The sequence below is a fragment of the Tenebrio molitor genome, chromosome 8 (assembly GCF_963966145.1).
Source record: "Tenebrio molitor chromosome 8, icTenMoli1.1, whole genome shotgun sequence".
NCBI classification, from domain to species: Eukaryota; Metazoa; Arthropoda; class Insecta; order Coleoptera; family Tenebrionidae; genus Tenebrio; species Tenebrio molitor.
In genome coordinates, this window is record NC_091053.1 from 6,946,263 (window position 1) to 7,227,435 (window position 281,173).

The following is a 281,173-nucleotide window of genomic DNA, read 5'->3' on the forward strand; positions in this document are numbered from 1 at the left end:
CCGAAATTGCTAGGCGTAAAATAGTCGAGTTCGGCCCTGACAGGATAAGTACCTGCAGTTTGGCGATGGGGTATTGTAAATCTTACTTCTGGTTTGGTTTGTGATTAGGCACTTAGTGTAAATACGTCATAAATTCCTGTCAGTTGTGCGGCCACCTTCTTTAATTGCAAATAAATCGGCAATGTGATGCGTTTTAATTTTTTTTATTTTCAGATTTCTGTTTTCTGTATTGGTTTGAACCTATTTAGATAAAAAAAAAATTTTGAATTTTGATTAATTTCACTTTATCGCCTCTTGACGCGAAACCCAATTGATAATAAATAAAATAATGGGACAGGCTTATAGCTCCATTATGTGTGTCTCTCCCTAGCCAAGCGTAAAATTGTTTCGATAATTAGAAACCGCGTAATCGCAAAAATGGTAAGTGTTGGACCATCCTGTATAATACTTTCGTATAAATATAATTTAGTTTTAAAGTCATTTTCGTGCTTGTCATAAGTGATGGGACACCCGGTACATAGTTTAAATTTTTATTTCATACTATCCGGTAGATGTTCAATTGCATCATCAATTTGAGTCCGGTAAGTAAATTATAATAACAATATCAGAGCCGGAAAGTGTCACTAAGCAACACCTAACGGGCTGTTTTATTTTTATACATCAAATTTGATATTGAAAAGTGAAAAAGACAAAAAATATTTGACAGTTTAACCTTGAAGTCGTTCGGGCTTTACGTGAATTTAGTAGGCCCTTTTGTAGCCTACTCACAACAAATTAATTTGGTGTATACATAATTAAAATCGTCCGATAAATAAGGGAGCTATGGACTCGTCTTTTTTTTTTGGACACCTGTATAATTGGTGCTCGATTAAAAAAAGTGTTATATGTAGGTATTAGGTATTTTAATTACTCGCTATTATTAGAATTAGTGATTGGTTTACTTTGTTAAAAAGATAAAAAGGTTATGATACCGCACCGCGGCAATCCGGCCATCTCCTTTCAGGTATATTTTAAAAATGGGATTCATAAGTTGACCATCGCGGCACGCCGGGCCTGCCCCGAGGGTGTTCCCGTGAGCCCAGTGCAAGTATAGTGGCGACCGGGGAAAATGGGAATGACTTAAATTACTATGGGCTGTATTTAAATAAATCTGTAATGGTTATCATTATAAAGATTTACGACAGGGGCCGATTTCTTTGAATACCTGTGTTCTTAGAAGGAACGATTTAAGAAGGGTTTTGTTTGCAGGTGGTGACAGGCAAAAATTTGGCCCTATCGTAAATCTTTATAATGATAACCATTACAGTTTTATTTGAATACAGCCCAGAGTGATTTAAGTCATTCTCATTTTCCCCGGCCGCCACTATAACGCTGTATTTTCTCCACGACCATGTAATAATTCTCCACAGCCAGAAAGTAGAATAAAAAATAATTAAATCTGAACAATTTCTTTTTTTCTGGGTGGTCACTTACTAAATTTTCTGTGTTTCAGGGTCCAAACGAGGATTTAAAAGTTAGCACTGGCTCATCATTTGAAAGCATTCTGAAGGCAGATGCGTTTGTGGACAAAACGCTGTTTATAAAAGAAATTTTCGTTGGAAATGATAATCCAAAAGTAATGATAACAGCACCTCGAAAATTTGGAAAAAGTGTCAACATGGACATGTTCCGCTGCTTTCTAGAGTTAGAAGTGGATAAGAAGACAGGAAAGCAGATAAGTAAAGTTGATATGGAAAGTGACATTGTTTGTGATACACCAAATTACGAATTGTTTACTGTAAACCAAAATTCAGAAGAAATGCATTTACAGATCATGGACGATGATGAGTTTGTGAAAACTCATTTTGGAAAATATCCGATCATCAAGGTCAGTTTCCTGTGTTCTGAAGAAGTCACAAGCAAAACTGATGCTGTCAATCTTTGTAAACAGAGTATACATAAGGCATTTCAAGAACACCCCTACCTATATAAAAGTTCAGAGTCACAAATGGAATATTATGAGAGAGATGTGTGTGAGCAATGGTGTACAGAAAAGGGAAATCATTGAAATCGCACTTATGAGCAGTTTAAACCTACCAGAGTAAATTTAGGCTTGAGAGATTTGTCTGAATATTTGAACAAATTCCATAGGAGGAAAGTTTTCATCCTCATTGACGAATTTGATTCAATTGTTTCAAAAGCACTTGAAACTGTGACTGACAAAGATGAGCTAAAGAAAATTATTGAGGTTATTATGGGTGCTATTGGCAGAGCTGTGCAAGATAATGATGCCAATCTTGCTGGGGTGTTAATCACAGGAATATTGGACTTGCAAGGCACCGGCATTTCATCCTTGCTGGGTAACGTGGACCGAGACACATTTGGAGACGATAAGCCGCGCTCGAAGTATTATGGATTCAATTTGGAAGAAGTGCAAAAGCTTTTTAAAATCTTTTCTGTAAATGAAGGTTTAAGAAAGAAGGCAATTACCAAGTATAATAATTACTATACCGAAACTGGAAAAGATGGGATCTTTAATCCATATGATTTGCATTTTCTTAAGAAAAGCCTACATTATCTCTAGTAAAAATAGTATTTTGCTCTTTTGTATGATAGATTTGGTTGTCTAATAAAAAGGTTTTTAACTAATAAGCCAAGCCCTAAAACAAATAAAAATGTCTTCTCCTGAATCCCAACTATTCCAAAAATGGAATGCTTTTGAAAAAATACTGGAGATTTGTTCGTATTTTTGTACATGTTTCTGAATAAAATGCTTGAAAAGCCAAGCTTAGATCAATTTTCCATACGTTAAAAATGATACTCTGGATTCAGCAAATAATGATACATATTCTTATATACCTTGAATTAACTCATAATTATTAAAAAAAAATTAATACAGGGTGGTCCCGATATAACTTGCCAGAAGAAATCCAGTAATAGGTGACGATGAGTAGAACTCATACACAAAAAATGTTTCTAATAAAAGTCTTTTCGTTTTCGAGATAAAAATAATTGAACATTTGGTCAAAATTTGCTGTACGCTAATGAGTTAATCGGTTTTAAAAAGGTAGTTCTGGTTACTTGGCTGGAATTTCTTTAGCAAGGGTACCTGTAACATCTATGACATTTGTCAATTTTAATTTTAAAATTTGCGAATCCTTCAAAAAGTTATGAAATTCACAAAACAAGAATACGCCGATTTGCATTTACTACTCTATGGCGAAACACGTGGTAATTCAAAACCGGCAAGGCGACCATACGGCGAGCGTTTTCCTGAAGGAGTCCTTCCGTCCCGTTGTACTTTTGTGGAGCTACATCTGCATTTATGTGAGGTTGGTTCTGACTGATTCCAATACGATAGCATCCCCGATCCTCCATTTAACCCCTCTGGATTTTAATTTTTGGGGCCCCACGAAAGATTTAGTATACGAAGTTGAAATAAATAAAAAAGGCCAACTCCAGAAACGCATAACAGACGCCACAAACCAGATTCGTAAAAACCCAGAAATGCTGAATTCTGTTTATGAAAATTGGTACCGGCGTACTCAAATGTGAATGCCAACGGAAGGCACAGAACATTTATTATTATTATAAAATAATTTTTCTATAATGTTTCAAAATCAAAAATTCACCAACAGTGCATTCTACCTCGAAAATACATCCGACAACGTCGCCGACTTTTGTTTTTAGTGTCTTTTAGTGTCAGAAAAAAGTGGGGTTATGAGAGAAAACTCTTGGACAGTCGTTTTGGTCGTAGTCAAGGAGGTTAAAGGTTAAAAAACTTTAACCTCCTTGGTCGTAGTTCATCTATTTCTTTAACTTCTGCTGTTTCATGCAATGCAAGCGTCCCACCACCGAAGACTTTTCTGACAATCTTTACAATACAAGGGATCGATCAAGCTGTCCTAAGTCCTACTGCAACGTTTTAACATGTACTCCTTAGGTGTTAGACGGATTGTAGCCTCAGTAAAATTTTTACATGATTTACTACACAATTGCCTTGATTGCCCACCATTATTAGATTATATAAATTTTTATGTTCCAAGAATCAGTTCACGCTCGTTTGTCCCTTTTTATTGTGATAAAGTTCGTACAAATATATATATTAAAAGTCCTATTTATTTAATGTGTAAAAATGCCAATGATTACTGCGCTGACTGTGACTTATTTCTTATTTGTAACCAATTCATTTCACATGATATTTGGACATTTGTACTGTTTACTGCCTTACCTGTTTGATTAATTATTATTAATGGCCACTGTTACATTTGTGTTTTTTTTGTTATTATTTGTTTTTATTACATTATAAGTCGGTATTTATTTTTCCTGCCTAGGGTATCCAGACATTATCTTTTTCTGTTTACCTTATTTTCCTGTTTTTGGGTGTACAATCTGTTATATTATTATGATATTATTACTTTCTCTTCAAAGGATTCTTGTCGTAATGTGAATTAACTTTTCAATAAAGTTCTGCACACGTACCTTCATATCAAGAAAAACCAAAATGACATCTTCGGTTACCTCCTTGATGCCTTTTTTATTCTTCCAGCCTTTCGTACGAAATTCTTTTCCCTTATTCTTATTTCTTCTGGAACGTTTTGGCACATTTCAACGATGAAAATGGTTTTTTTCAAAATTTGTTGATATTATTACCATAGTGCCCACGGCAATCTTCGCATTTTGTGTATTGTGACGCGCCTCGAATAATTTATGACATTTTAGAATAATTTCTGAATTTATTAAAATTTGTGATAAGATGTTAGTGTTAGAAAAAATGTTGAAGACAACACGTGTTTTATAGTTTAAAAATCTCGGTCTATTAAACTACGACCTCGATTTTTAAATCGTCTATAAAACACTAGTTATCTTAATAACTATAATCTGTTTCAGAATCAAAAATCCACCAACACTGCATTTTATCTCGAAAATACAACCGACAACGTCGCCAACTTTTGCTTTTAGTGTGTTTGCAAGTGTCAGAAAAAAGTGGGGTTATGAAAGAAAACTGTTGACAGTCGTTTAGGTCGTAATTCATGGTGTTTTTTTAGTCTCATTTTATTATATCACTCAAAAGTTATGATATGGTAGCTACCACCTTTTTGTACATAATAATTATGTTGTGTTACGTAAAAAACGCAACAATTCAATGTCAAATTTTGGCGGGAGGTTGGGCCAACCCAAAAAAATGAAACTTATTCTAGGGATTTCTTTTTTCTGCCAACATAATTCCACAGGTGGTGGATTTTTGATTTTGAAACAGATTATATAGTTTTGTATTTTTTATGACAGCAGTATTTTAGGTCTTCAATAGCATATTACATTACTATGGCGGACAATAAATTTAGGCCGGCAAATTTCTGACATTTCAAAAAAGTCAATGTAAGCTACCATTTATTGTCATTATGACTGATGTGTCAGTTTCTCAAACTGAAGGTTTTCAAGCTGTTTGGCGTTTCCTTCGCCCTTTTCGTAACTTACAGATCATGACGCATTACCATAACTGATTTGTAGTAGCACTTCTCTCTGGTGCACGCTTCTTTTCCCAATTTTAATTTTGATTATCGCTGTCACGATGACAAGAGTGACAAAAATCGAAAATGGGGTTAGTTGAACATAATGCCAGCTTCACATTTTGATGTCAAGCTAATGACAGGCCGGCCTAAATTTATTGTCCGTCATAGTACTATGGCGGCCAAAAAATTTCGTCCGTCATTTTTCCGTCATTTCAAAAAAATCCGTGTAGTCCATTCCTTATTGTCATTATGATTGATGTTTTTACTTGTCACTTTTGAAAGTTAAGCAAAATGCCATCGGTTTCAAATTTTAATAAAATTAAAATAGTAACTCTTGCACAAAGAGGAATGTCCCAAGTTGAGATTTCGATGGACCTTCGTATACCTAAAAGTACAATTTCGTTCACTCTTCAGAAATGGAGGCAAAATGAAACTATTGAAAGACGCCAAGGCTCAGGGAGGCCTAGCACATCTACTGCAGAAGAAGATAATATGCTTCTCAATAGATTCCGCAATAGCCTTTTTATGACGGCTGTTGAAGCGGTAAATACAAGCAAATACAACGGAAAGGAGCGGTCGATTTTCGGCAAACATATGGGCATGGATTTCAGTAGATAGCCCCGGGATAATGTTGCATCTAGAAGATCAGCTCAACAGTGATGTGTTTATGTTAGGATTCTTGAAGACGTGATGATGCCCTCAGTTTCAAGAATTTTTCCGAATTTTAATTTCATATTTCAACAAGACAATTGTTCAGTGCATACAGCACATAGGGTAGCAGAATGGTTCAGGAATAATAGTATAAACGTTCTTGATTGGCCGAGTCGTAGTCCTGATTTGAACCCTAAAGAAAACATGTAGGGACTTTTGGTTCGTAATTTGCAACGACGACAAGTGATTCGGAATAGGGCAGAACTTTTGACTGCGATTACTAATGCATGGCAATCATTACCTAGGAATTATCACAGAGATTTATGCCTCTCCATGTCGCGTCATGTAAGGCGAGTTATTGATGCCAATGGAGCGATGACCAAGTATTGATTTTAAACTTCATTCATTTTATCTTTTGATTTAGCTAAGTACTTAAACAAAAATAAATGTTTCATTTCATTGTCTTTGCCTTAATGTTTTTCGTTTGATTTTTTTAAAACTACGGCATACTCGTATAATTTCCACGGTTCTCTGTTTGGTGCTTTAATCCAAAAATAGCCGCAAGTCTGCCTCTAGTGCCACTAGCGGTCGTGTGGTAATTGTGTAAGAGTGGAACTTGTCCTTTGTATTCACAAAATTTGAACTGATGGACTGAATGACAGATTGTCAAAATGACAATAACGATAAAAAAAGCGAGGTTATTGGTGCTTAAGGGTAGTTTACACTTTATGTCAGGGCCTTGAAAGTGACGGACGAAATTTTTTGGCCGCAATAGTACGAGGCATGAAAGTGATACTTTGCAGACGAGCAGGCGTGTTGAAGAATACTAGTACGAGGATGCGAAGCGTCCGAGTACTATTGCGATCAAAAAATTTTGGACACTAATGTCATCGTACTGTCATACATTCTAAAACGACCCTTATGTATTAATAACCTCAATTTTGATTGTGTCAATTTTGAAAATGTGAATGTCAGATTTACCGAGAAAATATTCAAAAAGTTGTAAAAATCAGACAAATGGAATAGAACGAGGTTTTAATTAATAAAAAAATATAAAACAAATACCCAAATGTACTCGCATATTAAAAAAATTATATTTTAAACCGGTGTCAAATTGACAACAATTTCATCTTTCATGTGACAGTTTCAATAAAGCATGATTTAGAGTAATTTTTTTAAAGTGACAGAAGTTTGATGTCCAAAATTTTATGATCGTAATAGTACTTCTTCAAGCCTCCGAGTCAAGCATAGACACTTTCATGTTGCGTAATGTATTATTGAGGTTTTTCTCTTAATGAAAACAATATTTCGTGTTCTTTATGAATCACTTTAATATCTTTTTTAAGGAAACCGATTACATTTATTGTGATTTTCTGACAAGCTCAAAAAACAAAACATTTATTGTAGAGACGCAGCTCTCAGCTATCTTTATATTTTCTAAAGCACATACTAGTATTTCATGACCAACTTCATTAAACTATAATTATTTTAACACTTCCCCTAGTTAATGATAGTTGAAAAACAAAACATGAAATTCACTGTCTATAGTCCTTTCTTTTTCACATAAGTCCCATTTTCACACATAAAATCGCCAGGCGTGTCTTTGGTAGCGGCTTTGTCATAATATCTGCTACTTGATGTTCCGTAGAGATTTGTTGAACGCCAAATTTTCCCTCTGTCACTTTTTCTCTGATAAAAAAATGTTTGATGGAAATGTGCTTAGTTCTGCGGTGAAACTCGGGATTCTGAGCCAGTCTCACTGCTGCAGAGTTGTCAACTTGGATAATGGGAACATCTTTGAGTTGAATGATCCCTCTAAAAAGTCTGCTTAGCCAAATTGCCTCTTTGGCTCCTTCGTTTGCTGCGATGATTTCTGCTTCAGTTGTTGAAGTTGCCACAACTGGTTGTCGTTGACTCATCCAGGAAATTGCTCCTCCAGCATACCTTACAATGACTCCAGAGGTTGAGCGACCTGTTGATGTGCATCCTCCAAAATCTGCATCGCTGTAGACGTCCAAAAAACCTTCATCCACGTTGCTCCGATAAACTATTCCCAGGTCCAAGGTCCCTGCTATGTACCTGAAGACTCTTTTGACTCTTATGACGTCCTCTCGAGTTGGATTTTCGAGTGTTCTCGAAATAAATCCCACGCTGTACGCCAGGTCTGGTCTCGTGCCAAGCATGAGATACATCAGAGCTCCAACTGCCTGCCTATAGGGAAATTTCTGTGCTTGATTATCTTTCTCTGATGTGGAAATTTCTGTGCCCTTGAGCATTGGAGTTGAAACCGGCTTGCATTCTGAAAAATTAAAACGTTCTAAGATTTTCTTTGCATATGTCTTCTGATGAATTTTAATGAACTTTTCTTCGTGTTCAATCTCAAGACCCAAAAAATAATCGGCCTTTTTCGAAACGATTTTGAATTCAGATTTCAACTCTTCAATGAAAATTTCCATTTCTCGTTGATCTGTTGCAGCTAGGAGACCATCGTCCACGTAGATCACAAGAATGAGTTTTCGACCGCCTCTCTCTCGGATGTATAGACATGGGTCAGCGTCACTGGCCTTGAATCCATGTCGTTGCAGAAAATCTCCAAAACGTTTGTTCCAGCACCTAGGCGCTTGCTTAAGACCGTAGAGACTCCTCTTAAGTTGGCAAACCTTGCTGGTTCCGTCCTCATATCCTTGTGGCTGCCTCATAAATACTGTTTCTTCAAGCTCTCCATACAGAAAAGCCGTTGATACATCAAATTGTATCAGATGCATCTTCTCACTTGCTGCGATGCTGAGAATTGAACGAATTGTGCCCATCTTTGCCACTGGACTGAAAGTTTCGCTGTAATCAATGCCGTGACGCTGACTGAATCCCTTGACGACCAGTCTTCCTTTGTATTTATCGATACTGCCGTCAGGATTTTTCTTGAGTCGGAAAATCCACTTGCACGGAATCGCCTTTGCACCTGGTGGAAGATCTGTCAAAATCCAAGTTTGATTTTCTTTCAAAGAGGTTATTTCTCGATCCATGGCCCTTTTCCACTCAGCTGAGTTCTCGCTTCTCAAGGCATCTTCAAAGGTAGCAGGATCCTCAGTCACTTGATTTACAAACTCCTCTACTATCATGGTGTAATCTTCAAGATGTTTGGGCTTCTTCAGGATCGATCGATCTCTTAAAACTCTTCCGGATGTCTGTTGAGAAGTTTCTTCTTCTTCATCGATGTCTCCCAGCTCGCTCCTAGTCTCGTATTCTTCATCACCTCTTGATGCTTTCCTCAACTTCTGACTGTCTTCAGAGTTGATCGCCGACTTCCCCTCAGTGTCTATCTTCTGCTCGTCGGGTCTGTCTCCTTCTTCAACTTGATCTTCGTTCTCGATGTCTTTCATAGGTAGCTTGATCTTACTTATACAATCATTAATTCTTTCTTGGAATTGAATGTCTCTTGACAGGATAACTTTGTTGTCGTTGGGAATATAAATTCGGTAACGCTCATCTCCATCATATCCAACGAGGAAACCTTTTACTGCTTTCTTGTCCATTTTCCTTCTTCTTTCGGCTGGAATGTGGACGTAGCAGGAAGATCCAATGATGCGCAGATGTTTGATCCTTGGTTTCTTTCCCATCCACAATTCATAAGGACTAACTCCATCTTTTGACGACTTTCCTGTCCTATTTAAGATGTAAATTGCTGAGGTCACTAGCTCTGCCCATATCGCATCTGGAAATTCAACTTCACTGTTCGAGTATTTGAAGGTCCTTGCCATCTCAACTATAGTGCGATTTTCGCGTTCACTGCCGCCATTCTGCTCGGGCGTGTATGGTGCTGTCAGTCTCTGCGAAATTCCGTTCTCTGATAAAATACGTTTGACCTCTTCACAGTCAAATTCTCCTCCGTTGTCACTAAGTAGCTCTTGAATGTTGTGTCCGAGTGTTTTCGCGTGTGCTAAAAACTGTTTTAACACTACTTTAACATCTGATTTTTGTTTCATCACAAAGCCATAGCGAAACTTCGTGTAACTATCTTTGAATACAACTAGAAATCGCTTTTTGCTGAATGATTCACAAAATGGTCCTACAACATCAGTTGAAAACAGTTCTCCTGGTTTCGTTGTCTTTACTCTGGTGCCAAAAGATAATCGATGTGCTTTGCCAAAAACACAGGGCTCACAAATATCTCTTACTAGCTTCACGTCGATACCCAACTCACTCTTAAGCATCTGTCTTACGTGTTGCTTGTCTTGATGACCCCATCTCTCATGATACAACTGTAGTGTCGAATTGCTTGCTTTTGCAATACTGACCCTCTCTTCTTTCCCTGGTATGACTGGTTCGATGGCTGCCTTGTACAGTGTTCCACCTTTAACGCGACTTCCGCACAGCACCGTTTTTCCATTAACTTCTAAATAGCATTCAGTCGCTGTTGAAAGGAATCTACTGTTTTCATTTCTGTCTTGAGCTGCTAGAACAGAAAATAAATTTTTCGAAATCTGTGGAACAAGCCAGACATCGTTCAAAGTCATCTTCAGAGAACTAGATCCAGTAAAGGACCAGATCTGAATAGTTCCTTTCCCGATGGCCTTAAGAGCTTCTTGACCAGCTGCCTTAATGACGCAGGGGCTCTGAAACTCTTGGAACTCAATGAACAGGTCCGGGCAATTTGTTACGTGCTTCGTAGCTCCATTATCAATCCACCATCCTGATGAATTCGTTTCTACTTGAAGAATATCTTCACTGATGACATATAAAGCTATGTTTGTATCCAGGGAGTTGCTCTGTGGGGCGTTCTTCTGCGGTCGTCCGTCAGCAATCCACTTGTAACACGTTTTCACCCAATGTCCCTTCTTCTTGCAATAATTGCAGATATCATTCTCTTTCGACTTTTTCGATTTCTTCTTTTCGCTTTTCACTAGAAAGGCAGCTCCGGTAGCGCCCCCTGTGGTCTTTCTAAAGTTTCTTTCATACATGCACAATTGGGTGATTAACTCTTCAAAAGTCTTTTCTTCATTTTTCGACAATAGCATCCAACTGGATCTAAAATTTTCGAAGTCACCCGGTAGAATTTGCAAAACTTTGCAAACTAAAATTAAATCTGGAAGTGCATTCTCATTTTTGGCTTTCAATCCGTTATTTAACTCAAACCACAAATTTTTCAATTTTGCAACGTGGGTCGAAACATCCTCTCCGTTAATCCAACTGAACGCAAAAAACTCTGTACATATTTTGAACAGCTGATCTTTGGATGACGCCTCAAAATTCAACTTTAACGCTTCCCACGCTTCATGCACTGTATCTTTATTCATTATCTTTTGATAAACTGTGTCAGTCACGGAACTAGAGATCATAGATTTTGCATAACTGTTTGCCTTACGAAAAAAATCGCTCTTCATCTTGTGCTCCTTGACAACATTGTCTTCAGCACCAACTTGCAATGGCTCAGGTTTCACTAACCTCCCATCAATGGCATCTAGAGCTCCTTCGTGATAATCCAACAAGTCACGTATTTTCCTCTTCCAAATCGGCCAATCTGTTTCACCAGCCAGGGGTTTTATGTGTTTCGCCAGCTCCATCTTCGAAATGCTGAGACTGCGAGACTCCCAAAAAACACTCTCAACGTGATTCACGAGAAAACTACAACGTGTTCTTTTCCACGCACTTTACTTTAGTCTTTGCTTTAGTGACTCGCGTACACTGGTCCCATAACCTATTGAGGTTTTTCTCTTAATGAAAACAATATTTCGTGTTCTTTATGAATCACTTTAATATCTTTTTTAAGGAAACCGATTACATTTATTGTGATTTTCTGACAAGCTCAAAAAACAAAACATTTATTGTAGAGACGCAGCTCTCAGCTATCTTTATATTTTCTAAAGCACATACTAGTATTTCATGACCAACTTCATTAAACTATAATTATTTTAACATGTATTACATTTTTTGAAATAGCTCTTTAAAAATTTAAAAACAAAATTCTATCGCGTCAAGTCGGACACAGTCACCTATAGTTGAATTTTTTTAATAAACAATTGTCAAAACGTTGTCTTGTTGGTACGAGCCAAACTGTGATTTTCATGATAATACGATTGGTCACATTGAGTGTCAACATTTTTTTATGTAACTGAGCCTGCGCCCCAACGAGCGAGAGTTTATTTCAAATTCGAAAAGGTTTCTCCTGATTTCTCATTAAATTTGTTTTGAAAATGAATTCACGGAAAAAAGGTACGGGAAGTGAAGTGAACATAACCTTAACCATGATTTGGTGTCAAATTGTTATACAGCTGGTCCATATGTCCAAATTTTAGGGTGGTACAGTATGGTTTTTTACTTCATTTTGACACTGACAATTGTTTATTAAAAAAATTTCACTATAGGTAACGATAACCATTATATTAAAATCACTATCTATGTATTGAAAAGTAAAAATGTTTGTAATGACCGTTTTGGAGCAGGTATAAACGTGAAGGGATCGATCCTGTGCCATACTTTTGGCACACCGATCAAAGAAAATACGGAACGTGTCCTCATGGTGGTTACGGTCTTGGTCTAGAAAGATTCGTGTGTTGGTTGCTGAACACATACCACATCCGTAATAATTATTGGCAATGCATTTATATAAGTTATTTTTGTATTAAGTGCGCAAAATGATTGTTTTTTGTTGGGGCATGAGAATGAGTTTTTGGTCGAGACCAATATTGACAAATATTTTTTCACTATCAAAAATGACATACCTACTTTGCGACTTAGGGTTATTGTTTTCCGGGTTGTGCCGCGGTCGTCTGGATTGCTGGGTAGCTGACGTTTCAATAGCCATGCTGCTATCTTCTTCGGAGCTTGTAAATCTCTTTGTAAATAAACTTGCGACTTGATAACGATGCATAAATGTCACGTTTTTTTGACAGTTGTAGAAAATAGTAGTTTATTTGACGAGTCGTGGGCCTTTAAAACGCTCGTTTCACTCCCGTTTTAAAATGGCCCACGCGTGCCAAAAAAGGCCCAATTTACACACGAACGAGTTGAATACTACGTTTTTTTATTCGACGAGCCCCTTAAAAGCTCCAAATCGCTTAAAACCTTTAAAATTAGCTTGACGTTTCGTTTTGACAAGTTGTGACATTTATCAAAATCCGTTCACATAAAGGAGAAAATTCTCAAATTCTGACAGTGTCGAACAAAAAACATGTTTTTTATCGCTTTCTTATGTCTACTATATTGAATAAACACAATTGACATGAAATATCTCTTGTCATTTTTTAAAAAATAAATTTGACAAAAACGTTATCCCTGAATTGACGGAACAACAAAATTTACTATTGTCATTGTCGATATTCGACGCAACACGCAACGTCCAGTATACCGAAAACCTGCCGCTGACGTATGACTCCTTTTGACAACTGACATAACCTCAAATTAACATATGTTTTTATGTTATATATTTAATTTATTGTTTTTGTGATTTAAGTTTATAGGTAGAAGCGTAATGAGTCAGTATTTTAAAGAGTCTTATTTCTGTTTATTGCCGAACGAAGTGTTGATACAAATCTTGAGTGATATCGATACTTTGAGTTTATTGAATTTTTGTGAAGTTTATAAGTGCGACTATTTCTTGCAAGATAGGAATGTTATTCAGTAAGTGTTTCTCATAAATTTAATTTCCAAAATTCCCATATCGCATCGTAAACAATAAAAATGTGTTGACATTTGTTATTACATATTTTTTTTTTATCTACATTTATAATCTTCGGAGCTTTGATCTACGATAACAATAATAATTGTAGTAATAAATGGTGGAGGTGGGATAGGAGTAATAATAATATTCGAAGCTCCTTAAATAAATTTGATAAACAAAAAATGTAGTAGGCTTCGAATTAAATTTGTCAAGTTTGACTTGACTTGACTGACAGGCCAGATGGCGACACTGTGCACTACGAATTTTGAAAGTTTTCCACCTAAAATAGTCAAATTCTAGAACCATTGACTTGTACAAGAAATATCCACTTGAAGACTTGAGTTTTTTGTCAAAAAAAATCGTTTTTGAACATGTAACCACATTGAATGTGAATTGTTTGTACTGGATCCCGGCTGCAAAGCTACGCAAGTTTGTATCAAGACTGATCAATTTGGAGACATTGTATGCGATTCAGACTAAACTCAGTCTCACTTCAAACGATGCGGAAGTCTACAGCAACTCCAAGGTGTCTTTTACAACTTCAAACTTCCAATTCCCAGCACGGTTGTTGTAGATCCGAAAACTGGGTGTCTCGATGGGCGGAAACGAGGAGTTGGGCACTCACAAGATTCTATCTGTCGAGAATTTGTACATCAGTGTTGTCAAAATGACAACTCTGAGTGGTCCCTTAAGTCTGGAGATGCTTTTCCCACGGCTGAGAAAGCTTTGGGTGCGTTGATTCCGCTAGCTCTTGCAAATTTACTCGTTTCGATCTCGCAGATCGACGTGGAGGAACCGTGCGGCAAAGAAATCTTCCTCCACTGCATCAACGGCCAAAACAAGACCAAAATATTCTGCCAAGTCAACGCCCCAATCCCACCGATCAGTTTCGACCATTACTGGTTCACCACGTACTACTCCAATCGAAGGATATGCCAGCCCTACGTGATGTGTTGTGGCAAGTCCCATCAATAATCTAGTCAAAATTGCGACTTTAACGTTTCAGAAAAATTTAAAGCGGGTCAGCGACGCGACAACAGCGAAATCGAAGCGAGCCTTGCGGAGGGTTGGAAGGTTTTGAACGAGTTGCACTACAGGACACCCTACGGGCCGAGGGACGCTCGCGTAAGTACAGCACCTGACTCAGCAACTTGTGACAAACAGCGTATTTGCGTAGCGTCTGCAATTAAAGGAGAACACGCTGGACGACATTTCTTTCGAAGAGTTCAATTTTAATCACTGCAGAGCGATGTGCAGTCACAGGTGTAGGGAGGCCGTTAAGCAGATACTCAAGTCGAAGAACGCCGCGAGGCTCGAAAAGGTTAGCTTGATGATGTGCTATCTGCAAAGTGAGTTCGAGACGTTTGTTTGATCGAATTAATCTTCGTTGGTGTTTAGACGAGAACGCGAGGGCGCCGGTCAACATACAAGACACCGGTTTCACGAGGAAAAGAATGGGGGTGGAGAATTCGGTCAATTTTCATCCCGCCGAAGACATTTTCAGGAATTTTTTGGGCTTGCGACATTTGGAAATAGATGTTTGTTTTGAGTGAGTGTGTTGATTAAACATGTGAAGAGCTGCGATAAGATCGACCACGCTACTAGGAAATCCCAACTGATTGAGGCAATTCTTATCTCTCTGCACCGCATAAATTCAGTTTCCTTTTATTTATATTTACATAAATAATACACCAGCAATGAGAATGATTTTAAGATCACAAAATGCGCTCAATTCGGTCTAAACATTCGTTCTCTTTAAAAATGAACAAGTTATTAAGTTCCTCCAAAAGAGCTCTGCCCACGTCTTTATTTTGTTGATGAGAGTTTTTACAAAAAACATCGTCTGCACAGAAGTTTTGAATCATTAAATTCATTTTCAAACTATTTTAAGTTCTTTTTTTATTAAAATTTTATACAGGGTGTTTTATAAGTTGAGGCGTTCCTTGTAACACGAGGTACTATAATATACTATACATAATTCTTAAGAATTTTAGCCTAAATCTTCTTAGTAAAATGTTTGTATTAACGGAGATAATTGATTGTATATTTTTATTGTTTTCTAAAATTTTGAGTCCGGTCCTGTCTATTTCTCCGCTGTACTAGATTAATAACTGACGTGGCCCAGGATGGTGTCTTTCTGGAAATCGCTCTGCATACTCTCTGGACACCGCAGCCGCATTCTGATAACGTGTGTTACCCGTGGGTCGTTTGGGTGGTCTAAAACCACCCCCGCTCGTTCTTTTGCCACATTTGGTCCCAACTTTCTAAAAATAGTCGACGCCGGCCGGAAACGGCACGGCACTTCTCTACCTGATCTAAGACGAGAGGGTTGTTTTTTTTCCGTGCTCCTCTCCTTCTGCACAAAGGGCCTGACGGTCCGGGTAAACCGGCTGGACTGCGAAACGGCTATCTTCTTCGACGGGGTGCATTTGCTACTCCAGCGTTAAAACGGCATCGGTCAACAAATCTCGACACCGGCCCCGAAGATGGACTCGACAGTTCGACCGCTCCAGGGGGCCGGTGGTAACACGTGATAACATTGCTCGCATTAGCAACAATCTGTGAGCTCATTATTTTCGTAATGATAAAGCCATTCCGACTAATTAGATGACAACTCTGACAGTATTTTTAAAAATTAACTTATTGTATCTTCATTGCCGTACACATTTTACTAAGGTAAAAACTCTTTAGAACAATGCATATTATTACATGTTAAAAGGAACGCCTCAACTTCGAAAACACCCTGTATAATTTGAAAAAGATAGGCAAATTAACCGTGTAGCCTTGGCGAAATGTGGCCAGTATAGCAATAAAAAAAAAACAAGGAAATGTCAAAAAACGCGTTATCGTTTGTTAAATATGGCTTAGCCAAGCTATTCCTCATTTTTCCTATCGTTCTTATTTTTCAAATAAATCGAAAATTAATGCATAATGACGTGTTTGTACACGCTCGCAGCTAACGTAATAGAACAAAATTCAAAACATTATATACAATGATTATAGAGGTATACCTACTCTTTGATAAAAAAAACCTCAATAACGTTCGAACTTAAAAATTTAATGAATAACGGTCGAATTCGACCGCTGGGCGACCTCTAGTATTTATTAATGGATAATTAAGAGATAAAGGCAATAATTGTGAGTGTTTTATGGACCATTTAAAAAAAATATAAGTATGAATATTATCGATGCTGTCTGACTCAACGGGAAAAGCCCTGACGCAACAATTAAAATTACATTTTTATCTTAACAAGCTAAAACACTTGTTGGGTCGGACTCTAATTGTTTTACAAGATTCTAAATTTGAATTATGAAATCTTTGATGCAGTTACGAAACATTCCCTTTTTTGGACATTTTAGGGTGCCCCATCACAGCGCGATTCAGGCATACCCCCTCATTGCCCTTTTCGAAAACTTGCAGACTCTAATCCTCGAAATCCCTATCACACTAGATGGAACTTTTTTGACAGAAGTACAATATAAGAATTGCTTAGAATACGTTCCTCGTCGACTAATCGATCAAACTTGTAGGTTTTAAAAAAGTGTAAACGCTTAGAGAGACTCAAGATACGCTCCAGTTCTCTTCACGAAAAACTGAACTTCTCCATGAGTGCCGCGATTGTTCATGATACCGCCTTGAGAGATTTCAGGTAGGTATTTATAGACATTTCAAATCCAATTTGACTGTTTTCCTTCAGTTTCGAGAACAGTCGAATCCAATTCGATAATCTGCTCAAACGGATGTGTACGATTGAGTCACCAAAACTGGAACGAATCGTACTTGCTTGTGATACTACTGACAAGTTCAGTGCTGAACCGTTAAAGAAATTTCTCGAACTGAACCCGCAATTGACTTTTTTGTACTTCTTGTTGAGGGAATGTACCAATGCTTCCGTTAGAATGGCGCAACAAACTCTAAATGACTTTAAGAAGAATCATCCATCGAGGGTGTTCCTAGTGAAGAAGGTTCCTATTAGCGGGCCAGGCTACCCCATCCCGGACGTTCATTTCTACGAAATGGTCAGGCGTGGTAGCAACGTCGCCAGTCTCCACGCTTTACAAGACTTTACTTCGTTTTAGTTTGTTTGTTTGGTTTATAAATAAATTGTTACCGTTTCGAATATTTTATTGGGGTCATTTTATATCATTATAAAGGAACTAACCTAGTTATGTATTAAAAAATTATTCAGAGCCCTGCAAAAATGTCAGTATTATGTTCTGCTTTCATGTTAGTAGTCGGCAGTTGACACGGGACTTACCGTTGGATCACAATCGGCACAATGCCAGGAGTAGCCCCTCTTCTTGGGGCTCTTTTTAAGGGGTGGATCCAGACAAGCGAAGTGATAGACCTTCTGACAGTCGTCGCACCTAGGACAAAATCACCCCAGAAATGTCAATCGTGTGCGCAGCAGCACCCTTTCGTATTCAAATGTCAACATGTAAGGTACTATATCAAGATATAGAACCTCACCAACATGCAAGCTACAGCGCCATCTGTCAATTACCTGACCGAATTATTGGCGAGCGTCTGGGTGCGGCAGACATCGCACGTGCTGTCGAGATTATCGGCAGTTTTATCGATCAACATAGGCGACGTCTCTTCCTCTATCACAGGCGGTAACAGTTTGACCGTGACCGGGGGCGGAGCGTTGTCGTTGTTCTCGTTGGGAACGTAGAAACACTGTGGGTTGGACTCGGACGCGACCTCCCCAGCCGGCAGCGGAATCGGTTTGATCTGTCCAAAATCTCAGTGAGCGAAACTACACTTTGACTCGACTGAATACCTTGATCGTGATCCTCGGGTGCGGTAGCGGCTCCTCCAGATCGAAGCTCTTCTTCTTCCTCTTTCTCTTGTGCTCTTTCGACGGAGTGCCCAACTCTGGCGAGTACCTGTTCTTGTGCTTCTCGCGCCTCCTCTTCTTCCCCGACTTGGAGACATGCCCTTTGCCCTCTATCGGTGTTTGGAAGCCATTCATTTCCGGATTCTCCACCGGAAGCGGGACGAGCAAACCCACTTCGTCGTATTTCTCGGGCTCGACCGGCTTGATTTTCAGCTTCGGGGTTGTCACCTCTGGGTCGGAGCGCGCCTCGCGGCTGTACCGGCTCTTGCTGCGCCGCGGAGTTTTCACCTCTTCCACCTCCGAGTCCGACGTCTTGTCGCACTCGGAGCACTGCCAGCCGTACAGCTTCGACTTCTTTGGCAGACGGGTCAACGGCGGGTTCAGGCAGTTCAGGTGGTAGTAGAGGTGGCAGGTGTCGCACTTGGCCAAGAGGTGTTGGTCACGTTTTTGCCGGCAGATGCCGCACTCGTTCAACATCAAGGACTCTTCACAACAAAATAAATTAACACCACATCTGCGCTATACGCTATTGCCGAAACGTCACAGATGTGGACTGGGGACTTGTTGTTAAGTTGGCACTACCAGGAAAACTAACTAAACGCGCTTGGGATTTATGACAAATTTCTCACCAACCAGTTCAATCATAAGTTTTAAGCGACCTTGAGTTTGACAGTCCACATCTAAGACGTTTTTACTCTACCTTGCTTGGCGTGACTACTAAGGACGCGATCCGTCCGCCCCGCTGGAATGATATTGTTCAAGGGGAAACCCACCCCCATTTTCAGAGCCGCTGCTGTCGGAACCATCATAGGCTGAGTAGTTCGCGTGATCGGTGGTCTACCCAAGTCCTCGATGTTGGGGAGGTTCTTCGTCGGACAAGCGCTCAAAATGGCCGAGTGATACTTGTGTATCATTTGTTTCAAGTCGATGTTCTTTTTCGCTTCTTCAGAGTTCGTTTTCAAGAGCTTTAAGCAAGCGAGATGTGTTTGCAACGGTGGTTAGTGCTTGACAACAATTACCTCGTCGTATTTCACCCTCAAGTCTTGCTGTTCCTCGAGGAGGTGTCTGTTGTTGTCCAGAAGCTTCTCCAGAGTATCTTTCATTCCTTTGAGGCGATCGTTCCGATCGAGGTAGTAGGCAATGAACTCGACCGTGAAAGCTGGAGGAATGTGCCATTTTTTCCTCACGTCTACCAGAGCAGCGGTTTGGGCTTCTTGCATCTCCAGGACCATCGTGTTGATCCCCATGAGTTCCGCCTTTCGCAGAAGCTTCCGACAAGCCGAGGCGCTCGTCGTCAACAGTCGCGGCATCTTCTGTGTCGGTACTACAAAACGAGAGCTCTAGAGGAGCAAACTTATCAAAAATAAATCTGTACCCCAAGGTGGAGGCTTCAGCGATTTGTGATTGACAAAGTGCATCTTCTGCTTCTCCAGCTTTCTCTGAATCCTGACTTGCTCCGGCGTATCCTTGTGTCCCTCTTTTTCAAACTCCAGTCGTCTGTAATGCGTGCGCAATTGCAACGCCAGGTAATTCTTCTTTCGCCTCTTGACGAGAGTCTTGTCAGAATGTAACTTGCAATGGGCGTAGAAGGGATCAGCTTGGTCCACTTCTTCCGAATGGGCCTCCGATAGAAACCCTTCCCTCTGCGCACTTGACAAAAAAGTGAATCACAGCGCAGAAACTTCACAAAAAATTACCATGTGACGTGGAAGTACGTTTTGCACATGCCGGCATCGCATCCTATGCAGACACCAGTCCTGGCGAACCTGTCGTCGTGACAGAGGCTGCAACTCTTCGCCCCCCACTTGCTGTACGGCATCTCGAAGAGGGTGACACTCGTCAGCTTGTCGACCTCACCGAACGCCACGCCGGGGACGTAGAGGGCGCACACGAGGTGTATCCATTTGCCGACGTCGGTCTCCTTGAATATGCCGCCGGAGTTGGGGCACAGTTCACAGATGGGATCCCTAACGCCGGCCTTGCAAGCTTCGCAGAACCAAGGGGCCGTGGGGGATAGGGAGTCGGTGCTGGCCAGGCTGGCGGAGTCGGAGACGCCGTAACACGCCTCATGGACGGTGACGCCGCAGCTGTCACACTCGACGATCTCGTTGATGCCGTCGCTTTGGTCCCCGAGGCAGCCGCAGCAGATGAGGATCTGGGCATCTTTTTCGTTGAACTGAAAACAGCAAATTCGGAAAAAGTACTGACTGGGATGATTTAATTTGTAGTTTCTTCATAAAAAAAAAAATAATGAAAAATTCGAGCCGCTTTGGCACTTACTGTGTTTAGCTGTAATTTGGCCTGTTGGATAACGTCTGCGACGGACAGGCCATCTCCGTTAGGAAGATTAAGATTTTTCAGCTCATCTAGATCGGATCCTTCAGATTCCTCATCCTCGCTGCTGTCATTACCTGCAAAAGCCTCGTAATTGTCCAGATCCAAGAGCCGCAAGCCTCATACCTTCATCTCTGCTCTGCGCCGAGTCATCCTCGTCGTCGCTGACTTCCGGGTGGTCCTCGATGCGAAAATCCGAGTCGTCGGAGCTCTCCTCTTCGAGATCGAAATCCAAAATAGAAGCCTGAGTCTCGACAGGCTTGACCCGTCTCTTGTTGGGGTCCCTCTCGACTGTTAAAAAATCCATCAATTAGTGTCGCGGAACGAATGCATTTTATCGATTAGCTTTAAAGCAAAAAAAACCTCAAAACGTTGCCAAATCGGCCCAAACGTCGCAACCTGAACTCTACCCCCTCGCCCACGCCTGGCCCCGCCCCGTTAAGGGGGCCCGGCGGCCGCGCGGACACCTACCTGAGCTCATTTCTCGCCGATTTGTGACATTATTAAAAATTTATTTAACATGGAGACACGGACATAACCTCACTTCCGCGCGTCATTCGACCGACACCGGCACACGAGCGTCGAGCTTTATCGATTTTCGAAATGTGACCGGGAAATTTTGTAAAAATACAACAACTTTAACCGGGTCGTGGTCGTACTTACTGGCTGTCTTCGTGACGAAGTCGATGTCTTCGGCGTTCTCCAAGTGATTTGCCATCTCGCGTGAAGACGGCCTCGTGTTCTGTTCAGGAGGTACCGAAAAGGCGCGGGCCACCTGCCAGTTTACTTCTTAAATTCGCCTGCGGTGCTGGCAGATTGTTTGCAATCGGAGCGAATTTACGCTTTCGTTACTTGGTTATGGAATTTCATTTTTTACGACACACCAAACGTTCCCACAAGGAAAATTTGACTCGATATTTTCTTGAAAAAATTATTCACGACCAAAAAATGCCCAAGAACGAATCTGGAAGCTGAACTGGAGATCTACAAACGAATTCACTCAAGCGTTAGTGCTTGAGTGGATGACTAATTCTGAAGGCTCTTTTATTCACTCTTAACTTAGAAAACACTGTAAGTGGTAATTGCTACTTGTAGAACAGACTCAATTTTATACTTTTAATCCTATATTGTTAACTTTTCAAGAAGAGTCGCAGTTCTGGGAGGACTCAAAGGTGTATGCATGCAACCCACAATACACGAGTGCTCCAGGTGGGCATTGACAGTGATGTATTGTGGGCCCTACAACCCACAGTCTACAATCTAATTATTCTAATTGCTAAAAAATTGTTTTATTTATTAATGTTGTTTTAATTTAATTCTGAAAATACAATTTTAATAGGTTAGGATTGTGAAACGATCAAGGCCTCTCAAATGTCAACTGATCTAACCCACCACAGCCTCCTTGGGTTTGTTGTTTCCACAGTGAAGTGCGCTATCTGGTGTAAAACGTCACAGTACAAATGTCACATTTCAAATTTGATGTAATCTTCAGGTGCTAAATCTTTAATTTTTTGCAGCTATGATTACTTTGAAAGTATCATTTTTACTTGCAATCGACTTGCAGGAAGAAGAGCCGAAAAAACCTGCTAAAAAACGCAAAGGTCGCAAAGGCCGGAAGCCCCGAAAATCTGTAAAATCCAGAAAGAGTAGGAAATCAAAAAAATCGAAAAGTTCGAAGAAATCTAAAAAGAAGAAGAAAACGAAAGTGATAGAAGAAGATGACATTTATTCGGTGATAGAGGTGCAAAATCCGATAAGTTATGTCCACATTGAGTATAGTTTGTTTCCTAAAAAATTTAAGTATAATGTTGACATTGTGTGTTGGGGTCCTGTGGCAAAAGTAATGAATGTAAACCACCCCCGCAAAGATATATCAGTTTGTTTGTCAGATTTATACCAAAAATGGGGTAAAATGTTTGAAGACGGTCATAACAGGTGACTCTGCGTGGGTACCGGTGTTTATAGAACATTACCTTAATCCACTTTCTACTGAGGAAATCCGACGAATGTTGAATCAAATCATTTCGCTTCGTATTCAAACAGGAAAAAATAGTTGTGGAGCTAAGTAAGTTAAATTCTCATGTCTCAGCTTTTGGTAATAAAAATTAGGTGTATTGCAGGGCCAAATCTGATAAAGCTTCTGTGTTCTACATGTACAAGGACGATGATAGAGATTTTGTGGAATTGTACAACCAAAAACCGAAGAGTGACAGTTACGAAATCGCGAAAAAAGAAATCGAAAGAATATTGATGAAGTTGTTGGTATTTCCAATCAACCACGAGATTGTCACGTGGATATATAACATAAGTATGAAAGATATGAATTTGAGGTAAAATTTGTAAGAAGAGTGTTTTAGATGAGGTACATGCGTTCAAAATTTCAAAAATAATAAGCAAAAGGTCGCGAGGTGAGGAGGTTTATTGTAAAGATTTTTATAATGAAGAAAATGAAGATTTTATGGAGGGTAAGAAAAGTAAGAAGGGTGGAAAGGGTGGGAAGAAGGGTAGCAGTAAGAAGAGTAGTAGTAAGAAAAGTAAAAGTAAGAAGAGTAGCAGCAAGAAAAGTAAGAGTAAGAAAAGTAGGCGAAGTAAAAAAGGGAGCAGGAAAACTGGCAAGAGTTCTCGTACTGGTGGAAAACAGAAGACAATCGACTTGAAAATTCCTGCTCACGTGCTACTCTCAGACCCTGCCCTAGCGACGTACCAGGTGAAGGACATCGGCGCTAAGTTGTCAGAAATCTACATCTTGCTGAGCAGCGAAGACATCTTGACCTTACGCCAGAAAAGAGAACTGTGTCCGTTGGTGGTGAAAATTCGTAAAATCAATGACTTACCTTGCGACGTCTTAGCCCAAAACGGGTTAGTACTCAACTCCAGATCGAGCGACTTGAACGCAACAAATTTTCAGATTTCAAAAAGTCTACTCTGTTTGCAACATTCCCCAAATTTCCACATTCCGAACCTCACTCAGACCCACCAGCGAGACCGTCAGATTCGACGAATCTCGCTTCATCATCACCAGCGACGTGCCAAAAATCAAGATTCTCGAATTACTGGAGACTCGTCGGGTGATCATAAAAGTAACTGAACTAGTTTTCGTTCCCTCGTTTTAATTTTTCAACGCAGGTAGTTGGGGTTAGAGAGATTGCGGCCAAAAAACATCTCGGTAAAGACGAGTCCAGTGGTAAGAAGAAGAAAGGGAAGAAGGGGAAGAAGAAAAAAAAGTCGTCGAAGAAGTCGTCGAAAAAGTCCTCAAAGAAGTCGTCGAAAAAGTCGTCAAAGAAGTCATCGAAAAAGTCGTCAGAAAAGAGTGTTGAGAATAAATCTGGAACTGAAACAGAAATTATCACTCTCGCCGTGGCCACGTTCGACTTAAGCTCCCTCGCCAAGACTTTCTTTCTGTTCAAGGAGAAGGGCCAGTGCCGCAATTTGCGTTCTGTTATCACCGAGAAACCGCCCCCGGTCCAAGCCTTCTTCATCGACAAGTACACAGTGAACGAGTTGAGTCTGACAGTTTTGGATGAGAATCACACAAACACGTCGCCGTTAACTGATCCGATTCTGCTCCTGAATGGGACCACCGTAAAATTCGAGGCCCACTTCTTGACCCCTGTGCATCCCCTGTTCTTCATTAGAGACGTAGAAAATGTGTATAAACGCCTCTTGCTCATATTGTTCAACGAGGACGTCGCTAAACACCTCGTCAGTTCGATTCTATTCTACAACGAAGCCTTCCTAGGAGCGGGACCGTTCCTCGTCCCTAATAACTTTATGATTCAGAGAGAGTCGTGCAACACTGACGAGTCGGTCCTGGCACAGCGAGAGAATATGCTGTCGGGGTTCATAATCGACGACGGCAACTGTTTTATCCTGTATGTGGAGGGTCATTCCAACGGGTACATCCTGTCGCTGGTGCACCAGATCAGCACTTTCAACTATTCGACAGGGAAGGTTTTTTACAATTCGGACTATCTGTTCGAAGAGAGACTGTACATGGCGTTCCACAAGTACGGCGGATTTTTCACCGTGACCTTGAAGCTCCCTCTGGTGGATATTTTCGCACAACGGAAAATGTACCTTGAGGGAAACGTTCCGTACTACTGTTTGAAGGTGAAACAAAAGCTCAGAGACTCGAGAAACTTATTTGTTGTTCCAGGCGATCCAGAAGCTGCACTTGATGTTCAATTCGACAACTTTCCAGTCGATTCTGAACCAGAACGTGTTGCCGACAGAAGTCGAGCTGGTCTCGTTTTCGACTGAATTCGGTTTTCAGGTTCGGTACAGCAGCAAAGAGTTGGAGAAGAGGGAGAGCGGCTGGGGAATTATGTCGTCTCACACCGACCTGTTCGGCCACAGAGTGTAACATTTTGGAGAGAGTGAAAGCAGCATGAGAGCACTGAACGCTTTATTGGGAAAAATTATATACAACACTACTTAAAAATTAACAATAAAAAATGCAACTGAGTGGTTACAGACTGACGATTTATTGGGATCTCAAAGTGAAAGAAAAATGACAGTTTGAGACTGAAGATTAGGTTCACATTGGCAGTGCATTTACTTTTCTTACACACACACAATTATACTCTATATGATTAAGCTTTTAAACATTTATTATAATTCTGTTTAACTAGTATTATGGTACGGTACGGTCAGTTCTTATACATTTATGTTATACATAGACAGAATGACTAACTTATCCGAAAGTAGTAATCGATTCAGTCCGAATTTTTCGATCTGGGCTATTTCTTTGGTTTCAGTATGATAACAGAGTTCATACATCGAGAGTTCAAGAAAGAAAAGAGTCGTGATTAAATTCCGTTTGAAAAAATTGTGCTGGATGATGTCGTCACGTGTGTAGAAAACGTTTCAGGAGGTATGAACTCTTGACATATCAATTAAGTATCGACAATGTGAAGCATTTCAGTGCCCAAAGACCTATAATTAAAGTTATAAACTACATAAAGCAATTAAAGAAAAATGTACCTAACCTAGATTTATTATCTAACATTTATAAACATTTACTGTCAAAAATATGAACATTTATACACATCCACACGTATGTACAATAACTTATCATATTTTTTTTAAATTAAATATAAAAGCAATTCATCCTAAACGTCATACATGTACTTAAAGGGTTACTGTTAAAGTGAAACACAAACAGTTGAATTTCTATTAGAGTATTGCAGAAGCAAGGTCGAAAGGGTAACTGGAAAGCTTTAACAATTTTTATCCGAATGAAGAATGTCCGTGATGGAATGTCGTAAGTTAAGGGCACTACTAAACGATCTCTTTACATATAAACGATTACTCTGATATAGATCATAGAGAAAACATTTTCAAATACTAATTCAGTCGTTAACAATGTCATTTAGAAAAATCATTTATCCGGCATCGCTGAACGCCATAAAATCATTTCAAAGAGAAGGCAATTTTTTTTTCAATAAATAGGTACAATTTTTTAACGTGTAATCTTTCAATCTTTCAACATCTATTATATAGTTATTTGATTTGATAGAACATCTGTTTAGAAACCAGCTGAAATGCTTCAGATTTGTGTAGTGTCGGGTACAAATATTTCTGGAAAAATAGCGTAATTTGGGTCTCCTACTTATATACAATAAAAAATTGAACTTATCGATCGACTTATTTACAAATCGTAAATAATAGCCTAATACATGATAAAATTAGTTTTTGGATCTTGGTGCAGTAATTTGATTATGAATTATTCAAAAACGTGTCATTTCGGTCATGATATATTTATTGAAATCTCGGCGAAGAGGTGCAGCGACTCGAACAAAACGCAACAGAAAAAAATGGATTCTGTGTTGAGGACAATGAAAAAAAACCCAAGTGTCTCGCCGCAACCCTCCGCCGACACCAGCTCTTACGCCGTATTAAGTTTTCACAACTCTAGGACTAAAATGAAAGGACACCATTAAAGCAACAGCCATTTGGCGACCAGGATCATTATTAAATGGGGCGCGAAATGTAGAGACGAGGCGCCGCTGACTCGGATGTCGCCGTCTTGCAAGAAGGGTGCATCGATGACGTGGATGACGCCGTTGGTGCATGCTACATTTGGTCTGAATACGGGGATTCTCTCGCCTTTCCAGTGGATTATGAAAGCTGCGAAAAATGCAACCGTGAAAAATGGGGCCCGTGGAGGTCGACGAATCAATCAATCTGTACATTTTTCGATTCGATATGGACAAATTTACCGGAAACGTCGACTAAAGTTAATTTTGGTGGAGGCGCCGGAATTTAAGACATCGGAGCGTCTGTATTGCTGGTTGCGTTCGAAGGGTACAACTCCGATAATAATTATTATAAACAGTCGAAAATTGGAGAATGCAACTGCATTCGTTAATATTATTGTTACGACGCTTTTAGCTAATAAGTTTTTTTAATGAAAAGTAGTTTCCTACATTTAGGGTTATGTAATGCTGTTTGGTGGCGGCGGCTAGTGAGTGGTAGAAGAGTTTACTCTCGACTAATTCATCGGATTGTTATGAAAGCTAATGCATGTTTTTCTGGAAATGAATTTACTGGTCGTTGGATGTTATGTTTTTGTGATTTCCAAACAATTAGTTGCATTACTAATTCATATAAAATCTGTTTTTCTACTTTGCGTTCGTACTGATGCTATTACGATACTGTTTTGCGTATCGTAATAGGAAAAGGCGTGATATAATAATAATACTAAAAACAGTGAAATTTAATTTTTTAATGTTGACGGATACTGTGGTGTCGCGGCAGACCGCACACGTGACCTTGGGTGGAATCCTTCAACGTTAACGGTTTTAAATTTTAATTTTTTTTTTCAATGAAAAAGTGGCAAAGTAGAAAAAATACTGTATGACATCTCGTTTATAAGGCATTTTATCGCACTTACTTCTTTAGGGCACTCCTCGCTACGCTCGTCCGTGCACTAAAACCGTGCGTGCGATAAAATGCTTCTTATAAGACTCGTATCATAATATACTATTATTGACTACTTATTTTTAGAATCAATTAACAGTTATGACAAGAGCATCGTTGAGCACTATTGTCTTCGAGGTAGATGGGATATGAGAGTAATGAACTGAAGGTTATAAATTTACTCACCGTACGACTCGTAAAACATTTTCAGTTATAAATTTTCCAAACTGGTATAAGTCTAGTTCAACGTTCAAGCTCCAGTCTTGCAAGAATGCGCTGTTTTATGCGATGAAACTTTGTTTTAAGGAAAATAAAATTATCTACGATATCAGAATAACCTGACTTACTCTTAATGGCGATCATATTTTTCACTTTGTAATGTTTAGGTACGTTATATTTCCTAAAATGAAATATATTCGGGATTCATTAATGATCTACTGCTGCATAATACTGCGTGAGCAACAATTACTGTTTGAGTTGGCAATAAAAATTACTTCTATACATATAATTGGCAAGACTGAATTATACCTAAAATTAAAAAATGTCGAAAACTTGATTTTTTAAATGGCAACTGCCATTTTTGACACTAAATATTAATGTAAAATTTAATTTTAAGGCCACTTTTATTAACATTGTGTATGCCTATTTCCAGTCGTTTTGTCGTAATTTCAATTTTTTGAATAAAATATTCTTTTTTTCTTATCAAGCAATTGTTTTATTTGAATTTTTATTCAAAAATCGCATTGCAATAAATACTATAGTAGATAACGACAACAACAACAACATTGTTCACTCTCAATGAAAACGGTTCACACATTGAGCTTTGTATTAAGGGCGTGAAGGAGGCTATTTTGGTCCGCGGCGGAATTATAAGCGCGAAGCCCGAAGGGCCGAGGGATTATAAGACGCCAAAGGACCAAAATCGCCGTTCACGCCCGAAATGCAAACATTATTTTTTGTAAAATCATAAATCATTTAAATCCACCTTAAAGCTTTGAAAAAATAAATGACATGATTTGTTCTCAAAAATCAAGTCATGTTGTTGGTTGCCAATGTGATGCAACAAATAAAATAGCTATTAAAATTAATTATTGTTCTTTTAGGCCTTAGGACGCAAAAGGCATATTATTTACGCCCGCAAATTACTGTATAAATGACTTCATTTTGATACGATTTTACAAAAAATATATAATTAATAATATATAATTTTTTGGGTAATTTGTTTATTTTTTATTATCTTGTTGTTATCTACTACAGGGTTATTAATTATTATAAATGTTTCTAACATCCAGGTGGCGTAGCGGCGCACCTAAAGCAAAGCGCACAGCCACCTACGATGTTATATACAAACATTTAAAATGGCCTACCATTATGTCAAAACAACGTGATCTGTTAATTTTGTCTTAATTTTTGAAAATAATATTATAAAGGGTGAAAAAATTCGTCAGTCAAAGGATATCATAAGATGGTTAGGGTGCGTTTTGTAAAAGTTGGTAGTAATTACACTTTTCCTTGATTGTCATTATTTCAAAAATGTTATTGCAAATTTATTAAAATTCGTGTTAAGAGTCTGTAGATTATTTTGCAATGGAACATTTGCCTTGAATTCATCGTGAACGACACATTTAAAAGGTGAGCATTTTATCGTAAGACAATTAGGTAGTTGTTGAATGAGGTTAGGTTTAAATCTTAATTATTTAATTTTTTTCAATAAAATTAAATCTCTATCACCGCGTAAAATCAGACATTTCTGTTAATTTTTGTTAAATGGGACTTGGACGCCACACTAAACGTGCTCCCTAGAAGAGACAGGTGGTGACATTTCATACAAGGGATATGAGATGTTAAATTATGAAAAATATCTTTTAATTTGGAGAAATTGCACAAGACGTACGTTGTGATTTTACAACATAAAATGCTTAAAACTGAAATCAGAATGGAACTGAGATTTTAATAGCGTCCGAATCCATCGATGCGAAGCTGTAAAAAAAAAAAAACAAGTGGGGATTCTACCATTCATTTTGTATCGAATATACGAATCCATCTGCTTCAATCTGATATTTTTTGTAACCTTGTGTGCCAATGCAACAAGTTAATCTTCCATCGATAACGGCAACTCTAGCAATTGGTGGCGCTTCGAGTATCATTCAGTTGAAATTTTCCAAAATCAGCTCTATACGTGCAGCCTGGATTTGACTCGAAATAACCAATTACATTTTTTTTTATTTCCATCGGAAATGAGTTTTTACCACCGAATTAGCTTGCTCGGTACTAAAGTGACCCTCAAAATGTGTCAGACAAAAAGTGCTTAAGTGCTTTTAAATAAATAAAATAACTAATTTTTGAAAACAGAATAAAACAAAAAATATAATGAAAAATTGTTCTAAATAGAAATGAAATAAATAATAAGACAACTTATAAAGTTTAACTTGGTAAATTAACTTTTTTGAAGGCGAAATATTCAAAGCAGGAGTTATTCTGTTCCTGTAGTTTGATAAATGAGTGCTTCGAAGTACAATGACATTTTTTTTAAATCACTTCGGTGTCATTACACCAAACGTATTTGTGTTATGGATGGCTATTTTGAAAAATAAAATTGTGGCAACTTCTTTGTTTGAAGATGAAAAGGTGAATAAGTCTAGTTTTCTTCGAATGTTATGAATTAGCGATGGTACCCGAACAAAAAATATGATACGTTACCATCACTCACTGTAAAATTGGAAACAGAAGACCAATCATTCACAGTGTGACAGATTTATTACCTCTAAAAGTATGATTCCTCATAGAAAAGAACTAACTTTAAGAGAAAATTTTGAGTGATTCGATATTATAAAGCAAACAAATAAAATCTTCAAAACACACGAGGAGATATTGACATTTAAGGTTTCTCATCAGAGTTCATCAGTGTTGGACAAACAGTTACACCAAAACTCCAACTAAAAAGTTTAACAGATTACTTCTTGAGCATCGGTCAGTAATAAAGTATGTACTTATTTTTGAAAGGTTGTCCTGTAAACATATTTATGTAGATCAATAAACTATTCTCCCTATTGTTAAAGAAAGTCAAAATGTATTCAAAAGAAAAGACATTTTCTCCAAGTGAAATGGAAAAAAGAGCTGTGGAATGGTGTTTTACATATCAAGGCCAATTTTTTTTGATCTCACTAACTTCAAAATGACATTTCGCAAACGCAACAGTTAACCGGGAACGTAGATTTCGCGCACTAGTGCTTCAAAATCATCCAAAAAGCATTCTGAAAATAATTGGACTTGGTAATAATAAAATCTGGTGTACAAAACGTCATTTCTCCAATTTGGATGTTGAAAATTTCGAAAGAATGAAAATAAAGCGCTATTAATTCGATGGACTAAGGTTCTCGATTCTAAAAGGTAACGACAACGGTTGCGCCAATATTTCCATCTCACTTAATTTGGAGTCTATGTAACTTAATCTGTTTGACACGATACAAACATCCCTAAAATTGTGTATACTTCTGTTTTTGTCACACTCACGGCATTTGTCGATAATGTCCTCTCTTTTAATTTGGAGTGTCTCAAAAAATGAACAATGAGTTGTCGCCATATATCTATTAACTACTAGTTAATAGATATATGGTTGTCGCTACCTTATTTGTCATCGAGAACCTTAGATTGACACTTGGCAAGCGCCATCTATTCACTAAATTGGGAACTATTGGGTAATAATTTAAAAATGCTAAAAAATATTGTACAAATTTCGATGCGAAAAGACGTATTCGTCACATTCGCGCAAATGAAGCACTCGCTCCTTCGCCGCTTGTGCCTCAAATAATGCGCTCATGTGCGAAAAATGTCTTCTGGCACTCGGTTCGTAAATAACTATTTTAGCACTAAAAATGCTTTATAACCGGTGCACTGAGTGCATAAAATTAAGGGAGTATTCTAGTCAAGACTAGGATATCGGATATGTTTATTTAACTATAAACCTCTTTATGTCGGTCTTTTCTGTACAACTTATTTTATTATTTTTTTCAAACAAATAAAATTGCGATTATGCTCGTAATAAGCGATTTCAGCAGTTCCTCTCATTTAAAAAAAAATCGAGTAAGTTTTTTAATCAGTTGATTAAGAGAATTTGCTTTAAAATCTACCGTTTTTATGAGGATATTTTTTCCTGAAATTGTTAAAAACTGCTGAATTTTGGTAAGGACTTAAAGGCATATTTTGGAGATTCTACTTCTTAAAGAAAAAACTATTAGAAAAAAAAATCAAATTTCTTGGCCAGCATATCCCCCTTAAAATGGTGTTATGATGAGTAAACAAAATTTGTTCGGACAATGAGATACCTTGCAACAATTTTTTTGTGTTGTTCTAGGACTTGTCAAAATCTCCTCGCAGTATCCACTTTGTTTTTTTTTGCGTGCAAATCAAGATATGTTACAGTAGACCCTTGTGCTCGTGTCAACAGTGTATACCTACCGACCTACCTAATCACAAGGTTGCAACTAGCGTGCCGCAGTGCACTTGTATCAGATTTGAGGCGACCTCATTTTCAGCTTCTCGAAAACAAAACACAAAAAAAAGCGAGTCACGCTACAAGCGATAAGCTACCGTTCACGTTTCCTACATTGAAAACTGAAATTGAGGGTTTATGGACGAGTACAGAAGCACGAAGACGTATTGTTGAGTTTTAGCTGCGTAAAACGGTTCAACGTTCAACTTACATTTATTAACCGATGGATCGTCTACGTGAAACGAGAAGAGAAATGTAGTAAGACCGCATCACTGGTGTGAGGAAACGCCTCGCGGATACTCACCGTGGTCGTTGGTCTCCTCGACGAAGAGGTGAAGCTCTCCGCGGACGGTGGGCAAGTGGATGTCGTTCCGTTTGCCGAAGTTGTTCTCCTCTCGTCCGGAACTCAGCTGCTTGATCCGTTCCATGGTGTAAGGCTCGTCGGATATGACCAGATGGCGCTCCAGAATGCTCGTCGCCTAAACTCGATTGTTAAACAAAATCGACGCGACCCTCCAGATACGTACGTGATAGTAGTACTCCGGCATGAAGAGCTTCTTGATGGCGGAGGGATGGTCCACGCTCGCCTCCTCCCAGGCCCTGTTCCGCGGTACAAAATACGTGAACTTCTTCGTGGTGTCGCTCAGTTGTTCGTTGAAGCCGCTCTGCTTGCCCAACTGGTAGGTGTAGCTGAAGAAAATCGGTTAGTGCGGGGACAAATGCCACCGGTGAGGACTCACTTTAGCGAATAATCCGTCTGCAATTTGTCGTACACTGTCGTGTAAGGGACTCCGAGGACTCGATCGATTACGTGAATGATGCCGTTTGTGGCGGCGAGGTCGGGTTGAATTACTGTGGCGTTAACGCCGCCTCCCTCGACGGTAACGGTCCTGTTGGTGCCCGATGTTACCACGTTGAAGTAGAGGTCGTTGCGGGGGTCAAGAGTGTGTACCTTGGAAAAAGTCGGGTCATTCGCTTCACAAATCTTTACTGTTTGTTGTGTCTTCACTACTGTGTCACAATAAGTTCAAAAGTGCGACGGACTGTGGAAAGTGAGGCAACCATTTCGTTTGCTCAGTTTTTTTTTTGAGATGAACGATTTCAATTAACAGTAAAATGTCTTTTCATAAAATTATATAAAAATGGTTCATGAAATACAATTTTAGTAGTGAGAAGGTTACGAACAATGTTGCTAATGCAGATCTGGGACCGGAGAAACTGCTTAAGACGGAAAATCAAGAAGAACAGTTTTTAAGCTATTTCTCATTTCTATTTTTATATAATTGATTGCATTTTTTGCATCCATAGACATGTTTAACTGGCTTATTCTTCAGACGGCTTCTCTCCGCTGGGAGAATCGTTAACAAGGTTAGGTGAAGTGTTTCACACGTAGAGGGTTTCACACCAGATCTTACTAAACAGACAGTGATATACCTACTCGTAGTTCATGAATCATGAGATATGTATATAGTTCTTGTACAAATTTGTATTACGCTGAATAAACTTAACGAATTGAGAAGCTGTAGTATGGTCCATTATGGAATTCTTTATATTGGATGCCCCAAAATTCGCGGAACACCTTAGCAGTACGTTGTTAAGTAGTCATTAAAATATCAGGTAAAAATGTTTAAAAGAAATCTATCTTTTTGTAGAAGATATGGACCTATAATCAAAAATCCACCAACAGTGCATTCTACCTCGAGAATACAACCGACAACGTCGACAACTTGGTGGCGTTTTTAAATTCATCAACTTTTTGCAGTGAATTTCAACATTGGTGGACTGTCAATCATAAGTTTTTTTTGTGTTGAACATTTATGTTGTGCAAAAATGTGATGAATAGGGAAACGGATTTGGTGGAAAACTGATGACTGTGCTGACTGGTGCTGATGTCATGACACCTGAAGTGTAAACATAACCTACACATTTTTTCATTTTCGGCGACTATTAAAAAAAAATATGTGCGACATTAGTCTTCTTGGGACCATAATATTGGTAAAACGGATTACATTGCCTTTGGAAGATTCATCAGATGATGATTTATTAACTTCCTGTGATGAAGAAATTATTTTAAACAGAAGAAAGACTCATGAAAAAAATAGAGGATACGTGAATAATGTTGTACTTTTCCAGTTTTTCCCTCGCTTTGCTTTGACATTGACAGTTTGACTTCGACAAACTATTTTGACATTTCCCCCACTATTCGTCCACCAAACAACCAACTCCCTTTGTAGATGGGAAAGGTGAATTTTGGTTGAGCCCAACATGAAATTTTTGGTGAATAAAGAAACGTGTTTTCTTAAGTTCAACATAAATCTAACAGTAATATAACAACGTTTTGGTAGAAAACTGATTCCACCGATTGATCCATCGATGAATTTAAAAACGCTCTCCTTTTGTTTTTAGTGTGTCTGCAAGTGTCAGAAAAAAGTAGGGTTATGAAAGAAAACTGTTGGACACTCGTTTTGGTCGTAGTTCATCGTGTTTTTATTCTCATTTTATTATTTCACTCAAAAAGCATGATATGGTAGCTAAAACCTTTTCTTCTACTCTACTCATCGTCACCTATTACTGGATTTCTTCTGGAAGGTTATATCGGGACCACCTGTATTTATGGATCGATTTTTGTGAAATTTGGAAGATAGGTATTCTAGTGAATGAAGTATAAATTACTGGTAATAAAATGGCCGATTAATTTAAATTTAAATTCGACAAACTTTTACGTCTATAAATGCAAATATGTTGCCAAACTTTAGGTTTCGTTTAGAAAGATGCATTGAGGCAAATGGTGGTACATTTGCAGGAATTGCAGGAATGTCTAAAATTTCACAATGATGTTCACTTGTTTCATGGATAGAGTCGAAACACTTTAAGGAGAACATGTTGAGTCATCCAAATCTGTCACTGATGTTTTGTCCAATGGCGAATCATTAGCGTTTATTGTTGTTCTACAATTTAGTATAAATCTTAAACGATTTAATTCACAAATAAAGGGGGTTAAAATGGCGTTTTTAAGACTTGAGGTACTTGAGTAACGCGAGATTAATTTCACAAAAATCGGTCCATATACAGGTGTCCCACAAAAAAAGACGAGTCCATAGTTCCCTTATTTATCGGACGATTTTAATTATCTATACACCAAATTAAATGGTTGTTAATACGCTATAAAACGGCTAAAAATTCACGTATAGCTCCAAGGGCTACAAGACTAAACTGTCAAAATATTTTCTTTCAATGGGATTACATACTTTTTTTTAGTAATTCTGATAGAGATTTTAATTTTGAAAACAATAATGAATCACAAGTATAACTTCACATAAAAAAATAACACTAACTTTTGAAACAAATGACGAGCACCAAGCTAAAAACTATCAAAATGCATTGCGTTACAATGTAATAACCAAATTAAGGTAGCTGGAAAAACAAATGACAAATAATAACATGTGAGGATTGCGCAGATATGTCGCCAATGTTTAGCGCAAAATGGAACATAGACGATAGTAGCGTTTTTTTACATTTTTTTTGTGAATTTTTGGTATTTAAGTGTATACTTGTGATACACTGTTGTTTTCAGAATAAAAATCTCTATCAGAATTACTAAAAAAAAATACGTAATCCCATTTGAAAAAAAAATATTTTGACAGTTTACCCTTGAAGCCCATGGGGCTATACTTGAATTTATTAGGCCATTTTGTAGCCCATTAACAACCATTTAATTTGGTGTACAGATAATTAAAATCTTCCGATAAATAACGGAGTTATGGACTCGTCTTCCTTTTTGGGGACACCTGTATAATGGAGATATAAGACCTAAAAGTCTTAGGTGGGACACCTGTATATCGAACGGTTTCCTCACCATAGAACCCAAACGTATTACTCTGAAATGATTATTATTTCTTCAAAAAGCAACGGAAGCTGCACGGCAGCACAAACAGTTTCATTTGCTGCTTTGCAAGAAAAATGACGAATCACAGGTCGAATGCGCTTTCGTGGCTTCCCTCATCATTGTACGTCTTAGTTGACTAGAGGGTGTGATAAGAGATACTTACGTATTCTGACAGATGTCGTTGAAAATATAAGAAGTACCTAGCTACATCGGGAGCAACATTACTACCTTCTCCGCAACTCGAGGTTTTTATCTTCTTTGTTTCTTTTTTTTTATATATTTTTTTTACTGCAGGTGTTTGGTGTAGGTACCACTTAACTAATGTTTTAATATGCAGAGTATTTCACGAGTGATGAACCCGACGAAATTGAAAATGCAACCCACAATACATTTCCAAAGTTAACGTGGCTATATTAAGTAAGTATCGTATTGTTTTCAAATGAAATTATGAATCTATGATGGGTTTGCTGTTAATAATTTTATTTGTCACAACTGACATTTACGAAAAAGGTAAAATACGACGGAACAATGAGAAAACACGACATGATCCTAGTTTATGGCGAATGTAATAAAAATTCTTCTGCCGTTGCGCGTTTATGCAGACAATAAACATTTTCCCAAAAACTCTTCGTTTTTCCACAATTTCATTTAACCATGCGAATGACGTTTATGTCAAAATTTACGAAACTGCAGAGCTAACTACGTTTTATGTTTTTTAAACCACAAAAACAAATATCCATGTAAATTTTTTCGGTGACATTTTGACACTTCCCGTTGTTGACGGATTCACACTGACAGCCGTATCAGTGACAAGTCAAATTTGACATTTCAAATTAAATTAAACATGCTGGTGAATCGTTCGAGAGAAGAGTTCATTTATGATTAGAGCAAAATGGGGAGCACTTCGAGAATTTCCTTTAGTTATTTTTAGATTATTATTCCGAATTCCGATTTTGATTTCATTTGCGGTTAATTTTTACTCTCATAACCTACCATTTTGTCGTTATTAATATTACGTCAGATATCTGTCAAATAAACCCAGAAAACATATCCTGTTGCAGTGTTGTAAACAGCCGAATAAAAAAATGTTCTTAATTGTATTGCCAACTTAAACAGTCCTTCTTGATCACCCGGTAGAAACCATTGTGTCGCCCTAAGAAAACCAGGAAATCTCTTTGGTTAATTCTAAAAGGAACTGTTTCTTTTCACAAAAGAAATAATTCACACCACTGGTTTCGTTTGATAAATAAAGTTTGACATTTATGGTTAGATACCTACTTGCTGAAGCTACAGTGTGGAATAAAATTATTTACATCTAGTTACCTTTGGAATTTTTGCACATGTAAATTTTCCTGTACCGCTCTACTTTTTTTTTGAAGTGCCGAACTATTAGTTCTGTCAATAAATGTCATCAATCGAATTGACAATTGTTACAATTTACTAAATTGAATTAACAAACGTTGGTGGCCACTTTCAACACTAGCTGTGACTTGCTTTTGTTAGCTCCTTTTTAATTTCAATCTCTACTTTGCATTCATATCATCCCTTCGCAATAAATCACATTTGGAATTTTGGAATATTTTGAGGTTAGTCTTTCTTTTTTTTTTGTCGAGCGGCATTTCGTATTTTTACAAGGGTAATGCAAAGGTGACTAGATGTAAATCATTTTATTCCACACTGGACAATCGCGGCCAAGTTCCACATTTTGTCTTCTTCTTTAATTACGTGTTGCACGCACTTTTCCCACCTCTCTGGTGTTACATTCTGGATACCTTTCTCTAGCAACAATCTAACGTCTTCCAACTTAAATGTTTTGTTGTTAGCAGCCACATAACCTTTTACTTGAGCCCAAATCATTTCTATTGGATTGAGTTCACAGTGGTAGGGAGGAGTTCTCGGAATTTTGATGTTATGCGCTGCTGCTAATTCCTCAACTGCATAAAGTGGCTGGACTGGCTTATGAAGAGATGCCAAATCTCTCTTCACATTTGAGTAAGTTATTTTCAAAAGGAATTTGTTTTATTTCCAAAAATTCTTTAATTTGTTCTTTTCGCCATGCTGAAGTTGGCCATTTTTCTAAAACTCGACTATGGTATGGAGCATTATCTAATACCACTGCTGAGTTCTTAGGAATCAAACTTAAGATTTTAGTGAACCAAGCTTCGAATTTTTCAGAATTCATCTCGTCGTGATAATCTCCACATTTAATTCCTTCAAAAACTAACAACCCCTTGTTAACAAAACCTTTCTCGTTTCCAATGTGTACCACTATTAGACGTTTTCCTCTTCCGCTAGGATTTTTTAACCCGGCTGACAAATCTTGGTTAAACAGCTCTCTTTTGCTTATTAGGTTCTGATCTACCCATATTTTAGATCTGACATGACCCGAGTTCACCCATGTTTCGTCTAAATAATATGTTTTTTTTTTGCTTTCGTAATTCTTTTATTTGACGTAAATATTTTCTTCTTCACATTACAATGTCCTCTTTATCTAATAAATAATAATATACTTTTCCTACCTCTCTTGATAAATCTGTTAATTGTAAAGATTACGCTTTCAATTAATCAAAATCTCATTTTGTTGTCTACTCACGCGAAGTTTAGAGATTTTAACATCTTATATAATTTGGAGCTACTCATTTTTGGAATTTCTTCATTTTGTTGTATGTTGGCATGAATCAAATTTAGTGTTGGGGGAAGATTATCGAAAAAGAACTGGTGTACAGTTCGTCGTATTAAATACTTTTGATGTTCCTTTAAAATTAAAAGATCTTCACGTTGAGGTACTTTCGGTGGTCTAAGGGTGCCAGTGTTTTTTTCCTCGGCCAAAACTCTTTTAACTGTTCGCACAGAACGACCTATTAGATAAGTATTTCTGTTAGTCTTCATTAATGAAGAGAATAAAAGATATGTTACCTGTGTATTCGCAACACTTGCTTAATAAAACAGTTTTGTTAAACTGAGGATGTCCTTTAAAGACATTAAGAATCATCAGTTTCTCATTAACGGTAAGTTTGCCTTTGATCTTTTCACTCATTTTTAAAAAGCAGAAATGACAACACATGTGACAGATACATCCCCTGCTAGCAGGATTAATTTATTGTTTTATTGTAAAATTACCGATTTTTAACTAATCCTATTGGCTTATTTCAAATTTCCCGCCACGGCTTGGGCCTTGCAGGAAAAAACAGACTATAGGACAATACGTTACTGTAGACACTTCCAAAACTCATTCATTTTGGAAGTGTCTACAGTAACGTATTGTCCTACTTTTTTTTGGCCGCGATAGTATTTATTTATTATTATTCATGGTTTTATTCAATACTTGTACACATTTCTTACATTTCCGCCATTTTTCCCCCCAATATTAATTCAAGTTTCCTTTTTTTGCACAATTCCTGGTATTTGGTCATTATGTAAATTACATTTTCTGTTGGTCGAATTTTTCATCTCGTTGTAGAAAGAAAAAAAAAGAGCAAACCTGGATCTCCGCCTCATTTCCTACGTTCGCCCGACATTTCCAACCCAATTAAAATTTAAAATATTCAAATTATTTAAATTCACTAAAACCACTAGAAAGGTGCTACATCGTCTAAACTAATGCCGGCTGCAACTACACATGACACCTATTTCAGCATAATTAACAATCCACAATAAAACAAATATGAACAAGATGGCGGTAGAGTGTGTATGAATATGTATTTGTTTGAGCGATGTAGGACTGGAATTTATTGAAATTGAAATCGATGAATTTTTTACGTTCGCTCGATTTAATTGAATTTGGCAAGTCCTAAGTGATACCAGAACATAAAATAAGAATATTAAATTTTTCCGATTAACTCGTCGACTGCATATTTGTCCGAACATCTCAATTAACCCAATTTGACTTTCAAAAGCTTCCTCCCAGCACAGACACATCAACGTTCATAACCGGACACTAATAATCTAATTCTTGGACGTCACGTGACCAAATCAAGTTGGTAGACGTGAACGCGCCCCAATAATCCCGGATCAGTGATGGATGAAACTGACCGCCGCTAAACATCACCCGCCCCCAAAGAAGCGTCCACAACTCACCCTCTTGTCTTTGCTGTTGACAATATTAATGATCCTATCCACGTAGAGCCTGTTGTCGCCGACCAAGTGCATCTTGAGTATGTCCTTGAACCGGTTCTTGTTGCTGATGATGCTGTTAAGGGTGAAATCGTCGCTCCAGGCGTTGTTGCAAGGAACGAACAGCGTAATGTCCTGCGACCTTTCGAGGGTGTTGTAGAACTCTTTGTAGTCGGCGTCGTTGATCGCCTTCACGAAGCTGCTGAGGATGCCGCCGTCTTTGTCCTGCCGGGGCGCCATGAAAAATACAGGATCAACAGGATGCTCGGAGGGTGTAGAGGTATCTTTTGCTCCGATTTTGTTTTGTTGTTGTTGTTGAATTTTTTGGGCAAAAGACTCTCTGTGACGACAAAAGCACAGCAAGTACATGCAGGACGACATCATTTAGAAGCTTTTGAAAATATACTTTGGCCACAAGAGCTCGATTGCACCAGTACTCATTAACGTTGTTTTGTTTATTGGTAAATATTTTACGATCCTTTGTATAGGACACAAAGAAAGGATAAATATTTGATCCTCTTTACTCGTTTCATTCAGTCACAATATAACTGGTACAGATTTCAATAATTTTGTTTGGGATTGCAGATAAGGCGCTTATATAAATATATACGACTTTTGTTCCGGAAATCCAACGATAATTAATCAAACTGTACTGGGGGTTCATTTATTTTATTTACATCGACTGTTAGGACGATAAAGTGCCGGAAAAAATTTACATGTTTGCGAATGGAAAACAATCAAATAGAGGAAACTAAATAGAGGCGTGATTAATTGCCTGTATAGAAAAATGAACAGTATTCACAAGAGATAAAATAGATAGTTGTTTCGGTGTTCAGTAACAGTATTAACGTGTCGTAAATGAATTTGGGTTTGCGTTATGGGACATGTAGCTCGAAACCATATTAAAATTGTTTAAATCTATAGAACAAGAGCAAAAGATGTAATACGTGTGGTACTGCATTGGCTTGAATTTTTAGTTCTTTGTGAAGATAACATTTACATTTTTCGAGATTACCTCAAGAAATAAAATCCTTTGAATTTTCTTAGTCTTTTGATTCTACGTCAGAGGCAATAAACGATCAACGACTCTCATGGCGAAATACACATTCGCATTCTTTACGTTATCAATTACTCCAAATTGGTTTTGTGAGGTATGAATTCGTATATTTTAATACAAACATTTCGTGTGGGAGAACTGGAACGGTTTGCTGCAAGTCGTATATTTATTTTCTTGCGAAAATTCCTTCAATAATTAGGTTATTTTAAAATTTAACTTGAAAGTATTTGTTTGCTGCGCTTCTACGTTAAAATTTTTAAAAATGAATCTTAGCCAATGTTTACGTGTAGATTCTTCAACTGTCTGTCAAAATCCTATGAAGCTATTCTTGGTATAGTTTGTCCAGCGAGAGATTGGTTGACACAAAAATTATTAAATTCTACGAAGATAGTAGACCTAGCGCGCGTAAAATTTGAAATATATCCTTCAAGGAGTAAAATTTTTTGCCCTGAAATTGTGCTCTGATGTATTCTAGTGCATTTTGTAGTTTTGGGTTACAAGCCTACAATTTAAAATCTCCCAATCTCTCGCTGGACGAAGTATACAATACACGACACTGTGTTTCATTTCCGATTTATCTATACCACATTTATTTTACTTCAAGTTTTAAAAAAATTGTTACTTCTACAGTCAAACTTCCATAACTCGAACCTTCGGTAATTCGAATGTTTCGATAACTCGAACAAATTTGTTGGCAATAGCGGAAAGACAGTATTTTATACGTAATTTTAACTCGATAATTCGAACTTCGATTGCTCGAATTTCTCGATAACTCGACAGCATAAGACGTACTTCTTACTCGATAAGTCGAACTTTTCCTGGAAATTTGTGTCTTATTTCGCAGAATTTTTTACAGTTTAGGTTCGCGCCACCAAGACAAAACAAAGGTATCAATGAACGAGCAGTGTGCATTTGATTTTACATCAGTAAAAGTCAAAAGTGTATATCAAGTAAAACTGTGCTAATACATACATACATACAGATTATTTGAATAATCTTGGTTTAGAGTGGTTAGTGTTTCAATTCGGCAAGATATGCCTCCTAAGCGAGTAATAAAAACATTGTCAATTCAGGACAAATTCAATTTAATTAAAGACGTGGACAGTGGTTTTAAGAAAAAGGACATTGCAATAAAGTACGGTGTACCAAAGAGTACGGTTTCAACGATTTTAAAGAATAAAGAAAAAGTTATTAAGGCAATCGAAGAGGGTACTGTTAGCCAAAATTGTAAAAGACTGAAAAAAGGAACATTTGAAAACGTGGATAGAGCCGTTGTTGACTGGTTCAAAGCTACAAGAAGTCAAAACATACTTGTATCGGGAGCATTAATTAAGGAAAAGGTTTTAGAACTTGCGGGTCGTTTAAGAGAAAATATTTCAATATAAATAGAATATAAATATATTTTTTTTACTTCAGTTCGATAACTCGAATTCTTGATATCTCGAACTATTTTTAGTGGCAGATGACAGTTCGAGTTATCGAAGTTTGACTGTATTATTTTCGTAGAACAAAATCTTTATATTATGTTCCTTGCATTGGATTCGTTATAATTAAATCTAAACAGTTTTGACGTCGCCTAAACCATAATTCACATACAGGGTGTAACAGAAAAAAGTGCATTTGTTTTAACTGGTAATAGTACTTATCAATTACAACAATAACAATAACAATTCTTGGAATGGAAAACTCTTTTAAACAGGAATCGTAAAAACTGAATGTTTTTATTCCCTTCGTAATGCACTTTTCATTCATGGTGTTTTACCAATCAGTTTGTTTTGCAGTAATGTTTTTTCCCGAAATTGCGCTTTATGAATAAAAAGGTTTCACTTTCGTTTGTTTTTTGTTACCTCCTTGTTTTGTTTCTTTATTAAATCTAGTTAGATTAAAATCGTTCCATAGGCGGGTAAGCAAATCTTCAGTAAATTCAGATTAATTTTTAAAACCCTTCAGAATTTGTTTTCGAAAAAAAATTATTTACAAAAGTTGTTGTAGTAGGTAAGTCCTATTACCAGTTAAAATAAATGCACTTTTTTCTGTTACACCCTGTATCTTTATTTTCATTGAAAAATTATCGTGGCGCTTCCACCATTTGCAGGCCATATAAATGAAATTTCTTCAGTTGAATCTCTGAAACACAGTTTTGTTGATTTGACCTAACTCAAACCGTAATGAAATGTCATTACTTAAAAAAAAAATGTGCAACTTTTTTTACAGTATTATTGTAGAGTAATACCCTTGTTTGCGCTCGATTCGTCATAGTTAAATCTATAAAACACGGTTTTCAGATTTGATCTAGGCCAAACGGGAAATGATATCGTTACTTTCGGTAAAAAAAAAAACAAAAACAATTTCCCGGCGCATCCATCATTTTTGCAAAACAAATTTGTCGTGTTTTAAATTAATACCGGAAATACAGCAATGCTGTTGTTTGAATTCGATACGTGGAAATTCAATTTAAAATATTTTTTAAGAGTTGATCTGGTTCTAGAACTAACTGAGATATCGTTGTTATTTTTAGTAAAACAAAATCTTGGCTAAAGATAAAAAAAAAAAAAAAAAGATTTAGCTTAGATAATACTGTACTCTATTGCATTGCATTCTACAATATCTATAATAGAATATATATAAAGTGTCCTGTGGAATTCAAATATACAGGGTGGTTTATAAGTGCAAAAAACCTTGACATTGTGTTCAGGAAGTAATTTTAAGAAAAGAATTTTACATGAATATGGGTCCTATTTTGTTTATTTACAGAACTACATCAGATTTAAATTTTATTTAAATAATTATGAAAGTATAACTTTATAATCTAGTAGCCATGGAAATAAACAACAATAAACATGCAGATATTGTTTATCTGTATGGGTGACGGCAATGGTCTTCAGGCGTATAAAAATTATCCCCGAAGATTTCCTGATAGATGTTTTATTGCTTGGCTCCCAAGATCTCCCGAATTAAACCCCTTGCATTTTTTTCTTTGGGGCCAGTTGAAGAATTTTGAACTGTTTTTTTTCTTTCATGGTCATTTATTTTTCTAGTTAGCTATTGTTTAAAGTTGTACTTTAATAATTATTTCAATAAAACTCAAATCTGATGTGGTTTTGTAAATAAGCAAAATAGGACCAATATTAATTTTTTTCTTAAAATGACTTCCCCAACACGATTTCAAAGTTTTTTACACCAATTATAAATCACCCTGTATTTCATTTTTGCCGCTCTGTAGCGTATTGCGGTAACAACTAAAAAAACAGAGGTTGTGAAAGTTCTTTAATGACACGTTTTTAATAAAGATTAAAGACTGTCGTAAGATAAAAGTATGTAATTAGAATACAGAAAAAATGAAAAAAAATCACAAGAAAAACAACTCACAACTGTCGCTAAGATTTAATAATTTGACAATTGACTGTTGACATCGGATTTGACAGCTTCAACATAGTTCGACACAATAAAATTATAAAGCCGCACAAATCCACAGGACTCATGATATACGTTCTTTTATTGACACTTTGTACTTTCGAATTTATCGACTTCGATTTGCTTCTTTCATTTTCTTCGTTGTGTTCATTTTTTATATTCATCTTTGCTTCTTAAAATATTCTACCTTTTTTGTTTGTTATATTACGTAACATTAAATTTTGTAATCCCGATTTGTCCTCTGTTAATTTTTTATTTTTTCTACTCTTTCCTGCCCCTTCCTTATTGTCTACTGTTCTCCTGTATTTTTCTCACAGAGAAATATTATTTTCTACACGTATTTAACAAATTATTCCTTCCACTTCCCCTCATCTTCCTTATTATAACAATTAACCATTTGCAGCATAAAATTTAGTACCTATATCTAATCGTATTCACTGATTTCCCACAAATAAAAAAAATATCATTGAATGAATAATTAAAGTGAAATAAGATAAATAAATAACTGAAGTGGTGCATTGTGACTGTGCAATATGTGAAGAAGATTGCAGAATTATTTGTGTTTTAAAGAAAAATTCAAAATTTATGAAGTCGTGTGAAAACACTGTGGATTACAAAAACAACCAAACGATATAAATTCTTAATTTCTCATTTATAGTATATTATTTGACGAGTTAATAATGTCTATCATAATCCACGAGGGTGAAAGTTAAAAAACGAGCCAGACTGGATTATAGGCATTATTTGCGAGTTAAATACGACGTTTTATCTACGACCTACGACTTTTTTTCATAAAACACTTAGCTTACAAAATTTTTAAGATCTGTGACTTATGATAAACCACAAGTAACTTATAATAAGTCACGGGTGTAATTTATGACTAGCATAATGTATCTATAGTTACGTAAATAATAAACGTATTATTTAATGGTCGTAGATAAAATAACTTTTTCCATTTTAGACGTTTCAAGTAAAACTTAATGAAATTTGTGAGTTCTTCTTCTCATTGGAAAACCAATATTTGATCTTTAGTTCGTTTTCTTGATCTCCTCAGTGACTTAGAACCTGACTTCTAACATTCGATATGATTTGAATATTGATAAAAATTTGAGTGACTTGAGTGCTCCGCTAGTGCAAAAATAATTTTTTTTTTTTGCAGTTGTGAATGACCTCTTCGTCGAGTACGTCGGTACTGTAGGAAAACAAGGATAAAAAGAAAAAGACACAAACAGGAGGTGTAGATAAAAAATTAAAAGCGTGCTTAACGATCACACAAGCCCATCGCGGACCTATAACGACTGTACAAATTGTAATGACTAAATCATCGATTTACCTTGAACTGCTGCAGTTTCCGAAAAGATGAGCAGAAAATAAGCGGATGAGTTAATGTTGCATGAGGACAGAAATCATGGCTAATTTTTTATCGACGAAAATGGCGTGTGCATTTTCATTTTGGCCGGTTCGGCATTAATGAAAACTCAAACACCATTTTCCGAGCTCGAACAACACAAAGCCTACGACTAGCGATAAAAAATTTGAAAAAAGATAAAGAAAAAACAAACAAACAATCTGCCAAATAATTCACGTTGCATTGTTAGCTGCACGTAATTAGTGGAATTGGCTTTCTGCTTCGCTTTATTCTGCGTCCATAAATTTAAATTAATTTATGTTTAAATGTAATGGGGATGCGTAATGTTGTGTGCTGTGTAAAATGTGGAAGTATTCATTGGCGGAACAATTAATTGTACGAGACTTCGCAGATTATTTACAACGGAGATAAAAGTGAAGCACAGAGTGATTATTTACAAAATCACAATTCACGCGAGAATTCGACAAACTGCATCCAAAAAGTACACTACCACTACAGTCAAAGCGATGCAAAACTCGAGACACTTCTGTACAAGAGTCGCCAAAATCTGCACTAGCCAAAAAAAATTCTCCCACGTACATTATCCACGTCTCCAGCTTCTTCCATCATGTTTTTATTGCCTATGTTGCAAATAAAATCCATCTGTTTCTGTTCCAGAAAACACAGATTAATTATTTGCGAGAATCATCGACACAAATACAATATGTGCCAATCTTTTACAGTATTGTATGTGTGTGTATCGTGTGTATCGAGTCATGAAAATTTGCATCGAAAAAAATAATTTGTGAAAGCTGAAAAACTGCGTGAATTACAAGACTCGTAATTTTTCTCAGATTTGTCCATTTCGAATGTGCGACTCACCTCCAGCAACTGCCTGACGTTGTTGTCCACCACCATCAGCGGCTTCTGGATCAGGTGTACCACTCCGTTTTTGACGGGGATGTTGGCCTTGACGATTTCCGAAAGGACCACTCCTTGCGAGTGTTTTCCGTCGCTGAGGAGGGTGTGACTCTTGACGTAATCTGAAAGTGGGGACGTAGCACACGTTGGACGAATCATTTTCACTCACTTATAATGGTATTGGGATTTCTGGTTTCTTGAGTGAAGGAAATCACCACTCGGACGTTGTTGTCTCCGTTGGCTAGAGTCTGGAAGGGTACGTCCTTCTTCGTGGGGGCTGTGAACAACACCTTCTTCGGGATGACGTGACCGTCGATGATTTTGGCGTCGATTAGGTCGGCACGTCCGTCCTGGAATTAACATTTGCCGGAGAAGTAAATATCTTGGAGGTATTTAGAGAAGAGAATGCTTGGAGGTGGGTAGAATAACAAGAGGTAGAGGATGTTTCAAACAGCGGTCAGGAACAGACAGAGAAACTTTTGTTTGTGTTTGCTCGATACTGTTAACAAGACGGTCTAGGGGTTTATAACGCTCGCACGTAAAAAATATATGACAAAGAGGTAAGTCAGATTTGTCCAGATTTAACATGATTCCACTTAAGTCATAATATAAATGAGAATTCTAACTTATTGGTTTAGATTGTACAATACCTTGAAGCCTTCATCGACCGGGATGAAAAATGTGTGACCTCCTTCCGTCTTGAAGATGTCTTGTTTGTTGTTTTGTTGCACTTTTTGGCGGAAATACCTGTGAATAATTAGATGCGTTCAGTTAGTTGATTTAGAACGGGGCATTTAACAAAAATTAACACAACATCGGAGGGGTTGAAAAAATGCAAATTTCCGCGTGTACGTCCCTTGATTCTATGAACATAAATCTCTGCCTCTGAGGTTTGCCACATTCATGAATTTTTCGAATCAATTTTTAGATTCGATTTAGCTCGAACAACAAAATAGTGAAAATTAAAAATTAAATAAACAAATCGCATTAAAAAAAAACTAGAAACAGAATTATGCGATTTTTTGTATGGTTATACAGAACTAAATGTACAGATTACAGTTTCTGGATTTGATTTAGTTCGAGCAATAGCAGAGACATCGTTGCTGCAATGAATTTTTTCCCGGCGCCTCCACCATTTTTGCAAAAAAAAAATCGTCTTTTTTAAAAAGTACTACTTAAAATAAAACCATGCAATCTTTTGCATGGTTCTACAGAACAAAATCTACAGATCATTAGTTTTAGATTTGATTTTGCTTGAACAACAGCAGAGATATTGCAGTGGAAACATTTTCCGGCGCCTCCATCATTTTTGCAAAACATTAAAACTATTTAAAAAAAGTAATACTAGAAATAGAATCATGCAATTTTTTTGCATGGTTCTGCAGAACTGAATCTGCAGATCACAGGTTTTAGATTTGATTTTGCTTGAACAACAGCAGAGAAATCGTCACTGCATTTCCCGGTGCCTCCACAATTTTTGCAAAACATTAAAATTCTATTTTAAAAAAGTAATACTTAGTAGAAATAGACCATGCGATTTTTTTGCATGGTTCTACACAACTGAATCTGCAGATCAAAGTTGTTGGATTTGATTTAGCTCGAACAACAGCAGAGACATCGTTGTTGCAGTGAAAATATTTCCGGCGCATCCACCATTTTTGCAAAACATTAAAATTGTATTTAAAAAAGTAATATTTACTAACTAGAAATAGACTCATGCGATTTTTTACATGATTCTACACAAATGAATCTATAGAACGCAGTTTTTGGATTTGATTTATTCGAACAACAGTAGAGACATCGTCATTGCAGTGAAAATCGCATTAATAAAATTATAATCAATCAAATTTTGTAATTTTTACTTTAGCAACCAATAAGACGATAATTTAGTGGAAATCACCATGGACATCACACAACACACTGATTTCAGGAAATCACTCTAGAGAGATTTTCGGAAATCATATCACGCGGCCATTCATTCATCAATACACACTTATAAATAATTTTATTTATGCGATTTTCTAGCTGAATCTATTTCGAGCCGTTTTGATTTCCAGAAATTATTATTTCTCCCTGTCTCGTTTTTTTAGCGTAATCGCCACTCACTGGCGTTCGTGGTGATTAATACGCAAAAAGAACTCGACAGGTCGAAATAATTTCCGGAAATCAAAACGGCTCTTAATAGATTATATATGAAAATGTTTCCGGCGCATCCACCATTTTTGCAAAGAATAAACTCGTAGAAAAATTTCCCGGCGCCTCCATCATTTTTGCAAAATGTTAAAACTGTTAAAAAACTAATACTAGAAATAGAATCTTGTGATTTTTTTTGCATGGTTCTACAGAACCTAATCTGCAGATCTCAGTTTTTGGATTTGATTTAACAACAACAACAGCAGAGACATCGTCGTTGCAGTGAAATTTTTTCCGACGCCTCCACCATTTTTGCAAAGAATAAATTGGTATTTTTTTAAAAGTATGTAATACTACAAATAAAATCATGCAATTTTTTGCATGGTCCTACAGAACTAAATCTACAGATCACAAGTTTTAGATTTGATTTTACTTGAACAACAGCAGAGATATTATCGTTGCAGTGAAATTTTTTCCGGTGCCTCACCATTTTGCAAGGAATAAAATTGTATTTAAAAAAAAGTAATACATACTAGAAATAAAATCATGCAATTTTTTGCATGATTCTACAGAACTAAATCTACAGATCACAGGTTTTAGATTTGATTTTGCTTGAACAACAGCAGAGAAAGCGTCACTGCAGTGGAAAGATTTCCCGGCGCCTCCACCATTTTTGCAAAACATTAAAATTGTATTTATTTCCACCTTCTAAGTAAATGACACTTTACATGTATTTGTGGTAATTAAGGGTGACCGATACCAGCGTTGACTAGAGTGTATTTCATTAATTGCAAAGAACTCAGTTAATACGCAATCATTCGTCAAGTATCATACATCAAATTAAAGGTTTTTTAATTCTCCAGACCGCAGCGTTATACTTTTTTTTATAAGAGAAAAAGATTGTCTGATGATACGATAAAAACCTAAAGTGCGCGGCTTTAATTCGATTTTTTATTACCTAAATTTCAATATTATGCTTCCAGATTTTGTAGAATGAATCTAAATAAGTTTACTGAGTCCGCTGCGTTGTGAAATTGTGGATGAAACATTTGTTTTTTTTTTTTTATATTGAGCTTAATGTAAAAGTTAAATTTTTCGTCTTCCAGGCGAACATTTCGTTAGAATATTTTGTAATTCTATACAATATATTTACCTTTACCTACTACATTAAATAATAATTAAAAAAAACAGAAGTTGTGGAAGTTATTCATTTATAAATTTGCGAATAAAAACGGTTTTAGTTCATCGCTTTTGCCACCAGAGGTAGTAGAGGCACATCTTTTCTCCGATTTCAAAACTACCTACCTGTTTAGGAACGGGACAAATCCGGGGGTTAGTTTGGGCCGCCGATCAGTTTTCAACCAGGAAATTTTATGACTACAGATAATACCCTGTCCCGGTATTATTCGAATTTTGGAATTAAATATTAGGTTTTTTTAAAAATATGTACGTATAAAAACAATGAATAAATTGTTGTCTAATTTAGTCCGCACATTATTACGTCAACGTCATTAACATTATATAATATATATACCGGGTGTATTATGAAAAATCTTTGGTGCTGTAACTTCCTTATTTTTCAGACGATTTTAATAATTGATGTGTCAAGCAAAATCGTTTTAAATGGGCTACAATTTGAATTGATCCAATATTTGTTCTTGAGTTCTGTTTTTGACAAATGATAGTCAACTTTTTTTTTCAAATTGCACTATTAACTTTTTTTGCTCAGTTTTATAGAGATTTTTATTTAGAATATGAAAATGTAAACAACATGTTCATGCATAGAAACAAAAAGAAGAAATTAAAAAATAACGTTTTTTTTTTAATCAAGCAGTCACATTAAACAGTAATAAAAGTGCATTCTAGACAATGTCTATTTGACTCCGTCGATAACAGAAATGATTTAGTAACAAGAATCGTAGCAGTATGTGAACAAATACCACCAGAATTTTTATTAAACGCCGCAATAGGCGTCAGTGGAAGCTGTCGAATGTACCTTAGAGAGAATGGAGGTAATTTCGAACATTTGCTATAGTGCATTCATTTTAAATGTTGGGTTTTGTAATAAAACTTGCCTGCTTTGACACTTGTCCGAAACTCAGTGAATCTAAAACTGTGTTCAATATATTCGGGTCCAAAATTAAAGAATGGTGGGATCGAGATCAACTTTTAGAAGACCAAGTGAAACCATTAACATTTGTTGCCAATACTGGTGAATCATCTAGTGAATTTGATTCAGATGACGATTAATTTTTTATTTGTTTACGTATTTTATTATTTATTTTTTACTTACTTAAAAAGATACATGTAATGGATACTTTACTAAGTACTCTTATTTCTTTATTAAGTAATCTTATTTGTCAAATACATTATTTAAAATCAACAATCTCTTTACATTTTTTTGGTCACTGATCACAAAATGTGTTTTAATTTTTTTTTTTACTTGTGGATGTTTCAACGTCTCTTTCTTTTGCTCGTCGATAAGATGGTGAAAGTACGACGTGGTACCAGTTTTATATGAACAGAGGGATTCCTACTTTACGGTACCGATACAATGAAAATTTGCCGCTTTCGTAATTTATGGTGTTTTGAGTTTACAACTTTACCCAACGTTTAAAATGAATGCCCTATATAGTAAAGTTATGGTTACTTGATTTTTGGAAATTCAATTTTTTTTTATTAAAAACAAATTTTTGATTTTTTATTTTAATGTTTGTGTTTCAGAAGATAAACATCTATCAGAATAAAAATAAAAAAATATACAGTGCAACTTAAAAAAACAAAGTTAGCTGCGGTCTGTCAAAAAATATAATGTCAAAAAAAAATTATCGCATGTCGAGCTATAGTGTTTCTAAAACGAATTTTGTTTGATGTATCATTTATTAAAATCGGATAAAAAATAAGGAAGTTATAGCACCAAATACACCATAATACACCCGGTATAACAAATTAAGTACAGAAATATTGATTTATAAATTAAGGTATGATCGTATGAAAAGTTTTGTGCGTTGTGGAGTATGCAGGTAGGTATATGTATAAATCACAAAAAGAAATCGCGAATTGGTAATTATCTACTTCTTCGCGAGACCAGTAGTTCCATTGCAAAATAGGTGGATTTTTGGTGGTCATTTGAATGTCACAATGACGTTCTTTTTCGCACTAATGCGTTTAACTGTCACTTTTTCGCATTAGTGCCAAAAAGAGTGAGAAGTATAAAATTACAAGAAAAGCTTTTTTCTTTTCTTTTACTAAAGCAATCAAAGTATTGAATTGATCTCATCAGTTCATCATGTAAAAGAAACTTTTAAAAAACGCAAGCCATTGCTCAAATCGTTGATAACTGGCTGCGACTTCGCAGGTAATAAACTGGATATACATATAGCAGCTATACCGCAGATCAAAATCACTCATTTGGCAAGAAAATCGCTACAAAATTGTAACAATAAATATCACTTTTGTAATAAACGAATTGGAGTAGATAGAGAGTGATAGAATGATAGGAGTAATAAATTAGTGAATTAAAAAAATTAAAACCTGTATTTCTTTTTTCTTGTTTTTTGCCTAATACTTTACGGAATTAGAAAAAATCTTGTATGTAATTCGTTGCAAAAACATGTCTTTTTCGCATACGACGTCTAATGTGTCTAATGCGAAAAAGACATTTATTTATGGGCGTGAATTTTGGGACTTCATATTATTGGACCATTTTAATCTATTATAATATTAATAATTTTATTATTCGACAATTTTCCAGAAGAAAATTATGTCTTACATTTTTAGACAAAATAAGAAATGTATTTATTGTTTGTCTGATAAACCAGATTAAACCATAAAACTCCGAGAACCTTTCGGTAAGGGCATGGAAACGGTCAGGGCCTCAGGGCTTATTATTTCAGGTAAAAATTCAGTTTGGTTTCCATACTTATCTATATACTCTACTGTGTATTAGTGGCTGCGTTATAAAGGTGGCAAAACTGAAACACTTCGCCAGTATCGGTCACCCTTAAGTAAATGGGTAATTACAGGCAGAGCCCTGTAATATTTAACAGGCACGTAGAAGAGACCTGTAAAGACTTTACAAGGCTCATCAAAAAATAAATAATCAAAACTAATTCTGTGGCGGTCGTGAAAAAGTAGGTAAGTCGAAAATGTTAATTTTTCAGGGCAACAATTCAAAATTCCACATCATTCCTAAAATCCTGTAATTAAATAGAAACTTCTTTCTACCTGTACTTGCTTTCAATATAAGTAAATTTTAAACTGTGAAAATCTGAATTATTTAACTCCATGATTTATTATTAAGGTGTAAACATCGTTAACTCATTTTTGAAATTATTTGACTTACCTACTTTTTCACGACCGCCACAGAATTAAATGATTTTTAAAAAAAGTTTATTACAAACACAAACAAATGTAACTATCAATTGTTGCAATTACATACGTTAATAATGCATTTTGATCTGTTTTCGAAAGTCATTTTCATATCGCGCTCTTGGGATCGAATCAGTAGAAAGCCGCACTTGCAGCGTTGGTGATTCCGTGGTTATTTTCTTGCATTTCAATAAAATCGCCTTCAAAGTCTTCATCGGGCATTAAAGCCATTCTTTCTTTACTTTCTTTTTGCAACAAATTTCACAAAACTTCTGACAGTATTTTTGTTGTTTATCTCAACACCATGACGACGTAGGTATAATTGCCCCACCGCCTTTCATTACAAAATTTGTATAAACATAAATAACAATTAAAAAACGAAATTTAAAGGCTGAAGGTGGAAATAAAAGTTTGTATGCACCTCGCTTAGCAATTAATCTTTACTGGGCTTACTGGCTTATGGAGACTCGTTCCTTACGTCACTCGTCCAACAAGTGCCAGCGCGCCCGTAAAGATTAATTTACTAAGCTCGTCACATAAATAACTATTAACAAAACTAATACTTAGTAGAAATAGTACCATGCGATTTTTTTGCATGGTTCTACACAAATCAATCTACCTACAGAACGCAGTTTTTGGATTTGATTTAGTTCGGACAACAGTAAAGACATCGTCATTGCAGTGAAAAACTTTTCTAGAATCTTTACTATTTTTGCAAAGAATAAAATTTTATTTTTCAAAAATCAATAGTGGAAATAGAATCATACAATTTTTTGCATGGTTTTATAGAACTAAATCTACAGATCACAGGTTTTACATTTAATTTTGCTTGAACAACAGCAGAGAAATCGTCATTGCAGTGAAAAGTTTTTCACTGATCTTTGACCTATCAGGTATGTGACAGTAAATTACTTTGTATGAGCTACATAGTACGTATGAATCAAAACATTTCTAGGTCAAGTAGGCTATGAAAACCAAAAGCATTAAAAACGTATGGCTTAGCTTGAATAATTCAGGCGTAAATGTGATTATCACTATATGTAATTGTTTTGCACGGACTGTCGTAAAATGACAATTTCGGGAAACGCGGATGGGGCGGTGCCGTTCTATTCCGCCAGAGGTACAGTTGGTTGCAAAAAAACGGGAACTGTCAGAATAAAATTGACACATTTTTACAATTTTTCCATTGTGTGAAACCTTACGAGAGATAGGTTAGAATTAACGTCAAAATTCAATGACATTTTTTAAAATTATTTGATAGGTATTGTCAAGTTGACAATTAACTGACAAATGGACAAAATCAAATTTACATTAGGAAAATGTTCGTTTCCCGATTTTTTTGCAACCAACTGTACTGTTCGTCCTCGTCGTATACATAACGGATTAAAGTTAGGTTATGCCCAGGGCAACAAATAAATCCGCGCAATATGTGTAAACAAGTAATGTAATAACAATAAATAAATAAACAACAATTAACAATCATGTATTTTAAATTACTCTAGCGTGTTGAAAATAATAGCCTTGAGCTTCGACGCACATTAAAACACGCTTCTTCATGTTCTTAAAAACACGCACCAATGTCAATGCTACGGGGTAATTCGCTCGCATTTTTTCCTATTCTGCTTTTCAAATCATCAATTGTGTGGACAGGTTCCTTGAAAATGGTGTTTTTAAATGGGGAAACAGGTTTTGTTGAAAATACCCATGAGTCAATTCATCATTGTGGAGTAGATTTATGAAAACATCAAAAAAATTCTTTCGGTACCTTTCAGCTGTTACTGAATCTTCAAGATTTTGCGAACAAAATTATTATGGCGATTAATGACGTTTGTGACAGTTCAATTATTATGTGACAAGCTGAGCCAACGTTTTTAATGCTTTTGTTTTATATAACCTACCAGAACAGAAATTAGGTATTAATAGTTAGTTAGTAGACCGCTAAGAAAAACTTTTCAGAACATTTTCACACATCATCGATCAGTAAAAATTATCGACACTTTTCTCAGCATATCACCAGCCTCTATACCCACCTCAGCCTGTGCGGATGTATGATGAGCGACTCGTAATACTCCAAGAAGTCATAGGCCGTCGGATTGTAGACCCTCTGCTGCACCGACCTCGACGACCTCGTGGGAACCAGAACTTCGTCGATTTTATGTAGGATCTAAAAAACGAAGAACCCTTGCAGAAAGATTGCGGACATTTGAGTTGGCAAAGTGTACCGGAATAACTCGTGGAGGGCTCACGAGACCCCCTTTAAATCTACTCCGGGGCGGAAAGTGTGCGTCGTAAAACCCCGGAAACCGACCCGCATGTGTATGTGTGTCTCGCGTAATCGTGAATTATAATCCCGTCGTTACTGCGTGCAAGTAACGGCCAAGTAACGACGCAGACGGTGAACAATTTTCCGATTTATGCACGAGTGCTGTGGCCGTTCTCCCTCCGAGTATGTTTCGGATTTGGATTCTCGTCGTAATTAAATTTCAACGAGAATAATTGGATTAACGATGGACGGGCGTATTAAAAATGGGGGAGGTGTTGCCGCCGCCGACAAGAGTGGGCAGATGTGGTCAAATGGAAATATAACAACAACTCTTGGAAGTTATTTATTTTCCACAGAACGCAATACACCAACAATCATTTTTTTTTCAACAAGTCTTAGTCTTCACCTTTCCATATGATTGTCTCGGTTCTTGTTTTAATTCTTGGGAGAATTGATTCGCTACAAACAATATCGTCGTCAAGAGACGTTACTTGTTTTGTAGTTGATTCGCTTGAAGTGACGCCATTCGCTTCGACAACCCTGTGAGGAACTTTTGCTTCAATCACACCTCTTGTTCTAAGACGTACAACACTGTGACAAATAATTTACTTCATTTTAGAGTAAAATGTAAACATGTTCCAACATGTTTCGGCTTTAAATTTCGCCGCTTCAAATATTTCAGTGCCGAATCCATGAAACTAAATAAATGTTATCGTTTTCAACTGTCATAAATTCTCATTTTTCTCCTTTGTAAACTGCCTCTTAACTGCCCTAAAGCAAAATGAGCAGATAACGAACCGTTGCCCTAGACAACACATTCAACCTTACATTTCTGACAGGTCTTGAAAAATTTGTCAAAACTGTCAAAAGCAAAGGCAAAACCATTTTTAAAAGATTTGGAAGCTTCAGGGACGTCGTTTCAAACAATAAAATTTTGTATGCAACTCGTTTCAGAGTAAATTGGGCTTTTCTAATTGGCCTCGAGGCCTTAAAACCCTCGCTACGCTCGTGTTTTAATCTTGTCCCTAGGGCAATTAGAAAAGCCCAATTTACACAGAAACTCCTTGCATAAATAACTATTATTATCATTAAAAAGATTCAGAAAATTGTAAAATTATGTTTATTTTTTAAACAGTATCCTAAATGGAAGATTTTCCACAAAAGAAATTTCTCATTGAATTCAAAAATCAAGTTTTAACAAAAAAAAAATCAATACTCAAGCGTTTCTAACAATTTTTTTCCATTATACATATTTTAATTGAGGCCGAAGATATAGCACGCGATAGCCACCTTAACTAACAAACTATCGATATAATTTTGGCCGTTAGTGTTTTCTATTAAAGAGAACCGCCATTGGCTTCAATATTGCTGATTTTAAAATAGCAGGGGGACTAAGATGGAGCGCTGTGGAACTCCGTAAGGTCGGACACGCTTTTACACTATAAGTGCAAGACTGTCAACAAGGAAATTGCGTTAAAATGAGAGGTTTGTTAATTTTTAAAAATTTAAAAAGAAATCCACACGGTGATTAAAAAGAAAACAAATCAGTGCAGGCGTTCAAAATATCGGTCATGTCGTAGCGGAATCCTATGCAAATAAGTGTTCAATACATGGGCGTAGTCTCAAACGCTACTTAATAATAAATAAACCATACCTCATGAATTTTAGAGTTTGGAATTATGCCGTAAGAGCAAAAAAAAATGCCATCAAGGATAGCTATGAAAAAGAAAGTGCCGTGTCTTTGATTAAGAAATTCGTCATGCATTTGTGGAATCCTGAAATGGGTTATTTAAATGAACAATTATAGGTATTATTGCATTTTTTTTCCTGCAACTTACTGTGTCATGGGCATCCTTGATGGCATTTTTTTGCTCTTACGATAATTATCGTGCATTTTATTATCGTTATCACATAATGGCGAAAATTTATAAAATAAACAATAGTAACATTTTACATTCGTCAGAATGGGTCATTTACCAGGTTTATTGCCAAACGCGCATCACTGGTAAGCAGATTTTTCGGTGAAATGTCAAATAAACGTCAATTTTAAAGCAACGGTGTGCTGTGCTAACCTAGAAAACAACTTTTCGATTTCGGCAAAGTTCACAGCAGACGTTTTTACTGTAACTGTGAGCAACAATTATCCCAGAATAAGTGGTAAAATGGGTTTTACAATTGAAGAGAAAGTATTTTTATTAGAAACGGGGTAAATAGGCAACCACTAAAACGACTGTGCATAGCAAGTGTAATTCTGCGTACGACAAACGTTTCGATAAAACAAAAGATGAGGTAGCATTCTTGATTTGTTTTCTTTTTGATCACTTTGTACAATGAAACATTTCTCTTAATTCTTTTTCGTTATATTTTAACTGACGCCTAAGACAACCACCCTATCTAACAAATTAGTTGTGTAATAAAATCATCTGGCCAAAGTAAGTAGTCTGCAATTTGCTTAATATACTTGTGAGAGTCATTGGCCTCAATAATGCTAATCTAAAACTAACGACGAGAATGTGCAGCTCTGTGGAACAGAAAGGTTTTGGAGAAGCATTAATGTACACCCTAAATATCGCGCGTTCAAATGAAATCCTGGCCTGAGTAGGCGTTGGAAAAATTAAACCGTTCAGAACAGTGTAAAGTTTGAATTTCCCGCCGTTTGACCCGAATGACATTTGTTTAAGTTTAATTGGGACATAATTGAACATGTTTGTTTTCACCAAAGGGTGCTGTTAGATATTTGCTTCGAGAATAGGAATCGTTAAGTTGTTCTATTTTTAATGTAAAACATTGCAAAGAACGAAAAAAAAAAGATCTTTTTGGCTTTAAATTTTAGGTTAGCTCCGATTAATTTACGCTTTAAAAACACACAACAATTGACGGTTTCCAACGCCCTCCCAGCCCAGGATTTCATTTGAACGCGCGATACAAGAATTTGACAGGAGGGAAGGAACAAAAATTTGTCTCTTTTTATTTTATTACGGGACAAAAAATTTTTGATTTCGTTATCACCATCTTACTCAAAAACAAGTGGATCAATTTGTACGTTCACAAATAATTTCATTAATGATCCTGAATGGTTAATTTCGGGTGACCAGTAAATCTTGTTATACTCTTGATAACACTAAAACCCACGTTAGGGCCCGAGTTTGCTGTTTATAACAGCGAGGGTCATTGTATGACCCTTTTATGGTGTTAAGGTCCTGTTTACTGCTAGATATATATTGTTTAGGATTCATCGTTCAGTCTTGTCTCACAGCTAAACATCTGCCTCTTGAGATACCCCAAACTATCAATGACGCTCAGGAACGTATATATTCCCGCGATTGAGTCCGTGTGCAGTATCGCTGAAGCGGCACACCGACTCATAATCACGTGTCCCGTCCCGCGACTAAAATTTCGAAACGCCCACCACTCGCCTGGTATCGGACTATATTTCTGGATTGTACTGGTTTAAATTTTGCAAGATTGAATTTCTGCAAAAGACACATCTTTTGTTCTGGTATCGAATTAATTTTGTATCGATCGGGAGTGATTTCCCTGCAGCACTTGTCGATGTTTAGTTTGCAAAAGAAAGACGAAACACGAAGCGAAAGAAGGGTCTGCGAGCTTAAACGTTCAAGGGTTGGTGTTAATATGGTCGGTGAGGAAAGCGGGATAGGGCACGGCTTCCGTCGAGTGGTCTGTCTGCGTGTCACACTCAATAGATCGGCACGAGTCGAGAGGATTACATTTCGGGATTCTAATAGGCTGCGCTCCTGGAAAACATTTATTGAACGGCGTTTCTTTATAGCTCCGGGGAATATCGAGTTCCGGAGATACGAAAATTGCAAGCGATAAATTCGTTTCGCGATGTCCACGAGCCGACTTTCGACTTTTCTATTATTATAATCTGCGTCGACGGTGTTTGAGATTTTTATTTGCCGATTCCGTTGAAATATTTAAAATGAGCAGATTCGGTAGAGATATTTTAGTCTCTTTGTCTTCATTTGAGATGCCGGAAACAGCATTTCATACTGTAAGCAGGGATTACGATACAAAAATAACGTTCACTCAACAAAAGATTTCCACCGAAAGGCTGATAAAAAAGTAATTTAAATTTAACGAACGGTAAATGCATTGCCGTGTGCCATTTCTGCGTGAACTTCACCGCTCCCGCTGGGACGTTAACTTTTTCCAAAGAACTGTGACGGCTTTTCATTTTTTAAACCAACAAAAATCGTACATTCTTAGTTTTACCAGAGATATCGTTGTTATGCTTGGCGGAAAATAGATTTGACTAATAGAGGTACCGTTAACTTAGTGGAAAAATCCCGGCGCCTCCACCATTCGTACAAAACAAATTTTCAGTTTTGAAGTAACGCTGAGAGTATGGTCATGAAGTTTCTAGCTTTCGATTCGTCGCAATTAAATCTCTCAATAATAGTTCTTAGGATTGGTCTATCTGAAACGATACAGAAAACTCGTCGTTTTGAGAGAAAAGCAAACCTGGCGCCTCCACCATTAGTGTCTTCTATTCTTATGAATAACGCTTGAGATAGAGTTATGTAGTTCTTTGAAATCTATTCATCACAATTAAATACAGATTGATACTGGGCAGCGTTGTGTTCTGGTTTTGTTCAGGGTACTCTGCCCGCTCATTGGTCGGCCAATGAGAAGGGTCCGTTCGTGCCACATTTGGTCCCAGCTTTCCCATAAATAGGTGACGTCAGCCGAAATTCGCCCACTTTCGTTCACGCTCTAAACGTGTTCGTTTCGTTCTCTCTTCTCCTCTCCATCTACAAAAAAGACTGCGGCTTCGTAAAAGCGAGCTGGACAAAAAGACGATGCTCTTCTTCGAGACCACGTGTATCGAGAGGCGGGACTCAACCGGTTTTGTCAAAATCTATACCGAGTGGAACAAAAGTATCAAATAATCGCTGTAACTTTTTAATTTGAAAAATTATGAAAAAATGTTTAATATAAAAATTGTTTGGTTTATTATCATGCATGACGTTCCACAAAAATTGTCAACATTCTTGATATTGCATTTTATTACTTAGTAAGTTAATTTAATCCCCTTTGTTTTTTTTTAAATTTTATTCTTTTTCCCCATAATGGCAAAACTGTATTTATGAATACAGAAAGATACGCTTGTTTGAAAATCACACAAAAAATGTATGGGTGCTATTTAAAAAACCAAAGTTGGTTGCCATAGCAGCGAAACAAAAGAAAATAGGAACAAACTAGAAAGACCAGATGATGCAGGATAATACACCAATCAACTTTTATATTATACATTTTTTCATAAATTGTCAAATTAAAAAGTTACAGCCAATATTTGATACTTTTGTTCCACCCTGTATATTAATACGTGAAGGAAAAACTTTGTACCCCTTTTTAAGCAAATTGCGCGTACGGAGGAGTGTGAGATTTGGCATAGTTAAAGTTTATATGGAGAAGGAGTGCAGAAGGATACAATTTATGTATGATATACAGGTGTCCCCCCAAAAAAAGACGAGTCCATAGTTTCCTTATTTATCAGGATTTTAATTATTTATACATCAAATTAAAGGGTTGTGAATAGGCTACAAAAGGTGCTAATAAATTCACATATAGCTCCAAGGGCTTCAAGGCTAAACAGTCAAAATATTTTTTTTTCAAATGCGACCACATAATTTTTTTTAACAATTCTGATAGAGATTTTTATTGTGAAAAGAACAATGTATCACAAGTATACACTTTAATACCAAAAATACAAAAAAATGTTAAAAAACGCTACTATCGTCAATGCTTAATCGCCCCTCAGTGAAATCCACTCCAAGAGGGAGTTGATTTAGATAATTTATAAAAAAAATCTTCGGAGTGAAATACAAAACACACATAAGTTAGTATTGAAAGTTAATTGCATCGTTTTACCGATCAGAAACTTAAATACAAAGGAAGCATTAGTCAATGGAACAAGAATGCGCATCAAATTTATGCATCGTAATGCTATTGATTGCGAAGTTTTAACTGGAACCGCACGCAATAAGAGAATTTTGATTGCACGTATAAATTTAACATATTCCTATTTTACTATTTAACTTTCATAGAACTCAATTTCTGACCTGTATGTTTCCGTTCTTCTGTGAGGTCTGTATGTCCGATTGGCTGACCAATAATCTGGCGTTGTTGACGAAGATGTCGTTGTGATAATTTCCAGTGGTGTGTGTAATCCAGAGGGGCGGATTACCGTCGAGTTCTGAGTAGAGAGAGCTGTACGACGTGCCCAGTTGAGTCGTTCTCTTCGGAATGGTTGCTGGAAGAGTAAAATGACACGTCAAATGATTGCGTCGACCAACGGGACCATGAAAGACGCCAAATGATAATCGCGGTGTACATTTTAACCGTGGTAATTTGCAAAATTAAGCGACAAAAACTCCGGTTTTTGGGGAATTCACACGAAATCGAACCCCACCCCTGGAAATAATTAATTGGGAAATTTCCAAACTGTGGTTTGGCGATTAATCTGTCGCTGCCGTAGAAACTTGACGAACTTGCATTACACGTGCAATTAATAAAACGGTTGCGTTTGACACGTGCGCAGGTAATAGTTGGCGAAACTTTGAATTTCATCAGTTATTAAATCAGAGACGCGGACAAAACATCCCCCGTGAGGGTTGCGGGGCTTATTGTTTCGCAGATCAAGTGGCCACCAGTTGAGGGCCTAACAATGAGTGCCTTACCGAAACGCCATGAATTTATGCAGACGAATAATTAAATCGGCATTGCTTCATTCATGAGCTTCGGCTTTGTTTGTTGTCGGAATTCTGGTGTGTTTGTTTTAAAATTTTGACGGAATTTTCGGCCATCGGAGGTCCAATTATGGCGCCAAACAGGATGTGAACCACTAAATTGGATGTTTTGGCCGTCAACTACGTCCGATTTTTTCGCTTTAATTTTGTAACAACGATTTTTAAATACACAGCAGAGAAAAAAACGGATATTTTTCCGCTCTTCAAATATGACAACACAAATTCCACGAACTGTTCTTTGTCAATAAAAATGCCGTAAGCGTACTTGTTTGAGCTGAATAAAATTTCAGTGTCCAAAATGATTTTATTACATCATAAATTTTATTTTTGTCTGTCTCAGTGTCCCAGTGGCTGCCATATTTTAGCCGATTCACGAACCGCAGCAGAAATAACAACACTACTTAATAAAATAGGTTCATATTTTTATAAAACAAAATTTTATCTACGACTGTGCGATGTAACCTATTATTATCAGACAGGTAATGATTTACTTTACCGCGTGCCGTGTTGGAATAAATGTTTTACGGAACCGTGCGGTAAAGTACATAATGAAAAAAAAAATGTAACTACCCAAAATAACGACTGATTCTGTTACGTCTGAAGGGATATCTTCTTTCTTCTTTTCTGCTTCTTCTCCACATCCATTTTGCGATTTTTCTTCTTCTATTTCCCGGCTCCTCATGGCCTCTTCTCTCTGTCTTTTTTATGTAGCATTCAAAATGTTCTTTTGTACCAATTTTTTTTTGCTTTCCCTATTAACATGATTTTGTTTTCATTAAAACCACTACCACTACCTCGTAATGTAATTCATACTGTATTTATCTTTTTCTTTGTATTTCTGTACATGTATTCCTTTTAAAATCCTATCAATGTCTTTTGTTCGATACCTCCCTAGAAAGTGAATCTGTATCCATAGTTATTAGTTACTAGTGGGTGAAGGTTTCTCTTTCGTTCACTTCACTTTCGCTCACTGTCTTTCACTCACTGGTTTTGATTCATCGGTAAATTTTTCCAATTCTGGCAACGTAATTGTGATTGTTTGGGCAAAATTTTGGTAACTCGCGGCACTTGTCTCTTCCAGGGCATCATCAGGAACATATAACTCTTCATCATCCATTTTCACAATTTCCAAAACGGGCACACAACCACTTTATTGACGTTACAAAATTTGTTTATTTTGTATTTTATTTTTTTCCATAGCAACAGATCCGTCCAAAAATGTGATTTATTTTTATTGAAAATTTTGAATACAAAGTTACAGCTTCACTTTCTAAGGAGGTACATATCGAACAAAACCAAATATGTACATAGAGGACTCGAGAGTAAGGCCGCTTTCGTTCACCTGAATTGCATCGTCCACGAAGCGGAGCGTGAACGAAAACTTTGCCTTCCTCACTTACTGTAAATAACTATTTTCCAACGTTGCTTATGAAAATGATACTTTCATCACCCAATTTAGTGAGGAAAATAGGCGTTTGCATCACTAGTGAGGAAAATGGAGAAAGTAAACTCACTAGTGAGGAAAATTTAAATTGGGTGATAAAAGTATCACTTTTCATAAGCGACGTTGGAAAAAGTAGTATACACAATTCGTGATCAAAGTACGATTTTTCAACTCGCAATACTATCCTCACTCGCTGGCGCTCGTGAGTATATCATGTATTGCTCGTTGAAAAATCAGGCACTTTCATCACTTATTGTGTAATATACTATTTTTTCCGTAGTGTTATTTTTCCATTTTTTACGTTTTACGTTTGCTAATCTATCACAACCTGCTTCGTACCATCTTTCCGCTTTTCTCTTGTTATTTTATTTACCTTATGCTCCGTCGCTGGCTGTTAGATTAGTATCGTACGAATCTTTGTGAAGTCGATTTAAATCAATTTTCTCTCATCTTTTTACCTTTGATCAACTTTTCTTTACTATCATTCTTCTAATCTTTTTTTTACCTTTTCATCTTTGCCTCTTATCGTTTCCAAAACAATTAATTTCCCGTTCGTTTGAATCAAGATCTCCCCTTCCCTCCATTTATTCTCCAATTCGCCGTACAAAATAAAAACTTCAAAAACGATACGTTTCTCTTTTAGTGCCAGTTGCCGGTTTTATTTTTATTTTATTATTTAAAACAGTACCCATGCAAGATGTAACACGACCAATTCCTTCCAACTCAGTCATCTTCATCTCGCTGCTTTCTTTTATCGTCCTTTCATTGCCTTTTTATGCGACGCTCCATTAATCTGAATGGATTCAGTTTTTGTTTTATCTTATATATTGTTTCACAAAAGAGTAGGGATCGCTTTGGAAGCATTAGGGTGGGCTATATTCCCTTTAATTCAATCAGTTAATGTCGTACCCTTAAACGATCGATGTGTCAGAGTCGGATGCCCAAGATTCCACTAATTGAAACTAATCAACACTGTTTACTTTCATTACTTTAGAAAAAAAAAATAATAGAAGTCGAGGCGGATTTATTTTCGCAAAGTGAAAGTGCGGAGCTAGACGATAAAGAGCCGTTAATGTAAACGGGGCAAAAGCCGATGATATTTCGCCAATTGGGGGATGATTAGGGAGGTTAATAACAGAATCGCTTAATGGAAAAGTTAAACAATTAAAATGCGGAACAATAGTCCTCTCCGCCAACACCGTCCAATATTCTCGGCGAAATACGCTGATTCAAAATCCTTCCTTCAATTTATTATTCCATTTCCCTGCATCACTTTATTCATATCTAAATTACTTTTACAGTATCTCGCTATTCAAGTTGAAATATTTTCCCAGAATTCCATTACACTAAATTCGTTATCCGGGGGATGGGTTTAAAATTTTACAGGATCTACCCCGTCTGGCGCACCTTTTGTATCCGTCTCATGTGAATTGCCAATTTAAAACGCATCCCTGCAACTCTCTACACTTATTCCCGGACGAATCGGATGATCTGGATGGCGAGAATTGGATCTCTTGGTCTGTATATTCGAGTCCATGCGGAGAGGAAAAACGTGCAACAATATTTCGATCGTTTACGCCGGATCAAGGGTGTCACGTGCAAAAGGAAAACACCCGCATTTCCCAGAACTATCTGTGTACAGTTTGTTGCAATAATCTCTTCACCGAAAAGTTGTTTTCCAGGTTAACAACAGCACATCGTTGACGTTTCTTTGACATTTCAGCAAAAAATCTGCTTACCAGTGGCGTTGCGTTTGGTAATAAAGCCTGGTAAATTTTCTCCATTATCACTTAGCTGAGACCAGAGGAAGAGACAGCCACCCAAACAAAGTACAATAGTCTGGTGTCTGACATAAGTATTCATACCGTGAGGCACTAGACTGGAGAAAGCTCTCTGGTTTAATGATAAGTTACTTTGACCACTTTCTCGCAGAAGTGAGAGTTTGCTTGTAAAGCTTGTTAAAAACAGATCATTTAGTTGGTTTGGGTTGTGCGACGACGCCAACCGTCGGAGGATTCTTAATGGAGCTCCATAAATTAGTATTGAAGACAATTCGGTGTTATTAAAGTTTAATTAAACCGACAGCGTAATTTTTAATGAATTTAAGTGGTTTAAAGATAAGCTGAAATTCGTACGTCGGCGATGTGTCGGGAAAGGGAGTGTATTTACTGTGAGCAGATGTGGTGGTCTGTTAGCCGTTTCATGAATATTTAGTCGCAGTTTGACTTCTCCGTCCGGAAGAGGAACACCGGAATAATGCCTCCTAAATCATTTTCAATTCAGTTATTCAATTTTATATTTTATCCAATTACTGGGAAATGAAACCGCCGAACTGACTTTATTAAATATGCGGCGCCGGCGAATAACTGCTCTGGGAGATTTACTCGCGGTTTTATATTATTTAAAGATAACATTTGTGTGTTTTTCTTTCATTAAAACGGGGCACTTTTGTATCGAAACCAGTTGACATGGAATCGTTAAGAGTAACAAATTTGCTTCGGAAGACGTAACAAGTCGAACGGAAAATTGTTTTCTGATACATCTGGCGCAACATGCAAAAAATCGTCGGTTTAATATTGACGTCTTGACTTTATAAACATCAAAGTGTTGTCGAAACTGGTGTCTGAAATTTTGAAAATCAAACAAACCGCGCAGAAGATTGGGGTTTTTGATATCAAAACTCAGAGAAGAGGTCAGCTAAGTCAGTTGACATTCAGAAGATAAATACAGGGTTATTATAAATGATTGTCCCATCGGAGTTGGCGTTGAAAAACACACAAATTTTTGATGTGCCCGAGCCTCGCAACATGAGACAGACTAGTAGACAGATTTCCGGCAGTAAAATTTACCGCCACCTATCGGCGATATTAGTCTGACTCGTGTTATGAGGCTTGCGGTACATTCAACTACGCCACCAACGCCAACTGCGATGGGACAATCATTTATAATAATCCTGTACATAATGTGAGAATAGCAATTTCCCAAGAGCTCAAGTAAACTTCTTTTACTGTGACAGTCGTTATTACATAAATCTAAAAGTCTATTGCAGTGATAAGATGCACCTGCACATATTTTATGTTATTTGCATGACAAGTTGCATATGAAAGCTTTTCGGATGCTCGCATCATATCTAGAACTATGAATGCATTTATTTAGGTGATGCCAGCAGTTCATTAAATTATTTAACAAAATGCAAGTACTTCTTGATTTGATTAAATATTTTTCAGTAGATGTCAGATTTGACATAATCTACTCGCAGGTACGATGATTCTAAATCATAAAAGACAGATAAGTAAAAGGAAGTTAATAATAGTCCAACCAAAATTGGATTTCCAATAGATTTGCATTCTTATATAATTATTGCCGCATGAGCTACCACATTGTTTTTGTAAATTGAGGATTCAGGAAGAGGTTATAATACGTGAAATATTTGAAATGAGAACGGATTTAGAAAATTAAGAAGTTTAACTTATCTTGTTAAATAAACTGGAAATATTTTTTCTCTTTGGTAGATAATAACTGTTACGATGAAATGAATCTACAATGTGATCCAAAAGAAAACAAATCAGAGCAGGCGTTGCAAATTATAGGTCACGTCGTAGCAAAATTCTATGCAAATAAGCGTTCAATTCATGGGCGTAGACAATTTGTAGTCTCTACCATATAATAAATCATACCTCATGAACTTTAGATGTTATAATTGTGGATTTTATTATTATCAAAATGGAGAAAACGTATAAAATAAACAAGAGCAACATTTTACATTCGTAACAGTGGGTAATTAAGCAGCTTTATTGCCAAACACGACGCCACCGGTAAGCGGAATTTTGGGTGAAATGTCAAAGAAACGTCAATTTTACAGTAACGGTGCGCTGTTATTAACCTAGAAAACAACTTTTCGATTTCGGCAACTTTACAGACGTTTACTGTAATTGTAAGCAACAATTATTCCAAAATCAGTGTTAAAATGTTACTTTTTTGTTCGACACTGTCAGAATTTGAGAATTTTCTCCTGTATGAACGGATTTTGATAAATGTCACCACTTGTAAAAACGAAACGTCAAGCTAATTTTAAAGATTTTGAGCAATTTTGAGCCTTTAAGGGGCTCGTCGAACAAAAAAACGTTGTATTCAACTCGTTCTTGTGTAAATTGGGCTTTTTTGGCACCCGTGGGCCTCAATTTACACAAGAACTCGTCAAATAAACTACTATTCCAAACGGGGTGAATAGGCAACCATTGAAACGACTGGGCATAGCAAGTAAAATTATCCGTACGAATCAAACCAAGACAAACGTTTCGATAAAAGAAAAATGCGGTAGCACTCTTGATTTATTCTCTTTTTGATCACCTTGTAGATGTCATGTGAGGCTGGTTGGTGCGTAATTTTTTGTAACACATGTACGTATTTTGAGTTTTTTATTAATGTTAGAAATAGCTATGCACTTAACTTTCACATCTAAATTTACGTCTATCCCGGCGCCTCCACCATTTTTTCAATGCTAAAAAACATTCGTCATAATTAATTAAATTTCGTTTTCGGATTGAATTCTTTTGGTATAAAAACATAAATCGTGTTGGTCAAAATACAGCGTTATTCTAAATGATTGTAGTCGAAGCAAGCCATGCCCATGTTATGAAATTTTTGCCGCTTCACTGTGAACTGTCAGTTTTTGTCACTGTCATTGTCATTTTTTAGGTGAAAAGTGAGATGATGAGAATTGTATTTATTTCTTTTTAAATTAACGATTGAATCTAACAATACTGAGTTGTTTAACTCCTCTCTGTGTGAACGGTGTATACATATTCACATTATTTTGAAAATTTTTATATGGAGCGGCAACCATAAATTTTACATTCAGTTCTTAACGCCAACTTGGACTACAATCATTTAGAATAACTCTGTATATCCTAGCCGGAGATTATGTAAATTTTGGTACTGGATTCGTCACGACTGAATCTATGAAAACTAGTTTCAACTTTTCCTGCTTAATCTACCTCAGGCAATACCTACATTAACTTCAACTTTTCTTCATTAAAACACGCAACTTACAGGCCTTAGTCCTGTGTTTATTTTCTTATCTCTTAATGCACTGTTTTTTTGCTACCTATTATACAGGGTTATTTATTATAAATGATTGTAGTTCAAGTAAACGTAAAAACTGAATGTGAAATTCATGGTTGCCGCTCCATATAAAAAACATTAAAATGATGTGAATAAGCGAGTGCATACCGTTTACACATAGGAGTTAAATTTGGTGCAAAACAACTACATATTTTTGGATTCAATCGTTAATTTAAAAAAAAAAAAAATTCTCAGCACCGCATTTTTCACCCAAAAAAATGACAGCGACAGCGACAAAAATTGACAGTTCACGTGAAAGCGGCAAAAATTTCATGGACATGGCCTGCTTCGACTATAATCATTTATAATAACTCTGTATTTTAGTTTGTCCTATTTGATAATTTATACTTCTCTACTTTTAATCCGTGTGTTTTTTATTACCTATTGTTTTTCTTCATTCTTCTTATCCAGGGTCTACTATGTCTAACATGTCTGTCTGATCCTGTGATCACGTCTCTTGAAAAATGGGGTTATGTCCAGGTACAAATCATTAAATGTCAAAACCTCAAAAGTATCTCATGCAATTCTCAATACAAATGAAGAATGAAGGAAATGAGTCATTTGGCAGTGAGAGAAACGCGAAAAAAACGTGGGAATTACTAAAGGCAATCTTAATTAATTGCATTGATTAATACAAATATTTTCAGATAAAAACTAATTAGACAGCAAGAAACATGAAGTTCAGAAAAATGTTTTATAGAGGATGAAAAGGCAGAAGGCATCAAACTACACTAGCCAAAATGTACAACAAAATAGCACAAATAGAGTTAAGTTTATTGGTGATGTTCATCTTTGTGAGTTGTTTTCCGTTGGCTTCAAAAAATGTCTCGAAACAAGTCAATATTAACAGTTTGAAGTATGTACTTTCTTTTTGAATTCTGAAATTTCGTATCAAAATTTAATTTTATAGATATGCGCGAGTCGTTATGTCAGCGAGTCAGCGAGACGTTTCTGCCAAAATGGCGCCTCTGAGAGTTACCAACTGCGGTTGGATTTAGTGTTATCTAAAATTCCCTATCAATAACCTAGCAACTGAAAAGTTACTAGGGACTGGTCACAATAAAAATGAATAGATATTAGTTAAGCAATTTAAAGTGTTCGTTGAATTTACCTGAAATTCAAATTAACAGCTACCTTCTAATTGGTTAACTTTAATTGTTAATTACGAAAAATTTACTATACCCTGACCTATTGCTTTCATTTATCACCAACGAAAGCGTAATCTAAATCTGATTCGCGACTTCTGGGATAGCCTGTATAAATCGCATTCTTCATTTTATTTTCATTATATTGTTTAATCATTCTTTCCACCTACAATTTTCTCATTTTTTTAACTTTATTTGAAATTTAAAAAAAAAATCATTTTTTGAGTTACAACGTCGCAGGAATTCCCATTTTTCTCTCTAAATTGTATATTTAAAATATACAATTTAATTAAATTAAAATAAACCAAAATTAAGTATTATGTAATCTGATCAATACTGGATAAAAGAACAGTTTTTTCTAACTTCGCTGGTTTACAAATAAAACAGCAACATTTGTTTTGATTCTCTTTTCATTTTTTCCTCGTGTGCTTTGTTAAAATTTATTAATAAAATTTTAAATAATAAATAATAAACTAGCCAAAACTGAATAGGGAATTCCACAATTTTCCTTAGAAAGCAAAATAATTGCCCCAATCCTCCCACGTATTCTTAAACACTAGATAAATTTAAAATGTTACAGGTACTTGGAACATTACATCTAATGTGTATCTTTATATATTTCTAACACATTTCATTATAAATTTTATGTCCGATCGGGCGATTTTTGCCTACTTATGGACTAGTTTTTAGGGCGTAATTCAGTATATTATAGCCCGGGGCTGTAAAAGTTTTTGCCGCCCTTGTTTATGCCGTTACTACAGTAATAACAATAACTGGCTTATTCCACCTTCCTGATGTTTGTGTCGTTATTTTAAAATTGAATCTACCTAAATTATTATAAAATTCAAAACTTCGACCGGACATAAAATTTTGTATGTACCACGGGCATAATTAGCGTTTGTGACCCTAGCGTGTTATGGCTCTCGACTGACGTCTCGAGCCCCAATGTCATGCCGCGGACCACAAACGCCTTCATTACGCCCTTAATACATAAATAACTATTAAACTGTATTTATAAAAAATTCCATATTCATTTTTGCTTAGTTTACATCACAATTTATTAACTTAAATGATTAAGAGGAAAGTGTGCCATTTCTCTGTCAACATCATCTGATAATTCTCTTGACGAAAATATTAGTTTTCTTGAATTTAAATATCCTCAAGACTCAAGATTTCGTTTAAGAACTACCCATTGGAAAATTAGTGACAAAGATTTAACTGACGCAGGTTTTTCGAACGCTAATATTGGTAATCTTGAACAGAAATTTGGAAATGTCAAATTGTATCATCATACAATTTCTGGAGAAAAATTAGTTTTTCGATGTGAAGAATGCAACAGGAATTTTAAAAACGAAAAGGGCCTTAAAACTCATAGGACGAGAATTCATGGACTAATGAGCCAATCGTTTTTGTGTAAATCATTTTCTTCCAAAAATAATAACACAAGAAGGAAAAATTAAGCAATTAATAACACTCTAGCTAAGTCCATGGATTATGAGAAGCAAATCGGATCTCAAAATAGTCATTCTAGTGGATCTCAAAGATTACCTTGTACTTTATGTCCTGGAAAATCTTTTAAGGATAATAATGATAATACATAAGTATCATATCGATAATAACCTATCAACTTCTTCTACTTTTTCTTCAACCGATTCAATCACAAAATTGCTTATTAATTTAAAACTTCAGTTACTAACTATTAGAAGATTACCAAAAGCTTGTAGACATTAACGGCAGATAAATTAAGCTCGATTATTAATAATTGCCTTTCAACCAAATCAATCTCTTCCTTTGAGAATCTTGCTTTTCTCCTATAGAACTTTCAATATAGCAGAGAAATCTCGTAAGTCATAATAAGCATATAAATGAAAATCTTTCTAATTTTGGAGTTCCTCAAATACGAACTGTTTCTAAGAAACGTACAAATTTATCATTAGCTAAGAAAGTGGAAGCAAAAGTAGCCGATTTTGATATCAAAGGAGCTGTTAAATTATTGTCCTCTGATGACTCGTTAGCTTCATTCAATGAAGATGTTGCTAAAGAATTAAAAAAAAAACATAGTTCACCACCTCACGAACTTTTTTTCTGAGACGCTTTCAAACCAGGAGAGTTTTCATTAATAGTCAATGAGCAAAACGTTCGAGAAGCTATCAATTCCTTTCCTGCCGGTTCTTCACCAGGTTTAGATGGCATGACAATACTTGAAATATATTATATCTTTGTCAGCGGGCGAAGCAGGTCAGCAGCCACTAAGAGCTTTAACGCGATTGTATTCTAAAGGAAGTACAATGCCATACCCCACTTCTTTACCCTTATCTTTAGCAATACTATAGGAATCCTTCAACTTTATTTTTCGGTGATCATTTAATTTCTTCTTCTGTTGGCGCCCAGCAAGGAGATCCTTGCGGTCCTATGATTTTTAGTCTTGTCATTCAACCAATTATTTTATCTTTGGATTCTCAACTGAATATTTAGTATTTAGATGATGGAACCTTAGCTGATTACCCAGAAGTAGTTTTGTCCGACTTTAGGAAAGTTATCAATTTATTCAGAAAAATTGGTCTTGAATTAAACTTTAACAAATGCCTGATTTTTTGCTGTTCTGGAGACATAGATTTAAAAGTCATGAAGGAATTTCAAAATTTAGCACCAGGTATTAAAATTTGTGACCGAAATTTATCTTGTTTAGGCTCTTCAATTTTTGATCAAGGTTTCAAAAACACTGTCGAAAAAATCATAACTACAGTTGAAAATCTTTTAAACAAAGCTGAACTTCTTAGCAGACGCGTGGCTTATATTTTAATCCAGAACTGTCTTTTCATACCAAAATTTAAGTTTTTATTGAGAACAACATTTTGGAAATTTTCTAATTGTGTTAATTCAATTAATTCTTCTTTAGTCTTCTTTAGAAAGAATACTTAATTTACGTTTAACTGATTTACAATGGTGTCAGTCCACTTTACCGAATAGATTTGGCTGGCTGGGAATTCGTCGCACTTCCGATATTTGCCTCCCTGCTTTCCTATCTTCAATTCATGGTGGTGAAAAGCTTGTTTCTCTATTACTAAATTCAAAGGAAAATGAGCTTATTATTCACCATTATGATGACGCTTTAGCAGTCTGGAATGTAGAAAATGAGAACGGAACACCAACAATCCCACAATTTCAGAAGAATTGGGATAATACGAGTAACTTCCCAATAACTTAATCTTTAATTTACCCAGACACTTGGTTCGTTTTGGCTTTGTAATGCAGAGAATCAGGATCTTGATTACATGCAATACCTTCTCCTAATATTTAAAGGTTTAGCCTTTGAAACCTTAGGCCCTTGGTGCAAAGAAGCCATCGATTTCATTAATGTCATCGGAAACCGACTTATTGCTGAATCAGGCGATTCAAAATCAAAGAAATTCCTTTTTGAGAGGATTTCCCTTGCCATTCAACGTGGAAACGCTGCAAGCATTTGGGGCACTTTTCCAGATTCCGCATTATTATCGGAAATTTTTGTATTATAAAACAAAAATGTTATGTACTTAAGAGGATTTATTAACTTAGTTATTTTATTAAAAAAGAAACTATGCACCTAGTGTCTCATTAGGATGAGTATATTCTTGTGCAGAAAATAAAACCTTATCGACGAACTTTTTAAATGCACTTTTCAGCTTATTAAATAGCACAAATAATGATTACTCTAAAACTATGAAAAAATTAAATTAAACCATTTCCCATATTTTAATATATTCTATTTAGATCCCGCTGGTCTTACTTTGTAGATTACCAAACTTTTTAGAAGAGATTGCATCTCCTATGTCAATCTGTCTTCCAGATAGTGAATATCTTATGTCCCGGAAATCTGAATGGCGACGTCTAAAAAAGGGTGACTCTGGGGTGTCATTTTTCTATAACTTTTCGAATCCTAGAGGTCAGACTCAGCTTATAAATCAACCTCCACGATTACATTCACTGCGGAATCATCACTCAATCCTTTTAAATATTTCAGACGATTTGCTCCAATGCTCTTTGATTCCAAATTAGACTTTTTAAAATTTCAAGAAACAGTATTATTGCGGTCGATGTTCTGCGAGCAGTTACGGTCAGCCTAACCCACGCCCTCGTTAACCCTTGACCCTTTCGCACAGACCTACCCCGTACTAATCGTGTGAATATCGAATTATACGCAATAAACTTGATCGTAACAAGCTAGCGTTAGTAGTGAGCAGCGCAATAATCTGCAAGCAATGCAGCTCCTTATTTAATTAAGGACTGCAAATAGAAATGGGGTTAACCGCCACCCACACTCGGACAGAGCGTTGGGGTGGAGTGCGTGAAATGTGCTCGGACATTTCTGTTATCGTCGATGATTATTGCAGGAAACGCCCCTAAGGTGCCGGGATAATGCCATAAGGGTAGCAAGCGTTCCTGGTGTATATGGGGTGGACTAGCTTTCATTACCTCTGACGTGTTGAGCTTTTTTCATCCATGGAACATCCGATCAACTTCCATTACCTCTGTGTACATTTCAGTTGATTACAATATTATTTGTTTTTTGAGTGGGACGTTCCATTTGTTGCCATCGTAACAATTTGTGTTTTATACGAAAATTGATCAGAGAGTGATTAATAGAAATATCAAATTATAAATCACAAAATAAATATAGTTTGGAAAGCTTTCAGAGCAACAGAAATTTGTCTTGTTAATTGGAGATGCACTTTCTTAAATTGAATTTAAAATCTCATTACGTTTACTTCCGCACAACAAAGATTTTTTTCAAGTTTGCAGTAATTAGAAATGTCAAGGTTTCGTGGTTTTGCAAACAAAACATTCTAAAGATTTAGGCAGACAACAGAGGTTTGCGGTGAACCCTTGTAGTTTCAGGACTTAAAGTTCACGAGTCTCTGCGCCATAAGAAAATACAAATGAATATCTACAGACTGAGTGGCTTCAAACAAAAAATTGTATGGACTTATGAAAAGTCAACATAATTAAAAAATGTTTGGGTTACGTTTTATGGCAATTTTATAAAATATTCTGGTGGAGGCGCCGAGATACAACAATAAATTTAATAATTTAAATTGACAAGTGGATTGTTTGCTAAGTTCATTTGCAAAGCTTCGAGCTTCACAGTATTGTCTTTGTCTTTTCTGATTCTATTTATGGTTGATTCTGACGAGTGGAAACTTATTTAAAACACACGACAATGTTGTGTGTCTGATGTAACGAGTGTTCAAATAAATCTGTGGTGAAGAAGGTCGTGGTTTTATACTTCTTTTCTAAAGTTGTTATTTACAAGAACCTCATACACCTTTTGAAGGTCTCTCATTTCCGTAATCCTTTCAACGGTATCTAAAATAAGTAACGATTGTCCTCTCGCTTAACGGAATATTTGACAGCTGATGATTTGTCATATGTTAAAGGAAACAAAAGCAACAACCAGGCCAATTTTTTTTAACATACGTTACTTAGATATAAGTTAAACACCGTTCACGTCGTTTTGGGATAATGGGGGAGCGATAATTAATTTTTCTAACGTTACAATGTTACAATCCATAACCGCGAAAATAAATAAATGAAATAGGATTATTGGAAATTTTTCTTCGAAAAAAATCCAGTATACTATAGAAAACAATCCAATCGCGAAAATCTCTGTACGTTTTTCTGGTATCGTAATTTGCTTTTCTAAGGTAAGAGATTGAGTGTTAATTTGTGCGCGAATTCCCGCAATTTTGGGGAGGGCACACTCTATTTCACTATCGAACATTTTGTTTGTTAAAAAAATGTGAGTAAATGTCAATTTAATACAATCTCAAACGTGCGCGCCTACTAAGTTTTAATATTTTGCCGAAATAAACGATAATATTACGGAGGTTGGTTTTTATTTATTTTTTATTATTATAATGTTACTTGTTTTATTAAATGATTGATTGTGAATAAAATAGTATCAAACCTCGGAGAAAGTCCATTCCTGTGTCTCGAGAACTAGTTCACCTCGAGGGCAAGCCTCTCAGTAAACTATTGTTCTCTCGACAGGAATGGAACACTTTCCGCCTTAGTATGAATATACTATTAAAAAAATGTAATTACATGATGTAATATGGCAGGCAATGTTTGAAATATCTAGTCTTAATAACAACGGCCACATGCCCAGAGCGGTCATTTTTACAATACATTTTTGTGCCCGCTATTGAGAGGTCTTACTGTATTCCTAAGTGTAAGTTAGTATTTTTTTCTCACAAAATGATATGGATCTGTTTTAAATGCACCATTATCAATTGTCAGAGATGACCCTAAAAGACCTTCTAATTTATTTTGACATTCAAAATATGTAGATGTTGATGATATTGTCCCATCAGGTTTAGTGACAAATGTACAAAAATGTCTCTTTTAATAAATTGTTTATAATTATGTCGTCAGAACCTGCGTCAGTTATTTACTTTCCCATTGATTGCTGCGACATTATTCCTCTTGAAAATATAAACAAGAGAATTATGAAATATTTATATTGAAATTTCACAATGGATGCAAAGGATATCACAATGGCCTGTTGTTTAAATTTGGATTTTCGTCTCTTTTAGTTACGAGAAAAATCGCTGTCTTGAAGTTCGTTTACAAATTGGTTCACTTCAAAATTGACATTAGTTCTTCAGTAAATATATTGTCCTTTGTTCTTCCTGGAACTTCTAATCCTTACTTTCCATGTAAACACCGTAATATTCCTCGATCCAATTTAGTCCATCGATATCCTCTACAAGGTCGTCAACAAGGAAACAAATCAAGAGTGTTACCTCATCTTTTGTTTTATCGAAACGTCTTTCTTAGCTTGATCGTACACATATATACTTGCTATACACAGTCGTTTTACTGGTTGCCTATCTCAATTTTTTAAATTATTAATTAATGTTTTATTTTCAATGGTAAAATCCATTTTACCACTTATTCTGCGATAATTGTTGCTTACGATTACAGAAACGTCGTTGCTTTAAAATTGACGTTTGTTTGACAGTTCACCGCTACATGTGCCTACCAGTGGCGTCGCGTTTGGCAATAAAGCTGGTAATTACCTATTCTTACGAATGTAAAATGCTGCTCTTGTTTGTTTTATAAATTTTCTCCATTATCAGACAATAATAATAAAATGCACAATTATAATTCCAACGTCTAAAATTCATGAGGTATGATTTATTATGTAGTAGCGTTCGAGACCACGAATTGTCTACGAACGCTTATTTGTATAGGATTCCGCTACGACATGACCGATAATTTGCAACGCCTGCTCTGATTTGTGTTTTTCTTATCAGAATCTAGAACCCTTGAATCTATCTGCACACAAAATATCTTAAGAAAATGACCAACAAATCGTAGAAAGTTGCAAGACTTAGCCGCCAGCCCTTTCAAACAGCAATAAAATCAGCAGAACCTCTCAAAATCCTGTTGATTACATCACGACAAACCCTTGTGGCGACTCTTGCACAAATCGGTGTCGCACAATTCGCCACCCTCACTCTCCATCCCGGGCAATTATTTTAAGTGGAGTGTCGAGGCGGCTCGCGCGCAAACCGCCCCTCGCATCGTCGCGAATTTTTTCCAACGAAAAATGAAAATCGGAAAATTCCCGATCCTTGTTGGTTTTCCGCTAATTTAAACGCCGTTCGAATAATGGCCGTTTTTACAAATGCAAATGCTATTTAACTCGAGTTAAGGCCGTAACGAGGTATTTTCGGTAGCGATAAGGACCAAGTCCGGATCCCGTGACATCTGGTTATGTAAATGGAGATTAAATTGTGTTTGCCCCCGTGAACCGAACGAGATACGTCTTCGGCAAGGTCCGTCGGGTGGTGACTTTATCAATATCAACGGTCGTTGCGGAGTCGACGTTTCTCGCTCTCTTCAAATAGAATTTTCAATTAATTCCCCACTAATCGGTGGAGCGTTGAGTGCGCCCGAAAGGCTCGTGAAAAATGTCCGCGGGACAATCCGGACTATATCCGGGGCGCATTTGCCTAATGGTTCAATTTTCAAATGGGGTTACGTTATCGATAATAAAAAAGACAGCGGAGCGCGTTTCGAGATCGTGCGGTCACCCCCAGAGAGTAATTTTTAATCTGGGGATCTGTTTCCAGTAGGCATAAAAACAACGGACTTACTCATGTGGTATAAAACTAGGGTGTTGGGGTCTTCTTCCGTGGTGCTGTGCGTCTGGAACGCCTTGTTTATGGGGGCGAATATTGTGGCCTGCTTGTACTGCAGCGTTATGTTTGCCAGTTCGCTTCTTTCCAGCAGAGCCAGAAACTGAAATCAAGATAAATAACAATTATTTCAGGATTTATCGTCTCGTGGAGGAACTATACATAAAGATCGACTCTAAATAACATGAAACATAAAACTGAAAAATAAAAATTCGACATGATCTAGAATCGTGAGAAACAGCTTGCAGTGCAGACTTGATACAAATCTTTGATAAATGGAAGTTTATCAAAAAATCTATTTCCACAATTTTTACAAGAATGAAAAATATTTGTTGATAAATTACGAGAAACTGAGTATAATTCTTGGGTTAGAATTTGGCACATTTATGCAAAAAGTACGTAAAGTAATACGAATGGCAATTCCATGAGTAAAAAAGAACACTTTACGCACCTGTTCCAAATAATGTTTTTCTACGACTGTTAAAAGATACATATGTTTAAGGCAACAGTGAACAAAAAAACAACCGTGAAAAAAAGCTTTTCACTTCTTTTCATTATTATCGTTATTTTGCAAAAAGAATATCTGTTACAATTGTTGTTAAATTTTAGTTTCATAAGAAAAATATCTGAACTTGCCCTTATCAGGGCAAATTTAATAAAACACAATAACTCTTTATAAAAAATTAATTTTATTTTGTCTATCAGAACACCTAGGTCTACTTAAATAACTTAAACAACAAAGACAAAAAAATATAAATTTGTGTTAAGAGAAATTGTCAACTGACAAAACGATTTTTCAAAAATAAAATTACAGCTTTTGAAAAAAAGCATGCATAGTTTTAAAGTCTTGAACAGTAAAAATCAGGGAAGAACAGGAATCACGTGCGATGGAATGACGAATGGAAGATATTTTTTTCGGAATTGCATTTGGAAGTATCAGGTGGATTTTTTTACTGTTTTCAAGATTCAATATAGACGAATTAACGATGTGAAATCTGACAAGAAAATTGGATGCCGGAGGCAGTGCGAGTGATCGACTTTGGACCCTCGAAGAATGCGATCAACGAGGAAAACATCGAGAAAGATCTTTCCCTTGAGAACGGGGTAGAGCAAGGATGTGTATTGAGTCCCACATTTTTGTGCCTATAGTAAAAATGTAAAGAGTAGAGTTGAGGGTAAGATCAAATTGGGACAAGAATATATTAGACAAAAGGAGAATTGAAAAGAATGAATGCGATAAACGCGAAATAAACAAATTTATTTGTGTTGAGAGTAAACGAAGATGAGACATGATTTGGAAGAGTGGGCAAAGATACAAAAGTGAGATAATAAGGAGTAGAACTAGTAAATAAAGAATAGACATTTCGCAAATTACAGACGGAGAATTACACATTATTCATCACTTGCGCTGTTGTATGACACATTTTTATCGATTATGTGAACTTTCATTTCTTGGCTAAACCAAGGATGGCGCCATGGTCCAGGGGTCAGAAAAGTGCGGACGAAAAAGAGATACTTTTTGTCCGCTTGGGAATACGTAAAATTATCTTTTTCATTAAGGGTGCCCAAAAAATATTTTTTGTACTCACAGCCTTGGAAGTGACGCTTCCAACATCCAACGCTCAATCAGCAACGAGTTGTTCCCGATCGACTCGAATGTAAAAATTGCAAAAACACTGGCCCTTTAAGGCATTCAAAAAGAAAATCGGTCTTGATAATAATAAAATTTTGTTCATAAAATACAACTTCCCTGGATTTTCTTCCATTAAAAATTAGGGAAATATTTATAATCGTTAAAAATTGTTCCTACAAATCCTACATAAAATACAATACACACAAAACTCGCATATTATTGCAAAAATTGAAATGTCAAGTGAAGCAATTGTTTATAATAACCAAAGGTCACTGCCTACTTGGTTTTATGTTCGTTTATGTTGAATGTATTAAAACAATTTTTTTTTAATTTAATGTTCGTACAAAAAATAGTGTACGAGCCACTTGCGTGAAGACATCTTCCGCTCATTCGCGCATTAATTAAAGGCACTCGCTCCTTCGTCGCTCGGGCTTTAAAAAAATGCGCTCATGCGGGAACATCGTCTTCCCGTACTTGGTTCGTAAATAACTATTATATGGTGGAAATATTCTGAAACATTCCAAAATGTGGTGTAAAACGTGTCTCTGTAGGGAAATTTCATTTTTAGAACATAAAAATGTATTGTTGAAAGTTGTGGGGGAGTGTGTATGAACGAAAAGCACTATGAATGCAATTAACAAATATTGACAGCTTGTTTTGGAATATTTGAGGTATCTTTCAGTCAATACTTTGTTCATTCGAGCGCGTAGATAATTTTGGCTTTATGTTTTGCAACCACACCATTTTGTGCCAATAGAATAGTAACATTTAGCGGTTTAAATCGGACATTTTTTGATCAAAAACAAGAATTACCGAGTCAGTTTGAGTGTTTAGTTTATTTTCCTTCCAGTGAACACCCCGATGTTCTACTTCAAAGACGACGCTAATACAACAACGTACTTGTAAGCAACATTTGACTGACATTCTATTAAAATAGGTGTTTTAGCTCTTTGAGACTTGTATTTTAGACGAAACCGTCAAACCAGTCGTTAATTGCAGTTTCCCACCACTGAAGATTAAAGTTCAGTTTTGTTACAGCTAACGTGTTGAAAACTGTTCCGATTTGAATAATTCTTTTTGAAGTGTATGGATATGCGGTCTCGCACAAAAAAGTATGTTGTTTGGAACAGATAGACGTTTCCAGCAAACTACTTCACATCTCTTTCGAGCCAATTGCAACTGTGCAAAAATCCGAAATAATAAAAGGGTAAATTTTACTTAGCTGGGAATTTTTCGCGAGTGAAGTGGGTCGAATATCCCAATTGACATTCATGGGCTCTCTTTGTATATCAGAAAATTGCGAAACGCGAGCTGTGCAAGATATAAATAAAATTTGCGGTTGCCAAATTGTCGAATTTCAAGAAGCATGAAGCCCTATGTGTACACGGTACTTTGGTCGGATTTACTTAGCCGGAGATGGAATAGCATGTCATATCCGAAAGGATTTGAAGGGAAAAAAATGACATCCGAAGCTTCGTTTTACGTCCTCGCATGAAAATAAATTGAAACGAAAATTTCAACTGGTTCAAACTTAATACAGCCAATAAAGTTAAGCCCGTTTTGGCAAGTACATAAAACATAACGTCACCGTAACGAAACCCTCTTGTAACTTACGAATATGGATGGTGCGAGGTGTCTTCACGTTTTTAATAAACTCGCAAAATATTGACTCAACTTTCCTAATTTACCGACTCGATAAATCTGATTCCTCAGTTGATGTTGGTTCGGGTTCAATTACTTAAAAATAAACCGCACCAGCACGAGCTGCCAGCTAAACTTGATTAATTAAGCAGCAATTTTACAATAGTTGCCAATTAGAGAAATTCCAAGTTTGAGGGCGAACTGTAAACTCAACTCCGGAGAAAGTACTTCCACTGATTACCTTGAGCGATTTGGGGAAGACAAGTTACCGTATCTCGGATTAACTATTACTTGAGGGCGGTAAGTGGCCACAAAAAGGGCGTATCGAGAACCTTTCTAAATCTAAATTACTCCTTATGTGTCTATAAATGTCTAGAAGATTCTCAAAGTCGCATGTGTGGGATTGCAAAATTTTTATCCTCTTTCAGCCCCCAAGAAAAAGACGTCAAAGCAAATACTGACATTTAATACAGTTTCAACAATCGTAGAACATTTTTTTCGGCCTGCGTCTAGAAAATACTGTCTTGAAAATGGCGTTTGCGTGCCTTGGCAAGAAAATCGAAACAGGAAATTTTAATGAATAGTTACATATTTACAGTACAAGCTGCGAAAGTTGACTTTTATGTGCGAGGTGTTTTAAATGGCCGAGGCGAAGCGTAAGCGTAGCCGAGGTAATTTAAAAACTGGCGACGGGTTAGGAATAACAGAGAAGACGACCACTTTTTCAAATATTTGAGGAATTGTTGACTTTCAGAAATGGTGGAGGCGCCAGGATATTTTCTCAATAAAAACTGAACTTCTCTATCCCCTTTATTTTACAGATTTAATCAGTGCAAAAAACTGTGTACACATTTAGTATATTACCTACTCTAAAAAAATAATAGAATTAAATGCTTGCAAAAGTGGTGGAGGCGCCAGGATATTCTTCAATAAAATACGTTGTGTTACGACACTTCTAAATCAGGTTTAAAACGTATGTTCCAAAATCTCTTCCAAAGCTGTCACTACAAAAGGATGTAATCCATCCGTAATTGTTGTAATTTAAACGTCAGGTGCGAATGTATCCGCATAGTTGAGGAAGTCGCTCCCATAGTGTGTTCGTAGTTTAGTGCAGTAGGGGAATGTGAAGGACCACTCGTGGCTACAATATGCACTACAATATTGACATCGCATCTGCAAACACATTCTCCAATATGAGGCTAAACGGCAGAGGGTTGCGACCACAACATTATTACGATTGTAGTAGCTATATTTCATACCTTGTCGCATCCGAATTTGCCAAGTAGTTAGAAGTAGTATTGGTTTAATATGGCATGTTTGCTGTTTCCGTACAGTTTAATTACATAATCAATGAACTTTCGAGAAGCCAGATATAACATACGGTCCCATTGTTGTGTGCTGAAGCTCCTGTTTAATTAAAGTCGAAGCTAAAACTTTACACATTTGTTCCATCTATCTAATCAAACTGATTGCCGAACAATTACCCAGATGGAAGATTATAAAAGGACGTTTGTCTTCGGCAAAAACGCCTCACTACAAAAAGAAGGTGGAAAAAGCGTGTTCCAGAAGCTCACGAAATATTGGCTCTTGTTGGTACAAATATCTTTCTATATTTGTAAGCCAAAGATCGTCTGGCTTAAGACGGATCCCTGCCCGACTCCGTTCTTCTTAGTTTGCAAATTCGACGAGCAGCAATGTCCGCTCCGTCCAATTTTCTAATGGAGCTTTGAGCTTCCGGACACTTGTCACATTTCACATCGTTAATTCGCGTCATCTGACAATGTCGTATTCTAATTTCGTAATTATAAATGTACCCGGCGCATTTAGTCATCGCACGAGTGGTCCGTGTCTTAAGCATGTACTTCCGCCGCCCACACGATCTGCGACCGCCACCGCCGCCGGTCCTTCGTCTTGTGACCCCGGTCGAGTCACGGCGGTCAACAGTGTTGTATAATTTACGTCGCACCAGGCCCCGAAACTCATAAAGATTCGACCAACTGTCGCGAATGCAATCGAGATGGTGCATGTGTTTGTCGAACGGCAAATGTAATTAATTGGTTTATTTATTTGCAAATTACGTCGGGCGTCTGCTCGGAATTATCCAGTTTGGATGATTCGCGATGTTTAGCGCTGCGAAACGAAAATTAGATTGAAGGAGATAAGGCCCGGATTATTACGAATTAGTGTTATTGGATAGACACTCCGGATGCCTCTGAAAAGATTTTTGTCTTGTAATTAAGACGAGATTTAACCGATTTCGGGAGATGGAAATTATATTTTCTCGGAATGAGATAATTCACAAAATGTGGTCTACCACATTATCTGACAGTTGGCAAACTAAAAAAAAAAAAATAATTTAAAAACGAGAAAGAATATGCTGCGAATCATTCACGAGGTTAAAATGCAATCATTTATTTAACTGGGATAGGTCAGGGAACACTAATTGTAATACAGCCTGTCTATAAAAGAATGTAGGATCGCAGATGGCTCTGGAATTTCAATTTGCCACCTCGTTTAAATTCATGAAATACTAATCGCAAACTGCCAAATATTCACAACGTCAAATTAACCTCATATCCGCTTTCGAAGTCCTACTTTGTTGTTTCTTGCGTTCCTGGTCTGTTTATTCTTAAAAAAAGCTTTTTCCAAAGCTAGACAATTTCCAGTGGTGTTACAAAGGTATTATCTTTATCTGTGTTTATAATTTTATAACCTCTCAAATATTTTAGAAGTAATTGCTAAAATGGTCTTCACATTTGAACAAACTAAGTTCATTATAATGTCTTATTACCGCAACGGTGTTAAAAGAGACAGAGAATGGACATAACAGTGTTCGAGTTTGCAAAAAAGAATTTTTAGCCAACTATCAGGACTAAAATGTTTTAGAAAAGTCGCTCGCAGCTCACATACGTCGAATTGTTAATCGTTTTGTTACTACAGGTAGTGCTGAAAAGGGGAAATCGTCAAGGTCAGGTGATTTAAGATGTAGTTGAAAACATACGAGATCGTTTAGAAGAACATCCAAGAACATCCCTTAAGGGTGACCGATACCAGCGTTGACTAGAGTGTATTTCATTAATTGCAAAGGTTTTTTTAATTCTCCAGACCGCAGCGTTATACTTTTTTTTATAAGAGAAAAAGATTGTCTGATGATATGATAAAAACCTAAAGTGCGCGGCTTTAATTCGATTTTTTATTGCCTAAATTTCAATATTATGCTTCCAGATTTTGTAGAATGAATCTAAATAAGTTTACTGAGTCCGCTGCGTTGTGAAATTGTGGATGAAACATTTGTTTTTTTTTATATTGAGCTTAATGTAAAAGTTAAATTTTTCGTCTTCCAGGCGAACATTTCGTTAGAATATTTTGTAATTCTATACAATATATTTACCTTTACCTACTACATTAAATAATAATTAAAAAAAAACAGAAGTTGTGGAAGTTATTCATTTATAAATTTGCGAATAAAAACGGTTTTAGTTCATCGCTTTTGCCACCAGAGGCAGTAGAGGCACATCTTTTCTCCGATTTCAAAACTACCTACCTGTTTAGGAACGGGACAAATCCGGGGGTTAGTTTGGGCCGCCGATCAGTTTTCAACCAGGAAATTTTATGAGTTTACAGATAATACCCTGTCCCGGTATTATTCGAATTTCTTCAGAAATTCTAATATAAACTATGACCGTACAGAGCGAATTAATTTTTGCTTTTTTTATGAAAACTAATTTTTGGAATTAAATATTAGGTTTTTTTGAAAATATGTACGTATAAAAATAATGAATAAATTGTTGTCTAATTTAGTCCGCACATTATTACGTCAACGTCATTAACATTATATACTCGTAATATATATACCGGGTGTATTATGAAAAATCTTTGGTGCTGTAACTTCCTTATTTTTCAGACGATTTTAATAATTGATGTGTCAAGCAAAATCGTTTTAAATGGGCTACAATTTGAATTGATCCAATATTTGTTCTTGAGTTCTGTTTTTGACAAATGATAGTCAACTTTTTTTTTCAAATTGCACTATTAACTTTTTTTACTCAGTTTTATAGAGATTTTTATTTAGAATTTAGAAATTAAGTACAGAAATATTGATTTATAAATTAAAGTATGATCGTATGAAAAGTTTTGTGCGTTGTGGAGTATGCAGGTAGGTATATAGATCACAAAAAGAAATCGCGAATTGGTAATTATCTACTCCTTCGTGAGACCAGTAGTTCCATTGCAAAATAGGTGTTTTTTTGGTGGTCATTTGAATGTCACAATGACGTTCTTTTTCGCACTAATGCGTTTAACTGTCACTTTTTCGCATTAGTGCCAAAAAGAGTGAGAAGTATAAAATTACAAGAAAAGCTTTCTTTTCTTTTACTAAAACAATCAAAGTACTGAATTGGTCTCATCAGTTCGTCATGTAAAAGAAACTTTTAAAAAACGCAAGCCATTGCTCAAATCGTTGATAACACAATTCATAAACTGGCCGCGACTTCGCAGGTAATAAACTGGATATACAGGGTCTATCAGAACTGGCGGACCAAAATAATACGGTGAATTCATCATCTTCTGGGAATAATAGGAAAATGTTCAAAAAAATCTATCTTAAATAGTGATTAGGAAAGAAGCAATTTAAAGTGACCAATCTTGTTGTAGATGTAAAGTTACCTATAAATTAGTTTTCCTGCTTTATTTGTAACTATGGATGCATTTCACTACTAACTATGATGCATATGCATTGTTGGGTATCTGCATTGTTTGTGCAATGACGGACGTTTTTAGGTTATAGCATTTTTCAGGTTGTAGTATTTCTGCTAGGATGTTCCATATTGGGGAAACAAACTGCGGACTCCTGAGCAGCAACTGTGGCACTCTCATCATGCTGTCCATATAAGACAAGGATATCAAAATATTCTGAAGAAGTAAACATTAAGCGTTTTTAATGACTTTTGTAATTGTCAGAAATAATTTATGTCTTTGCAACAATCAAATTTGTTTCGATAATTACTAATATAATTTTTTAAGGTAATTTTATATCTACACGTGATTGGTCAATTAAAAACGTTCTTATTTTAAAATCCAATGAGGATGGATTTTTTAAAATATTTTTCCAATTATTCCCCGAAGATGATGATTTCACGGTATTATTTTGGTCCGCCAGATCTGAGAGACCCTGTACCTATAGCAACTATACCGCAGATCAAAATCACTCATTTGGCAAGAAAATCGCTACAAAATTGTAACAATAAATAACACTTTTGTAATAAATGAATTGGAGTAGATAGAGAGTGATAGAATGATAGGAGTAATAAATTAGTGAATTAAAAAAATTTAAATCTGTATTTCTTTTTTCTTGTTTTTTGCCTAATACTTTACGGAATTAGAAAAAATCTTATATGTAATTCGTTGCAAAAACATGTCTTTTTCGCATACGACGTCTAATGTGTCTAATGCGAAAAAGACATTTATTTATGGGCGTGAATTTTGGGACTTCATATTATTGGACCATTTTAATCTATTATAATATTAATAATTTTATTATTCGACAATTTTCCAGAAGAAAATTATGTCTTACATTTTTAGACAAAATAAGAAATGTATTTATTGTTTGTCTGATAAACCGGATTAAAGCTCCCATAACCTTTCGGTAAGGGCGTGGACACGGTCAGGGCCTCAGGGCTTATTATTTCAGGTAAAAATTCAGCTTGGTTTCCATACTTATCTATATACTCTACTGTGTATTAGCGGCTGCGTTATAAAGGTGGCAAAACTGAAACACTTCGCCAGTATCGGTCACCCTTAATAGACTGTCTCTTCAAACCTCTCCCTCTTCGATTTTGTCGAGCTAGACAACCAGTAAAACCAACTTGTTCTGAGGGTTGCATATCGTAGATCGTTAATATTATAACATTCTTCGATTTCTGGTGAAAGAGTCAGCAAACTTTCAAGGCCTACTAGAATCCCACATTCATTTATAGACACTTTATAGATTCTAAAAGCTCTTCTGTTTGTTAGAAATTTGTTAATACGTCCGGTCACAGGAACATTAGATCTGTTGGGCAATAGCACCTCAATAGAAAGCAGAAATTTCCTCCCTCGTTTTACTCCCTAGAGAGTAACAGTATAAAAGATAAATCGCCTAGTTGAAATCTCTCGAAAAATTTTGGAAAAATGACATTGCCAGTGATTTGTAATAAGTTTATTATTATCAATCGTAAAACATTATTTAAATTGGTTCCAGATATTTTCCAGTTTGTTCTTGCGATGTAATATGATTCTGACGTGTTCATCTACCTTGAAAAATAAGCAAAAATAATATATTCCGTTATTTTTTTGGCATTTCTCTCTGTTATACATTTTTTGAATTAATCACATTCCATTCCTTCGTTGACTTTTTGTAATAAATGGTGCGCGTCTACCTTCTTAGCCTCCTTGAGGATATCTTGGCTCTTTTTTTTTTTTAATATTCACTCAGACTTTAATTCCGCTCTTTTCTGTTTCACCTTAAAATTTTTCTTTCTAATGTCTTCTTTTGTCTGATACATACTTTCAAATTTTGTTTTTACAAATGAACATATCGACACAGCAAGGGATCCAACTCGAGTCCCTGCGGAACTCCGAAAGTAAAGATTCGTCTTCAATATTCCTTGCAACTAAGTATGGGGTCTTCATTAAAATTTCCCATTGAAGAGTCGATTATGAACACACCACGGATTACAACTCTGATCAGCTGTTTAAATCTAACATCACTTTTTGCGTTGTTTTTAATCTGGAGACTGACGAGTGGTGCGTTCACAATCGACTCTCCAACGCCAACTTTGACGGGAAATTGAACATCCGATACATGATCTACAGCCTCTTTACGCTTTTTCCTTCAGAACTTAATACGATTATCACTATCAAATGTTCTTCCCATTTAGTGTCTCGTGTTATTTAATCCACTCCAAGAAATGAAATGAAACGCAATTAATCACAATTAAAGAAATCTGTCTGATTTGTCGGATTGGATTAATGCGTCGCCCTCGATTAACGATTCTCTTGTGTCAAAACATTAGTGTTGAACGGTCCCTCTTTAAAAATAAATAACACAATTGGCGGTTTCTAATTGACACCCCGACCGGAAACGCTTCAGAAATTCCATCGGCATTGGCGCAATCGACTTCGATGAAGTTTGAAAGGAGCCGCCGTGAATAATATTCTTCAAAGCCAATCGAGAGGAGTGGATCTAATAATCAGTTCAACGGAAAATGTTTGCAGAAAATCCACGTTGAATAAGTCACAGTCTGGAAGTTTTTCAATTGATTACGGTGGAAATTGCCTCCTCGAATACGGTGCAACCCTTAATAACGTTCGTAATTATTGTAACCCTAAAGTTTAAGGTTGCTCCAGTTGTCGCATCGCCTAATTACCTCTTCTGCTTACTAATTAAAATATTCCACGCATTTGACACAAAAACTTCACAGGTTCCGGACATTTCATTAATTTTGAGTTAGCCCAACTAGTTACCTAATCCCAGGCCGGAAAGTTTCGATACGAACTCGAAAGGCTTCCACTTTATAAATCTTCTTGACTTAAAAGGGACAAATTAGACCCGCGTCTCTATAAATATGCATAATAATTCCATATGAATATTCCCTCAAATACTATGTAAAACAGATTCATGGACATATTCGTTAACACATTAATGCTAGACCACCATCACATGCAAATTTATTAATTCTTCTTCATCTGCTTCAAGACTCTGGTGCAGAAGTCCACTGACCAAATTAGCCGAACTAGCCTTGTCACTTTGTTGGCACCAGAGCGGATATTTGTCCATTAACTCGCTGCTCTCCACCAGACGCCATAACCTATTTCAGGAAATTACATGCCATTGTTTAACCTTTCCAGTTCACATATATTAGACAAGATTGCGCTTAAACGTCGTTAGCTTATGCAATTAGGAACATCACATTATGGGACAAAAAGCGCGGAACATATCCAGTTGTTGATCGTGTTACCACTCGAGCTTTCTTCGAGTGCTGCACAAAAAACTTGTTACAATGCAAATCTGATTTTCTCGGGCTCGTAAGTCGCAAAGCTCACCCCTTTCCAAAACTGGCCTTATTACGAGGAAAATTACAAGGGAGTTGTGTCCCTCTCCCCGGAACAGACTGTGTATGTGCGAACGGTACCCGGAGTTCAACAGGGAAAAAATCCGACAGGCGGCATTATAAAATATGGCGAGCCCAATAGGAAGCACTGGCACAAAATTGAAACATAAATATAAGCTGTAGCCAGAAACTGAAAATGAATCTGTCAGGGTGGGCAAAAAATGTATATTTTGTTTTAAACGCGATATTCGTGAGAATTTAGACAAGGAACATGTCGGGCCGTAAATTTTAAACAGGAACACTCAGCCATAGTCGGGGGATTCAACTTAAAGTCTAAAAGCGTCATTTCACAAATTAAAATGGCAAAGTTTGTCGGGATTTTCCAAGGACGGTAAAGTGGATAAGTTGTGCACGCTGTAAAGAAAACTGCGTTCGTGTTTTTCTCCCTAGGAGTGCAGTCTTTGTATAGGAGACATGCATCTGTGAACAGGAAAAAAGTAGACATAAAACAGGGATTTCAGTTTTTCTCGCTTTTTATCGAACAGTTGCAGTATCCTGTAAAAGTGAATTATTAAAAGTTGTGCACGAGCAACTTTGAAAGTTCTGATTAGATAAAAAGACAAAGTACACGGTTTGAAAATACATATCTGAAAGATTAAAAGACGTAACTGTAAAAGTAATAGATTTTCTTGTAAAAACAATATAACAAAAAAGAATGAATTAAATTTAATTTGTTTTTTAGCAGAGTTTTGCAGATTAATTTCAATACTCCCAGAAAAATCTTCTGATTGTGTTTCATTTTAAAAATAAACAAAGAATTTAAAAACAACTGGAAGAATATTAAATACAGGGTATTTCACGAGTGATAATGAGCCCGACGGAATTGAAAATGCAACCCACAATACATTTGCAAAGCAAACCTGGACATGGATGCGAACAGTATCCAGGTTTGCTTTCCAAATGTATTGTGGGTTGCATTTTCAACTCTGGCGGACTCGTATCAGTCGTGAAATACCCTGTAGAAGATAAAATAAAGTGTTTACTCAAAAATGAAACAGTAAAAACGTTGCTTTGATTATTTTTCTTGTTTATGAATCATAATGGTCAACTCATGTTTCATCCATATTTTAAAAAAGAAGAATCTTGTTCACAACATCCACAAAGCACCTCAGATTTTGTCAGTGTTCATGCATTTGGAGTCCTACTTAGAAGATATTTTTTTTCTACCCAATTCATGATGCACGATAATTATGAAAGATACAAAAGAGCGTCTGTCAACTTTGACCTCCGTTCTTCCCGCAACATTACTCTTTATAGTGGTGTAGCAACGACATTGATCCTTCAATGTATTCAACATATTTACAAAAATTTGTTTGCCTCACAATTCTTTGACAAATATCTTGTTGCAATTTTTGTCTCTTTTAAAAATTCACAATGGTTATACTTTTTACTTTGAAAAATTATTTGTCAAAAATCAGAAACTGGGAAAATATGTGAGGAAGAAAAAGCTGGAAGTGAATGTTGAAAAGATGAAAATGATGGTGTTCAATAAGAGAAAGAGGAAGAGTGAAGAGAATGAGTGGAACTGGGAAGGAAAGAAAATGGAACAACTAAACGAGTTCAAATCTAGAAAATAAATACTTGAATGTTGTCTGACACCGACTCACAGCGTTATTAGATCCTTTCTATCAAAATCCTAAGAAGTTGTGTCGGATTTAAGTTTGAAGAGCAACGGTGAAAACGTGTAACTCCGTCTCATCACAGAAGTTATTAGCGTCTAAGGCACAGAACACAAGAAACAATATTTTTTAAGGACCCTCAACTCATCAAAGTGTTCGTCCTTTAGAACTCCTAATACTACGTTTATATGAACTGTATCAGTTTCCACTACTTTACATTTTGAAGTGTTCTTTTTCCATAAAAATCAATATCGAACTGGCAAAAATCCGCGACATTCTTTAAATATTCCGTTCAAATAGACTCAGATAAATGGGTCAATGATGCGGATCACCACGCGACCAAGAAAACACTATCGAACGCTCTGCTCATCCATTTTAACTTGAATCGACAAAAGGCCAAACAAGACCCTCACAACATAACTTTTACGTGTCGAAGTTTGTCTTTTATGTTTCCTAAAAAATACTTAAATTTGTTAGATTATTTGAGATGACAAATATATAAAAATTTGCCGATTAAACTATGAAAGAATTAGTTGAAGCTTATTTTGGGTGGTGTTATCCAGGGTTCAACTGTAGGTCTTATGTTATTCACTTCTGTGCAGATGTTAGTGGCTGTTGTATTTCGTTTGTTTCTATACATCGAAGCCAACTCAAATATGCTTTCAAACATAAATAAATTTGTTCGATGGTGCGATAAAAACAAATAAAAAGAATTATCGGTAAATGTAGTCGTATTACACCTTTTGATGTTAAATTGAACAAACAGCATTAACGAACGTGTTTTTATATTCGTGACCTAGATGTACTTCTAGATTCGTCTTTGTTGATTGTGTCGCATACCTACACAAAAAAATCTTAAATCTGAGCTTCTAAAAATAAGAAATATGATGATTAAATCCCAAAATAGATTCTTTGCATACATCGTTTTATACTTTTCCTTAGAAACAATCTGAAATTTAGATTTCAAAAACGCCTTTAACTCAGTCCAACGGGACTGTATTCAAAAAGAAGTGCAATGTCATACCCCACTTCTTTACCCTTATATTTATCAATGCTATAGAAATCATTCAACTTTATTTTTCGGTGATCATTTAATTTCTTCTTCTGTTGGAGCCCCGCAAGGAGATTATTGCGGTCCTATGATTTTTAGTCTTGCCATTCAACCAATTATTTTATCTTTGGATTCTCAACTGAATATTTGGTATTTAGATGATCGAACCTTAGCTGAATACCCAGAAATAGTTTTGTCCGACTTTCAGAAAGTTATCAATTTATCCAGAAAAATTGGTCTTGAATTAAACTTTAACAAATGCGAGATCTTTTGCTGTTCTGGAGACACAGATTTAAAGGTCATAAAGGAATTTCAAAATTTAACACCAGGTATTAAAATTTGTGACCGAGGAAGTTTACCTCTTTTAGGCTCTCCAATCTTTGACCAAGGTTTCAAAAACACTGTCTAAAAAACTATAATTACAGTTGAAAATCTTTTAAACAAAGCTGAACTTCTTAGCAGACACGTGACTTATGCTTTAATCAAGAACTGTTTTTTCAAACCAAAATTTATTTTTTTATTAAGAACAACTCCATTTTGGAAATTTTCTATTTATGTTAATTCAACTGATTCTTCTTTAAAGTCTTCTTTAGAAAGAATCCTGAATTTACGTTTAACTGATTTACAATGGTGGCAGTCCACTTTACCGATTAGATTTGGTGGACTGGGAATTCGCCGCATTTCCGATATTTGCCTCCCTGCTTTACTATCTTCAATTCATGGTGTTAGAAAGCTTGTTTCTCTATTATTAAATTCAAAGGATAATGAGCTTATCATTCACCGTTATGATGAAGCTTTAGCAGTCTTCAAAAGAACTGGGATAATATCAATATCAAACGAATAATTGTCAATGACTTAATCTTTAATTCACCTAGAGATTTGGCTCGTTTTAAGGCTTTGCAATGCAGAGAATCAGGATCTTGGAGATTGGGTTGTAATCTTTGTACACCTCATATTTGCAAATGCAATGCGAAAGTTGACGAAATTGGCATCCACGGTGTAAGTTGTTCAAAAAGCAGCGGTAGATTTTCCAGACACACTGAAATTAATTCTATTATCAACCGGTTTTTGACTTCTATTCATGTTAATTCAACTTTAGAACCAAACGGACTGTCTCGGGATGATGGAAAACGCCCAGATGGAATGACTTTGGTACCATGGATTAAAGGTTAATCTTTAGTTTGGGACGTTACTATTGTAGATACACTTGCAGACAGTTACGTTTTGAAAAATTTCTGAAGTTTCAGGTTTTGCCGCTGAAAAGGTTTGCAAACGCAAACATAGCAAATATACATAGTTCAATTATTTCTTCAAATTACATATTTAAAGGTTTAGCCTTTGAAACCTTAGGTCCTTGGTGCAAAGAAGCCATCGATTTCATTAACGTCATCGGAGACCGACTTATTGCGGAATCAGGCTATTCAAAATCAAAGAAATTCCTTTTTGAGAAGATTTCCCTTGCCATTCAACGTGGAAACGCTGCAAGCATTCGGGGCACTTTTCCAGATTCCGCATTATTATCGGAAATTTTTGTATTGTAAAACAAAAATGTTATTAGATTAATTCAGTTTGACTGGAAAAAGTTATTAATCACTAGGTTGTTGTGCCATTGTACTCCTTTTAAACTTGGAAACTTGGCGAATTTGATAGACAATGTGAGAGAAGATGGTAACGGGTAGGTCGCAGAAGAGACATTGATGAAGTGTTTTTTTCTACTCTTAATTGTTTGTATAATGTATAATAGATGATAATTTTCGAACGAAATTAGAGTCGGATTTCTGGAGCAGATCGAAGTAATCACAGTTGAGTGCTCCCAGCCCTTATAATTATTTCGACTGTGAATAGATCGCTCCGAATCCAACGGGAACTTCTCGAAGAGGTTTGAGTTGCACAAAAGTGGAGTAAAACACCCCTCAGGATAGCATCAGCAATCTGTATGTTGAGGCGAATTGCAGTTCGAACACACCGCAAAGACCGACAGTGATGATAGACACAATCGAAACTTTTTATTTGGAAAAAACAACAACGTTTCTTTTTGGAACACTGCGTTTTCCGTGTTGCTAGTTACAGCACTTCAGGTGGCACTGCATCGATCGAAACAAAGAATCAAAAAGTGATAAGCTCGTTCCAAACCGTGGATCCACCCTTAATGAGCAGAACCGTACACAAAGCGCACATCCTGAAATTAAATTTTAATTCCTTAACTCTCGAAATTAAAATTTATGAGGGTAGGTGTATGCAATTACTGAAAATTTAATTATCTAATTATACACATACCTATCGCACGATGCAACTAACAAACCGTTTATAAAACCAGTTATTCTTAATTGGCCCTAAACAGAATTACCCTAGCAAAAAACCACCCCCGGAATTATTCCGCCAGATATAATCCCCCGCAACTATTCCTCCTTAAAACTGAAGCACAAAAGGCGCCATCGAAATTTAAAGCGTTTGCAATATTTTAGCGGCAAAGTCACCGGGATTATGTTTAGAGAGCTTTCGGTGAGCTTCCGAAGTTTGAAAGTTCGCGGATGAACACTCCGGGGGTTCATTATTCAAACAAACAATTATTGCAGCGGCGAAGTGCGGTCAGTTACCTGATTTTTTCAGGTGCGTCCCCGATAAAAGCTCGCACTTGAATTTATGCGCCAACTTTGCAAAAACTCGTTAAAAATTGATCGGCGATAAGGGCGAAATTTTGTTCCGGAATTACGTTTCCCAATCAAGTCGCTAATTCGGAGATGTTTTATTTCGCTTTGTTCTTCACGAACGGCAATTACTCAACATTACGGTCCGAGCTTTTTAAGTCGCAGGGACGGCTATTTATCAAAAAAGCTCAAGAAACACCGTGATTCGCTTTATTAACGCGACCTGGTGCGGTAATTCTGGATTATAACAGGAAAAAAAAAGGAAAAAAACACCGGAGCATATCTATGTCAGTAGAACAAAAAAGCACTTCTTACGCAGCTTTTGAACTATCTGCGAAAGCGCTTTTCTTGCGGATAATTTGCAAGAGCACAACAATGATGATGAATACTTGGTGCACACGGATAGTACGTAGTCAAATGTGTTGCTACGAAACGTAGGGTTCAATCAAAGACACTACTTTAGTTCTCCACACGGTTGCTTCCTCTCCTCGAGCTTTTTTTACAAATCCGCGTTCCCCTCGCTCTTGAAAAACACGCATAAATCATTCATCCTTGAAATTAAGTCGTTTGGGGAGTCCATCTGCTTTCGTGTTCCAAAAAAAAAAAGATATCTCTGGCCCACCCTTATTGATGTTAATTTTCAAGCGCTCTCCAAAAAAAGCAATTCCATGTCTGCCTAATTATTGCGTCGGCGTTCGAACTGGTTGCTCCTCTTCGATCCTGCTTCGTCCTGGCGAAAACAAGATTTTCGAGTATCGGCTCTGGTGGTTTATTTAATCCTGGATGAAGGAAAAATGGAAGCAACACAACGAAGAATAAAGTGTCGGTGCGGTTGGTAGTGTGAAGTTTAACTAGTGGCAGCTGTTGAGTGATGAGCGAGTGAGTCAACAATTAACGAAGTGCTAGTTGCAGGATGTTAATTTAATTAAACCGTGGGCTTCTTTTAATCGTGAGATGCTAAACAGGCGAAGGCGCTAGTGTCAAGTGTTCATCCACGGTGCAGGATGGAGTGTCTCGAACGAAAAATTTCTTTTAGAGAACGAGTCGGATGAAAGCTCCGACATCTCCACGTCATAGAGTCAAGTCGGGGATGTCACAGATCAGGAGCATTAAAACGGCGACACTCGATTCTATTAAAATCGACATGTCGCAAACAACCGAATATTCGGAACTTTCCCCGTATAATCCTGGCAACACCCTCGAATATCTATCTCTCGGAAAAATTTGATGGATCGTTACGAGTTTTTCTTTCATCGTCTCGCACAAACGAAAACCGAAACGGATCGTCCTTTAACGATCCCCTAATGACCCGGTATATCTGGCGGAGATCCCAACACCGACACTAAAAACAAAACGGGTTCATTAGTGAAACGTGCACCGATGCTTATAATAGATAAACTTCATTATTAATTATGAAAGGCTAGTTAGGAGCTTATTAGCAGCTGTCTTCTGGCATGGTTCCTTTGCGCAATTTATTAAAGTTTATTATGTAAAAAAATTAAACAAATGAAACCCTGATAAACCGTGATTTATGCGTTTTTGGGCGTTATGACGCGATGAATCTCTTGGAGAGATTAAATTTTTTGCATTTACTTCGAGACAAAGTAGAAGTTTCTCGTTCAGTAAGACAGGAGCAAACGAAGTTTGATTGTTTTTCTTGGTATAGTCGTATAGAAAGTATAGTTTTCAATAATAATGGCCACTCGGATGATTCCACCACTAGTCTACGGCTCGTGTTGGAATTTTCATCCTCTTGAATAATAACCATCATTATACGCTCGTTGAAGAATGTACTATTATTTTATCAGGTGGGTTTTTACGATTTTGTTCTATACAGGGGGTCTCAAAATTCGCGAATTCCGAATTCAAAGCGTGGTAGGGAAGGATCCAATGGAGCTCGAAGAATACTTAGAAAAAGAAAAATTGCTCTTCCTGAAGAAGATATAAGCACTTTAATTTTGTTCAATACATAGCAACCTTCATATCCACAGTGACAAAATACTATTCTAGCAACATTGCCGTTCCCTTTTTAAGAAAAATTACAAAAATTTAAGATTTTTTACTCCAAAGTAAAGCAATTCTTAAAAAGTTGTTTTACGTTATTATTTTCCACAATCATCTACACCATAAATAACAATAAACACTGAACTTTCAAAGAGTGCACCTTCAGACCAATGTACACTCCTGGTCAAAAAAACCCGGACACTTAAAAAAAAATTGATTTTTTTAAATTTACCTTAAAATACAAGGGAGATACACATTTCTTCCAATTCTCTAATCAGTTTTACACATGTCGATTGTTATAAATAAAAGTTTTTGTTATCATTTATTATTATTGTTCATTTTCTTAAATCTTAAATTAATTAATAAATGAAAAAATTTTAGTGTCCGGGTTTTTCTGTCCAGGAGTGTATATTTGTGGGGAGAGTCCCGATTTTTTTTAGTTCCATATTTGGACTACTGAAGTGATCCCCTACAACGCTCTGAATTCGGAATTGGCGAATTTTGAGACACCCTGTATAAATCATATCAGGTTTTTATTAAAATGCGTTATATTCCTTTGGAGCACATTTTCCTAATTATTGTCCTAATTTATCTAGTTCACTACTCCGCTTTTTAGTGCATAGAGAACAATTCCAAAATGGGAGAATCCAGTTACCACCTTTACCTTGGAAATTTTCCAATTTCATTCTTGGCAGTGTCATAAACTCAGTCATGAATATGAAACATGTGAAATATCTATAGGGGCGTTTTAAGAAATATGATGATTTAGACAACCAAGAGTACCATCGGTAATGCAGGTTACTGCAATTAAGTTTAGTTCAGAGTGGCCTTCAAAATATAATAATTTAATAATGAGGCAACCAACAGTATGACCGATAATGGAGGTTTCTGCAATAAGCAAAGTAAAATTAAATTATGTACTGTGTGTTCCTTTTTCTTCGTTCAACAAATTTTTACACACATCTGCTACCACCCTTGAACTTATTTTGCAAAAGAAACTTAAGAAAATCGTTCGTTTATTTTCATTACTCGACAATTTTCACCAAATATTTCACGCTAGAAGAAACAGCAGTAAATTTAACTTCGATTAAGATTTTTTGCTTTGAACTCTTATATTGAAATGCGAAAAATTCCAATTGAACCGAAAATACTAATGTAAAGGCAAATAATTCATTCAAAGATTGCCTCGTAATTTACCTCTTGTTCATTTTAGAGCACTTCTGGACAATTCGTATTAAAATCGCGATAATTTTTCCGGAGTGTTTAGTTAGAATTTGATCATGAAAAAGAATCCATCAGGTTTTATTGAAATTTTACGAACGTTATCCATTTTTCAATCACTCTGTCTTTATATTTCACATCTATTCAGAATTTACTCACATGACTGATTGCTCTTCTATCCATTATCCACTTCCCCGAGTTTGTAACTCGCAAAAATCAGTATTAAAATTGTCTTTACCATGGATGTTTTTTTATTTTTGTCTTAAGCATTAAATATTTAAATATTAATGGCTACGTCAAATATCTAAGTATTTGTATTTAAAAATACAATCACTTAGGCAACCAGTAACACTGCCGGTAATACAGATTTCTGATTTAAAATCACCACATGGAACACTTAAAATAAAACTTTCTTCTTTCAATTCCCTCTTAAAGAATTTTCTCGATTTTCAAGCAAACAAAAAATACTAGCGCACAAGCTAATATACAGGGTGATTCATATAGTTTCATAAATATTTTAACCAGCGGCAGATTCAGGTCTCAAAAGGCTCTTGACAATAAAATTTTGAGTCATACCTCAAAAATTGGCAAAAATTACCATATCGGTTTTTTCACTATTAGTAAAAGCCATTCTTCGCTAAATTATTTCACTTTACGCCCAATGTAAAACAAATGTCATGAATGTCATTACAGAAGCAATTGTTGCTTTAGAGAAAATATTGGTATGTATTATAAAGATCGCTTTAGTTTCATTTTGACAATGCCTAACAGTTTGTTTCAACGTAAAATATTTTCATTTATCTGCAGTTCTTAAAAGGTGGTATTACACTCTTCAACATGCTTTATCTTCAACAATTTTAACCTTAGAGCTTAGACATTTTTGTAAGAGTGTCTAGGGGTTGGAGTCTACCACCGGTTAAAGTTTGTATGATACTATATGAATCACCCTGTATATATTCAAACAATATCATTTCACACTTTTCCTGGGCTATTTGAAATCGCAGTGTTTTGGTTGATTGTAATTTTATGATCCTGTGTTGTATAAAATTGCGAAAAAACAATCCACCAGGTCTTTATTAAAATTTTGTAAACGTTATAAATACGTTAATGGTCGAGGGAAGGAAAGTAGTCCGTTTCGCGTATGCTGTTATTAATTTATAAAAGGCATGGTGGAGGCCATTTAGGAGAAATTTCATAATTTAATTAAAGAAACTTCGGCGAGGCATCAAAAGAACAAATTAAAAATTTATGGCCCGGCTGCCTTTATTGCTTGCAAAATAACAAGTCCACCTGAAGAAATTTGAGGGGCGATGTAATTTATGGGGTAATTTTTAATTTGGAATTTTTCTGACGCGGCAATTACTTTGTTTAATAACAGAACAACAAGAACCGGGCAGATGGAGGAGAAAGAAGCAATTGCTGAGAGATTCGATATTTCCAAGTCACCAACAATTGTATACCAGACCATTAGTATTTGGTTCAAATGGATCCGATTCTTACGAGTCGCTTCTTTTCCTTTGATGTGTCAAATATAAAGTTACTGAAAATATGGGCGATTGAAGAGAGGGTCTAATGCCGGAGCGAAGCGAAAGTATTTTTAATGATTTACAATAATCGCAACAACAAAGCGAGGACAGGTATTTACACAACAACTCCGGCCCGGTTTAGCCCCACCCTGTCCTGTTCTATTTACGAATTTTGATTTTGTTTGTCCACACTTTTGCATATTTCGTGTTTTCCGAGCTTGATATCTGCTTTAAATCCGCAATTCGGTCTGTTTGCAAACAAAGTTTATTTTTCACGTTTTATCCAATGAATAAATTATATTATCGTCGCACTTATCACCGCGAACGATTAAAACACGACCTCTGTAATTCTGGATTTCTTGCAGTGCAGTTTGCAAGGTTTTACGTATTTACGACGCACACCTAGATTCTCCTTCTCGATGGGGTTTTTCCGTCATAAAAAACTTACAAAGATGATATTGTTAAATAATTCCATTTGCCATCTGAGTCGGGTGTGATTTTAAACGTATATCTGCGCATGAATACGTAATCGTGCAGGGAAACAGAGAGACTGCAGAATCAGCAAAATGGTAAATCCTTGTTAGTGCATACATTATAATAAATAGCACTAAAACCTGCAATTTTAAACAAAACAACTCCATTTCGCTCGGAAATGTGTTCACGAAAGACAACATTTTTGCAGCTTGCCATGTGGGGGCGTGCAACATTTTCTCGTAATTTCGTAAAAATTGAATAAACCAATACGGTTGTGGCATTGGAGTCATTTTTCAGTCGACTTGCAATTCATTAGTGTCGTCGCTTTGGTGAAATCGATGCGAAAAGCTGGTAAGCTCTGCTACAATTAATCTAATCTTCAAGTTCAATTTAATTTTGGTTTTCATTAATAATTTCGGGTGTGCGACAGCCTCGCCTCATTAATGTACCACAGGCGGGTAGGAGCCGTGAATATGTAATGTACGCCTGTTGTACCACAGATATTTGATTGGAACTACCTCTAGGTGAAATTTAGTAGCATTGGTTCCGAACGATAGTTCGACGAATAAAAAGGAATTGAATTAACGATCATCATGTATTGTACTGCAGAGTAAAAATGAACGAATTTCTAATTTGGTGCTCCGATGGAAAACACAAATGTTTCTTTTGATTAAATGCGTTCCGAGAGAATTATTGCAACGCAAATAGAGTCCACTTGAAACGTAATATCGAAGTTAAATAACGTGATTGAAAATTCGTTGGGGTGGAAAATGACATTAATGGAAAATTTCCATTTGTCCAACAAACGTGAAACATTCAGCCTTTGCTATTTCTTGGTATTATTCGTTGAAAGGAAAATAAACTGTACTTTTCTGGCTCCTCTTCCACCATTTATTAGAACCTTTTTTCTAGCATTGTTCTATTGATTCTAGCTTTTTTTAGATATAATTTGTTCTCCATTCCAGTATTTTTCTATTCTGAAACGTTTCTTTATCCTTCATTTTATTTCGTGATTTCTACTGTCGGGTTACACTTTCCATTTATGTTTCTTATCAAGAGTTTGATATTTACACCTGTATTACAATACATTCCTTTTTCTTTTACCTATTTTCTCCCTTTATAATCATTTCTGTGTACCTACTAAACTAGGCAAAAATGAATAGGGAATTTTTGCATTTTTGAATTTTTTATAAATGCAGTTTAAAATTTGTAATGAAATGTGTTAGAAATATAAATATATACACATTAAATGTAATGTTTCAAGTACCGGTAACATTTTAAATTTATCAAGTGTTTAAGAATACGTGGGAGGATTGGGGCAATTATTTTGCTTTCCATGAAAAATTGTGGAATTCCCTATTCATTTTGGCTTAATTCATTTTGGCATAATGTTCTTCTTCTGCTCCCAACTTTCTATTTTTGCCAACATCATCTTATTTTTATTTACCTTAAATGCCTCCTTTACGTTCACTTTCACCCCTATCTCCCTCTCTAACCATTCTTCCACACCCTTCTCTATATTTCCTCTTGTTTCCTCTATTCCGGTTATTATAACATTATTCTTCCTCTCCTCCTTTTCTCTTTGTTCCATCTTTTCCTCTATCATTCTCATCCTTTTCATCCAATTCGCCTCCTCCGCTTGCCATTTTTCTTCTCTTCCTCTCATCTCCTCTCTCACTGCAGCTAATGCCTTTCTTAGCACTGCACTGTGTTCTCCTCTCTTAGTCTCGCCGCATCCTCTCTTATCTCTCTATTCATGGTTTTCATATCATTATCCATTTCCTTGCTTTTATTTTCTTATTCGCTTTTACTTGGGGATCTTCCCGTTCTGGAACTCTTTCTGAATGGGTTCGTGCCTTCTGCAGACCCTCTTCTCTTTCTCGCTTGTTGCTTTCTTTCTTTACTTTCGGCATGCGCTCTTTCTTGCCCGCAGCCTTCTGCTTATCACCTCTCACTCATTAGTAATCTTTGCACTTTTTATTATACACGTCCGCTCATTATCGCTGCCAGAGCAGGAATCAATTTTCTCCATTTATCTTTATAACTTTTTTTCTTGTATTCCATATTCCATCTATTCTTTGCTACCTTGATTTTATAGCTCATAGACACCAATATCAAAATGCAACTCTCGGAGTATCTTTACTTGGCAGATTTTTTAAATTTGTTACTCTACAAAGTGTCAAGTTTTTAATTATAGCGTAATAAATCTATTAAGTCAATGTACCTAAAAATATGATGATGTAGGCAACCAGCAATACAGTCGGCAATGTAGGTTTCTTCAACTCTTCCACCTTATATTTTAAAGGTATGCCAGTTTTGGAAAATCTTTTAAACGCATATTTTTTTGTATTTCTCATTACTGTATTGACTCCAATCTGTTTCTTTGTTGCCATGTAAAAAAATCATAGTTTCTTTTCTCTATTATCACTTCTCTGTCTTATCAGCAAATCCTCCATACACCGCAAGCAACATTGCACCATTTGATTCGTAAATCCACTCTTTAGGAGGTACCGCAACGACTTTTGAAAACAATATTTTTCTAACACACAATATTTCTTTAAACCTTCCTTGTTAATAGAATCATGTTCTAGTTTCAATTTACTACGATTACCTTGTCTTTTATCCATTTTCTTTCCTTTCAAGTTTTGTTTCTTCATATCTTTGAACTTTTTTCTTAGTTTTTCTTTATCAACGTTTCTGATTCTCTTTCCATCCATCCTTCGCTTTCACTGAGAGCTTCCAGATCTTCTGACACGCAGAGAGGGTAACATGATTATCATTTCGTCATCGCCTTAAGTACCAAATCGTAACGTATGAAGGCAACCATCAATACAGTCGGTAATGTAGGTTTCTGCATTTATTTCAACTTAAAGATGTATCAGTTTGAAACCAGAAGGCGATATATTTAGAATGAAGCTCTTATTGCGTTTTCTTTCTTTTCCTAAAGAATCCTTAATAATCCTTAATAATTTTATTAAATACACTCTTCTCTTTTGTTGGAATTTTCAAAGACGCAGTCTGATAGTACTTGTTGGTGTCATTATTATCTTGTATATGTCGTAAACAGCACTGAATTGAGGCTTGCACCATTGAGCATCCAACAGTGATACTGTCGGTAATACAAATTTCTCCTACTTTATACTTTAAAGATGTGTCACTTTGGAAGCAGTAAAGCGATAAGTTTAAAAGAAAACTCTTTACCACGGCTCACTCTTTTCTGCAGCCAACTGGCACTCTCACCATTGTCTCCCGTACAGATCGCCACAGTTATGATTGGAGTTGGCATCCCTGTCTTACCCCGTTTCATTCCTAAACCACACTCTTTACCCAATCTCGCTCTACTTTTCCCGTACATTACGTCCGTACTTATGGCTCGGTACACAATATTTCACATCGCTTTCGTCGAAAACTTCATGTTCCTGGCCAAAAAATTAGCAAAAGTGATTTCCGAAAGAGATACTGTTCAAACCCACCTCATCCAGACAATGCTCCGTATAATTAGGAATCACGCACCGCCCTTATTTCATTATGATCCAATGTTAGTGTCCTCCGTTGAGCGAGAAATTGCTTTGTTTCACGTACATTAAGTTAACAAACGTATATGGCATCACCAACGAGAAAATGTCAAGCTTCTGAAACATGTTCCCGGAGGAGCGTCGGGAGAACAAAACAACCATCATCACACACCTGATTCCGTCTTTGTCCCCTTCCGCATCCCCGACCGCGAGTCCATATCGATTGAGCCGCGTAAAAATAGCGCACTAGTGGCATTAGCGTCCATTATTTGCCTGACAGATTCGCAGTGACAAGTCCACGTCTCACGCACAAAATATTTAGGGATTGTGAGAGCACGTGAATAAAAAATATTCCCTGTCTTGGCCAATAAAGCGACGTTTCCTCGTGGATTTATAATAATTTTATACGGCGACGGATCAGATTTCTTCCATGATATGTCTAGTCCTTTCGACCTCCATCACATTTATTGCTTTTGCTGGCTGGCCAAAGGCGGACCTATATCCTGGCTCCTATCTGAATGGGAAAAAGAGCAAGGATCGATCGGCTGCGGAACTACAAAAGATAAACAATATTCCGAGGGGAGCAAATCGGAAGTCGTTGATCTTCGGAGCTTGATAATTCGTGTCCGAGACTAATGGGTCTTTATTAAGACAAAATGAAATAGCTTGCAATTCTTACAAAAAACAACAAGACCACTGGACGAGTGTATTAAATTCCTTGACTAGTGCACTGCCAAGAATGTACATTTCTGTCTTGTTGGATTTTTATTTAATAGGGACAATCCGGCAATCAAGTTTTACGATTACGAAGACAGACTTCTTCAATTTTATTATCTTTTGAAATACAGCCACTGGAAAACTATCTACAACTGACAGGTCCAGACTTTGTTGTGTTGATTCTGCAGACAACGTGTTTATACGGAATGATGAAAAACACGTGGTAAAACCGAAACGTTGCGGAACGTTTACTTAATCTCTCTTAATCCTTAATGCAGATAATCTAACAAGGATTTAGCGTGGTTTCTACACACTCGACAATTACCTAGAGACGCAATACTTAAAAGCTGCGCCGGTATGTTTTCAAACCAAGCGAACGAACACAATGCCTGCCGCTTTAATTTGTAATTTGCTTGTTATAGAAATTTCGACGTGGATTAACGTTAATTGAGAGAAAATCCTACCAGATGAGAAACAAGAAAATTTACGTGTGCACGCCAAAGACCAACAAAAACACGTGTCAAATAACAGGAAAAGAGTCAATTCTTGCTTCTATTTCAAAATATTCGTGGCAATTACTAATGAGATGATTAAATACGGTGGTCAAGAACTAGTAAAAGAAATAACTATCTTACTTAAAAAAATATTGAGGACCGTAAATATACTGGAGCATAACGATAGAGGTGTTGGATTTTCTCATGGGCTATGAGTCATATCTGCGCAAACGACGAATATCGGTCTCAAGTAGGAACGTAGTCGACGTTTTCAGTTTTCATTTATCGATTTTTCACTGGTTTATCGCTCCGCCGTCGCGCAGATATTTCCAAGGTCACAGATCATGAGAGAATCCAACACCTCGATCCACACAACACAAAATTTATTAGTCGAACAAGTGCAATTTAAATATAACACTTGAGGAAAATCAAATAAAAGAAATCTGCGTACAGAAAGCACAAAGCTTTCTTAAAGGATAAAAACGTTGAGCTTTGTAGGTGCGCTGCACTTCCGGAAGCTAAATGAAATTGTAGACCAAATACTGTTTGGTGGTAAAGCACAATCAAGCATCATTGCATTTTTTTTGATGTTTACTGTATGTGCGAATGTGATTTTTAACTCTTTATAGGTTTGCAATTAAGGTGAAACTAATGAAATTGGAAGGGTAGCGGAAGAAAAAAAGAATCTTCGTCTCAAAGAAACAATTGTAAAGTAATAATGCAAGGGGAATGAGCCTCGAAGCACGTATTCCAGTTAACAACTTTATGAAAGTTTCCAGACAATATTTAACTTGTTGAAAAATAAAAAGAAAAACTTCCTCTTGTAAGGAGTAATCATCGTTTAATTTCGAATGAAAAGCGTTCACAAGATTTAGTTCTGTCATTCGCGACGAATACGAAATCCCCGAATAGGATCTCGAAACGTGGGAGTTTCAGTTGTCATTCGAGAAACGCTGTCAACGCTCTCTTCGGCTGGAAACGATCATCCGATGTCAAAACAAGACCCAGATGAAGGTTCGATTCGTTTATGGAAACTGATTGATGGACCAATGACCCAACAGGAATGACAGTCGATGTCACTCGAAACCTTCGTACATAATATCCCTAATTGATCGTCGAATAGGGCAAAATGATGAGGTTGTTGCACGAACACCGCAGACAGCAATAAGTGGTGTACATTTTAATTACATATTTCGGATTGCCATGGCAGCCACCGCGATTGACTAGTTTGTTCAATACTCATGTTAAAAGCACGAAGCTAGAATCTTCGTATTCAGGTTCGGCCTCAATTCTATTTAACTTTGATGTAAAATTCATGTTCACAAAAAAAAAACCTGTAAAGTATGGTATCGATATTAAAACTAAATTCGGAGCTCATTAACGTGCTCAAACAAGTACGCAACAACCGCAAAACTTCCCTAATTACGTTCTTCGATTCAATTTTAAAGTTAAAATAATATTAAGAGTTAGAAAACTTCACCCCTGGCCACATAATTAAATAATGCGGTCGAGTCTCGCAATTAAATCGTTAAATTGCTCGGCTTTTTGCCGTTTTCCTCTCGTGGGCCGCCATAATTGGCATATTCTAACAAATTAAACCGGAACAATAACAACAAACGAAAACTACCCCTCAAATCAAATCAGATTTATTTCTAATTTTTATGTAACACGTACCAACTATTGAAGAATCACGAGAGCACTTCTGGGCTTCGGTCACATTCAGTCCTCTTAACGTTCGACGGCGCCGTCACATACGTGACGAGCGAACGCTGGCGCCATCTCTGAACCGAACTTGGCTATTACCGCGATTTCCATTTCAATTACTCAGAAAATGTAATGCCACATTTCAAATTAATTACTTTCTGGAGAAAAAATTCCCCTGGAAGGTGACTTCGTCCGTATATTTTTCCATTTAAGTATATTACGTTCAAAGCGAGTTGTTTTCCTATGTTTAAATAATCAATCTTCGCGATCTTTGCCGATCAAAAATCAGATTTCGCATGCGTTTAATCAATCATCGGAAAAGTTTCTGGATCGACGATCAGCGAGGTTCGTTGACCACGTTACGATTTGAGACCCTTTGCGCGCGCAAATTCCGCAACTATAGCAATAAATCTATCTGTAAAGTTGCAGAGTTAAAAAATCTGCAAGAATTTACGCGAACCAAGTTTCCTATGTAAATTTACAAAAAGCTCGACTAGGCTATGCTTTGTGTGTCTTATAAAGCTTTAGACGGACGCGCTTTTGCCTTTATTAAACTACCAACCCATGTTGTCTGCCGTACTGCATTATTTTATTATTTGCGTTTAGAAGACTTCTTGATGAACATCTTTAATGGAGATATTGTGCCGAACAGATATTGACTTTGCCAATACGAAACCGGTGTGCAGGCAAATACTTACCTACAGTTGTCTACACAGAAAATGCTCAATTGTTCCAAAACACATACCTGAAACAAACAAAAAAATTGTATCAGTACATATTTGGCGCGATATTACAAAGAGATATCTTTTGTGACATTTCAGATATGTTGGCCAAGTTACGTAACCGCTACTGAATCAGTGAATACAAGTATGTAATGTTTCGGAGATGTTACATTTGTAATTTTGGCAATAAAAATCTGTGCTTCTGTATTTCCGTTTGTTATTTTTCATCTGTTCGGGCCTAATCGACGTCCGCATTATTCGGCGCGTTACATTAATCGTCATAAACCGTTCTAAATCGGGCTTTTATGATGGCGGTTCGGCTGAAACGAGATTTTGATGAGTACGACACAGGTACGCGTCAATTTATCAAATTTAATATTCATCATAGCCTCGCCACGTTTTATAATCTGCATATCTGTCCGTCCCAGGCGTTATTATCGGGATGTCAAAGGGTCACAGGTCCTGTACCGTGTAACGACAGGTCAGCCGTTAATCCTTCGACAATTTAATTAGGAAATTAAATTTGTCTTTAGTCTTCCAATTAATAAATTAAATTGAGCAACGCGAAGGTGTACGTGGAATAAGCAAGCAATCATGTTAAAAGGGCGGTTGCGACGACGGTTATTTATAGGAGAGGTGAGGTCCTTGTTAACTATAACTAATTCGGCAAACTTTACGCACAACGATTAGAGGATTCGGAAGAGGTGCCATTCATCAACTGTTGGGAACCTTCGCTTGCGCCCCCTTCGTTTTTTCTCGCGTTCGGGAAGGGGTTGAGTTCATCATAGTTTAGAACGTCATACTTTATTGAACAACGGGCTTGCTCCGAACTATAAATTAATGACGACAGCTGGCGTCCCACATTGAGGATTAGTTCTTGGGGAATTAGGTAAATCGATAGTTGCTTTGACATGAGACAAACTACCAAACTCTTGTCAAAAACAGCTCAAAATCAAGCAGCTCTAATTTTGTTAACAAATGCAGCGAGACGCCATTTAGCCACCACGGTCATAAAAATCATGATATATCACCGGGGGTTGATGACATTAGGAATCGTGCACAATAAACCCCCGACGCATTCCTACTAGAAAATTTTAATAACAACGCAATCCCACTTCTGACTCACCCCCGGCTTTCCCCTAATCCCGTAATTTGTGAAATCGAAGCCGGCCACGTGCCGGAAATCTGACTTGCTCCCCCCCGTCGACGCCCTCTCCCGTCTCGCGTACAAAAAACACGCGATCGATTCGTGGTGGTAAAAATAGAAGAGTCGCTTTCAGGTGTTGAAGAATTTCGTAACGAGAGTATTTCGTGTCGTCATATTGACAGCCCGCCCAGTTTCGCATTAATGAACGTTGACAAGGCGTCATAAAAACACACGCGTCAATCAAGGACTCTCCGGGTTTGACGCTGGGGGTTGGCGAGCAGCAAATCTGGACGGGAATGGTCTTCGGGAAGATTTCGTGGCGACTGTGGTGCGCATCGGGTGGTTCCGGGAGGGATGTAGAATTTTTTAAGGAAATTCGCTCGGAATGGAGTTGAATGTGGCGCGACCTACGTAAAAAAGTAAAATCCGACTACATTTTGACATTTAAATAGATTGCTCAAGGACTGGAGGGCTTTTAGGGAATATCGTGTAAAGGGTGTAGGAATTTTAAAAGCCATCCCAGAAACAAACTGGATCTCACCGATTATTTATTGCTGTGGGCCGTGAACATTAATGATTTACCAAAATTCTGCAGGGAAATAACATGCGAATTGGAGAGCGACTCGTTTAATGCAATCATTATTTACTTTATGAAAGTTTCATTTGTTAAAAAAATTACTTTTTAATATTGTTGGAGCCAAAGTATATGTCTTGGATTTTCTCATGGGCTATGAGTCATATCTGTGCAAACGACGAATATTGGTCTCAACTAGGCGCTACAAACAGACCGGAAAACATCGTCATTCGTTACGTTAGTTTCGTCTCTCTCTCGTCTATTTGCATGTAAAGTAGTCGACGTTGTCAGTTTTCATTTACCTACAGATTTTTCACTGGTTTATCGGTACGCCTTCGCGCAGATATTTCCAAGGTCACAGCCCACGAGAGAATCGAACACCTCTACTTATCAATCACCTTCTCTTATTCGCAATTTACTTAGCTTCCGAATATAAATTTTTCGGATCTGTCTTCCATTTTTTTGCATTTTCCTTTTCGAAGTTATTTTTACTTTTCCTTCATTTCTTTTCTCAAAGATATTTTGTCCAGAGATGTTTCAGTGGTTTTGTTCCAAATTTGAAGTCTGAATCCTCAAGATTCTCAAAACAGTCATCTATAGTACCACAGTAGAATTTTTGAGGTTTTAAAATAGAAGAAAGTAGAACGGAGCAAAATCAGAAAAATACACCAAATGTGGCAGAGAATCATAGTTCAATTGAGTGATTTGTGCAATCGAAAGGATACTTACTGAATTGTCCTAACGCACAATGAATTTATTTGAAGGTAAAATAACAAGACCTAATTTTTTTATCGGACAAATTTTTCAATTACATATACGAAAACTTTCTGCTTTGACAATTTTACGAGTTGAATTTGGGTATTTTTATTCTGATTAGGCCCGAGAGCTTTAGCTCGAGGGTTTAACCTTTGAATAAAAATGCTCAAATATCAACGAGTAAAATTGTCTAAAGCAAAAATGTTTAAGTGAAAATTGGGAAATTTATCACATATTATATCCCAAGTGTAAAATTTTTTATCGGAAATTTTTTTGCTAATGAATGAAAACATCCATAAATGAGGTCAGAAGACCAATTATTAGCAAATAAGAGAGACCAAGTCGAGGGCTTTTATTTGATAATAATTGGTCTGCTGACCGAATAATTTATGGATGTTTGAGTTCATTAGCAAAAAAATTGCCGATATTAAAATTTTGCACGAGGGGTATACGGCTGATTATTTCCTGAATAGAATGAAACCAAACGCATTATTTACAATCCTTTTTATTCAAATTTTTTTTTTTTTTTTTTAAATCAGGTACCGACATTTTTTATCAGATTATTGCACATGTGCATTTTAGAGAAATTTTATCGGGTTATTTTTTGTTTTCTCGTTTTGATTGGTCAATATTTGTCACGCAATTGGTTGCTAAACACATGAAGGAAATAATCAGATATAAAAAATTAGGTCGTGTTATTTTTGGCAAGATTAATTCCAGAATACAAACTTTCACGTTAATTATTTATTTATAATACCTACAGTTATTAAAAACACAATTTGACAATCTGACAGGAATAGGATGCAATTTTAATCACTTTTAACAGATGACAGAGTACTAGGACGTTTTTATCGCGACAAACATTTTTGATTGGATGAAAGCAAACGCTCTGATTGGCTGAACACGCACGTTTGATGTACGTGCGAATTAATCTGTATTAAATCTGATCTTTCTTCCTGAATTTTTTGTTTCAGTTGGTCAAAATGTTACTTTAGTACTCTTCAGTCTTTTGAACGATAGTCAACAACATCTTTTTCCCATTCCAAGATAATGAAGACTCAATCCTTACAGATAAAATTGTCTTTACCTTCTTCGTTGGTGGAAAATCAGCTTGCTACGTTTAATCTTCGTGTTAAAATTTTTGCACATTCAATACGCAATGCATAGATTTCAACAAGGATTTTCATTGTATTGATTACTTTGTTCTAGCATCCCTCAAGGTTCCAATCTGGGACCACTGTTCTTTCTAAATTTGTCAACGATATTATGGAACCTCTGATGCAAATAAACTCTCTACGATTTGATCACAGCTAGAGTATGGTTCCTAATAGAACACACTATAAAGATTTTGGCAATAAAAATTTAATTGCGCTGAGATATTTGTCCATATTTCGACATCGAAACTGATTCTGGTACTTCCTCATCACATATCCTTCCTGTCTGTGGTTGTTGTAGTTTTTAATCAAAGTAGCTAATTATTATGCGTCTCATGACCACAACTTTAAACCCCGTCTGACATATCTTCAGTGCGCCGCAAAATATTTAACTACAGTTTAATGTGACTTAGTCTTGTCGTTGCATACGATTACCTTAATTAGAACGAACGAGTTTAACTCCGCACGTCGTGTACTTTTTCCCACAAAATTGTTACGAGATGCAATTGCGGTATCAGAAATTTTATTTGAAAACTGGGACATCCCCTGTCTCCGGCCTAATTAAGCCGATACACACGATCGTTTGTTTCAATTACCTCTATTCTCCGGAACGGTCCTAAATAAGTAATGTTAATGTGTAAAGTTGATTATAAACGAGGGTGGGAAAGAGCGCCGCCAATCATCTGAGTGTTTTGACTGTGCCGGTAGGGGAGTACGGCGCCGTCACCGGCGTCTGCTCGAATTACCCGCATACATTACGCAAAACTCACCCCCGCCCGTCCTTATATCAACGCGCTATCTCTTCATCTACCCCCATGGAAAACCGGGGGACAATTTTCGCCGCCAGTTAAATTCACTATCGAGAGCTTTTTTGTGCGGAACTGAAAGGGTTGCAGAGCTGCGATCATTTGTTCGTTCTTTGTAATAATTGAACAGGACCAATAATTGGCACGATAACGGGAGTCACGTGGTGCGGAAGAAATGGAACAGTTTTACATTCAGAAAATTGATCAATGGGTAATTCTGGTGTCGTTTTGAATGCAACTGTCTGGTGGTTGCACTAATGACTTGTTGAGTACGTTAATCATGTGGAGAAATTTAAAAAGTTTCTGGCCGCTCCATTTACTAAAACATAACATTTTTTTGGGCAGTGAATTAGTTTCACCGTCACGCGTCACGTCACACGCTCCGAGGTGAAAGGCTCATTCGAGTTAGTTCGGGGGAGCAGAGTTTAGCCTAGCGTTGTTTCTGATTCCTCCAACTATCATCCATAATAATATAATTTATATATTACTTAAAATCAATTACGAACGTTATAGAAGTTTTCACACACACTCTTTTTATTTTTTGTCGGTTTGTTTAATTTGAATTATGCATTATGCGCCACCAGGTCTGTCTCAATTTCTCACAGCGTCAAGTGCATTTCACTAATTTGCATTCGAAATTCTAAAACTGAATCTGGATTATTCCAGGTAAAACTCTTGCTTGCTACAGAGCCACTTGAAATTTTAATAAGCTCAAGACTGAGTGCTTGTCTGATGTTATTTGCACAAATGAATGTAGTTCACTAGTTCATTTCAGGCTATTTTGAAAAGCTGGATTTTAAAGATACTCTCGGGATCAGAACCGAGTCGGTGGTTTTGAACACGTAAAACTCCACCAACTTTCAAAGAAACTAGAATGAGAGCTGAACTGGTTCGGTCACATCTAGAATCTGTTGAATTTAACATTCTACAACTTTTTACTAGCAAATTCGGTTGAGAAGCTAAATGACAAAAAGTCGAGACTTGTAAGTCATAAATAATTTCTAGATTAGTCTCGGAGCACATCAAGTCTTGTACAACCTGTTGGATTGCTTGCAACGTAACATTAATCAACAGCGTTAACTATGTTTAAATAAGACATAAACGGCATAGAGCATAGATTAGAAGCAACAGCAGAGCAACAAGTTATTTCTCCAAATTATCAATATTTTTGGTGATGAGGAAGAGTGAGATCAGGACTGTGTCGGTCACTGCAGTTCTTTAAAAATAATCTGTTATGATTTGAAGGATCAATATTGGGTTCTCGAACTCACCACCTTACTTAATGGTCTTGATTATGTATTATGAGTAGTACTTTTTACTTTAAATCGTCTTATTCAACGAGTACCACCAAACTGAAACTGTTCTTTTTTGCTCCTTGAAGACAACATTGTTTTTCATTGCGCTGCTGTGGTGGATATGTCGTGTAGATAGCACGAAAGAACTAGATAGGCAAAGATTTAAATAATATTCAACTGAAAAAAAATCCTAGTTGCATTTTCAATTAATAAATAATTAACAAATAATGCATTCTTTATATACGTGCTTGATGTTAAGTAATGCTATTCATTACTCACGGCCGTGAGTTACCGTACTACTCAAATCATTACATTATAAAGGTGCAAAAATACAGTGCAATATTTACGTCATGATTCTTCAGAATTCGCTATTATTGATTAAATAGAAGTAATAAATGTATTCTGACAGTAACGATGATGACATTGTAGATTGTACAAAAAGTATCGTTTTCTACTCGCGTGTAATGATTCTAATCTATGAGGTGGCGCTTGCGAACCGTACGCGAGTAGTAGCCACCATCACACGCTCATTGAATAATGTACAGTTATTATGAGCTTGGATTATTTCATAAACTTTTCGATTCATTGTAAATTAAATTCTATCCCTGGTTATTACAATTTCAGATAAAAATAGCAACAGGAACGTAACGATAACCCAAATGACGGTTGAACCAATTAAATTCAGATTGAACTCATCTGTTTATGCCGTTGGATCAATTACAAATTTGGTAATTAGTTAGCGTTGATTATTTAAAACATCCGATCACTCAACGTAACACAAAGTGAAAAATAAAACATTTTCATTTACTCTGGACTAATTTGTACCCACGAAATGAATTTCCCTTGTGTCGTTACAACTCATGTCTCCTCGACACAGATTGAATCTTCTGGCCGCAAGAAAAAAATCCAATTTTCCATTGACTCGGAAAGAATATATAAAATTCGATACCGGTGCACTACAATTGCCATAGAAAATGTCCGATTTCACCACGAATCAGCTCCCATTATGTTTCCGCAAGTGGGAAAAATAATGTGTTTTATTGATTGTACGGTGGTGGTGTGTTTTCGTTTGAAAAGTAAAATTAGATGTTCGATTATGGTTGCCATGGCCGCAATATTAACATCGCACTACAAACACCAGTACCCACCCTGGTTGCGCTGGTCACGACCCTCCTTAAATAAACTAATTAGCGATTAAATAAAACGCCAACTATATTCCATTAATTTCAATCGGGCCACAGCGAAAGTCGGAGCTTTTAAGCTTTTAAACCGTTGATAAGAAGGTCGTAAAGATGTCCGTGAGGATAAAGCGAACCCTATGTCTTCGAAAAACGAAGAACTACAAATGCCGGCTGGGCGATAAGGGCGTTCACAGGATTTGGCTTAAACAATTTAAATTTATAGAAAGTCGGATTAATTATTGCGAATAGATGGGTACAGGTGGGGTGGTTTGGTTTGTTGATTAGTTTACGACACAGCTTGAGGGGTGGGTTTGTCAGCTGTTGGTCAATATTACGTGAAAATAAACCGATATCGAAATTGTGATAACGTTGATGAGAAATTTATGTCGGGTTTATTATTATTTAGATTTAATTATTTGAATCTATTTTCACCACTTTATTTTTTAAACCGCGCCGGCAGTTTTTACCTTGTTAAAACATTCCCTGCTGGATTTGCACAGTATAACAAATGCGCAACATCGCAAATTTTATTAGTGTACGAATAAATAAAATTGCATTTTGCATGCCCGCTTGTTAAAAGTTACAACCTCTATTCGTAATTCTCGTCAAAAAATAATTGCAATAAAATGAAATTATTGCATTTATGGGGTAGTTTAATGGTCGAGCAATTTTAGATATAAAAAATTAGTTGATTTTGGTACAGGGTTGTTATAAATGTTTCGTAGCTGGCCACCCACAAAATATAGGTAACCATACTACCGTAAAGGATAATGTATGTGATTGACTGGTTGCCTAAAGGCAAGGCGCTTTAAGATAATATAATATGCAATGTAAAAAAATTGAACATTTTTTTCTTCACTGGCACTCACTTGACAACAGTTTGGTTGTGATTCGGAGGGGTGTTTTTTGTCCGGTGCAAAAAGCCCGCATCAGCCGCCCTTTACGCCCTTTGAGTGGCCGTTCCGATACCTGTAAGCACCCCTCACGCGTGTCCGATAAAGTGCAATCTCGTCAGATAATTACGGTCTGCGGAACCCCAATCAATGTCGGTATCTGCAGGACACGACCGGGGGAGATGGTTGTTCGGGAGCGGGCGCCAAGCGTTGCGGTGCCAGGCGGCTTGGCGCCAGCCTGGTGAGTTGGCGATGTGCCCGCCGCCTCCATATCGATCTCGACGACGCCGTCCCCAGCTCGCCCTCTGTCGAAGTTGACGACACGCGATCTTCTCCCCTTTCCGAATGTTCTCGAGACGGGGTCGCCGCCGAAAAATAAACGGACTTGGCGGCGTTAAGGGAAGATAAAGGAGAATTTACGCAATTATTATCTCCGCGCGTAATGGGTTTAGACCTGATATTTAAGACATATTTCTGGGAAAAATGTAAATGAAAATTGCTTCTGGATAAGAGAAATTGTCTTCGCAGACCTTCGCTCTCGTAAATCTCGAGTGGCGGGAAAATGAGTTGAAAAAATATACGGCCGCCCTTTAACGGTGAATAAAGAGGAATGATAAAATTAATTCTTCACCAGAGTCGGGTGCGCCATATCGCAAGCATCTCTATTTATGATGTGTTGTACGTTTTCGAAGAAAAAGAATCATTTGTCACTGTCACGGTGACAAATTTGGATTATATGGATGACAGGTGAAACTGACAACTAGAAGAAATATTCATACCTTTGCGACTTATACACAGTAATTTTTAAAATTGGCTCGAATGTGGCGATAATCAAAGTTGGATTATTATTGCAGTAGAAAAAAAAGAAACAAAAAAGAAGACTTAAAAATAGCTTAAGTGAAATTTAAGATAATAACATTAATTTACAAGTAAAAAAATTTAAAGGCGGTTTTCAACAAGTACGTCAGTCATGATTTCGTAAAACTTGTAACGACTGACAAGTTAGACCTTCTTAAAAATGACATTTGGATCAGAAGACTATCGTTACACACACGTGCCACCCTTCCTAGTGAGACACGTGCCAGACTAACCTCGTTGGAGAATATTTGAAACTGTCTTAATTATGATTTGATTTAAATTTGAAGGTGACTCGTATCAGACGAGGATTAAAATTTTATTAACTTTTTTTGGGCAATAGCATTTTTTTTTGTTATAATTAAAAACGAAAATTGTAATTTTTTATATTACTTCTAAAAAAGCGCCACATAAACGCGTTCCATTTTCAGCTTCACAAAGACAATGTTTTTCTACGGAAGGAGCAAGAAAATTTTCTTCCTACTTCCAACCTGTTGCTTTAACCGGTGTTGTTATAACCGGTTTAGGTCCGGTATGTTCATAAAGGGAACTTGTCAACTTGGTCTTGATCCTCTTTCTTTCTTGTTTCCATCTGACGAAAAGTCATCGCTGAGCGGGACTTTCTCTCCACGTCTAAATTCAATTCATCTAAAGTTTTGATTCAAACCCGATTCAGATTCCAGAGTCAATATTCCGAATCAAATCTAAAATTTCATAATTGCTTTTTGTGAACCTTTCAAAAGAAATTTCAAACTCTTAACACTTTTTTTGCACACTCTGTCGTCGGTCAATACCTACATCAATGAGTATATTGATTCATCAATATGTCGTATATGTACTACAGGCGCCCAAAGCGATCAACTGAGTATTATTGGATTTCTTTCTTCAACGTGGTAACATGTCGTCAAAACTCGAAAAACTACATATTTTTGAAAACAGTATTTAAAAACATATATTTGGCTGGAAGTAACAATTAAAGATATGTGAAAAATGATGCTACATTATGTCTGTACCAATTATTATGGGATAGTTTTTACTTTCTGGTATCGTCGTTTCACCCCTGATATTTTAGACTGATCGTCATAATTTTTGAAAAAAACACAAAAAACTGCAATTTTAACAATTTTTTCATCTGACTTCCTTCACAATGGTCGTGGGACAAAAATTTCTGACGGTCTGTAATTCTCCTTTCCAGTTCCATCATGTAGGCTCTTGATGGTCTGGATCTGGGTTAAATTCAAGACAGTAACATTTTTTCGAACTTTTGGTCTTGTCTTTTGGTGTTTTTCACAACTTTCTTCCAGGTCCTTTTTGTAAAACAAAGAAGTTTGAATAGTTCCGATTGTTTTCCGAAAAATCCCCAAAAAAAGTATTTATTTTTTCATTTTAAGGTTTTTTCTTAAGTTTTTTCTACTGCTTTATTTGTCCTCTGGACTTTCTTTTCTATTCCCCTTCCGTCTTTATTCAGTATTTCTCCCCGTTCCTTCCTCTCCCTTCCTCCCATTTCGCTATATCCATTCCACGTGTTCGATTGTCCCTCCTCATAGCACATTATGCACCTTTTTTCCTCTCCTTCCATCCAATACCTGTTTTCTCTCCGCGTTCCCACATCTAAATCTCGCCATCATTTTTCCTTCTTTTGCACCTCTCCCCAGGTACTCCGGAACTTCCTCTGTTAAACACCCCTCATACTTCCTGTTGTATCTGGATTCTTTGATTATTTCCCTTCTTTCTTGCTTGCCCGTGTCTTTGCCCCTTTCACTCAGCCTTAAATTCATCCATCTTCCTTTTGCTCTTAATCTTTCTCCGTGGTTTTTTCTTTTCTCTCCAGCATTCCGTTAGTATCCTGCACTCTTCCCTTCCATCCATTTTGTCTTCAAACTTTGCCGCTCTCCTTGCCGCTTTCACTTTCAGCCTATTCCTCTTACACTCTTCCCGCACTATGTTACATGGCGTTCATCTGTCCATTCCTAGCACCCCTCTCAAATATTTTTCTTGCATTTTCTCTACCTCTTCTTGTTCCTTCCATCCAGATCTTTGGCCCGTACATCAATATACTCTCTATCATGCTTTCAAACCATTCACCATTCTCCTCCTGAAATTACCTCCGCACTTTCTCTCTCCTATTCCCCAAACACATCCCACAACCTTATTTGCTTTCCTCACTATCTCTCTGATATGTGCCTTATCCGTAGCTCTTTCATTGAATGTGTAACCAAAGTATTTGAACTCTTTTACTTGTTATATTTTCCTTCCTTTCCAGGTCCACTCATTCTCTTCATTCTCCCTCTTTTTCTTATTGAACACCATTATTTTCGTCTTCTCATAATTTCTTTCATTTCTCTTTCACTCTCTGACACAATTACCATGTCGTCCGCAAACGCTAGGCTCCAAACAATGTATTATCCTCCCCCCTTTCTTCTTTAATTCATTCTTTGTTAAATGATCCAGGATGTATACATTGTTCACAGTACTCCTTCCCTTTCTAAATCCTGCTTGACTGTCCGGAATCACTTCCTTTCATCCTTTCGCTCAAAGTTTTTGTTTTTTCTTTTTAAAGGGTTTTTTTAGTTTCTTCTACTTGATTTCCTTTAAAATGGTTGCAAATTTTGTTCGTCTGGAATCTTCTCGCCAAGCTCTACAACGTGGACCGTTTTTGATCAGGAAAATATGGTACGTTTTGGAATTTTCAAAGTGACCTCAGCTCCCTTGCTAAGCCACTATGGTAATGAATGTGGCACCAGAAGATTCCTCTCTTCGAGTCGGTCCTATTAGTTGGCCTGATCAGTTGATTTTTTATTTTTCCTCATTAATTTCCTTTAAAACTGTCTTGATAATTGCGAATGCTTTCGTCATCTGAGCTGTTAGCCCTGATTGGCCAGTCGACCCATAGTCGCCATCTTATGGTGCTTTAAATTAATTTACAAAGACTCTGAACAACATCTTAGTCTAGGTCAAGCTTCCAACCAGCCATTTCTCTTGATACTAAGTTAGGAACTTTCCAACATTGATAAGAATTATTCGACGTCTTCAGTAACTCAAGTGCATTCATAGCATTCCTCCACAGACAAACTAATAGAAAACAACAGGTTCATCTGATCAAACACGGAAACCCTTTCGCCATTCGCTACCTTTTTCCCGTGCCAACTCCGAACTGACGCCATATAAAGTTGAGTAAACACCACACATTCACTCCCCCCCACACCCCTAATGAAATTTTAGTTATGCACGTCCGTTCGAATCAGCAAATGGTGAACTTTTCGTTGTCATTAAATTAATCCATGGCGGGACTTTAACTGCCGCATAACTAAGTCGAAGCGGTTTCGGCGGAGGAAGTCGGCCATGTTTTGGAAACCGTAACGACCACGTTGTATATTACGTTGCGAACGGAGCCCGTGAGAAAGCGGCAACCACCCCGACGGCGCTCCCTTATTGTTCCAGGTTTTTTAAAGTCGACGTACGAGGGAAAAGTAGCGCGGTTTTCGTTCATAATTCGGTTCGAGGGGGCGGAATTGGATGTTTTTATTCGATTTTAGAATAAACATCGCGAACAAAGCGTCACGGGACTATTTTTGCTAAAGTAAATTGAATTCGGTACGTGAGATTCCTGGATTATTCCAGGGATATAATTTAGTAGTTTTCTTTGTGTTCGGCTCTTTATTTCGCTTCGTTTAATTTATGTGAAAAGTCGCCGGCTTAGCGAATAAACTCCTGTTACGATCGACGCCAACACTACTTTATTTCCGGCAATTTATCAACGACTCTTTCAACGATCGATTTGTACTTCTCGATAAATTGATCGACAGGACGGTGCTGCGCCTCACACAAACACAAACTTCATGGATTCTTGTTGTGACATTTCTTGACAACCATTTCTCGTGTTCTGAAAGGTACTTCCATTAAGGACTAAACTAACTAACTAACTGCAGTTCAAATCTGCAAAACGACTTGACACACTCCACAATTATAAACATTTAATTACTTCTTGTTTGGTGTTTATTCTGTAAATGTTTTCGACGAAGGTTTTAAACGTGTGCAAATATTCTCTCATTAGCATATTGCATTTTTGTGCACTATGGAACTTGTTTGAACACGTTGCCCCCAATCTAGCTTCCGTCTAAAAGAAAATTATCGTTAATTTGGAAAACAATGCCACGATGCAGAATGATGTTTCCTCTAAAAAACGACAAAGGTTCGGTTAGCTTGGATTCGGAAGTTACAGCATTTTTTTGTACTCTCCAACGGATGTTCCTTTGTTTAATGTTCTACGAACAAGAGCTTTTGAATTTTCTATTGTGGACATCGAATTGTCTCGCCACTGCATTACTACATTATGTGAAAAATTAGAAAATTCAATGGAAGTGATACAGAACGAATTCAACACCAGTGGACAATTTATTGTAAATGTCGTTAATTCAATTTGCTCCAGTGGGACATGCTAAAACCCAACTCTAGTTTGCCCGTGGCAAGACTAAATGAAACAATGAGTGCTGCGAATGTTTTGTAAAGATTTTTAGAGATTTCAGATTTTCGTAGCGTTTTTACAAAACAGCGGATCTTCTGTTGCATAATTTCAATTTGAAGTTTTTTTTTTGAAGAGCATACTTAGAATTACATTCAATGACGATACTTTTTATTGAAAAGTTGCTTTCCTAAATTCGCACATTTATCATCTTAACTAAACCTGTCAAAAAATTATCTTTGTTCGATACCTCCCTAGAAAGTGAGTGTATCCATAGTTACCAGTGGGTGAAGATTTCTCTTTCGTTCACTCCACTTTCGCTCATCGTGCACACAACCACTTTATTAACGTTACAGAATTTTGTATATTTTGTATTTTATTTTTTTCCATACCAACAGATCGGTTCAAAAATGCGGTTTATTTTTATTTAATATTTTTCAATACAAAGTTACAGACTCACTCACAAATACAGCACTCGCGAATAAACCCGCTTTCGTTCACTAGCTCCGCTTCGTGGACGAACACGCAATTCGCGTGAACGAAAGCTTTGCCTTCCTCATTCTTACTGTAAATAACTATTCTCTTTTGTGAAATTGAAAAATTCACTAGGAAAGGAAGGATACTTTCATTGTGTCAAGAATCAATTACAGAACAATTTCAGGGTAAGAAATATTCTGCCAGAGCAAAACTCAATTTTTGCAAAAATGGTCTCCATTAAACAAATGAATAGAAAAAAGTAATTATCAAACGAAAAATACGTGTTTGGACTATCCATACGGATTTTCTTACTATCTACATGAATTGAGTGACGAAGAAAAATATTTGGCACCAACAGAACCGGTGGAGTCTTCTTTGAAGATTGAAGCAATGGATCATGCAACACGATAATGCTGTCACTCACACCACTCGCAAATTACTGATTTGAAGAAAACTGAGGTTTTAATTGAAAATCGATATATGATAATGGACATCAATATCGAATTGTGGATGGTTTAACTGCCTCCAACGAATTATCACTGTAATGTAAAGGGAATCTACTGTGTGTATTTGATGTAATCAATATGGTGTCACGTACCGGTGTACATGCAATTGTGTGATGTTTTTAAAAGATTTTAATACCAAAAATGATCTGAAATTACAAAAAAAATATACAGGTGTCCCAGAACTGCCTCCCCAGAGAAAAAAGGAAGTATTTGGGTAAATGTGATAATCTGAATTTTAAAGAAAAAAAGTCCTATCTCAAGCGATACTCGAGAAAAGACATTCTAAACTTGACCAATCAGAGTTGAGCACCGTCAAGGTTGAATGATCGCAACTTTGCGTTGCCGGGATTTCTAATTTCGAATTTCGTTGCGATATCAATACTTATTTTTGCTCTAGCAACCTGTCCGATTTTTTAGTAATACCTGAGAATGAGCCACAGGAAAATTTATTTTAGTCATCTTGAAGTCTCTTTTGCTGTTTTTTATAAGGAGTCAGTTCTGGAACAGTCTGCATATTCTTTTAGGATATTCACCATCCAGTTCATCACATTTAAGTGTTGTGTTCGAAGAAGTCTCCCATCTAGAAACAAAAACAAATTTTTGGAAAGTTTCAATGGCTTGATCGTGCTTTAAAAATCACACACCAAGCACTTTATCTTCTAATGTGGGTAACAAAAAGAAACTTCAAGATGTCAAGTAGGGACTTGAAGCCACTTGTTCTAGTAATTTACTCCTCGAGATCCAAATATCACAATCAAAATTACGACGGCACAAATTACACAAACTTTTAGGAGACCATTTGTGCTGGTCCAGGTTTTAAGAAAAACGAAGCAATTATCTCTTTCTATGCGCTCCTAGATTGCTTGCCTTGCGGTCTGTAGAAAACCACCAATGTACCAATTGTACATTCATATTCAACTCTGATCACCTGTTATGATATTGTAGTTTAGTTTAGAGATAACACCTTTGTTTTGGAGCTTCTTTTCACCATTCGATGGGTTGTTGCTTTGTCGCATCTGTCAGATCATGGAGTACCTAATGACAACACATTCTTATGACTCCGCAAAGTGTTATCAACAGTAATCATTCCAATGACCAAGATACTTCTTGCAGATGACTTTGTGATCATCTTCTGATGCTTCCTCCCCTAACAGAAGAAACTGGTCACCAAGTCATTAACTCTTTCAAATTTCAAGTTCTTGGTTTGAGTTTTAAACAGTTCTTGCAGATGGTACTTCATTATGGTTAATCAAGTCGAGTACCAAGCACCCAGTTGCCACCTTTACTGTAATCTAAATTGAAAGCCATCCAAGACGTGACTGTCTTATCACGTCGTATCCTTGACAAATTGTAAATTTCGAAATCAAAAATTCGAAAACTCCGTGATTGCTCCCCACGATTTGCCATTCTCCATTCGGTCGGCAATTTCGCGGAAACTGCATCACCATTTTATCCGGTGTCGAAGCCTCAAACTCGCATTCTAATCCGATATGCGGTTCCGTATACGAAAATTCGGCCGACCTTCAGATTAGATTTCCATAAAATGTAGAAAAAGAAGTAGACGGGTGTGCTCATTCATAATTCCGACATGTGCCATTCGGTCACGGAACAGGACAGAATATCATCTCGGTGCGGTTATCGCCTCAGTCTTACTCAACGGACCGGAAGTTCGCCCTTGACTCTTCTTATCGGAGAGAGCCGATACTGAGCTTTCCCTGTCCAGGGGAAAAACCGCTCCGCATCGCATGTTTATATTCATGTCGAGTTGCATTGTGAAAGACGTCGTTGCCGGAATAAATTGTTTTCGTTCGTAGGGGCGACTAGGGGGTAATGAAATATTTAATGGTACCGAACGGGGTCCTTATGTATTCATTATTAAACGAGACTCGTTCCCAATTAGTTCAATACAAGAGACGTATCCATAAAGATAACAATGTTTACTTTTTTATGTAGTTATCTGTCATTACGCTTAATGCCTCCTTTCTTTCAGACATTCAATTCTGTTCGGTTAAAACACCCCGATTAGATATTTATTGAAGTTAAAAAAATATATTGTAGGAATGTTGTCAACCCGGCGCATCCGCCATTTCCGACTTTGAACATTCTTTGCATAAGATCCCGTTTCATAAAACCAACAATCTACATAAACATAATATTTCTTGAAACCGGTACACTCATAACTTTGGAGATTTCATAAATATCCGATCGACCTCGCGAATACGTCTTCATTACACGAGAGACGGAAAAGCAAACAGTAAAATCCATTTATTTCTTATTTTCATTTCTATCCGAAATATCGGGGCCCGTGATCAAATTTGAACTTTGAGAAAGCATTAAATGAAATCTCATTGAAAGGATTTTTCGGGGAGGTATCTCAACCTTAGCGGATTAGCCCGGCGCCCACGTCGGAGCTTTCCCGGCTCTCTCTTTATGAATATCGGATGGGAAATTACGCGAATGGATTTGAAATTTTAATGGAAGGTCGTCGATTTTTATAGTCGACATTAACCGAACCGTAAAATAATTTACAAGCACCTTCGACGTCTTTGAAAATTTGAAAACGTTAAAGTTCGAGAGTGGTAAGTTTTAAAGTTTCATAAAACCCCAAGACCTAGTTGTTTTGCTTTGATATTCCTCGAGCAATTCTTTTATATAATGCAGTAGCGCCTGCCGTTGCAATTTTGATTCTTAAACGTATGCACATGTTAAAGCGACGTAAACAAAATAAACGTTGTCGACAGAAAAGCTTCGCTTTGTTTTGCACCTTTTATTTAGGTTTTTCGACGAAAAGGTTATTTGTCTTTCAACAACATCCACTAATTAGACAAAACAGTTTTGGTGCTGAAATGACGTTTTAATTAATTGGTTAGGGTAATTGGAAATTTTAATTATGAAACCCGGTGTCAACGATGCATACGGTATTGCAACAAGCAAGAAGTGCAAGTCCCGTGACTTTATTAAAGGAAAAGGAACAATTTATTGTAGGATATGTTGTTCAGCTTCGCCGTTACTATCACTATCGAAAGAGAAATTCAGAATATTTATTAAACAAAGAAAATACAACAGACTCCAATTTCGGACTAAGCGATTCAAAATTACGAATTCCATTGTTTATAAAAAATGTTGTTTGTTCATAAACTCAGTTTTCGGTCGACGATTTTTATTTAAAACTTGCTAAAACGTGAATTATTGAAGAGCATAATTATTTTCAGTAATAACAAAAACCAAACATTTTCACTAAAAAAATATATTTGTTCAAAAAACATGAATAAACTCTGAGTCTTTAGATGAAAGGATTTAACATCGTAACATTAAATCATTAAAAGATTAAAATATAATTAACGGTTTAATTAATATTGAAGAAAAGATACCTAAAGGTTGAAAGCAATTCAGATAAAATTCATTCCCTTCAAATTTTCCTTATTTTTGACAAAACGTTCTAGTATCAGAAATAAATGGATAGACTTCTGTGAGATGAATTTTTGTACAAAATAATTTGTTATGTACATACGCTGCAGACATTTTTCTATTTATTTATACAAAGTGTCTATAAAAGAATGTACTGGTATATCAAGAGTCCTGTGGAATTGTGCAGCTTTATAACTTTATTGTGTCGAACTATGTTGAGCCGTTGAAGCCGTCAAATCAGATGTCAACAGAAAAACTTGCTTCTCTGGCAAAAATGTACCCTTTGGTAAAAAGCACAACAGCAAGATTTTCATTGGTGCAGCGCTACCAATGTTTTACCTTCATTTGACCTCTCAATGTCTGTCTTAAATCTTCTATTATATGCATAATTCCCAGACATGTTCCAACAGTCAAGCGAACATCGTGGCCAAGCACGTACAGCGCCGTTTTGCATTCGAAAGGTGTCAGGTTCGAATCCCAGAGCCGCCACCTGACCTCGAGTGGATTTTTTTCAATTGGGCGTGGAAGATCTCTCACACTATTACATCTTGATATGAGCAATTGTCACAGATAGGCGAGTGCCGGGCTAGGTCTCTACCCTTCAGTACCTACCACCGTTCTTCCGTGCACACACCCTTACTATATCCATTCCGAATTCCTATCTTTACGGCTGAAAAGACGAGGACGTCTCAGCAACCGCCCCCTAGGGAAGGAATTAAAAACGGTCCTTTATCCTGTATCACTCAATAAGTGTAATTTCAGTGACATTGCTTTGATATTATCCTACACGAAAAGTGTAAATTGCTAATAGGTTTTTTAATGTGTACCTGGCCCTTTTTCAATCTACTGAAAATAATTTTCATTTAGGAGATTTTGATGCAATAGATCTTCCGAATTCTCTTTTCCAAAATCTGAACAATATTCAGCTCTCGTGGCTGACTGCATTTGTTGGAATATTTATTTGGAGAATTTCCACTTTTTTCCTTCCACTTCACACATCCCCAGGATTATCAGCCTTACGATAATTTCTTTTATTCACCGCGGCGGCTCGTAAAACATCTCGTATTTTCTCTTAATAACGAAACATAAAACCGGAACAAAAAGGAGCGAAAGTTCTAGAGATAGCGCGACATTTCATGTGGCGAAATATGTATTTACTGTGCACTCGAAATTATTGCCGGCTTATAAAGTGCCTCACTTAGGCTTTGCGATATTACCTCCTTTATCATAGGCGACGGTTTTTTCGGCGTTCCTTCTCCATCCCCCTCGAGACAAACGAAAAATTCCGCGAACGTAGTAAACCGAACCGAACGATCGTCCTTCGGTTCGGTTCCAGAAGGAACTTCGTCGTCGAGATGAGCCGAAGCCGGCGCAAAACAACTTTAATCCTAATTGGAAACTGCGATCTTATGAAGGCGCCAGCGACTAAGAACCTTTTATCCTTGGATGCATGTTTTCCGGCACGTTTGATGCTCAGGCAACGCCCCCATTTCACTAATAATTCATAAGCTACCCTCCGCGGAGATGTTTAGCGATTGCGAGTTCCTAGTTTTAATATCTGGAGCTGGTGAAAGACTCGAGCCGTCAAACGGGGCTTAAGTGAACTTCGAACGATATTCCTCGCTCCTTCTGTTGCTGATTTCACCCAACAACAAAAAATTACGCTCTCATCCTGCAGGATTAATAGGCGTTAAGCTGCAGATATTACAGATTTGTACTCACAACTCGTTAGCTAATGCTGCGAAAACCCACTCGAGTAATTATTTTTTCAACGAACAAAATCTCCCCCCCTTTCTGAATGAAAACATAGTAATAATTAGTTTTTGTCGCGATGAAAACTGTTCTCCCTTGCTAAATTTTCATGTCGACACAACACTGCTCATTAACGTTCCGAGAAAAACAAAACGAGACCTGCTACTAACGGCGATGACGTAGCAAGATTAGAACTTTTCTAACGAAACAATTACCCACTTAGGTGGGACAAAAACTTACACTTCTTCGAGTTTTTGTCTCCGGAACTTGAGTTAAACGATGCAACATTTATCCGAAAACAAAATTGCTCCCTGCTACCACTTCGGTGATTAATTCTTTGATTACGTTCAGAGCAAAACTTACACAACAAGGATATCTCTTCTTTCTGATCTGAACTTGACATTTCGCCGAGGTTGAATTACAGTATATACATCATTATTGGTTATTGGTACAGGTGTTGGATTATCTCATGGGCTGTGACCTTGGAAATACCTGCGCGCAGGCGGAGCGATAAACCAGTGAAAAATCTGTAAATGAAAACTGAAAACGTCGACTGCTTTACATGCTAATACACGAGAGAGACAGAGACGACACTAACGTGACGAATGACGATGTTTTCCGGTCGGTTTGTAGCACCTACTTGAGACCGATATTCGTCGTTTGCGCAGATATGACTCATAGCCCATGAGAAAATCCAAGACCTCTACAAGAACTACAAAGAGAGAGTCTTGATTTAGAATTTCCAACAAAAACCGAATCCTCGTATCATTGCATACATTGTTACAAAGTTACTTCAAAAAAGGACATGTTGTAACTTGCCATATGAGTGCGTGCACCATTTTGTAGACCTTCGAAATCCCATATACCTCACATTTAGTTATTTCCGTTATTGATCTTCATTGAAATTCCTATTTCCCACTGTTTTATTCATATTTTGCTAAGTAATGACGCACTGAATAAAAAATTCACAAAATAAATATCCAACTTGCCTGATTCGCGCTTAATTAACATTATTCCCACTATAGGAAAAATCGGCACGGAACGTTTATACTAATTCAAAAATTAGGTAAATACGAAGCGTATCAAAATGTTCATGCGAGTGGAATATTAAGGACAAACCACTTTTGTTCGCATTAAAATGGCACAAGGACAGACTGGATCAATATTATACAGGTAGGGCAAATTACCAAATAAGTTCTGCGAGCTTTAAAAGAGACACACACAAAGCAGACTAATGTAACTTAGTCGCTCTGAAGCTCTACAACTTTGATAAATATGTAGAGGGAGTCAAAACTCTGAAATATGACTTACTGTTCTCTTGACTTTTTAGGCTTTACATCGAAAGAATCTTCCCCTGCTATAAAATTTTATTTTTCGAATTAAATACCCCATAAATTTTTAGAGAGCCTCTTCCGGTTAATACATTGCTGTACGACCGCACTTTAAAGCTTCGTCCTGCAGACGATTTTACAAAAAAGAGCGTCAGGATCTGCACAAGTCCTCTTGAAACTCCTGCTAGTGTAGATGGACCGGTTGCAGAGGCCTTGTAATTTAATGTCCTGGTTGTGTTTGCCCGGAAACAGGCTGTTCGCCTCCGGTATCGTTCCGGTAGCTTCTTTAGCAGTCTGGCAAGTAAGACGCTGTCATTGGCAGGGATCCGGTTTCGTTTCATGAGACAACAAAGTTATCGCCTCGTTTATTTTTAATTCAAACAAAAAGGAGACAATAAAAAGTAAATTCGCGTCGGATTGATTTTGTTCGGTGATTTTTCGTCGAGTAATAATATGATGATGGGGCGTATCCGAGCGGAAATGCCATCCACAAAGCCAAAGATGAAACTGCGTGTGTGCCCTTTGTGAGATAAAAACAGAATCCGGAGGAAACTTCAATGGGTCTTTGTCGAATTGGCGTTTAGTTGGTTGCAGTGACTGTCAGTGCCATGCCAATCTTCAACTCGCCTGTTGAGCTCTAATTTAATTTCGGGTTCATGGGAGTACGGTTCGCCAGGAAGAAAACAAGCTTGACGTTTAGAAGAGGACATTTAATTTAACCCGAAATTAACTACACACTAGCTCACCCTTACAAGTAATTGCACTTACGCTAACACTCGCCGTGAAATTCTGTTGACTTTTTGACGATAGTTACGTTATCGTGGCGAAAAATCAACTTCTAATTAATTGCATTCGAATATTGGAGAATTTGTCCCAGTCGGAATCTTTTCTCACATAAAAATGAAAACAAAAACATATTCTAATACAATGTGATCAAAAGACAACAAATCAGAGCGGGCGTTGCAAATTATGGGTCATGTCGTAGCAGAATTCTATGCAAATAAGCGTGTCGGCAAACGCTACTTTATAATAAATCATATCTCATGACGTTGGAATTGTAGTAAGTGTGTATTTTATTATTATTATTTTATAACAGGGAAAATTAATAAAATAAACAAGAGCAACATTTTACATTCGCAAAAATGGGTAATTTACCAGCTTTATTGATAAAAGCGACGCCACTGGTAAGCAGGTGAAATGTCAAAGAAACGTCAACGATGTGTTGTTAATTTAGATAACAAAAAAAAAGGTTTACAGACGAGGACTGTAATTGTAAGCCTCAATTATCCCAGAAAAACTGATAAAATGTTTCGTTTTTTTTTTTCAACACTTGTAAGATAAATAACTATTATACATGATGTTTTTGACTAGATCTAAAGCGGGTTTCAGTTCACAATTCCATGCTTTTTAATGAGGATTTTGATGATATTGTTAGTGACTTTTACACTGATTGGAAAGCCTTAGAATGGTGTTTAAACCGATTCCAACCGTTTGTAAACGGTTCGCAAATGGTTGGAAATGGGTTTAAAAGAGTGTCACCAAAGTAAAAAAATAAACATTCAAATAGCCTTGAAACGCTAAATGAACCTCCATAAAGAAAAACTTGTGATTTTGGACTATAACTCGCTTTATATTCCAGCTGTTGTCATTTTGTCCTTGAATCATAATCCAAGTTTACATATTACTATTCATGCAAAAACGTCAGAGGTCCAGATCCAATTTGCTCTATTTGTGCAACTTTTCATATTTACAAGCAAAATGTAAATTACAATTTGCCTTTATAATGGACAGTTTCACTTGAACATTCTTCGAAAATGTGCTTGTTTTCATTTCAACGATGTAAATTTCCTTCATTATCTGTTTTGCCTTTATTTCTGCTATTTCCCGTCTTTGTGCATTTTTATAGCTTGTTTTATGCTAATATATTCTTGGAAATCTTTTACTTTGAGGATCTGATACTCACTTTCTCGGATCAAAAATCTCATCAGTGATGATATAATTAACATCCTCGTCTCGTGTTTCTTGCTTTATCTCGCAAATTTCCGAACGGTAACACCGCTAAAAACGAGTTTTGGAGTAACGTTTTTCATAACATGCAACTACCATATCCTTTTCGAGGATGTGAAGGTTGTTGAAATATGTGTAGCGTGCGGGTGGTCAACGTCATTTTTTAGGGCGTCATTACAGGCACTCTATGGTTTTCAAATCCTACCTTCGGCAACTCTCATTCAGTTTACGGAACAGAAAGAAAAAAATGGCTAAATCTTTTCATCATTAGTTCAAATTTATCAGAAAATTGTAGATTTTTTATTAATGAGATAAAAATAACAAAAACAGTAGATATTAATTTCTAAGAATTAATGACTAATGTGGTTTTTCAATTTGTTTTTTTTTTGACAAATTTGTTAGTTTTTAATTTATTGAACAAACAGACCTTTCAAATTTCATCAGGCAGCACATAACGGATTTACCTTTGATTATACAGGGTGTTATGGAAGTCCACGTAATAAATTTAATCACCAATAGAACTTTTTAAAATAAGGATTTGTATGTGTTGACCTTTTTTTAATCGAATATTTTTTTAAAATTATTCTAGCCCGTAATTCGACACTTCGCTCATGGGATAATCATCAATTGAAACGAAACAGAGAGTGAAGAGGTTTTTGTGCGGTAAAAACTTTACCAGTTTTTTGAAGAAGAAAGAACGGTCGCTGTTCTAATATTAACAGGTTTTACTGTTTTTCATTCCAGGATTTTAATCGAATAATTCCTTTTTCCTGCTTCGTTATCAATGGATGTGTAAACACATGAACATGAGCGAGTATAAATTTTAGAATTAAAATCATATTTAATTTTAACTCTGTTTTGAAAATTTTACAGAAAAATTAAAATAAAAAAAAATTTTTTTTAACGAGTCCTACTGGTGGTTAAATTTATTACGTGGACTTCCATAACATCCTGTATGTATTTGCAGTTGAAATCTTTGTTCAGATATGCGTAGAGCAATACTTATGGCTAAATCTTTCAAAATAGAAAGAAGTCTGCAAAAGAAATTTCCAAATGGCAAACTATATTTCCTATGGTCCAGAAATGGAAAACGGTTTGCAAAAAGATAACTCAATTTTAAATTTCTTTATAATTATTTTACTCCCCTATTTTTTGAATTTTCTGGATCTGGAGTTTCAATTAACGCAAATAACAGTGTTTTAAATTTTTATATTAATAAGTAGGTAGTAGATTGTTACAATAAATTTTCCTCACTAGTGAGTTTACTTTCTCCATTTTCCTCACTAAATGCAAACGCCTACTTTCCTCACTATATTGAGTGATGAAAGTATCATTTTGATAATTGATGTTGGAAAAAATATTTTTCTTTCGCAACTGCTAATTCACGTCGTTAAAGTCATATTGATGTGAAAAACAAGATCCCATGGCCACCTTTTTTCTTCAAAACGAAGTTCATCATTTTCTTCTAAGTATGCTAGAACTTCCCTTTTTAAATTACAGACCCTTTCAAAACTCCTACTTTGGAACTCTTCGCTGAAGACATAGTTTCGTCTTCTGATTTGTCTCCTATTCGGTGTTCTTTCTCGAATCTTCCTTATAAGCTACCAATATAATACCTATACCACCGAATCAAAGAGCTTTTTTTTTTCTTGACAAAGTACAGTGATTCTTGAAATAATTTTGTTCCAGATAGCGTTCCTTCATTTGTACATTGTTCAATTTTTCTTAATTTAACTTCTTCTTTTCAATTACGTTCTTCACTTGATGCACCATACTTTTTTCTTTTGTCAAAATCAACTGGTGCTTGTCCATAGGTTCATCGATGATCTCTAATTGTTCAATGACAGAACGAGCATAAATCATTCATCCATGAACAAATAGACTTATAACTGTTTATACGCGATACCATTTGATTTTCCACATCATCAGTCACTTAAAAACAACTTTTTGCACCATTTTAATTATTTCTGCATCTTTAGCAGCGTTTGTAGATGTCAGTAGGCATGGCTTCACAATTTTCTCTCTCAATTAAAATTTATTCTCCCCAGAAGAAGAATCGTTTTGTAAGAAAATTTGAACATTTCTATCTGCTCAACAGTACTGTTCCTTTTTTGCTATTTTGAAATAGCAACATCTAGGTATTGCTTTCTTTAGTATATAAATGCTTTATTTGCCCTCCGGGCTTTCGGATTCGTGATTACAAACATAAAAGTAACAATTCCAAAAATTAACCTTTTTTTTAATCCCCCACCCCTTTCTTTTTCTATCCTTTCCCTTCTCATCCATACCTCTTTCATCCATCTTATCTCCCTTCCGTCTTCATTCTGTATTTCTCCCCGTTCCTTTCTTTCCCTCTCTCTCATTTCACCACATCCATTCCACATGTCCGCTATTGTCTCTCCTTCCTCATAGCACATTCTGCACTTTCTTTCCTCTCTTTCTCATTCCTCCATCTAAATCTCGTCATAATTTTTCTTTCTTTTGTATTCTCCCTCCACAGGTACTCCGGAATTTCCTCTGTCACACACCTCTCATACTTCCTGTTGTATCTGGATTCTTTCATTCTTTCCCTTCTTTCTTGCTTGTCTGTGTCTTTGTCCCTTTCACTCAACTCTATATTCATCCATTTTCCTTTTGCTGTTAATTTTTCCACTTCTTCACTGGTATACCCTTTTCTCTGATAGTATATCTCTCTCCCTTTCTTCTCCGTGTATTTTTTCTTTTCTCTCCACCACTCCGTTAGTATCCGGCACTATTCCCTTCCATCCATTTTGTCTTCAAACTTTCCCGCTCTCTTTCCCGCTTTCACTCTCAGCCTATTCCTCTTAGTGAGGGAAGAGTGCGTCACTATGTAACCTGGCGTTTCTCTGTCCACTTCTAGCACCTCTTTCAAATATTTATTTTTCTTGCACTTTCTCTGGCTCTTCTTGTTCCTTCCATCCCCATATCTCTGTCCCGTACATCAATATACTCTCTATCATGCTCTCAAACATCGTCATTCTCCTTCTGAAATCACCTCCCCACTTTCTCTCTCCTATTCCCTAAACACATCCCACTACATTATTTGCTTTCCTGACTATGTCTGTGATATGTGCTCTTTCATTAAATGTGTAACCCAAGTATTTGAACTCGTCTAATTGTTCCATTATCCTTCCTTCACAGTTCCACTCACTCTCTTCACTCTTCCTCTTTTTCTTACTGAACACCATCATTTTCGTCTTTTCAACATTCACTTCCAGCTTTTTCTTCGTCACATACTCTCCCAGGTTCTTCATAATTTCTTTCATTTCCCTTTCTCTCTTTGCCATCATTACCAAGTCGTCCGCAAACGCCAGGCTCCCTACCAACTCCTCCTCCCCCACTTGCTTTCTTTTATTTTCTAGTAATCCCCATGTAGCCTCGGTCTAACATTTTACCGGAAACAACTCGACTCTCTCAGCTTAGGTTCATTTTAATGCTGTTTCAATGCAAAAACTCTTGTTGCATTTGTCAAGTTTTCAAAACCTTACATGACGAAATAGAGATCTACGTAATCCTTTTGTGAACAGAACGAGTACTTCTTGTTTCACTTGAGACGATGACAGACTCAAAATCCGGAGACAAGAAGATAAATAAATTTAAAAAAAGTTTGTCGATTTTCTATGAAAATAAATGTTTACTAAAAGATTACGCTTTACTTAGTATATCATATTTAATGCGCATTCTGATGAATTTCCGGGCGGTAGGTCCTGAAAATACGGCGCAACGCAAACCGTACTGGCCACATCCGGCATTCATCATGATTCCATGTTTAAACCCTCACCACACGAGCCTTAATTACTTCGCGGTCATCACAGCCCCCGAATTGAAATTCGAAAGTGCTCCTGAATCAGACCTCGATACATTTCCTATCGCTCGAACAAAAGGACAACAGCAATCTCGACGGGGGCGACATTGCGGGTCCTCGATTTTGCGAGCACTTTCCGAACTGAACAACACTTCAAAACGACTACGAATTTCGGCCTAGGTGGTCCCTGTGCGTCTCTAATTATTAATATGGAATACAGCTGCGACCAGTTAGATAAGTTTAATTCAGGAATTTATTTCCTGGGAGAACAGAAGTCGGCTCTGAAGTTTAATTTGTATCGAATTTGCTGGGAGTTCTTGTTTGTGTGTGTTCTAAATTCTCTAATTTTCTAGTGAGAATTTAGCCAAGTTTGTATTTTACACAGGCGCTAATAAATCTAGCGGTGCCTTCGAAAACTTGCCCGAATGTTTTCATCCAGGGGCAAAACAGTTTATTTACTCGACTGTGAACTCGTTTAAGGTCAAAAACGTCTACTGCAAGAAACGACGTGCCCCAAAAAAAAAAATTCCGAAATTCGTGTCTCTGCGAACTCTTTTTTGGCGCCAACAATCGCTTAATTAGTTTTCCGGAAAGTGCGCCGGGAAAACCGGCACGCGGCAGGACAACAGAAGTTCGGAAGCTTTTTGTACGAGCCGGTGACGATTTTCAGCATCACCGAACAAATCCAATTAATTGATTATTCGGTTTGGAAAACACAATCGCAAGAAGTATCAAAATTTCCGCGTGAAAAAGGGGTCGGACCGGGGTAAACACCAAGCTCGCATTTCTATGATTGCCTGGCACGATGCCGGAATTAAGTTAATTAACCGCCCCGACCTGCGTCCCAATGAAATTTCTTTGTCTTGGAATTAATTAATGGGTGGTCGGGAAGTTACCCAGAATCTTTATTCCGCGGGGGTATCAGAAAGGATGAAGACAGATTTCCTCTCTTTATGAAAGGAACTCCGTAATGAGGTAAGTTGCAAAAGGGATTTCGGGGAATTTTTACACAACTGGAGATTTTTACACAAAGTGCGTTTACAACAGCATTTATCTCGCGGTTTACCTCACCAGGAAAATCTCCAAGGACATATTACAAAATATTTGCGGTTGATTTACGTAATGATTTGATGTAAAGGCTCTCCTTGTGTTCAAGGGATGCAACCCGAACCAGGTTACCTACGATCAATTAACGCATATTAGTATTCAGTGGTTCTAACAATTAACATTGGTTTGAGGTTTAATTAGTCAACTGCGATTATTATTGATTGCTCATGGCATATATGATCACACATCCCAATCGCTTCCAATTTTAGAATGTTTAATTTTTTATCTTCAAGCGGTACAAGCGGAGTAGAATTACTTCTAGTCGTAGGAGTAGAAGTGTCTCAGATACGGCTCGACCGAGTCAAATGTAAGGTCATTAGAAGCATTTGCCTCTAAAAAAGCGAAATAACGAAATTATTACCCAATATTTAACCGGTGTGGTGCAAGACGAGTCGCCCGTTGTGGGCGTGTCTATGATAAAAATAGCGCAATAGCGCCCTTCAGTGTTAAAAAGTAAGCAGTTGCACGGCTCCAGAAGTGACACAGATCGCGGTGAACTCTATGCAGGATCTAATCCCAGCAAACTCCCGAAGAGTATGACTTCTATACAATGCTCCTGATGAAAAATATCTGGTTTTCACAACGTTACACAGAGTCACACAAACTTTCGACGAAATAAAAATGCAACTTGATACTGACTTCACGTTCCTCAATATTTTCATTGGCAATCTTAATGGATCAATGCAAAGGTGTAGTATATGTACCACAGGTGCCTTGAAAGGATTCCAATGCGTGAGCGAAGCCGCAGACGTTACATGTGAGGCAAAATTTTTTGATTCGACTGTAGAAAGACTTAAACGTGATGATTAAAAAAAACAAACTAAATCCCTTTACTGTTCCTTTTAACAATGTCTTGTTCGGAAACTAGTCACAAATTAACATCGCCGAGTCTCCTTCGCTCTGGCTGGCAAGTTGAGAAAATGCTTTTTATGTAAAGCCTTCCCGCGCTAAATTATAATCCCCTGGTCGACATCTAACCCGAAAATTGCAAATTAATGCGAGAAAACAAGAACAGTATTTCATGGAGCGTCGGAGACGCCAAATTTTTCCTTGCCGTCCTATAAAAATTTCATTTGAAAAATTCGTCTGCCCTAATAACCCCCGGAGTAGATATCGGGCGGGAATTTACATCCCGGAATTACTCCAATTTGTTCTCCGCTTGAATGAAATAAACATAGAGAAGAGGTCCAAGAAGCGGAACCGGTGAAATTTCTTAAAGTTTCTCACTCTAAATTTACTTTCGACGGAATTGTAAACGTGATCGCAATTAAATTAGACGAGTGTGGAGGTTGTGGCGGAGTCGAACGAGGAAGGGCTCTTCGCGGCCAACTCCCTCGAAGGTCTGGATCAGGTCAAGTGACATGATTTTCTTTCGATTTGTTCTGTCTTTTAATCGAGATTTTCACAACTTCAAGTTAAATCAACATCATTATAGGTAATAAATGGAATCGCAATTACTACTAATTCCCGGGCCATTTACGTTGCCGATTCGACGTGTTGAAATAAAATATTTGCTCTGGAAGAGCGAAATCTTTATTGCTCCCTTTTCTTCGGCGAATGTTTGTTTTCACCAACTTTCTGCGGAAACAAACATAATCGTATAAAGTAGTGGATGGCATTCGTCGAAACTTTCCACAATGGCTTGAATTTGTGTTGCGGCCGTTCATACATTTTAATGCAATATAATGTTAAATGTAAACAGATAAACGATGAACCGGTCCCAAACTCAAATAAACTCTTTCAAACGAAATATTTTCGGCGCGTTTATCTCGAATAAAATGCGAAATATTTACTTTTAAAGGAGAACGCATCGCAAAAATTGAATTTCGACTGTTGACTACGCGGCAAAGTTTCAGGTCTCGCCGAGGAATGCCAAAAATAATAAATAAATGGAAATGGAAGTTTGGATCGCAAACAGCAAAAAAATTTAATATACCTTAGGGAGAATTCGTGCAACAAGACATCGATAAAGACCTTCACCACGCCCATTCAATACGTGTCAAATCTGCAACATATTTTTTATTTTGTGTGTTGGATTTTCTAATTTCTGATTCGATTTTATTAGTGAGTTTCCAGTCTCGAGGAAATTGGTTAAATCTTGACTGGGTCTTCGGCAATGCGTCCCTGTCTATAATTTCCCCTTTTGTAACACCGACACGCAACGTTTCGACTCTAAGGGACATGCACCCATCCAGAATCAATACATTTTCAGGGATATCGGATTGAAAATACCGGTCTTGGATGGGGTTCAACGTTCAATGCTCATTCATCGGAAAAGAAGCTTTATGATGACTGTTATCACGTCCTTCGAGATAAACACGGTAATCCCGAATGGATTTCTTTCGACTGACCTAAATAATATCGTAATTTAGGTGAGCATTTCGGCGTGGAAATTCCCCTTTTGTGTCCTGTTTCTGAGCAAATCCGTCCTGCTTTTAATACGTCGGTTGATATTCTCCGGAGAGTATCTGCCGTGCCATTGATATGTCGCTACGAGACGTGAATGCCGATGGAAACTCCTTTAAAAAAGTTATAATGAAGCCGATGCTCTGAAGGACCGCGGTTATTACGTGCTCGCGGGAAGTTTGACAAGTCTCAACTATGAAGTTGTTTCAATTTTAACAAGTTTTCACGCAGTCCCCTGAAAAATAACGACCAACGGAAAATCGCAAATTAAAACCCGGAGACGAATTAGCAAAATCGTTACGGATTCGCCAAAGGGAACGGAATCTCCCAACACTCATAAAACCTGTATCCGTCGACTTTAAGGTTGTCGAGTTCCCTTCAGGAATTTGTTTCTTTTATGGAACCTTTGGAGGTTAAAGTTTATTTCGGCAAACTTTTATTTTGATAATGCGCTCAAGTTTTGTCAACTGAGAACCACCTCCTGAGACGGAACTTCTTCGGGATTACTCCACTAATTGGTCGTCATGCGAAAACGACCGCCATCTCGCGACTCGTTTAAAAGATAATTTAGCACTTACGAATTTGGACCAACGGATTCACTCGACGTACCTGAAACAGCAAGAAACAATGCGTTAGAAAATCGTTTGGGAGTTTAGCGGAACGGAAGGTTTTGTTCATTATGTGAGAATTGAGCTGACGAGATTTGTGATAAATTATCCATCGACGCCAGTTCCAAATCGTTTTGTAAAATATTAATAACGTTCAAATAATGCAATAATGCCGCTGAAAGACAATGAGACGTCCATTACCGCAAATTCAAAAAATACCAAACAAAGCAGTGTCTCCTAATTGGCAGCGAACATTTTATGATGCGCTATGCGTTCCGGTATTGGAAAACATCGTCCCCAGTGAAGAACATGACATTGTTGTAAGGCAAATAAAGATCTAAATTTAGTCTTTGATGTAGTAACACCCACTTACTAAGACATTTCGTTGGAATCCACAAATTGGAAACTGCATTGTAAATATTCTTTGCGAGTACAATGATAGAATCAGTTCTATGCAGTTATTCTCAGTTTTTTTCGATAATGAGACGCTCAGTAGTCCTTTCTTGGTCACAAAGCCTGCTTGTTCGTTACAATGTGCAAAAACAAGTTCCAACATGTGTCTGTACATAATAATGCTATTAGACTTAACTAGAACACATTTTTATTGCACGTTTTAAATTCTTTGCATTTGCGAAACGTTCAAAGAATTTAATGAGTATTTATTGTACTGTCTGAAGGAGGATAATAGGTATGTTGCTTAGTTTTTTCCCTCTTATCTTAAAAATCGTTTACCGAACCTTGTAGTGCAATAGTGCGGTAGAGTGCCACTTTATTACACTAGTGCGGGAAAATATGTCGTTATCACATTCAAAGGAATATTATAAAGCTTGACGTTATGCATTGATAGTAGATAATATTATATAATGTTATTAGGAGGAAAAATGAAGTTTTATGTGCTGAGGCTGGTAGTTTGACAGCAACAAACCAGCCAAAGCACCTAAAACCATTTTTGCTCCGAATAACATATAGATACTATTTTTTCTTCAAACGTTCATAACAAATTATGTATTTAAGAAATGTTAAGAAACCAGGAGTATTTTAAGGTAGAAGATTGGGCAGACTGATCAATTAATGTAGCTCGTTTTGGAAAGCGTTACTAGGACTAGGACTATGACTAGTACAAAAAACAAAATACGTTTTGCAATGTACAAGTGTCTTGATTAAGTCTTATTTATTCACTTCAGCTTTCAATATGCCAGATTCAGAAACGAATTTGTTAAAATTTGAGTTAGGAATTTCAAATGATTCAGCTAGTTTACTTTATCTGTCGCTCGTCAGCGGAGATAATAACTTTATCTGCCGCTCGTCAGTTCATCAGATGCCATGGCAATGAATTGACACTTTAGCATTATCAATCCAGCAGTATAATGTCATATTTTAGTGACGTTTGAAGAAAAAAATATTTATTCTTAAAAGTACACGGTTATTATTCTTTCAGAAAATATGTAAACATTTTTGGTTTAGTAGTTTTTGTACCGGGTGTCCCATCACTTGTGTCCCGTAGGAAAATGACTTTAAAACTAAATTATATTTATATGAAGGTATTATAGATGCATAAATACTGTTCACCGCCACAAAAATTGGGTATTACTTTTTTGTTAAAATTAATTACCTATAGTTTGTCTCAATTCTAAATTTCCACCACCTGTTGAATTATGTAGGCAAAATGAAAATATTTGTAAATTGGGGATTCTTATAACCAAAGTTGGCAATATAATTATTTTATAAACATGATTCGAAAACATTAAAATTAATTCATAAGTTTATTTTGCTTTTAGAATTTGATTTTCTACCTACTTACTTGCTGCATTAAAAAAAAGGTTTACGTTCTTTTCCTTTATTCTAAAATTTTGAGTTGTAAAAACGTAAATTGACAGATAACCTAACAAATACAATCTGACGCATTTTTCACCAAACAGTGTTGCCGGTTGTATTTCCAACGTAGAATGCAGTGTTGGTGGAAATTTAGAATTGAGACAGACTTTAGGTACAGCAAGCAAAAAACTATCACTTTAAAAATTAAATTTTGTTCGATGCAGTTCAAATTTAGTATACGTTATGAAATAGTTATAGAGAAATAAAATCCGTAATTAGAATTTAATTAAAATGTTTTGATGTAAAGATATTTGGTTAATTTAATTTGGGTCCTTCTACTTTATAAAAATTTATGGAAGACAAAGTTAAGTTTGTGAGTATTATTCTTGTCCGCAATTTATGGTACGAAGACCATTCAAGAGGGTTCCAGCGGTACCTGCCTGTGTTGTACGACGTCAAACACACTGCAACCCCTCATAAATCTTCGTCTGCAATAAATTTTCATAAAGTAGAACGGCCCAAATTAATTTAACCAAATATCTTTACATCAAAACATTTTAATTAAATTCTAATCACGGATTTTATTGCTCTACCATTTTTTCAAAACGTATACTAAATTTGAACTGCATTGAACAAAATTTAATTTTTAAAGTGATAGTTTTTTGCCTGCTGTACCTAGGTAATTAATTTTAACAAAAAAGTAATACCCAATTTTTGTGGCGGTGAACAGTATTTATGCATCTATAATACCTTCATATAAATATAATTTAGTTTTAAAGTCATTTTCCTACGGGACACAAGTGATGGGACACCCGGTACAGGGTCATTATAAATGATTGTCTCATCGCAGTAGGCGTTGGTGACGTAGTTGACTGTGCCGCAAGCTTCATAACATGAGTGAGACTAGTATCGCCGATAGGTGGCGCTACCGGCGGTAGTGGAAATCTGGCCACTAGTTTGTCTAACCTTGCGAATGTAGCGGCTCAGTCAAAATTTGTGTGGATATTCAACGCCAACTACGATGGGACAATCATTTGTAATGACCCCGTATAAAAATTACAAGTCGGATGTAAAAGCACGTTAGGTAAGTTTTTTTTTTGGTTCTTCATCCAAATACTAGAAATCCATTAACCTTTTCCTATTCAATTCCTCAATCTAAATTAATGCAATCAACAAACAGAAAAGGGACTTTGGAAGCACCGTATTGTCTCCTAACTGAACGGTTTATTAGTTTTACTAATAATGCCCTTACAATAAATATCCTTCCTCAATAAAATTTTCTGTTGCCGTAGCCGAACTAAAACACCATTGTCTTTATTGTTCTTATATTCTGGCTGTCGTTATAACAGGTTTTGTTATTATATACCCGTACTCCGTTACACAATACCCACAATAGTCTCTTTTTGACACAATTATCTCTCACAGAGTATCGGTTTTTCCCCATTTCGGATAGAGTAAAAGCTAAATGCATTACGGTGCACAATGCAGGTTCATTTAATTTTCCGAACACGTAGAGCTTGGTAAGTTTTGAAATAGCGTGTGCCGGCGTAATGATATGCTGAATACAACATCCGGTTCGGATGAAAACATCTACATAATTCATAATTGACAAACAGCATTTATTCACATCATTTTAAAAATTCAAAAGTGACAAAAAAAATGTGAACGCTAATTAAAAAATTTGGATGACAATAAAAGCGTAGTAGTTCTGAAAGAATGAACTTGGAAGATTAAAGTTTCGCAAAGCTTGGATGACACAGTATTTATTGTAGACTGGTGACATTGTATAGTAACTTCCTTCAGCCAAACAGCTACTTGCATTGAAGTATTGATTATTTAATCAATAACTTGAGGAGATAATATTTTAAACGGGGAATATGTCATAATTGCTAAATCTATTGCGACTATTACCTTGCATGTTATTATAATAGAACAATTTTCAAGTAACAAATATGCAAGAACAAGAATTTCCGAACAATTACACGAATCTTATCCTCTTCGCTTTTTTGCTTTATAAACAACTATAGTTAGCGCGGCGAACCAATGGACTAGTCACGAGGTGTTCACGTGACAGTTCGTAAGCGACGTCCTGAAAAGCCTGATTTACACAGCTTCGTCAAATAGCAAGTCTTTTGGTTAAGTAATATGTGACAATCGTTTTGTGCGATTTTACTTAATTAATTAAATTGTTCAGCACAAATTGAAAACATTTCAAATTTAACATTTTTACACCGATATTTTTAAAGTACTTAAATAGTTGTGGCAAGTTTCATTTAAATTGTTTTCATTTTATACATACATTTCATACCTGCAGAACGTCCACGAGACCACATAAACCATAAAATGTTTATTTAATTTTTCAGTATCTTATCATCTTGAAATGTGGGTACCACCACCGTGAAAATTTGAAATATTTTAAACCAACATGTGGACTGAAAAATGAACGCCATGAAAATATATTTAACTTCCCTCTTTAAGATAAAAAAAATTACATGAATAAATGGAATTTAAAAGAAATTGATGCAAAACAACGAGAACCGTAAACATCTGAAATATTTTAAACTCGTCAGATCTCTTGGCTATAATTAACCAATGTTCAAACTTATTCTGAAAACTTGGGGCAAAAAGCTCGACTCATTCTCTTATCTAAATACGTCTGAAAGTCTTTTCAAATATTCCTTTCGTGAAATTTGTACAGCTGCTACTACTCCACCAGAAAATGTCTATCCTCTTTTATGAAGACTGCCCCTCACAAAGAAAAACAAATAACGATCCGTCTGCTTCAAAAAAAGTTTTTCGCAACGAGACATACTCATGAAAAAGATGTTTTCTAAATTAGAGTCAAACAAAACGTGAATTACTTTCAGCGAACATTTTTACAAGAATCAAATAAGAACATACGAGTACAGCGCCCCAACCATGTTCGATCGACCCCGAATCGGGTAAGTACGCGCGACACAAAAATAAATTCAAGTAGATTCTTGGTTTTCACCGAGGATATAGACGGAAGGATTAAGAAAACAATTTCCACTCCACTTTGCATTTGTTTCAAAAATACAATTAAGCACAAAAGTCCCATTCAGCGGTTTCCTTGCCGAGGATTACCTGTTCTATTCACGGTCCAGTTGACACTAAACGTTGTTTTATTCGTTTCGGGCAAGCATCGGCGAGCACTTTGCTCGAAAAAAATCTAAACGCAACGTGCACATGACGTACGAGAACCGTATGTCACTGGAAATTTCTCCCTTTGGACGTCGTCGACATGGCAGAAGGTAACGAGGTTAAATTACGTGATTTGTATCGGTGCAGACGTTATGCGTTCAGTTTGTTAAACTGAATTAACTAAGCAAACGCGCCGGTCGTGTTTGTCAAGGATATCCACAGGCTGTCTAAATCCTGGTTTATCTTGAACATGTCGTCTTAAGGATGTGGGGTGTATCAATATTTGGCGATGCCCCGGGACACAGTCGCGGTGAGGCTGCCGAGGCGATTGCAAAATGAAAAACTAACCGCAGATTAGTTTCCTTTACGTCTAGTTAAGCACCCATCGAGCTAACAAGGTAGTTGGATGAATATTTCTCATTCTGATAAATAAATACTGAGAATTCAAAGCTTGTCGCAAATGTCTTACAAAACTAGGACGAAAACGTCTGCGGGAAAGAAGGTAGGTTCGTAGAAGACGTCCTTCAATAAAAATTATCTACAGTGCAGTCTCGCCGACAAAAACGACTCGCTTGGAACGATCGTTCTTTTCATTAAACAGCAATTTAATGTTTGCCGAAACGAAGATAGACAGGTTTATGGTGTATTGATCGAATCAATCAGGGTAATATTTTATTTAAGTTTTCCAGAACGAGGTGGGTGCGCATTCAGTTTGAAAGTATAAGATCTTTGGGAATTGCCTCAGGGATATCGTCTCTATCTACTTATCCTGGTAATCACCTTATCGATTTTATTCATCCATGCTTTGTGTTCAACTTAAAACGCTGTTCCAACTGATAATACGAAAAGAAAAAAACAATGTTGTTCTAGATTAAATTATAATAAAAACTTAATTGAATCGCATCGTAATTCAACAGTGTTTCACTTGATAATCTCTTCACTAAGTTATTATCTTATCCGTTCGCCATAAAAAGATATACCATCGGAAGCGACGTGCTTTTAGATTTATTGAAGCAATATTGCTGCGAAATTATTATGCTCTATACAATAAGTAGCAGAGCGGATAACAATTATTTTTGAAAAATATCTTTCAAACTGGTTTGAAGTTTGCTGGGCCTAAACAGCATTTTTAGAAATAAGAAAAGTGGTGGAAAGTTAACGACAAATCAAAAATGAAAGAGGTAGATAGAGTTATGGAGATATTACAGATGCAAACAATTCATTACGACAGAATGCTTTATTTTGGCCCAACGGCTACAGGTTTCCGATTCCTGATTACATTTTCTTTAAACATAAAACAGGAAATCCAAAAAAATAAACGGTTTTATTCCTATCCCCCATCCCCTTCCTTCTTTGTTCTTTCCCCCCTTCGCTTCCTCAAAGCTATTTCAAGATGGTCCGACTTCCATAAGTCTCTTCCTTTCTGCATTTTCCACCTGGTTTTTGGGATTTTCTTTTCCCATCCACCCTCTCCTCTTCCCAATTTCTTGCTCATCTTTCTCCTATTCTTCCCTGTTTTCTTTCATTACGTCTTTTTGTTGTCTTCACTTCTTTACTGCATATTGTCATTATTTTCCACCATTTACTACCTATGTGAACTTTTCTTTCCATGCATGCTTCTTCTTCTCCCTTTTCTTGTCGCTTTTCTTTAATCCCTAATTTCACCACTGTTATTATTCCCCCGGTAGCTCTTCCCTTTTTCTTTTATCTTTTTGCCTCTTGACCTTGCCATTTGTATTCTTTCGGTAGCGACTTTCCCCTTTGTGCTCTTTTCCGGTTTCCGTTTTCTTTGTCCATCTACTTTTTTATTCACTTTCTTTTTGTAACTTTTCTTGCCGGTTTGTCCTCTCTTCTTCTCTCCTTCTTCTAAAAATTTTTCTTCAGTTTCTCCTCTCTCTCATCCCATATAAACTAATCCCCATTTATCTGTATCTTCCTGTATCCTATTTTCACCCTTTTTCCTCTATCTTTCTCTTCTCTATCCACCTCTCTTAACTTCTTGTGTGTTTTTCTTTCTTCCTTTGTCAGACCGTCATTTATATACATCCTCTCACCTTTTCTTTCCTTCAACTTACTCTTATTTAGCGTAATGTTCTTCTTCTGGTCCCAACTTTCTATTTTTGCCAGCATCATCTTATCTTTATCTATTTTAAATGCTTCCTTTACGTTCACTTTCACCCCTATCTCCCTTTCTAACCATTCTTCCACCCCCTCTCTATATTTCCTCTTCTTCCCCCTATTCCTTCTTTTCTCTTTGTTCCATCTTTTCCTCCATCATTTTCATCCAATCTGCCTCCTCCGCCTGCAATTTTTCTTCTCTTCCTCTCATCTCCTCTCTCACTGTCGCTAATTCTTTTCTTAGTACTTTGTTCTCCTCTTTCATTCCCGCCATATCCCCTCTTATCTCTCTAATCATGGTATTCATCTCATTATCCATTTCCTTGCTTTTATTTCCTTTTTCGCTTCTACTTGGGGATCTTCCCATTCTGGAACTCTTTCTGAATGGGTTCGTGCCTTCTTCAGACGTCCTACCCTCTTCTGTTTCTCTCTTGCTGCTTTCTTTCCTTACTTTCGGCGATTTCGCCATGCCCTCTTTCTCGCCCATTGCCTTCTGCTCTCACTCGCTCGTCGCTGTTTACGTTAGTACTCAATCCACTTTTTTACTATACCCGTTTTTTTTTACATATTTTATCTTAGCTAAATCAGGGAAGTCAAGTCATTGACAACCTATCCATAAATCTGCTGCAACTTGCTAGTAAAGTGGTTGTGAGATTATAAAAGTCTACAAAATTGGAAATTTTGTAACAACCCTCTAAGCTTCATCAGCATTACCAGCTCTTCTGCAAAACGCAAAGCTAGTTTCTAAATGTTGCATGTAGTTAAGAAATAAAGACAACAGTTTAAGCACTATAGACCTGTTGACACAAATGTTTCTAGAGAAAAAGGAAGATGGATGAATGTAGAGCTGAGTGAAAGAGACAAAGATACAGACAAGCAAGAAAGAAGGGAAAGAATAAAAAAAAAATCCAGATATAACAGGAACTATGAGAGAGGAAATTCCGGAGTACCTGGGGAGAAGAGTGTACAAGAGAAAGAAAAATGATGGCCAGATTTACATGTGAGAAAGAGGAGAGAAAAAACAGGTATTGGATGGAAAGAGAGAAAAGAAGGTGCAGAATGTGTTATGAGGAGACAGAGACAATTGACCACATGTGAAATGGATGTAGTGAAATGAAAGAAAGAGAGAAATAGTGAATAAAGACGCAAGGGAGATAAAGATGATGGCTGAAAGAGATATGGAAGAGCAGAGAAAGGATAGAAAAGAAAGGTGTGGGGGATAGGAAAAAAAGGTTAATTTTTGGAATTGTTATTTTTATTTGTGTAATCCCGGAGGGCAAATAAAGAATTATTAAAACACAATGTTTCTAAAGTACACACCAAAAATGTTTAAGAAGAAGCAAAAACTCCTACCAGATAAGACAACATCCGCTTGAAAGGTACAGATTTATGAGCATGATCCTGATAACTGTCAAAGAAATGTAATAAAAACAATATCCAAAAGTATCTATTTTTTAGATATGAAGCTTTATGTGTGGTGTATTGTCATACACTTAACATTACAGCCGAGCATCGCGTAAGCTTATTCAAAGACCTAGTGAACATCTTTAGTACTTCGTCTAATTTTAAAAAAGGAACTGTTCTCCGATAAATCATTACCATTATTCTGTGATGAAATGTGAATCAATAATGTCATTATCAGTTTGGACCTTCAGTGAAAAAAATCCCCAAAAATCTTTTGTGTAATTCTGTTTCCGCCACACATTTGATCAATAACATTAATTTAAAACAAAACTGATTAATTTTATAGCCCTAGGAGTTTAGATCATTCCGATGCAACCAACTGGATGTACCAATAATTATTCCGATAGCTTTGTGTGGTTTCAGCAATAGAAAACAACTGAAAAATAATTTTTGGATACTGTTTTGGACTAGCTTGGAAATTGGAAATAGCTCAGATTAGTTGAATGTGTCGTTCCAGAGCGGTCGCTGCTGATAGGATATCACTCTTCGGTTTCGAAATTCATTTGAGACCTTCACCGGAGCACACTCAAATTGAAGCATTGCTGAAAATCGTCAGAGTGAATCGATTTAATCCCGGTTTGCGGTCTCATAATAATTTAATTAAAACCGCACCTGCTGAGCTTGACTGAAAACTCGTATATTGAGAGAAGTGAATGATAATCAGTGCACCAAACGTTCGAATGTGGTTAATCGTCTGGCGTCGAAGGAATACCTCCTCGGGATCTGTCACACCCCGACACAAATTTCCTCCCTGGAACCTCGGCGAAAAAACGGCCAAGATCCGCTGTCACCCGAAAGGGTTGCTCTCCAACTAAACAACTTTAAACGAAATTCCATTATCTTGTCCCTCTTAAGTCGCCCCGCATTCCTCCACCCAGCACCGAATAATTCCGGCGCCGTCATCGATGGCGAAAAACACAAAATCGATCACGTTCGTACTTAGCAGACCATCCATTATTAACGAAACAGAGCGACCGTCACTTCCAGAGTTTGCTTTAATTATCCTGAAGCGCGCTTCCTGACCGAAGTGACATTATCCTGCAGGACATCAGCGCGTTCAAACTGCGGCGTGATTAAAATACAGCGTGCCTCATGATTGATGGCACCCCAGAGACGTATTTAAATACGGGAGACGCCATTTTGTTGGTGGTGGACAACAATGTTTTTAAATATACTACTATCTGCGGGCGAAATCTTCAGCTGCTCGCTGGAGTAATTTAAGCGGTGTACGCGACGGCCTAAATCTTAATTTCCACTTGGTGAGGCTTGAATTTTAATTCTTCGCTGGAGACCATCACCGAATAATTTCATTCGAAAGTGATGGAACATTTAATTTGCGATCGCTGACGTGTCACCGCTGATTTAAAATTATACCGGAATCTGTCACCGTCTGACGTTCAATATCATTTTCCAAATTAATCTAGTTAATACTTTTGTTTTCGCTGTTGTGGCGTGTTTGATTAAAAATTGGATGAAAATGCAGATGCACATTTTTCTACCACACCGTTAATGAAAATGGTGATTTTACTTACTCACAAGCGGACGAAAAGTAAGTCTTTTTCGGACGCTTTTCAAGCCTCGGCTGCGCCTCGGCCAGAAACTTCGGACACGGCCGAAAAAGATGCACTTTTTGGCCTTGATGCACAAATAACTATTTTAATACATATTCGACTCCGTGCGCTCGTACTGCTACATCTAACGATTTCCTTCCGAAAGTTATAGCCTCGATTCCGTTAATTAATTTGTATTTCCACTAAGAATACGCTTTAATTTGTTTTATGGCCGACACTTGACTCTTAATTAATTTGGGAAAATCATAGATTGGAGTTTTCCGAATAAATCGAATCTTTTTCCAAATGAGGAAAAGCGAGCGTCAATTGAAAAGGTAAACGTTGGTTTAACCCAGTAGTTTTATTGTGTTCGACACATTTCCCCCGTGAAAATTTTATCGTTTTTAACCCCCTCTGGTAATTTCTTCGGTATACGACTCTACGACCCTAAAGAAAAACCCACCTTCGATAAGGGATATCAGCAGTAAAACGCCTGGAGACAATGAAACTTTCACAATTTATAAGGATCGAAGATGTTTAACATCGTTTCAACTCCCAAAGTTGAATTTTTATTTTTCGAACGATGGAATTTCCAACTGAAACGTCCCGGCGCAATTATTATTTCACCCTTTGTGAATGTGACACCTCGCTTTGTTAGTTGCGAGCGTTCAACAGTCCCTCCAGCTGTCATCTCGTTCTAATTTGATTAATTTTTTGATGTATTCGTTTCGGCTGAAAGATGATGGAGCACGAGGACACGCTTTTTAAAATCGTCCGCAATATTCAGACACAATTATTTTTGCCCATCCATCACGGCTGCCCCTCTCATTCGACGTGGCACGGCATTCAGGCCTGATCCATTTGTCATTACGGATGTGTCCGACCGTGTTGGACGTTTACGAAACGACGCAAACATTCGGTCGATTAATATCAATGAAAATTTGCCAAAACCATTCGGACAGAGATTTATCCCAACAAGTTCACACTTCACGTTTGGTCAGTCTCACAGTACGAATACACATAAAGCGCTTTAGAATGGTGTACCGCAAGGGACTACTATAGGACCGATGCTCTTACACCTAATAGTATACTGCTAATTTTATTTTATAGATTCATTTAAATCAAACACGTCCGTTGTTGCAGCTAGGGCTTCAATAACGCAATGCAAAACACATTATTTTTTAAATCTAAACAAGCTTGATTAAAAACGTGGCGCAATATTTTTTATCGAACAACACATACTCACACATGTTCAGCCATTACTTTTATAATTAGAATCCGACTTGAAAAGGTTTTCATTTTGTAGTACCTAACAGGTGTTTGTAAACAAAGCCCCCCGGCATCAAATTAAAAGGTGTCCTATAATTAATTTCTTTGTTGAATTAATTAAAGCCGTAAAAAAGAAAGGTCATGAAATTGAAAAACGTCAACCCCTTTATTTTCGCGTAATCAAAGTGGCTTTCAGAGCAATTCCAGCACGCGTCGGTGCTTGAAAAACCGTATCCATCATGATTGTGTGAAAAAAAAATCGTTAGGTGATTAATTGAAAATAGATCGGCCTTAATGAAAACTCCCACCCGACGATAAACTCCGCGATACTGTTTGCTCGCTAAATTTAGGTGCATTTAATGGAGATTAAGTCCAGGAGATTGGATGATGTATGGACGTGAGCTTGTAAAATAACAATGTTACAACGGACTCATCTCCACGGTGCTGTGGTGTTAAATCGGCAATGTCGTCGCGCACCAGGCCGGTGCTTTATGAATGGGACTGATAAATTGGTTCATTGAACAGTGAAAGGAAGCGGAGATCATTGTCCATGCGTTTAAACTATTGTTACGTTATTTAAAAGACCTGCGCTGGTCGAAACCTATTGCTGGGCCCACTTCTGGAACGACAAATACTGGATGACCACGTCCGATCGATTCCCGTACTATGTATTAGCTCGGCATACGGTTAATATTTATTGGAATGTCAACGTCCGTCCAAATTACCCTCGCCATGATTAGCTCATTTGTAGTTAAAGGAAATCAAATCGTTATTTATGCAACGTAATTTTTTACAAGTGGGAAGGTTACACGCACGAACGCAGCGAGGGTTGTAACTGTAAGAGTAAAAAAAATACTGCTGCCATTGTTGAAATTAGCATATTTAGAATTCTTTTACAATTATTACCATAAAATGAGTGAAAATAATACATATTAAATAGTTTTTCGTTTGAGTCTGAGTTTTCTGGCCGAGGCGCAGCCGAGGCTTCAACAGGCAAGGACAAAAGGCACTTTTTGGCAAAAGTGCACATTACATCATTGGAAAAATTACACATTTATTTAATATCTACCTTTTTCAAATATATAAATTTATTAATACATACATATTATTAACAATTTTTTTATACCTTGCCAACAAAACTAGAAATTTACTATTTGCAAGACAGTTACTTATTTACATAATTTATGGTGACAGGACAATTATCGGTTTTGTCGGTTTCGTTGCTAACTTACTAAACATATCAACAGATGGCGCCACGGTCACGCATCCGAAAAAGAGTTACTTTTCGTCCGCTTGTGAGTACTCACGTAAAATTGCCGTTTTCATTAAGGGTGCCTAAAAATTAAATTGTTTACTGTTCAACATTTACTTGTTTTTGCAAAGATAATACGTAGATATAGAAATAATTAAATCAAATCAGCTGCTTTTCGAAAATTATATGAACTACATCCGGCTCCTCAGTGCGAAGCAATTGCCATAATATATTATAAAAAATATATAATTTCGTTAGAACGGCGCGAATTCTCCTTCGCATGGTCGATACTCCTCCAACTCCTTTTTCCCCCGTTTTTGTTCTTGTTATTATTGGTTCGCTGTTTTTGTTCGGCAGCATCCAAGAAACCGGATTATTTCGCAAGAACGAAAATATTGTCCCCGTCGTGCAAATTATCTATTTTCTCGTGGCTGCAGTCTCGTCTAAAATAGCCCAAAGGAGCTGATTTATGAAATGTACAACTAAAAAAGTAACGATGAAGTTTTCGTTGCAACCAGAATAACCAAACACATTAATAAATCGCGGCACACCATGCGCGTTCAATCGGTGCTAAATCCGGCGTAAAATCGGACTTAATACAGAACTACCAACACGACTGGTCTAAAATCAGCCGTAATTCACTGTGACGGTTTCTATATCACTTTTATAGGTAGGTATAACTTCTGCACGACAGCACCGTCTTATACACACTTATACTTGTGTGCCTTCGTCGAGCACGCTCCATATTCCTCCAATTGTCAGTGTTCATAATTCGGAAGTGCTCTTATCGTACGTGTCCAGTTCACCGTAAATTATTGCGTTTACTTTATCCGGATATTTGGATAGGTTTTCGAGCTCGACATTAATACAAATTTTCTGTCCTGCCTCTTCAATTTCGTCCCACTTAACTCGGCCAGCTTCTCCCGATTGCTTCAGATTTGTTCAGTCAAGACAAAATTTTCACGATCACGTAATCTAATCGGTTTCATTCATTTCAAAGTAATCTACCCAGTTTTATTCCAAACGTGGTAAATCCCGCCGCCGCACTGGCTCGCGCACCGTCTTGCTTCATTTCTCCGATAAAATCATAAAATCAACATGTTTACTTGTCAGATTCGATGTGACTCTTCTTTTTGTAAATGTTTCACATGTGACCCACGTCCAGGATCCAGTCCTATCACGGCTGTCACAGTTAATAAACTCTTTAAAACCAGTCAACAGTAGTAGCTGTGGTAGAATAGATTATGTCATTTATTCTATTTGAGCATCGGACGTTTCATATTATTCATTTGATTGTTCAGGTGCGGACAAAATGAGGAAAGGAAAAACAACAGAGGAAAGATTCACTACTCCACTTACCCCAACGTCATTATTTATTCCCAAAATGGTGGCGCTTTTTAAATTATGATTTTAATTTTACAAAGCCTCACCACTATTATAACATATTTCTCACTTTCAAGTTGGGACTAAAATATGACATTTATTAATACCATCTGGGACCATTCGTGTGTTGGCAAATAATTGTTACCAAACCAGAAACACATTCCAGGATGGCAATATCTTGTCGCAACGACCCTCCCCGGCATTGTTTAAAACAACCACCACTTCGAATTGTTCAACTTCTGGAAGTGATATTTTCCTTCAACTTTCAGAAGACAATACTAATCGAAAATAAATTGTAGAACCTAGAAAGATTTGAAAAACGTGGATGCGGTGAAATTTATCGTTGATCTGCGTGAGACACACTTCCTGCGCGTCACGCAATGAACGAAACCTGTTAAGATTTGATTAATAACGAGGTAGATTTCAAAGAAAAAATAATAAATGGATCAATTGGAACAAAGGAACATTATTGAGTGTCTGTTTACACGGTACTTACGTCAGTGGTGAGAAAATAAGAGGGTTGGCTTTGATGGGAAAACCATTAGAGGCGGATCAATGTGCAGAAAAAAGAGGAAAACTTCTAAGCATAAAATTCCGTTGACACAATATCGAACATTCCTCCATTGTCGAAATTTTAAAAATGCAAAAATTAACAATGTGTATTGATAAATCGCGAACATTTTAATGAATTTCAGCAACAGCTAAGATTGTGAAATTCAATAAAAGGGGCTCTGATTAATTAAAACTTCAATGTATTTAATTACAATGCAGAAATAAATTGATAAGTTCCTGTGTTGAAAGCTCATCAACCGAACCAGTGAAAATAATGATCATTACAGCGCAACTGTTCTTTCAAAATCACAAACAATCATAAGTGTACAATTAAAATTTGGAAGTGACGCACAGCTTACTGTTTTTCGCTCGCTCGGCTTAACTCGGCTCCCCCGAGCTTACTCGAATGAGCCTTTCACCTCGGAGCGTGAGGCGTAACGCGTAACGCATGAAACTGCCCGGGGATAATAATGTATGCGGCGCGCCTAAAGAAGTTTTTCCAACATCGCTTATGAAAATGATACTTTCATTGCTCAATTTAGTGAGGAAAATAGGCGTTTGCATCACTAGTGAGTAAAATGGAGAAAGTAAACTCACTAGTGAGGAAAATTTATTTAACAATCTACTACATTAACAATCTGCTACCTATTTATTAATATAAAAAATTTAAAACACTGTTATTTGCACTCCAGATCCGGAAGATTAAAAAAATAGGGGAGTAAAATAATTATAAAGAAATTTAAAATTGAGACTCATTTTCACAAGGGACGTTGGAAAAAATAGTATACACAATTCGTGATCAAGGTGCGATTTTTCAACTCGCAATACTATCCTCACTCGCTGGCGCTCGTGAGTATATCATGTATTGCTCGTTGAAAAATCAGGCACTTTCATCACTTATAGTGTAATATACTATTTCAGTTCAATAAGACATAAGTTTAATTCCAGTGATACGACTGCACAATTTATTTACCTCAAGAGAGCAATTACAGTAGAATTATCTTAGGCATTGAGGGAAATGGTCATAACCCTCAACGTTAACTTAATACGAATGCATTATATGTTTGGGTCATAAACCACGACTGCAATATTGTGCATTAAAGCTGGATAGTTGAGCTTGATCCAAGTTTGAAATTTAGCGTTGTCTACACAGAGGAAGTTTAATCTCTGCGGCGGTCACCATAATTTCTTAAAACAACAAATCGTCTCTAACCCTCACGATCTTTATGTGAGGATAATGTCCCAAAGAAAAACTGTCGAGGACTCCATCGCAGCGCATCAATCGCAGAAAGTGGTGGATCTAACTGATGTAATTAATTCTTCAAATTCCGGTAATAGTCCCGAATAATCTTGGATCAAAAAGCCAAATTTGGAGTAGATTAGATTAGCAACTCCGGATTAATTTACATAGTTTACATTTCCGTGCTAAATGATATTCTAACAGATCTAAAGCATATGTACGTAATAATTTTCATCAGGTGAGTGATTCTGTACGGATTCTACGAGAGAAATTTATCATTCAATCTCTGGTAATTTTGGTAAAGCGTCCTTTATTATGCAACCCGTCGTAGACACGTTCCTGCAGGAAGCTCGCCGTATCTGATGGCTAATTCTGTGGTTTTGCAGGATGTGGAAAGGCGAAAACACCACATTTTTTTGTTCGTTTGCTCTTTTAATTTGCATAAAAATACTTAGAAAGCTGTAGTAAATTCAACCCGGGGAGATAATAAAGTCATTGACGTATCAACCGAGAAAAGTTTTTAAAAGGAGTTTTACAAGTCGTGACAGCGTCATCAGAAGTTAAAAGTTAAACTGACTAAAAAAGTAAACGAGACGAGACGTGTCAAATAGCTTAAAAATTTCAAACCTTAACGTTATTCAAGTTCACGTCGTCATCCAAACCGGCGGCATTTTTTCGCTTTCTATGGCAGAGTGGTCTGCTTAGATCTTGTCAGCATTCAGGACCGAATAGGTGGGTAAATGTGTCCTGGGGGAAGTGAGACCTCTGAAAAGTTCTTTGCGTGATGTATCTAGAGGTGCACTTTGTCGGAAGTGAAGCCTGAGATATTTTTTAAATTCCGCATCCCCTTCCCCAAATCTAGATGGACCAATTTTATTAAAAAAAATCAACTACCCCGAATAAATCTAAGTTAATAGGGGAACATCATTTGCATTTATTAAGATTTTTCAATAATCGTGTAGCCCCAGGCAACTCGTTTTTTGTCCTTAACGCTTTCTGATACAATGCAAGCAATGCTAAAATATTCAACTGTTCGCTGGAACAATAAATCTTATACCGGAGAACATTCCAATTACAGAGTCTTCAATCCACTTACACTTTTATAACTTCATTTAATAACCGACTTAAAGCATATTTCTGATTCGATTAAACTGAGCCAAAAACTCATCTCTGAATGAAAATTCATTTTCTTTATTTTTTTTATTTTCCTACTTGGTTTTTGCTTGTTTTATTTATAAGGAAATAGGATAATGATAAAAGTATTTTGGGCAAGTGAAATTAAAAAAAATATGAAGAAACAAAATTCATGAAAAATAAATAAGGAAAAAGTAAATACTCATTAATTGAATGTTTATAAGCCTTTATCGGTGATGCACAATTTTAAAAATTTAAAACTTTCTTTGGAGTCAAAACATTTTAGCTTTACTGGCAACACAAAAAATTTAACAGTGTAAATATGTAGCTATTCTGGATTTGGCAAGTCTTAAATTATTCAAACATGTACTTTCAATTCAGCTGTTATAACAGTTATAAATAATGAATTTATGCATTTAGCTTTATACAGGGTTGCGATTATGTATGGAACCGGCTCGGTCCTGCTAAAGTGGTTTAAGCTAGAATCCTGAAATTTTAAATAGACTAGGACTCATTGAAAGCTACTTTTCAAATACATATCTTAAAATATTTTTTATCCATAAGTTTTCAAAATACAAAGCCAACTTGATTTTTTTTAAATGGGAACATGGGTTAAATGGGGCATCCTTAAAAAGCTTATTTTTTTTAGAAGTAAATGATATAATAAGTTTGGTGATTTCTTCCATAGAATGTTGTCCTTCAGACTTATTTATTGTCATCGCAAATGCAGGTATAATTGGAAATTGACTTCTTTGAAAATTAAATGGTAAAATAGTACCTGAATATGTTAAATTTATACGTGGAATCAAAATTCTCTTATTGCGTTCGGTTCCAGTTAAAACTTCGCAATCAATAGCATTACGATGCATAAGCTTGATGCTCATTCTTGTCCCATTGACTAATGCTTCCTTTGTATTTAAGTTTCTGATCAGTAAAAAGATGCAATTAACTTTCAATACTAACTTACGTGGTAGCAAACCACTAATAGTCAAAGAATTTTGTATTTCACTCCGAAGTGAAATCCACTCCAAGAGGGAGTTGATTTCACCGCGGGGGGATTAAATCAATTACAAATCATCCACTCCGCATTCGCTCCAAATTCACATCGCATTTACTCCGCTATTTTTTACAGTGTATGAACGTAAATAATGAATGTTTAATTTAATTTAATTTATTTGTAACAAATATTATACACAGGTACATTTTATCTTTCTGCACTCCTTCTCCATATGAACTTTAACTATGCCAAATCTCACAGTCGTCCTCCGTGTGCGCAATGTGCTTAAAAAGGGATACAAAGTTTTTCCTTCACGTATTAATACAGGCTGTCTTGAAAAAAAAAACGGCTCAAGCTATAACTTTGTTATTGATAACTCAAATTAAAAAAAATATACAAGAAACGGAATGACTCTAAAGAGACTACAAACCTGAGTTCAAAGCCAACTCCAAGTGAAAATTTTAATAGTCACCCGTTACAAAACATACTTACAAAATCTATGCAAATCAAAACGGGTTGACAGATGATTAATTATTTTTAAAAAATCGGACTTTGTTTACAGCGTTGTTTATACTATAGTCATAGTCATAGTAACGCTTTCCAAAACGAGCTACATCAATTTATCAATCAACCCAATATTCTACCTTAAAGTAATTCCTGGTTTCTTAACATTTCTTAAATAATTTGTTATGCACGTTTGAAGAAAAAATAGTATATCTAAAGGCCCATACACAATGGCGTTAACGTTACGTCGATGTTAAAACGTTAATGTTAACGTTAGATCTAGAAATTCAAAATTACATGTATTTCATTGTAGACCGTTCACAATGACGTTATGATGAAAATTAATGTTGCATGATATTGTTAGCGTTAACGTTAGTTCTAGAAATGTTCTGGATTCTTTAACGTTACATTCTAACATTCGCCAAAGGAAATAATTTATAAAAAGTACTGAAATACATGTAATTAGATATAACGTTAACAATAACGTTTTAACATCGACGTAACGTTAACGCCATTGTGAAAGGGCTGTTATTAGAGAGGCTTTTTGGTGACCGAAACAAGATGATTAGACACTCTCTCGTTTTGCAGTGTAACTCAACCCGTAAGCTGTTAATTACAGAAAGATGTTTGTAATCTAACTCTCCTCAGCATTTGTGTAAACCTGTAAATCAAACTTCGAGCTTACAGGTCAGTAACACTTTGATAGTAAGTTTCATCAGAATTGAGCCAATGTTACTGCATAAGCCACTTAGAGTTAACTGGTCAATTGAAAACTTAGTTAAATATAAATTAAGCAATATAATATAATTAGAAAAATTGCAGTCTACATGTGAGTTTCATTACGAAATGTAATTTTGTTGGAATATTGACTTTTACTCTTAATTAATGGTCTACAGTTACTTTCAAAATAAATCACAATAAATCCGTTAAACGTTAAAAGTCCTCATTCTCGATAAACTGGGCTATACAAATGAGATACACATTTTTTTATAAATAGAAAATTACAAATTACAACATGCACGGAGAACATTTTTAAACTTAATGTTTTGTAATAAGAAAATGTTACTTTCAATTTAAACTTAAAATATCTAAATATACGTACATAAATACAGTGTAATTATAAATGGTTGTCCCATCGCAGTTGGCGCTGAAAACCCACACAAATTTTGGATGTGCCGCCAGCCTTGCAACGTTAGACAAACTTGTAGACAGATTTCCACTACCGCCAGTAGCGCCACCTATCGGCGATACTAGTCTCACACATGTTACCAACGCCAACTGCGATGGGACAATAATTTATAATGACCCTGTATAAAGTATAGTACATATGTAACCCTGTATAAAGTATAGTACATATGTATACAGGGTGATTCAGGTACCCCGTTCGTTAGAAATTTTCTGATTTCCCAAAATCTTATTAATATGAAAATTGGTAACCGACTATAATCGACTGCTCCAAGTTCAAATAAGATATTTTCAAAATGGCACTTCCGGAAATACGGGAAATCGACGCCATCTTTGTTTTTTTTTAATGGAAAGGCTCCATTTTGATTTTCAAATTTCGATTCTACGTTAAATTTTAAGTTTAGAACGTCCTTTTGTCAACACTTATCTGTCATCGTTTTTGACCTATGTCACCTTTTAAATCCTGAACTATTGGAAATAAACAATTGATTTTTTTTTATTGAATTTCTAAAGGTTTGGCCGATCTTCTGCGCTACTAGTGACATTTTTTTTGTGTTTCATACGCCTACTGCAATTTTTCAAATTTGATAATAAAAAATGTCGAAAATTTCATTTTTTTAAATGGCAACTACAATTTCTGACACTAGATATAAATGTAAAATTTAATTTTAAGGCCATTTTTATTAACATTGTGTATGCCTATTTATAGCCGTACCAAAAATGGTAAAAATGTTCCGGATAATAATAGGAAAATATCCTTGGCTAAAAGCAATAAATCAATTATTTCTTTTTTTGCTAGATGGTTCTCTATGATGACTGATGAGGAAACTGCCGAGTAGTGGACTACAAAGCTTGCAAAATGTTACAGATAATAATGAGAATGGTATGTCCTATTGTGTTATGAAAATTTTATCGAAGGTAAAATAACAAGAGCGAATTTTTTTATCGGATAAATTTTTCAATTTTACGAAAACTTTTTGCTTTGACAATTTTACGAGTTCAATTTGGGCATTTTTATTCTGGTTAGGCCCGAGAGCTTTACTTCGAGGGTTTAACCTTGAATAAAAATGCCCAAATATCAACGAGTAAAATTGTCTAAAGCAAAAATGTTTAGTGAAAATTGGGAAATTTATGAGATATAAAAAATAGCTCGTATTATTTTTGGCAAGATTAATTCCAGAATAAAAACTTTTACATTCACACAATTATTACAAATTGAGAATCTGACAGGAGTAGCATGAAATTTTAATCACTTTTGACAGACGACAGAGTAGTAGGACGTTTTTATCGCGATAAACATTATTGATTGGATGAAAACAACCGCTCTGATTGGCTGAACACGCACGGTTGATGTACGTGGGAATTAATCAAAGGAAAAACATAATAAAAATGGAATATTACAAAACTCTAAGAAAACGTAAACCGAATAATTTTTAACAAAATCCTTAATCCGAACTGCTGAAATAAACATTTTGATTTTCTTATCGTTTTAATTTCTCCAGTTAAAAATGTTTCTGCTGTCGTCAACACAACTTCTACTGTCAATAAAATTTTGCAATTTTTTAATACCATGCCCAAGTGACAAGAACAAGATAGAGGAATAAAATGCTAACCTAGGAGTCGATTTAATTGTGATCTTCTAACTCGTGGGAATAATTCTTTTTCGAAAATGTGCCGAACCCAAATTTTCTGGGGGCATATTTGTGTTTTGACAAGAGCATTTAAAACAACAACCCTTCGTTGTTGTGAGTGTCCAAAATAAAGAATCGTTTTGATTAAATTACATCCTGGTCCTATTCATCCCCAACAAACCGTCAATAATAGCACAAAAGCCACGAAAAGGGGGTTCATCAACCGAAATTCGAATGCAAAATGCCCATATCCTGATTGCAAACAAGTTCGCGTTTATATTCTCCGCACTTCATACATGTATAAAATATTGATATGATGATGTCTATTCGACCGCCCTCTCGACAAAGTACACAACCATTCCGTCCCTTCATAACTATGAAGTGCTCACTATATTATGCAAATATTCCGGTTGTAAAACGGCGAATTGCTGAAAAACCGCCCCCCTTGAATGCGATTCGCCCTTCGGCGGGTAAATAAAAACCGATTTTATAATTGAAGTCGAGCATCCTCTCCTCGATTCAGGTATTTGTTTAGTTCTGGAACACAATGAGTTCGCATCACGGAAGGAAGAATTCCGTGTTATGACAGCGAATTCTCTTCAGCCTGTGTATCATGTCACACTCGAGTTCGTTGATTTTTACGCTTCTATTAGCATGAGAGACGGATCTACAAATATTGCTCTGGAGGAACAATGCACGATTAATGCATTATTTATGGGTGTTTCGGTTGAGACAATGACGTGGGTTCAAGACTGACGCCACAAGAGATCAATCGATGATGAGGTCGTCGAGGCAAGGATTTTCAATTGCGAATGCAACTCCGGTAGTTGCAGACCTTACTTAGTTAAAACAATTAATGCAATTAGTCTGGTGTGGAAGCAAAATCGCTGACATGCAGTACCTCTTACTGCACCATTAAGTGCATCAGCTATAAACCTATGAGGGTCTTGCCAATATTGCCAATGGTTGTTTGGTATACAGTTTCTCAATGAAGTACGTCTTTCCTCAACCTCCTTTTTTCTCTTCTCACTGTCACTCTAACATACATTGTCATTTTCCTCTATTTGTTTCCCCAAAGCATCTTTCGTTCAAATTCTTCTTTTAATTTTTTTATTCTCATTTTCTGATCCCCGTCACTGTAGTACTTGAAGTTTATTCATAAAATTCTCCTTCGTGCTTTAACGGGATTAAATAAAAAACATAAATGTTATCGAGATTTTAATAAATCATCACATATGAATGCATAAATAATTTATGGGTATTACGACGGAAATTAAAAGCCTCCCGAACATGAACCAAATGTTCTGTACTGTATAATAATCACGTCTCTTATAAATTCACTTTGAGAATCCTCGCCTAGCTGATGATCTATTGAAAGTAGAACTTAAAGTTTTCTACATTCAATGAAGCTTACATACCTTGTTACGGAAGTGCTTTTATTAATGTTTACAGAAGAATAATTCCATCACCGATACAATAGATAAAGAATTGTCAAACTAATTAGCAATTTAAAAAAATGCTCAAAAAACCATCTATCTAAGATAAACGGTAGTCTCTGGAAAGAACTATTCACTTCAGTAATTTCAATAAAGACTGGGATTAAGCTTACAAAAACTGTGTTTATTACATAATACTTTAAATTAATGCTTTTGTCACGTTCTATACAGGGTGATTTTGAAAGTTGTGCAGATATTTTAATCACGAGCTACTGGCTTCATGTACAACTCGGAAAAAATATTTAAAAAATTCTATGTCAAAAAATAAAATGACATTTATTTTTTGAGGTACAATTTTTTTTAATTGCTTTTAGTTTTCTACGTTGTCCTACAACCTCGCAGGTAAAATTTCGGCACATTTTAAAAATACACCCTTGTATATCATGTTTTATAAAATGTACGCCAATGCGAAGTAACCTATAGGAAATATGCTTTAAAACAAGGAAACCCCATTGGTATACGTTTTATAAAATATGATATAGAGGATGTATTTTTAAAATGTGCCGAAATTTTACCTACGAGGTTGTTTGACAACGTAGAAGACTAAAAGCAATTTAAAAAAAATTGTAGCTCAAAAAATAAATGTCATTTTATTTTTTGACAGAATTTTTTAAACATTTTTTCCGAGTTCTACATGAAGCCAGTAGCTCGTGATTAAAATATCTGCACAACTTTCAAAATCACCCTGTATACTCCTTTCGAAGCGCAACTACCTTATCCCATTGCTGCCACTGCTCGAAGACGTGCTGGAAGCCATTCTTAGACAAGTCTCTTCAAAATCGCCTCTAAAGCCTTAACGGCATCAATTTCAGTCTCGAAACGTCATTCATTTATTTCTTTTTTCACTAGAGGGTACAGATAGAAATCACATGGGGCGATGTCAGGACTATAGGGGGGATGCAGCACAGTTTTGATGTCTTTAGAGTGCAAAAAAGTGGAGCCCCAGAACCATCTTGCAATTCGCAGCTTTCAGGGCCTTCGGTACACTCTTTATGCCATCGAAAACATGAAGAACGTGAGATACAAGAATCCCCGTATGCCGCTGTTAAAACATTTCAATAGCTTCCGTTGCTGTTTTTCCCAAACGAACACAAAACTTGATGGTCCAGCGTTGCTTTTTAAATTTAGACATTATAGAATTTAGGGGTGCAAAATAGGACGTTCATTTTATTTCAAAACCGAAGCCAAACTATAAAACCCACATAAATGACACTTTACATTGTGACAGAAGCCTTGTCTATAATTTATTGATAGTAATTAGATACAGTCGCGGACAAAAAAGTAGGACAAGTCTTATTAAGAAATTTAGCTAAAATTGAGTTGAGTAAACCGGGTTTACTATAATAAATAAATAAATATTTTAATGATAATCATAGAAAGAGTAAACAGACTTACATTAGCGAAAAAACATTGTCCTACTTTTTCCTGTCCGCGACTGTATCTAGTCCATGGCACGGGGCCATAATAAATTCAGTCTTTATTGAAATTCCCTCGTAGTTTTATTGGAGCAATTGTTCTACACAAATATATTCCATACATGCATAATACATATTGACCTAATAGAAATAACTCGCAAGAAACTTTTTGTAGTTTTATAGATCTTCACTTAAGGTTTAGGAAAGAAATGAAACGAACCACAACCAGCTTCGAAATATTCTTAAGCAAACTTATGTAGTAAATTTCTGGTTGATCTAAGTGGAAACCCTATAGTATTAACTGCCAAGCAAAATATCCATCAAATATTTTCTACTATCTTTGTTTTTTGTCTTTAAAATTACCTTTGCGAGAGGTACAATTTTTTAGAAATATATTATTCCTTTTGTTTCCTGGATCCAAACACTTCAGTTGCTTTGGAAATGACTTATTATTTTTGATTCTCTCCCTTCTTTCTTGCTTGCCTGTGTCTTTGTCCCTTCCACTCAGCTTTACATTCATCCATCTTCATTTTGCTGTCAATCTTTCCACTTCTTCCCTGGTATACCCGTTTCTTTGATAGTATTTCTCTCTCCGTGTTTTTTTCTCTCCAACATTCCGTTAGTATCCTGCACTCTTCCCTTCCATCCATCTTGTCTTCAATCTTTGCCGTTCTCTTTCCTGCTTTCACTCTCATCCTATTCCTCTTACACTCTTCCCTCACTATGTAACCTGCCGTTTCTCTGTCCACTCCTAGCACCCATTTCAAATATTTCTCTTGCACTTTCTCTACCTCTTCTTGTTCCTTCCATCCCCAAATCTTGGACTCGTACATCAATATACTCTCTATCATGTTCTCAAACATCATCATTCTCCTCCTGAAATCACCTCCCCACTTTCTCTCTCCTATTCCCCAAACACATCCCACTGCCCTATTTGCTTTCCTCACTGTCTCTCTGGCTCTTTCATTGAATGTGTAACCCAAGTATTTGAACTCGTTTACTTGTTATATTTTCCTTCTTTCCTAGTTCCACTCATTCACTCTTCCTCTTTCTTTCACTGAACACCACCATTTTCGTCTTCTCAACATTCACTTTCAGCTTTTTCTTTCGCACATACTTTCCCAGGCTCTTCATGATTTCTTTCATTTCTCTTTCACTCTTATTATTTCCTTTTGTTTCCTGGATGCAGACACTTCAGTTGCTACCATTCTCTGTGGAAACAACTTATTATTTTGAAATGTAATATTTATCAAATAATTCTTCCTTAGTGTCTGCAGTCCTCACAAGTGCCCTCTGTAGCACATTTTTTTTTTAGCTTTCTATTTAGTATTCTTGTGTTCATTGTGTTCAGAATCATCGTCATATTTTTTTTTTATCATTTTCTTTCCTTGATCCAGTAGTGAAAAAGCTCATTGGCTTGAAGGATCTAGCATACTTATTATATTTAGAGTTTTTGTTTGAAATCCTCACGATTATCCTTTTTGTTTCTAACGGGTGACTATTAAAATTTTCACTTGGAGTTGACTTTGAACGGGTTTTTATTTTTTCTGTTACTTTAGACACGCGCAAGAACGAACGACAAATGTCAGTCGGTACAATTGAAACATACCGGGTGATCAAGAAGGACTGTTTAAGTTGGTAGTACAATTAAGAAAAATTTTTAATTCGGTTATTTATAACACCGCAACTGGATATGTTTTGTTGGTTTATTTGACAAATATCTGATATAGGTATATCATTAATAACGACAAGCCACCAACAACCGGAAGTTACTCCTGTTATACGATTTAAAATACGATCCAGTGTTACCAACTTAAACAGTCCTTCTTGATCACCCCGTAGTTTTGAAATGTCAAACTCGTCAGTGTCTAAGGTGCAACGGAAAACAAAGAATGATACATAGCCAACCCTAAGTGAAAATTTTAATAGTCACCCGTTATTACTTCTCTACAAAAAATTACTGCTTGAAACGACATAGAATATTTCGAGGGATTTTATCACATAACTTTTTAAATCAATTAAATTTTCACTTACGTAATCTAATTATCCCAATTTCGTGCGAGAAATGCCCGATAATTGTGTAAATTCAAATTTTGTGGTCCACTACCCCACAATTAGCCTAAGCAGATTAATCAAAGCTGACTTCATTAAGCTCAAGTTGAAATGACGTCTTTTCAAACATTAAGTTTAAAGCTTTGAAAAGTATGACACGATTGTCACAATACCTAAACTTTTAGCTTGTTGTTACTTTTCTTTCATAAACATGTACTACAAAATAGTGATGTATAAAGTTATGACTTATGAGTTATGACACATAATCCGGGTCAACTTCAGGTATCGTGCCGGTTCGGTTCTTTCTGATATCCACGAGACATTTTATTTCGAAATGAAAAACGTGGGACTCAGGTGAAACGATAAAGCCACTAACAATAACAGGACTCGCGTTGATATTGCAGTAAAAGCTCTGCAGGGGTCACCGTAAATGCCAAAGTACCACACGGCGCTGACCTTTATCCCGGCACCCTTCGCGACCCCGAGGTAAATCGAGAACTATGCCGGGAATGGGAACGATAATCTCATTTTTGAGATCTCGATTGGATTTCGGCAACCCGAAGCACAATTTCCACCGATTATTAAGGACGTTAATGGCGAATCGTAAACGCGTTTCGCACAATCTAATAACAACAGTCCTAATGATGTAAAAACCTATCCTTCGAGACGCACAGATACATTTTTCTCCGATCGATCACGAGTCCAGGCTGGGCAAGGACCTTGTGCAAATCGACACCAAATCTGAAGACTTTGTTTCTAAGTGTGCATCAGCTTGGAATCGTTTGTTACCGAAGCAATATCGCTCCACACATGCTTTTCGATGTTTCTCAACTTGTACATGTCACCATTATTGGATCTGTCACAAAAACTCCTTTTTTCGGGTACCAATAAAACCGATCCATAAAATAACTTCGGTTGAATGTGGATTTATGGGACACATCCGAACAAACTCCTTTAAATTATTTTACGACGTGGAATTAATGCCGCAGTTGAAGACTACCAAAGGCGATTCATTCCTGTTCAAAACAGAAGAGAATTTTTTCAACGATCGACTGTTAACTTACCTCAATCTAGAGAATTTGTTAGTGATTCACGAAGCGTTGACTCACCCCTGCGCCCCAATAAAACAAAATGCGGTATCATTTGCATAAATAATTCGTTTTCGTGCAGTGATGCAAGCGTTTACTCATAAATGCGATACATTTCATTAGAAACCCTCCCCCGCGTCGATAACCTATCAAATTTATTGGATACAGTCGGGGCACACGAGCATTTTTAATATTTCCCAAATAGAAATCCCATTTATCCGGTGCGTTCGCGACGTTTCGTAAACTTATCATCCGACCCCATCTACTTCTTGTTCACGTGTCGGGGCGGTGTTAGCCAACGAAATACGAATTTTTTCGAACCGACTTAATAAACCTTATCGACCCGTGCGGATAACGTCCGGATAAATGTCAAAAACTGGACCCTCGAGGTATCCTCGGGCCTTTCTCCTTTATTGTTTCAACTTTCTCTTCGGACGTTAAAAAGGGTCATGTCCCTTCTAGAGGGGAATTGTATCGATTCGAGGAATGTTGGCGTCGTGTCGCCGCCAAGAATCAAGAAGTTTCGCAAAAACGAAATCGCTCGTCGGAGGATGGATAACAATATGGAAAAATATGCTGACGTTTCCACCTTTAGCAACTTGTTTACATGGATGATGAGATAAAGGTCAGCATTGACACCAAAATAGAACAGATAGCATCTGCATTTGCGTCTCTCCTGGATTTCTAAAGACCAAGGCTTCCGCAAGAAGTCTTAGGAATTATGTACATTTGAAAAGAAGCAAACACGGGCTGGCACTCTATATCTTTGCTTTTGATTTTTCTTTTGGTTAGCTTACTTCTAAATTATTTTCTTTTTGTTTTGTTATTCCTCGTATTTCCTGGCATAAACAGTATATTTGATAAAAAAAATATAAGGAAGGTTTTTGAAATTCTGTCGCTCCTCTCCAAGACAACACGTCCTAAAATACTACCGACCCGACGTGTGCATAATAATGATTCCACGGACGCACCGCTTGAGAAAACCACCCCCGACACACGTACACTTTTCATAAAATTTTCCCATTCATAACTCTTGCAGTATTAGAGGATTCCGAGTAGACGTATTACCTAAATCACGCAACACAAAAAACCTCCCGCTTTTTAATATCATAAGGGACCATCCCAAAAAAGAATTGGTCGGGAGAAATGCGGGCTCGATAAACCCGACCTGAAGAGCTACCACGATCGGATATTAACCCACATCTGGTGGTGGCGCAGACCTCAAATAAAAATTTTAATTGGATCCGAAATTAGATCTCGGCCCTGTTCATCAGTTCCTTTGTCAGTGCCATTTGCAAATGGGATTGCAGTGTTGTGATAGATTTCTAATTATGAAGAGACGCCAGGCCAGTGGCAAACCCATTAACTAAATGTATGCGACTCTAACTGGATTGTTTTTTCTACTAACGCACAAACAAACTCTTTATTGGCCATTAGTCATCGTATGGCACCGTCGAATGATTACATCGACATGCACCAATGACCCTGGCACGGAAAATGTCGTGCAACCCTTCTGCACGGACTTTTTCACCCGTTTCGATACAGATAACGGGTACGTTTCAGCGACGCACCGGTTCGAAGGGTGCGTAATCGCCAAACAGAGGGTGACACCCCCTTCGAGGCTACAAATATATTTCACATTCATTACACAATGTACCTACCACTTAGTCGTTATTATGTACCTACTGGTGACGCTGTCAACATCGACACATGCTCCCTTCCTGTCACCTTTCCAAAATATGTTATGTGGGATTTACATCACAAAAGACCAGTCGACTGCAAAGAACCGTGTAACGAGAGAACGACATTGTTAAAAATAAGCAGAAGACGTGTTAATGCAGTGTTGAATGCGTGTTATGGCCCCATTCAAAGGCAATCAACATTAGCAACCCCTGACGTCCTAATTTAGCATAATTGATTTTTTACACCTAATGCTGATGACAAATGCTCCACTTTTAGCACATTTGAGTCTTCATCATTTGCCCTTCAGTGATACAATTTACTCTTTCGAAATGTTCAACATCCAAACTGGAGAAATGACGTTTTGTAAACCAGATTTTATTATTATCAACTCAAATTATTTTCAGAATGCTCAAAAGGGCCAATTACTTTTGGATGACTTTGAAGCACTAGTGCGCGAAATCTAGCTTCCCGGTTAACTGTTGCGGTCGCGAAATGTGATTTTGAAGGTAGTAAGTTCAAAAATATATATTTTTTAATATTAAATGGTACATTAAATATTAGTTCGATAACTGTCAACTAATGATTTTTATTATCCAGTCATGGACTCATTACTCTACGAGTTCTGACAACTGCAAAATTGCATTTGCAAATTATCGCATGGACTATAAAATAGCTGTGATACACCGCATTTATTCATATCTAATAATTATTTTGAAATGTCACGGTTCGCTAGTCTGTATAGGTTTTTTTTGACAGTGAAAATTATGAAATTTAGTACAAAAAGCATCGTATTCTACTCGCGTGTAATAGCTATTACTCAGTTAGGCGAATATAATACGCGTCTGTAGCTACCGCCGCAAACTTCAATTCGTGAGTAATAGCCATCATAACACACTCGTTGAATAATATACAATTACTTTCACTGGTACGGTAATTGGACAATTTATTCATTAGTCATTTATTGTGACAATGAGTTGAATGTTGAAATATTGACGTAATTTCCGAAGATTATTTTTCAATTTCTAAAATATGTACCCATAAGAACCTTCATCGATCCTCGAAATCAAAATTTGTGTAAAGCTCCTGAATAAAAGAAACCCTCGTCGGCAGTGTCGATTTCCACAGCGCCACACAAAAACAAGACGGTTTCATCCAACCCAACCCCAATAAGCAAAAAACCGATCCCTCGGGACGCTCCCAAATAAATCTTTAACTCATCACGATCCCAGCTCCTGTCAATTTTGCCGAATTCTCCCGATCCGAATCACATTTTCGAATATTAATTTTCGTCGAGGTGCTTACACCACTGTTTTGATTTATGCCGCATTAAAGTTCAGCAATTTTTCCGGATTTTCAAGCCCGCGATCATGCATAAAAGATTAACGCGAACGTTTAAAGTAACTGTCTCTGGAAAACCGCTGAAAAACCGAATTATGAACGGAGCATTTGTTGAAATTTATGTCATATGCAACGTTGCAATTTATCTCAATTAATCCGGATATGTATGCAGATCAAATTCGAATTTTCCAAATGAAGCGGTAATTTGATTTTGATTTGTGCGCGTTTTAAAATCCTATTACCTGAATTTCATGCGGAAAACATCAGTTTTGTCAGGACTGCCGACTCACCTGGAACAAAAAAAAATATAATTTAAAAAACGATTTCCGAACAAAAATTCTGCGCTGGCGAACGTCCAATATGGACGCCGCGAGGTTACGCCGGTTCAAATGTAGTCATTAATTAATTAATGGCCCAATCGTCTGAAGCTCTGGGAATTCGTTGATATAAAGAGGAAGCCATAAAAATGGAACGGTTTGTCTTCGGCTTAATGCGCTTAATCCATCTATAATTACTGATGGCTGCTTAGGGAGCTCGACTCAAGAAGATTATATTAAATTATCAAGGGCGATCCTTCGGACGACTTTGACCCCCACGAGATCTTAATTCCTAAGTACACATTTCACCAGCTGCACTTAGTTTAAATGGGGAAAACTTTTGTACAATGTGAGGCGCCATTCAAAAAAATTAGCTGCAATTAACACAGTAGCAAGCATCATTCTTGCAAAATTATTGTTGCACTCGCGAGCCGACGCCTAATCGCTCAATTAAAACTAATTATCAAACTTAAAGCAGAACCAGCGATTGATAAAAAGAAAGGTACAAAATATCACAAATTATTGACTGAACGCAAGATACTGCAACATTAAAAAGGGACGAGGCATGGAAACCGGATTTATTCGTCAATACGGATATTTATATCAAGTCACGATAATGCCTTTTGAAAGCACTATTTAGTTTTCTATATGCTCCCTCTTTGCACGATATCCACGTCGGAGTTTGTTCGGATTACAGACAATACTGTAATTAAATGATGAAGCTATAAAGTACTGAAGTTATAGCTCATTCAAAAAGAAAAGTACACATCACGTGGTGTATACCCCACTGCTTATCACATAAATCATAGGACCGCCCATGTACTTCTCGATTTGTCCGTATGTACTCTTCGATGGAACGAGTTTTCCTTGACGGTCACCCATCCAAACACTCAACATGTCCGATGTTGCTTAGCCCACTGATCGAATGACTAAGATATAAATAATAACATTTTGCTACACAAATATCTCCAATAGATGATTTGTTGAAGCCATAATGATTGAAAATTACGGTAATTGTTCACTTTAACTACTTCTGGAATTTTCCCGTTTTTTCTGGCTAGACAGCCTCAGGGCGTCCTCCTAGATCGTTTCCCACCATTCAAATTGTGCAAATGCCTTTTTTTTCTCTCTTGTTGTGTTTCAAGGTCGCGTCAAGGTTGCGCCAATGCCTTAGTATAACTAAAGGGCAAGGAAAATTCATTTGCACAAGGTTTGAGTGGTGGAAAACGATGTAGGAGGACGCCCTGAGGCTGTCTAGCCAGAATAAACAGGAAAATTCCAGAACTAGCTAAAATGAACAATGACCAAAATTACTAAATAACAGCCCGCTCGCTCGGCCAAACTCGACTCCCTCGAACACACTCGAATGAGCCTGAATTCATTGCCCGGTGTGGTGTGCCCGATTTTAGCGTGTCGCGTGACGATTTTTGCGTGTCGCGTGACGATTTTAGCGTGTCGCATGAAACTAATTCACTGTCCGTGTGCCTAAAGAAGTTTTCTCTTTAAAAAAATTCAAGTTAAGGAATAAGCGTTGAATCAAATAATACTCTAAAGATGTTTGAATGTGACGAGACCTCACGATTGAATAATTTCAATTTCCTGCTGGATCACTGGACGGACTAATTACATTTGATACAATTGGTCAAGAACTCCTGTGAAATGTGTCAATAGCTCAAACCACCAACCGGAATTTAATAAGCACGACCCCATGAAATCAAATCGCCAATAAGAATTTTATATCAGACCGTAACAAAAGACGCCAGCGAGATCGTATCGATTAAGTCCCCTAACGGCATACTGGCTGCCAATTGATTTCCCATTTAGTTGTGTTTTTATCCACCGCCACGAGCTCAAAAATCCCGACTACACTCGACCATCCGAATGATTTCAAAGAGACCGTTCGCAGTTATAAACCGCCGCAAAGAGTATTTTATTTGACAATAAGGAACGTGCCCGGAGACTAAACGGGTCGAAAATCGTGTAATCGCGAAATTGCAAATCACGGACGAAATGGCCAACATATCTTGGATAAGTGGAGGAGGACGTGAATTAAGGGTGTGCACGGCGGAATTCGTTTATTATTAAGATAAGTGCAGGAGCTATGCGAAATAATTTCTGGCTCATAAAATCTTAACTCGATGTAGAGATCGTCGGTAGATCTTCCACCAAATAACTTAAAGGGTGAGAGCTACGACATAACGACTGAACGTTTTAGTTGCCGAAAAATGACAGAGAACCTGAATTTGTCGAGCTTTGTCCCTCGCTTTTCGCTAATCTGCAAGAACCGAAGAGAAGACCATCACGATCGCCACCGTAAAATTTATTTCTCCAATTTGGCAGTTTGTCTGATTAAGTGCTCCCCGAATTGTTCCATCTGCGGGTCTAGCAACAAATAAAACGTGTTAATTCGACTGAAAACCGCAAATTCGGAAGAAATTAAACCCCATTCGTACGTCTTCTCTGCTCCAAGTGTCCTTTCTGTCTCGGCGAATAATTTAAATTCCTGTTTGTAATAATCGCAACCCCTCGGGAGCAGACTTTCATTCCGCAAGTGCAACTCTTTGCCACCACTCATTAAAATATATATTTTTCGATCTGAAACTAAACTAAAAATCATTCTCTCCGGAGATTCTCATATCCGCAGCTTTTCACTGTACAGCGGGGTGAGTTATAAATGGCCATAGAAACTACACGAGCTTCAGAAATGGCAGACGGGAAATCTGCGAGAGCGGCCAATCGGAAACTAAAATAAGGTAAAACCGCACCTTCGGTAATCCATCAAGCTGATAAACCCCCATTTCAAGAACGCCACACATTAGACCATTTTGTTTGTATTCATTTCAAGTGAACTTCCCGGCGTGAAGCTTTCGCCATCACAGATTAGTATGGGCGGAGCTTCGATTTACACCGTAGTGACATAAGCTCGGTACCACGTGACGTCCTCTTCTCTCGCGTCTCGCACGTTTCATGTAGGCGATAAAAATTACGGAATCATCAACCCGACCTAGCATTTCTCTCGATTCGCCACAGACGTATGTCGTAACCCTCCTGTTAAATATCTGGGGAGTTTAATGGAGGCCACGGTGGTGTCGGCGTTTCAAACGCCTGAATTATAAATCCGAAGAGGCGGTTTGCATGAGAACATAATGGCACTTGCACGCCATTTTCCAATTTTATTATACAAGGGTCAGCATAAAAGTCGTTAATGATTTAAATGACGAGGCGGCGAGTAACGTTCGTCTTGAATAAGTTAGAACATAATTTTTCCAAGCTATTACGTCATAATGAGAGTTAATCGTCCTGTTCTTAACACAAGTGGAAAGCTAAACCCTGAAATAAACTGTGTTTAATTACTTCAATAAAATTAACTCCGGCACTCATCCGGCCCTTTAAAAGCAATTGTACTTCTTTCAGAGGACTTAATTAAATAATATGTAATAAAAGATGAAAGAAAATTTATTACGTACAACCTAATATCCAGCTCCTGGCTCGCAACAGTATCTCATTGCTTGGCTAAAACAAACTCGTTTATGCACGAAGCTGACACAATTTAAGACGTTTTTAATGAAAATATAGCCGCGCCTCGTAGCTCCGCATCGCTCGCATAATCTCCAATATATTAGCCTGAACCTATCAACGACAGTCCACTTATCTGTGACGTGTTAAACTTCGTCACCGCCAACTTGTGATTTCTCATGTGAGCCATTATAAACACGATTATAAGGCATATTAGCTTTGCAACGTCATAATTTTCGCATCTGCCATCTTGATGGCGGCCATTATCGTTAATAAAGCTCTGGTAAAGTTGTATTACCGGCGTCATGCTGGCCATATTAGAAAACTCGCTTCTCGACTTTTGCAAGCTCGCGTAGACAATATAATTGGTGGAGCAGACGCCAGATGGGGACGCTTTAAAAAATCAAACCGACCACAATCCATGTGACACGTGATAGTACGTGTTGTGCAAACAATGATAAAACCTTCCCGAATTCGAGATAAAAAGGAACCAATGTCCCATATAATAAAATAACAATGGGCGCGATGACAAAAAGTTTAGTCCGGACTAAATGCGCTTAAACTTAATCCGTGGATTATTTTACAAAATACTACCTCTGTTACCATTGTGAGGGTTAATGCTCGGCGACTGTTGATCAAAGTAGGTTCAACTTCCGGGCGTCATCGTAAATACAAAGCGTGGATTCGCATAATGTGTCTTATCGTGGGGTGTATCTCGTTTGGGGTTCTAGATCTAAGCTGTAATTCCTGTTTTTTGATTGATATCTCTGGAAAAAGGGAAAATATGGGACGGGCTAATAAGATATTTTAGTTGGGTCACGTCGCACAGCCACCACCGACATAATAAAAGAATAACACGAGCGGTGCAAAAACACAAACGAAATTGCTGTTTCTGGCGTTTATCTAAAACTTGCAAAAGGGACTGCCGATGCTAAGACCAAATAGTTTACTTTGTCCAGTTTTTCATTAGTCGATTTTTTTTCTAATTATGCCATTTCTTCCTATTTACTTTTTTCCCATATCACATTTTTTTAATTATTTTTCTACCCTGTGTGTATCTTCTTTCGATTAAGAAATTCCAAAAATTCTTTTGTCAAATTTGACAGATGTTAGACCGTTAGAAACGGAGTAATTAACCAAGTTAATAGACTCTGTTCGCGTTATCTGGAAGGAGCAGATTTATGGCGATTTCGTATCCGGCTCGAAGGACCAAAATGTTCGTGTTATCTCGAAGGACCAGATTTATCGCGATACAGTTTGTGGTTCGAAAATTTCACCCAATTGAAATTGCTGAAAAGCTACCACTGTGAGGGCTAGTACACAAAGCTCTACATTTCCAGAGAGACTAGTATCTCAACACATGTACAAAAAGAGCGGTGTAGTTCATCAATTTCTTGTAGGCCATGCTCTGGTCTAATGTTCGTAAAACATCACAGTTCAAATCAACTCTAACTTCGCTCAACTGTAAAGCTGCCACCTGATAGGAAGTTCATGAAAATATGCTACAGAAATTGTCTTGTTGGTCCAATAATTATTGTGTCGGCACTAATTCATTGCACACGAACCGCACTGCTGATTCTCATGATTGATGGGTTGCAGCCACGGTAGAGCTCCAAAAGGAAAAAGTTTGATATACAAGTTAAAAATCATGACATCTTGTCTAATGATACAATGATGAAGATGTATTACGCCACGACACGTCTCCCTTAGAACCGAGATCAATTTATATTTTACAAAATACGCAGAGTGGAATATCAGGGATGGTCCGGGCTCTAATGGCTCTTAATACATTTAACTTTGAATCTCTCAGATGAAAAAGAAACGGCGTAATGGAACATTTAAATACAAATATCGGGAGTCGAGAACTCTTCGTAGCAGTTTAAGGCGATTGCAGACGATTCAGTCGAGATTGGCTCCAAGGGAAAAAATCATTCCAACAACGAACTAATGGAGTGTTGCACTTCGCTCCCGAATAAACAAAATGAAAACAGAATAGGTGACATTTTACATTAGCACATCTGAATTTAAATCGAATCGGTTTAAATGAAATTATACGGCTCGGGGGTGAACAAACGTAATTGATCAATATTATCATTGGGAAGCCATTTCGTACGGTTCTTTGTTTTCGTATGGTTTCTCGGAGCAGTCGTTCACGAAAAGGGCAAACAATAAAATTCCGGAAAGCTGATTAAATTCATTATTAAATTATTCAATGTGTACGTGATGGGATGAGTATGAAGTTTATGAAGTAAAGTGAAGTTTGGATAAATTACGTCTATTAAGTGAAAGGAAATTACTTGTTTAAGTATGCATTAAATTGAGTCGAAACTATCTGCTTTGCACTTGAAATTAAAGTTTAAGTTGATGCGACGCTACAATGTGCATCCAATAAACCACTTACGGTGCAATAATTATTAATTAATTAATTTATGCGCCACACGAATGCAAACAATTACTGGAATGGGTTATCACTGTTTGAGCTGCCTACGGTAATTCGACAATTTGGCGAATAATCGCTAACTAATCTATTCCTAAATAAATATAAATTAGCTAATTTTAAATAATAGTAGATTATATCATTAAGAGTAGAAGGGAGTGTTTTTGTGCTAAGTCCAGAGATTGAAGACCGAGATGAAGTCGAGGTCGCAACTGGGCGAAGCACAAAAAGACTCGCTTCTACTCTAAATGATATACAGGTGTCCCAGAAATCGCGGATCAAACTTAGAGTGCGTTTTCCTTGGTGATAACTGAAAGCAATAGCGTTTAAAAAAAAGTACAGGGTATAATCGATTATTTGTAATGAATAATTAAAGTTGACCAATCAGAAGGACGCTGTTAATTTGAATTTCAGGTAAATTTAACCAACAGTTTGAATTGCCTAGCAACATAATTCTACGGGGTGATCAAGAAGGACTGTTTAAGTTGGTAACACTGGATCGTATTTTAAATCATATAACAGGAGTAACTTCCGGTTGTTGGTGGCTTGTCATTGTTAATAATATACCTATATCAGATATTTGTCAAATAAACCAACAAAACATATCCAGTTGCAGTGTTATAAATAACCGAATTAAAAAATTTTCTTAATTGTACTGCCAACTTAAACAGTCCTTTTTGATCACCCGGTAGTAAGAATGGTATGGAATTTCCAGTAAATGTTTGGGCAACTGTGAAGATTTTGACAACGTCAAGTTATAATTTAATTCGAAATTTGTCAAACTTTGTATTGAAATCGTGTATACAGCTGCAGAGTATGCCGAAATGCTCATACTTTATGGAGAGTGCGGGCGCAATGCACGTGAGGATGCAAGAGAATATGCAATACGTTTTCCACGACGTTTGCCATAACATATTTCTACGGTTGGTGGATCGTGCTGGAGACACTGGGTCCTTGGTGCCTACATGACAAGAAATTGGTGGTCCTCCGCGAGACGTTAGAACGCCAGAGACTGAAGATGCTGTTTTTCAGTCCCTTGATGACGACGGTAGAAGAAATGTATTTGAAGAACTACATATATTTGCCGCGAACGTATCAATATTTTAGAAGAACTGAATGATCAAATTCACGAAGCACTGGCTACTGTTATTCCTAATATGCTTAGATTGGCAAGGGAAAATTTAATAAAACGAGCTCGCCTATTCCTTCAGATGAAAGGTGGTCATTTTGGACACTTGTTATAAATTATTCTTTTTATATTGCATGTTTTTTATTTCATTTGTTGCATTCTACGAGTACATACATCGTTTAAGTTATAAAATTTGATAAAATGCTTTATTTTGCCCTACGGGCTTTCGGATTCCTGGTTACAAACATAAACATAAAAATAACAATTTATTGTTCTTCCTCACTCCTCTCGTTCTCTATTCTTTCTCTCCTCTTCCTTATTCTTTCATTCATCTCCCTGCCGTCTTCGCTCCATATTTCTCCCCATTCCCTTCTCTTTCTCTCTCTCATTTCGCCGCATGTGTTCGATCTTCTCACTGTCCTCGCGTCACCTCCTGCACCTTCTCTCTCTCTTCTCCTTCCTTCCCATTCCTGTTCTCTCTCTCCTCGTCCCCACCTCTGCAACCCGCTATCATTTTCCTCTCTCACGCACACTCTCTCCCCTCCCTATTGTACGTCGATTCTCTTATTCTCTCTCTTCTCTCTTACTAATCTGTGTCTTTGTCCCTCTACCTTTTTATTCACCTTCTCCTTGTACATTTTCTCGCCGGGTCGTCTTCTTATTCTCTCCTTCTTCTATAAATTTTTTTTCGGTTTCTCTTGTCTATCATCCCATCTAAACCAGTCCCCGTTTATCTGTATTTTCCTGTATCCTATTTTCACCCTTTTTCCTCTATCTCTCTCTTCTCTGGCCAACTCTCTTAACTTCTTTTGTGTTTCCCTTTCTTATTTTGTCAAATCGTCATCTATATACATCTTCTCACCTTTTTTTTCCTTTAACTTACTCTTACTTAGCATTATGTACTTCTTCTGCTCCCAACTTTCTATTTTTGCCAGCATCATCTTATCTTTATTTGTTTTAAATGCTTCCTTTACATTCACTTTCACCCCTATCTCCCTCTCTAACCATTCTTCCACCCCCCTCTCTATATTTCCACTTATTGCCCCTATTCCAGTTATTATAACATTATTCTTCCTCTCCTTCTTTTCTCTTTGTTCCATCTTTTCCTCTATCATTTTCATCCTTTTCATCCAACCTGCCTTCTCCAACTGCCCTTTTTCTTCTCTTCCTCTCATCTCCTCTCTCACTGTCGCTAATTCTTTCCTTAGCTCCTCATTCTCCTCTCTCACTGCCGCTAATTCCTTTCTTAGTGTTTTGATCTCCTCTCTCATCTCTCTTATCATGGTTTTTTTTCATTTCCTTGTCCATTTCTTTGCTTTGATTTTCTTCTTCGCCTCTATTTGGTGATCTTCTCGTTCTGGAACTATTTCTGAGTGGGTTCTTGCTTTCTTTCGACGTTCTACCCTCTTCTCTTTCTCTCTTGGTGCTTTCTTTCCTTACTTCTGACGATTTCAGCATATCCTCTCTTTGTTGCTCTCCCTCCTTCTCTCTCACTGCCGCTAATTCCTTTCTTCGTACTTTGCTCTCCTCTACTATTCCCGCCATATCCTCTTTTATCTCTCTAAGCACTGTTTCTATTTTCTTCTCTATTTCTCTGCTTCGATTTCTTTCTTCGCCTCTACTTGGGAATCTTTCGGCTCTGGAACTCTTTCTGAATGGGTTCAGGCCTTCTTCCGACATCCTTACCCTCTTCTCTTTCTGTCTTGCTGCTTTCTTTCCTTGCTTTCGGCGATTTCGGCATGCCTTCTCTTTCTTGCCCGCTGTCTTCTGCTTATTCTTTTTATTTTGCATGTTTTTTATTTCATTTATTGCATTCCACATCGTTTAAGTTATAAAATTTGATCCTAAATGTTTACTAATAATGAATAATAATAAATAGGTTAGTTCGATCCAGTTTTGGCTTCTTTCTTTCAGAACTGCCACTGTGCTTGATCTGTTGTAAAAAAATCTACGTGTAACTCCAGCTTTTTGCAATGTCAAGAATGTTCCTAAAAGTCTTTTCTTTCATTTTGACGATGACGCGTCCCGCTCGTGTAGCTGCGCTAATACGTTACAGATGCAGAGTGTATGCACAGGAGTCAGGACAAATTTCTTGGGATTCCGATTCACTTCACAGACCCTGCATATTTCACTTTTTACTAAGATTTTTAAGGTAGTAATAATACTCACTCCCGTCAATTTCCCATACCCCTCAAGGTTACAATTGCTCTGGAAATTTTCACACATAACAAACCATATTTCATTCATTGCCGGAAAAACAAACTTCTTGCGTTCCCTGATGAAGATTCTATACATTTGTTCGCCTGCCTTTGGCGAAATGATCCCATTTTTGGTTATTTCAAAAGTAGCTGTCACTTTTGACGTCTGTTCCGACAAGTCGACCAGATAAATATTGAAAATAATTTTATTATTCATACGAATTACACGTTGTTTGGCTATTGAGGGAAGGTACTCAATTTTCTCGTAAAGGGAAAATTAGATCGAGCTCTATTGGTCGATTTGATTAATTCATAACTAAAAAGCTGTTGCACCCTGAATATTTTTCTGAACAGTTTTTACCTTCAATACCATCAAGGAAAACGCACTCTAAGTTTGATCCGCCAGTTCTGGAACACCTGTATATTTTGTAGATTCCACTAACATTTTAATGAAGTTTGTTAATCTTCTTCTATCATTGTTTAATCACCGAGAACTCTGCCACTGTACTAAAAATATTACGAAGGTGTAATCTGATTAAGTAAAACAGAGTCATAAACTGCAAACTTTAAAAAACTGCTCCACATTTCATCGTCCCTGAATAACTTCAAAGTCGGTTTACGTTGGCTCTTTACGACCGGTATAAATTTAATGAACTGACCATTTTTGTGATTTTTATAATACTGTAACGTTATTGTTGCCGTCTGAAGGCAAAAATTCTCTCTGTTCATACGAAATCCGTCATAAAGAAAATGGTAACGTCAAAGCGTCCTCCTGACGGAGCTTTTGAAACAAAGAAAAAATTGCTTCGTTCAAGACGTCACTCGGACGTCAATTTCTGCTGGCCAGTAATTTTTTTTATTTGCAGAATATTATTCCGCAATAACAGGTGAAATGTGTTGAAAACGAGATAGCGAACTGTAGCGACCCGAGTAATAAATGTGAATCCGAATTGCCACAATTAAGGTCCTCAAAATCACCCCATTCGCAGGGTTTATTTACAACGCCCTTTATGTCAAGCTTCCACTTCTCATTTGCTCTGTTAAGTCATGTAACGGTAACATAAATAAGAGCTAGAGATACGTGTATGTAGCATTTCACCACAGTTAATTGGCATTTCGCCTATCTTAACTATCTTAGACGTAGCTTTTGTTATTCAAAGAAACAAGCTACACCACCATTGGTAGGTGTGTTCGTAACAGGAGATGCGGGTGGGTATCTTTTAGTTGGATCATCCCTGGAGGCTGTTATTCTTATTAATAGACTTGTTGTTCAACTAATAACCCTTGGTCGAATAATTACGTGCTGAACCAACAACAAAAAGATTTTCAATTTGCTCTGGTAGAGCTGCATAAAAATACACAACTCCGGGCTGTGGGTTAATCATATAACAAAACCGTCGGTTTCAAATTAATTAAGAAACAAGGGATAAAGGGCACGTCTAGGATTACAACGGCTAGATAAGACGTAAGGATGATAAAAGCGAGGAAGGACAAACAGGAAACTTTCATTTTAAAAACTTCAAGTGGATTCAAGTGGGTTTCATATTCACCTGCAAAAACATTGCAAAGAAAAACACACTTCCATTATACGGAAGAATCACAGCAGCTGGTCGTGTTAAGTAGGAATTTGTCCTAGAACAATGTTTTGACAGTTAAAACAAACTTAACATGTTGTATTCACTGGCAGATAAAGAAAAGGCGTACAGCAGTTCATTTTGTTATTTTAACACTTCAAGTTTTCAATAAATATAAAATTGCAGTTTTCAGAGTGACACACTTTGCAAGTACGACCGCTGTTACGATCATTCCATTGACTGCAGTTTAAAATTCTTCTAAAGAATAACGCTTAACTCCTCCTTTCAGGACAGATGCTGCAGATGCATATCTCTCCCTCTCTATTACCAAACAAGTCGTATGATTATCATCGATGATATTCTACGCTACGAGTGAAGCGAGATCGTAAGACGTGTTGAATGTGCTGCTCCGACTTCACGAGTCGTATCAGCGATTATTATTAATCATATCACGAGTTTATATTTGATGGAATAATATAATGGATCAATGTATAAATGGGAACGTTTAAATCTCTAAACAGACGGAATTGGTTGGTTATGCTTTTTGAGTTGATATATTTTTTGGGAGCGACTAATTCATTGCCTCCTTATATGTATCAGCAGCACCTGCCCAACAATTAATATTTAATAATTTTTCAGCTTACAAACGCATAATTCGAAAAAACTTTTTTACCTGTCAAATTTAGAAAAAGAACCACTTTCCTCTCTACTTTGACAAATAACAATTGTTCGATACCTCCCTATAAAGTGAGTCTGTGTCCATAGCTACCAGTGAGTGAAGGTTTCTCTTTCGTTCACTCCATTTTCGCTCACTGTCTTTCACTGACTGGTTTTCATTCACTCTTCTTTCTGATAACGTAATTTTGATTTTTTAGGCAACATTTGGTACCTCGCGGCACTTGCTTCTTCCAGGACACCATCAGGAACATATAACTCTTCATCCATCCATTTACACAATTTTCACAACGTGCACACAACCACTTTATTGACGTTACAGAACTTTGTTTATTTTGTATTTTATTTTTTCCGTAACAACCCATGTGATTTATATTTATTTAAAATTTTGACTACAAAGTTACGGATTCACTTTCAAAGGAGGTATCGTACAAAACCAAATACCGGGTGGGGCATCGTATACGCGCACGCGAGAAATCGCAACTTCTAATTAATTAAAATTGGCGAAATTTTATATACGTGACTAATTATTGATAAGGTATATTTGAGAATTTAAAAAAAAATTTTTGTTAATAAATAAGGCCGTAACAGTTTTATTAGTTTTCTGAAATTAACTGTTAATTTACCTATAAAATTTTTACACTAAATGAATCTGTATCTGCTAGCCCATCAAACCCTGGTGGCACAATTACAAATTCTGACTTGGTTAGCTAAATAATTCGCTTTTTTATTTAAACGTAAACCAGACGTGTGATTTAGGGCACAATGGTATAATTTCCCAACAAAGGTATAGCCGACCGTTTTAAACCTTTTTGCCATAAAATTGACAGTTTCCATTGTCACCTAAATTTACGACAGCACAAGTAGCAGGTCTTAAATAAAAATGATTTTGAAAGTTAAAATGTAAAACTGCGTTTAATTCAAAATCTAATTGGTATTTTTTCCGTAGATTTCATAAATAATTGTAGGAAGTGAATCTGGGTAGGTTAGTATAAAAATCAGAATTTGACTTTTTGGTTGAAATTTACATTTTAATTTTTTTTGGCTTTGTTTGTAAGTGAAAAATTATCAAAAAATTATGAAATGTACCTTACCAATAGCCAGGTGAGTCTGAAAAATTTCGACAATTTTATTTAATTAGAAGTCGCGATTTCTCGCGTGCGCGTATACGATGCCCCACCCGGTACAGCACTCGAGAGTAAGGCCGCTTTCGTTCACTTGAATTGCAGCAAGTCGCGTGAACGAAAGGTTTGCCTTCTACACTCTTACTATAAATATGTAATTATTGATCCACCACGAAAACAATTAAAGTTTAAATAAACAACAGCCACATTTTTTATACGTCAAAATTTTATGTTCTGTGTTTTACTACCGAAATTATTAATACGCTACAGTTCTATTTTTATTTTTGTTGTGTTTAATAGTTATGTAATATCAGCAAATAGTGTAAAAATTAATAAAGGAAACGCGTTTTACAATTTTATAAACAGGATGGCTCGCATGCAGTTCAAAGAGAAATGAAGGATTGATCGAAGTGTTACATCACTGGAAATTTTTTGACCTCGTTAAAAATCATTCACTTTCTGAAAATCTCACGTTTTAATGAAGTAAATATTTATTTAATTTGCCAAATTTAACCCAAATATTAAATGAATTGTCGCTTTTACCTCGATGCAGGGCTTTAAAAAACTTGATGAGTAACTCATTTTTTTTAAATTTAGTGTAGGTAATTTGTTCTCACTCCATCGACGTTAACCACAAACAATCACTAGTACACACTTGTTTACAAAGATTTTGTTGATTGGATGTACCTAATTTAAATTTAAATGAGATAATGGTGGCCTAGTGGAGCACTTGATGCGCTGTACATATAGAGCGAGCCAGCTGTTGCGCTATTTTTTCACAAGGTAAATTATTTGAAAAATACAGTCAGGAAAATTGTGTATTTTTCTTACTTTGTGTACAAAGTTGGAAAGAAATTTTAGGAGGAACAACGAGACCCAGATTCCAGGAATCTTTTCCCTTTATTGAATATTAGAGCTCATCGAAGTATTAAGAGAATCGGAGTGGAAAATCGCTGTGCACAAACAATTTGGCGAAATTTCATTTGTCAAATGAAGCGGAACGTATGTATGCATATGAATGCGGCTTTAATACCCCAAAAAACTGTCCCTCTCCGGTCAGATTTGTCAGTAAAATATTGAAGTTCAGGACACCAAGGACGTTATTTTAATGTACACAGACTAGTTTCCTGTGTTCCACGAGTGAATTGTTCAAATGGAATTTAATGGCTCAGTATAATTTCGGACTCAACAGAGCAAATAACTACGTCAAGTGAAATTACGGCCGTTTGACTGAAATTCTGATTGCAAGGTTGACAGATTTCCTCGGTCCATTTCAGTGTCACTCGGTGTCACTGCACTTATTAAAATTATTTGTAGGTCGAGCGTTTATGTTTGTTGGTCGATGGCGTTCCCCCTCGTAGATAATGGAGGTTGTGCATAATTGCATCTGACTCGATCCTGCTACTTTTTATTTTTTTGATGAGGGTACGAGATTATTGGATTCCGAAACCTTACGAGGAAAATTGGCTCGCTCGTCGTCTTTCTTATTACAAGAATGGAACTTGTATGATGTTTCTTTCATCAAAGCAAATGGCGCGGCAAGAGTGTAGGTACTCAGCCTGTTACTCCAACCTGCCAATAAAAATTTTAATTAGTTTTCATGTCTTCACATCTTCTTGTGTCATTCTCTACGTGTTCTAAAACATCTAGAAGAATTGTGTTTCGGAATTTCACGAAAAAAAATATTGAAAATTATTCACTAACAATACTTCTTGTTCCCCAATATGAGTGCTTGACAGGACTATTCTCAAGTGGTCCTGCTAGAAGTAGAAATGAAGCAACTTCTAGAACAGTGCGACTGCGAAATCAAATCTGCTGCTTCTTGATGTTTTTTCGTAGTACTTCTCCAGGAAAAAGCTTGCACATGATTTCTCCCAATGGTACAAATCTTGCTCCTATCACCAAGGTTAGAGGTCTTGGATTTTCTCATGGGCTATAAGTCATATCTACAGTTTTCATTTACAGATTTTTCACTGGTTTATCACTCCGTCTTTGCGCAGATATTTCCAAGGTTATAGCCCATGAGAGAATCCAACACCTCTAACAGTCCTGACATCAGTTCTCCCTCCTTAATTTTTCATTTGTTAATGATTGATTGTTGATCAATGACACTTTTTTAATCCATCTGACATTAATAACAGAACAAAAAAGAAATACACAACAATGTCAAGCAAATCGAAAACTTCTACCTATTAGCATACTCGTAAAATCATGGATCAGGTTTTCATAAATAACAAATATAATTGTTTATTGATTCATAACTGCCGCATTTCATTAACGGACCGGTTTTGTTTTCTACATTCCAAAGTCAGACAGACGTGTTTAAATTTTTTGCTTATTCATAAAATAATTGTTAATGAATTCGCGTGGGTTCCATTTCTCGTAATTAAAACTTTAATAATTGAACATCAGGTTTCCCAGTATTATTCCGTTTTTAATAAAGTTTCACTATGGAAACAAATTCTTACAAAGCAATAAACAGCGAAAGTCGAATTAATCAAATTATTAACGAAGGAAGTAACACCACATCAGACCGAGTGGAGCTTAGGTAATATCGTCAAGTAAAGTCAAATTTACGTCGTCTATGATATTTTTCCAAATGTAAATGAAACGGAAATAGTTATTAGGCCACGAAATCATTCTTTAATGTTCTGAGAGAAAAATTGTCGCCGAGGCCGCTTGCGGCCGAGGCTGCAATCTCGACGATGTTAAAGGATTTCGCGGCCAAGGTGTACACAATATGTTTTGTGCAACCAAAAATTTGTAATTATTATAAAATGAACAAGCAAAATTTACATCACTGTCAATAAATAAATATAAATTCGGCTCACATGTCGCTATAAAAAAAACATAAACCATACAATTCATTTTGTAAATAATCGTAAAAATGTGGGAAAAGAATTGTAGTGAAAGTAATGTTTCAATTTCGTGTGGGTGCTCCTCCAGAGTTAAAAAGTAGTCTTACATGGAAACTCTGATTTGTATCAAATATTAAATTGACGTTTACTTCGTCGTTAAAAACAACGGCCGCGAAATTGGATTTCGCGGCCTGTTTTAGGTTCGCGAAATGCTCGTTTCGCGTACGGTTGAACAAAAAAATTATTAAAAAACTTAAATAAGTACATATTAAAATTGAAGTTTATAGTTTACTATAAGTAAACCTAGATTCATTCTGTTGGGTCTTGGGCAGATAAAACGGAACAACCCTCGAGCAAACAATAATTTGTAACGATTTTGCGTCAAACGACGATTTATTAAACAAATTTTAAATTACCGGCAACTTTAATTAAACCTAATTTATCATCCTCATCGATTGGCGGAGCAACCTTAGCGCACGTTCGGTCAACAAATTCACCAAGCGTAACAAGAGAAAAAAATAAAATACACCAATGCAGTATTAAAAGGGATTAGTGTTAAACGATAGTCACACGTTGTTTGATTCAGACGTAAATCTGATTTATTATGATTTGCAGCCATAAACCTGTTGACTCATGATGATTATCATCATTTTCGCTGGAGCTCATGAAATACCATAACTCCGTCATAAAATATTAGTTTCGACTGCTTCAAAATTCACAAAAAGTCCTGGTCCCAACCCAAACCTAAATGGAAATATAAAACTCGCAATTTGAAAACCTTTGTTCGTCGCCTCTTGTATCACTGGATAGCTCGTCCTAGACAACCTCTCTGTGGTATTCCCGTAATTAGATGATGTGCTGCTAACGCCTTTGACCAGACGATGGTTTCTGCGTTACATCATGCATCACAATCAATTGAAACGACAGCCTTGAAGCTGTTCCCATGTAGACGAATTATTCAGAAAATTGAAATAAAAAATAAATAAACATTTTGCTCATTGACTCCGTAAATTAATTCTGAACGCGTTCTTCCCGTTGACTTATTATTTATTCCCAAAGACCGCGAATTTCTAGGGAATTATTTTTAGAAGGGAAGGAAAACGAACGATTAAAGAAAAATCGAAACTTCATTAAATTATAACCGGCGAGCCGTGACACACCCAAGAACGGTTCTGTTGACCCCGCATCGGTCGATTCAGTTAAGTAGATGATGGGTGAGTCAGCTTACAGGGCTGGTCACTGTGACACCTGCCAGTCGCACGTAAGTCGTAGCGTCACGAGTGAAACTGAAATTGTCGGCACTTCCGGCGCAACCGCTCGCGCAATTCGCATTTGTGACCTGTGCAACATTTTTTCCGGTGTCTGGACTCGAGGATTGCGTGTGCACACAACAAATTAGGCTAATTGGAAAATATTTGTGCACAATAATTGAAAATTTATCGATTTGGGTGTTGCGTACAACAACAAAAAGGTAGTCCCATCGCTTGATTAATGAAAGGTTTTAAAAAATAAATTGCAAATTTTGTTTTTCAGGTCTAAAAAAATCTTTGAAGCGTGGTATTACTAATTTCATTTAATTAAAAGCTTCTTTATTTTCCACGCCCTCCGCTCTAAAAGCAAACTGCAAATTATGTGGAAGGATATTTCGAATGGTCACGGAAAAAATGTCGATGTCCCAGAAATATGTAAAATTTTAATTAACGTTCGCTGGTAAATTGGAAAAGTTTGATTAACTTCGAATGATAAAAATCGACAAGCTCTTCCAGTTTTTGGTTGTTAATTACCAATTTTTTATTTTAAAACTGTGACAACTTTGCAAAGCAATTACGCACTTTACAATAGCGAGAGTATTATTCGCATGCTTTGTAGCATTCCTTTAATAAGTCTGTAGGTCTTCCATTGACCAAAAAATATTATTTGATTAGATACAAAGATAATGTTACCAGAACGAAAAAACGATAAAGAGATTTGACTGAAGAATCCAAAAATCTTACCCCGTTCATGAAATAGGTTTGCTATTCACTGGAAAAATCGTACGTAAGACATCAGGATCTCTGCAGTGCAGCGCAAATCAATTTTTTGTAAAAAATATTTCGAATTTTGTTGCTCCACCTCGTATACTTTCATTGGAAGACGTCGTCATTTAGCGCGTTCGAAACCAATTTGTTACACCTGTGCATAATGCAAATCGCACAATAAAATTTTTAGTGCTGGCGGTGTTCCCAGTACCAAAACACGTAATGCTTCCGTGGCTAAAAAGCGGATCTCCACTCGACAGACTCAATGACACAAAATGCCGCATCTTCCGGTATATTCCTAACAGTACGCTAATGACAGTACACAACAATTCCCGATCAGAGAACAACAGGAAAAATCGGAAACGAGTCATAACTACGTAAAAACCGAGGACAAGCTTTCCGTCCTTTCGAAAACAAACACGTTCAGAAACCCGAAAAGAAAAACCGAAATGCGATAAGAGACGAAACGAAGAATAAAAATTGGATTGTGGCGTATGCTGATGTGCACAAATATCGGGAGTCGAGGACGCTGATTTAACTGTTGCGAGGTAGAGGAGTGCACTCAGGGGGCGGCCGAATACGTGATGAAGAGGAGACGATGAAAAAATATAGAATTTAGATGAGTCTCGTCTCGTTGTTTGGAAAAGACGAGACGGAACGGTGCACGGCTTTTGTGATGTGGTGTAACGTTGTTGTACTTCCGCCGGAATTGCACCGACCCAATGGAAAGATGGTACATTGTTTGTGATAAAATCTGCGTTCGGTCACGGTAGATCTCTCTTCACGCGAAAAATAAAATAAGTCGATCCAGGCGAACAATACGCTCAATTGGAAACGGTTGTTTGTATCAGAGTTCTAAAATGGGATTCGATTAATATAATTGGTGATTATGTCTAATTCGGATTATTGCGTATGTTGGGCAAAATAAATTTATCGGGACTGGGGTTAAGGTTCAGCTGCGGAATGTCATGACTTGATCCACATGATTGACTGACAAAAACGAGATTGTTTCGGTCAAAAACTGCGATACTTGTCCTAAAAAATAATTGGCGTTTTAAATTCGTACAGTTAGATCGTTAATTCATTGTTTGCAAAGCACAAATACTAGTTTTATGCTCACAATTAAGTGCGATCCACAATTAAATAAAATCGGTCATATCAAAGAATAATTGGTACCTGTGAGTCATTTCCGTTATGAGTGACACAAAACCGGCTTCAGAATTCTTGATTAGGAGTGAAACAAACCAAGCCGGGAGCCCCCATGTCTGTTAACGAAAATCGGTACGATTTGACGTAAACATGAAATAGTTTCAAAAGTACTGCCACACATTAAAAAGAAATTACCTAACCGGTTGTGTTTTTTGCACTTGTCGCGCCGTTCCAAGCTGAATAAATCCGGATTTGACAATTAAAATTCGTAGCATGGACTAAACTTTATTTTCCTCTGGATTTCCAATAATCCGCACCGTGTATTAATCTGTAAATGTCACGGTTTAATTTCTATTGGCAACCCTGCGGCTTGAAGTAAAGCGCGCGGCGACTATTCAAAATGACAGGTCGCCAGGCGATTGTGAATTAATTAGCAACATCGATTCCAGAAGAGCGCTTCCAGAAAAGACAAGGCCAGCACCCAGCAATCGGAGTCGCATCAAGCACCGGTCAGGTGAGCCAGCAGCAACCTTGACCAAGAGCGCGACACGCATAAACAAACTTTACCTGAGACAGATCTGGATCGTTTCTGATTTTATCTCCGATGGTCTGAGCACCGATGCGACCCCCGAAGACGCCCACCAGGACTAGTCCCAGGACGAGAAACATTCCCGGCTTCGAAGCTCCCATTGCACTGAATGCACTGCACTGGTAGTCGTAAAAGTTCGTTGACACAGCCGACCGTCGATTACACTCTCACCCTACAAGAAGTTGTGTTAAACTGAACGCAAGTCCGGTCGCTATCCCCTCTTCGGTGTCAACTTTGGGACTGCGCGCCGCGTTCCACGCAAACGACGGTGCGAGGTGAAGTGCGTTGTCCGGAGAAGTCCAGGAAATGCAGGGTATTTTCCGGAATGTGGGGAGCGTAGGGGAGATGAGGTTCTGCCGATTGGGATCGAGTTGCGGTGAAGATGCAGGTATGCAAAAATTCGATGAATGGAAAACATATCGGAAAGTTGTCTTGGAATTTTGCCAACGCTGACGTCGGTCTGAGCTTTATTCGACGGAATCCGGACGAAATGTCAAAAACTGTAACACCGAACAAGAGGTGAACTCTCTTATTCCACCTAGGAATTTATTTATAGAAGACATTTCCTCGAAACAGTAATGTAATGGCATCATCTTCTTTAGTTTTTCATGGTTGCATTTCAAAAAGAAAATGTAACAACGTTTTCCATCAAAACTCCCAATTGAATCTTGCGAAGCAATTCCAAACCTGCGTATAAAAACGCCCAAGAGACAATAATTCGCTCTATATTTATTTACTGTATTTTACACTGGTCCCATAACACGAATGGTTAATTTCGAATTATTTTATTACCACTTGCATAAACAAGTATCCAATATCGAGTTCCTACTTCATTGAATGATACTTGTTATGTAGTTCATACATATATTTACATCCTCCGAATTGTTTAATGTAAATAATCGTAATGGTAATTCATTCACATCAAAGCTGTATTATTTGTCGCAAGTGTGGTTTGCTGTTTTAAGTTAATTAAAACCTCATTATCATAATGTTTGATCTAGAAATAAACTTCGTTGAGAATAAATCAAATTTTGTTTCATGAAAAACTTAACGACAAAAAACTCACCCACACCATTTTATATTTAGATGAAAACTGATATAAAACTTTTAAATATGTTGTTTCAGAGCTGTGTATTTTGAAAATAATTCGTTTTTTCCTTTTCTTTATTCCATTTAGATTTTAATGAGGTAAGTAAATTTAATTTCATGTTAAAAAAAATAATAATAAACTTGCGTAAAGTAGATTAAGTATCTACTGGAAAATTATAGCACGAGCATCATTAAAAACATTTAGGGGCTTGGTGACGTATGTCTGATTTGGATTAGCCCTAGGGGGGCCTAGTGCTGCGAGCCAGCAACGAATTTTTAAATTCAGTTTGCTGCTTAATAAAAATTAAAAAAAGTCTCTGGCCTTCTCCAGAGTATGAAAATATGAAGACTTCCACGTTGATTTTTGCCGGACAGTTTGATTTTTTATTAGTTGCTGCTTTTAATTACTGATTAGCAATTTAATCAATCGATACATTTATTTGATCAAAGGAAATTGACTAGGTTACATTTTTATCCATAAGTTACTACTGAAATTGTAACAAAAAACAAAAAACATTTTTTTCGCTTGAGATGTTGGATGTGACATGGCAATAATTTTTCTTATCCTGTTGCATTGTCTCTTGGCAAGATAAAACACCATCCAGATCAATTTCATTCCTCTACCATTTTTATTGGAAGCCTTAATCATGGTTGAACTTTTTTCAGTGGAATTTTCCCCAGAGATAAAAAAATTGCATAAAATACGATATTTTTACCGCTACAGTTTTACAATAACCCAAAATAAACAGTTTCATTTTTTTTTTATTCGTGCTTGATATATTTTATTTTATTTCAGGTCACAATATTCGCAGAGAAATATTTGCATTGCTCAAAATAAATAGAATTTTCCTGTTAAAAAACAATGATTCTGTTATTTTCGTAATAATGTTATTGAGCCACTATTTAGAACGGAAATCGTAGGAAGGTATCTTGTTTATCGACATCAAGGGTTTGTTGCAATAAACAAAGGTAATAACGGTTTGGCATATTGATAAGGGGAAAAGTTCGGTATCAAAGCTTTTAAGTTGATAATTGAAAGAACTTGAAAGTTTTAAAAACTAAATTGTTGACAAATTAGTCAATTGAAAGTTACATAATTCTGAAGAATCGTCACGAAATACATACAAACATTTTAATTGATGATTGCGCTGTGGAAATGTTTGGTCAAGGATAATCGGCGACACACTTAATTAGACCAAATTATAGGTGATGCGTCGATAACAGATTAAATAGTTTCTTATTCTTGTCGACGACAATTTGAACTAGACACAGGTGCTTCTATACGTGTTTCCGTCTCATCGAGCAAAATAAGGGACAAAACAGAAACGGTTATTACCTAGAACACGAGTTGCTGTGGATAGGTGGTTGAAAAAGTCGATACGAGACATCTAGTGGAAAATTATTTTGTGGCTTGGGCTGTACCAGGGTGATCATCATTCATTGTCCCCCACGTACAAATAAAACACTAGAAAAATTCGAAGACTTTTATTTGTCGATTCACTTAAAAATAATACATTTGGTGTATCTACGATGAAGTGTTTTATACCCCCAGAAAAAAAAAATCCTCTTCTAATTACGTAGAGTTGCAACTCTTTATTCTTTAACTATGACGCACTATCATGAATGGCCAGCCATAGTCTAAATCTAAATGTTTTCTTCTGTTCCAATAGATCAGGAGTGTCCTGTACTTGTCTTGGAGAGTTTCTTCAATGTTGAATATTTCTGGACCGGTTTAGTAAACATTAAAAAATTAATATTTTTTGTTGACGCAAAATCAAACAAGTGTATCAACAAATCAAAAATGTATAAATTATACGTGATAATTCAGTAATTTTGATCGATTCTTTGGGAATTTTCTGCCAGATAGCTAGTCAAATTTTTTGAGTGCATAACCAATTTCGTGTCTCTTCTCGCTTTAAGCCGATCAGTAAGTCGGTTTCAAAAAATATAGTTATTAAAAATCAAAGGTAGTTGTTTCTGTTTATGAATTTAAATGTTTTTCATTTCTGTATTGATTTAATATACAGTGTGAACAAAATTCATAGTAGCGTTATGTGATGTTTTTTGGAAAATCGCTCGGACAGATCGAGTTTATTTCGAAAAATGTCATCCTATGACGTGCAATTTATTTAAATAACGTCATTGGTTTTTGCACAATGTCGTCATCATCAATTTTATTAAATGAAAACCCCCACTTTTTTCTTCACTTTGATAGACTTTACTACTACCTAAACGATAAATGAAAAAATTGGCATCTTACATAACAATTTTTTTTTTTGAGAAAATGGCAAATTTTATTTTTAAAAATTAATTTAATTTTTAATGTAAAAATTTTAATTGACCTCAAACAAACAACCATCTAAGGTTAACAATAAAGTTTAACGCAAATGTTGAAATTATTCCCTGCCACAACCATTTGGCACTTACCGACATTTTGTACACTGCGCTCAATAATGTCAGGGCTTTTCGTTCCATTTTAGAGCGAATTCGCTGCAGTAAATCTTCTAAATTGTTTGGTCGATTAAAATTAACCTTCTGTTTTAAATAAACCCATACAAAAAAAAAAGTTCAAAATTAAATTAAATTTTTGAAATAAAAATTGCCATTTTCTCAAAAAAATTATTATGTAAGGTACCAATTTTTTTCATTCATCGTTTAGTAGAGAAGAAAAAAGTGGGGGTTGTCATTTAAAAAAATTGGTGATGACGTCATTGCGCAAAAACCAATGACGTAATTTAAACAAGTTGTACTATGGCGGACAATAAATTTAGGCCGGCCTGTCATTGCCTTGACATCAAAATGTGAAGCTGGCATTATATTCAAGTAACCCCATTTTCGATTTTTGTCATGCTTGTCATCGTGACAGCGATAATCAAAATTAAAATTGGGAAAAGAAGCGTGCACCAGAGAGAAGTGCTACTACAAATCAGTTATGCTCCTGCGTCATGATCTGTAAGTTACGAAAAGGGCGAAGGAAACGCCAAACAGCTTGAAAATCTTCAGTTTGACAAACTGACACATCAGTCATAATGACAATAAATGGTCGCTTGCATTGACTTTTTTGAAATGTCAGAAATTTGCCGGCCTAAATTTATTGTCCGCCATAGTACGTCACAGGATGGCATTTTTCAAAATAAAATCGACCTGTCCAAGCGATTTTCCAAAAAACATCACATAACGCTACTATGAATTTTTTTCCAAACTTTATGTTCACACTGTATAGTCTGATTTTGAAAGTTGTGCATATATTTTAACCAGAGGTAGGTAGTACAGTAGAGACACGGAATTTCGGGCAACACTGTCAATATACTGTCAAAAAATGTAAAAGAAGCTTTTCTTTATTAACCTTAATGAATAACATGCAATTGACGTGAACAGAAAATAAATTTGGAAATTTGATTTTTGAATGTCACGTTGACAATAAAGAGTGATTTACATCGCAATTTTTTGAAGTGACAGAAAAATGATGCCCGAAATTCCGTGTCCCTAACTGTACGGGTTAAAAGAAGGCAAAATAACCCGACTTGCCTTAAACAAATGTTAATGTTACAAGAGAATCAAAGGAATCAGTCTATTTGGGAACCGCTGAAAATTTTCAAATTTGGCGGGTGGTTTTGACGTACTATCGCGGCCAAAATACTTTGGTCGTCAATGTGACATAAATGATATTCAATTGTAAAGCAAGCTTTAGGATGTTTAACCTTATTTTTTACTGTTGTCAAAATTATTTTAATCCATCAGTGTCATACGGGTGGGGTAAATCCCAGCTGCGGAGGCAGGGTTCAAAAGCAAAAGATCAACATGGTCGCGGTTTAGACAACCTTCAGAAGCAAGTAAGACGATTCTATATTTATCAAAAACTGAAGGTGCCATATTTTTGACAAGAATAATTTGAAATTGTCATGTATATTGACATTAATACTAGATTTACATTTGAAGTGTCAAAAAGTGACGACCAAAGTATTTTGGCCGCGATAGTACGACCAACCTAAAATGTCAAGTTTTTCTGTTTTATTTTTATCGTTATTTTTTTAAATCTTTGATAAAATTTGTTGATGATAAATTAGTGCCAACAATTCATTCAGAAAACGACAAAGTAAAAAAGCATAACATGAAACATCACAAATGTTGCACAATGCTCAAAATGCCTCCCGTCGTTTGCAATGCAAGCTTCAGCACGACGTACTCAAGAAAGCCGAACTCGATTCAGAATGCCTCTGTTTTCACAAATCTCGTGAGCGGCGTTTTGAACTCGCAAACCGAGAAACTCCCAGGTGATTTGCAAGACGATGAATACTTCGTGGCTAGTTTTCAATTTCGTGAAGGATTTCTGATTCTGCAACTAAAACGCGGTCTTCTCATTGGCGGCCAAGATCGCACTTATTCATTTCGAAACGCCCGAAATCGCGAAGATGCTGCACAACGTTTATAAATGTTGCCCATTGGGAGGTATCCTTTGAGGAAACCTTTCACCGTAGACTTGCCGTGCTAGCTCTGAATGTCCAGGAGCTTCGCCGTAGATCAATACCATATCGGTTTTCTCCAGGTTGGTGAAAGCCATTTGTGATTTAAATTGAGGTTAAGATTGATGTTCTTGACTTAATTTTGAATTAAATGACAACAAAGAAAGTCTATTATGATTTTTTAAATCCATTTTTCCATAAGATTCAGTGGCTCTCTAATTTTTTTCGGAAAAATGTTAGCCCCTTTTTCTCGAAAAATATCATCATTTGTATGTACAGTTGCGGCCGTTGAAAACTCAGACACTTTGACAATGCCAAACCTTCGGCTTTGTAAATGGGATTGAAAGTGACGTTTCTCAAAATGTCACTCAAACATTATCCACATTAATTTCTCTCGCAATGGCTCTTATACTCACACGTTCCCTCAGTCACACACATTTTTGCAAATCAGATAATTGCGGCATTTCAAAAGTTACGCGCGATTGTGCCCTAATATGTCAAATACTGACACTGACTTTATAATCCTTGATGAAAATCCTGTTTACGCTAATCAAATTTCGGAATTTATACAGTGTTTGAATCTTTCCTGTCTGAGATTTCAACGGCCGCAACTGTACATATTGGTATTATTGTAAAACATTATTGGCTCAATCATTACCTATTGTGGAGTTTTACCACTGGTTAAAATATCTGCACAGCTTTCAAAGTCACCTGTATTGTCTCATCAAATATAAACTAAATTGATGATATCACTCGTGAAACTGGAGCAGCACATTCACACTCGTCCTGCGAACTCGTTTAATCTGCAACTCAGTTTCAGTACTGCTTTTACTTTAAAGCGAAAAAATTACGAAACTAAATAATGTAAATCTTATTAAAAAGAGATTTCTCAGACAACTATAGAGTCGAAATTTTTCTTTAAATTCCCAATGTTGGTGCTGCACAACGATCTAGACAAATCTGAATTTGAAACAGGGCGAATTATTGACATGCAGAGGTCAGTTGTATCTTTTCGGGAAATAACCAGGAAGTTAAACATTAACACTTCTTCGGTTACGAGAGGTTCTAAAACTATCCAAAGAGGCGAGGAACGCTATCTGCGACTTCTTACTATACCAAATCGAAATTAAACGATTCAGCGAGTTCGTGATGCTTTCGCTGCAGTTACACGACGTGTAATTTCCAGGATGACTGTAAATCGCAATTTGCTTGCAATGGAGCTATCGTTCTTATTGGGTGCTACCAGTTACTGCATGTCACAAGACTTGTCACTTTGATTGGTGCCAAGCTAAATTCAAATGCGACTTTGAAGGGAATCTATTTTTTCTAGTCTCGAGTCCAGATTTTGCTTAGGAAATCGTGATGGCTGTAAAAGAGTCTAGAGTTAAAGATCTTGCGTTAGAACCACATACAGCAATCACTGGAGGAATTATGGTCTGGGGGCTGTATGCTTGGAAAGTAGATCATCGTGCAGTTTAACAGCAGAGCGGTGTATCATCGAAATTCTGCAACCGTATCTTCAAAACCTTCCCGATGTAGTTATTCAGCAAAATAAGACCAGACTCGTTAAAACTTGTCAATCTTTAGAATCTTTAGAAATAGCTGGCATTGAGATTCTTGCCTGACTGGCGAGGTCTCCAGATTTATCGCCAACAGAGCATAAGAGTATGTGGGATAGCATCGGTCGAACTCTTCAGCAATTGCCTCAGGCGTTAACAACGCTAGACCAGCTTCTAGCATGTGTACTGCAGACCTGGAGCTCCTTACTGCAAGAATACATAGACTATCTAATTTAATACATACATAATGAACAGATCTATACAAACGACCTATTTTTTCAAAATTCCACTAGCTGGAACATAATTTGCAACTTCTGTTCTTTTTTAACTAGATATGTATGTATAATGATTAATGAGTGATGACTAGGTTATGAATATAATAGTTATTTATGCAACGAGTTTCTGTGTAAATTGGGCTTTTCTAATTGCCCGAGGGACAAGATTAAAACACGAGCGTAGCGAGGGTTTTAAGGCCTTCAGGGCAATTAGAAAAGCCCAATTTACCCAGAAACGAGTTGCATACAAAATTTTATTGTTTGAAACGACGTCCCTGAAGCTTCCAAATCTTTTTAAAATGGTTTCGCATTTGCTTTTGACAGTTTTGACAAATTTTTCAAGACCTGTCAGAAATGTAACGTTGAATGTGTTGTCTAGGGCAACGGTTCGTTATCTGCTCATTTTGCTTTAGGGCAGTTAAGAGGCAGTTTACAAAGGAGAAAAATGAGAATTTATGACAGTTGAAAACAATAAAAGTTTATTTACATTATGATATATTCCTTCCAATCCTCCCATAATTAATACAATACGCTAAAAATCTAGCAGTTTTGAAAAGTTGTCTGATTCAGTGTCACGTGTCGGGTAATATTGAGTCACTATATCTCAAATAGATCCTCATTACGATCAGGTTAATACTGACAATTAGTATGTGTAATAGAGGAAGGATACATTAGTCAGAGAATAAATTATTCAAAATCTGTTTACCCACATTTTCTCCAAATTTCAGTGGAATGTAGTCATCTGTCTTCTAGGAATAAACATAATATACAGGGTGTATTAAAAATGGCGCATAATATTTATATCACATGATTCTATGATGGAATAGAAGCAAAAAACTCTAGTACCAATTTACTGTTAACCCTCTGGTAATAGAGTTTTGAACAGACAAACTTAGAAATTTGCTTGTATTGTAATGAAGAAATACATCTAAATAGTGTCAATAACACATAACTCAACAAGTAAAATAAATATTCCAGCACTAATTTTACCATTTTGATTATTGGTTTATTTGTAATTTCATATTTTAAAATGCTGTTCATAAATTTTGAATCTGTTGCAACATCGCAACTAAGTTAGACTAATTTTTCGAAGTTGAGCAAATTCAAAAAGTAACAAGGATTGTCATTAATGTCTAAGACCAAGTTCGAATTAGAATTTTTTGTTTGGTATTCAACGTAGATTCGCGTGACATAAATATGCCTCATTTTTAATACACCCTGTATAATACATAAAAGTTAAATCGTTTTTAAAATTTTGAAATTTAATGTGTTTTATGTATTATCATTGCGTCGTTGACTCACGTGTGAAATAATTGCTGGATTATTAACTACTTGTTCTCAATAACACCTAAATGACTCACCTGACCACATAATAATCATACATCAAGAAATACCCAACCTTGAGCAGTAAATGAAACATTTCTTGTGACAACCTTACGAGACAACTTCTTCTATTTTTCTCCTAAAATGGGTAAAATAACTGCATCGCAAGAAAAAAAGCTCCCCAGTTCAAAACTAACGAGCCAAAACATTTTTGTTAATAATCATATCACAATTGGGTACACGTTGCATTAAGTATCTTAACGAATTCTAAGTAGCTAAGTAGCTTATGTAAAATTCCGCCCTCTGGAAAAACGGGAAACGATGTTTTTATTTTTAATGAGGACAAAATAACTTTAATCCCGGTGTGAATAAAATGCGCATTAATTGGGGGAACGAAAGGGGTGTTACTCGTACCTCCCACTTTCACCAAGTAATAATCGAAAATGACTGGTTGCATCCCTTATTCGCTATATAATAGATTTTTCACTGCTGACAGTCTGTTTCAATTTAATATTTCCGTCAAAAGGTAACGTTGAATATTATTCAAATTTATTTCGGGGACAGTGACTGGAGAATTAATAAGACTAGGAAGTCTTCACGCAGTCTTTCCTTCAACCTGACGTAAGACTGCAAACAAAAGCTGCACTTCCTGAACTTAGAACTTATTATCCGCTCTTCATTATGTAACAGATTAACTCCTGCGTTATTAAATAAGATAAGAATTTCTGTTTTTAATAAAAATATTACTTGCGTCGAGACATGTTTTAATTAGAAGTAGGAGAGCGCCTGAGACTGGAAGTTTGTCATTTGGAGCTTTCCGACAAAGTGAAGATATATTCCACCACTTAGATAGATTTAAAATCACATAAAATCTTTAATGACATCCACTTGATTAAATTTGTCGTTCGGTTTCCGATATTTTTTTACTTGTTTTCACACTTAATTATTGGAAAACTGTCAGCCAGCAAGCGAAATAAAATACTTCCTCGATATACCCCTTCATATGAAACCGTCATAAACTCTCATGTCACCTTTCAGCCTTCTCGTATCATTTTTGCAGAAGTATTGAAGCTACATTCGCACTTCTCGAGGTAATGCGCCGCCCCACAACGCATTAATTCCAAGAGGGTTCTTAAAAGTAAATGTCGCCGTTTGTTTTCCATGCCACTGGGCAGATGCATAACATTAGCAATCGTGGAAAAATCCGCGGTTGCAGTTATTGATCGACACTTTTCCGAACGATTGTTCATCAGATTTACAAGCGAGTCGTGAGGTGCTTTCCTTGTTGCTTCTTTATGGCTGATAAAAACTACCAAGACAGGGCTGTTTATTAGTGTTTCAGACTGTTTCACGGTAAAGTATTGAAATCGTTTTTGAAAAGCAAAGGGGTTAAATAAAACATTTAGCAAGGAAAGTTGGAGCGTCTTATGGAACTAACTTTTAAATGTGTCGGCGTACTGTGCTAAATAAATTCTACCACTTGAATTTTCTTTTGCAGCGATAAAAGTTCTCGAAAAATAATCAGAATTGAAAGTTTGGCAGCAGCGATCGATGAAACAGGTGAGGAATGAATAATATTTTCACATGGACGTGAATGGGTTTAGGAGGGGGGGAGAATTAATCGGCTGTGTCAAAATTATTTATTTATTAAGTTGCCAAGTCTCTAGTGAAGCAGGAAAAAGGAGTATTGATGAGAAAGTAGTCAAGTATTTAAAATGGGACTAGTCTAAAAACGCTTCCCTGAGGTATGCCAAGTAAACAAGAGAATCCAATAAGTTACCCATCCACACACTTTTGATTGATTGTCAAGGGTAAAGGCAGTGGTGTAGCAAGACCTCTTTATGCCCTGTAGGTGGATTCTCCCCTCCATAGATCCTCAAAATATAGTTCCTGTGGTTGTAACATAATAACAGTAGAAACTCGTATTCTATTGAAACTAAAATAAGAGAAAATACAATTATGTAATAATAATAATTACAAAAAAAAAAACACAAAAATTGATGCTTCGTTCTAGAATAAATGAAGGAAAACAAAATGAAATGGTTGTCTGAGTTAGAATAACTATAATTAATCAGAAGCTAATTTTGTTCAAATAAGAATTAGAGTAGATTAAAATTTTTAATCCAATGAAGCACTTAAAATCCAAACAGCTAAGAGAAATTTTTACATGAAGATCACTATCAGAAAACTCTTCAAAGAATTGGACTAATTTAAGAACATTTCTTGCATTGTATCAATCAGAATAAAAAAAGAAGAATGCATCCAAGGTTCTATTTATTCTTCAATCAAGCGCTCAAGACATAGTTTTCTTCATCTCACCAGGTGGTGCTACAGCAACGTCTGTCGTTGTGTTTTCTGGCGTTACTCTTAAACGTCTGATTCTTTCTCTTTTTTCAATTGAAATATTCATTCTTTATATTTTCCACTACAAATTATCTGACCGTTCAACAACTTCACCGCGTTGGTCATAAGAAATTATTTCAATGGTCACGAATCACAACACATTTATCCATTACAATTCAAGTAAATCTTTTTAAACTTATTTTATTTCTTCTAGAACTTTACTCTAAATTGACTACCGATTTGTAAAAAAAAATACGGCTTTATAGGGTAATAACGAGAACTTCATCTGGTCTTATTATGAAAGATATGGATATATTTTTCAATAGAACTTCTGATCTACACGTTGGTTAGTTAGAAGAAGGAGTACAATAGAGTTAGTACAGTAGAAGGCTTTCTACTATAGTAAAAGTGTCACAAAAGAAGACACATGGGTTTTTGTTTGAATATCTTCATAACTTCAGTCGTACTCGCTACATCGTCGTAACTTTGGCTACAACACATAACGGGTGTTTTTTTTTAATTTGGCGTCGAAGTAGGCGTTGAACTGTCGATTGTGAACGCACTATACAGGTTACGGCTCACGGATCAGCTGTTTAAATCTTACGCTTTTACACGAGTAGTGCGATCTCAATCGATTCTCCAACGCCTACTTCGACGCCAAATTTAAAAAAACACCCTTTATTTACGTGTAGTTCACCTTTGCTCAGAAGATGTAAAAAAAAATGTTAGCTCAGAACAAAAATTCCCTCTATCGATATCTCAAAAATTATTCACATGTCGATGTCTTCATTTCGTAAATCCGTTCAGTGTGAGATATAATATCGAGTGTTCAAAAAATATGAGGTGAAGTGGATCATGGTCTTCTGTCTGTATTACAAACTAATGTCGTCTTTTTGGTCACATTTTGTACACTGCGCTCAGTAATGTCAGGGCTGATTTGTTCCATCTCAGAGCGAATTCTCTGTCGTAAATCTTCTAAATTGTTTGGTCTATTAACATGAACCCCCGGTTTTACATAACCCCATAGAAAAAAAAATACATTAAAAATGAAATTAAATTTTTGAAGAAATTTTTGTCATTTTCTCAAGAAAATTTTTATGTAAGGTACCAATTTGTTCATTTATCGTTTAGGTATGTAGTAGTAAAGTCTATCAAAGGGAAGAAAAAAGTGGGGGTTATCATTTAATAAAATTGGTGATGACGACATTGTGCAAAAACCAATGATGTTATTTAAATAAATTGCACGTCATAGGATGGCATTTTTCGAAATAAAATCGATCCGTCCGAACGATTTCCTTAAAAACATCACACAAGGCTACTATGAATTTTGTTCCAAAGTTTATGCTCACACTGTATAATTATGTTAACATTTATTTTCAGACGAAAGTGAATATTTGACGTTCATCAAATATTCTTTCAGTACTGAGTCGTAAGTGGATAATAGTTCCAATTTCACAAAGTTTACTTTATTTGATCATAACCAGTCTCGGTGTCACATCAAAAAGGAATATTTTGTCGAGTCAAATATAAAGTTATATCTAGCAATTTGCTCAGAATGTTCTTTTATTTTCTCTTATCTTAATTAAATGATAATAATTTGTGAAATTATTATCGTGAGATGCAGGCTTATGATAACTTAACTTAGTATTTAACTTCCACCACATTTTAAGATTTTTTTTTTTGTTCGACACTGTCAGAATTTGAGAATTTTCTCCTGTGTGAACGGATTTTGATAAACGTCACAACTTGCCAAAACGAAACGTCAAGCTAATTTTAAAGATTTTAAGCGATTTTGAGCCTTTATGGGGCTCGTCGAACAAAAAAACTTTGAATTCAAAGTATGTAAATTGGGCTTTTTTGGCATGAGTGGGCCAGTTTAAAACGGGAGTGAAACGAGTTAAATAATAGTATATTAAAACATGAGTTTTATAAAACTTACATTAAGACACGAGTGCCTGTAAATTACGAGTGCTCTTATGTTTTAAAAACGAGTTTTTTATGCTATTTTTTCTAATTTGCATATTAGATACATGTTTTTTTACAAATAAAATCAATTTTGGTAATTTAGGGAATTTTGTGACAATTGGTGACACATTTATTTCATGGTTAACATTTAAAGTAAAATTCTAAATTTGAATCTAGACTAAACATAATTGTCATTTTTCGCAAAGATGAATTATCCAGAAATGCGGCAAATAGCAGAGAATACCAGTCAATTTGCTGCTAGCAATGTGCGTTACCAACTGAAAAAAGTTCCTAGATTTCGGATGTGTTAATAGCTTATTAAGGCATTCAAAACGAATGCGGTAACAGCTTTGTTAAAACAGCAAATTAGAAAAACTACTATTATCTACGATCGTGTAAAATGTAGGCACTTTTTGCATTGAAAATCGTTGTCAAAGTTACCCTTTAGTGAACTAAATGAACTGTGCAATAGAATGTTTACTGCACAGAACTGTAAGAATAAAATATGTAATACAATTTGTTGAAAATGTCACAATTTAAAAAATGTCAAATAAAATAATTACTAAAAGTAAAACGTTATGATCGTAATAAAATGTTGTGTAAAAAGTTCCTTTATTGCACTCACATCCTTTATAAAATCACAAATTTCTACGCAGAGAAAGTACTACCTATCGTAAATTATTTATTTATTGGGTGATTCAAAATGATTCTGGATAAGTATGGCAACTATGTACGAAAATTTATGTGGCAACTGTGTGGGTAGGATAGAGTTGACATTTTCTTGACAGCTCATAGTCGCGCAATTTTGAAAATTGTCAGATCAACGTGGAAGGTATTAAAAAAAATCAAATACACGCCATGAAATGTCATACAAATGTCAACTGTACCCCACTCACACAGTTGCCACATAAATTTTCGTACATACTTGCCACACTTATCCACAATCATTTTGAATCACCCAATATTCACCTTCAAGCAGTAACATTTTTACCCTGAAATTATGTTAATTCTAGTGCATTTTGTAGTGTTGGGTTACAAGTTACAAGTCTACAATTTAAAATCTCTCAATCTCTCGCTGGAGGAAATATACTGGTTTTTTGATTTCTGAATAACCGAACGTTTTCGCAAAATTTGATAAGTCTTCGTAACGCCGCTTTAAATTTTTTTTATGATTCATGAAAATAGAAAATTTCACTTTTTACACTGTACATTGATTAATGTACTCTAGAAGTGCGTCAATATTGAAATTAGTAAAGTTATGTTGTGAAAATAATTTCTGTTTTCGCTGGTCTCATTTACAGAGTGTCAATGAAAATGAAAAATATAGCAGCATTATAACAACATAGCGGTCACAACTAACCTCAAATTGTGCACATGACGTTTCTGCGCATATAGGCTCTGCCATTTCTATTAAAACACCACCTGTTTATTTTTCCTAAAATTTAGCCATGTGTAACAGGTTCGGTTGATTGTAAAAGGGCTTTTAGAGAGAAATTTGAAATTCTGAAATTTTCTAGTTCCTAAAACGTCAAAGCAAATCACTGTCAAAATTTCTGAAGGAAGTTGGTGGAGAGTTAAGAGCAAACCTGATTACAATCGTTGAGATCAAAGCTGCACCTTTTGAACCTCCATATCTTCAAATCTAAGAGGTATAGAATTTTTTAATTATTTTTCTCATTATTTTCTAACATGAGTTGACATTGCCGCATCGAGTTGTTTCGCGAATTTTGAGGCACCCCGTATTATAATATTCTATTTTCTATGGCTGTTAAAAAAACTGTACTATATTTTACTGTTTTTAGTGCGTTAAATATCTATTTACGATAATAGCGAAAAAGAATAAAAAGCGGTAAAAAAGTGCCGCAGCGTGTCGTTATTTCACTCTGACGTTATGCAAATACGTACACCGAAATAGCCGAACGATAAGAGTACGTTGAAAACAATTGAAATTGTTTCGCCATCTTGACTTTAAAAACGTCAAATTTTTGATTTGTGTTTTGTTGTTGATTGTTTTTCCTGTCGTAGACAGGCGTAGAAAAAATATTGCACGGGACTCATGCACAAAGTGTCTTTTTTCAGTTATGGAATTGCGCATGCGTCTACAGCTCTTGGATTAAACGTTCCCATTGTGAAAAAAAGTACTACTTTACGCACTTGTTGTATAAATTACCATTAATACCTACTTAATAATTATGCGACTATAAAGTAATCACTTTTTCACAACGTGAAATAATTTAACTTTATTTTACAGTTTGGGGAATACATTTCATACGTTAAATTTTTCTTAATTTGCTACAAAAATATAGAAAAATCAAAACTTAACCCCATTATCACATTTACCAGAATGTTCTACACATGTTCCATAATTAAGTATTTTTCTATGTTGGATACGTAACGTTTATTTATTCTTGACAATTTGTCTCAACTGGCACTCAGTTACCACCCCTCTGGAAAAAAGACACTTTGAGGCATTTTCTAGCTATCAATTCATACATTTCACCGATGGGACTTCTTAGTGGTGGCCCTAACAACCATCTACCCGATTTAAATGAATGCAAAGGCAAAGACAAAGAACCGTTGAGCTAGACTTTATGCCGTGGATGTTGTTTATAAAATTTTAGAGTGCCGTAAATTTGTATGCGACTATCGAGCCACAGAGGCTCTTTCTCGTCGCCAACGTGACCACGAGGGTGCGCCTTTACTACAGGCCTGTCACCGCCATACAAAAAAGCAACCGAGTTCAATTAGTAATTCAAAGCATAGTGTTTTTTTAAACACGGCCGCCACTTTCTTCACAAACTTACAAAACGACCGGAAAGTTTCGCGGAGTAATTGCCGTGAAGCCAATTTAAATGCAAATTGTGTATGTAAAGTACCGAAATATCCTGACAAAATTCCAGATCTGGCTGTAACAGGCGGCGAATAAGTTAAATAATTAAATTAACCACCGGTAAGTGAAAAGTACCTGGTGCAGTTCGGAAAATTAACGAGGAAATGTAAGCTTCAGAGGAAACGACGTTCAAAAGAAAAATGAGAAAATACGATTCTGATTGCTTGTAATGTAATCAACAGGCGGAGGGGTTTGAAGGCTCATTATAATTACGATTTTTGTGCTACGCACATTAGAAATTTAAAAAAATAATTGAAAATTGTAACTGCTAGAAAAAATATAAATGAGATCATGTCCGATTTTTTTTGTGGTCCGTTTGAAGATAAATAGTACCAGCATTCAGAGTAGAAGGTCCTTTTGTGCTTCACCCAGTTGCGACCTCGACTTCGTCTCGGTCTTCAATCTCTGAGCTTAGCACAAAAAGACTCACTTCTACTCTTTATGATTCAATCCACTATTATCATTCAATGATTTTTCTTTTAAACATTTTCATTAATAAATCCTCTAACGGTTTTCTCAAATTATTTGACCATTGAAATTCTACGCGGCCAATGAGATTTTGGGAATCTCTGTAGCTCCGCCCACTGACTGGAGTGGTTTTGGTGGATAATACTAATAACACCAATTTAAACAAAGACTTTTTCATCATTAGAGTCCTAAAATAAATGAATTTTTTATCTCCAAATACCTACATATTTCTGTTTAAATGACGTTTTCTTTCTTGGAAATTCTCTTTTGATTTTTTTTGACAGTCTCTGGTGTAGATTAGTCACTTACCTTACACTAAGGAAATGCTGTTGCACCACCTGAAACAGTGTAACCTTGGAGACAGCGATTAATTATACATACCACGGCAGCTTTCGCCGTGCAGAGCTTTGTATTCACTCTTTGTAATAAATACAGAGCACCAGATTCAATTTCGCCCCCCCTTGTAAATATGTCACAATTTCTAACTACAAAGTTGACTGTATTACCTCTTTCCCCTTGGGAAATAAAATTTTCACTTACCAGAATGAACTGTAACGAAAACTAAAAAGTTTTCGTAAGTCATCGGATGCGCACGCGACCAACCGCATTATTGATGTTTATTAGGGTTTGCGAAGGTTTGTCCTCAACAATTCTAATAAAAAAAGACCGGCATGATAAAAAACCGATATTTGACCTTCTGCACCCGCCATAAAGCATCCCCAGTAAAATAGACACCTGATATATATTCAGGTCGCATTTGCTATCGTTATTATTTGACGCAAATAATAATAAATTCTCATCGGGGACCCGACTTCAAAAGACATCCATCCTGAAAAGTGAAAAGTCGATGCGAACCTGCCGGAAAAATATTTTCGTAGAGTGAAAAGATGGCGAGGTCGCGTTGGTTTTGTTTTGTTTCTGTTCGCGATAGCGAATTTACTGGTCAACTTAGATTTGACAAAAATTGATATTGAAAAAGGTAATGTTCATGTTCAGGAAGGTCTTCATGTTCTTTTCATCTTTATAAATATGTAATAAAAATCGCGTTCAAAATCTGTTTACGTTCGCATTTGATTTGGACGTTAATACTTTTTAGGTGTCAGCACGATTTCAATTTTCAAAACCTCTACGATTTTTTACACTGATATTTAGCAGTAAAATGTGACATCTAATCGTTTACTTGTGACTTCCTGCAAGTAACTCTTATTTTTTATCTCGTAGCCACTGGTTCAGAGCCACTGCCTTGACAGATCGTCTAATACTATACTCCGTTCACTCAAGCAATATAGTGATCACGTGCACACTCATGATCAGCTGTCGAAGAACCTCCGCCTCTCATTACAAATCGTGTATCAAATAGACTTCGGTGGCATAACATACAGTATTCGAAAATTTGCAAGTAATAAACATTTGGGATAACGACTTTAACGCTCATTAAATGATTTTGAAATAGCTTTCATTAAATTAAGTAAGCCGCTTCTCAACAGGGAATAACTTCCTTACAACTGAATCACATAATGTACTGAGATTAATTGCACGAGATTGGCACCTAACCTTTCACTGAAATGAAAGCATCGGAGTCTCATTTGCATTCCCTCTCTGTCCTGTATTTTTGTCTTTAGTCTCTTTAGTCTTGTCCAATTCCAAGGAAGCAGGGGAAATCACATGATATTATTAGTACGTAGCTTAGGTGAACTAAGTATAGATAGCTTGATAGGGCTACAAAATGGATTTTTTTTTCTGTGGAAAACAAAAGGGATAGAAATGAAGGGTGTGACCAAAATGGGGATGCAGAAAACTGAAGCAACGACATTAATCACCAAATTTTCAAAAATCTGTAAAATTTAGTTCAACTTTGGCGACGCTAATTTTTCTCTCGATTCCAGGCTAAATACGATTTGCATTGAATATTTTACACGCTGCATTTAAAAACATCGGATGTCCTGCCCAGTGACTCCATTTCATCGGCTGAGAGCACAAAATAGAAAGAGTCGAGGCCGAGTTTAAGGCTGAATAACTCGGCTATTTTCTACAGAAGCTCAGTTTATCATCAAATTTATCGAATTATCGCTGTGACTCAAACATTCAGCGAAACTGACGTGCGCTTGCCGAAAATTTAAACATTTCTGTCCCAGAGTGAACCAAAGCCAAAAACAATGCAGTGGTCCTTGATGAGAGAGATTGTAATTAACCAAGATTTATTGCTCTACAATCACTTTTGGTGGAAAATCTTCAAAATAATTATTTGTAGGAAAATGGTGAAAATTGGTGAGAAATTCCTTCCACGGGTGAAATAACCCCTCAAAGCAAGGAAGGACATGACAGAGTTATTCACGAGAGATTTCCGATGAAAATTTTGTTATATGCAACCCAAAATACAAGAAACCCCTAGAACTTGATATTTTGTTTAATTCGAAATAAGTTAGCAATCCAAGTAGCCTGGCGAATAAGATTAATCATGACACTTTCTCTTTATTGAGGTTATGAGCAAAAGTTAATACCGGCTGATCAAAAAGAACTGTTTCAGTTGGCAATACAAGTAAGAGCATTTTGTTATTCGGCTGTTTGCAATACTCCAATCGGATACGTCTTTTGACAGATATTTGACGTGAAATCAACAACGACAAAATTGTAGGTTATGTATGTATAAAAATCAACGGTACAAGGAAACAACTTGAAATACAGAACCAGTAATTGGATTATAAATCCGAAAATAAGCGATTCCAATAAAAATGTTGTGTTGCAACGTGAAAACCATGTTCAATAAATTAATTTGAAATGTCCAGCGTTTTACTTTGAATTTGAATGTCAAATATCACACAAGGGCTGTCAGTATGAAGTCGTAAACAACCGGAAATTACTCCAGTTATACCATTTAAAAGTAAAAATTAGTACTGCCAACTCAAACAGTCCTTTTTGATCACGCTGTATAAATGCGAAAACTGACATGACAGACAATAAGTGCCAGTAATCGTTGATTTAAGTAAATATTACTTTTTATAAATTTAGGAAGCTAGAAACCATTGGAAATTGTAGTTTCGATTAATGACACTGACATTAAATGATGGCTAACTTTTTTTGCCGGCCACTCTACCTTCTTTTTATTTTTCACAAAAAAACAAAGTTACATCAAACTCTCAAAATAAAAACACTTGAGTACGTAGGGACGCTTGCCGTTGGCAAGATTCGGTTTTATTTTATCCTTGTTGGTTGTCTTTTTTTACCAATTTTTGAAGAAACTAATTTTAAAGATTTTAAGCGATCTGGAACCTTTAAGGGGCTCGTCGAACAAAAAAACTTTGTATTTAACTCGTTCGTGTGTAAATTAGGCTTTTTTGGCATGTGTGGGCCAGTTTAAAACGCGAGTGATTTCGGGGGATGGTTTCCTATTGGGTAAAGGGCGCGCATTAAGAAATATGGTGCGGCTCAATGTACGCAGCCGAAACTTCCATCCATTCTTAAAGAAGTAAGATTTAAATTTCCCGCACAAAACTAAAATTTGGCGAGACAGTGTAAATCAGGCTTTTCACGAATTATCTCGTGATCACTCCAGTGGTTCGCCGCGCCAAGTATAGCTCCTTACAAAATGACTTCTGACGTTTGGTTAAATTTTCATTGAATTTTGATTTTTCTCTTTAACTTGTGTCCCATGGGACTTTTTACAATTTTTTGCAACACTGTTAGTTGTGTTACGGTCCTGAAATCGAAGTAACAAGATTTTGGATTTTATAATTCACCAATAATCGCAAGCAGAAGGTTTCTCACCAACTCTCATACTCATTAGTGGAGTTGGCTCAAAGCTTAGACAACCTACTTTACTCACAAAACGACCTCGAGAGTCCGAATGGCTTTATAAATGACAGACAGAGAGAGAAAACCCAGTTTAAACGTGAAGCTTTCTTTTGACTCTACCCAACGGTTTTTAAATTTTTTGGATACATTGACAACCAGAAGCAAACGGTTTTTACGATGAACTTTCCACATAAATTTTTATAACTGCAAGGCTCATATCTTGGACCACAACTTTTCATACTGGGCTGTCCCAGAAATAGTAAGCAATCTCTCATATATCAGTAGATTTTGTGACAATCCTGTCAAGTTGCTATACAGGGTGATTTTGAAAGTTGTGTAGATATTTTAATCATGAGCTACTGAGTTCATGTAGAACTCGGAAAAAATATTGAAAAAATTCTGTCAAAAAATAAAATGACATTTATTTTTTGAGCTACAATTTTTTTTTAATTGCTTTTAGTTTTCTACGTTGTCAAACAACCTCGTAGGTAAAATTTCGGCACATTTTATGTCATATCATATTTTATAAAACGTACACCAATGCGGTTTCCTTATTTTAAAGCATATTTCCTATAGGTTACTTCGCATTAGCGTACATTTTATAAAATATACAAGGGTGTATTTTTAAAATGTGCCGAAATTTTACCTACGAGGTTGTAGGACAACGTAGAAAACTAAAAACAATTAAAAAACATTGTAGCTCAAAAAATAAATGTAATTTTATTTTTTGACATAGAATTTTTTAAATATTTTTTCCGTGTTCTACATGAAGCCAGTAGCTCGTGATTAAAATATCTGCAGAACTTTCAAAATCACCCTGTATAATAATTCTCCAAGGTAATCTTACAACTTTGAAGTTGAGTGTTGAAAACGGATTCTTCGTGATTACGTTATTATTGTTTACTTAATTTTGATAATTTCTGGATCAGTGTTTATCATTTCAAATTATAAGGGAGAGCATATTCGAATTTTTGATAGCGCCCTTGGGGGTTGGGGGGCAAAGCACCTTCAGAATTTCTAATCTCAGAAAAGATATTTTTTAAAAGCTGATTTTAGCGTCATTTTCAAAAATGTTAGCCTTCTTTATGTGAAAAAGGTGTAGAAGAACCAGATGTTCTGTGGAATTTCAACGTCAATGTGTTCTAAAGTTTGTGACTAGTGACTACTGATTATCGAAGAAAGAAATGATAAGATCAATCATTCTGGATGAAGAATTCTTCGGCTGGTTTACTTTACGGCATTACGTACGTTTTCTTCTCCTTCAACATTAAGTGCTGTCCAGAGAGCAACCCTGTGTGCGTTATTTGACGCAAATATTTATTTATTATTATGAATAATGAATTATGTTAAAACGGTTCTTTTTTTTGTCGACACCAAACAAGGATTATTTTTGATGTAGAAAAGGTTAAAAATTTTGAAAACATCCGGAATTGGAAAAATCACATTGTAGAGTGCGAAAACACGAAAATTGTTGCCATTTCTTTTAATTCTGCAGATAAAGATTTTCAAGTGGTCAGTTAAATCATCACATCATTTAAATATGTAAAAATAAAATCAATTCGTCTACTGAGACACTCATGTCCATGTGTTAATTTAATTTTGATTTTAATTTTAGAATGTCGTAGAGTTGGAAGAGTGAACTTTAATTCCTTTTTATTAAAAAATTTGGAAAACAGATGAGCCACAGCTTTGTTTAACTTATCAAATTTTTTGCCGCCTAAAGCCGTGATAAAAACTTAAAATGTTTTATGCAAATGACTAAACGGCCCCAGTTACATTTGCTCGGACATTCAGTGGCACGTATGGCGCAGCAGAGGGACGGGCAATGAAAAACAAACAGTGAAATGTTCAACATTTTATTTTATGTAAATTACAATAATTACTACTGGTACATTTATTGCAAGTGCGAAGTCCTGAAAATGTGTCTAGTTCCTATCGTGACAAAATGAACATGGGAGTTTGCACCTGTTATGGCTCGTTACGTTCCAAGGGGAAAAATTACAGTAAAATATTCATCCGGATAAACACGACGAGACTGTTAACATTAAACCGTTACAAAATGTTGAGCCGGAGCGTCGTTACTAATTAAATTTTGATAGAAGTTTTTGGTCCGACGTCATTTCACAACCTTTGAACACCGCTCCACCGTTCGAAAAAAAAATCTCCAGCACTTTGAAAAACCAAAGTGCGTTAAAACATCGCTGAAGGCAACTCTTCCTTTATTTTTTACTAGATGATGCACAAGCAGACATATTTACCACAATGCAAACAATATTTACAGAAAAATCGTAAATCTAAGTATTAAATTTATTAAAATAGGTTATATTAACTGTCTTAAAATTATACAACTTCAGTTCACCTCCAAATACGTCGATTTTGAGTTTATCACAATCGAGGGTCTACACTTACTAGGTTTTGCTAATTTTGACAAGCATATTGTCCCTGTTCTGGCAGTGATAAACTAATTTTGGAAAAAATCTAACAATCAACATGTTCGCCCCGGCTGAAGAAAGTGTCACGTGCCTGGTGGGAAAATGTTGATTGTTAACACCCCTCGGAGTCTGTTGCTTCCAAATTCCACTAAACACGTTCTATTGCGCTATATAAAAAACAAACCTTGACAGAGGAGAACTCGATAAAACATCTCTTTAAAACTATAAAATAACGACACATAAAGAAAATATATAGTCTGACAAGTAATAATTAAACTTAGCGTTAAGTAATTTTTTTATTATTAATTATTTTTAGTGAAGAAGGCTGAATCAAGCACGGCTGGACTACAACACTGCATGTGGCTTCAGAAGCGAGCGACGTAGGAATGATATCCTACCATGTAATTACGAGATAGCTGACCCATGCGACGCCTACGACCTGGAAAATAATAAAAAAATCCTGCTTCCACGACAATTCGATGAAATGAAAGCCTTCCGAATATCACCTCTGAAAATCGTGCCATGCCGTTGAATACTGTGTCAATCTAATATTGCACTCGTAAAAGTGTCATAAATCCGGAAAACGATCTGACCCAATTCGGTTAGCGTGGAAGTACATGTTGAAAGTCACCCCTTTTATGTCCAACTTCACGATACAATCTTCGAATGCAACCAAAAATTGCATCGGACCGCAAGATCGATACAACTGCGTGTTAAAAATTTCTTAAAAAATTAACTCTCTTTCACGGAATATGCACCGCTACATGTAGGATACTTGCTGCACTCATGTGTGTCAGCTTCCCACTTGGAAAAAAAAGTAGTGTTTTATGCATAAATAACTATTTTGACCGACCTATAAAGATAAATGGAGATTACGCTAAATAGATACATACATAAACTAGGCAAAAGTGAATAGGGAATTTTTTCATTTTTGAATTTTTTATAAATACAGTTTAAAATTTGTAATGAAATGTGTTAGAATATATTAATATAGTGTATTTTTTTTAACTGTTGCCATAGGGAATTGCATGGTAAAACTTGTACCCCCTGTTAACTTTTGTTCTGATGAAAATATTCAAACCATTTTTGGAACAAAGTTGGAAGATTTTTTAAACTATCGGATAGATTACAATTCAATATCCTAAACTGTCGAAAAAGTTGTGAAAAAATATTTGTAGCGCGTCGGAATAATAGTACGTCGAGCGGTCGCCAGAATAGCGTCCCTGTCGGCTCAACTAGCACCTGAGATCTGACCATCTCCACTTTTGAGTTTTGTCACTTTCATTTAAAAAATAAATATCGAGATCTCCTCGAGGCTGATTAAAATAAATAATAAATTAAAATATAAAACCTAATTTTTGTTCCCATATCGCCTACTACGTTTTTTGTCAAGTTATTTACGTTCATTAATTTCAACTTGGAAGAGTAAAATTAGTAAAATAAAACTGCTTGTCGTTCGTTGTTCAAACAGTATGCAACAGTTTAAAAAAAACGCATGAAAAATCAACCAGAAACTGTGGAGGAATTAAGGGCAAGAATAACACGCGAAGAAATTTTCAAGATCGCTTGGGACATTGTCTAGCAGTCGAACACTTTGAACATTTCTTTTAATAACTTCTGTTAATTTGGTGAGTTATTTGTTTTTTTTAATAAATAAATGTTTACATGTTCTGCCTTCCAAAAGCTAATTTAATCATAACCTCGAGGAGATCTCGCTATTTATTTTTTAAATGGAAGTGACAAAAGTCAAAAGTGGAGATGGTCAGGTGCTGGTTGAGTTGACCCGACAGGGACGCTATTCTGGCGGCCGCTAGAAATTATTTTTTTCACAACTTTTTCGACAGTTTAGGATATTGAATTGTAATCTATCCGATAGTTTAAAAAATCTTCCAACTTTGTTCCAAAAATGGTTTGAATATTTTCATCAGAACAAAAGTTAACAGGGGGTATAAGTTTTACCATGCAATTCCCTATGGCAACAGTTAAAAAAATGCACTGTATACCCATTAAATGTAATGTTTCAAGTTCCTGTATCATTTTAAATTTATCTTGTGTTTAAGAATATGTAGGAGGATTGGGGGAATTATTTTGCTTTTTAAGAAAAATTGTGGAATTCCCTATTCATTTTTGCCTAGTTTATTTATTCTGATATACATACAGTAACTTTTTCTCTCTTAGACCAAGAATCTTCTCACACTAGGGCATAAATTAAAATATATATATTTATTTCTTAAATTTTGCAATTTGGTCTCTACAAGAGAGCCAAACATTTCCAATGAGATTCAAATCCAGGCTGTTACTCACTTACTATTTTGTATGGAAAATAGAGCGAAGAGAACCAATTTCCACAATATCTTACAGCAGTTGTTAAAAAGACGGGGACTACTACGTCCTCTTGCACAATTTGCTTAAAATCCATGGAGAATTAAATTATTTTACAAAAAAATGTCCTTCCCGAAGTCCCGACTTGAATCTGATTGAATTGTATGGGATAAGTCGAAGTGGTTCTACGGACGTATAGTCGGAACGTCATAGATGTGGATTGGAGACTTGTCGTTAAGTTGGCACTACCAGAAAAAGTAAGTATAGTATATTTTTTCCTGGTAGGCGGTTGCGCGCGCCATTTACAAAATCCTGCAACGAAATGCGACCTCCCTATTGGTTAGTGGAATAGAGTAACCAATAGGGAGGTCGCAATTCGTTGCAAGATTATGTAAATGGCGCACGGAACCGCCTACCAGGAAAAAATAGACTATAGGCGCGCTTATTTATAGGTATTTATGACAGATTCCTCACTAACGTTTTAAGCGACCTTGAGTCTGACAATCCACATCTAAAACGTTTTTACAATAAGTAATACAACAATCGGAAGGGAAATAATTTGAACGCCAAAACTTTATGAAGCGATCATTAAAACTAACTAAACTAATATATCACAAGATCGCACAATTATTAGGATGGTAAATATTTGTATTTATCTTAATTTACATTATTGTTTTAATTTTATCAATTGAATTCATATTGGATTTGTGGAATAATTCAAATATTTAAAATAGTCAAGCGACTATTAGAAAAAAAAATCACATCAAACGTTAAAAACACAATTTGTAAATTTGAAGGTACCTTGATTTTGAGGTTACATAAGAGAAAAAACCAAGACAACTCATATCGTGGCGAGTGGAATTGTTTTATTGGTTACGACGACTTTGTCTGATTTTTGTCAGAAATGAAAAGGTTGCTTCTTGGACCATATCATTCACTTGACACTTTGAAGCATAATTTTTTAAACAATGTAATTTATTATTCAAAATGGGTTATTAATTATTATTGCTTTGAAAAACTCTTATAAACTGTACGCTTAGTACAAGACTTAATTTAGATCAGAAGTCGTTGTTTTATCTCATTTTCGACAGACTTGAAAATTATTTTCTCAAAGTTTATAACTTTAAATGAATCTAAACTGCTTAATGAGAATTTTCATTTCACGTAAACTTACTCTCTTCCTTATAATTAAAGTGGAAATAGTACGAATTTCAAATAACGCAGTAAAATGTTTATTTTCAATGAATTCCTTAAACAATCAAAACTTATTTTAATAAATTACGGTTTACGTGTGCTACTTCGGTGTTAATTTGCCATACATCCAGGCATTAGGGCATTAGAACCCACTTTGTTTCTAGGATGTTTTGACATCTGATTGGAACTTTTCATTTTCATATAGGTTTTAAAAATGACAATTTTGTCACACTATATACAGGCTGTTCCAAAACTGCCGTCAAAACTTTACAGTAGGTACATGATAAAATATGCTGTACTGAATAATAAATCATTTTAAAAAAATCCGTTTTTTTTTGTATATATTTTTTTTTAATTTACATTTCCCAATATCGATTTACCTTACAATAAATTTAACAAGTTATAAGACAAAAATGTAAACCTCTGTAAAATCATACAAACGCATAAAAAAACCGTTTGATCACGATTTCGCGTTGATATTGATATGGGAAATTGCTGTGTAACATTTTTGCCGATAGTTTTGGAACACTCTGTATAATTAACATTTTCGAAAATTTTGTCTTAATAAGGTGGCTAAGTACACAAAGACAAAAACAATATGAAAATTATTTTATACGAGCGTAAGGTTCAATTTACTAGTTTAAACTGCATAGATAACTATACAAATAAAAATGTCAATGTGCGCTGGTATCGACCAATTCGTTGAATGCTCCAATAATTAATTTAAATATTCGAATCGTTCAGATATTCGAATTATTAAATTGATACACATTTGAATTTAAAGCGCTCAAATATTCCAATCTTTTTTTACACATTAAACACAAAAGTCTTGTGCAACACTCACTACTAACATTTAACTGAGATCACCTCCTTCCAATTGCCGCCCAAAAAATGGTAGGCATTTTATAACAATAAGGGTTGTACGGTTTAACCGGACAAAAAAAAATCACCGGGAAATCCATTTAGCTGCTGAAATTAATTTAATAATGCAACAAATTATCTAATTAACAAAGTAAATTAGTACAATATAGAGGGTTTAACCATCAGCTAATTAACCAATACTGTTAAACCGTACCGCCCTACTAACTAATGTTTGATAACATCTCGTTGATACAATGAGCTGGGATCAGTCAAAATTTCTGGAGGGAATGGAAAAGCTAAATTGTTTTTGTATTTTAAGTACAGGGTTATTATAAATATTTCTAACATTGTAGTTGGCTGGGCGATTAATTTTTAGGTGTGCCGCTTCATATACAGGGTGGGGCATCGTATACGCGCACGCGAGAAACCGCGACTTCTAAATAAATAATATTGTCGAAATTTTTCACACTTACCTGGCTATTGGTAAGGTACATTTCATAATTTTTTGATAATTTTTCACTTATAACAAGCCAAAAAAAAAAAATAAAACACAAATTTCAACCAAAAAGTCAAATTCTGATTTTTATACTGACCTACCCAGATTCACTTCCTATAATAATTTACGAAATCAGCGGAAAAAAAACACCAATTAGATTTTGAATTAAACGCAGTTTTACATTTCAACTTTCAAAATCATTTTTATTTATGACCTGGTACTTTTGCTGTCGTAAATTTAGGTGACAATGGAAACTGTCATTTTTATGGCAAAGCTGTAAGTAAGAGGCTCAAAACGGCCGGCTACTAGTGAATGGTCCTTTTGTTGGCAAATTATAGCATTTGGGCCATAAATCACGCGTCTGGTTTGCGTTTAAATACAAAAGCCAACCAAGTCAAAATTTGTAATTATGCCACCAGGGTTTGATGCGGTAGCAGATACCCTGTACATACATTCCTACGACAGTTGACAAATTTCCGGCGGTAAAAGCTACCCAATACCGCCACATATTTGCGATAGTAGTCGGTCTGTTACGAGGCTAGCGGCACAACCAAAATTTGTGTGGTTTTCTACGCCAACTGGGATATCAGAAAGATTTATAATAATCCTGTACATTTTTATACATTGTCACCTAGCACACCACCGTCGAAAAATTTCCGTATCGGCTGCCACTTGAAAAATGCACTAGATACAAACTAAAAATATACTCATTTAAAGTTTTCCGCCATTATTTCCTATCTTCACTATCTGTGCTCCTAGGAATTCTCTACACTTTATGGCCATTAAGTTCTCATTTGTATTCCCCATTTGTATTCTCATTTGAGTCATACAATAGTTTCTTACCGAGTTCTCTTCAGACAATGCCCTCGAACGTCGTTATTGTCTTTCCCAGAAATTTGGAAAAATATCGATTTATATCTCTAGGTATTTTTTTTATGAAAAAAATTCCAATCTGTTACGCACGGTGCAAAAACGATTATGTATTATTACTCATTACCCTTCGATTCATTTTTCGTTTATAAAAATCTGACAAGATTAAATTGCCGATGACCTGCTAAAACCTGTTATCGATTATAATAACATTGAAATCGTTCAATGTCACGACATACGACATTTCAACAAGAATTCCTCAAATTAAAAAATCGACGTAACACGACAACCAAATCCAATCACTAAAATTGAGCGCATTCTCAAAAACTCCACTTTTACAAATTCACATCTGAAAACGTGAATCTTTATTAAGGTGGGCGCTCACGAATATCGCATTGTAGAGGTCTCGGATTTTTTCATGGGCTATGAGTCATATCTGCGCAAACGACGAATAATCAGTCTCAAGTAGGCGCTACAAACAGAGCGAAAAACATCGTCTATTTGTACGTATTTAAATTTGAAAGTAGTCCACGATTTTTCACTGGTTTATCTCTCCGCTTTCGCGCAAATATTTCTAAGGTCACAGCCCATGAGAGAATCCAACACTTCTACGCATCAGATAATCGCATTCGCCGGTTTGTACAAAGTTTAAACAACTAAACGTTATTTATTTTAACTATGATGCAACAATGAAGGTTCACCCTTGCAACACCTAACTATTCCACATAATTAAATAATCGACCGATTTACTTCATAACTTTCCTCCTTTTTCCATCTGTGCATGACGCATTTCCTCCAAACTGTTCGAAAGTTGCCGTCGCATGACCATAAATAATTCAGCCTTCACCTGTTAATTTATGGACGAACTTTCAACAATACTTCCACATTTTGCAATTATCGGCGGGAAGCAATAACGGACAAACCGAAAACCTTCCCGACCGATTTACACCAAACAGTTTTCTGTTCTTGGTCGACTTCCGACTTGAGTTATCACTCCGTACATATTTTACAAGTTCCATAACAAGCACAAGTGCTTGTGAACACAAACGCAATAAAAGTATAACCGCGCGTTACCTGGGTCGCATTCAGAGGAGATATTCGAATGGAAGTAATAAAGAAAAACAGCCAAGCCACTGACGATTATAAAATGGTAAACATGGAAAAGCTTTTGATGTAGTTGCTGAAAAAACTGATGAACAGCTCTCCTAAGGGGATTTACATCTATGTGCCCATACAAAAAAGCGATTAGAACCTTTGTTTTTATTTATATTTGAGAATTTTATAGTTTTATTTATGATGCAATGGACGATTGCTCGTTACGATTTAGACATTTTTTATTTACATGTTTTGTTTACAGTTAAAGTACTAGTGCCAACGTCTAGATACCGTGCGATGCAGAAAGAAGCGAACCATGTTAGTGGGAGAGTACATGCGGAAAACAGCGCACCACAAGATTCCTACAGAGGAGAGCTACGGCCCCGGCGAGGCCACCGATCCAAGAAATCGCCCCATTTTTTACCGGGAAGCTTTAATCCCGCCGATTAAAACGGAACGACCCGATCGGCGAACCACGCCGGTGCTCCATATAAATTAGAGGGCATTTGCGTCCGCTTCCAACAATTTTCACCGGACGTAAATGCACTCCCTGGACACATTACAGCGGTAATAATTAAAATATAACAGTTGGTACGTACGTAATCGCGACCACAGCACACTATGAGCTGGTCGCCCCCAGCCGAGACAGACGGCGTTCTGTGAACAGAGGAGATGACACAGTTCAAAAGGGACGTAGGGGACGTGGTGCGAAGGCCGAGATGCGGGCGCAGGCTGATACTACACTCGGCTCAACCGGTAACGTCACCAATAAAATCTAAATTAGTATGAGAGATAGTGATCGTGTCTGTGTTGTTTTTATCCGATTGCTGTGACATCCGAGGCTGAGCCGAGTGTACAGTTCCGTTGAGCCGCTCCATCGATATTTTATCAATTAAGCTGAGTACACTCGGCGGTTTTTAACGCTCGACCTATTACGAGTTGGGCGCCAAGTGGCCATATATGTAAACATTAATTCTACTTTTGGTAATTTACGAGGGTGGGGTTTATCGCGTCCGTAAAAATTACAATAACGCAACCCCTCGTCGTTCCTGCGGCAGCATCTCGGCCTCATTTGTTAATAGACATGCTAGAACACAATACTAGAACAGAAAAAAAAAACACATTAATACGATTGTTAGTGTCGTAACTATCGGTTAATTAGTCAAAATGCACTGGTACGGGGTTAATCGCGGCACATCCAGGACTCCGGTGTCTGTGCGAAAGCCGTGGATGTGATCTGCGCGGCATCCTAAACCCTAGAGCGAGTATCGCTTGTCCGTCCTAAGCTCTACTGTACAGAAACAATGACATTCAATTACCAATTCGTGCACCTAAAACCCGCTCGGTAGTCTGTGAACGAAAAAAAAGAAAAACAAAAAGGGAGACAAAATATGGTGGTAGCGCCTAACAGAAGGCATTTATCGGAGGGGAAAGTCAAAGGGTGGCACGTCTTTCATGTGTGTGTCGTGTGTGATTGTTATAAATACATGAGTGGAGTGGAATTTGCAATTTGTTCGGTGACCACGATGAAATGTTTCTGTTTCTGTAGCGCAAAAAAATGTTCGCAATCCGACTGGAAAAATGGAGTCAAAGTGCAATTTAGAACGCGAAACAAAAGGGGGACATGACGGCGGGAACGATATGGAGAATTTTCGTCGAAGGCCTCCAGATTTATGAAATTTGAAAAAAGTAATCACACAAACGGCCCGCGTCGATCCCACGAGAAAATAATTCGCTTGGAAATATGTATTTATTTCTCTGTGTTGGTAATTATTCGTGACGTCGCTTGGTCTTCCGACACGGGTTTAACGAACGTCTACCTATTGAAAATTTCAGCTCGGACCGGCTGAAAATTGAATAGAGTTGCTAAAAGGGTCCCCAATTAAATATAAATTAAACGCGAAATGCGTCTTCAATTATAAATGAATTACGTCTAGATAGACGGGAAATCTCATAATTCCATCATCTGGAGTCGGGTCGAATGCAACCGCTGCCGGATTAGAAAGAAGCGACATGCTCGGGTTAAAGAATGCTGGGTGAAAACTATCCATGCTGATGGTGGGGGGAGACAGATTACGAACTAGTTTACAAATTTGCGAAATGTGTGATAACTACCGCAAAATGACTGGATTGAAAGAATTTGCGGTAAACGGATACGTAACAAATTACGAGGAAGTCGACGATTAGTAATTTAGATTTCAGTTTCTTAGGAACGATGTTGCTACTGTAGTGGCAAATTTTCTACGAAGAATTTCGTTCGAAAAATCTCCACTAGGTCTCGAGTCTCCCTCCACTCCGTGACGGTCCAGTCAGAGTTATCGATTTCAAAAAAGATTTTTTTTCAGTGTTTTGACAACGCAACGATATATTTAAAACCTCAATATTGTAAAAAAAAATGTAAGATACAAAATATACAGAGCGTATCTGAAATACTCGCCAATTTATGAATCTTTTCTCTATAACATTTTGCAAAATTCACAAAAGTTTTCCAAGATTTTTTACGCATAGGCGGGTATACATTTTGATGTCTAATTTATTCCAAATTTTAAATCAATTTGTAAAAAAATTCAAATAGAAAAAACGTTTCATTTAACAAGCTCTGCTACGTGTTAAAATTAACACACGCATTTTAGATACACCCTGTATAAATATTTTATTTACACCTTCTCAGTAAATGACACTTTACAGGCATTTGTGTGTAAATGAGTAGTTACGGGTACAGCCCTGTAATATTTTACAGGCTCGTAGAAGAGAATTTTACGATGCTCATCAAAAAATAATTAATCAAAACTAATCAATTGATTTTTGAAAAAGCTTATTATAAACACAAACAAATTTGACTATCAATTTTTGCAATTACATACGTTAATAATGCATTTTGATCCATTTTCGATAGTCCTTTTCATACCGCGCTTTGGATCGAATCAGTAGAGAACCGCACTTAATTCCTTCCATTAAAGCCATTCTTTCTTTTCTTTCTTTTTGCAACAATTTTCACAAAACTTCTGACAGTATTTCATTACAAAATATCCTTTTATAAACATAAATAGCAATTAAATAACGATGTCTGAAGGCTGAAGGTGGAAATAAAAGTTTGTATGCAACTCGCTTAGCAATTAATCTTTACTGGGCTCACCGGATTATGAAGACTCGCTCCTTCGTCGCTCGTCCCCACAAACCTCCCAACTCATTCGTAAAAATTAATTTACTAAGCGCGTCACATAAATAACTATTTATTAAATCGACATACGAGCGAGATTCTTCATTTTCTGCCCCTGACGTAGAAAGCGTTGACTGACAAATCCAAAACTGTTGACCAATGGATGGTTATTTAGTCAATTAATAACGTGTCTTTTAAAATTTATTTGTGGGCAAGTGGCCTGGTGCTTGTTTTTTTTCTGTTACAGCTTCATCAGCTGTCAAATATTACGTGAAGCAGGAAGCGTAGGACCAAAGAGTGGAAGTGGACGACTTTCAATACGTACTTCCGAAACAGTTTAAAGAGCTATAGGAATATATGTAATATCAAATGAACTAAAAACTTCCATTCGTCAATTATGGCAACAAATAACCAAATTGAGGTTATGTTATCTGAAGGAATTGTCAAAGCACTCCAACTAAAAGGACGAACTACGTTTGTAAAAGAAAGAGACCACCACGGCCTGCTCGACCACAAATTAAACACTCGTTATGTACGCCAGTGAAATTAAGACACTTTTGTTTATGTCAGTATCTTCTTTTTTCATAATTACAGAGAAATTAAATAAGTGAGATGAATAATGCAAGATGCAAGATCAACTGTGAGTGGTTTGTCACTCCGCTAAATGTAACAGGTTATAAATTATCATTATTATGATTTTGAAAAAAGAATTATTGATACATTGTGCTTGTGAACGAGCTTTCTTGCATAAAAATTCTGCCAAAAATTAATTTTACAGAGAAAGGATAAAATCAGGACAAAGATTTACAGTACTAAACAAAGTTTCGGTCAAAATGAGTTCTAGAGATAACGTTTTTTTAAGCATTCAATATGCTTTAATTAGTCATGGCGAGATCACAAATAAAAAATGCTTTTATTTCTATTCTACCGCATTCCACTGAAAACTGAAAATGTTTACCTTAAAAACGTTAACAGCAAAATAATCATATTTAAAATACAAAAAAAAAAAACGACACAAATGTTAAATACAGCGAACTAAAAGGAAATTTACCAAATGGAATTAAAACAAATCCTCACTGGAATATTATTTTTGATAAAGGCTTGTTTTCATCGCAGCAAAAATAAACTTGTGAAATAAGTTAATTAAATTTTTCTCAAAAAAAAAAAAAAACGCAAATTTTAAATTAGCATCTTGGATGTGCGCGTCGAGACAACATGCTTTCTACGTCAAGGACAACAAACGATGACCCTTGTATTTTAAATTTCTACACTACACAATCTCAGTATTCTATCGTGTGTTCATTTAAATATATCCTCAAAGTGGGCGTTGAAGAATCAATTGTGAACGTACCACGGATTACAGATCACGGATCAGCTGTTTAAGTCCAACCTCACTTTTTACGTTGTTGTGTTTTTAGTGTGCTGACTGCCGAGCGGTGTGTTCACAATCGACTCTTCAACGCCAACTTTGAGGATAAATTTAAATGAATACCTGATATGTATAATGATAATTTTTTCTCGATTTAAATTTAAAAAAAAGAACTTTGCTCTTTCGACACTACCAAATGTCAAAAATTGAAATGCAACAGTCGTTTTATAAACGTTCTGTGTCACACAGTATAGATCTAAAGATCCTATCGCGTGACACTTGAATGTAGATCGAAGCTCCGTCCGTGTTCCTTTTTGTTTTTAAAAGTTCGACGTTGTCAAAACAGTTTTTTTGAAAATCTGACGGGACCGCGGACGACAGCGTTTACAAAACGAAATAAAAATAAAATAAAATAAACACTCCGCTCGGGGCAAAATCACGTCTGGATGTGTTTCGGATCCTGTAATGTCTGCCTCTTGTGAATGTGCAGGTGAATGCGTGACAGTCTCGTTTTAGTAAATACAGCACGTGACTTATTAACTCCAGTTGTGTGGAGGGCGCGACGCTCATACTAAACTGATGCGACCCTCCATCCCCCGAGCCGAGTTAATAAGCCACCCTTAAGTCCTGGTGTTATTCGTGTGTTATGGCACTGCACGACACTGGTACCTTCACTTGATCAGGGGTGTTTTCCGATGATTAAAGAATCTGAACTGCAGTCGCAGTGTTAAGTCTTTTCGAACTGGCGGGAGAAACAGAAATATCACTAATGATGGACTAAACAGGTTCACGTTATCTAGTTTAGATCAATGTAAAATGTCGCAGGTCGGGACGTCCGCGCTGCCACCTCCGGAATGTCTAATAATCGCCCGGGTCGAGTTATGTTCGCGGGATATTGTCCTTTAAGGTCCTGATGGTTCGCGCTCGGGCGGAAAATAGGTGCATGGATGGTGCCTCGGTCGACGATAACGTCGGTCGGGGATCACCAGCTCCGAACGGGAAAATGGAAAAGTCGAAGCTGAGGCACGTACGCCCCACACTTTATTAAATTCAGACCGCAGAACTGCGAGAACACCGGTCTGGCGTCGTCAAACTATTTTACGAAGAACGCGGATTCTAATTGGTGTAATTGTCTGACGGAATGTCGTCGGTTATGATAGCAAAACGAACGAACGCCAAAGTGAAACATTTTAACAAAAAGAAAATCTGCTAAACTATTCCTCAACTCCCAACTAGTTATCGGAACGGTGTTTTTTGTTTCGTTGATGTAGGTACACCTTAACAGGAATTAATTTGTGGAAATCTCTCTAAATGAATCCATTAAAAATGGTGCCACACTTTTTGCAGAAGTAGAGGTTTCGAGTAAATTAATTTTAAAAAATGACTAGGAAGCGTAAAATTTAAACTAGAAATGTTGGTCTTTTTTTTTGTGAAATCCAATTTACTACCCGAAGTACCTATTTTTAACAGGATTATCCGCCAAGCAAATTTATGCAGATATGTTGACCACAATGAAGAATCTGAAATGATCCTGGTATATTCATGTTCCTACAAATTACAGTGTGATCTAATAAAAACAGGCCAGAGTTGGTTTTGAAATTTCTTAACGTATGTCTCAGATCTTAAAAATCGATTGATGTGTATTTGTTTTTTTTTTTAAACAACCGCAAAATAGTGACATAATGCTTACGATTGAACAAAAAGTGAAGTTATATCCTAAAAAAAATTACATGTTATCCAAGACATACTTTCAGAAATGTCACGGTCTAATCTGTCGCGTTTTTATTTGATCAGACGGCATATAAAAAAATACATTTTTTTTATTGTTTGTTTATTACTTCTTTTTAATCAAAAACATACAGATTGGCAAATCATGACATTTCAAAATAATGATGACAAATGAATATTGTGCCACTTTTTAGTTTACCCGATAATGAAATGAAATTTTGCGTGATGTAAGAAGACATTACTCACGGCCGTGCGTAATAAATATTATCACTAAAGAGTTAGATTTTTTTTTATTCGGTGATTTGGCAAAAATGTTGCTATAATCAGCGCTGCTCATCTGAAGGCTGAAAATATGACTGATGAGATTTTATATCGACGTCCAAATTTTCAGAACATAATTCGAAAAAAAATTTGCATCAAAGTTATCACCTTACAATATACAGGGTGTATTCAAAATGGTGCAAAATATTTACATCATACGATTCTATGATGAAATACAAGCAAAAATGATTTTCAATGTAGATTCCCATGACATAAATATCGAGCGATTATTGAATTTGTTATTAAAGTTGGCGCTGGAACTGAAACCGTAGGTCTTTTTGAATCGATACACTTATTGTACAGTCGCGAGCAATAAATTTTGGTCGTCAATGTCATTCTTTGACGCAATGTAAAATGCTCCATTGTAAAACGGTCCTAAATTTCATAATGCGGTTTCCTTATTTTAAAGCATATTTCCTATAAGTCACTTCGCATTGGCGTACATTTTATAAAACATGATAAACAAGGGTGTATTTTTAAAATGTGCCGAAATTTTACCTACGAGGTTGTGGAACAACGTGAAGACTAAAAGCAATAAAAAAAAAATTGTAGCTCAAAAAATAAATGTCATTTTATTTTTTGACATAGAATTTTTTAAATATTTTTTCCGAGTTCTACATGAAGCCAGTAGCTCGTGGTTAAAATTTCTGCACATCTTTCAAAAACACCCTGTATATAAATTAATATAAATCATGATACAAAATGCTATCATCAGTGGAGTTAAACGAAGGGCTCGTTTGTGCTTAAATAAACGTTACCATTGTAATTTTTCTCTTAATCCCTCGAATCCTTAATTAATTCTGTTTTACAACTGTCATTAAATGTGACGTTTGTCGCGACAGTTCAAAACTAGAAATGCTCTGACAGTTCCAGCGCCAACTTTAATAACAAATTTAACGGATCGCACGACACTATGCGCCATTTTTAATACACCCTGTATAATGAATGTATATGAAAAAAACTTCTGAAAAGGTCTTCGATCATATTAACATCGACGAGGAAGATAAGTTTCACCGAAACTTCAACAAACAAGTCACCAATACGATGAATATTTTGTATTTTGTCTTCTGGAGTGAAAACCATTTTTTAAAATAAAAAGTGTCACGATTGGCAAATGACAGACAGTTTTCCATAACTTGTCCCATTTTTGTCTGATTTTTTGTCGACCACATTGCATCATTCGATTGGAGTAGAAAAATACATACATTTAAACTTCTTCAAAAATTATTACAACAAATTCCCCTTTTAAAGAAAGTGAAAAACTTTTTTAATCCAGTGCACTGCCTCGTTCGCATTCTTTCGAAATATTACGATTCGAATTTTATTCGAGAAATTATCGAGCTTTCCTCGCTTTGATCTCCACTTTTAGCCGAAAATCCATCAGACAAAGCAATATTATTACGTTCCTGCAGCAGAATTTGTTTCCAGTCAAACTGAAACTTTCCGACAAAAAAGTACGAGCAGTCAGTGCGGCGAACACCTCACTCACCTCTCCTTACACACAACGATTCAGCTTCGGCCTTTTAATTGTGGAAGAGGGCATTAAAACCACGCAACTTTTGACCTTTATTTATTTTATTCCAACCCGAAAGCTCTATTAATAGCGCAAAAAAGAGCCCGAATAAAGGTCACAGCGTTCGGGCCGACCGCAATGGATCATAAAATTAGTAGTTCATCTGCTGCACGAAACAATTTCCGATTTGAAAAAAATTAAACCGCACACATGCGACACGATTTTTTGTGTGTTCTTTGCAGCGCTGCGATCTGTTTTATTTTAATTCGATTCCATCGGTAGCACCTGATTTCCGCCTGGTTGTTTTTCCAATCGCTAATTCGGCTTGTTTCGCGTTCGATCAGTTTTTTTTTCTTTGAAAGTACAGTGTAACATGTCCCAGCAAGGCCTCAATTGCTGGTGGGTAGTGCGCAAGATTGCATCAGGCACATTCATAAACCAAATAAACGAACAAAAAAGAAAAACCCTCGAAATTCGTTCAAAGCGCAACAAGGGCTCTTTTACTGAAAAATCCTCCGGGCACAACCATTACTCACGCCATCTGGTGACAGAATTAATCGGTATTCACGATTTTAAGTGCGTGGCCGTCCGAACCGAGAGTGATCCGGTAATTCGCTTTCACACTGCGGCAATCTACAATGCGATCGGAGAACACAAATAAAATAACAATAGATATACAGAACAGGACAAAAATGTTGTGTTTGTGTCAGTGACGTATCTGTTGTACGAGTGGCGTGATTGGGCGAATGTCGTTGTGGCGGATCCACCGCCAAACTCGACCAGAGAGAGTGTCAAGTATTTTATATTGGTTGGACGAAGTGTACTATCGATGTCAAACAAGACAATGTAAACATGTAGGGTATGTTTTTACCTCGAAACAGTGAGCTGACATGAGCAGCACTAAATAAATACCTATAAAAATAAAAATAAAAAAAAATAAAATGTTTAAATCATAAAGAAAAATAAAGTAGGTACAAAAGTGGAAAATGTGTCGTTATTCGACCGAATTGAAAAAAAAAAAAATTAATCAAAAGTGGATTTTTCTTAGGCTAGGACTTACTGGTGTCGATGTTGCGTTGCAGGTGTGAGGCGATTCGGTGACGAGCATCGTTGTATTCTAAATGCAAACCCAACCTCAGCAACGTCGTGTTCTTCTCTATCAACTGCGTGATCTCCATTTCTATCTTGTTACCCAAAACTTGTGATCTCTGCAACATTTTTATTTTTCTGTTTAGCCAGACGGGATCAAGAGGCATGGTTTCGCATCGACAGGAACATTCAAATGAGAAAATAAATTTGCTTTTGGACAAATTGATTGACAAGATCTTGGTCGTATTGCCAATGATGATAAAACAAAAGACTAACTCACAAGTGATGGGATTTTGGCAGAAATTAATTTTTAGAATAGGTCTATTATTGTATTCAATTTGGAGTCGTTTATGGCTATCTATTAAAGCACTCGTGGTTTAATAGATCTCCCAGAAAATTTTTATCAATATTTCAGTGTATTATTGTCATTTACAGCAAAAAACTTCCAATATTAATGTTCAAACTCTACTTTTTAACATCTGTTGCAGATGTAGTTGCATCCATTACTTTGAATTACCAATTAATACAAAATTCCTTAGAATTTGAAAATTTAATTTTTTTATTTAAAAATTAAAACAAGGGTGCAAATTCTAAAAAATAACATAAAAAAACTCGTTTTATAAGGGCATTGGCGCACTCGTCCCGTACAAAACTCCCCTACGGCTCGTTTTCTACACTTGGGACTCGTGCGCCAAATCAACTCTTATAAAACTCGTTCTTTAATATACTATTGGGACACCACATCAAAATTATGTAGCAATTGTTTGTTCAACTACAAGTGGTAAAATCAAGATTTTTTTATTATTTCGGTTAAAATTTTAATTCTCAAGGTGGCCTTGTGTTTTTGTCTCACTCATTATGTTTCATTTATGACATCTCAAATAAAAAATGCTTTTGTTTCTGGTTGCAATGCGTTATACCCAAAGCTGAAAATGTTGATCTGTACTGTCAAAAAATTAGAAAATAAATCCTATATTAAAGTATAAAAACAATGTGACACTCGCGTTCGGTGACCCCAAAGGATGTTTTAATAAATAAGATTTAAAAATAATCCTCGCTGGAAAACCGTTTTTTTTTACAAAGGTTAATTGTAAATTGAATCGGCGTAAAAATAAATTAGTGAAATGTTTCCAAAAAATAATAATACACGATTTTCTTGATACGCTGAAAGACAACTGAAAATACGTCGGAAGTCCCAAAATGACCGCAAAGAATCTTATTTTATCTAACAGAATTCCCAAGAAAAAACTCTTAAAACACTAAAAGATCAGATCCTTGAGTTCATTTAGAATTTTATTTTTCCCTTTAGTATAACTGTATGATAACTCCTAGGATACGAAATACGTAAACATGTCCATAACAACCATAATACAGGACGTAATAAGAATAAGCAGGCGTAATAAGAATAAGCGGACGTAATGAATTCATAACGCCCTCATCAATTCAAAATTGCAAAGATGCCATTTTTTTTTATTTTAAGAACAGGTATAGTGAAAAATAAAATCTTGTATGCACCACGGCGTCACCGAATGATTACGCCCATCGAACGATATCCATCTCTCGGGCTAAAGGCCTCGAGCTGGATTCATCGTTCTCCGGGCGTAATCATCGTTGTAACGCCCTTGGTGCATAAATAGCTATTGAGACTTTATAGAAATCTGATTTTCTTTGATAGTTTCAAAAGAAGTCTCATATATATAACTTAGAAGATTTCTCTTTTTCTATTTTCTGTTTATTAAATTCACTCTATTTGCCAGCGGTAATGATGAAAGTGCAATGAATGGTTCCAAGCACATACAAAAGATATTTTCAAAGAACATCAAATCCAGTTTTTTTATTATACCAAAAGTAACGAGCTTTTCAGAAAATTGTATTGCAAATTAAATAATTACTTTAAAGTAAAAACAATAATATTGCACTACGAAAATCAGGAAAGCTCTCGTTGAAAAAAAATGGTTTTTTGCACACCACGGTTTGTTTGATGAATAAATGACCTTGATATATGGTTTGACAGCTAATAAAGGTGCGTTAACGAAAATAACTGCAACTACTAGGCCACTTGACCAATTTTTTTAACATTCTTTATTACGTGTTAAGTAACCTTCATTAAGAAACAAAATCCTTTGATTTTTCTTAATATCTTGCTTCTATATCTCGAACAATTTTCTCAATTTTTTTCATTTATGTATTGTCGTAAAATGTTATCAACTCTAATGACTAATGAATACATAACAGTGTTGTTATTTTCGATCTTTGAGAAACAATTTTCTAGAATCTAGAAGGCACTTTAGTGACGGAAATCAAACAGTGTATCCAACGCTAAAAAAATAAATCATGCCCTTCCATCATGCATATGCCAAAACAACGTGAACGGTGTTTAACATGCAATAGGTTATGTCCGTTTCACACTATGCACTTTCCACTGTGTCAAAGAATGACTATTCTAAAATCAAAATGTTGTTCCTCATACCTTCCTTCCTCAGCCATAATATTTATTTATCAATTCAAATAAAGGAAAGCCCGACGGTTACTGATCTTTACAAGAACAAGTCAACAATTACAGTTTGAGTTGGCAATAAAAGTATGGTGACTTTTTTGCGTCCCTGTTGGCTAGATTTGTCACATCACCGGAAGTGAAGTGAATTTGATAGATCGCTGAAAATTAGGTTATGTTAAGTTAGAGCCAAGGAAAAGGCATTTAATTTAAAGGTGCTGTTCCAAATGACTCCAATTATTATCATTAAAAGATTACAAAAACCAAAACGTTTAAATTTGTAATTTATGTCAGCTGTCAATAATGACAATGAAATAAACGATAATAGGTACAACTCAAACAGTAATTGTTGCTCACCATGTATAATAATTTTATTTTTCTCATAATCTATGAACAATCAAATTAATTTGTAATCGAGTCATCCATGGATTGAATCCGTATGTCTTTTTCGACTGATATGTCGAGATCTAACCTGTGTTTCAAGCTAGCGTGGAGTTCAAGTAACGACATACGATTTCGGATTCATGGATAACTCGATTAAAAATTAATTTGATTGCTCTTTACAAACTCAATAAAACCAGTATCTCTTCCAGATATGTACCTGGGGGTCATTACTATCTGCCCATTTGTTAGTATCCCTCTACGGTTAGTGTACATTTTACAAAACCGAATGGCGTAAGTTATGTTTTGGGGACAATTTTATCATATCAAAGTGTCAAATATTACAAATGTCAAAGGAGATAGTATGAAGTAGAAATCAGAAGAAAAGTATGTATATCTACATGTAATTGCAGTAACTGTCAAATATGCATATAAAAATTGGTTGAATATGAACAGAAATCACAGCTGGCAACCATATTAGTAGAAAGTAGGTACTATCTATAATCTGTTTCAAAATCAAAAATCCACCACCTGTTGAATTATGTTGGCAGAAAAAGGATATCCCTAGAATAAGCTTGAACCCAACCTCCCGCCAAAATTTGACATTCGGTTTGTCACAAACATCAAATTAGAAAAATACCTCGAAAAACGAGGAATCTTTTAACCGCTTAATTAAAACGAACGCTCATTAACTGCTTCGAAGAATTTGAAAAACACGATGAACTACGACCAAAACAACTGTCAACAGTTTTCATTCATAACACCGCTTTTTTCTGACACTTGCAAACACACTAAAAACAAAAGTTGGCGACGTTGTCGGTCGTATTTTCGAGGTAGAATGCAGTGTTAGTGGATTTTTAATTTTTTATCTACTGGACAGATTGTAATGAACTCGACATTACAAATAATGAATCGTTTGTTTTTCTTTGTATTTATTAAAAATATTCTTGAATATCATTTCACGTATGTACTTTTCAATTATAGTCCGATGGGGTTAGTCCGAATCAAGAAGTCGACATGACCTGCTCCTGCTTTTGACAGCAATGTATGGTATTGCCAACATTTGAAAATTGATGTTGGCAACTTGAGACAGATGTCATTATAAATTTCAATTTTTGAGATTTTGAATTGTGTTCTTTCGTGCTTTCTTGATTTTTCAGCAAACTCATTCCACGGTTTACATTTTGTTTTTCAAAAAACAGTAAAAACAGGAAGTTTTAAACGTTCCTGGGATAACGGCAGCGGTAAATGTGCCAAGCACACAGGTTCTGAAAGGAAGCGGTATATTATTTTGCATGCGGAATCAAGGAATGGTTTCATAACAGGAGCTGATCTGATGCTTCAGATAATGAATAATAAATGAGGCCGAAATTCTCGGCGTTAATTTTTGTACATATTCAATTAATAAAAAACTTCCAGTCGTGTAAGTTTCTGCGCAATTCCAATATTATTTTTGCAATTACAAATTCTGCAACTGAATCTGTCAACTTGCTGCGTAGTTTTTCGTTGGCATCATACGGTGGAAATTTCAAGTAAAATTAAACAAAATCATCACAAATGTGGTTAAAACCTAACCTAAAAATCTGACGTCGCTAAGTAAAGTAATGAACGTTCAACTCGCGTCTTGCTCTAATCCCACATGCCAAAGCGAGATGCATAGTGGGACGGGCTTAATACAATACGTACAAAGAGTTCAATAGCTTGTTTTACATTATGTTGAAAAGAGATAGCAATATAACAGTTGTTCTTACTAATTGATACATCGGACTATAATTTTAAAATGTACTTTAATTAAATATATTACGAGGCGCTCATGACCGATAGTCTGCTTCTTTACCAACCCATTCCCATACTTGATAATATGAAATTCCACAAGTTCAGCCAACATAACCCACGTGCGTAGACCATCCAAGACACTTTACTCACCTGATTCGACGCTCTGAACTCTTCCACGGATTTCGTCTTCAGCAACGACTTGATCAGACGTACGATCCCACTGGGCGTGATCAGATTAGTTTCTACATTAACCACCCTTAGAGTGTTATTTTTCTCTAGAGCTTGCGCCAACTTGTCGGCCACTTTGTCAGTCAATCCCACATTCGCCAGCGACAACGTCTCCAGATGCGTATTATTCTCGAGGGCCTCGAACAGACTTTCGAACTTCTCGTCCGATATGTTCTGCAAAATGTCTCGTTACGAACCGAAACCGAAACGTTTCCCGCTCATCTACCTTGATGTTGTTCCAATTGAGGTCGATGTATTTGGGGTCGTCGTCCTGCACTTTTTTTATTGTTTCATCTGGATCTGTCATGTTGGGAGGTTCCATCGGGTATATTTTCTGTTTTGACGCTTTTGTGATGCCGTCCCAGCCCAACCCAATCGGCTGACCTTTGTTTAATAGTGATGCGTGATACTGGTCCTGGTTCATCATGGAGTGGAAACCCAAAATAGCTGCGATAAAGGTAAATAATTAGTGATCAATTCGCCAAACTGACAGCTGCCAAAGCGGGAAGAGTGTTTTTAATTAAAAAGAAAACGCGAACCGAAATAGCGGCTGACGATGTGTGAAATCTAGACCGAGTGTTTCCGCGAAAATTGCTTCCGCATTTACAAAACAGGGTTTCACAAAATTGATTTTACTTTGCAACTCTGGGATTCCCACAGTCTATTTTTCCCATTTTACATTAAAATAAAGAATAGATACTATTTTGATAGGTCTATGTTATAGAGTTATATCACAATATACGAAAATTAGTTGGATTTCATGGTTTTTCATTAATTTTCGAATTATCGATAAAAATTTACATAACCTCAAAATCGATCTCTATCAAAATTTTACTTTTATGCTATTCAGAAAATAAAGGATGCAATTTACTTATACTAGGATATTCATTTAGCCAACACAAATACGTAGAAAACCCTATTTTAAGAAAAATATGTTCATAAGTTTCCATTACAGAAATCTGTAAATTTAGACTCTCTCAGTGCACTTGAGTTTAATTGGTTGCCTACCTTACACATTGGATGTAAATATTACATCATTGTTATTTAAATCTAAATTGGTTCAAATTAGTAAAATTGTGTTAACTGCATGAATTACCAATAAACCGGACCAATACTTGGAAGGGTTGACTCACCAGCTAAATCAATAATTTCCTCTTGTGTTGCTAGGGACAAAGCCTGTTCATACTCATCCCCTAAATCTACTGCGATTTGCTCTTCTGCTTCTTGCTCTTTAACAGGTGGAGGTGGTGGAATCCACTACAATTCACACACATTCATCCTTCCTTAATGTTAAACTTCAAATCACATACCTTCTTGCCTCTGACAGTTCCAGCAACATAAGGTTTAAGTTCTGGTTTGTCAGGTTCTTCAATAGCTTGTTTATTGATGTGATCGATCAGTTGCTTTCGATTTAGAGGACCTGTGGCTTCCTTCTCACAGTCATAACTACACCTCTGTGATGGGGGCAAGAATGTGTCCTAAAAACACATCTCTCAGTTATACATCAAGCTCAAACAGTGTCTGTTAAATAAGCTTAAACTGGTAACCTCTAAGTGACACTTACATCAGGGTCTACTTCTTTGGCTAATATGTTAATTTCTTCGGCTGATAACTTATTCAACAGCTCATCTACATCTATTTCATCGTATTCACTGAGATCTCTGCCATAAAGCTTGGCTGGCGTGGTCATTGTTGTTGTTTTCGTCGTGGAGGACGTCTGCAAAAGACAATTTGGTTAAACTAACCTGCTAAAATGGGCGTAACATGGGTGGATACACATGACAATTGCTTTAAAAAATTGACCATTCATGCGGGTTTGATGTTCGTGGGACTACTTTACCTGATAGAATATAAAAGAAATTTAGGTTTTTTCCACACCCAGAACTCTCTTTGACCCTAATTTTCGTCGGCACGATCGATTGACGGATTACATTTACAACAGATGACAATCGGATCGATGCATTGGTTAGAATGAAACAGAGAATGTTTGGTTTTCATTAGATATAATCTTCATTATCACGAATACGTCATTTGACAGTGCTCTCAGTGCACATAATTGACAGTTCTCTCATATACAGCGTGTTCGCAAACGTAAAAATGGTCCCAAGTGAATGAATCAATTAACGTCGACATTGTTAGCATTTTGTTCTTTACAGCAGCAGAAATCTCGTTGGTTCAAAAAGTAGTCAAAAGTGTTTAAGGCACGTAAAATGCAGGATTTTGTTATTAGTTACTTTTAAGGTTAGATTCAGCTGTCATTCTAAATAACAAAAATTTAATTTATTAATTCCTAAAGAAAACAGTTCTCTTTTAGTGGAGAACATGTTGAAACGTTTTATGGCCTTTACTATTACATAATTGTATTTTTTTTCTTTGAATGATTTAATCTTCATGGCTTGGCCAATGGTGCTTGGTGCATTACTAATTAAAAGGGTGAAAGTTTACCGAAATCGCCCCTACAGGGGACAATACCGTGTCACGTTTTAGTTTTATGCAACATTAATATTCCCGCATTGTTGGGATTAATTTTTCGCAGTCCTGGCGCCTCCTCCACCACGGGAGCTCTTCGCCGCCGACACAAACAACAGCGCCGACCCAAACCGAGCACAAATTTATGATTTCGGTGCGTTTCAAGGTCACGCGTCTGGTAGTACACCGTGGAAAAGCCGGGCGTGGGGTCCGGGGGCCGGAACAGAGGCCGCTCTGGCATCCCTCCAACGCGCTATACTTGGAGATTCGCTCGAAACCGATTATTTATAGTACGCGCCGTGCGGCCACTGGCCTTCCTGCTGCAAAATGGCGACGCCCGTGACCTACAGCTTCATTCACGGCGTTACCTTCGTGGAGGTAAGCGAGAGCGAAACGAGACGCACGTGTTCGCATGGGATCAACAGACGAAGAGATTTATGGCAGGAAGTAAGAAAGCTGAAAAAAGGATCACTTAGCGCAAGAACAGTAAGTTGAGTTGTGGAGGATTTAGAGTTGCGACGAAATGAGAGGAGCGAACGCGAGCTTCGTTTGGGCACTAGTATTTGATGCTGGATTGAACTTTTTGGTTGCGCTTGAAAGAAGACTTTACGTAGACGATTTGAATCACTACAGCGTGTGAGCTGACTGTCAGATAAAACCATGCCTCACAATAATGGCTAAATAAGGAAAGTGCCATTAGTACTATCACCTCTGACACAATTAAATTACATTTCTCTTATTTTATTCTACGAGTAATTATTTGAACGAATGGATGGATGTTGGACACGGCTTTGATCCTACCAAGAACCAGAATTGCTAAATATTATTAATGGAGACACTGTTGGAACTACACAGTGATTCAGATGTGACAAAGGAAAGCCAAATTGTGACACTTAAATGTAAAAATTGCAGAAAATAGAATCTATGTATAAAACAGGAGTTTACGTTACATTTGGCTGGATGTTAAACCATGTATTCAAAATTTCATTTTCATCTCGCCGACGCTTTAATATTATTTGGCGTTGCCACACTCCATGGCACACACATTCCAAAACATTTCTAGGGGTGTGAAATCTGGTGGTCGGGTTGGTCATTTGCAAACATTAGCTTCTTTACCTTCCTCCTACGTTTTTTTAAACGACATTCTAACATGGACATAGCATTAAGTACTTTCTGAACTCTTAAGCACAAATTTTGCTGTTAGTTCATTTCGGCTGTGGAGTTTTGGAATTTAAGGAAATTACTTATTGGGTGCTGAAGATTTAGAATCAACCAATGTTTGGTTAGAACAGCCCCAATGCCATCTATTTGTGTTGATTTTTTAAATAAAACTTCACTAGCAGAAGTGCAAGTGCAAAGCAAGAGCAAAACTGTCTTTACTTTATTAGTAAGACCAAAAAACAGAGGCCATTAATAAGCCCTGGAAGAAAAAGAATTAAAAGTTTGATTCCATATAGCAAAGAAGGAATCAATGAGTAAATTTAGATAGTACATTGATATACAGTGTCCCAAAAAAAAAAGACGAGTCCATAGCTCCCTTATTTATCGGAGGATTTTAATTATCTATACACCAAATTAAATGATTGTGAATAGGCTACAAAGCGGCCTACTAAATTCACGTATAGCTCCAAGGGCTTCAAGGCTAAACTGTCAAAATATTTTTTTTCAAATAGGAATACATATTTTTTTGTAGTAATTCTGATAGAAATTTTTATTCTGAAACAACAATGTATCACAAGTATAACTTCACATAAAAAAAATAACACTAACTTTTGAAACAAATGACGAACACCAAGCGAGAAGCTATCAAACTGCATTGCAATGTAATAACCAAATTAAGTTAGCTGGAAAAACAAATGACAAATAATAACATATGGGATTGCGCAGATATGCGGCCAATGATTAGCGCAAAATGGAGTATAGACGATAGTAGCGTTTTTTACTTTTTTTTTTGTATTTTTGGTATGTAAGTGTATATTTGTGATACATTGTTGTTTTCAGAATAAAAACCTCTATTAGAATTACTAAAAAAAATTATGTGTTCCCATTAAAAAAATTGGTTTTGACAGTTTAGCCTTGAAGCTCTTAGGGCTATACGGGAATTTATTACGCCTTTTTGTAGCCTATTCATAACCATTTAATTGGGTGTATAAATAATTAAAATCCTCCAATAAATAAGAGACTTATGGACTCGTCTTTTTTTTGGGAATACCTGTATAAAGTTTAAATTTTTATATTTTCATTAAGTGCCAAACTGCCAAATCTTGGGAATCTTTAATAACTTGTGGACAATTGTAAGCTATAGATTTATCAACAAGAAATGACTCCCTAGTCCCTAGGCTTTAGGGACACTCGTTACTAGGTTGCCATAAATTTGGTTGGGTTGGAGGATGTGGTTTCTGGTGACAAACAAAAGATATCGTAACCATGTCAAAATTTAGGTTAAGTTAGCTTGTGTTAACTATTACATATTAATTATTCCTTGTAGCAGTTGCAAATGGCTAATTTCGCGCTAACTGATCGATGTTTCTTCGTTTTACAAATCAGTTTTGGTTTCTGGCGGTATATTTAGTTGGACTTGCGCAAAGAATCTCTCAATTGATAGTTGACCGAATACGTCAATCGTCAACATCAGTGGGTAACCAACCTTAAGCATTCAAAATTCCTTTTGAAAATTCTAGTTGCATACAACATGAAAAACGTAATTTCCCTAAAAGTTCGAATCCTAGGGAATAATTTCTTGTTGATATTACTTTATGGTTGCTTTGTTGTGAATACAACATGATCAACAATGACTGAGTCTGTTGGCAATGAAACAATTGAAAAATATTGGTGTTTTTTTTTTTGTCTCGTAACTGGTGTTCACCGAATGTTTTAACTTGATACAACATTAAAAAAAAATTAGGTTATGCAAAGAAGATAGCTGGCACTCGGTGGCAGCCAAGATACAATAAATGTTGAAAATGTAAAGTGTACAAACGTGGAAACGCTGCAAGCATTCGGGGCACTTTTCCAGATACCGCATTATTATCGGAAATTTTTGCATTGTAAATCAAAAACGTTATGTAATTATGTAATTATAGTGTTTGCCTTTGCGTTACATGGAATAGCTGGAGCACAGACAGAAGTGTCCTTGACCCTCTAATGTTAAGATTTTGAAGAAAGAGTGGTCGATAAATAAGCTTACTTGTGTAAATGATTTCAGGATTATTTAGGACAGCACAGGAAACAAATCAAAATCATATCATGTCTGTCTGAATTAGAGAAGAAATTCTGAAGAAAGAATTATTGATATAGAACACTGATGAATCAAGTCCCTTTGATAATGCGATGAAAAATTTCAAACACTTACCTAAAATAAATCTAAATGTGTGAGAATGATTCAGTTTTGAACAGAGAATTTTCCACCACCCACATTCAAGATTCTTTTTAAAATCTTCCTTCTTAATTTTTGGATCTGTATTCTCCTTGTTTAAAAACAATTTGAAATAACGTCACTTGAATTGACTCATGATTTTTAATAATAACTTTAAACAACGGCACAAAGATAAACTGGTTTAAGTTAATACAACTGTAGTGGCGAAACGGAGTTGAACTAGTTCACTGAGCTGTGATTAATTTGTAATAAAAATATATAAATTTAATAAAACAAAACATGCGAGACATAAGCGATAACGAAATATGATAAGATTAATTGCCAGACGAAAAGTAACATTACAATCTACAGAAGTTGGGGAAAAAGATAAAAATTAAGAGACGGTAAAATAAACAAATTACAAATTGCTATTTTCAATAATATGATGCTAATTACTTAAATTCCAACATCTAAAATGCATTCATGTTATTTTGGCATAATGGGAGGCCATGGAAATTTAGCATTTAATTTGGTAGTAAAGCTGTCTGTTGAATTAATTTATGTTTTTCTAAGTTTGAGGTTATAAATAGCGTCAATGTTTAGTGCATTGTTGTCAGTTTTACTAGTTTGCAATAGAAGAATACTTAGACATCGCGGGAAATTCAGCAACATGTTAAGTTCATTTTGATAGATCCGCATGTCAGGCATTTTAGTGACGGTTCGTCCAACGTTCAAAAAATAAATAATGGCAATCCATTATGCCAAAACAACGTGAACGGTGTTTACAAAGAGTGTTTTTTTAAATTTGGCGACGAAGTTGACGTTGAAGAGTCGATTGTGAATGAACCACTTGTCTTAAAAACACAGATTTTTCAAACTGCAATTAAAAACAGGCAAAAAATGAAGTTATATTTAAACATCTGATCAGAGTTGTAATCCGGTGGTGCGTTCACAATCGACTCTTCAACGCCAAATTAAAAAAAACACCCGTTATATTCTCAATCAAATTTAAAAAATTGCCTTACGTACGGTCGGTGGACAAATAAAACTGGGACACTTAAAATTTAATCTATGTAAATCAGACCATTGAATTGTCAATATATTTGTCAGTGTCTATATAATATGTCTTACTAAAGTTAACCTATTTGTGATAAAGCCGTAATTAAACGATGCAAATTTGTAAATTTTGACTTATGTGATTGTCATTTTTGTCCCAGTTTTATTTGTCCATCGACTGTACTTTAATTTTTTTTAGATTCGGTTTTGAACACTGAAAAGATACTTTGGTAAATGAACAAATCTTCATTTGCAGAACTTTCTGTTGGACCATATTATTGTTTTATCAATTTCGTTGTAGGTCGTAAAATTTTATTGCATATTATGAGCGATTAACGGGATTGGGTTTGAAAGGGTTGGGAAGCGGCGCGTGCCATTTGCCGTATACAAAACAAATCTGCAAAATGTACAATACAACCCTGCTTACATTGCTTAAAATATTACCTGCTAGTGGTAAACTAAGATTTATAAGCCTCGCAAATTCTTTAACTTAAAGTACCATAAAATTTTACGCCCTACAACCAAATTGAGAAAACAGTACGACTATAATTTCATTTATAAACAGCACATATCACCTAACAACCATATAGATTATAATCTATAGTTATAGACTGATTTCATCTGCAGATGATTTGATAAGTATTAAATTAGTAGGTATCTTTATTGGTGTGATAAATTGGAAAAAAATAAAGGTGTTACATTTGTATATGATAAGATAAGTAACCAATCAAGCGTTAATCGAAATTTGTCTAAAAATAAAACATCTCTGTTTTAGAATGATTAAAAGTTCGTTTTAATAATTTTTGGACAAAAATGTTAGAGGTGTTGGAATCTATATTGTATCCAACTTGAATCTAAATCTGACCTTGGTAAATTGGCGATCTTTATTATTTATTTTTGTGTATTGAAAACCATCTGTTGACATATTTTACGGAATATAAATACCAAGAAACACAGTTTAAAGTGCATACATGAAAATAACTTTTATAAATTTTGTTGTTCGAAGGTCGGATACCAAATAATAAGCAATCTCACACTTGATCCTATAAATAAAATGACGAAGTCGAAAGTTTTTGTTTTTCCAGTAATTTTCCAAAATTGAGTGTCGACTTCCTAGACCCAGTTTTCTGGTTTCTGGAAAACCGCCATATTTGTAAATCCGTCGTCGACCGCGCACCCGACGCTTCCCAAAATCATAAACCATTTTGAAAATTCGATTCGCACCAACGCCGGTCCCGTACAGTGGTTTGCGGGAAGCGGTTCTAAATTTAGGCGAATATAAACCGCGAACAGGCTATTTACGTGGGCCTAGCTGCAAATTCTTCCGATGGTCCAACAGGTTGTTACGCGAAAAAATTTTGATTTGACAGTCCAGGAAATCGTTTCGGCGCACACGATTATTTTCTTATTTACGGTCGGCTTGTTGAAATACAAAAGCGACTAATTCGGCCCGACCCTTGTCAACGATTTGCCAAAAACTAATGGCTTGCGGGTCAGCAACCTCACGGTGCCAACTTCCAATATGTATTTATGGTGGATTTATTCATAAATCACGGCTGTAACAACGAGATTCGATAATGCTTATGGGAATATATTTTTATTTTTGTTGGCGGGGCTCCATCCGGTAGCCTAGGCCGCATTCTTCAACTTCACGAACAGATCTACAACTATCGTATTATATCATTTTCCACAGAAATCGTCCAAAGCGGATTATTTAGAAATTAATAAAAGTGGAGTAGTTCCTCGGTAACAGTTTTAGTTTATTTACGAATTTCTGAAATTTTTTGGAACATCAAAAATTTTATTTTTACTCATAACTTCGGAAATATTTAAACGTCTTGTTGACCAGAACTATTTTTTATGATTTCTTCACATCTTCATACTTTTTTATTTTGTTTTTTTGGAAATTAAGCCTCACAGTAAAAATGAAATTATAACATTTTTACCAACTGATCCATGAAGATGTTTTTTCTTCACTTTTCCATTATTATTATCAAAAACTCACGTTACTGTAAAAACGCTTTAGATGTGCATTATCAAACTCAAGGTCGCTTAATACTTATGACTGAACTGTACATACATTAGTGAGAAATCTGTCATAAATTCCAAATACCTTACTTATAAGCGCGCCTCGTTACTTTTCTTGGTAGTGCCAACTTAACGACAAGTCCCCAATCCACATCTATAAAGTTCCGACTATACAGGGTGTTTTCGAAGTTGAGGCGTTCCTTTTAACATGTGATAGTATGCGTTGTTCTAAAGAGTTTTAGCCAAAATCACCTTAGTAAAATGTGTACGGCAATGACGATACAATAAGTTAATTTTTTTTAAATGTTTGAAACCGGTCCTGCTCAAATTTGCGCTGATTTGTTAGAAATTAAAATGGACAAAAAAATCAAATAAGCATGGACGTTAATCAAAAATACTGTCAGAGTTGTCACCTAATTAGTCGGAATGGCTTTATCATTACGAAAATAATGAGCTCACAGATATGTTGCTAATGTATGTGGGCAATGTTATCAGTCACGTTATCAGAATGCAGCGGCGGCGTCCAGAGAGTACGCAGACCGATTTCCAGAAAGACACCATCCTGGGCCACTTCAGTTATTAATCTAGTACCTAACTCAAAATTTCAGAAAACAATTAAAATATACAATCAATTATCTCCGTTAATGCAAACATTTTACTAAGAAGATTTAGGCTAAAATTCTTAAGAATAATGTATAGTACCTCGTGTTACAAGGAATCTACACCTGTAGATATGTCAAACCTTAGAATACAATTTAAAAATTAAAAAAATTTGGACGACCAAAAAGTAAATCCAAGTCAAAATTTTTCATGCAGAAGCTAATTTATTTATTTATGCCATTTTCTGGCACTATGATTAGGTATACAGGATATCCATAAATGATTGTCGGATCAAGCCAGCTTTGGAAAAAATATTATTGTACCGCCTTTTTGAAACCGAATGCCCAATTTTAATTTATTATTAAGTGTCACTTCTGAGATGAATGGCGTTTTATTCGCGCTTTTCAATAGTTTCCGTTCCTTATATTCGTTTTATCACAGTTAATAAACACCAAAAATCTGAATTTTTCAAAACAAATTTGCAAATACGCCCGGTTTCAGAGATAAACAGACTAGCAAAATTTGTGAGGGTAGGATTTAGTCAACAACCTAACCTGAAAATGTGACATTCAGAATTAAGCAGTAGATTGAAAATTTTACAAGTTTTCATAGCAAGCTGGACCAGACAATCAATTTGTCGGTACCCTGTATAAAAACTTAAATTAAAAATATAAAAAATGGAGGTTTTTAGTAGAAAGAAAACACATTAAAGGCAGATGAATCTGTCAAAAGATGGAAAATTGAAAATATTATGAATATCTGAAGACAGAGAAAAACTTAAAACAAAAAGGGAAGAATGATAAATATAAAAAATGTTTAATGTTAGAAAAAAAAATGAATAAAGAAATAAAATAAAACATTTTAGAGGGATCTGAATGTATCAGAAGAAAATTGAAAAAGTCATAAATAACAGAAAAGAATAGAGTAGATAAAAATAAAAATAACTGAAGAGATGATCAAATAAATTTTGACAATTTATCCATGCCTGACTTTTATTAAAATTAAAAAATAGACGTGAAAATATTTTATAAAAAAAAACATTAGTGGAATGCCAAACTTTGTAGGAAAAATTAAAAATCTGAATATAATAAAGAAACAATGACAATTTGAATTATTTTGGTACCACTGTAATCTAAATGCATTTCCGGTTGTCAACTTTGACAGTGTTGACAGGCAAATTTGAAATTTACCATCAAAGGTTCATTTTTGTACACAATAGCATAAAACATAACCGACATAACCTAATTTTTTTTAATGTCGTGTCAAGTTAAAACATCCGGTCAGTGCCAATTACGAGACAAAAAAAAAACACCAATATTTTTCAATTGTTTCATTGCCAACAGACTAAGTCATTGTTGATCACGCTGTAGTTATTGTAAAATAAAATTAATGAGATTAAAATAAATAAAATGTAATGTTTATATTTATATTTAGCCATTCTCTAGCATTCTAATTGTATAAAAAATTTAAAGGAAAAATATAAAGATAAAAAAATGTATTTTGAAAAAAATACATATTCTAAGAAATGTAAATCTGCCAAAAGGGAACGAAGAGAGCGTGACAAAAAACTGCAAATAAAAAAAAACAAAATAAAACAATAGAAGGAGCAAAAAATGAGCTCTTTGGCTTTCTAATTGTCAAAAATTCTTTAAAGAACAACGAAAAACAGTAGAAGTATCAGAAAAGAATAGAAAAAGTAAAAAATATCAAAAACAAAATAGAAAAAAATTAAAATCGTGAAAATAAGCAACAAATCAATTTTGACAATTTTTCCTTCACTTCTGAATTTTTGAAAATTATTAAATCTGTGGGACTTTTTTTTGTGATACATTCATGCAATATTTTTAGCTTTCTTTTAAAATTGAAAACGAAATAAATAATTGGAACAACCTGAATCGGATAAATAATGAGAAATTGTTCAGGAAAAGATTAATAAACTAAATTGCGATATTCTTAATTTTTAATAGTTAAGTGTTTTAGATAGCGTTTTATCCTCGCAAGAATGTTTTTAAACGCGAGACGATAGTCGAGCGTTTAATTTTCTTAAGTGGATAAAACGCGACTATCCACAATCACACTCATTTAGAATCAAAATCGCTGGAATTTCATGTGATTTTAATATCAAAAAATGATTTGACATTTCGCTCTGACAACGATTGTCACCTCAAAAATCATTGAAATTAATTTAAAAAATATCGGGAGTTGTTGAATGGTTGCTATTTATTTTCGATTGTTTATCGACTCCGTTTGTAAAAATTTGTCAAGTTGGTGAAAAATGCAAGAAAGTTATTCTGTTCCTGATATAATCCTTGAGGAAGCTGAAGGAACAACTCTCCAATTATTGCCTGCGAAATCCGGGGAACATTATGAAAAAATATTTTCTGAATTTAATTAATGGAATGAAAAACGGGACGTAAATGAGGAAGTCCTGTTATCGTATTCCTTAAATTTGAAGAAGAAGTATGCAATTTTATCCATGTGGTCGACGTACTGAAACAAGCTTCTTATTAATGGAAACGAAGTGAAATATGATAATACAAAGAACGAAATGTAATTGATTTAAGATTGTATTTTTCATTATCCCACTAGTGGAATAAAGTAATTTCATTATTCTACTAGTGGATAAACTGGTACTTTAGACGGTTCATAAGTGTGGATAAAATTATAAGGTGATTGTTGATTAAAAAAACCTTTAATATCAACAGAATAATAGGTTAAAGTACGTATCCAGAGGTGTCCCGAAAATGGCGCACTCACTACTTACTACCTGATCGAGGTAGTATATGAAAAAAATTTGAAAAAAAATTTTCAGACAAAAAAATCAATTATTGCAAAAATGATAGTACAATGTAAACAAAGATTACATCATTACCTTGCAGTGTTGCCTTAGTGGATTTAAAATAATTTTTACGATTTCCTAAACTTCTAAATTCTCTATTATGCAGGATCGAATATTGGTAGTGACTGATCTTGTACTTTGTGATAATATATACGATTAGAGGTAGTTTTCATGACAATTTAATACATTTATTTCGAAATAATTGACCTGTTAATTGCCACTTTCAAAGACCGCCAAATCAGAAAATAAGTACAATTGAATTTTTTTAACATTTTTCTCACGTTTATGGTAATCTCTTCTACACCGTAGTGCATTGGAAGTGCGCCATTTTCGGGACATTTTCGTCGAAGAAAAGATATCAAAATCAAAAGGAGAATTAGAAAGAGAGCAATTCAGGAGAGATGATAGAGCGACCCGAAGTTGCCAAGAGGGAATTGGATATGTAATAAATAACTGAAAAAAACCAACAATAGAAAAAAATTAAAATAAAGATAAGAATAACAAAATTCTTTAACGTATGAAATCTAAGAAATTTCCGAAGTAGAAAATATTTTTTTTGTTCGACACTGTCAGAAATTGATAATTTTCTCCTGTGTGAACGGATTTTGATAAATGTCGTCACAACTTGTCAAAATGAAACGTCAAGCTAATTTTAATAAAGATTTGGAGCCTTTAAGGGGCTCGCCGAACAAAAAAATGTTGTATTCAACTCGTTCGTGTGTAAATTTGGGTTTTTTGGCACGAGTGTAAAACGCGAGTGAAACGAGCGTTTTAAAGGCCCACGAACTCGTCAAATAAACTACTATTATCAGTAGCTCTGTTTTTATTTACTTAGGTATTTGTAGTTTTTTCAGATTTTGACCTTTCTTGACAAAATTACAAAATCCTCTTAGATACTAATAAATTACGTAAAAATTCTTGTGATCTTTGCTGAGTACCCTGCGACCTTTTAATAACATAAATAAAATTGTTTCCTTGAAATATATTTTCGAGCATGCCCTGAAAATCTACTTTTCACTTAGAGATACGTTGAATCCCTCTTTCATCTATCGAAATCAATTTAACAAGACGAACAGAAGAGGTCCCCAAACTGAACCTCGAGATCCACACCACTTCAAAGCCGGCCTAGAAAAACCAACGCAACTTTACCACAATATGACGCCAAGATTAAAGACAGAAATTTTCTAAACAAACGTTTGTTGAGCAAACTCCTGTTTAATCGTGTCAAGTGTGTAATGGCAATTTCGTAGAGTCGTAACCCGATTTAATTGATCTTTACCAATAGGCCGTCGCAGTATAAATTTAACGGTCGTGAAGTTGAAAAATTCGAAATTATTGCTAAATGTCATGTCGATGGTGTTCTATTTTAGTTTGACGGTATCGCAGTCCACGCAACAAAACAAACAAACTCCTTTTACTAAAAATACATTTCTGATTCTGTATTGACAGCGCTGCAAATAGAATCGACCGCAATGCAAATCGAGGATGTCGAGGAAAGTGGAACGAGGAAGGAATCTCAGTTGTCAAGTTTTTGCACTAGGGGCGACGGACATAGACACGGAGACCGGAAAAGAAATTAATTAGAAATAGATGGTGCATCTCAATTGTGGTTATTTTTGGGTTATTGGAGATTTATTTTTGAGAACTTGTCAACTGTCAATCAATAGTTAAGCTGGCTTAATGATGTTTATGTTGGGCGGATTGGTGGAATTATGGAATAGCCAAATTGCAGTGATCGTTCGTTTCGCTTTGAGCTTAGGCTAAAATTGTTTTATTAGTACGTTGCACCGGTCCACCCATACAATGTCTGGTCAAAAGTTGGCAATTTTGACAAAATAAAGTTATGGATGGTTGGAATCTATTTCGATCGAGCTGAATCACTTTTGAAAATAAATTCCGATCGATTGACAGTTAGTAATCGTAAAATATTTGTTAATCCATTAGTCTAAAATATATTTTCGTTTCGGGGGTTCCCGTATAGTGATTCGCCGATTCCTTGGGAGTTAGTGATGAAAGTTTAAAAGGGATTTGCGGCAGATTTTTTATGGCGTCTCATACAGAGGAATTTCTCAAGTAAGTAAAGAGTGCCTAACACACTTGTATTGTTATATGGGATTCGCGAAACAAAAGAAGAACTCGTGGTATAAGTACATAGAAGGCAGGAAAACTGAAAGTTGCCGGGAAAAAACATCACACCCGAACAGACATTTCTATTCCCTTTGAAGATAAATTTTAATTTCATTGTGGGCATTTTTTTTTATTTTTTCGGTTAAATTTAATATCAATCAACGTGATCATAAAAAAGTTGAACACAGTCTATATTAATAAATTTAAAAATTAATAAAGAGCAAATTCTGTCACGAGTTGGTTCTACACTTTTTAATCCACCTAGACTCCAGAACAAGACTGTAATAGTAATTAAAAATAATCTAACCATTGTAAAAGTTTATAAATTATAAAACACTGGATAAACATAGCATTGTCTGTCCTCGACACTTCGTTTCGTGATAATTTTCTAACATAATGAATGATCCAACAATAGTTGTTTGTACAACTAGTTATGAAAGTCATACTTTTTTTCATGAATTTGCAATTTGATTAACGAGGACGTAGCCCGAGCAAATGAGTGAAAACGTGTTGTAACGATATTTTTTTTAATATCGTAAGTTGAGAAATTTGGCTTAAAAGTATTTATGAAAAAAAAAAGTAGGTAGGTATGCTTTGACAATCTCCAAGGAGATGGAATAAAATAATGCAAAAAAGTACTACTTTCATTATATAGGATTTTTTATTAAAAAAAAGTGCTACTTCATTACAATATGCAAAAGTCTTTTTTTTTCGAATTAAGTTCTTTCTCTGTGAGCTAGTTTTCCGTTCTTTTTGTCTAGTTCAATAATTTTTTATTTTGAATGGATATTTTTAATTTAAATATTTTTTTCCGGCGATCAAAAAGTAAAATTAATTAAACAAACAATTTTCTACTGGAAAGTCCGTATACAAAAATTCGCACGCGCAAATGCAACCGCCAACCATGCAATAAAGTTGTCAACACTGATTCCAACGTCAAATAAAAAGTACCTACCTTGGCAGTTAAGTAAATCGTTAAAAAGTGTGGTCGTTCGAAAAGTATAACATACAGCACGCTCGGAAAAGATGTTTCGCACTCGTGTGATTGAGCAACCCTCATGTAAAATATTCACTTTTTAGCTCAAGTTGTACAATATACTATTTATTTTGTCTTCATCGAGTTATTTGTTATTTTAATTATTAAAAATATAACCTTAAAAATTTTGTCTTCACCGAGTTATTCGTTATTTCAATAATTAAAAATAACCTTAAAAATTGCATGAAACAACCAGTATCAAAATTTATTTTTTCTTTAATTGATTCAAAAAAATTGGGATTCACGCACAGTTATCTATGCGTGAAGTGGGTCATTTTCTTACATATACTTTTTTTTTTGTTCGACGCTGTCAGAATTTGAGAATTTTCTCCTGCGTGAACGGATTTTGATAAATGTCACAACTTATCAAAAGTTAATTTTAAAGATTTTAAGCAATTTGGAGCCTTTAAGGGACTCATCGAACAAAAAAACGTTGTATTCAAGTTGTTCGTGTGTAAACTGGCCCACTCGTGCCGTAAAGAGCCTAATTTACACACGAACTCGATAAATAAAATACTATTTTTACTTTATTGTAAGATTGAAACTATAGAAACAATACATAAGAGTTTTTAGTTAGCTTTTTTGTTTTTCACTTCACACACTGTTGTCTATTAGTACATATGGTCACTGCCGTTGATACTTCAGTTTCCTACAAAAATTTGAATTTTAAAATTTAGTTGTGAAAGCAATTATAGAAAAAATATTGTTTTTCGGCATCCGTCTAGAAAAACTGATTTTCCATTCGTCTAAATCGTCTGGAAAATGCCATTTCCCTAGCCCTGCTTAGGCAAGAAAATCGAAACAGGAATTTTTAATGAAAGATTTTAAATTGGCAGCACAAAATGTCAATGTCATGTGGAATTTTTTTACAATTTTTTAAGTGTGAAATATTGATTTCGGGTAAATTTGTATCCTTTATCGCAAGCTGCACATTATGTAATTCAGTAGAGGCCAAGGGGTTATCAAGCGATGGGTTAGGAATACCCGAAAGGACGCCAACGATTTTGAATATTTGAGGAATTGATTGACTTTTATCACTTCTTGGATTCTTTATGTTGCCAATGGAAGAAAAATAAATTCCCTATCCGGTATTTTTTTTACTGCCTCGACCTGCGTCTCACCATGAAAGACCTTTTCATGCACAAAAACATTCACTTGACGCACTTAATATAAAAATAACCATTTTTATTCTCTTATTTTTCCTTTACTGCAGTATTTAGGTACCTTTTTTCATTGTTTATTTCTCTCTTATTTTTTACAGTTTCTCATCCTTCTGACATAATATGTTTCTAGACTTCCTTGTGACAATTTAATTTACATCAAGTTTTCCTTTAATTTATCTTCTATAACAACTTTTATTGTAAATTGCTTATTTTTTATACAGGATGTTTTCGAAGTTGAAGCGTTCCTTTTAACATGTGATAGTATGCGTTGTTCTAAAGAGTTTAAGCCAAAATCACCTTAGTAAAATGTGTACGGCAATGAAGATACAATAAGTTAATTTTTTTGAAATTTTTGAAACCGGTCCTGCTCAAATTTGCGCTGATTTGTTAGAAATTGGAATTGACAAAAAAAATCAAATAAGCATGGACGTTAATCAAAAATACTGCCAGAGCTGTCATCTAATTAGGTGGAATGGCTTTATTATTAGGAAAATAATGAGCTCACAGGTATGTTGCTAATGTATGGGCAATGTTATCAGTGTTATCCCGTTATCAGAATGCAGCTGGGGCGTCCGGAAAGATACCATCCTGGACCACGTCAGTTAAGAAACAGACAGGACCGGCTCAAAATTTTAGGAAACAATAAAAATATACAATCAATTATCTCCGTTAATAATAAAAACATTTTACTAAGAAGATTTAGGCTAAAATTCTTACGAATAATGTATAGTACCTCGTGTTACAAAGAACGCCTCAACTTCGAAAACACTCTGTATAATAACAATAATTAACAAACATCAATTTTTTTCTCCATTCTTTTATTTATCCTATACTGTCTTTTCCATTATTTGTTTCATTTTTGTTTCTTTTCTATAGCTACACATCCTAATATACATAATATTGTGAGATTTTGTTTTTACTGTTTAAATTAAAATCTTTTTCTCATTTCCTGTTGTCTATATTTTTTTTTGCATCTGTTTTGACCTGTTTTCTTATGCTGTATGTATAAATGAAAGAGACAACCGTAAAATCTATGTTCAGTTTTTAATTTTTCACTTTTCGAATCGTTAAGTATATCCTTTAGATATATTTTTTTATATTTCGTTTTATATTCCAGTTTACGGCTCTTTTGATGTTTGTTTTTTTATTTTCCTTTTTTGATTTCCATGAAAATCTAAGGGGTATTCAAATGAAAAGTTCATCAAGTTGGCTATGACTTTTTGTTTTGCGAATGCAACGTCTTTTTTTCAGTTGAGTTCCGTTTTCTGTGGAATTGAACGTTAATTAAATTTAATTTTAATTTAGTTAATTATTGATGCAATTGGCACTAAACTATTTTTGGCCACTGGAAATTCTAAAGCAAGATATTATTTGAAACAAAGGATTTCTCTTGCAATCCAACGCGGTAATGGTGCCAGCATTTTGGGGAGCTTACCAAATTCTCCAATTTTGGAAGAAAATTTTCTTTTATAATTTTTGTTTATAGTTTTAGTTTACGTACTTTGTTTTGTTTAGGTTAATTATGTAATTATTATTATTGTTTTCTTGTATAAGTAATTTGTAATATTTGATTAAAATAATTAAAAATTATGTAGTAACAAATGTTACTTTTTCATTTAGTTAACGCACCAAATCATCTATCCGACAATTGAATCCCTACCCTGTCACAGCCTGCAGTGTAGGAATTAAAGCCAGCAGATTCAAGAAGGTTACATCTTTACAATTGGCTTGTCAACAACGTAGACAATAATGTCTTGGTGTGCATTGAATCCTTTCAATATAAAAAAACACATCTAACCTATTATTGTACAGATTACACATCGCTGCGACTTTCGTTAAATTAAGAAGTTTTATATTCAATAATACCTACCAAATATGTAGCCAAGCCAGAGACATATCCTGCTCTAATTATAAACCTTTTTAGATAAGCTGGCACTCACATTACATAATATAAAATAAATTTAGTCAAAAATGTCACTTCTTTACGTGGTCCTAACCTAACTTTTGATATTGATCTTCTAAGACATAGGTACTTCACAATGTTGTGAAAAATTCAAAGGCTACTTGATGATTCAATTGAACACTCGATATTTTTTTTTGGTTTTTCGTTTTATATTTCAATTTATATTGCAAGTTAGAGTTCTTTTGATTTCAAAGAAAAATTCCCAAAATCCATTTTTTCATTTTTAATTTCTTTTTTTTTTTTAATTCTCTCTATTTCCAGTCATTTGTTTCTCTTACTATTTTTCTGTGTAGCCTCATATCTGTCAAATATACGCTTTTCAATTCTTTTATAATAAAACAAGCAGCACATTCTTACGTAAAACACTGATGAAAAATGTTGAGGAATTTCTGTTTTAGTAAACTTTGTCACACTTTCAGCCATCTAAAAATGTTGTGTTTACATCAAGCGGAATATGTCTTCCAAAGTATTTTTTTTTTAATAATAATAGCAATTATGTATGTGGCACTTCAAATTTTTTAAATCTAAATCAGGTCAGTTGAACTTTATCCAAGCCCCCAAGAGAAAAAATTCCTAGTTTAATCTAGTCTGAATTTTATCTCATCAAAAAGTAAACAATTTTTTACCTTAATTAAATTCCTTCTTTTTTAGTAACACAATTTTAGAATCTTCCAAAACTGTAAATTTCTTCTAGATTTTATGATTATTATTACTATAAATCTTTAAAAAATCTATTAGATACACTTGAAATTCTGTTTTAATAAATTTTTGTCAATTTAATTTCGGTTAAACATTAGTTAATGATCTCTGGGAGTTGCTCCAACATTAAAAAACTACCTCGCAAACATCATCGCAAGTACCTGCGAATGCGCTGCAGCACGAAAAAATCTGTTTACAAAATTTTGTTTTGTTGACTATTTATAGAAAAAAATTATGCCAATTTCACAATCTTTCGTCTTCTATAAAATGGATTTATCCAAGTGCTGACGTTTCCTCAGAATAGATCGACACTGAAATGCCGCGTCCCGTTATAACCCGACAAATCAAATTTTCTCTAAGATGTCCTGAAATAACTTGTGCAACCACTGGACATGTCTTTTCAAATGTCAAATCAGCTGACTCGTAGCACATGTTCGCATATCTGCGTTGATATTTTTGTAAATAAGTACGTAAATGCCGTCTGGAGATTTATGTTTCCTCTGGACACTTTCACCGTCCAAAAATTTCGCCAGTCGGCCAAGAAAGGTCCTGCAAAGGTCACCGAAAAAATTCACTCGTGTCAGATTCGATCAGATCGACCAATCGAATTAAACGTCAGTTTGGAGGCATCTTGGCCGCTTACCAAGCACATTGTATTTCGTGGATGTTACACAGATCCGACGCGATTACGCACTTTGCCGTGTTGTAATGACGATTTATAAATTTGTTCCTTGCCTATTGGCCCCTCTAAATCAAAAACACATGATCCTGTTGCGCAATTTATAAAGCGCGCACAGCTGGACTCAATTGTGGCGGCGAGTCCACCAGACCTGAGTCCCTCGTTTTGTCGGAGACGAAGGTTTTTCTGTTGTTCACACGAATCTTCGGGTTTTGGCAGCAGATTTTATTAGTCACCATCTGGGTACAGAATTTGAATCAAATGTGTAAAACACTTACGGGACATTTATCAAAGGAAGGACAGAATGGCACACTTTGAAAAAATAATTCAGTTTGGCACCAGGTTGGGCATTCGCGCTGGTGCATACACAACAAGAGCTTTAACGGATCTTCAAGTTGGCAACAAATTTTGACACTTGGGCGCAAGGCGTCAAGGCTGCGTCTGAACAGATTAGCTGCTGGAAGGCAACCATCAGACTGTGAAAGCTTGAGAACCGTAAAAAAGATTGTAGATCTTTTGCCTGTCCACCAAGATCAGGAAAGTGGCCAACTGTATGTTGCAAAAATCAAAATATTTTGTCCTGTGGCTGGAGAGCTGCATTCGCCTTCATATTAGGGCTCATCAAGCTCTATACATTAAAAAAAAATGCAAATCAATACGGAAATCTTGATCTTAATAAATAGAAAGGGTATTTGGTCATTTTGATTATTCTCAAACCAAGCACCGATTTCCAAGTGATTTCCTGAATAAAATAAATAATTAATTTGTTTCTTCCGCATGGAGATGTGGATGTCACGTGGTGCCTAGCCAATTCAGCCACCGTGCAAACCGCTGCTCCGCCCATCCCTTTCTCGCGTAGACAAAACCGATTTTATTTATAGCACGCTAATAAAATTGCTGACAGAATGTTGAAAAATGAAACCTGTTCTAATTACGCCGTGCAAAATTTGCCAAAATCTCGTGCACACCGTTTCTCTAATTAATACTTTTAATTTGTTGTTTGTATTGCGCGGAGCGAAAATAAACGATGATTCCGACTTCCTGCTGAACTCCAGCCTCCAAATGAGATATTTTTTTGGAAAAGTCGTGCCAGGTCCTCTAATTTTTCGTAGGCAGATAGTGAATAATGCGCACCATTATTTTGATGTTTTTGTTGAAAGGAACCAGTTTAGATTTATTTACACAAGGCCGTCTCGTGTGGGACCCCGCTGAAATTCCACCGTCGCAAATTTTGAAAATTTCTTGGGTCCGCATCGGCCCCGATAAATTAATAATATGGCAGTATTTATAGCGTACAGTAGACGCAAAAACAATAAACGTAATATTCGTAAGACGCTATCGTAAAATCTGCAAGTGTTTATAACCGTTTTGTGATTCATTTAAGTTGGCAATCGATGTATCTACATGTAGCAGATTTGTATCAGGGTTATTTCAGAAAGCTTTGAATAAGGTTTTTTAATAAGAACGGTGCAATGTTACGATAGCATTGACACCAAAGTGAAACAAAGCTCTGTTGTTATTCTGGGGGCAGAAATTGAGCAGTCGAGGTCTCGACTTGTACCACTCCAGTGTGGCTCCATATCTGGTCTGGTCGATCCGAGCTTGGTACATTTTTTCCAAAAATGGCATTTTTCCAAAATTTTTGAAAAATTCCGGCAGCTGAAGCTTTTTCAACACTTGTTCCTACCTTCCGCACGGACGACCATTCCTGGAAGAACTCCATGGCCCATAGCCGTTTTTTGTAAAATTTTCGAAAAGCGACACAGTCCAAGCCAACAACCACCGCCACTCGAACCACCGGATAAAAAACGATCAGCCACAATCGCGAACAGCAGTCGACTAAAGCAGTCTCCGTATTTCAGGAGACGCATTTTAGTGGTGAATGCGAGTACCAGCGCTCTCTATATTTTGAATATACCACGGCGCACCTGGTTCATTGGATTACAGTGGGCAACCGTGTTTACGCTCCTCTAGGTCGCCGAGTGAGACGCAAATCTCCAACCGAAGGAGGACAAGAAGTGGATTTTTCCGCGGGAAATAAATTCTCCATTGTGAGAGGTTCCTCGCGACTAATTTTAAAACGTGTTGATTTCCACAAAGCACAGAAAAGCTTCGGCGACTGTTGACAGATTATGATCTGCTGGCGCTGCTTTTAGTTTATTTATGTACATTTTTCGCGTTATTTTCAAGCGATGATGAAAGCTTAACGTGCGCCTTCATTGTGATCGTTTTTCGAAAAGGAAGCTCTACGCAAAAATATTGATTTCTGTATTTGCGAACCGGCAGCCTGAGATATATTTAAAACCGATCCGCCATTGAAAAATATCCGGTCTATTTTCAAAACAAGACCAATAAAAAGTTGTCACGATGAAATACCGCTCGTCTGAGCTTACACAAAAATACTTGTAAAAATCAAAATGTCGAAGGACTCGAATTAATCGCCTCCGTGTTACATAAACACCCGACGCTGCCAATTCGCTTTTAATTGGACTTAAAGAACCGTTTACTTGTCGTCGCGACGTTAATTAACACACGCAAGGTCGACACATTTCCGATGCACTTTTCTTGGGTGACCTTCCACAATCGTCGAAAAACGAATTCGTTATCACCGCCGTCGGAAGCGACGCAACACAATCCGCAATAAAGATGTCTGAAATGATTGGGACACGTGACGGGCGCGAGATGGCGCTGCAGATTGCATTCGCATTTCGCTCCCTTGATTCGCTCAAGATGTGCAATTAACACTCGATAAGTGGGATTAATTAGCAGATTCATAATTGCAGATTTATGGAGGTTGTCGATTGGCTAATGGAAGTTTTTAATTGGCAAACGACAAGGAGTTTGCATCTGCGTTGCCATAAATCACCAAAGCTGTGACGATCGATGCTGAAAGGCTCAGCATCAAGCACAACTTTTAATTGCTGAAGCTGAATGCAACTTTGCTTTATTTTAAGTGCGTTGCGAAGTTATTTACGACTGTTAGACGCGAATTTACTCATCTTATTTTTAGTCCAATTTTGCAACCGAAAAAACTTATTATTATAATCATCAGTGATGATGATGACCATCATTATCTTTATTATGATTATTATTAAAGTGTCCCAATTGTTGCCTTGGAAGGGCGCGCACTCTCTATTGTAGCCTCAAATTTTGGACTTTCACCACTTTGACCCAAATGAAAAATTCTTCTAGAGTCGAGACAAGAAAAACGAGGTGTTTTTGAGTGGTGTTAAATTGAATTTTTGCTCAGTGGGTGGAAAATTTGCGATCGATCTATTTTGTTTTCTGTGTCGCAACGTGATAAATCCGGCTGGTTTTTGAGGTTAAGACTCTTTGAAAAGATGCACCGTGTTCTATATTTAGGCCATTTAAAATGCACAACACGAAGTTAAACAGGCCAGGTCTTAGTTTCTTGTTCGTTTAACAAAATCATTGGTAGCATTGAATGTGGCCGTTGACCGCAAGCACAAATGGGTATTTTGGTTGGGCCGCCACGGAAATACATTTAAAAGTGGAGACAATGAGCACCGTGGGTGCTTCACAAGGCGAAGTCGTTTTGTTGAATTGAACAATGAATATTGTACGTGATGGAGAGGAGCTTTTTACAAATTGCAAATTACAAATAATCGCACATTAATCTGTTTGTATGGAGGCTTTTTAAATAAACGCAACCTGTTTTGACCAGAGAGCTTCTGGGAAATATATTCCTGCTCACGTGTGTGGGCTGAAATAAGGTTTCAGAGTTTCTGCTGGAACTAATGATATCTGCAATTAATAACAGTGAAGCGCTAAGTATTAAATTAGGGAAAAATTCTAGGCTACGTGAAGTGACTCAACGTATCTTTCCATTAAAAAAAAAATACAGTTCTGCAGCTCTGACATTTTTGCTACGCAGTATAAAATGAGTGTGCTTAAGACCGCACGACAGAAGTGAAAACTTCTATGATGCTCGTTACTGATTTTAAGTAATACAGGTGTCCCAGAACTCGCGGATCAAACTTACAGTGCGTTTTCCTTGGTGATAACTGAAAGCAATAGCGTTTAAAAAAAAGGGCAGGGTATAATCGTTTTTTTGTAATGAATAATTAAAGTTGACCAATCAGAAGGACGCTGTTAATTTGAATTTCACGTAAATTTAACCAAAGGTTTGAATTGCTTAGCAACATAATTTTAGTAAGAATAGTATGGAATTTCAAGTAAATGTGAAGATTTTGACAACGTCAAGTTATAATTTGATTCGAAATTGTCAAACTTCGTATTGAAATCATGTATACAGCTGCAGAGTATGCCAAAATGCTCGTAATTTGTTGAGAGTACCGGCGCAATGCACGTGAGGATGCAAGGGAATATGCAATACGTTTTCCACGACGTTTGCCACATCCAAATTATAACGTATTTCTATGGTTGGTGTACCGTGCTCGAGACACTGGGTCCTTGGTGCGTACCTGACAAGAAATTGGTGGTCCCCCGCGCGAAGTTAGAACGCCAGAGACTGAAGATGCTGTTCTTATGCTTCAGTCCTTTCATGACGACGGTAGAAGCATATTTGAAGAACTATATTTACCGCGAACCTATCAATATTTTAGAACTAAATGACCAAATTCACGAAACACTGGCTACTGTTATTCCTAATATGTTTAGACTGGCAAAGGAAAATTTAATAAAACGACCTCGCCTATTCCTTCAGATGAAAGGTGGTCATTTTGAACACACTTTATTTTGCATGTTTCTTATTTCATTTGTTGCATTCTACATCGTTTAGTTATAAAATTTGTCCTTAAATTTTTAATAATGCTAAAATAAATAGGTTAGTTCAATCCAGTTTTGTCTTCTGTCTTTCAGAACTGCCACTATGCTTGATCTGTTGTTCAAAACCTACGTGTAACTCCTTTTTTTGCAATGTCAAGAATGTTCCTAAAAGTCTTTTCTTTCATTTCGACGATGAAAAGTCCCGCTCGTGTAGCTCCGCTAATACGTTGCAGATGCAGAGAGTGCACAGGGGTCAGGATAAATTTCTTGTGATTCCGATTCACTTCACAGGCCCTGCATATTTCACTTTTTACTAAGATTTTTAAGGTAGTAATATTACTCACTTGACGCTACGTCGCCATTTTACCTCCCATCAACAAAGGTTCAATTCATCATATCCCTCCCGTTAATTTCCCATACCCCTCAAGGTTACAATTGCTCTGGAAATTTTCACTCATAACAAATTATATTTCATTCATTGCCCGAAGAAGAAACATCTTGTGTTGCCTGATTTAGATTCTATACATTTGTTCACCTCCTTTTGGCGAAATTATCCCATTTTTGGTTATTTCAAAAGTACCTGTCACTTTTGACGTTTGTTCCGACAAGTCGACCAGATAAATATTGAATATAATTTTATGATTCTTCGAATTATACGTTGCTTGGCAATTGAGGGAAGGTACTCAATTTTCTCATAAAGGGAAAATTAGATCGAGCTCTATTGGTCAATTTGATTAATTCATAACTAAAAAGCTGTTGCACCCTGACTATTTTTCTAAACGTTTTTTACCTTCATTACGATCAAGGAATATACAGTTTAAATTTGATCCGCGAGTTCTGGGACACCCGTATATACCTATTCTATAAAAATATATCACTATGGATGACTTGGTGGAATAAGGAGCAAGGCATAAATAATTAATATTATTTAAATCCAAACTGGAAATACGTCCGCTTTTAGAGGTACACTCTGGCAAAATTTGTGAGGTTAGGTTTGGATTCTGTGGTTAGGATGTTTAAGTTTTATTTTCTTGACGATGATATTGAACACAACACAAGTTTTCATAGCAATACACTGTATTATGATAATTTGTCCATTTTCCTCTTCACATTTTGCAACACAAATTTTTCCAATAGATGAATTGTTGAAACCATACAGCCATACAGGGTTATTCACGAAAGGGGTACTTCTGAATTTTTATTTTGCCGCAACCAACAATACCAATGACAGTAACTACTAAATCAAATGTGTTATTTCTTTTAAATTAGAAATCAAAGTAAGTTGGATAGATTTGTGAGAAATGTCAGATTGGCAGATAACCTGTATTTAATTAAAATTCAACAAATAAATAATAGATATTTATGCATTAAGGGAGATATGAACATGATTTTTCCCTGAGGTTGATGTGGTTATAATCCGAGGGCCTTTGGCCCGAGGAATTATAAGTCAACCGAGGGGAAAACATGAATATCTCCCGTGGTGCATACAGTATTTTATTTTTTAGTCTCTGTACTTAAAAGTTAAAATTTTATTAAAAATATTTGCAGAGAAGATTGCGTGAATATGTGGTTGCTATAGTTTCGTTCTCATGAGTTTGTTGTCAACAATGTGGAGGGCGAAAAAATTTGACAAATCCCAAGGAAGATATGAGTTGTTTTTCACAATCTGTATCTATGACGAAAAGAAATAATATCGTGTTACTAAAAAATAAACAAATTAAGTTAATGTAAAAGGCGTTCGAAGTGTATACCATCGGCTTCTAAACATCCGCAGCGGCGACAGATTTCTTTCCACACTCCATAAATGGGGGCATGTTGGTCTTTTCGTCGTTATTGTAAAAACAAATTTTTCGAATTCACAAAGATTTTTTGTTTTAACGTCAACCGTTTTACCATTCCGAATATTTCTAGACTACGTCCACTGATAGAATGCCGTTTTTTAAATATCCTTAGATAACAAAATCCCCAAACCACAACATTAAAATATTAACAAAGTATCATAGATTGTGTTGGTAATATCTTGAAACATTCGCGCCACTGATTCTCATTGGTTGTTATGAAACCCACGCGAAAAATAAATTATATGACATTTCAAATTTGAAATTGTCAGTGCTGTCAAATGGTTTGAGCATTTAGATTTGCGATTTTTCATCTTTAGAGCTTTGTTCTGCGTTTCTCTGGTTTTAGAAGTTATTAGTTTTGATCGTGTTGATGTTTTGATCTGTTCCGTTGCGATTTTTTGTTGATTTTTTTGAATTTGTGAAGTGAGTGCGTGCCTCAAGAATCTAGCATTATGAACACTTTAAGTGACATTACAAACATCGAAAATAATACAGAGGTAGTTTTTGTTCATGCATTAAATATTAAATAATATCAATATCAAAAGAATAATTGACAATGACTTAATCTTTAATTCATCTAGGGACTTGGCTCGTTTTAAGGCTTTGCAATGCAGAGAATCAGGATCTTGGTTACATGCAATACCTTCTCCTAATATTGGTACTCTTTTAGATAACACTTCCTTCCAAGTTTGTATTGGTTTAAGATTGGGTTGTAATCTTTGTACACCTCATATTTGCAAATGCAATGCGAAAGTTGATGAAATTGGTATTCACGGTCTAAGTTGTTCCAAAAGCAGTGGTAGATTTTCAAGACACACTGAAATTAATTCTATTATCAACCGGTCTTTGACTTCTATTCATGTTAATTCAACTTTAGAACCAAACGGACTATCTCGTGATGACGGAAAACGCCCTGATGGGATGACTTTAGTACCGTGGAATAAAGGTCAACCTTTGGTTTGGGACGTTACTGTCGTAGATACACTTGCAGACAGTTACGTATTGAAAACATCTGAAGTCTCAGGTTTTGCCGCTGAAATGGCTTGCAAACGCAAACATAACAAATATCGTTCAATTATTTCGTCAAACTACATATTTAAAGGTTTAGCCTTTGAAACCTTAGGCCCTTGGTGCAAAGAAACAATAGATTTCATTAATGTCATCGGAGACCGACTTATCGCGGAATCAGGGGATTCAAAATCTAAGAAATTCCTTTTTGAGAGGATTTCCCTTGCCATTCAACGTGGAAACGCTGCAAGCATTCGGGGCACTTTTCCAGATTCCGCATTATTATCGGAAATTTTCGCATTGTAAATTAAAAATGTTATTTTATGTTAAATTTTAATAAATAACTTTTCACTTAAATAATCTCTTGTTTGTGTTTAGCCATTTCCGAAAAAAGCTGGATATTTTAATTTCAGTAGTCAGCTTTTTTTGGGAAATTCGAAGATGTATTGTGGGTTGCATTTTTAATTCCGTCGGGCTATCACTCGTGAAATACCTTGTATGTACTATGGCGGCCAAAAAATTTCTGCCGTCATTTTTCCGTCATTTCAAAAAAATCGGTGTAGTCCATTCCTTATTGTCATTATGATTGATGTTTTTACTTGTCACTTTTGAAAGTCAAGCAAAATGCCATCGGTATCAAATTTTAATAAAATCAAAATAGTAACTCTTGCACAAAGAGGAATGTCCCAAGCTCAGATTTCGATGGACCTTCGTATACCTAAAAGTACAATTTCGTCCATTCTTCAGAAATGGAGACAAAATGGAATGGAACTATTGAAAGACGCCAAGGCTCAGGGAGGCCTAGCACATTTACTGCAGAAGAAGATAATATGCTTCTCAATAGATTACGCAATAGCCCTTTTATGACGGCTGTTGAAGGGGTAAATACAAGCAAATACAACGGAAAGGAGCGGTCGATTTTCGGCAAACATATGGGCATGGATTTTAGTAGATAGACCTGGGCTAATGTTGTCTCTAGAAGATCGGCTCAACAGTGATGTTTATGTTAGGATTCTTGAAGACGTGATGATGCCTTTAGTTTCAAGAATTTTTCCGAATTTTAACTTCATATTTCAACAAGACAATTGTTCAATGCATTCAGCACATAGGGTAGCAGAATGGTAGCATAAACGTTCTTGATTGGCCAAGTCGCAGTCCAGATTTTTGGTTCGTAATTTGCAACAACGACAAGTAATTCGGAATAGGGCAGAACTTTTAACTGCGATTACTAATGCATGGCAATCATTACATAGGAATTATCACAGAGATTTATGCATCTCCATCTCGCGTCGTGTAAGACGAGTTATTGACGCCAATGGAGCAATGACCAAGTATTGATTTTAAACTTCATTCATTTTATCTTTTGATTTAGCTAAGTACTTAAACAAAAATAAATGTTTCATTTCCTTGTCTTTGCCTTAATGTTTTTCGTTTGATTTTTTAAAAACTACGGCATACTCGTGTAATTTCCACGGTTCTCTGTTTGGTACTTTAATCCAAAAATAGCCGCAAGTCTGCCTCTAGTCTCTAGTGCCACTAGCGACTAGCGGTCGTGTGGTAATTGTGTAAGAGTGGAACTTGTCCTTTGTATTCACAAAATTTGAACTGATGGACTGAATGACAGATTGTCAAAATGACAATAACGATAACAAAGCGAGGTTATTGGTGCTTAAGGGTAGTTTACACTTCATGTCAGGGCCTTGAAAGTGACGGACGAAATTTTTTGGCCGCAATAGTACCTATTAATAAAACCTAATATACAGGGTTAGTCACGAGAGACTTCCGATGAAAATTTCGTTATATGCAACAGAAACTACAATTTCCAATGGTTTCTAGCTGCCTAAATTTATAAAAAGTAATACTTAAATCAACGATTGCTGGCCCTTATTGTCTGTCATGTCAGTTTTCACATTTAAATTAACTTTTGTTCATAACCTCAATAAAGGGAAGGTGTCATGATTAATCTTAGTCGCCAAGCTACTTGGATTGCTAACTTATTTCGAATTAAACAAAATATGAAGTTCTAGGGGTTTCTTGTATTGTGGGTTGCATATAACGAAATTTTCATCGGAAGTCTCTCGTGAATGTATTACTCCTACTATACTGAAGTTTTCTTTCGTCTTTCCTAAATGCAAACATGCATAATAATAATAATAAAACATCACGTGCAAACCTACTCTTTCCATTTTTTAAATTTCGCGCCGGATCTATTTGTTGTAGCGTAGAGTGAACATTTTTAGTAACATTTATGTCAAGCAATCTACAAGTCGACAGAGTTTATCAAGCAATGGTAACTCCTTTGAAAGTTCTATTTTTTATTGAAGTGAAAACTTCTTTAGGCGCACCTCATCATTATTATTCTCGGGCAGTGAATTAGCTTTCAACCGTCACGCGTCAGGCCGTCACGTCACACGCTCCGAGGTGGAAGGCTCATCCGAGTTAGTTCGGGGTAGCCGAGTTTATCACCCATCCAAACACTGACTGCGCTGGACATTGCTTAACTTCACTGAAGATTTCTCGGAAGATTTATTATGAACAACAGGACCTGCAAAGTGGTGCTCAGGTACAGTGTGATATCTAAAATTTTGGGAAATAATCTCGAAAAGTAGCCACAAGTTGGACCAAAATGTTTACTTTTGCTAAAGATAAATGTTAGAGGAAGAGATAACGTCAACAACATAAGTCAGTAGTCCGGGTGAATTATTGGATAAGAAGTAGTAATAATAACAATAATTATAAATAATAATGACGTTAAATAATACGAGGCAGGCGGTAGTGCTGTGACAGCTTTATTTTATGAGGTTGAATTGATGGTAAGCAGCCTCTGTAATATGTAATGCAGAGTCATTCCTCTCCTAACAGGAATAAGCAAAACATGTTACTGAACTGTGTTTTATAGTGCGTACAGTTCTATTTCGAGAATTTCAAGTTAATCTAGTCTTAAGATAGAAAACTGTCGATGGCGGGTCTGGTGACTCACCGAAGAAGTACACGATCGTTAGTGAAAAGTGCGTGCTTGGGCCACAAAAATCACATTTTTTCTCAAAAGCTAAGAGTAAAAAGACTCACGAATTTGAAAAGCGTAGTCAGTACCATGGTGAGGCCCCTGAAATGCACCGTCCGACGATCACTTACGCACTGAATTCTGAAAACTGAAATCTTCCAGTGTTTACCTCCCCAGTTGCGTTGAAACAATAAATTGGTCCGATATTTTTATTTGGTCCAGACGCGCATTTCAACTGCTCTCTTCGTCACATCTTGTCGCATTATTTACGGCGGAGCGACGCTTATTGGCCTCGTGGAGTTTATTTTATCATCGGGATTATAATTTAGCGTTAACTGCCGTGGCGGAAGTGCATTGGATTGTTTCAATTAATTCGGTTGAAAAGCGACACGGTTTTGGCTGCGGCAGAACCGCACGCAAATCCGCGATTAGTAAACGAACGGGGAGATTAATGAGGTGGACGGTTTAGATTTTGGGGTGGGCAGTTAACTAATTCACAGGAAGGCTTTATGGAACAGATAAGTCTGCGTCAGTCCTGGTGCTTTAAGGTGTTTAGTCTCACAAAATTTTGACTGTATAACTGAGAACACTGGAAATTACATTAATTATTGATAATAATGAATGCTTTATCTTCAATGGTAAGACCCATTTTATCACTTTTAAACAGTAAACATCTGTAAACTTTGTCGAAATCGAAAAGTTGTTTTCTAGGTTAACAACAGCACATCGCTGACGTTTTTTTGACATTTCCGCGAAAAAGCTGCTTACCAGTGGCGTCGCGTTTAGCAATAAATATGGTAAATTACCCATTTTTACCAATGTAAAATGTTGCTTTTGTTTATTTTATAAATTTCCTCCATTAATGCAACACTTTTTCGGACAAATGCAATACATACTTTGGTTAGATTTAACTGTCAAATATTCTTTTGTTTTCAGTTGGTTTACTCCGTTTTGTCGGTTTCGTTGTTAAAACTTACTAAACAGATCAACAGATGGCGCCAGGGTTCAGCGTCCGAAAAAGAGTTACTTTTCGTCCGCTTTTTGAGGGTGCCTAAAAAAGATTTTTTTTATAGTTTCATCAAATTTCCATGTAAGCATCAGCTTATACTTTGTCTCTTCAATTTTTCATATATTGGCTTTAAAAATGTAAACTAAAATTTTAATTAATTTTTTTGATTGATGTTTTTTTTGAAGCCAAACGCGTGGAACAGAAAGTTTATATTATTTAACTGTACATTTTTAAAAGTCGACAAGACTATTTTTAAATCATATTTTTAAACATAATAACCGCACCACCATTAAATTTTCCGATGGAGTTCTATACTTAACCTTTATTGCTCCAAACATATTTTGACTATTTTTATTTCCCTCAATCGTTAATAAATCTTGTTTATTTGAAAAACTAGAGACATCCACATCACATTTCAATTATGACAAGTAGTTAGACGCCTGTCTTGACCAGAACTACCAACTGCTTCTGCAAGCCAATATATTCCCTGCTTTTACTTTGATTTATGGCGGCAGAAGTGACGAAACCGATAAGAGTAAGATGGAAAAACGATTTTGTTAGAAAAACATATCACAAAGAGGAGTCGTTGGCTATTTCGGTTAGTCAGAGCCTATACGAAAATAAAGCTGATTTTCGTAGACCATCAAAGCTGTAGAATGATGCTGTACAAATTGGCCACTTGATTTTATCTCCTGGCTTTTGGCTTGCTATGTTAGCACGAGTGTGAAGGATAGAGTAGGCGCGCCATCGGAAAAGATTTATTTTGTTTTCGATTTTTTTAAACGAATCTAAAAGGAAAAATAATTGTTACTTTGCAATCTTTGCAACTCTACCCACGCACAGAAGAAAGATAATGTTTACCATCAGCAGTGGACACAATTGATTAAGCAAATTACACTGCACTACATCACTAAAAGTAGTAAAAGAATGTACCCAGAACAGATCCCTGAGGGATGAAAACTGTTGAGGTTCGTATCCACTATAGTGAACCTGAGTGAACCTATTCAACAAAGGGTCGTAGACTTTCTTTCTTGTCGTTTCAGGTATAATAATGTCGAATTGTTATTATATATTTTGTTTCTTTTTTTTTCGAAAAGTTATTTATACCAAATGCAACAATTTTAAAAATCAGAAACTCTTTACGTGTACACTGATTTCGACACATTAAAATTTAATCACAAAGATCATCTGAAGATACCTAATATGTTATTTGTACTTGTCGTACTGGTGCACCTCAAGGTTCTGACCTGGCTCCCATTCTTTTCACATTTTTAGCAATAAATCTGTATTGTTTTCTTCTTAATATAATGTTTTTTTCTTTTTTCTTTCTTTCTGTGTCCTTTTAAAATTTCTTTATTGTCACGCGGCACCCTAGATTCGAATAATAATTATTCTCATCAGTTAAAATAATGATAACAAATTATTTAAAGAGCAGCAATTCGACAATTAGGTTATTGTCTATTTGCAAAAATGTTACGGTTCGGTTGCAGAATTGCTGCACTTTGGCAATGATCCAGCGTTGTCTTTTGTACTCTTATCAAAGTAGTTTTGTTGTTTTATAAAAAGCGAAAAATAAAATCTGGACGAAAATTAAATATTTACAACGCCGAAAAGTCGACGTCCGTTGCGACACAGCATCCATTAATTAGAAAAATATTGTGGATGTCTATTTTTAGCAGCAGATGTATTTAATTGATCAGAGAGACAAGTGGCATTTATTTAAATAAATAAAAAGCAACAACTGTGATTGTTATGTGTGGAATTGTTATGCAAACGGCTAAAAATACACAACGCGGAAAAAATTTGTGGGAACTAGGAGTAGGCCACCCAAAATTCACTTCGCCAAAAATAATCTCCGGAATTTTTTTGAAAATTCTTCGCAAATTCTCGATTCAATAAAAACGTTAACACAGCGACCTCCAGTCGATCCTGAATCACATCCATTCTCGTTTGTACCATCATCATTATTTTTAAGGAAGTGGGTCAAGAATTTTTCCGATTGAAGGTGAAAAAGCGAAGAATGTGGCATAACACGAGACCGCGTCCAAGGCGCATTGTTTCTTTCGAAATCGAAGCGAAATTTTTGGCGAAAATTCAAAATCCTTGCATCCACCCGACACATTCTGAATTAATCCGCACGAACCGTCCGTCCGGTTCGAGCTGCGACGCGCTCATCAAATGACATAACACTAAGTTTCGATGATGAATTTGGGAATATTTATAAATGTTGGTTGGAGCTGGCTCAAAACGGTTGAAAAAGCCCAAAAAGCTTGCGTGTAAATCATCGGGATTTTGCTACTGCGACGACAGTTTGTTATTGCTTACTAAAATTACGGTGCACTTTGCGGTAGGTTATAAGGATCGTGTTCGATATCCGGTTAGGTGTTTTGCGAATGGTGCAATAATAGATTCGGTTTATTTATGTGAATGAATGCAACGCGAAGCTTACGAACGAATTTAACTCGTATCGATAGCTAGGTGCACCGTTATTTTTATCTGGAAACACAAGATGAGACAAAATCGTGGATCACCGGGAAATACGCTCATATCAAATATTTTTTTAACAACAACTACAACCTACAACGTCATTTAAATAATTTTCAGCTGACAAAGAAAAGTTGACTCGTAGATTGATGCATACAAGTGTCACTGTACAACCAGAAGATATCAACACATATCTGACAGAGAGTTGGATAACTTAATCGTTCAAAAATTATTAAACTAAAAAACGAAAATGTTAGTAATCCACATTCATTTTGACAATTAATCTTCTATGAATCAATCTACGACTCGACTTTTTTTCTTGTCAGCTAATCTAAATTTTGATGTTTATATTATATCGGGTATTTATTTCAATTTATCCTCAAAGTAGGCGTTGAAGAGTCGATTGTGAAAGCACCACTGATCAGCTGAATTTTCAATATAACCTTACTTTTTGCATTGTTTATGTTTTTACTCTGCGGACTGACAAGTGGTGCGTTCACAATCGACTCTTCAACTTTAAGGATAAATTTACATGAACAACAATACAAGCCCATTTTACAGATGTTTCTATTGTACCTAGTCAAAGTGATACTAACCTTCGAATGGATGTGGATGGAATTACTTTTAGCTCGTTACTTATGTTACGCAATGACAGTAGAAAATTAATGCTACTTGATTTATATTTTGAAGGTTTATTAATTTATTATTTTCTCATGAATAATTTTATTTTACAGACAATGCTGTGGCAAAACGTTATATGGGCAATTTATGTATGCTGCGTTCGTTCGTGTAAACTTCCCACTGTAATAAAAGAGTGGTTGCATAAGTGACTATTATCGCTTTTTCTCCTCTAAACACAAGTCTAACGCTAAAGTCTTTGTTGTCTTCACTATGTTTCTATGAAGAAATGTTTGGAAATTTTAATTCAATCACAACCTTACAGCAACTTCATTCAAAATGGCTAAATCAGTTTTTTCTGCGAAAAGAAAACTAAAGACATAAGTTTGTGAACTTACGAGTCGCTTTCACTTTCTTTTTTAAAATAAAATTAGTCTTGTAGGAAAATTATTAAATAATTTTGGGAAACGCTAGGCTGAAGTGATTCTAGACTGTATGCTTTTGTAAAAAAATCTTAAATCTCTATTATATTTTCATTTTTCATTCCTTTGTAAATTGCTATTGTTTGGATAAAATTCGGATAAGCAACGTCACTGAAAAAATGATCTGCTAACCTACAATATCGTTGGCCTCTGAGTTTTACAAATATTGCATAATCTCTCAAACAGTAAAATCTTAAAATTAGAACTTCTACTACTAACAATACGTTTTCCGCAATTGCGTCTTTTAGTGAATTAAATTGGTTTCATTTGCTGAAACTAATGCATTATCATCGTTACAACTACTTCTTGAAATAATTTAGAAAAATAAATATACATGCTTGTTACCGTAATCATAACTACGCTCTATAATAACGGCTATAATACTTTTCCACGGTTGAGAGCTTTCAGTGAAGGATTCATTACAAGCGGAAGCCTGCGCAAATAACAATAAACACTTGTAATACTTTTTTGTGATGGCTGAAAATAACCGTGGCTCAAAAATAGCATCGATTTTCTAAATATGAAATGCTGTTGATAAATCTTTAGCTTAGCAAAAAGGTAGTAAGTATTTATTACAACAAATTTTTTAGGCATTTTTAATTAAAACGGTAATTTTACATATTCACAAGGGGCCGAATAATAACTTTTTTTGGGTCGCTGACCGTGGCGTCATCTGTAGGTCTGTTTAGTAAGTTAGCAACGAAATCGTCAAAACCCATAATTGTCCTGTCACCATAAATTATGTAAATAAGTAATTGTATTGCAAATAAATTTCGTTTTGTTGGCAAGCTGATAAAAAATATAAAAAATCGACCATGTGTATTAATAAATTTATCTACATACATATTTGGAAAAGGTAGATACAAAATAAATTTGTAATTTTTCCAATTATGTCGTTTGGTTTGTAGTTTGTGCGGTCGCCTAGAAAATTTAATGTGTACCTCTGTCAAAAAGTGCCTTTTGTCCTCGCCTGTTTTCAAGCCTCGGCTGCGCCTCGGCCAGAAAACTCATACTTGGACGAAAAAGATGCATTTTTTGGCCTTGATACACAAATAATTGTTTATGTACTCGACATAATAATCTTTGACTTTTTATACTTAGTAAAAAAATTGGCCATCCTAGTTTGGAAAATACTCTTTCACAGTACACAAGTACTGTGTACAAAAAATTAATGAATCAGAATGAATGAATGAATATTGGACACAGAAACAGATCTTCCAGCAGAGCGTTCATCTCTGATTTCAGGTCTTCCTCTTTTAAAATCTAGGGAAGGACATGGATCCTTCAACACATCTGCATCTTGGTTGGTTAGACAAAATTTTAAAAGAAATGTCTGGCGTGTTTCCTTCAAAAGTCGCAATAAATAATCACATATTATATCCCAAGTGCAAAATTTTTTTGCTAACGAACGAAAACATCCATAAATGAGGTCAGAAGACCAATTATTAGCAAATAAGAGCACGAGACGAAGTCGAGGGCTTTTATTTGATAATAATTGGTCTTCTGACCGAATAATTTATGGATGTTTGAGTTGATTAGCAAAAAAATTGCCGATATTAAAATTTTGCACGAGTATACGGCTGATTATTTCTTGAATAGAATGAAACCAAACGCATTATTTCCAATCCTTTTTATTCAAAATAATTTATTAAAAAAAAAATCAGGTACCGACATTTTTATCAGATTATTGCCCATGTGCATTTTAGAGAAATTTTATCGGGTTATTTTTTGTTTTCTCATTTTGATTGGTCAATATTTGTCACGCAATTGGTTGCTAAACACATGAAGGAAATAATCAGTTAAATTATTATTTCCAAATTTGGTGTAACTATTTGTCGCATAATGAGAAACCTTTTAGCAAATTACATATCAATACATCTCTCGCAATCTCGCATAGTCATTAAAAATAGTTTCTCTGTTGTATCATTTTGATGTTATAAATTTAATTAGTTAAAATTTAATTTGAAATTCATTGTACCGTAAATTAACCGTAATTATAACTGAATTTGCTGCCACTATTGTCACTCACTTTTTAAAAGAAAAAATCTTGTCGCTTTAGTTAAATACAAAGATCGTTTAAATAAACACATTATTAAATATTATGTTCAAAGTCGTTCAAGGAAAAAATTAATCAACAGGTGTGCTGCAGCAAAATCTGATTATGATTACAGTCAACATAGCCACGATAACAGTAAAGATAATTCGATTTAAATCGTTACAGCAATTTTGTTATGAACAGTTAAGTTTGAGTCCTCCACTTAAATAAAATTGTTTTTAGAGGATTTCATCATTTTGGTGCATTTATATATTTAGATTGGTCTTCCCGGAAGATTTAATAATAGTTAATTTTCCGTTTTACAATCAACATGATTAACAGCGTATCAAAATACTTCATTTTGGCAAACTAACAAGGCGAAAATTATGATTGCATTCAGTTTTGTTGCATCAGAAGGAAAAGGGTATTGTTAATTTTTAAATACATTTTTAATTATCAAAAGTTTTCAAGAAAGGGTGGTCAATCATGCAAACAAAAACATCATATTAAAAAATTCTCCTTCACATTTCTTTCGCATCATATTTGTTTCTGTTTTTATTCGTTTTAATTTCCATACAGCTATTGTCTTGTTTCTTCTTCTTTATTTTCACACCATTTCTTCACTACCTCCAACATTTTATTCAATCGTAGATTACTAATTATTGTGAGAAGGTCAGTCTGAAATTTCTGTTGTAATATCACATACGTATGTCACATCAACAGCTGTTACAAGTTTCTGAAATTACTAAGACTGTGGGCGTCTCAGATGAACACACATTTCATGAATTGAAGAACTATTTGCTGCCACATTTACCTATTTAACTCTGCATGACGTCCAACTATTCCAAACCTCAGATTTTGAACTCAAAACTAAAGTTAACTCTAATGTCAAGATCTTAAAAAAACTAGACGAAATGAGATAAAGACACAAAGTAGTGCTGGATAAAGTGTAAGGAGGTTCGTGAAGATTTTGATTTTGAAGATTTAATCCGTAACGTGTGCTAAAATATGTCGAACTACGGCGAGATTTGAAATTGAGAAACTTTGTAATCTCCCGATTTGACACCACTCGCACACCCTTGGGGGCGATTGTTACTGAACAAAACCAGAAACCTCATCGCTTTAGCGACAATTTCCTTATCCCAAAAGTGCATTTTCTCAAATTAGTGTGTATTTCCTTTGGCCGAAAATATGATTTGGACCAGTCGAACTGTCCCGATTTACGAGCGACGGAAAATAACAAGCCGAGCATCAACAACGCCGAATGACACTTAGCACCCAACGCAAATAAACAGCATTTTGCGCAAATGCATATAAGTTTCATCGACTCCCCTCACCACATTTCTTTCACCCTTTCCGCGTTATTTCCAGACACCTTGATCTTGCCTGGCCCCACTGCATTTTTGTTCACGCATATTTTTAGATCTCTTTTATAGAAGTCGTTCGTGGTCTCCACACGTACATGCGTCAAACAGGCGTACATGCACGATTTTCGAAAATAAACATCCATTGAAACAGTACCAGTTGCGCGTCTTAACGTGGCGACCGGATATTTTCCTTCATAATTCACATTTATGCGGGGAACGGCTTGCAATAACTGTTGCGAAATTTCACTGTGGTGATGACATGTGGTCCAATATACCGAGTGATTAAATCAACTTCGCAGTCAAGCGAACACGCGTCGAATCAGTAGAGTTGAAAGACAAACAATTTTTTTTGTGTTTACAAAAATAAGCTAACGAAGCGTTTACATTACACTTTGCTCACTAGTGAGAAAATATTTTTTTCTCACTAGTGATTCAATTGTCATCTTTGCTCACTATTTTCAGCAAAGACCTCTGAAATTCGATGATCATGGAAATAATAGCTCCCTTAAAGATTTCCGGAAGTTACACAAATTGTAATTTTACATTCATTAGGAATTTTAAATAACCACATAAAAATAAGCAAATTTCACCTTTTTATTCCGGCACGAAAGTACCACGCGAGCATCAGTTACTCTTTGAGTTGGTAATAAAACTATGGTGATTTTTTGTGTCCCTGTTGGCTAAATATGTCACATGACCGGAAGTGACATGAATTTGAAAAAAGCGCAGAGATTACTAACGTAAACAGCGACGAGTGAGTGAGAGATGCTAAGCAGAAGGCAGCGGGTAAGAAAGAGAGGGCATGACGAAATCGCCGAAAGTAAAGAAAGAAAGCAGCAAGAGAGAAGGAGGAGAGGATAGGACGTCTGAAGAAAACAGAAAGGATACGGCGGGAAGAAGAGAGGAGAACAAAGTACTAAGAAAGGAATTAGCGGCAGTGACAGAGGAGAAGGGGGAACTAAGGAAAGAATTAGCGGTAGTGACAGAGGAGATGAGAGGAAGAGAAGAAAAATGGCAGGCGGAGGAAACAGATTAGATGAAAAGGATGAAAATGATAGGGGAAAATATGGAACAATGAGAATAAGAGGAAATGTAGAGAGGGGGTGGAAGAGTGATTAAAAAGGGAGCGAAAGTGAGCGTAAGGGAACCATTTAAAATAAATAAAGATAAGATGATGCTGGCAAAAATAGAAAGTTGGGGGCAAAAGAAGAACATTATGCTAACTGAAGGAAAGAAAAGGTGAGGGGATGTTTATAGATGACGATTTGACAAACGAAGAAAGGAAAACACAAAAAAAGTTAAGATAGGTGGGTAGAGAAGAGAGAGATAGGGGGAAAAGGGTGAAAATAGGATAGAGGAAAATAGAGATAAACGGGGAATGGTCTATATGGGATGAGAGAGAGGAGAAACTGAAGAAAAATTTTTAGAAGAAAGAGAAGAAGAGAAGACGAATCGGCGAGAGAAGGTATAAAGAGAAGGTGAATAAAAAAAGTAGATGGACAAAGAAAACGGAAACCGGAAAAGAAGCACAAAGGGGAAAAGGAGAAAAAAAATGGGAAAGTCAAGGGACAAAAAGAGAAAAGAAAAAGGGAGAGCTACCGTGAGAATAATGACAAGGGTAAAATTGGGGATTAGCAAAAAGTGACAAGAAAATGGAGAAGAAGAAGGATGCATGGAAGGAAAAGTTCATGTAGGTGGAAAATAATGACAATATACAGTAAAGAGATGAAAACAAGAAGAAGATGTGTCGAAGAGGCAATGAAAAAAAACAGGGAAGAATGTATGCCCAGAAGAGGGGACTTTAACGGGAGAATAGGAGAAAGAGGAGCAAGAAATTGGGAAGAGGAGAGGATGGGGAAAGACAATCCAAAGACAAGGTGGAGAAAGCAAAGGGGAAGAGACTGGTGGAATGGATTGAAGAAAATGGATGGGAGGTATTGAACGGGAACAAACAAGGTAGCAGGGAGGAAACAGTGATAGATTACGGAATAGTGAACGCAGAAGCATGGGAAAGAGTGGAAGAAGTCAGAATAGGAGAAACCATCTCGAAAAAGCTTTGAGGAAGAGAAGGGGAGAGAAAGAACAGAGAAGGAAAGGGGTGGAGGATAGGAATAAAACTCTTTGTTTTTATTATTATTTTTAGAATTGCTGCTTTATGTGAAAAGAAAATGTAATCAGGAATCTGAAAGCCCACAATTCAGCAATTTTTTGCCCAATTGTAATTTTTGAATGAGTAGTACTTTTTGTCCAAATTTCTTAGTAGACTAAAAGTGTAATAGGTAAAAAGTTGTGTCTTTTCAGGACCTTCCTTTTTTCGTCACAAGTCGTACATCTCCTCGGACAGATCTAGCTCACGCTGCACCACACTAATAAATTGCTAAACACTAATAATCCAATCTGTCATCAAGGAAGACATCGTTAAACACAGAAAATTAGCAATCTGAAAACCAATTACTTTCAAGATCCATTAGTTCTCGTCTAAACGGCTGTAACTTCCTGAATGTTTACAATCAATCCCGACCCATCCATACCGGGTGTTCGTTTTTCCCCGACTCGTCTGTAAACTCCATGGTACCGTTCAGGAGGAGTCGGGCGACCAGTTTACAGGGCCGCGACAAAAATAGCGCCCAAAGCGTCGCTACGTTGGCGCGACGTCATCCGTCTGAAACCAGCTGTTCGTCTAACTATCTCCAACACAACTAGCAACGATTTTTTATTGCTTTTCTATTTTAATAGTGACGCGCATCGATTTAATTATAGTTTGTCGAAAAGCGCAACAAGGAGATTTCGCACAAAAAAACTCCACTTCTGATTGACTACTGCGCCGAAATAGAGCCAAGGTTGGGGGGTCAGATGCGGGTGGTGTCCAAACAAAAGTTTCAACTTGGAGTGTACCGAGTCCTGGTCTTGGAGGCTATTTTCAAAAATTCCTTTTAAGCGCGTCCAAAAATAAACGAATTTTTCCGTGTTGGTCGCGATTAATCTCGAAATTTATTTAATGGTTGAATTGTTTGAAAAGCTTGTTTTTCGATTCTATATTGACTGCGGTGAATACACGACGCTTGCCAAATATTCCCTTGTATTTTTAACTATTCACTGTAAATTTGTTTGTTTGTAGTAGCAGCTCCATCTGAGCCATTAAGTATACATCGAGAATTAATGAAGTCACTCATGTTCTGCCAATTAAACTAGATATATCGGTTCCGGATTTGAACATTTGGAAATTACTTTTCCTAATAAAAGAAGAAGTGAAACTAAAGAGAATCATAATTTTCAGAGGCTGGAAATAATTTCTGTTGCGAAAGATTTGGCTTGGTTTTAACTCGTGTAGTCTTTCGGTGTTTCAAAGGCCTAATGTTTTGTAAAATAATGGAAAAAGTCACATAAGTTATGGAACTAAGTGCAGCTATAAACAAAATAAAACTACTTTATTTAAAACAATACCTACTCAACTTTAAAAAAGTAGGTAACACTTAATTCAATTTTTATTACTTTCTGCAACTGTTTTAAAACAATGATTTATAAACAATTTTTTATTACAATGTAAAATGATATTTAGCAGGTTCCTAAGCCTACTCAGTTTATATTTTGTAGGTATTTACACACTACTATTTCCATTAAATCTTTCCATCAAAGACTAATTTTTTACTGTAAAGAACAATAAGAGTAGAAGTGAGCCTTTTTGTGCTAGGCCCAGAGATTGACAACTGGGCGAAGCAGAAAAAAACCTTCTACTCTGAATGATATCTACTTTTTCTCATCAAGCGGATCACAAAAAAAATCGGACATGAACTAATTTATTTTCTTTTGCTGCGGTTACAATAAAATGACGACTGGGTGCTAGATTTGAATTTGATTTAAAGAAAATTATTGCTTTATCTACACTTAGTCAAACTTACAATTTTCAAATTTTAACGCACCAGTAATATTGTTACAATATTATCAGTACTTGAAGGTTCAATAATATTAGTAAAGTCTACTAAAGTCGAAAGTTTACTTTTTAACGTTGAACGGCTATCTTGATATGTATTTATAATTTTGACATCTGTCATCCGTGCAACTCGTATTACACCACAGTGGTACCGATTAAATATTGGGTAATAATTTCGTTATTTTTAGAGGCTTTCTTTTATTAGGGATAACTTAATTTTTTCGTATCCCACCTCCACCCGGCGGCACGGCAATTTTGCCGGAGTACATACACTATTACGGATAATACTATCAAGTAATAGTGCAGTGCTTATCAACATAATTACCGGCGTCTCGCCTCCGCATTTTGACTTTTTTGTGTTTTAATTATTAAATATTCCATGTAATTATTGATAAATAAATCGTGAGAAATGCTTCAAATGACTTTTGAGTGTTTTAAGTCCCGTTACAAAAAAAAAGCCACTTCAACCGCTTCTATAGAGGTACACAAAAGCGCGATTTTCGATAGCTTGAAGAAAAAATATTTAATTCAGCATAGAATTTCCACATTTATCCCAAAAATTCGTAACAAAAAGTTTTCTACTACTTTATAAATTAAGTGGTACAAATGAAGGTCCCTGACTTTGTTTGAATGTTTATAACTTGCGCACTATTTGAGGTAATTTAATTATTGAGACACCATTTATTGGGGAGTTTAATTCTTAATAAACTCCATCATAGCTTGATTAAATTTGGAGTGACAATAAAGAATTACGAGACAAAAACCTCGCAAGGGTAATTTCAACAGACACAACATATAGTGTCAAATTTGAACGTCTATAACTTTCCTTGACCAAGTTCAGTTTTTCGGCCATTATTTTAAAGATAATTTCATTCTCTACAAAATCGTCTTTCATGAATGTAAAATCGAAGCAGCAGTTTAACAACAGGCAGCTCCAAATATGCGGCGACATTTAGGTTGCTTGGAACATGTCGCGTAACGCAATTAAAACTTCTAACGTCAATATCGTGAAAAGTATTAGTCCAGTAAAAAAAATTTATCGGAAATTTTTTTGCTAATGAACGAAAACATCCATAAATGAGGTCAGAAAACCAATTATTAGCAAATAAGAGCACGAGACGAAGTCGAGGGCTTTTATTTGATAATAATTGGTCTTCTCACCGAATAATTTATGGATGTTTGAGTTCATTAGCAAAAAAATTGCCGATATTAAAATTTTGCAAGCATTATTTCCAATCCTTTTTATACAAAATAATAAAAAAAAAAAATCAGGTACTGACATTTTTTATTAGATTATTGCACATGTGCATTTTAGAGAAATTTTATCGGGTTATTTTTTGTTTTCTCGTTTTGATTGGTCAATTGTTGCTAAACACATGAAGAAAATAATCTACAAAAAATGCTTGAGTCATTTTTACGTAGGACTAACACAAATCATTGTTATCTGACTAACACAGTCATTTGACTTTTCACCCTTCTAAGGGATGCAGCAAATTGAATGAGACTAAGAAAATCAGGAAAATCCAAATTTTAATCTACAAACATATGGTGGTAAAAGCCTTTTGTTGAAATGTTTTCCCGGATTAATAATTCTCTCTAGTAGAACTTATACAAATCTTTGAAAAATCACAAAAGTCGATTTAGTACAATTTTCAAGTTATTTCAAATTCTTAATTTGAAATTGTTTCGTATTTTAGAATCTAAATTTTTTATAAAAAGAATCAAACACTTTTAAGACTCCTTAAGATTTTTTTAAATGCTCCAATTTTATCAAGAACATTTTAATTCAAAATGAATGCATACGCGCCTAAGTGTGCCTAATTTATAATTTTAAAGCACTATTTTATTATCGTGGTAATCTATTTTAAGCAATTATTTGTTTATCTTGATGCCAGGATCTCAGCCTTGGAGATAATTCTTTATTATATGATGTACATATAATAATAATAATATTTTAATATATATTTTAATAGCCGGCGGAGCATACCTAGAGTTTTAATAGTATATTATTCACGAGCGGGTAATGATGGCTATTACACATGAGGATGATTTTGTGTCACGAGCCGAAGGCGCGTGACGAATTCATCCGAGTTTGTACTAGCCATTACCTGCGAGTAGTATACTATACTCTTTCTACGACTATAAAGAGAAATTGATAAATAAGTTTTATTATTAGACAAACTGAAACTGACGTTTTACAATGATTACTTTACATACTTGATACCATTGCATTAAAATTGGCGATTGGGCTTTATAAACTGGTTGTTGTGATATTTGCCGTAAGTTTTGAAATTATTATTCAATGGGCCGTGGGTAATCAACCCTGTTATCTAATAAAAACACATTTAATAATGACAGTATTATACAATAGGAGTAGAAAAAATGACACATTTCCTGTGCTAAAGAATTTTTTCCACTTTTCTCGAAAAGATCATTAATTTTAATGAAAAATACCTAAATCAACCTACTTAAAATTTTAGAAATCCAATTCACAAGTCAAGGTGTACATTTTCATTCTGTTGGGGAATTTCACACAAATCTTTTCTTGCTTTCGGAGATAATTTTTTATTATGACGGACAATAACAACATTTTAGCAGCTGCGAGAACACACTTAAGTCACTTAACGACCTCCATTTTTCACATTCGGATGATAAACTGGACCTTCGAAATTACACAGAGAAAGATTTTTTTCGCCGGAAGCGTCGAACATTTTTTTCAAGTGAACTCCCAAATATTAAAAAAATATTGTCAGTGTCTCGTAATATTTTAGATTGTGATCATGAGCGCGGCCAAAGCTTTGAAGTGATCTAAGGACAAGGCCAGGACTTGGCTTATTTGTCGTCCAGTCGATAAAATCCTGAATAATGTCATTACCAAATGTTAGTTTTCTTTTGAAATTGGCGAACACCTCATTAAGTAGTACTACGCATTGTAGAGCTTCGTTCTAGGAATTCATTGACGGTTTTTTCCTTCCGCTGAAAGAATTAATGACAGTTCATATTTTATGAGAAGCTTGGCAAATCGGTGAGGTGGAAAATGTGTCAGGAAGAGTTGTTTTGTAAGACAGCTAAATCTGTTGCAAACCGAACAAAAAGAAAAATATCCTGAGGAAATAACAAGTTCCTTAAAAACAAACAAACGTCAGTTTATATTGTTCAAATTGATGATGCATCAGCTAGGCGTGTCCATAAATTAATGTGCAAAAGCAAATAATCGATTTCCAGTTTATATGGAAATGTTTACGTTGTGTTTATTTTAATGGAGGATAACGAATGGTGCCAAGAGTGATGTCTTATCGGAGAAGGTGGAACATTAGAAAACCTCAAGAGTTAGCCAAAAGTTATTGTTATTGGACTTAACACTAAGAAAGCTAGACTGTGAATTTTCCGACAAGCCTCGGAAAACCGCAGTTATTTTAATTATCACCATAATTATCAACTCCTGTGCTTTTGTGAACTTTTTATGCAGTTGTCAGTGTATTAATGTCCTAGTTGCGGTAAGAATGAGCATCAAACAAATTTTTGGCACGGTTTAGAAAACGACGCAGTAAACAATGACAGCATTATTAACATTAATAAGAGAACAAGTCCGACTGGTTAACAGCCTTTGGATAAAATTTGTTTACATTTCGATTGGCTATTTTTACTTCTCGAAAAAATACGAACGCAAGATCAAGTTTAATTTATCAATAAATCGATAATTTTCGTCCAGAACTAATCAAAGATCTGAATTACGAAGATAACTTCTTTTTTTAGATGGATTTGTTTAGAAAATGATTGATTTAGACACCAAGAAGTCAACACAAAGTCACGCATAAGTCGAATTAAACCCCAAAGTGACTATGCTCAAGTGGGTGTAGCTCAGGGGGACTATGTGGTGTTCGATTATTCAGTATTAAGTGGTCGATAAATACTTTATTTTACAGTTTGGGGAACTTTATTTTACATTTTGGTACACAAATACAACAAATCATAATATTTATAAATTTTGCTCAATTTGCTACAGAAATAAAGAAAATACAAAACGAATTTCTCTGCGTTATCTCTTTCACCACAGTAGTCACTCATTTTATGGAAATAATAGTACATGTGCACACTTCAACATGTTGACAGCTTAAGGTACTCAATGACAGTAGAAAATTAATATTACCCGACTCGCCCAGTTGTCGACCTCGACTTCGTCTCGGTCTTCAATCTCTGGGCACAAAAAGACTCCCTTCTACTCTTAATGATACAGGGTGTTATTGAAAGTTGTACAGATATTTTAACCACGAGCTACTGTCTTCATGTAGAACTCGGAAAAAATATTAAAAAAATTCTATGTCAAAAAATAAAATGACATTAATTTTTTGAGCTACAATTTTTTTAAATTGCTTTTAGTTTTCTACGTTGTCCTACAACCTCGTAGGTAAAATTTCGTCACATTTTAAAAATACACCCTGTATATCATGTTTTATAAAATGTACAATAACACCCTGTATAATTTACTATTGTTTCGTTCTTTCAGACTCAGTTCTCGCAACTCGAACATGCAACTTTATACCTTTTGTCGTTCTCTACGTCGCTCCATGATAATTATTTTTAGTCATGAGTTTTTAAAAATTGTTTGGAGTGTGCTATTTTGAAAAATTGTTTGATTTCCGCACAAGGTCAATTATTGACTTAAACCAAGCCTCTTGAAACAATCAATGTCCTGGTCTAAAGTTAATCCAAGGTTGATTTGGGATCATCAAAACATTTAGCAAAATTTTTGAAATTCTCTGTGAGCGAAGAACTGGACCATAGCTACCTAAATCTTCGGCCAAGTGATTTAAATAAATATTTGGACAATTTGACAGCTCATTTGAGCTCACCTGGATGGCAGTATTTTATAAAAGAGAGTAGGTGGCGCCCTAATGGCCATCATTGCGATTTGCGTCCGCTCAAATAAATATGAACAAGTCATCTAGATCGAGACGACTCCAGACGGTGCCACAGAAACACTTAATCTTCTCTCGAGGTGCCACATTATTTTTGTTTTTCTACCCTCCGCCTTGTCGAGGAATAAATAACAGGATGGAGGTATTTTTTATCCTACAATGGCGTATTTTTAGTGCTACCTTCTGGCACTAAACCTTAAGCCCCGTTTAATCTAAAACTGCACCGGGGCCACAAAATTGCTTTAATCGGTGCGAATCCGGCGCCAGTTTTATTTTTCGCCCAAATCAAAACACGACCCCGGACCGCTAAGCTGGCGTAAATTTAAAGCGAATTAGTGAGTAATTGTGTTGTGGGAAAACTCATCGATCTATTTTTACCAAAACGGTCAGCTAGAGAGTGTCGAAGTGTGAATTTTCCTTGTCGATTGGGCTTTATGTAAGAGGAGGGCACGTGGCCCGAACGACACCTAGTTACTCCGGTTACATAAAATCGACTTACTTCTTCGATCTTGATGCTGCGCCGGATGACCTTCCTCCGGACCTCCGTCTCGTAGGTTTCTTCGACCGTTTCGGCCATGGCTGCACCGAATGTCACAGCTTAAAACAGGGAAATGCTCGCACAAAGTCACCAGCTCCTGTCGAACTATTCGCCGTCGAAACGCGTGCAAGACTGGCGCGTCGAGCTAAAATTAATTTTCTTGACTGAGCGGAAGTTGACTACTACCATGTCCTACTACTTGTATTAGTCTGTCGACGGCGGCGTACGCCGTCTCCTGTGCCGAATAGCGGATGTCTTCGTTCTCAATGAAGACACGGTACGTGCACCGTTCGATCTGCTATCGACGAGATTGCCGGGATTTCGTAACGAACACTACCGGATTCTGCCGTTACGGATGCTCCAAGTACTGTTAACTTCGCTACAAGACTGATTGTCTTCTGTTATGAAAGACATTTTTAGTTTACTCACTTCTGACGTGCTCGCCTTTCGACCATTATAATTAAGAGGTTTCGGTACTTTCGTAATGAGCACTACCAGTTTCGCTTCCTTCCGAATGTGGTCTAGCGTTACGGAGACTGAAAGTACTGTTAACCGTGCTGAAGACACAAAAATGGTGTTGCTTCATAAAAAGAAATCAGATTATATCTGTATGTGCTTCATTTCCCAATCATCTAGCATCATAAAGATTCTCATTCTCCAAATCAAATAATAAGAATAGGCGGGAATAAGAGAGGAGAACAAAGTACTAAGAAAGGAATTAGCCGCAGCGAGAGAAGAGAAGGGGGAGCTGAGGAAAGAATTAGGGGCAATGAGAAAGGAGATGAGAGGAAGAGAAGAAAAATGGCAGGCGGAGGAGGCAGATTGGATGAAAAGGATGAAAATGATAGAGGAAAAGATGGAACAAAGAGAAAACAAGGAGAGGAAGAATAAGGTTTTAATAACCGGAATAGGAGGAATAAGAGGAAATATAGAGAGGGGGTGGAAGAATGATTAGAAAGGGAGATAGGGGTGAAAGTGAACGTAAAGGAAGCATTTAAAATAAATAAAGATAAGATGATGCTGGCAAAAATAGAAAGTTGAGATCAGAAGAAGAAAATTATGCTAAATAAGAATAAGTCGAAGGAAAGAAAAGGTGAGAGGATGTGTATAGATGACGATTTGACAAACAAAGAAAGAAAAACACAAAGGAAGTTAAGAGAGGTGACTAGAAAAGAGAGAGATAGAAGAAAAAGGGTGAAAATAGGATACAGGAAGATACAGATAAACGGGGAATGGTTTATATGGTTTTTTTATATTGGATGAGAGAGAAGAGAAACTGAAGAAAATTTTTTAGAAGAAGGAGAGAAGAAGAGAAGACAACCCGGAGAGAAAAGGTATAAAGAGAAGCTGAATAAACAGTAGATGGACAAAGAAAACGGAAACCGGAAAAGAAGCTTAAAGGGAAAAGTCGCTACCGAAAGAGTACAAATGGGAAGATCAATGGGCAAAAACAGAAAAGAAAAAGGGAAGAGCTACCGGGAATAATAACAGGGGTGAAATTGGGGATTAAAGAAAAGCGACAAGAAAAAAGAG

The 281,173-nt window shown here is 36.1% G+C and overlaps 5 protein-coding genes and 1 long non-coding RNA gene across 25 annotated transcripts; 2 read left to right on the forward strand and 4 right to left on the reverse strand.

Annotated features, from left to right (window-relative positions):
• Positions 1-13,486: 13,486 nt before the first annotated feature.
• On the forward strand, positions 13,487-17,923 carry LOC138137519 (uncharacterized). 2 transcript variants are annotated; one of them, XM_069056956.1, is made up of 10 exons: positions 13,487-13,760; positions 14,101-14,326; positions 14,375-14,530; positions 14,581-14,758; positions 14,807-14,925; positions 14,978-15,149; positions 15,199-15,349; positions 17,161-17,272; positions 17,332-17,450; positions 17,499-17,923. In XM_069056956.1, exons 1-10 carry the CDS (start codon positions 13,612-13,614, stop codon positions 17,878-17,880), a joined length of 1,764 nt encoding a protein of 587 aa, XP_068913057.1. In that variant the 5' UTR covers positions 13,487-13,611; the 3' UTR covers positions 17,881-17,923. The 2 variants fall into 2 exon arrangements, with proteins under 2 accessions (XP_068913057.1, XP_068913058.1); XM_069056957.1 differs by lacking the exon at positions 14,101-14,326 and having other exon boundaries at positions 13,617-13,760; positions 14,375-14,758.
• On the reverse strand, positions 17,906-21,940 carry LOC138137514 (PHD finger protein 14). Of its 4 annotated transcripts, XM_069056945.1 has the most exons (11): positions 21,639-21,939; positions 21,102-21,266; positions 20,922-21,052; positions 20,339-20,844; positions 20,017-20,291; positions 19,661-19,965; positions 19,342-19,606; positions 18,585-19,126; positions 18,306-18,535; positions 18,060-18,168; positions 17,906-17,994 (listed from the first exon to the last, which is right to left on the reverse strand). In XM_069056945.1, exons 1-11 carry the CDS (start codon positions 21,691-21,693, stop codon positions 17,983-17,985), a joined length of 2,595 nt encoding a protein of 864 aa, XP_068913046.1. In that variant the 5' UTR covers positions 21,694-21,939; the 3' UTR covers positions 17,906-17,982. The 4 variants fall into 4 exon arrangements, with proteins under 4 accessions (XP_068913046.1, XP_068913045.1, XP_068913047.1 ...); XM_069056944.1 differs by having other exon boundaries at positions 17,906-18,168; positions 21,639-21,940; XM_069056946.1 differs by having other exon boundaries at positions 17,906-18,168; positions 20,339-20,817; positions 21,639-21,930.
• Positions 21,941-22,052: 112 nt separating this feature from the next.
• LOC138137515 (biorientation of chromosomes in cell division protein 1-like 1) lies at positions 22,053-25,448 on the forward strand. Its single transcript, XM_069056949.1, has 7 exons — positions 22,053-22,815; positions 22,865-23,040; positions 23,096-23,283; positions 23,333-23,834; positions 23,884-24,055; positions 24,102-25,085; positions 25,132-25,448. The coding sequence occupies exons 1-7, from the start codon at positions 22,495-22,497 to the stop codon at positions 25,336-25,338; spliced, it is 2,550 nt and encodes an 849-aa protein (XP_068913050.1). The 5' UTR covers positions 22,053-22,494; the 3' UTR covers positions 25,339-25,448.
• On the reverse strand, positions 25,366-188,391 carry Fas1 (fasciclin 1). 5 transcript variants are annotated; one of them, XM_069056950.1, is made up of 14 exons: positions 188,124-188,391; positions 78,522-78,666; positions 61,981-62,171; positions 55,662-55,795; positions 47,778-47,874; positions 47,297-47,477; positions 47,089-47,249; positions 46,807-46,875; positions 40,352-40,612; positions 33,129-33,340; positions 32,916-33,078; positions 32,693-32,867; positions 32,600-32,620; positions 25,366-27,104 (listed from the first exon to the last, which is right to left on the reverse strand). In XM_069056950.1, exons 1-14 carry the CDS (start codon positions 188,244-188,246, stop codon positions 26,914-26,916), a joined length of 2,124 nt encoding a protein of 707 aa, XP_068913051.1. In that variant the 5' UTR covers positions 188,247-188,391; the 3' UTR covers positions 25,366-26,913. The 5 variants fall into 5 exon arrangements, with proteins under 5 accessions (XP_068913051.1, XP_068913054.1, XP_068913053.1 ...); XM_069056953.1 differs by lacking the exon at positions 188,124-188,391 and adding an exon at positions 107,659-107,677; XM_069056952.1 differs by lacking the exon at positions 46,807-46,875 and having other exon boundaries at positions 188,124-188,389.
• Positions 33,352-39,498, reverse strand: LOC138137531 (uncharacterized). Its single transcript, XR_011161775.1, has 3 exons — positions 39,191-39,498; positions 38,868-39,132; positions 33,352-38,807 (listed from the first exon to the last, which is right to left on the reverse strand). It is a non-coding gene; the product is annotated as an uncharacterized lncRNA (long non-coding RNA).
• A 21,761-nt stretch (positions 188,392-210,152) lies between the features above and the next one.
• tmod (tropomodulin) lies at positions 210,153-279,784 on the reverse strand. 12 transcript variants are annotated; one of them, XM_069056962.1, is made up of 11 exons: positions 279,602-279,784; positions 233,206-233,358; positions 232,952-233,119; positions 232,775-232,898; positions 231,868-232,088; positions 231,564-231,815; positions 226,734-226,881; positions 226,545-226,585; positions 218,902-218,932; positions 218,182-218,239; positions 210,153-211,183 (listed from the first exon to the last, which is right to left on the reverse strand). In XM_069056962.1, the coding sequence occupies exons 1-10, from the start codon at positions 279,677-279,679 to the stop codon at positions 218,202-218,204; spliced, it is 1,254 nt and encodes a 417-aa protein (XP_068913063.1). In that variant the 5' UTR covers positions 279,680-279,784; the 3' UTR covers positions 210,153-211,183; positions 218,182-218,201. The 12 variants fall into 12 exon arrangements, 9 of the variants coding, with proteins under 9 accessions (XP_068913063.1, XP_068913067.1, XP_068913066.1 ...); XM_069056966.1 differs by lacking the exon at positions 279,602-279,784 and adding an exon at positions 262,323-262,477; XM_069056965.1 differs by lacking the exon at positions 279,602-279,784 and adding an exon at positions 253,343-253,501.
• Between the last annotated feature and the right edge of the window lie 1,389 nt (positions 279,785-281,173).

Bases quoted from the DNA above. Each gene is read 5' to 3' on its own strand.
- LOC138137515 (XM_069056949.1), top strand. From the start codon at position 22,495: ATGATTACTTTGAAAGTATCATTTTTACTTGCAATCGACTTGCAGGAA. The intron at 22,816-22,864 runs GTAATGAATGTA...TTTGTTTGTCAG, and splicing joins GTTGGGGTCCTGTGGCAAAA to ATTTATACCAAAAATGGGGT. The intron at 25,086-25,131 runs GTGAAACAAAAG...TTGTTGTTCCAG, and splicing joins TTCCGTACTACTGTTTGAAG to GCGATCCAGAAGCTGCACTT.
- LOC138137519 (XM_069056956.1), top strand. From the start codon at position 13,612: ATGAGTCAGTATTTTAAAGAGTCTTATTTCTGTTTATTGCCGAACGAA. The intron at 13,761-14,100 runs GTAAGTGTTTCT...GTCAAATTCTAG, and splicing joins CAAGATAGGAATGTTATTCA to AACCATTGACTTGTACAAGA. The intron at 14,926-14,977 runs GTAAGTACAGCA...GTATTTGCGTAG, and splicing joins ACGGGCCGAGGGACGCTCGC to CGTCTGCAATTAAAGGAGAA.
- Fas1 (XM_069056950.1), bottom strand. From the start codon at position 188,246: ATGGGAGCTTCGAAGCCGGGAATGTTTCTCGTCCTGGGACTAGTCCTG. The intron at 47,875-55,661 runs GTGGGTATAGAG...AATTATTCACAG, and splicing joins ATACATCCGCACAGGCTGAG to GTATTTCCGCCAAAAAGTGC. The intron at 27,105-32,599 runs GTAAGTTGAACG...CATTTTTCGCAG, and splicing joins CGATCCATCGGTTAATAAAT to CTTTCATAATCCACTGGAAA.
- tmod (XM_069056971.1), bottom strand. From the start codon at position 279,679: ATGGCCGAAACGGTCGAAGAAACCTACGAGACGGAGGTCCGGAGGAAG. The intron at 231,816-231,867 runs GTAGATGAGCGG...GACATTTTGCAG, and splicing joins TCAATTGGAACAACATCAAG to AACATATCGGACGAGAAGTT. The intron at 211,184-218,181 runs GTACGTACCAAC...ATTATTTTCCAG, and splicing joins TGTGCTGTGGTCGCGATTAC to GTCGTAGGCGTCGCATGGGT.
- LOC138137514 (XM_069056944.1), bottom strand. From the start codon at position 21,693: ATGGCAAATCACTTGGAGAACGCCGAAGACATCGACTTCGTCACGAAG. The intron at 21,267-21,638 runs GTAAGTACGACC...ATTTTTTAACAG, and splicing joins CTTCGTCACGAAGACAGCCA to TCGAGAGGGACCCCAACAAG. The intron at 18,536-18,584 runs GTATTCAGTCGA...GATTTTGGACAG, and splicing joins ACCCGAGGATCACGATCAAG to ATCAAACCGATTCCGCTGCC.